The sequence below is a fragment of the Eleginops maclovinus genome, chromosome 23, assembly GCF_036324505.1.
Source record: "Eleginops maclovinus isolate JMC-PN-2008 ecotype Puerto Natales chromosome 23, JC_Emac_rtc_rv5, whole genome shotgun sequence".
Taxonomy (NCBI): domain Eukaryota; kingdom Metazoa; phylum Chordata; class Actinopteri; order Perciformes; family Eleginopidae; genus Eleginops; species Eleginops maclovinus.
The window spans coordinates 21391337-21679694 of record NC_086371.1 but is presented as its reverse complement, the minus strand read 5'-3'; the positions used below and the strand labels follow the sequence as shown (position 1 = coordinate 21679694).

The 288358-nt window shown below is 39.0% G+C and overlaps 7 protein-coding genes and 1 long non-coding RNA gene across 18 annotated transcripts in view; 6 read left to right on the top strand and 2 right to left on the bottom strand.

The window, feature by feature from the left end:
• il1rapl2 (interleukin 1 receptor accessory protein-like 2) overlaps positions 1 to 74714 on the top strand; it is a 398203-nt gene extending 323489 nt beyond the window's left edge. For 2 of the 4 annotated variants that reach the window (XM_063876300.1, XM_063876301.1), the window contains exons 7-19: positions 15606 to 15680; positions 49145 to 49277; positions 55287 to 55432; positions 60650 to 60790; positions 62098 to 62158; positions 63275 to 63384; positions 67365 to 67510; positions 67672 to 67749; positions 67836 to 67952; positions 71139 to 71261; positions 71527 to 71766; positions 71915 to 71945; positions 72201 to 74714. In XM_063876300.1, the coding sequence (XP_063732370.1) occupies positions 15606 to 15680; positions 49145 to 49277; positions 55287 to 55432; positions 60650 to 60790; positions 62098 to 62158; positions 63275 to 63384; positions 67365 to 67510; positions 67672 to 67749; positions 67836 to 67952; positions 71139 to 71261; positions 71527 to 71766; positions 71915 to 71945; positions 72201 to 72289 (1490 nt within the window). In that variant the 3' untranslated portion in view covers positions 72290 to 74714. The remainder of the gene's footprint in view (positions 1 to 15605; positions 15681 to 49144; positions 49278 to 55286; positions 55433 to 60649; positions 60791 to 62097; positions 62159 to 63274; positions 63385 to 67364; positions 67511 to 67671; positions 67750 to 67835; positions 67953 to 71138; positions 71262 to 71526; positions 71767 to 71914; positions 71946 to 72200) is intronic. The other 2 variants (XM_063876302.1, XM_063876304.1) reach the window with 1 other exon arrangement.
• Positions 74715 to 95257: 20543 nt separating this feature from the next.
• On the bottom strand, positions 95258 to 98430 carry LOC134859672 (uncharacterized). Its single transcript, XR_010165133.1, has 3 exons — positions 98167 to 98430; positions 98012 to 98028; positions 95258 to 95483 (listed from the first exon to the last, which is right to left on the bottom strand). It is a non-coding gene; the product is annotated as an uncharacterized LOC134859672 (long non-coding RNA).
• Positions 98431 to 99877: 1447 nt separating this feature from the next.
• On the top strand, positions 99878 to 106091 carry LOC134859671 (beta-1,3-galactosyltransferase 5-like). The gene is made up of 4 exons (XM_063876305.1): positions 99878 to 100057; positions 101406 to 101583; positions 102618 to 102878; positions 103369 to 106091. Exons 1-4 carry the CDS (start codon positions 100035 to 100037, stop codon positions 103966 to 103968), a joined length of 1062 nt encoding a protein of 353 aa, XP_063732375.1. The 5' UTR covers positions 99878 to 100034; the 3' UTR covers positions 103969 to 106091.
• A 3716-nt stretch (positions 106092 to 109807) lies between these two features.
• On the top strand, positions 109808 to 189894 carry si:zfos-2326c3.2 (mitogen-activated protein kinase kinase kinase kinase 4). Of its 6 annotated transcripts, none has more exons than XM_063875786.1 (33): positions 109808 to 109935; positions 111238 to 111303; positions 126562 to 126618; positions 132739 to 132864; positions 132995 to 133105; positions 135025 to 135115; positions 135309 to 135439; positions 136566 to 136620; positions 136748 to 136826; positions 139516 to 139688; positions 147419 to 147491; positions 148663 to 148783; positions 150021 to 150137; positions 150677 to 150811; positions 153927 to 153986; positions 158596 to 158910; positions 160484 to 160618; positions 161237 to 161380; positions 164031 to 164101; positions 165289 to 165362; positions 167411 to 167484; positions 167754 to 167848; positions 169246 to 169330; positions 169454 to 169621; positions 171566 to 171674; positions 171938 to 172093; positions 172311 to 172454; positions 173140 to 173274; positions 173446 to 173546; positions 174648 to 174797; positions 183268 to 183427; positions 184279 to 184418; positions 184540 to 189894. In XM_063875786.1, exons 1-33 carry the CDS (start codon positions 109879 to 109881, stop codon positions 184621 to 184623), a joined length of 3792 nt encoding a protein of 1263 aa, XP_063731856.1. In that variant the 5' UTR covers positions 109808 to 109878; the 3' UTR covers positions 184624 to 189894. The 6 variants fall into 6 exon arrangements, 5 of the variants coding, with proteins under 5 accessions (XP_063731856.1, XP_063731855.1, XP_063731858.1 ...); XM_063875785.1 differs by having other exon boundaries at positions 153921 to 153986; XM_063875788.1 differs by lacking the exon at positions 158596 to 158910.
• Positions 189895 to 191966: 2072 nt separating this feature from the next.
• Positions 191967 to 222286, top strand: myot (myotilin). 2 transcript variants are annotated; one of them, XM_063876350.1, is made up of 18 exons: positions 191967 to 192027; positions 200882 to 200933; positions 201136 to 201295; positions 201457 to 201519; positions 202407 to 202548; positions 203140 to 203163; positions 203719 to 203838; positions 203942 to 204146; positions 210264 to 210474; positions 211322 to 212574; positions 213669 to 213819; positions 214001 to 214102; positions 214691 to 214728; positions 215494 to 215632; positions 215794 to 216001; positions 216086 to 216251; positions 217315 to 217448; positions 220808 to 222286. In XM_063876350.1, the coding sequence occupies exons 2-18, from the start codon at positions 200926 to 200928 to the stop codon at positions 220942 to 220944; spliced, it is 3261 nt and encodes a 1086-aa protein (XP_063732420.1). In that variant the 5' UTR covers positions 191967 to 192027; positions 200882 to 200925; the 3' UTR covers positions 220945 to 222286. The 2 variants fall into 2 exon arrangements, with proteins under 2 accessions (XP_063732420.1, XP_063732421.1); XM_063876351.1 differs by lacking the exon at positions 214001 to 214102.
• Positions 222287 to 222944: 658 nt separating this feature from the next.
• hdac3 (histone deacetylase 3) lies at positions 222945 to 232300 on the bottom strand. Its single transcript, XM_063876352.1, has 15 exons — positions 232102 to 232300; positions 231000 to 231082; positions 230729 to 230871; positions 230426 to 230507; positions 228728 to 228784; positions 228569 to 228624; positions 228100 to 228233; positions 227560 to 227640; positions 227354 to 227427; positions 227112 to 227176; positions 225583 to 225672; positions 225425 to 225483; positions 225037 to 225116; positions 224601 to 224758; positions 222945 to 224184 (listed from the first exon to the last, which is right to left on the bottom strand). Exons 1-15 carry the CDS (start codon positions 232154 to 232156, stop codon positions 224115 to 224117), a joined length of 1287 nt encoding a protein of 428 aa, XP_063732422.1. The 5' UTR covers positions 232157 to 232300; the 3' UTR covers positions 222945 to 224114.
• Positions 232301 to 248337: 16037 nt separating this feature from the next.
• si:ch211-159i8.4 (matrix-remodeling-associated protein 5) lies at positions 248338 to 274094 on the top strand. 2 transcript variants are annotated; one of them, XM_063875777.1, is made up of 18 exons: positions 248338 to 248438; positions 254986 to 255111; positions 256219 to 256355; positions 260321 to 260450; positions 261855 to 262093; positions 262345 to 262496; positions 263821 to 266952; positions 267088 to 267347; positions 267522 to 267714; positions 267834 to 268034; positions 268183 to 268701; positions 268809 to 268980; positions 269856 to 270122; positions 270234 to 270360; positions 270592 to 270672; positions 270968 to 271139; positions 271359 to 272114; positions 272623 to 274094. In XM_063875777.1, the coding sequence occupies exons 2-18, from the start codon at positions 255025 to 255027 to the stop codon at positions 273174 to 273176; spliced, it is 7179 nt and encodes a 2392-aa protein (XP_063731847.1). In that variant the 5' UTR covers positions 248338 to 248438; positions 254986 to 255024; the 3' UTR covers positions 273177 to 274094. The 2 variants fall into 2 exon arrangements, with proteins under 2 accessions (XP_063731847.1, XP_063731846.1); XM_063875776.1 differs by having other exon boundaries at positions 270968 to 272114.
• A 581-nt stretch (positions 274095 to 274675) lies between these two features.
• On the top strand, positions 274676 to 285099 carry rab33a (RAB33A, member RAS oncogene family). Its single transcript, XM_063875873.1, has 5 exons — positions 274676 to 274957; positions 276831 to 277394; positions 281066 to 281206; positions 282750 to 282830; positions 282933 to 285099. Exons 1-5 carry the CDS (start codon positions 274940 to 274942, stop codon positions 283155 to 283157), a joined length of 1029 nt encoding a protein of 342 aa, XP_063731943.1. The 5' UTR covers positions 274676 to 274939; the 3' UTR covers positions 283158 to 285099.
• The last annotated feature ends 3259 nt before the right edge of the window (positions 285100 to 288358 follow it).

Sequence of the window (288358 nt, the reverse complement as noted above, 5' to 3'; positions counted from 1 at the left end):
TTTAACACACCAAATGAGTTAGTAAGTACAACCAACTAACACTGTAAGATTTATGAACAAACTAATGGTAATGTCTTGTCGTAGATTTTAATATATAGTCCTGTCTATTTATGACCATGTTGCCTCAGTATTCATTTCAAAAGAAGCTTTTACATTCAGATCAATACATCTTCATCCCCTAGATGATGAATCTGTACGGCACCACGTTGTGTCATTTCTTAGTGGTCATGCATGTGTGTTATTCCCTGAAATCATGATGACAGATGAATACAACGCTGACCAGCCAGATTATTTAATGGAATGAATGTCGTTGTTCTCGTTAAAACCAAAAGGTTTGAATAATTACCCACCATGCATCACTGCAAGGTTCACGAGGAAAGAATCCATCGTTCAGGCAGAGTGTGTCTCTTTGGTTGTGTTCCTGATGTTGTAGCCCTGCACACGTGTTTGTTTGGGTGATATGCCTCCCTGATTTCTGGCAGCCACCTTTATCCTCATTAAGTTGCTGTGCATGTGTGTGTGTTTGACTGAAGGAATATGGATTCTGTTGTTATCTTCCAATTTCCAAGGTGTTTTTTTCAGTCAGTCACTGTAAACAATAAAAATGTGTCAACTCAACTTCAGGAAGAGCTTATTGAAATAATATTGGTTGTGTTAAAGACACAAATCGCAGCAGATTGCTACAACATTTCCCAGAGAGTGATCACTTAAACCTTGCATACTTTTGTTACTTGAAAGAACAAATAAATTAATTGAGAGATGTGGGAGACAGAGAAAGATGTTTCCAATAATTCATCCCATGACAAGCTCTCCATCCGGGAAATGAAGTGATATTTAATTTAGAAAATTCACAGAGGATGATCAAGGGTTGGTGTGTGTATGTGCGCACATGATGAGGGTGGCTTGTAAATGTACAGTTTAATGACCTCACTACTGACAGGAAGTGTGTGTGTGTGTGTGTGTGTGTGAGGAGAGCGAAACTTTGTCACTGTCTAGACCCCGCAAATCATTTTCAATGTTCATTTACTCTCTCTCTTTCTATTCCTGAGTGTCGATGTGTATAAATGTAAAATGTATTAATGATTGAATATGACCCAGACAGTGACAGTGCGTTGACTGATGACAGAACGAACAAGCTCATTATTAAAGGTCTTATCAACTCTCGCCAGACTCCGTTACACACACACACACACACACACACACACACACACACACACACACACACACACACACACACACACACACACACACAAATTCTTGCTCAATGTCGTATATGCATTTGTCATCGTAATCAACACTTTGGCACTAGCTCACCTTTTTAAAACGTTTTTTACAATCATCCTTGTAGGTCAAGGTTACCTGAAGTGCCAAAAAAGTAATATATCTATAAAAAAATCTGGCACAGAATCCAGAAGAAGAAGGACAGAGAACATTGCCAGATCTTATAAAAACATTGAATGGATGAGACTTTCTGTAATTATCTGATAGACAAAACTACCTAAGAAGGTTCGTTTCACAGCTCAGACATTGTCCAGCTTTTTAAAAATCAGTCTGTTTCTTTACAATTATTATTTTATAGTCTTGGATCCAAAGTGTATCAGCCGATTCACTGGGTGTCATTAACTGGATCATAGATTTTAGGTGGTATTGCCCTGCTCTTCCTCCTAGATCTACTGGTAAGCTGTCGACCATAAAGAACTTGAACATGTTTGACAGCGACATCTAGTGGCTGTACTTAATTACATGGGAGTAAAGAAGAAAGTCAAGTGATGTAGTATAAGTAGAGACATCATCAGAAAGTTGGGGTCGATGGATTGGTCAAAAAATGTGAGCAAGGAAACAGGTGGTTGGTTTTCTCACGGTACACAAACAGAAACCACGTTAACGAACATACCTTACTGAGGTTACGAATAAAATATACCTTTTTAATTAAACTCAAACTTTGGTCTTTTCCTAAACCTGATCAAGCTGTTTCTTTACAATCCAAAATGTTCCCAAATTTTAAACTGCAATAGTTACTTTAACACGTTAAAAAGATGCGAGTAGGTGCAGTTTGTCATATCTAACACAATACTTTTGAAGGGATAACAACTGATAACAGCCATTTAATAGGCTGGTAACAGTCCCAATGTGTGGATAATTGCATTGTTTCAGGAGTACAGCCCCAACACTATAGAGAAGTCTAATAGGGAATTGCACATGTAATGCAAGGAAATAAATAACGAGATGTGATGTTTGAAATAAACTCTTACTCTGGTGTTAAAGGCATTATCAATAGGTATTTTTATTGATAGTGATTTTAATTCCACTTGCAGTTTAGCTTTGTTCCTACGAACCCATTCTAATGTTGACTGAGTGGTAATTGTTAGTGCCTGTGTTAAATGGCAACAATTCAAAAAGTATCTAAATGTTGATGAATTTCCTGCCACTTGAATATCTTGACAGTTTTTCCACCTGCTCATTGTGAGCCTCTGTTGAATGAGAGGGACAGAGAGCCCTGTAGCCTACAGATAGTAGGAAGATAATTAGCCAAATCTCCATGGGTGGTTGAGCCGCCCCCAGCCCCTGAACTGGAAATAGTCTTTGTTCCCATCCATGCTGTCAGTGGGACTAGCGGCAGTTAGGTAAGGGTCCCTTAACTGATTTAAATCAACTAATTAGAATTGCTAACTACACACTCGTTTACACAAGAGGAGGTGTGAGTGGCTTAAGGAAGAAGTTGGACGATATAATGTATATCTATGGTATTGTATTTACTTTTTGGCTATCTATATCTTCTTGATTCCCTCGTTCTTTTCCTTTTATATATAATATTTGTACCACTCTTACAGTTCACCAGTGTCATCTTATGTCTGCATGTGGGGGGTATTTTAGTTGGTGACATGGAGAGAGATCTCTAAGGTCACAGCCAAATGGGTTTTTCATTGTAATCCTCTAAAGAGCCTTCTATCTTCTATCGAGACTCATCAGCGTGCCCGGGTTGCACTTTCTGCAAAAAGTGCATTTCTGTCTCATGAAATTAAGTTTTGAATGAGAAAATCCATTTCATAATTCTACTGCGAAACGTTTTCATTGTGTTACTTAAATATATTCTGGTGCTGATAGAAAGACAAGCTACATTCAAAGTTTTTCAAGTAGAAAGTTCTTCTGCCATTAAAAGCAGTCCAGATGTTTTTTTTATCCACTACAATCCACTGAGGAAAACTGGAAGGGATGTCATTCAAATGAATCAATAAGTCTTAGAACAGTTTACACTAAAGACCGCTGTCTATCAGGAATAAGTTGAGCACATTCATTTGAAAGCAGTTTAAGTCTCAATAGTTCAAGACAAGAAGAACAACCATTTGCAAACTCCTCATGCTTGATTTATATTTGAACTAGAAGGGTGCTTAGAGAGCCATTTTAATAATTGAAAAAATAGCGTGCCTTCCCCCCAATTCCCAAAAATTGGGTCCTTCCGTTTCTCGTGCCACACTCGTCTGACAAGTTTAGTTATAATCAGGTAGGGTTTTTTCAACAATTCTGACAAACAGGCCAACAAACCAAAACAGAAAACTTGACCTTCTTTCAAGAGGTAATAAACAGTGTTGGGTGTAACGTGTTACAAAAGTAACGGAGTTACAGTAATGTATTACGTTTTGCTGTAACGCAGTAATATAAAGCTTAACTTCTGAAATGTGGGTAATATAATAACCGTTACAATCCTCTGTAACGCAGTTACAACACATTTTAACCCCAAATGATGTGGTGTTTTGTTTTTCTGAATTCACAAACATCGCGAGACATTCCGACACCAGAGAAATAACTGTGCAGGTAGAATAGTAACTCAGTAAGCCTGTTTACTATTAGTTTGGAGGGCTGCAGAAACAGATTGCAATGCAGAGCTGCAGGCTCGGAGAAAAGAACAGAGAAAGAGAGGAGTGCGCGCAGGCCAAAGCATCAGAAGGTAACTTTCTCTCGGTCTGCATGCCTCTTGAACCCCGAATAGTTAAGAGACTCGTGGCAGAGTGTTGAATATCTGCAGCCTCTGTCCTCTGTGGAATCACCGGCTTTTAGAAAGCTTGTCAGCCAAATCCCCGTTAACACACCAATGACAAGGTGAGCTAACGCTGCCATAGAGACTCGTTCATATACAGCAGGTTACAGGGCCGTGCAGAGGCTCCACTAACATGTTATTAATGACAAACAGCGACAACATTTTACCGGTATCAAGTATTATTCAGCCCTCTTAAATGGAGCATGAGTTTAATTTCTAGCTCTTTTCCTAATTTTCAGCATACTGCCATAGATAGCTTTAATTAATGAGCTGCAATAAACTACATTTTAGCATTTAAAGTCCTATTTTTGTGGTTATTTTGGTGAAAGTAACGCAAAAGTAGTGTAACACATTACAGTTCAGAGACAGTAATAATGTAATGTAACTTACTTTAAAAAGACAGATATATGTACTGTATTACATTTTGGAATTAACTTGCCCAACACTGGTAACAAATGTATTCCATGTCATTTCTCAGCTTTAACAAACCAAATACATGACCAGGTGATACTCTGTCTACAAGACCTGATAGATATTATTTTTGCAATTTTTAATTGAAAAATTGTAGTTGCTGCGCTTGAGCCAGCTACATTTGGTCACCTGGTTCATGTCAGATCTAAGCTCATCAAGTGTTCTTCTTCCCCTGCAAAGCTCCTCCCCTCCATGCGGCGCCCTTCATGTTTAATTCATGTCTTCAATCATTTAGCTCTATGTGCGGACTTAAGGGAGAGTGCTTGTTTCCTCCATTGTTTCATCATCCCTCTAGTGTGGCATTGCTCAGGAGCAGATGGCATCGGTGATAATGATCTACAATGAATATGTGTGTGTGTGTGTGTGTGTGTGTGTGTGTGTGTGTGTGTGTGTGTGTGTGTGTGTGTGTGTGTGTGTGTGTGTGTGTGTGTGTGTGTGTGTGTGTGTGTGTGTGTGTGTGTGTGTGTGTGTGTGTGTGTGTGTGTGTGTTTTTGAAAAGAGAGAGATGGTTGGATGTTTCCCTCACCTCAGCACTTGCAACGGGCTCACATTAAAGCCCATCGATCTCAAACACACTTCCTTTGCACTCTGTGTTCCACCCTCGGGCTCCAGCTCTCTCCAAAGAGTTGTTGTTGCATCAGAAATAGGCCTATGTAGATTTCACACAACACCAAATCATCATTATGACATTACCATAAAGATGGACTTGCATCATTTCTGCTATGACTCAGCTTCCTGTATCCAAAGACATTTTTACATTTTCAGAATGAGTCACATTTGTTAAGTATAATTTAGGTTGCATCCAATGACGCGTGTCTGCCTTTACAGTATTATTTAAAGGGGTACACACTTTTTGTTTAGTAAATCAATCCAATTCACTGAATAAAACAGTATTTGAGTTAGGTTGTTTGAAGCTCAATGCTAATCTCTTAGTATACAACAATATCCAATAATAAGCTTCTTAGCATGAAGTTGCTAACCATAACTCTCAAGCTATATTGCAGTTGACATCAAATAAGCATTATAGCTTCATGTTGTGAGAGTTGAACTTAAATATACTCAAACAAGAAGGACACAAAGGCCATTTCCTTGTGAATCCTGCTTCATCCTTTCATCAACTTTAACTTTAACTGTGCTAGTACTTTATTCCATAATCCTGCAAATAAATAGATTAACATCAAACTCAAGCATAACATATAACAGTGTAAGCATTGCTTACTTTGCAAGTTAAAAAAAAACCCAAAGTGACAAACTGCATTGCATTTGTTTCATTTAATCTTTTCAGAGTAAGTCTAAGGACAATTTATTGTTACTAAAAGTGTGTGTTCAAAGTAGATTTGATCTTCCTTGATATTGTAACAGGACTGCGGCTGCCAAAAGAGGAAAGTGGTAGCGCAGCAATCAAAACAGAGACCATGATTGAATCAAAAAAGGCTTTGTTTTTACTCAACTCAAAATACCTTTCAAAACCAAGGCTAAGGTAGCTGGGCTGCTAACCGACTTACCAGCTCTCCAAACTTGTTCTCAGAGATGGTGCTTCCTGCTCCTTCCGTGTGCCAACACTAAGGCCGCGTTCACACTGCAGGTCTTAACAAATACTGGCATATGTTTTATTAATGAAATCTCTCCTGTTTTATATTGAGCCTATGAGGTTCATATTAAAGGCAACACCCTTCAATATTAACAGCAAAATCACATGGGGAGGAACATTACGATCCTGTTTTCTGGTTTCCATGTGTGTTACTCAAAGTAAAACACAAGAGCTCATAATCTTCTCAAACACATAAGGGCTTTGCGTCCGTTGTCATTATGCAAGAAACAAGGCATGGAGCTCAACCAAACTCTGAAAGACATTACTGACGTATATGCCATTTAGAAAGGGTGACAGCTCTCTTCAGCTGACTCACAACACTGATAGAAAATCACTGCATGTAGATAAATATGCAAAGATGACACATGTATAAACACAGCCAGATACGAGTTCACGGATAAAAGAATGCATGCACACGTGCAATTGCAGACTAATGCACACAGGCATATTCACATATCTTAGGGTACATTCTGTTGGTCTGCATTCATTCCATAACACAGACTCACACCTCTGAATGTGTTTGTTTTTAACGGTACGTTAATGTATTCCTTGATAGGGCAAGAATGATTCACAAATACACACATAAAAACAGTCCCTCAGAAACAAAAATTTTTGTACATCACATTACTAAATATTGTTACAGTGGTGACAGCGCTTTGGAAAAAGGCTGAGAACGCTGACAATATTTGAACACACCTTTTCTTCTGCTGCTTACAGTGTCCTTCAGTTTAATTTAAGCCCTAAAGAAAAACAAGTTGAATGTAGGATAAAGGCAGACATCGAAAGCGAGGGCGAGATAAAGTGATGAAATTATGTGTAAATGTGAGGATACAGAAATAAATGACGGACAAGCATAGTATGGAGAGTAACCAAATTACTTTTAGGCGCGTTGATAAAATCCCTTTTTTTTAAATCAGTTTAACATCACAGCTTCACGCAGTTTTCACAAATGGGACACTGTTGCCTAAGGTTGCGCAAGAAAGAATGTGGGTATTCGCTTTGCACCAAAATCCCTCGAAATACTATCATCAGAGTAAACGCTATCCACCCCAAAAACATTAGAGAGATTCTGACAGGAATAAATTAGTCTTACTATGAATAGGGTATGACATACAAGTCTAGATGTATCAGGACTAAACATAAATGTCTCCCGCTTCTCTGCTTCGGCCGACATTTCATATTTCCCCAAAAGGTCAAATCAATTTGATATACAGAATATAATACATAAGATTATGCACACTGGACAGAACACAATATACACATTGTTCACTGCTGTTTTTATTTAACAGAAAAGCTGACAGTGTTGTTGAGTCCCAGCTGAAAATGTCAGCTTACACAAATACTTTTAAGTACAATCCTAAAGTGCAATGTCAATGTATCATCTCCATGGCTATTTATACTTCTTTATGCTTCTCTTCTTTTTTTATTCACTCAATTTCAAAGGTATTATAATGTGCTTTTTACTCCATTCCACTGCTGTAGTTACTTAAAATATGATTGTATATAAATTAAACCCTTCATTGGCCCTATTAAACATGCATTTGTGGACTTTTTTTTACTAAAATCGGCTGTTTAAATGTCTTTCAATCCATTATACAGTGCACTAAGGGTATTCAGGTGGTGCCCTCATAATGGTCAAAAAGTTGTGTGTGGAACATGGGGCGTTTCTCACACTCTTTAGGCATCTTGGCTACGTAACAGAAGTTGCATGACCGACCACAATAGTGGTTGCTTATGTAAAAGGGGCTTTAAAGATACATTTATACCCCCCCACACACCAATTTCATGATAATATTACCATACTGTTTTTGAAAAGTTGCAACCATTAATTGTATTGAGTTAATTGAGCAATCTGTAATGAGTTGGTAACACAAACAATAACGCTGCTAAATAGAACTGTGTTCTCATTATACAACATGTTAGTGTACTTATATGATTAGTACACTAATAATTAGATTTTAGACACAGCTTATCTAGGATCATAAGCCACCAGTCAAAACAAACCATGCATGTTTTCTTTCCAAAGTTACATATTGTATTCGTGTAGATTTTAACTATTAGTAATGCTTTGGAACAATGTTCTAAGAAATGCACCTGCAAAATTAAGGACAAAAAGACTAGACTGTAAAATGGCAGCTTTGTAAACGTTTTATTTGGATTCATTCAACATGTTTGCTTGAACTTAAGAAATGAGTCCAGCCAATATAGCTTTCTTAAGGATAAAAACTTCACACTTAAAGCCATAGAATGCTTTGTGTGAACCTGAATGATATCAGAGCGCTGTGGTTCATTCCCCAGCATGCTGAACAGTTCTGACAATATTAATATAGAGTCACACCACTTATATCTTTTGCCTAAGTTCGACAGATTTTCGTTTGAGTCCCTATGAGTTTGACAAATGTCTCTCAAACACTTTCTAAAAGAACCCAGTTCCCTTGCCACAGAATAGAAAGTCTAATGTGTCAAAGGTCAGATGAGACAGAAAGTGCTTGGTAGTTTAAATGGACGGATGCAGTAAAGGTCAGAATGAAATGACCCTTAAAATGCTGAGTTCATTCAATTTGCAGTACGAATCACTAAAGGCCAAACAGCAGGAGCAATCTACATCATTTAGAGAAAATGTTTCATTATAACTATGGTGTTTAATGTTAACACATGTCTTCATGTTTGGTAGTCTTACACCGTCGCTACACTGGACGCGCAACTGAAGCGCAGCGCATGTTGAGCGCACGTTGAGCGCATGTTGAGCGCACGTTGAGCGCACGTTGAGCGCACGTTGCAACTATCGATTCCATTGTATTCAATAAAAGTGGCTACACCAGACGTGAGAGCAGCGCGCAAGTGATCCACAAGCGCCGCTCAGATTTGCTAAAATAGACCAGTCTTCTATTTATATTTTTTTGCGCGACCCTTTTTACAGAGAAATGGGTGATAACATGTCTGTATGTTTTTTTTTTATTCAACTACCGGTATACAGGAAATGAATAAATGTTTCCTTTCACCGGAGACTCTGATAGACAAGTTGCCATGGAGATATCTTGTTGTCAAAATGCATTAGCCAAATTATTCAGCCTACAGATAAGATAACGACACACGATCGATGGATGAAACACAAACTCGGTGTTGCAGTTTCACTGTTGTCGTGCTGGATCCAAAAACTGAAGACAACGAAAGTCTTGTTTTGCCTGTACGTTGCGCCGTACGTGCGCCGTATGTGCGCTGCCGGTGTAGCCAGTAAAATGATACATTCCGCAGAACATGCGCTGCGCTTCAGTTACGCGTCCAGTGTAGCCTCGGCGTTAAAAATATTTGGATATGGGATGGTTACATTCGGTCGGACAGTTAAACTGTGTTCATTCCATTTGCGGATTAAAACACTGCGATGAGAAGAAAGTGTTTGTTTCATTGTACTTGGGGAGCTGGGGAGCTGAAATAATCAGATCACGATGATTCCGATAGCATCGATGTGTTCTTAAATAACCAATAACAAACTTTGTGGCACAAATATGAGTTAGTATCTGATGACGAACATGCACAAACACACCTTTATGTTCAATAAAATGCCAGATTTATATCCCCTTCAATGACTAAGAGATAAGCATTTAAAACTCTGACTACTGTGTCCAAGATCTGTGATGATGGCTTTGTCTGACCTAATGTCCTCGACTGCACCACACTACCCAACTGAAAAAGGTCATATTTCATTTGAAACACAAAGAGCAGCGAGGCAGCAGCAGTGTGAGTCTTGTTATGTGGTGTTGGTTTTTCCCGTCAGTCTACGAAAGTTAGAATGTACATTTTATGAATCCTCAGAAGTCTGAGGATGTTGTTTTGGGCTGTGGCTACAAATGAATGTCGAGAAAATGCTTTACATTTTCACATCATCAGCATTCTGTCATCTTTTAGTCAAGCATTATGTAGAGTTCAAAGATCTTAATTCATTCTGCGTGTGAGTCTGGGAAAGTTTTGTGTCAGCCTTGTGGTAACAGGACCCAAATGCAGTGAAACAAGGGGAGGCAGGTATTGGGGTTTAACGAAAAGCGAGCATTAGCAACAAAACACGAAAAACTATGCAAGCAGGCACGATCATCAAACAGAAAAGTACCAAACAAAACTAAATCAAACCAGAAAGATAGGAGGGCAGCCGAGGGGAATCAAGACAGGCAGACAGGACCGGGAAACAAACAGAACTGGACCACGAGACAAACATGGGAATGATGATGACACGACAAGGAACAAAAAGGGAAAACAAGACTAAATACACAGGGACTATTCACAATACAAGACACAGCTGGAGAGAGGAGGAGACACACAGGGACAACATTTGTACACAATCAGACAAGAGAGAAAACACAGACAGGAAGCAAAACTGAAATGACAGACAGCAGGGAAAACGTTTCAAAATAAAACAAGAAACAAAACTCTATAATCATGACACATTGTGCTAAAAGTAAACAGCAGCCCTATCATTATCAGAAAACACCTTTTGATATTCAGATTAGTTTTCACGTTAACATACAGAACCACAATTTCCCTTCCCTTGTAAAGAAAGTTAGCCTGTGTACCCTGTAGTGCTGTTTAAAATGCAAGGCATTTCCCAAAAAGATTCCAGTAATACCAAATGGTGCAACATGTGTCTGTAAACTATAGCAATGGATTTATTTGAAATGTGTTTTCTCCTGGAGAAACTTTTTTTATATAAAGAAAACCTCAAGAACCATAACATAGTATCGCAGATATTCCGTAGGATCTGGTAGGAATGTATGTAGTAGAGATGCACTGCACCACTGCTGAAGGTGTCTAGCTCTCACTTTGAAACAACCAAGTTCACAATGAATACCAAAAAAAAGCTAGTTCCAGTAAAATTAAACTTAACTGAGCTTAAAGACTTGTGAAGTCACTCCTTGTCAAAAACCATGAAAAGAAATATTTGCTGATGGAAGAGGAAAATACACAGATGTTTACTGTAAGCATTTGGAATGTTTAGCAGTTGCTGTCTAAATATATGAATGGTGAGAGAAATATTAAACAGACAAATCTTTTTCACAGATGTTTCAGTATGTACTGGAAATACAGTGGGGCAAAAAAGTATTTAGTCAGCCACCAATTGTGCAAGTTCTCCCATTTAAAAAGATGAGAGAGGCCTGTAAATTTTTATCATAGGTATACCTCAACTATGAGAGACAAAATGAGGAAAAAAAATCCAGAAAATCACATTGTAGGATTTTTAAAGAATTTATTTTCAAATGATTGTGGAAAATAAGTATTTGGTCAATAACAAAAGTTCATCTCAATACTTTGTTGGCAATGACAGAGGTCAAACGTTTTCTGTAAGTCTTCACAAGGTTTTCACACACTGTTGCTGGTATTTTGGCCCATTCAGATCTCCTCTAAAGCAGTGATGTTTTGGGGCTGTCGCTGGGCAACTCCCTCCAATGATTTTCTATGGGGTTGAGATCTGGAGACTGGCTAGGCCACTCCAGGACCTTGAAATGCTTCTTACGAAGCCACTCCTTCGTTGCCCTGGCGGTGTGTTTGGGATCATTGTCATGCTGAAAGACCCAGCCACGCTTCATCTTCAGTGCCCTTCCTGATGGAAGGAGGTTTTCACTCAAAATCTCACGATACATGGCCCCATTCATTCTTTCCTTTACACGGATCAGTCGTCCTGGTCCCTTTGCAGAAAAACAGCCCCAAAGCATGATGTTTCCACCCCCATGCTTCACAGTAGGTATGGTGTTCTTTGGATGCAACTCTGCATTCTTTCTCCTCCAAACATGACGAGTTGAGTTTTTACCAAAAAGTTCTATTTTGGTTTCATCTGACCATATGACATTCTCCCAATCCTCTTCTGGATCATCCAAATGCCCTCTGGCAAACTTCAGACGGGCCTGGACATGTACTGGCTTAAGCAGGGGGACACGTCTGGAACTGCAGGATTTAAGTCCCTGGCGGCGTAGTGTGTTACTGATGGTCGCCTCTGTTACTGTGGTCCCAGCGCTCTGCAGGTCATTCACTAGGTCCCCCCGTGTGGTTCTGGCATTTTTGCTCACCGTTCTTGTGATCATTTTGACCCCACGGGTGAGATCTTGCGTGGAGCCCCAGATCGAGGGAGATTAGCAGTGGTCTTGTATGTCTTCCATTTTCTAATAATTGCCCCCACAGTTGATTTCTTCACACCAAGCTGCTTACCTATTGCAGATTCAGTTTTCCCAGCCTGGTGCAGGTCTACAATTTTGTCTCTGGTCTCCTTTGACAGCTCTTTGGTCTTGGCCATAGTGGAGTTTGAAGTATGACTGTTTGAGGTTGTGGACAGGTGTCTTTTATACTGATAACGAGTTCCAAAAGGTGCCATTAATACAGGTAACGAGTGACAGAGGAGCCTCTTAAAGAAGAAGTTACAGGTCTGTGAGAGCCAGAAATCTTGCTTGTTTGTAGGTGACCAAATACTTATTTTACCGAGGAATTTACCAATTAATTCATTAAAAATCAGACAATGTGATTTTCTGGATTGTTTCCCCCATTCTGTCTCTCATAGTTGAAGTGTACCTATGATGAAAATTACAGGCCTCTCTCATCTTTTTAAATGGGAGAACTTGCACAATTGGTGGCTGACTAAATACTTTTTTGCCCCACTGTACCTGTCAAATGTCCAAATGGTCACGAATCCATCTCTCAATTACACAGAACAATCGAAATATACCAGAAAAGTATCTGTCTGAATGCAAACTTCACAGAATGGTAATCCATTGAAGAGAAGGCTGGTAGCACAAGCGCTTAAAGAATGCATGTGGTATTACTGAGTTTCAAAGGGAAACTGACACCATATTATGCAAAGTCATCAAAACTCAGATGGTTCAAAAGGTGCGATACATTAACATGTATCATCCCAAATGAACCGATGCTGTGTAGGAAGTAGGTTTACACATCGCTTCAGGGAAACGGTGACAAGTCAAAGCGGAAAGAAAAGTTATAGGGTGTGAATAGAGGACAGAACAGGAGAGGAGTAGGTCAAGGTGAAGGGTTGTCTCATTAATCTAAAAAGGGTGCAGTGATCCCTTCAGAATGCAAATGAAACCATCAGTCTTATCGGAGATACAGAGAGAGGCATGGAATGGCAGAGATATTGACAGGGTTATTTGGGGGAAAATCTAAAGAACGGGGTCGGGAAAAGAGAAGAGTGGGACAACGGGACAATAAAGTTCCACTGAAAGTCAGAGCTATTAAGCCGTGTTAGGTACAGAAGCACTGCCAAACACTCTACTTACTAGCCTCTAATATAGACAGCATGGTAGTATCCGACAAATACATGGCCGTTATAAGGGAGAAATACTTAAACAGAGAACAGTCAAACTGGCTCACCAATATCAGTATTGAAATGAAAGAAAATCCCCCAAAGATGTCATTTATACTTTCATTTTATGAACTGTGATTTACTTATTTTAGAGGCCTTGGTTCCTCAATTAAATCCCAAAGTAGGGTCCTCCAACTTCATGTTAAGGGTAGCCACTTCATGCTATCTTGTTGCTCTGGCACTTGTCTACCCTCAGAAAACATCTGAGATTTAAAATAACTTTCAAATGAAACTCTTGTGCTCAAGATAAGAACAAAATAGTTGATATCTCTTAAGTAGTATTACTTTCCCACTGACAGACATATTGGAGCTTCGTTATGTGGATGTATCAAGACTGTAGTCCAGTTTAGACAAGTGTACGGCTGTAGCGAGGCACAGTGGTGCTTTGGGCTCAATGTCAGTATGTTTACTTCAGTATGCTAATATGCAAAAAATATAATAAGACATGCTTTTAATAAGTAGGTAGAAAATGTATCATCCAAATCTTTGCTTTGGGTGCTAGCATGCTAATATTTGCTGATTAGCACTTAATACAAAGCACACCAGAAGTGGTATTAGTTTTACAGGTCTATCAGACAATTGAAAATGTTGATCCTATCATTGGGATGAAAAATAAAAAGTAAGCATTTGATGGTAAATCCTCCATAGTTGTCAAACATTGAAAACCACAAACCTCAGCCTCCTGTTTCCGCTTAAGGAAAAGTCAGAGGAACACCACAATCCATACAATATGGGTACCATGAATGTCTGTAGAAAATGTCTTGGCTATCCTTCATATAGATGTTAAAATATTTGAACCTGAACAAAGCAATTGACAAAAGACATTGTCTCTTCCTAGAGGCCGATGCTTGCATGGCTAAAATGAACATAGTCCATTTCTGTCCTGTTTTAAGTCCTAGCCCATGTTTTATTCATCTCATTAAATTAGCTTTTTTGACAATGTTGAGTCATCGGTTAAGGGGATGTACGGACTCCACTTCTCTACTCTCTTCTTTTCCTTCAATGTCATGTTCTTTGTTAAAACCTCAGCATTTCAATATGATCAGATGATCAGTAGGATTTGGTTGAGACCAGATATTCATTTCTCGATGGATAACAATGGGAATACTAAAACATCTCAGAGGATTATTAGAAGCATGGAGGGGGTGAGGGGGAAAAGGTGTTGCACAACAGAGAGCTTTGGTGTTCAGGATCAAGTGAGGTGAAATTGAAAGGTGCTTCAGGTGGAAGCAGAGAGTGTCTGCTGGTCATCATCAGTTGAAGGGCAGCGAGTCAGTCAACCTGTTTGTCTGCAAAGAGACAAAAAGATATCATGAGGTGACACCAGCTGTGCACCAAACTGCCTCCGTGGCTCAGGCAGAATCTCGTAGGAGTGCGACTCAATAAGCTCCAGACTCTTTAGATCTGGCTTTGTGATGCTGCGGGGCACTGATCAATTGATGGAGCAAAGGCCAGCACTCTCCCTGGGTGTTTCCTTACACAAAGTACAGCGTAACTGCGTTCAGGCAGAAGAAAATAAAAAAGCTGAACTTATCTTATAATGTGTCACTCTCCAATTTTCTGACTCTTATATTGTATCGTCTTGCACTGTCTATCTACTGACTCTTCAGGTGTTTTTTGTATAGTTGACAGAAATGCTGGTAACTTAAAGTAAAGGTGTCTGAGTTGTGGGTATGTTGTTGGTCAGTTTGTCCGAAGGGTAACCCGAAAAACTTCTTTCTTGATTTTTCATGAAACTTAGTGGCAGGGTGAAGCAAAGAACAAAGGTTTGGAGGGAATCCAAATCAAAGCATGGCTTCTAGTTGCTGTTGTTTTAAGTAAAGGAAACCTTCTCGAAATATGGCCGTTTTGCTACGGTCAATAAATCAAACACTCAATTGTTTTAACTTTATTTTGGAAGAATTAAGACAACCTTTTCTCTGTCCACCAAGCCAGTTGTACATAGTGTTTGTTGGATGGTTACGATTAACATGTGAATTCATTTTTCATTGTTTTTATTTTCCCTTTCCATTTGTGTTTTATGATTTGTTAAGAAGGAATGATGTCTCCATAAAATGATGTGTCCACCAGACCAAAGTTCATTAGTTAAAAACTCTCTCACACACTTCTGATAATCACCCTTCGCTCTGTATCTCTTTCTCTTCCTTTCACAGCTCTTCAGACCACTCAGCCTCCCAAGGTCCTTTTCCCCCCAGAGAGACAAGACACATCAATAGAAATCACACCTGGTAAGGACCAACAGCTCTTCCACATTTCTTTATTCTTTGGCTAAAGAAGTAATCCTCAGGGTACTTGTTTTTTAAAACGCTGTTGCCATCTGTGGTGCAAAGTGCTCATTTCTCTGGTGTTTCTTCATGGCACTGCATGTGTGATGCTACCATGGATGCTTCAATTTTTGCCCTGTCACAACAAAGGTGGACAGCTGCAGTGTGACGTTCAGGCATAAGTGGAATTTTAATTTAGGTTTCAAGCAATCAAAGTTATTTAGCCCAATATCACACATTTTACAGACTTTACAGTTTTTAGGGTTTATGGGACTACTGTCACAGAGTTGCATATGTGCATAGGCTACAAAACAACACCAAAACCCTTTTACACAAAAATATAATCCCACCTTAACCCTATGCAAGGGAGAAGTACCTCATTTCCATCTTGCCAAGGCTGCACAGATTGGTTAATAGTGATTTTCTGTCCATGATGATCCTGCAAATGGAGTTCTTTTTTGTTGTCTCTTCAGAACTGATGCTTGCTCTTTTTGTGCTAAAGATGTAGATGTTTTGTGTATGACAACTGACTGATGTCCTCATAAAAACAAATGTCAAAACTTGTGTGAACTACATTCGATTTGACTACTCTTACATGTTTTTGAGTTTCTAAATTGAAATAGTATAAAGAGCCTGGATTAATTCCAGTCAGCGTTGCTAATCTCCTTAACACCAACACAAATATGACATTTTGTGCCCACAGAACAAGTACACTCGCGATACTATCACCAAAGTTCAAGTTATAGCATATAGGGTATATGGTGAGGGTTACGAAAATAAGGACTTGATCATGCTGAGTAAATTGGGAATATCTCAGACACTTTTTAATGGTTTGGATAAGATTCACTACACATAAACCAACCAAAATATGTCACCTTATGTTTTGCATTGGAACTAAACAATGACATTGAACATCAGTCATCTGGCGTGGAATTTTCAAATATGGATGTAACAAATGGATACAGCAACACCATTTCACTCAAAACCCGACAACCCTTCATGCATCATTTCTCAACGCGAAGGGTACTCAGCGGATTGGGTTCAACGCATACTTAACATTGTGCATTATTACACAAGTACTTATTGGATTGGTTTAGAAAACATCATGGTTTAGGTTCAAATAACTATCTTGTTCCCAAACCTTCAGTGAAGTATAAAGACAAGTAGAAGAAAGTCCTGTTTTTGGTTGACCAAGTCATCAACCCAATCGCCTCACTATGCACACTTTGTCGCTCTTTTTAGATTACACTGATATTCACATTCAAAATAAATGCTAGAAAAGGTGTGTTAACAGTCACAATGTGTGCCCAGCAGTAGAGTGCTTTTATTGTGTTGACTGAGTTTCTTAACCGTTGTCTCGTTTTAAATAAATGAGTGTTGGAAAAAGTGTAGTTGGCCAGTAGACATCAAGTAACAAATAATTCTGAGGCCACTATTTCAGAAACCTCTCACTACCAAGCTTATTTCTTGGGAACTGTTGATTATGAAATACTTTACTGTACCCCATTGATACATTGCTTTCATCTAAAGGGAAGTCAGAGGCCAGGTTAATGCACAGAACAGCAGGCGTTGAGCTTTAGGGGATTTGGTATCTGCGGTAAGACAGTTAAAAGACTCTGTGCCTCTCTGCTGGCCTCTCAGTCTTTTTTCACTTACCCATCCTGCTGCGTTTTTTGTTCTTTCATCTTCTCTAGTCGGCGATTAACAGTGACTTATGAGCAGATACAGTATGTGCTCAATCCAATTTACTCTGTGCTAAAACATTTACACAGACCGCATATAACTCGCTACAGCAATGTCTTATCTACTGATGGGAACTGGCCGATAGTCAAAACCGTGACATTTTGGAATGCAGTCTTTGATTTGTCTCTACTGGGCTGATTCTCAGATATAGAGAGTAAAAGATGTTTGGATTGGCAATGTACGTCAGTCTCTAGAATGTCATTTTACACTATAATTTAGACAAGGGAAAACTGGTTTCCACTAGGTATGTGAACAAAAAACAATAAGCTGCTTTGACAACTACAAAAGTCTGATAAGACAGGGATTAAAGAATTGAAGGCATATCCCTGGGATCCGCCTGTTCCAAACAGTGTGTGTTCTGCTGTGGGCCTGGTTGGCTGCCTTCCTCTGCCAGCTGTGTGTGTTTTTTCAAGTGCATTCGTGCATTCTTGTATGTGTGTGTCCCGCTGTTTGGGCGTCTCTCTTACAATGTTAGCACTGTAGGCAGAAATGTGTTTTGGATGTGTGTGTGTTTGTGTGTTTCCATTAACTCCAGATTGATGTGGTAACAAATAGGGCCCTAAGGCCTCTGTACACTGATTGCAGCAGGGACACCTTTTAATGGGCACCGCAATCTCAACCCCCCCACCGCCACTCCATACACACAAACCTAGAGCAATAAAGGCTGCAGAGAAAGACACACACTCTCTCACACAGTCTCAGTGTGACCCTGCGGTATATTTTTAATTATCATCTTGTTTTAACCTGGGGGAGATTTACACCAGCAACCACAGTTATGTCGTTCCACCATTCCCTGTACTTCTCGTCATTTACAAAACAATTTTCTTCCCTTTCTTGGTTAACTGTTTATTCCTTCATCTTCTTTACCGTTCTGATTTCTTTTTTCCTTTGTTTGATTCCGATCTTGCTTCTCTGCCACCCACACATTCTCCCTCTCCTCTGGTTGTCTCATTATTCTACCGTGCTGTGGGTTATAAACACAATTCATTATGCTCATTGTTATGTTACCGATGTCGGCAAAAGGCAACAGACTGACAAAAAGAGCTATAATTTAAGATCAATGCATGATATTAAACATTTCTTAGATGTGCATTTCTTGAAGGAAGAGTAATGATGCTTAGCTGTTATTCACCCCCCTGACAAATTCAGCCTATAAAACCATTCACTGAGAGAAGTCTGCCGCTATGATATGATTTAAACATTGCAATTCTCATTTAAAGGGGCCCTAGTATGCCCCTAAATGGTCTGCAAAGGTTATAGTCTGTGTTTCAAGTGCCCCCCCCCCCCCCCCACTAAAATGCCTCCATTGGACTCTTTTGTTTATATCGTCTCATAATGGCATCACTATGTAACACTCGCGCTTCTATTGGCTAGCGTTACACACATTGTACGTGCTAAGCTTAGGGGGTGGTACATCTCTTAGCGGTTGACCAATCACAACAGAGCCAGCTAGCCAATCAGAGCAGACTGGGCTCTGGTTTCAGACAGAGGGTGAAAAGGATGCTTTAGCACAGGCAGTATGAGAAAAATAAAGAGCTTTTTGAACATTAAAGCATGGAGACATGTCACGGTAGAGGAACAAAATACAAATATGAAGCTGAAAAGTAGCACAATATGGCCCCTTTAACTGGATTAACTAAAAAGTCTATAAGAAAACTACAGCTAGTTCAGAATGCTGCTGCCAGAAAACAATTGATCCTATAACCCCACTGCTAACACTAATCTGGACAACCTTTTTATATATTTTTTTATTCTACTTGTTTAAATGGCTTTAAATGACCATTTTCCTTTATACATCACAGCTTTATTTCATTTTATCTTCCAGCCAGATCCCTTAAAGTGCTCACCTGCTTTTCTTATAAGTGTTCTTTCTGTTCCTTGAACGTACTGCAAAGTGCCTTTCATTTTTATAGCCCTAAACTGTGAAACTGATTGCCTCTGGCTATCGCAAAGACTCTCTGTAACCTATCTTTTTAATGTGGTTTTAATTAAGTAATGTTAAAAAAATAGTTTTCAATCATTTTTGTGCAATATTGTTATCCCTATTATAAGTCAAACCTAGCCCAGAACGGGTCGAGTAACATCATCCAACGAATAACAGGACAAAAACATTCCTGTCTTATTTAATGGGACTTTAAGTGTTACATTTGTTTTGGGAGGGCTGTAGTTGTAATATTAATAATTAAAGTTGATTAAGTTCAGTATAGTGTGTAATGCTAACACAAAACTATCAGTAGGTCTACTTTTAGCAGCTAACAAAGTTGAAAAATACAATTTATAAATGATCTGAAGTAGATATGAAGTATCTGATGCCTTTAATAGGAGTTTTTGATAGAAGCATATTTCTTCTTTAATTGCAGGGATAGGTTTAGGTGAAATGTAATACTGTGTTCTATCAGAAATATATCAACAATTGAAGTGAAATATTGAGGATAAAAATACAAGCAAAGACTGAAAACCAAGACACAACTTAACAATGTATTTAATTAATCCTTAAGAAAATGTTTTGAGGTTCACTCAAATCTGAGGCATATTTGATTCCTTTATTACTCACGTTTACACATTACATGAATTGCCATTTTTCTTAGTACGAGCCAGAACAATAATAATTGACAACGGTGATGGATGAATGTAGGCTACAGAGTTAAAATGAATGTAAATATTTAATGAGCATGATGAAAATGCACATACGCTGAAGCATGATTTGTTAAATGTCTTGATGAATTAAACCCAATTTGATTGAACTGGTAATGTATAATGGTCCTGTCATTCATCAACAGTTCAACAAATCGCCATGGTTCATCATTTACCATCAGCCGTTTTTCTCATAATGCACTTAGAACCAAATGTCAGTTACATTAATAACCAGTTGAGCTGTTTCTCTCAACTATCCCAAAAACCATTTAGTGATTGAACCCCGACTCCATGTGATCCTCTGTCTTCACTCTTTCATCTTTTTTTGACTTCAGCATGTACAAGTTAAGTTAGCACTTCCAGATGACTGAGCCACTATGTGTAAAACTTCCAAGAAATGGTTAAATGGTCCAAAATGTTGACGTGATCATTAAAGAAACAATAGCTAAAGACTTGCACCTTGCAGAAGATTTGTCTTAAGAACCTAAAAAGGGACTATTGGCAAAGTTAAAGCTCCTATAGAGTGATGACTTAATTTGGTAGGCCCTGAATTTGTATGGGCTTCATCCACAAAAGGCAATATGATTTGCCCATGGATTTGGTATATTCATAGACTGTATATATAGATGGACAGAGTGGCTCCATTCAGCTGTGTTCTATAGAATTGAAGCAACCGAGGCGACGCCATCTTTGAAAATTTGGAGCCAGTTCGAAGTACGCTTGCGCAGTAGAATCTGAAGCATGCGCAGTGAAGAGGAGGTCGCGATCAGACCCGCCCACTCATCGAGTGAAACACGCCCCTTATCGAGTGAAACACGCCCCCTTCTCCGTCCGTTCCCCACCACACACACAGGCCGAGTCCGACTCTCTGGGGCTAAACTGGCTGAAACTACAGTGCCCAGTTCGGTCTGGGTATTTGGATTTTCTCCGGTAAGTGTAACGTATGTAAAACAAACCTCTTGTCTGTGTTTGTGAAATACACCTCAGACAGCTTATATTTTTTGATTGTAGAATGTCACTAAGAATAATGTTATTTGTTAATTTCACCTCATGTATTTCACAGAGCACGTCAAACACCCTCATCGCAAAGCCAGCTGTGACAGCTGTCATTAAATATTCAGCCTAGAATATTTAAACGTTAACGTTAACTTTTTTCTCATTAGAAATCTCGATGTTTCGAGCGTCTTCAACATACAAATCTATCTGTTTTTCGTTGGTATATGACCATAATCCTTTCAAGGATGTCCGAAAATCTATAGATTACTGTCAAATTAAGTTAACTTTCTAACGTTAGCGGCTAAGCTATCGCTACCGTCATTTTAATGAGTTCGCTAGCTAATATTAAGTTAACATTCACTTACCGAAAAAACTGCACAGAGCTCCCCTGAGATGGCCTGTTAGTACAATCAACAGCACAACACGACATGACTGTCAATATATAAATGTAAAGTAATAACAGCAAATAAAACAAATATGAGTTGCCTGACAAAAGAACACCACTACAGCCGAGCCTACAGCTACTCTGAATGAAATGAAATGTTGAAGGAGGTTGCAAGCGGCTGCACTGTCAATCAAAGTGTAACCACGCCCCTTTTATATTTATTAAAATAACATTAAAGAAAATAATTTCTCGGGAAAAAGAAAAATGGTGTGATGTGAAGCACCTTGAAAGCTATTTTTTCGAATAAAAAGTTGTGGATGCAAAATTTGTTTTAGGTGAGAAAAGTGACATAGAAAGTTGGTTACTTGCCCATTGAAAATACATGGGAATGGGCGGAGCTACGCATTGTACTGCAGCCAGCCACCAGGGGGCTCTGGACTAGCGCTTGCTTCACTTTTAACGGACGAACCTCTGTCCATCAATATATACAGTCTATGGGTATATTGCAGAAAATACACTTTGTGGCAAACACAAGTTTGTGATAATTAACGTATTTTGTTCACTAGGATAACCTCAGCATATGAACACCATATTACTATTTTGGAAGGGTGATGTTTAATCGTTTATTTAGTTAATTGTTTGCGACCGCATTTTTATGACACATAAGCTTCAGACATTCACAAGTTGAGAATTGACAAAATGTCTTTTTGAACAAACACGTTCAAAAACACATAGAATTTGACACTAGGGAACAGTGAGTAGTCAAATGCTAAGTATTATTCTGGGTTTTAGGACTCATTACTGCACCACTCTTGTTATGTAATATACTGTATGTCAAATATACATATATATACTCTATGTGTAGCGACTTCATCATGTAGAAACATACACCACGTCACCTCGGAAAAAGTTTTCCAATTTAAAAAATGAACATGTTTTGACTGTTCGTTGAAAGAACAAAAGTGTTAATTGGTAGTGAGTAAAAGTAGTACACAATTAGTATTTTAGGAAACGTGGTTAAATAATAAATGAGTTATTAATATTCTCAGAGCTTTTACAAACACACACACACACACACACACACACACACACACACACACACACACACACACACACACACACACTCACTCACTCACTCACTCACTCACTCACTCACTCACTCACTCACTCACTCACTCACTCACTCACTCACTCACTCACTCACTCACTCACTCACTCACTCACTCACTCACTCACTCACACACACACACACACACACACACACACACACACACTCACACTCACACTCACACACACAGGGAGAGTAGTATGATGTGCCCGTGTGAGGCTGGCTGTGAAAGGCAGTGTGCGATAAGGAGGCAGGCTTTCTGTCCCTTCTTCTTTCTCCCCCTCTTGTCTCTCTTTCTCCGTCTGTCTCTGTCTTCTTCTCCTCTCCCCATCAAATTTATCTCTCTGCGTCTGTCTCCCTCTGTCCCTGAGAGGTGTCTGCCTCTATCTCACTTTCCTTCCATCTGCCAGTCTTCCCTTCAACACCCTCTATATCTCTAACTGTCCCTTTGTCTTTCACTTTCAGCTCATTCATGTGTCTCAAAAGTGAGATGCGCCACGTCATTATTCCCTTTCAAACTGTCACAGAGAGATAACGTGAGGTGGGAAGGGTGCGTGATAAAAAGAATGTAACAAAGGTTTTGAAATTTCAGATTTCTTTCCATGAGAGAAAAACTCCGGTTGTGTTTCCAGTTGTCATCCTTGGATGTGTAATTTAGAGGAGAATAATGCAGAACAATAGCTTAAAAGTCTCAAATTATCTGCAAAATAATACAGAAAATACACAGTGATTTATTCATTTAGTTTTACTCGCCTATTTAAGGGTGATAAAAGCCTTGTCTGCGTTACAAGACTTGAACATTGGTGCTTAGAAGTAAATGGAAATAAGCGAGAAGGTCAAACGATGAATTAGGGGGAAATAGAAATTATATAACAATTGGAGGGGAAAAAACGTAAACTAAAGGAAGAAAGAAGGAGCGTGGGTAAGAGGAAGACATTGGAGTAGAAAACTAGAGAAGGAATGAACATTTCTTAAATTGTCTAAATATTCAAATAAAGAAAAAAGTGTTTTTCTTAATGACAGATGGAGAAAAATCAAAGCCAATGTGGGAATAAGAGCAAAGAACATGAAGAAAAGCAACTTCAAATGATTTTAGCCCGCCTGATGGCTGTGGTTCTCAGCCTCCTAATTAGGTATGGAAGGGGCCCCTTCTTGTAGGGTCGAAAAGAAGAAGAAGAATATACCCTTATCGTCCCACAGATGGGAAGTTTAGATTCTGCATTTGACCCATCCAAACATTAGGATAAGTGGGCTGCCATTATGCACAGCGCCTAGGGAATGGTGCCTTGCTCAGGGACACCACTGGCACTTGGTCTTTCGAGGATTGGAACCAGTGATCAAGTCCCTATGGACTTCGCCTGTTAATATGGTTGATCACCGGCATAATAAAAAAAAAAAGAACAAAGAAAATTGTTAGCCTGCGTAGTTTTAAGAGCAAAAAAGGGGGATCGATGGATGGATCCAACAAACAAGGGATTTGGGGACTTAAGTCAAGTTATTTCAGATTGAAGAATGGCAGGAAAAAGTGTGAGGGGAATAAGTAATTCGGAGAGATGTGCAACAAAGTAGAAAAAGGCAGAAGACAGAAGGGAGGCATACAGGCAATTAGTAAGGATAGGTGTAGGAAAGAGTGAAGGATTTGTAGAAGACCAGAAGACACCAGAAGGAAGCATATACACACTGAATTAGGAAAGGGAGGTAGCAGTTAAGGAAGGACACATACTGTGTAAGCCAATACAACTTTCTGAGTTGCCTCTTTATCACCCAACTCATAGGTCTCCATTCACTCACAACACAAAACCCCTGAGGCCACATAATACCGTACAGGATGTTTCTATCAGTGTCAGATAGTAATGGCCACACAGAGACATTTCTCTTTGTGCCATTATATAAACAGGCTGTTTAAAGATAAATAGCTAGAGAAAAGAGGGGACAGTGAGAGTTGATAGCATTGAAGGGATTCCGAAAAATAATTACAGAGGAAAAGATGATCGATATGCGACAACAACGCTATAAAGAATGGACTTCTTTTGCCCCCGTTTTCATTAGTCATCTGGGGGCCTCATGAATATGGTAAACAGGTTGTTTGTAACCTCACTGGAGAAGGAGGGGATGATGGAGGTGGAGTTATAAGAGGTGAAAAGGGTAAGAAAGGTGTTTGATGAAGGCGAGGAAGTTACTTTAACATCTGTTTCACTGTTTTTTTCTTGGCTAATGTAGCAGCGAATGGAATAAGTCGAGTTTGGAGATGGGGTGTATACTGCAAGGTCAATGATTGAAATCCCTATGAACGATTTTAACAGGGAATTGGACCATTCATATTCTCACCTCAGGTCAAGTACTATTAAATCTGAGTTTGTCTTTTTGCTTTTTAGCCCTTAATAATGATTTCAAACTCCTCCAAGACATTCAATTTCAACCTGCTCTTAACCCTGTTCTGCTACAGTGATAAGGTGCAAGAAGAAAATGGTTTAAATCCACTGCTTCCAATAGTCAGAATTACATTTTGGTAAACCTAAAAGCAAATTCAATTAAAATAGAGAACATAGGATTGAGGGTGTGGTGTATTAAATCTGGAGTTATACAAAGGTAGATACTCTCTGAGGCCAGAGGAATGTTGGGTGGAAGAAGAGTGAAAAACATCAAGGTTTTTTTTTAGTTTCTTCAGGACAGTATATATTTTGGCTTAGAAAACAGGAGTGTTTTAGTAATGGAGCCATTCTTCATCATCACATGCTATGATTCCACTACGTAGTACTTAGTCTTAAGAAGTGAAGTGAAACTCCACCAGGAATATTTAAAGTGTAAAATGCAGGTGTCCCTAGTGATTTGTTTCTTTGTATAAAAATGCAGTACCTAATGGATCTTCCCAATACAATACAGAAACAAAAAAGAACGTAATTTAGCCATGTTGTGAACAAACCCTGAGGTTTTTTTACAAACTAAACATGGAGTGGATTACGTTGCACAATTTGTTCGAAAATGTTCTCTTTTGCTGCGACTCTGTCAAGTCATGTTTTCCGGGGGAGATAAAACTCCAAACTTTTCAGAGCCAACTTTCAAGCTTCTGTATTAAACACGAAGAAGATATAGATCTCCGTAAGAGTAAGTTTTAGAGAAGTTCCTTCCTTTTGGGATGGCAAATTGTCTTTCGTAAAGTCACTAAGCAAGAGGATGTGGCTTCAAAGACACTTCTCTGAAAACTCTCAGTCCCAGTACTGCGGTTCTGAATCCGACTCTTACCTCTCACCTTTAACAAAAGTCTGTTTCCTATAGGCTTGATCAAAAAGCATGCTGGATACTTACTGCGCAGAGAGGTGAAGCTGTGGCTTATTAATAATTGCATAGTTTGATGCCTAGAGGATGTAAATATTCATTATTCAAAACATTCATTTGTAGAAATCCATGAGGGGATACTTCCAAATTTCCTCTCTCGTGTTAGTTTATCTGATTAGTTATTGAATTATATTCTCTGGGCTACAGATGATTTCCAACACGATGAAATATAACTTGCCCGATTATGAAATAAGGTATTTTTATACCTGGCATGAAAATGTTTGAAAGTTTTAACCTTAATATCTGTTATGTTGTTCTTTCAAAAGGTTCAAATCAGATATTGCTACAATCAGAGAGTTTTAGGTCAAAGATCAGTCACAACATTTTCTGTTATCTGTATAACTTTGACAGTAAGTTGCATTCTAAATGCACGTGGCAGAATCTGGCAAACGGAAATAAACATAATCATAATACACTTTTAAAAAAGGAAGACTAATACTACATTTAGGTCTTGATTTCTAAAGCTTACTACATCTTAATAGTAGCCTAAAATAATAAGGTCCCATATTTCTGTTTAAAATGACAAGTTGATTGATCACTCAGGGAAAAAGCAGCTTGCTTTGTTTGATTACTTGGTTTAAGAATCTAATTTGACTAACACTAGAGATGTTACCATAGAGCCCAAAAGGCTTTGTCAAATAAGAAAGCATTGGATTTGATTTGTTTGATGTCCTTTATGGAGCAATTTGGGTTCAAACAGTAGACATCAAAACCAATACACGTCACAAATACATGCAGCAGTTGTCATCTTTATAGTTTTGCACTTATCCATTAGTCTTTTGTTAAGTGTGTGTGCAAATTAACGAGGCCCACAGTTCGTTCAAAACCCCAAACAAGCAATTATTTTCGATTGATTCTGCCCTCAGAGGGAAAAGTGTACCGACTCCCTGATGATTCCAATACAGGATTCAAAACTCTGCATAAAGTGTTGATGGTCTGCCAAAATGACCTTTTTTTCTCTCCGTGGCCCTAACTGTAGATAAATATCATATCAGTCAGTGTCAATGGTCTTTTGGCAAAGCCAAAGCCTATTTTTCTGAACGTGCTGAGGCTGCCAAACCAACAAATAATTTAAAAACTTAGAATTGACTCAGTAAAAGATGAATGAATAAAACATTTTAAAAACCATCTGTTGACATTTCAACCCCATAACCTTCTCAAGATAAATACACTTTGATTGTCCATTGTTGAAGATGGAGTCATTCCAACTTCATCCAAATTAATTTAGTCATCCTGGTTGGTGCCAAGGTACACAATGGCTAACTGCCTACACAACTATGCCCCTGATAAAGTCTTAAAGAAAATGGTCCTCATGCAGAAAAAATGTCTTATATTTTTTATATTGTCTCTCAATTTCCCTGTAAAGAATACGAATGGTCAACCCCAGATGCCACAAACGTTCCACTTCCTCTAAATCAACTATTACCCAGGTATGCTGAATGAATAATCCCACTTGGTTATTAATTGGAGGCGTATTTATTACTAACACTTTATAAGGAGTTGTATGACGTGCCCAGGAATTTGAGAAATTCAGCTGGAAAAAAGTCTCTAAGAAAAAGAAAATTCCACTGTATGGAGATCAAGGTATTTCAAAAATGTGTTAAAGTGATTTTGTGTCACTGTTAGCGTTACCGGAGAACCATCTCCAAGCAGTATGCAAGCCATTCAGAAGCTAAACACAAGCAGTTTTATCACACAGGGTTCTCATATTCTTAACATGAATCAATCGGCCAACAGCACTTCTTTAAACCACATATGTAATAATGCAATCATCATACATTCCTCAAAATAACAAAAAATATAACCTAAATTTGTTTATGTGTTTTTATGCTCCTGAAATTTTAAATAAATGCATGACTGCAATGGGGGGAAAAAATGGTGTACTCTAATCTTGATAAAGGGACTGCATCTCTGAAGAGCTTTTTCAATCATTCATCAACTGCAGGTTCGCAACCGTGAGAGTGCTTGTGACCATAATGAAAAGGTTGGTAAATCCCCCCAAAAAACAACGGTTACTAACAATTTTTTTTTATTTATATTGCTTCCTGCATGAGGCTTATTGAGTTTCAAGTAGAAGTAATTTCACCATCTGTTAAAATGCTTTAAAGCTGCACCTTAGCTCACCTAATGGTGTCTCAGGAGGCTGACAACCACAAATTGGTCATTAATGGTAAAATCAAATCGTTTCAGCAAGACAGTCAAATCATTCAGGTTTGTTTAGCTAAACCCTGGTTAGCTTAAATACTTCAAATGAATTTTAAAAAGTTACCATGTTAATCTAATATCAGAAGCCACAAACCTAGATACAAGGCTTTTCTAATTAACTTATTAACAGGAGCCGTTGTCTTAAAAAAAAAAAAGGGAATCATCGCTGTTTGTACACTGTGATCTCTGTGTCTCCATCACTGTCTAATTATTTCACCTGCTGTCTTACCCCTCCCCCTCTCTCTTCTTCAAACCATCCCTCTCTCTGTGGGATAAGCATCCTCTGGAGCCAGAATTGGATTTTATTAAGTAAAAATCCCCCTTTGAAAATCTACCTGACCAAGACCAGTGTGTGTGTCTGTCTACGTGTGTGACTGAAACATTAGGGCCTTTTGCTACACTTCTCATAAGTTTGCTTAAAAACTGAGCTTTTCAAATGTATACTTTCATCTCAGTTAATCACATGGAAACATCCTCAGAAAAGTTCAAAATTGCAAACCATGTTGAGAGGCTGTATCAATGAAATCCAAAGTATCTGGCACACTGAAAAAAATGGTTCAACTCCATCAACAAAGTCCACCATGATGTATGCAAGGTATAATGCGCAGCCAGGCGGTCATTATGGGGAAATGACATGACATCATCCCCCTTATTACCCGGCCAGATACTAAACAAACTAATGACTCGACTCCCAATATTAAGTGAAATGATTTTAATGACTCAAAAATGATCGTATTTCTTCAGCTAAGAAAAACATGGCGCACCAACAGCTGGAACTGCGACAACAACAACTTTACGCAGCACTGATCGAGGTTTTCTGTAACTGTTCAAGTCTGTTTACAGTTTCTGATCCTCAAGTCCTTAAACTCTGCAGAGCCCAGACCGTGTTCCTGTCAGTGTTCACTTCCTGTCTGTCTTCTTCTGGTGATTTATTTGACGTCCAGCGCTCCGTATTTTAACATCTTTTCCTTTCTCTTTCTTGATCCTCCTTAACAACGGTCAATAAATCCTTGACAGCGGTCTGCACTACTAGATTAACAACGTATCACATGTTCTGAATTGACCAATCAAAATCGAGTATATTCTTTATATCATTTTTTATTCAGTTTGAGAGAACCCTGATTTACCAATCTCTTCTCTTTTAGAGACGTGATATAATACTACACTGATAAAAATCATACTGGTGGTTGAATAGGCCTATGTGTGTTACAGAAAATAAGAAGTTATATAAATTCACAAATTAAAGCCATTGCAGAAAAGCCATTATAATATAAATGAATCTCCGTCTGCATAGGAATATATCATAGGAGGTCAAATATGAAAAATGGAATTTAGCTATATTGCTCCAGAATGTTAGAATGTGAATGTTATCTTATCATAGATTTCCTGTCACTATTAGTACAAGCACATATCTTTTTACCTTTGCTGGTGTGATGTGCCGGTAGCATAACTATTGGGTACTGATATTATGTTTCTCTTGTTTCAAGTGTATTTCAGTAAGTTCTTACAACTAAGTGGTTCCATTTGGCTCCTGTGCAGGAAATCTGCTGCAAACCACCATTTAGTTCAATATATATAAAGTATATTCTGCTATAGTTACTGGTTTCATAATCCCCTGATAATCCTCGACTTCCTCAGACTTTTGTAAATGATTGACGGTTGTGGGTAGACCTCCAGCAATGGATCATCACGAGGGTCTGATTGACTTTAACACAATCATTTATTCAATTAAAGAAACATTTGTTAACAAAATGAGTCTTAATCAGAACATTATATCTTTATAATCCGATATAATTGAATATGTTTAATAACTATTTCTTGTTGTGTTTATTTATTTAGCTAACCTATAGTTAGTTTCAGAAAACAATAAGGTATCTTTGTAAGACTAGTGCAGAAGAATATGGACAGTATTTGCTAACCCTAAACCTGCTTACTTTCTGTGTAGCAATATACCCCTTTCTCCTTCTGTCTCAAAGGGCGGCACCTTTTTACCCCTCTTAACATCTTCACACATTGCACAGCTGTCGGAGTAGGAGCAAGAGGAGGGAATCCAAAGAGGGATCTTAAGTGGAATAGGTTGTTCCCATCACTTTTAGATATGTAATAGGAATGGGGGTTAAGAGGTCGCTTACACTAAATCTGCTGCTACATACATACAAGCATGCTCATCTCATTTGACTTAAAAAAGGTTTTTGACCTCAAGACAGCGATACACAGCAAGTTTTCACACAACTTTGAAGGGCAACAATGTTCTTATGGTTGCCTCAAAATGAGTTACTTCAAAGGACATGTAAAAACAGGTGTCCTAAAATATAAATTGCAAAAAAACTTTCCCATCTGGGTTGAACATTAAGCATTGGTGCATTTTGAAGATGTGACACTTATTATTAAACTGTGATTAAACAAGCGAACAGAAGGGTTTAGGACTCGACAGACTCTGTCAAGCATATCTTTTACAGGCTGCAGCTGATTGACAACCAAACTCTTCTTTACTTTTTAGAGTCAATGAGCAATGAACAGGTTTCCAAAAATGTTAGGAGCAGCAAATCTGGTCACCAATGAGCATTGCACTAGTTTAGCCCGAAATAGGATGTGAAACTCGAAACAGCATTATTTGTCTTACATTTTCTTGGAAGACAATAAACAAAATAAAGTCTGGTAACAATAGCTAATTCAATGGGCTACTCTCTGTGTTAACATTTAGTGAGACTCAAAATGAGTTTGAAATAATAGGAAATAATTCAACATTTAGCCAAAATAAGCAGTAAAAAAATAAAGTTGAGTTAGTGTTAAGTTATTTGTTTTATCTGTGATTTGACTGCTATGTCTGGTGTTTAAAAAAGAGCAATTCATTTATTTTGTTTAAATCAGCAATCAATCAATCAATCAAAGTTGATTATTTATATATCTATTTTTCTTCAGTCAACTTTCCAACCAGGAGTGCTACAATATTAAACAGCCTGAAACACTAAATGTAAATTGTCCCATCACTTGTAGGCCTACAGCTGTTCAAACCACTGATGACTCAATGAATTCTGGGACCAAATCATATTTGCAAATTTCTTTTAGTCTACTTTGTTAACCATTGGCCCCAAGCTGGAGAAGTAGAACACTCTTGGATGTAACGGGACCCTCGGGTAACAGCCGTCAGTCAGCCATCACTTGCCACCCAGTTCTGTCATGAAACCCCCCCCGACACATACCCACTGAGACCAAAACTATTAGCACTTCTAACCTCATGTGGGCTCGCTGGCTTTTTCCTTCCTCTATCCTTTATTTTACTCCTCCTGTTGATCCTAGTGTTTGAATTCAGCTCACAGTCAACTACCCTAATGGCTGCAAACATCTGCTCATTACTTTAAGAATTTATAATCATATTGAGTGTCTTATTTACAATGGTGGCTGGTGATTACTTACCTTGGTTGGACTCAAGGTACCAAGGGTCTTCTGTTTAGAATCACAGATGTGACAAACTAAAATCCGCAAACATAACATGTTTGAGAAGCTGCCCATAGTCTGAAATTGCCAAAACCAAGAAATTAGTTTCTATGAGTTACAATTTTTTAGGTAAAGCTGTCCAATCCAATGCAAAGTAATATCTATGAAGTAATATCTTCATGTGAATGCATAGATATTGGTTCCGTAATTGGTACTGGTTACAATTTGTTGTTGGTTTTTAGTCCAAGTTGTTTTGAGTTTTTGAGTTAGTATGTGGAGGTTTTAGTTGCATGCAGGTTAACAATTTATGTGAAGCGCAAAAGAGGTTTGCCAAAATGCGATCATAGAAGCTATTGGGTTGTGTTAAGACAATTTACCTCTAAATACTTTATACGTATTCTCTAGCATCAGTTCTGGACGTGTCTGGGATGTGCTGTTAGTCTTCCTTCTTAGTTTTTAAATGGACTTACAGACATACTGCCAGGAAAAATATTCAGTTTTGGTCAAATTTGGTATTAATACATAAAACACTTAAGTGCCTAAGTGCGTTAGTACTGGAGGCTGAGATGATCAAGGGATGGGTTGGAAGTAACGACGGGTTGGCAGATTTCTTGCCAAGTGTCATAAAATGCACTTCTGAATCAAAAAGATGCCTATGACCTCTCATATATAGTCTCATATGTTTATGGTAATGAAGTGATCATGTTAAAAAATACATGCTACCAATTCAGCTACATTAAACAGTCACTCAAAGCTACTTTGGAAAGCAGACAGAAACTATATGAGCTCTGAATCTGTCTGTGATGTTGGATTTAAAACAAGCCCCTCATGACTGGTCATTTAATTAACCTTGTCAAGCATATCTGCAGTAATCTCCAATCTAATTTCATCTGTTAATTTAAAACTGTTCCTAACGAGGCCAGCCCCCCAGCCAATCAAATGTCAGCTATAGAAGCATAAAGGACTTGGTTAATTAGAGCTGTCAGGAAATGGCCAAATATGGACAATGAAGGAGGCTGGATTTCCCTTTTTATTACTTTCCTGGGAGAGTTATTAATTCTGTGGGAACCACCTCAGGTGGTGTGAACGTGTGTGTGAAAGAGTGTGTGTTACCGTGGTGATGGAGTAAAAAGAGGACGGGGGCTGGATGCTAAGGAAGGAGATAAAGTCAGATATGGAACAGTGGAAACAAAGAGAGTCAGAAAAAATGCAGAGAGTGAGAAAACATTTTGATTATTCAGAATAATCTAAGAAGTCTCTTTCCAACTGTGTGGCAGCTTCATTTCCTGTCTGACAGGAAATTGAGCCTTAGCATTTCAAGAAGTGATTCTCCATCTCATATTTATCAAACCCAGTCTCAGTCAGTGGGATTGTAATGTCAAATAATATTAAAGATGTGCACAGCGCTTTTACTTTGTGTGTGTGTGTGTGTGTGTGTGTGTGTGTGTGTGTGTGTGTGTGTGTGTGTGTGTGTGTGTGTGTGTGTGTGTGTGTGTGTGTGTGTGTGTGTGTGTGTGTGTGTGTGTGTGTGTGTGTGTGTTAACCACAGACCTTATTTCAGCCATCTAACCACAAACAAATTCAAACTTTCTGAAACATGAGCCTAATCTGCTCTGATTGATTGGCTAGCCAGCCCTGTAGTGATTGGTCAAGCGCTTAGAGACCAGAAATGTTGTGCATTTCCTCATCACTACACCACACATGTTTTTGTTTTTATCTCTGTCCAAAATCAAATGAATAACTCTTATGTTGTGATTTATCATTATTGTTGATTATACACAGAATATTATTGTGAATAACGCGTGTACATTTTTTACTCAACTGACACCAACAATAAATATCACAGAGGAGGACAAAGAGAGAAAAAGAGGGAGAGAAGGTGATGAGTGAGATTTTAATAGCTTTTAGGTAGCAACTGTTTTAGGCATATTTATATCATTGAAATCCAAAATGATGCAAACTCATTCACAAAGCTGAAATCGATTCTGTGTAAAGAAATTCATTTAATTCAGTTTCTCTTGATTTCTGCACTTGAAGGTGTTTCTGCAACTGCACTGACCTTTGATTATCAAAGTTTAAACACTTTTATGAAATGTACATTATCTTTAGGTATACAACATTTAATATAGTCTTAAAAATTTGTATTTTCAATGATTTATGTTGGTATGGTTAGCACAACAACAGATTGATACATAACTTTTTATAATTGTTCCTTTTTTAAATCTTCAAAGACACTTGAATTCATTTTCCTCAAGCTTTGTGCATGATTCATATAATTAATAATTTATAATTGTAATTCATTCATTCACAAACTTTAACATTTCGATAACATTTTATGTAATTTTTGGGGTGAAAAATGAACAACATTTGAGATTTATGAACACATTGTATTTATTGTATTCCTGATCTTGAGGGTCACCTAGTGACCAAACCTGTCATCTATGAGCTAACCTCTGTTTCCATAGAAACTACATCTGTTTGGCTCAAATTTTAGCCATAAAATGAAGAGTTTCGATTAGATAAATAAACATTTAAAAATGCTAAAGTTAAATGCATGCAGTTGGAATGATTTCATACTTGTTTTTATTTATTAGAGTTCTTTTTAGAACTATTTATAATTCATAAAAAAAACTTCAAGGACACGTTTTGAAATCCTGATAACTGTAATTGCCACAAACGATGCGATTTTGGAGCAGCATACAAAGCTTCCCTAACAATAGCAGAGATTAAAAAATAAAAATAAATGTTAGAAACAGGATGTCTATACATAGACAAATTAAAAGAGTGAACAGCCTTCCAGGTTGCAGCTGAACTGCCCACTTAGAGATGTGTGTGTGTGTGTGTGTGTGTGTGTGTGTGTGTGTGTGTGTGTGTGTGTGTGTGTGTGTGTGTGTGTGTGTGTGTGTGTTGTGTGTGTGTGTGTGTGTGTGTGTGTGTGTGTGTGTGTGTGTGTGTGTGTGTGTGTGTGTGTGTGTGTGTGTGTGTGTGTGTGCGTGTGCGTGTGCGTGTGCGTGTGTTTGGCCTGAGATTGTGAACACTTATGTATCTGCGTATTTGGCCTCAGCTCGCTTGTGTTAATGTGTGTGTGGCACCATCTGTGTTCCATGTGCAGCTGTGCGCCCTCGGAGCTCAAGACCCAAATCTCAGCTGTTACCAAGACAACCCCCAGTGCACCCCATACCTGGTACACATACACACACACACACACACACACACACACACACACACACACACACACACACACACACACACACACACACACACACACACACACACACACACACACACACACACACAGTATTAAACCACCTAAAGGTCTAACTATGTGCTTTTAAATGAGCAGATGGACAGAGACGTATTAGAAATTAAATATATTTGTGTGTGTGTGTGTGTGTGTGTGTGTGTGTGTGTGTGTGTGTGTGTGTGTGTGTGTGTGTGTGTGTGTGTGTGTGTGTGTGTGTGTGTGTGTGTGTGTGTGTGTGTGTGTGTGTGTGTGTGTGTGTGTGTGTGTTTATGGAGAGGATATTAGTCTTTTCTGAAATATATATTATGTAGATCTGCATCTGTACTGCTTTCAGTAATTTCTTCACATTGCCTGTTGAAGAGTCCCGCAATGATACACATAAATCAGCTTTAGATATTTAAAAATGTTCCATGATTGGCAATTTGATTTATTTCAAAGATTTAGGTCAGCATAAAAGTCCCAAAAAGGAATCGCCAGTTCAAAAGATTAGCAAATGTGTTTGAAAATATTCAGATAACAAATAAATGAATTACATAGGTGCAGCCAAAAAATTGTCCCTCAATGTGCATTCAAATGACAAGTGGTAAAATAGCCCTGCACTGACCAGGGGCGGTGCTTGGATCTGGTAACATCAGGGGCTTAGCCGAAACCAACAATATCCAAAATATATATATTAATAGTGTTTCCAAAATATATACAATATCAAATGTGAATTATGAATTAAAACTTTGTATAAATGAACATTCTACTACCAAAACAGTACCACATTCATTTAAACTTGTTTCTTTCATTTATTCATTTTATTTATAGTTGTGTCTGGGCTCCTGAAAAAAAAATTGAGACCCACTGAGATAGCTAAAGTTACCTATCTAAACACTCAGAGAGTCCTTTATCTGAGCGTTAGGTATATGAGCCTCTCGGTCTGACTAAGTGAAGAGAACTCTCCCTCCACCTTGTAGAAGCACCTTCTTATATCCGTTAGCGCAGCTACCTAACCAGATGCAACAACCATACCCGCTACTGGTGCACTCTCTCACAAAACGCACTCGTGCCACACACACACACACACACACACACACACACACACACACACACACACACACACACACACACACACACACACACACACACAAAGTTCTACTGTTCGGTATCATATTATTTTCAATGGCTTCATTGTATGATCAGTATGAAAGATGCAAAGATCCTGACTATATCTTTTTTTTATATAGTTATAAAAAAACGTGTCTCGAGATCCGGGGCTTTTGCTAAAACATCCAGGGCTTTAGCCTAGCCGCCTAGGCCAGACAATGCCACTGGGGCTGGCGTTGCTATTGTATTTCTTTGGAGAGAGCGTTGTCAATCAAAGTTCAAGTGATTTAAACTTTGACCTTGTGTAGTGACCTTTCGACTTGCAACCAAACCAAGCTAGCAGTAGAAGTAACCATAGAAACGTAACATAACTGCAGTTTTCACGCAAGGCTTTTCACCGAACCTAAAGCAAGGAGAAAAATTGCTTACCATGTGAATGCAGCTTAACTCTAAATTTGAATTTAAGTGAGAAGCATGGGTTCCCTTAATCAAGCTCTTTTCTCTTTATATGTCCAGCATCTAAAATGTATTTGAAAATGAGCATAATATGTCCTCTTTAATTTCATTTTGTACTTTGTGCATCATATACTGTATATCCCCCAACCTTGGCCCAGACATTAGAACTGCTTTAAGCAATGTATTTCGCATATACTCTGTCAAAAAAACTGTTAAGATAAATTGTATAACGTTTAAGTTTTTTGTGACACCTTAGTCTTATTGCCACTTCCAAAATGTTTGTAATAAGCCCATGAAGATCCAGGCCTCTAGGTCTAGAACCACTGGTGTGTGTCAAAGTTTAAGCAAAATTAGATAATTGCTCACCCTCACCTATGGTCATGAAGGATGGGTCATGACCGAAAGAACGAGATCGCGGATACAAGCGGCCAAAATGGGATTTCTCCGCAGGGTGGCTGGCATCTCCCTTAGGGATAAGGTGAGAAGTTAAGTCATCCGGGAGGGACTCGGAGTAAAACCGCTGCTCCTTCGCGTTGAAAGGAGCCAGTTGAGGTGGTTCGGGCACCTAGTGAGGATGCCACCTGGGCGCCTCCCTAGGGAGGTGTTTCAGGCACGTCCAGCTGGGAAGAGACCGAGGGGTAGACCTAGGACCAGGTGGAGGGATTATATCTCTTTGCTGGCCTGGGAGCGCCTTGGAATCCCCCAGTCAGAGCTGGTTGATGTGGCCAGGGAAAGGAAAGTTTGGGGCTCTCTGCTGGAGCTGTTACCTCCGCGACCCTGACAGAAAAGCGGGAGAAGATGGATGGATGGATGGATAGATAATTGCTGCCCCTGAATTAAAGCCTGAGTTCATTCTGGCTCTAGAGGAGCTGTCTGGACCGTTATAGAGTTGTTCCACCGTGTGCACTTCTTGTGAATGTTTGTAGCTCCACAGCACAAAAAGAAATATTTAAGTGGAAAGGATCAGTGCGTTGGTTAAGTTCATGCCATTGGAGCATGCTGTTGGCAGAATTAAACAATGTTCTTATGCATCCACAGCTAGCTGTCAAATGTAGCTTTGCTGCAACAACAGATGGGCATGGTTAGAGCTGCACATATTTGGTAGACAGAGCAATATGTGGATCATCCCACAAAAGTCAACTTTCTATAACTCAAATGCCTACCTGTTATATAATGAGAATGGTAAAATCCACTTAGAGTGGTGCTACACACTACACACTTTGCTAATGTGGCACAAACAGTCTGCTTCAGCAACCCAGACAAGAAACAGCGGAACTAGAACCAACAGATGGCTGCTTCCTCACAGAATGACCCACTCTGTTAGAGTCAGTCCGATGTCGCTACGGCTCATTCAGAGACACACATGGATTTATGTTTTTTTTTTTAAACTTACATTACGGTTATTTCCACTTTTGTGATATGAGAAAGGTATGCGGTCTTGCCTTGCAGCTTACGAATTTGTTTTCTCTATTTTTAGACGATAAATACTTGTGAATACGTGTAAAGTTTGTGAAGGCAGGAGGAAAACTTCCGTGATCACCGCACCTCCTCATCCCTGAAAATAATGAGTGACAGGTGATACACACCGGGGTATGGAAAAGGGGGTTTCAAAGTATTGGCTTTCAGACTATTCAAATATTGCAAAATTCAACTTATAAATACCTAAATAGTGCTTGATCTAAAAAAAATAAATAAATAAGGTTAACTTAATCTCATCAATTCATGGGATTTATTTAACAGAGTAATGTAAGTGTGCACCCACATACAGTATTTCTGTGTCTATGTGCACCATATGTCAGTGCTAAGTGTTACTGCTACCAAACTCGTTTTTTCAATAAATTGCACAATTGTTGTAACTGTTGCATATTTTCCCTAGACATCTGCTTTCAGATGTAGTTATTACCAAATCAAATAATGATCCAATGCAGAGGCAATAATGTAATAAAATACATGATTTTATATATATTATGTATGTATATTTATATTTTCTTGAAGTTAAAACCGGCCCTTTGAGTGCAACCATAATGTGGCCCGTGATGTAATTGAGTTTGACACCCCTGGGGATGTCCTATTACTAGTTTTTCCAGTAAAGTAGTTCCAGTAAGTCATCAGTAGGTGTCAGTGTTGCTACACAAACACTGTATTTGAAGAAATAATGATAGGGAATCCTACGTGAGCGTGACCGATAATGAAAACGCTATGTGTCGACAGTGAACCTAAAGTATTATTTTTGCATGTTGAAGGTAAGCTAAGGATGTTACAGGATGTTGGTGTCCTCTCCTAGGAATGTTTATTGAATTTTGTGGCCATGTAAAAGGTTATTTAATTGTTCATTAGTTTAACTGTGTTTGTTTGTTAGCCAGTTAGCAGCTAATGCTCGGTTGACAGCTGCTATGGTTGTAGAAGTAGCCCAGTGGTAGCCTTGATAATGAGCCCTCACAATAGATCACTCATATTAGTATTTTTAGGCCAGTAAAAAAAGAAATATAGTGTTCTGCAGAGTATAGAGTATCTGTATAAAGAGTTTGAGTTTATATTATGAGATGTTGTGTAATCTTTTATTTTCAGTGTATTTGTTATTGTTTGGTTTATTAAGTAGGATAATGAGAATCAGCGTGAAATTGTTCTGTGCACGCTACAATTACAGAACTCATAAACTGGTATTTAGAGACGAAAACTCTTGACCTTTTTCATCAATATTAATGATTCTAAAATTCAAGGTTTTGGCTTATGCCTAAAATACCAAACCATTACCAGTAATATTTGTTCCCTAAATTTCAACTGTTTCGGTCATGTGTCTCCTTGGAACCAATTAGGTAATTGGCTGCTGGTGAGGCTGCTATGTCACTAAACACCATCTCACTAAAGCAGAATGAGTAGGTTTTGTTGATTGCGATTGTAACACAACATTCAAAGTTGTTCACTTTATTCTGTAGTAGAGTATTTGTACACGGTTGCACAAAGACAGATTGGAGGGACAAAAATAGTGATGGGGCAAGGGAGGGAAATCAGCAAAGAATGACAGCGAAGTCAGAAATCCTGGCAAAGAAGGAAAAAGAGTTAAGGAGACAGAAAAAAAGACACAGGGAATCTATTTTAGTGATATGAAGAAGTAAGAAGCAAAAAATGAAATTCAACGAGTAACAAGTGAAACAGACTAATGATGTACAGGTAGCTTCAAAAGTTACAGAGGGAGAAGAGATGAAGGCAGACTGTTTCCATGAATTTCTTCCTTTGTCCCTTCCTGTCACCGCTCTTGAAATATAGTTTATAAAACAGCACTGCAAGTAACTTTCTCCACTAAATTTGAGATCTTGCCATTGCAAAAATCAATATAAGACATACTGTAAAAGATGTTGCTCAGGTATCGTATGCTTAGGGTAAATGTGATTAGTGAATAGTCTTTTTGCAAAACATGATTTGAGAGGTTATTCAAACACCATATACAGATGGTTTATGAAAGAGCCTAAACAGATTGTTGGTGCTGAATTCATTTTGATTCAAGAAAGAAATATATTTATTCAAAGGGGTGTTTGTTCAGAGCTTTTGTTGAATATTTGTCATAATATCAAAAGGAAACTCTTTTTCATAGCAGTGACAATCTGTTTATCTGTCACTCAATTTAATTGCATGTGTTTTGTACTTTGAAACAGGTTTTATCTGTTATTTTTCACAGATTCTTAAAAATTCACCACCACTGATCAATATACAACATAAAGTGGACATTAATTGAATGTCTTTATTATAGCCACAGCCAACTCAACTGACAGGTATTTTCAACTGATAACAATATGACTTCGATATAAGCACGAACACGTGCTAAATGATATGTTGCCAGATCACAATAATCTAAGCCTCTTGGTGGACAAAATTACTTTTTAATGGACTTTTAATGTTCATCAATGCAATGCATTTTGCAAAAAGATTACAATGCAGCTCATTTTACGGCTCCTGGCTACAGTGTTCCCGCTCAATACTGGACCAATTTAAAAAATGGTCGTCCCCATTTGCCACTTAAACACATTTTGCTCCATTTTGGAAAAAATACTGAAGTTGAACACTGTGAGCGTTCTGGCTCACACTGGGGTTAAAAGCGTCGGAAGGAGAGGGCGAGTTGGGAAAGGTTTATTAAAAAATAGCCGGTCGGCAGCAACTGAGGGCATCAACAGAAATAGTCAACATCTAATTCCTCCTCTATTGCTTGAGGCGGCTCCGTGTCCATCGGTCCCTCTCAGGACCAAGCCTACTGCCAGAGACCAGACTAATGACATATTACCTGATTCTGATCAGCTGTCTGGCATCCGGCTGAGCCACTCCCATCACTCCAGGAGTTGGCCCTCTAACAACACCGCACTGACACAAACAAGTACACCAGCTTTGTTGTTCAACACTTTTTGTTTTGTTTTGTTGATGGGGCTGCAGACATGAACGCTCTAGCTCTAATTAATCCGGAAACTTGAAAAATGTGTGGAGATCAATCACAGCTCTCCGTGATAGCGGCTTTTTCAAGTTTTGGCTCAGTGTCAGAAAAGTGCTGGACGCCATGCTAATAATTCCAAATTGATGTCCTCTTACCATTTCTCTCACCAGTTTGTCATACATTTCTTCATTACAATAGCATGTAAATATTATTATTTTAAACATCAATTAATCATGATTAATGACAGATAAGTATTGTGAGTACCCCGATTACATTTACTAATCAGTTTACATAATGGTTGACCTTTGTATCTTTTACTTAGTTCTTGTTATTTTGTTTTTAATCTGGAACAAGAGAAGGATTAACCTAAATTAACATTGTTGTCCTTAAACTGAATTGAGCTTGAACATCAAAAACATCACAATAGAAGCATACTTCTTCATAGAGTACAAATTATACAGTAACTGTGGAGTACATATTTCCTTGTCATTGTACTTTAGAACAAGTCAAAGACAGAACAATGCAGTGAGGTTCTTGAACAAACAACCTCAACACACAAGGCTCTACAGGCAGAAGGAAGCAGATGTCTACATCAGATAACAACCAGATCCTCTTGCTGTGATTGCAACATTAAAAAAGGAAGCAAGGGCAAACCACAGTCTGCTCTCATAATCACATTCAGCTGCTTCCCTATGTGCATCTACGTGTGATGGAATTCAGAGAGGCAACATTAAAGAGCACCGACAAGTCTGTCAGGCTGAAGTAAAGGTACACAGACTGGAATCAGATTGGAGTTGACTTTTGTTAATTTACTTACCTGCGATTGGGCCGAGTTCTTCATGCAGTTCTCTAAAAAGAAATGCTTTGTCTCAATGAAACAAAAAAAAGTTTGCTTCATCCTTTTTGAGTTAGGAAAACTGCTAATGGAATGATGCTCAAACAATAACTTACATTGAGTCACAGTCAAATGTATTTCAATAACCACTGACTTATAATAATTTGCATCAATCACATGGTTTGAAGTTATTCTTTTTCGCAGCTATCCTAAACTAAGGATGGCTACCACTTTTTTAAAAGGTTGATTTTGTCGCCATTAATATTTAAAAGTATATTTGCCATGAGAACCCTCCCTGGGAGTGAGGTAATTATCAAAAATAAATTTTCAAAGAATTTGGGGTAATCATCGTAGAGACATAGCAAGTATATTGATCCACTCTGACTTGAAAGCCATTTGTCATGGCCTTGAGTAAAGGGTTATGGTGGTAGGGTGTGCACATATAATCTAGTATAATCTAGGAGGGTTCTCATGGCAGCTGACTTTAACTGCACTTTAGATCCCAAATTGGACCGCTCTTCTGGAGTAGACTCCTCTCACACACAGAGTAGGAAGAAGCTGTTGCAATATGTAAATGATCTAAACCTGTGTGATCCTTGGAGAAGTTTAAACCCTGATAAATTAGAATTTTCCTGTTTTTCTTCCTCTTTTACATCTTACTCCCGCATAGATTATTTTTTAGTATCAAGCTCTATGCTCTTCTCTGTGGTAGATTGTAATTATAATAGTATACTGCTGTCAGACCACTCTCCTACTTCACTTATATACAACGTCCTGAGGTTGGTTAAGTCCACTTCTAGATGGAGATTTCATCCAAGATGGCTTTCTGATTCAAACGTCCTGCTTTTTTAAAAAGCTCAAATTGAGATTTATTTTAACACAAATACAAATGAGACCTCTGCTATTGTCAGATGGGAGGCCTTTAAAGTGTACATCAGAGGTATGATCATATCCTATACCAGCTCAAAAACAAACAAACTTAAACTGGAAATGAATGAACTTGACCGTAGAATCAGACAGTTGGAAGGAGAGGCTTTCTTGGATGACTCCATAAAGATAAAACAAGAATTGATGTCTCTTAAAGCCCAGTATGAAAAAATGTCTATAACAAAAGCAGAAAACAGTCTAATCCGTCTGAAACAGAGTTATTATGAACAAGGTGAAAAATCTGGGAGATTGTTGGCTTGGCGTATTAAGAAATTGGATGCAGATAGGGCAATTAATGTGATCCAAACCCAAAGTGGGACAATATCAGCAGACCCCCAGGAGATCAATAAAACCTTTGCCTCTTTTTACAAAACACTGTATACATCTGAAACTCCTGAAAACTTAGGAAAACAGAATGATTTCATGGATAAACGTTGTATTCCTACTATAGCCGATGATTCTAAAGCACATTTGGACGAAAAATTAACTTTCAGAAATCTCCAATGCCATTATCAATATGAGGGGAGGTAAAGCTGCGGGTCCTGATGGACTCCCAGTTGATATTTACAAGATATTCAAAGATAAACTACTGGGACCTCTTTTGGCCATGTATGAAGAAGCCTTTCAACAAGGTTGTCTCCCAGAATCCCTGAGGAGTGCACTAATAACACTTATTTTGAAACCTAATAAATATCCCACCAATTGTACATCATTTCGGCCTATTTCTCTGCTTAATACAGATACTAAAATTATCGCTAAAGTCATGGCTAGAAGATTAGAGCTGGTGCTTCCAACTGTGATCAATCCAGATCAGAACGGTTTTGTGAAAAATCGCCAGGCCTTCCATAACATAAGAAGAGTGTTGAATTGAATACATGTGAGGGAGGGAACTCCTGACACAGCCATTCTATCTCTGGATGCTGAGAAGGCTTTTGACAGGGTGGAGTGGAGTTACTTACTTGATGTGCTTTCTCGATTTGGGTTTGGCAACTACTTCCGAAAATGGATTGAAATACTGTATACTGACCCTATGGCAGAAGTCGCAACCAGAGGTACCCGTCAGGGGTGCCCTCTTTCACCAATGCTCTTTGTCGTGGCCATGGAACCTTTCGCTATAGCGGTGAGATCACACCCCTCAATATCAGGTATCAAAGTAGTGGACTTAGAACATCGCATCTTAATGTATGCCGATGATACCCTTCTGTTTCTAACAGACCTAAAGAATTCAATTCGCAATCTAACCAATTTAATCGACACTTTTGGAAAGTTCTCAGGCTTTAAAGTAAACATAACAAAATCTTCTATCATGTTTTTGAATAAGCAGGAGAGATTAAATCCTGTTATAAACCATCCTTTTAATAATGCGGTGAATGGATTCAAATATCTTGGTATTAATGTTACCCCAACCACAGTGGACTTAGTTTCCTGTAACTATGAACCTATGATGACTTTGATAACTGAATCTATGAATAGTTGGTCATCTATGCCAATCTCTCTTTTGGGATGTATAAATGTGATCAAGATGAGTGTACTTCCTAAATTTCTATATATTTTTCAAGCTGTCCCTCTACCCCCACCACCACAGTTCTTTTTAAAAATGAACCAACTATTTACAAAGTTTATTTGGAACAATAGAAGGTCAAGGCTGCGATTCTCACTTCTCTATTTGCCATATGAGAGAGGAGGGTTACAATTACCCAATTTACAATGGTATTTTTGGGCTGCCCAGGTTAGGGCAGCAATGTTCTGGTTCTCAGCTGAGCCTATGTTACCATGGGTACAAATTGAAAGTACTTGTACAAAGGGCTTGCGGCTTGACACTTATTTATACTCTGCGCCTGTCAAAAAATAAAAAAAGCTCACTGATAACCCCTTTGTGAGAAACACAATTAGTATCTGGCATGAAGTACAATTATTTCTAGGTGAAACAGCTTTTCTTTCATGTTTTTCACCAATATGGGGAAACGACAGCTTTTCTCCCAATAAAAGTGACCTGGGCTTTAAACTGTGGGCAACAAAGGGCATTTATAAAATCATGAATCTATACAGTGATAACAAACTTTTGTCATTTGAAGAACTTAAAAATAAATATGACATACCTCAGAAACATTTTTTAAATATTTACAGCTACGAAGCTTCATTTATACACAGACACATTCTGATGTACAACCTCCTTTATCCATATTAGAACATGTGTCGGTGAATAACGGTATTGGCAGGGGTCAAATATCCTTACTTTATAACATACTGGTGAAAAACCATAAAGACTCCACTGAACATAAGAGAGCTCAATGGATCAAGTCAATCAAGTCTTGCAAGTCAATGGACTTGCAAGAAGATATCTCTGAGGGGGAATGGGGTGAGGTATGTTCAAGTGCTCATCTCCTAACAATAAATACTCATCTCAAACTGATTCAGTACAACTGGATTATGAGGGTTTACATTACTCCAGTTAGATTGAATAAGATGAATCCAAATATTCCTGATATCTGTGTCAAATGCAATTTAGAAAAAGGCACTTTATTTCACTGCCAGTGGAGTGGTCCTGAGATACAAAAGTTCTGGAATGAAATCATAAGAATGATTTCTAAAATTACCTTAAATCCAATCCCCAATTGCCTTAAACTTTGTATTCTGAATCTGTACCCAGAGGACTGTTTGTTAAACAGCAAAGAAAAGAAAATGACAGATTTATGTCTATTACAAGCAAGACGTTTGATCTCTCAAGAAGACGCTGGCTTAAAGAGTTGTCTGCATGCCTAGTCCTTGAAAAATTAACATACACAGTGAAAAAGAAATCAGCCAAATTCTATGAAGTTTGGACTCCCTTTCTTACATTCCTGGAGAATTGTGATCTTGGGGAAGTTTTGGAGACTTGAGAGTGGTATATACATAGTGAATACTGAATGTATAATAACTTTGATGTCTACATACAACCATATTGTGTCCAGCACCTATTTTATGTCTTTTATGTAATGTTATAAGCCTGTATGTGCGTTGCATAATTATTATTATTATTTAATTAATTTTAATCTATCTTCCTTTGTTAGTTCTGTTTATTTTCCCTTAGGGAGGGGGAGGGGGATTTACATTATTAATGTTGATGTTTAACTTTTTGCTATAATGTACAATTGTGGATTGTCGATTTCTACAAACATCTGAAAATCAATAAATACATGTTAAAAAAAATAAAAGTATAATTTTAAAAAAAAAAGATTAAAAAGATCTGAAAAACAACCTAAAGGTTAAACATGTTAACTCATTTTAATAAGTGCATATTCATCATCAAAAAACCCTTCCTTTATTGTTATAAAATAACCAAAACATCTGCATGCAATGATCAGCAACTTTAAACATTCTTTATATACTTTCTTGGTTTTTTCCCAATTTTGGTAATTATCTACTTTAACCTCAAAGGATCTCCCTTATTACATTGCCGAAAAGTGTATATGTTGAAGACCCTTTTAACACCTTCTGACCCCACCACTTTTATACACTAAGTGGTGCGCTTGCTGCTAAAAATGACTAGCCTTAGGTAGGTGTATTAGAAAACATAATCTTTCAACTGTATTAGTTATCCATGTTCATATCACAATTGAGAATCTACCTATATTCATTGCTAAGTGAACATTTCATTTTAATATGAAAGTACTTACCTTGAGAATGTCTTTTTGTAGGGGTCATCTAACACACAGTCTTAACTATGTATAGTAAATGTATCCGGACATGTAACAAGCCAGTTGTATTAACAACTTCAACTTTGTTTTGGAGAATTAAACAAAGAAATATGAGTGAAAATTGCACTCAATATTAAACTGTTATAACTATCATCATCATGGGCGTCACTTTCTTTTGAAAAGTGTTGGGGACTGATGAAAAACAAACAACAACAGAAAAGTTACTAGGCCTACGTCACTACGTGTATGGCACACGTCCCACAAAATATGAATCTGTAAACGTACAGTATATATACATATATATACATATATATATATATACATATATATATATATATATATATATATGTATATATATATATATATATTTCTTATCGAATAGGACTTCCACCATATCACACCCTGGCATAGACACACAAAGACACAATGACCTCATGTCTTTAAAAATAGCTCGTTAGCCTAGCTTAAGCAAGAGATAAGCATGTTTTTCCAAAATAGCACATCCTACTGTCCTTTTGTTTTTCTACAGCTGTGTCCGTATTTTGATCTATGTTGAGCTTACTTTAATGTGTTTTCTGTCCTCCTTATACACTCTTGCAATCCATTTCCCACGTGTCACATTACCCATCATCAAAACATGTTCAATTGTCATCATTTTCACGACACAGCCTGTTACTGTCTCTCACCAACACCACGGGGTGCAGCCGCCATAGAATAGTCATTTATTAAAGTATGTAGACACATTTTAACAAATTGTTCTTTTAAAGTATTGCAACTTGAATGGTTAATTTAAATGAATAAAAAATAAAAATCTTGCAACCATGCATTTAATTAAGAGACTGTCAACAGGTACCTTACATTGTGCATATCTGAAAATATAGCTGTGAAAAATGATGACACACCAACAAGGCTGAACATAATCTTTGATACTAAAGACAACACCACAGCGTCAACCTTTTTTTTAGTTCTTGTCAACACCCTGCTGCTTCAGCCACAAATCAGAAACGATGACTCAGCTCGGCTATATGAGATTTTAGGGCTGCTTGTTCTGGTTAAGGCACACTGACACACACACTCTTCTCACCTCACAAGTGAAAACAAATTTGATGATTTTAATCAGTGTAACATGCTGAGAACACAAACACACCCTCAGGGCGCTTATCAATTACTGCGGAGCGCACATACACACACCTAAGTACACAAACAGGGACAACAGCACACAATCAAGGTAAACTAATTTGCTCTAATTTTGATTTTTTTTTTTTTTTCCTGCAGTGTGTTTATATTACAGGATCCTGCCTGACTCAGCATAAAGGAAAGCAAACACATCTTTAGCACCAATCAACACCAACATTTCAAATGTATGGAGCTCTGTACCACAATATATACTGGCTTATTAGAAATCATCATCAACAAAATGGACAAATCCTTCTGTTTTTCCCCATGTTTTTTCATTATTCAGAATAAGTTAAGCATCAAAACAAAACATTAAGCAATCATCTTGTTTTTCCAAATACAATCTGTTATATTTTGCCATGATCAATTGATAACATTTCATATTTATTCAACCAATAACTTGTTTATAAAAGTTTTAACCCTTGCTGCTCTTGTCTTTTAAAAACAGGGATTTCGCACCTTCATTTCCGAATCACTCTTAATAAAAGTATTGACAGCTGTATGTTTAGTGTTTACTGTCAGGTCGAGTGCTTTTCTGACAGCAATACAACAAATAGTCGGTTAGCGATAGCATTCAGTGTTGGTCCTCAACTATGCTGACAGAGCTATCATTTTGATAATACTGAAGTCTATCATAATTATCTGCTAATTGACTGCCTAATGATGTAGCACTCATTAGAATGCTCATTAATACTCCATCATCACCATTGATAGCTGTAATCACAGACTGGTGCTTTCAAGGTCTTACAGAAGGGTGAGGGAAGGTGGGTGTTGATACTGTGTGTGAGTGTGTGTGTGTGTGTGTGTGTGTGTGTGTGTGTGTGTGTGTGTGTGTGTGTGTGTGTGTGTGTGTGTGTGTGTGTGTGTGTGTGTGTGTGTGTGTGTGTGTGTGTGTGTGTGTGTGTGTGTGTGTGTGTGTGTGTGTGTGTGTGTGCGTTTTTAGAATTGTCAATTCTTTCTTCCATTTAGACAGAGACGATGGGTTTGAAAGGAACAGGGTGGAGGGGTCTTGAATCACCCTGTTGGGGGGTTTCTTTCACTTCAATGATAGTCTTGAGGCATAACTAGGCCATTAGCACTGATCGAGGTTCTCTGTAACTCTCCAAGCCTGTTCCCATTTTCTTTTTCATTGACACATCTTTAAACACTGTCAAAGCCCATGCCGTGTCCCTGTTGGTGTTTACTTCCTGTCTGTGTCTATCACAAACTTATATTCAACAATGCTGTTTAATACATTTTAAATATGGAAATACAGAACCTGTTGCATTGAGCCATTCGATAAATGTAATATGTATAGCCTATAAACAGCAATGTTCTCGTCCTCTTTTTCTATAAAATTACATATGTATAATATATAATGACATCGGACTTGTATGCCATTAAAACTGCCAAATCAGTAACACAAACAACTTGCTACATAAACGTAGGGTTTGTCTTAAATTACAATATTACATTATAAAAAGCAAGTCACTGTAACTGGAATTGCTTGATGAGCCTTTAACTATTTCCCCAAGCTAAGGGGCACACCTAATAATCAGTAGCTGGGAGCACTGTTTCCTGAGTGGATAGCAGGCTACTGAGCAGCCACCAGAATTACATTTTACTGTAACTCTACCACTTTCTTCATTAAGGGTCTAGCCCCAAAAATATGTATTGCAGTTTCCACTGTGTATTCCCTAGCCGCAGAACTGTGCGCATAATCCTGCTCTTTCTTTCAGTGCGCTGTTTTCTATTTTAACTGTGTTATTGTTTGTTGCAGGTATGCCTCTCAGTCTGGACTGCAAGGCTTTTTTTGGCTACAGCGGAGAAAACAGAAGGCCCATTATCTACTGGATGAAAGGAGAAAAGTTTGTTGAAGAACTAGCGGGACACATTAAAGAGAGTGAAGTCATGTAAGTCATGTAACAGCATCAGACATTTTGAACCTCTTCTTGGTTATTCTTTGAGGAGACAATAACACAGTAGATGTAAATTCAAATTGAACCAAAATTGAGTAGGTAGTAAGTACGCATAACTGAACATAATATCGTAAGACATTTCCGTGAGCGCATAGTATCAATTACAGCCTCTCAAATCTACAGGTATCTATCGTTAATTAATTTCTGAAAAAGACTCGACTCCAGCTGCACTCCTCACACTGTCAGGATCTAATTTGGTATCTTATGATTTATGACTCATTGAGGGTTCCCTGACAGATTTCTACTCAACTTTCCTTAAAAATTATGAATACTTATAATAAAGTTCAATTTAATTCATTTTCTCCCCTGTTGGGACCAATTACAGTTGATTCTATTGGGAAAAGACTGATTGTCTGCGGGGCACCAAATATGATTAGAGCAACCTGCCATGTCTCCATGGAAAGCTTGAGAACATTCAGACTCTCTCTCTCTCTCTCTCTCTCTCTCTCTCTCTCTCTCTCTCTCTCTCTCTCTCTCTCTCTCTCTCTCTCTCTCTCTCTCTCTCTCTCTCTCTCTCTCTCTCTCTCTCTCTCTCTCTCTCTCTCTCACACACACACACACACACAATTGTGGAGATCTTGGGAACCTTACTGCTATCTATGTATAACAGACACATATCAGCTTAAAAGAGTGAGCTAAATACTTGTAACACGTATGGTTGAAAGTCATCCACAATTACAATATATTTTAATGAATATAATTTACCAATGAATATGTTTTGAACTTTTTATTACCTGTTTGTCTGTACAACATCAGCAAGCAACATTTTGTTAAAAGAGTGTACTTCCTCGTCTTGACCTACGGTGATGTGATTGGCTGGTACTTGGATTCATCCACACATTTAGAGTATAGAAAATTATGTTGCTACCACCAGATAATAATGTAGCTAGATTAATAGTTTCGCAATGATATCATGCTACACTGGTTAAAGGAAAATGAGCCAAACCAAGTTTTTACTAAACTGGTGATAGCGTTGATATCCCTATAGGCTACTGGGAGGAAAAGTGTGCGGATGAACCATTCATTTTAGTGCTATTTCTTGTTACTGTATTTTAGCTTGCCAACTGTGACATCATGCTGCACTAGTTAGCAAAACAAACTTTTCACTAAGCTGGCGAAAGCAAAGTTATTTCTTTGCTGTGATAAGTAAGTTGTTAAATGTGACTACTTTAGCAGCTGGCGAGTAGTTTGCTACCTAGCTTGCTAATTCTGCCATGCTGTCATTATGTAGTTGTATGGTAAAGAGCTAAACATTACCATACAACATTTTTTTGTTAAATGCTACTCATTTAGCAGCTAGCATGTAGCTTGCTAGCAAGATTATTAAGTAACTCCACCACAGCTCCACTAATTCCACATGCTCTCATGCTACACTCGTCACAGAAAACAAGCTGAACATGTTTTGCTACATTTTTCCTGGCAATAGTAGGCTAATGTGATTCCTATGCTGTGTGTGATGAAACGTAAAGTTGTACTCCATTAGCAGGTGGCTAATTAGCTAGATACACTGGTACCAAAAAATGAGACATGAAAAATGTACCCTGATAATTCTTATCATGATTTGGTCCAGGCAACTACTACAAGCCAATCACAGCAAAGTAGGCAAGATATATCCTCGAATTTTAAATAACCTGTATAATCCTCTATTCACTGCCCTGTTGGACCTATTATTCACATCAGAGTTCATCCCTTGATTTGCAGTGTTGAATGTTTTACTGCACTACTACACTTCTCTTAGCAATCGTATTAGCGCATGAATTACAACACTTGAGTAAATATTTATTCAGGGTTATAAGATACTAATGTATGGTTGATTAGTAATATTCTTACATGTCACCTCCTGGGCTCAATAAATGAGCATGTTTTTAAGGAACAAATCAAAGTGTACTTATAAATAAAATGCTGTAACAGATTAAAGGATCATCTTTAAACAGCCTCTTTCCCTCCTCACCATATACAGAACAGATACAGATGTCTTAATTTTAAAAGCACATTGTGACTAAATGGTATGGCAATAAGAACACTTGACAATGGCTGTTTAGAAAGAGTCTGGCATAGATGCGCCATCTAAAATAACTACACAGTGCTTTCTCTCATTCTATGTTATTGGAGAGAAAAGCAGGACACTTTGGATCAATATATTAGCATTCACAGTAAAACAAAAATCTTTATAGCATGGAAAAGACACACTTTTATTTGTGTTTACTTGTGATTTAACCATTTAAGCTGTCATACCCTTTAAGTAGTCACGAATCGTTTTAAAGGTAAAATTTATACAAATTGTTACCTACCCAGGAGCCGTCATATTGTCTGTCATCAACAGGCCCACCAATACTAATGTGAATTTATATTCCTCCCTAAAGGGAAGATCGTTTTACCTCTCCCCTTGCTCCGTCCACAGCGATGTCAGAGGTCAGTGTCAGCCACACAGCAGCCCCTGAGCTGGGGGGACTTCAGCAGGAGGGCTGCCAGCTGACCTGCTGGGGCTTGAACCCAGCTTCTCTATTTGAAAGATTGTCTCTGTAGCGACTAAGACATTCATTGGCCTCTGGAAATGTTCACTCCCGGGAAAAATAGTGTGATGGAGTGTGTTGAGTGTTTAAACTTGAAACTAATCATGCCCCGTGGTATTAAATTAACCTTTGCCTGATGAGTTCTTCATCTCTCAGTCCGGTCCCTCTGGCCACTCTGCTCCAATAACATCACTACTCCAAATTCTACAATTGCAGCACAGCAGAGAGACCCGCTGTGATGCACATTAATCTGTGTACGTTTTCTCCCACCTCCCATCCCGCTGCAGCACTGGCCATTTGACGGTGCCTGCCCTCTCTGTTTGCATATAGGATGTAATATTGTCTCGTGGCCTCCATGACAATGTGAACACGGGTAATTACTGATTCTTGTTAGGGTGCAGAATGTGAGAGAACTGCATAATTATTACAGCACCTAGAGAGAGGGAATATGTGCAGCAGACAGGAAGTTACTTTTCCTTAACTCTTGGCCTTGAAATACTCGCCTACTGAAACCCTGCCTCTGTCTTTAGAAGATATAAACAGAACCTAGCAAGAATTTAAGTGTTTTTGTTGTAAATATCTCAATCCACCAACATAATATATATGAGTCTTACTGCGGTTGTTGGCACAGCTTCAGTTCGGTCCATCCGCTCAACATTTTTGCATCTCAGCTATGATAGGCCATGGTTCGTTCATGTGCAATGAATTCGTAATTACAATATTTCCATTTGGGCCAGTGCTTCCTTCATATTTTCACTTCAAGGCAGCCCTGGCCCATATGTTTAGTGGTGTGGAGAGCTGCTTTACCTTCTTGAAATTCACATCAGCTGTCCAATCCAACTGTTTTCATAGCCTCACTGTTTTAATGTATTTTTTACTCAGAGCTTGTATCTGTATCAGTGTAGATTATTATGTTCTATTGTCTACGCTTTTCCACCTTAGTTTACAGTGGTACGTTTTTTTTGGAGCGTTTTAGATCCCTAGAGATTGTATGAGTGGCGGGTTTTACATAAGTATATGAATTGAAACTGAAAATGAAGCCCAGAAATCAAGATTAAGAAGCCAAAAAAGAAAAATTGGCAGTAATGTTAACATAAAAAGGGAATAACATTGACGCTGGGGGTGTAAAAACATCCCCAAAAATTGTTAGAAAAATTGTCCTGCATACTTGAGCCAAATATTGTAAGGTAAAAAGTATGAGCATAAAAAAATAAGTATTGTGAACATCTTATTATGGTTTCACGTCCTGACTCTAGGACAGACAAAACAGGGAGACCTCACATGACTATTTTTCCAATTAAAGTATATGTATTTAAAGAAACTATATTAATTGGGAAGTCTGTTTATCAGAAATGTGTGTAGTGTGTGGGTGTGTGAACATGCATCAGTATATAAAGACAAACTAACCAAGCTCTAGTAGAGCCAAAAAAGCTAACAGGAGAGAGTGACTGACTGCACAGGCACCCATACTTGTAGCTGAGCAGTCTACCAAAATCAGGTGTCAGCCATCTTTCCTGATTGGGGGAATTCGGTCTGAGGGCTAGGGGCCGTTACAATGGAAACAGTCCATTTTCAAAATAATTAAAGGCTTTATATTATTGAATTAAATTATCCATTCATGTTCATGGCTTTATGGTTGCAGACTGCTAAGATGAAGCTTAATTACTTGATACACTGCTGAATGACTTAACCCTTAACCAGTTATTAGAATACATTATCAAAAGCAAATAGTCTAAGAATAGCATTCACAAAAAATGTAAGAGTACAATTTTAAAAGTTACATTTCCTTGTGAACAAATGAGCGGGTCCACAGTGGAATCTAGCCACGCCCTCTCAGGAAACAGGGGGAGGGGTGTAGATTACAATCTATTGGGGTTAGTTAGGTATCTGGCTGGTATTGGGAAGGTGGTGCAGACATTTAGTTATCTGTACTTCATGCTGCCTCATCTCAGCTTGCCATGGTTGGACCATGCTAACTCTCTTGTGGTTCAATCCCCTGTGTGTTGTAGTATCTGGCCAGTCCCTACTACTGTGAGTCAAATGAGAGTCAAACCAGCACACTGTAAAGAGTTGGAAACACAACCCAGTGGCCTGTCTGGGCTTTTTCTGACACTGTTTCTTCAAAGGATATGCTCATTATTTCAAAAACCCTGCTGTCTGCTGGTACGGTCAGACACTTTCAATTCAAAACAAACTGCCACAGAGCACAGTAAGCTGATTGTGGCAGGACTCAGCTAGCATTCTTCAATCTTCTGTTTTGGTCATCAAATGCTGTTTTACTCCTTTTATTCCCTTAATCTTTTATTTTTATTTTTTAAATATAACCTTTACATCTCTCTGTACAAAAAGAACCCAGATTTATCCACACTTTTATTCAGTTTTCACTCTGAACTGTTTTGTTACAGGTCTGTCTAACCATTAAACACAACAATTGATTTGTCTTAGTTCACACTCATTTTCTCTCTTCCTGTCCCCGGCTATGCCAATTTCCTCCAAGGTTCAAGTTGCGAATTCTCAACTTATAGCCGCTGAGACTGAGTTCACTTCACAAGACACTGGCTTTTAAAATAATCCTTCCCTCAGGGCCACAGGACAGAGTTATTTATAGCAGGGGGAAAGTAATGGTCAACTGTTAGTTGTAACTGTTTGCTAAACTCCTCTCTCACAAAGACGGCTGTCCAATCCCAGTTTAGCACATTTACCAAGAACTGTAATGTATGCATTTCAGGTAGCTACTTTTTTTTTAGTTATGAGTCAGCAAAAAACATTATAGTTTTTAGAGTTTTCACTACTTGAAACAATATCAAAGAATAGTGAACACATTAAATAAAATTACCGCTATGAGGAGACAATGTCGCTGGACCATCTGTGTGACTGCTCAGAATTTGCTGTGTCAGCACAGTTAGTATGATCTTGGATATGTCTTGTTGTGGCTAAATCTGACCTTAAATCAGGCTAAAATGTGCTTGTCGTGACCCAAACATCAATTCAGCTGCCCCCCCCTCCACCTCCTCTCTTCCTCACAGGCTATTAGAAGAGTATAACCTCGCCATAAGGAGAGTATTTTTTCCAGCTGTCGCCAATATTTTCTACACATGCCTCTTTGCTCCCTCTGGCCTCCTTTTTCATCTGCTCTAAACTGCTCCACTCCTCGTTTCTCTTCAACTGTGCTCTTCCTTTACCATTACCTTCTTTATACAGTTTTTTTTGTGGAGTGAGGGAGTGAGACATGGACCTCCACCTGTCTCTAAGATTTACTCATTTTGTACCCAGTTCTCTCACTCCTTTCCTTTCACATTTATTTTGTGTTATGTTAAGTACTATTCATGTTTTATTTGTTTTCTTTCCCCTCTTTTACTTTAACGTTTGTAAAATGAGTTAATTTAAAGATAAAGCGCTGACTTTGTCTTCTCTTTATCTGTTTTTCCAGAATTTTGAGGGAGCACTTAGGGGAGAAGGAGGTGCAGCTCTCCTTAACCTTTGATGCTGTGGAGGAGGCAGACCTGGCCAACTACACCTGTTATGTGGAGAACCACATAGGTAGGCGCAGCGGGAGTGCCATACTGCAGAAGAAAGGTAGATCACTTTTTCTTTCTGTTTCCTTTCTCCAGTTTTTGGAATATTGAATGTGGAGAAAACCAACCATCGTAAAATCCTCTCATATTAATCTTGATTTTTTTTTCGAACAATTCATCTAAATGACTGACAGACCAGTGACAGCTTGCACATTAATTGCTCATCTAATAACATGATCGTCACCCAAATGTACTTGTATAGCGCTAAGGTAAAACAACAAGAACTAGCAATGTTAAATGGGGCAAAGACATAAAAAAACATGGACTCTATAAAATAAATAGAAGTACTAACCTTGACGTCACCCATTGGTTTATTGACTGGTTTAGAGCTGTCCATAGGCAAGGCTATGCTAAGGTACCAACTAGCACCAGTGCTAGCAATTAGCATTGTTAGCAGTGAACAGATGTAATTTAAAAACAAAATGTACTCACCACAAACAGCCCACTCCTTTGTGTCTTTTAGTACAACTGAATGCTTATAAATGTTATATCATGTGAAAAATAGGGTAGTTTTTTTCATTGAGTTCTATGCAGTCAGACTTCTTTTTGCAACCAGTCAATTTGCCCACTGATGGCCATTAGAAATAAAACAAGTGTTAGCCAATTACACATTAGCTTCACTCACTGAACATTTAAAACAGAAGATGAAACAACTAAAAAATAAGGGGAAAACAGATCAACATCAATTTTCATCCATTTCTTGGCAAGAAGGCATAAGTAAATGGCCCAATATGTTTATTATCCTAAAGTATTCCTCTAAGCAGGGTAAACATTAACTAAGTGAAAGCAGATTTCTAATTTTAGATAATTAACTGTCAGTAAAGAAGTAGTAAAGTACTGTATCGAAAGAGCTTTCACGGCGTGTTTTCCCTAAAGCAGTGCTTCACTTTTGCTTAATTTTGTAACCGTACAATCTAAAGATAAAGCTATGTCCGCTCTCCGACATATTCAATTTCTCTTTATGATTCTGTTATTAAGGAAAACCCTGCCAGCTCAGGAACTGATGTTACTTTTATGGCAAAATAAATATTTGTGGATGTGAATGTCCTCCAAGATAATTAAGACTTTAGATGCATGTTGTTATCATGAAATGTGTGAGAGATAAAAGCTCTTCCAAACATTTATTATAACCCTTTTGTTAGCTCATCTGAATTGGATAATTTAAAAAAAAAATAGGACCAAATATATAGACTCTCAGACTAACCAAGAGATCCAAGGGAAAAGATCCCACCATACAGGATGATTGACAGTTGATGTCCAGGAAGACACAGAGGGAGCAGCACAAACGGAGACAAAATAAAGAACAGGATCTCATAGTTACCACTGTAAGTATTCAGCTGAAAAATGCATGAGGGCACAGCTCCCTTTGTAAAACATTTGCAGCAGTCCTGCAGTATCTTGTTATCCATCTGATAATGCAGAGAGAACGGGCCTGTTGAGTCAAAGGCCACGACACGGAGAAATACAGAGAAACAAAAAGAAACAGTGCCAGAGGAGGGAATGAATTGTCTCTGTTACCTCAAATTTTGGTGGAAAAGAGGGCCGCATGAATGCCCGCTATATAAAATAAACGTACATGATGCAGAGGAGCAGGGACAGGGGAACTTGGGGGGAAGAGATAAACAGGCGGCGGGAGACAGAATTAGGCAAGGAAATGAGAACAAAGTAGAAATAATAGAAGCAGACAGAGAGAGAAATACAGGGAATCTGAGGGGTGTTGGTGAAAAATTGGAGAGACTAAATGAGGAGAAAAATAAAAAAAAGAGGACGGTTCTAAAAACAGTCCTTTTCACTCTGCGTACGACTGCTGCTGAATGCCATGGGTGTCAAATCTATCTTACTATACTTAACCATCACCTTCGGGACTCTCACACCGAGGTAAAAGCACACACACAGGATCACACAGACACACACTACCACACACAGTGGGTCAGGATAGGAACATTAGGTTTGTCATTATTACCTAGATTAGTACGGAAATGTGTATTTATGTGTGTTTATGTTGAAAACTTTACACTAAAGGCAGCCTTGGTTTAAATCGTATGTTAAGCATGTGTGTGATCAGACTCAAAAAACCTTATAGGAGGAGTTCAACTTCAAAGAGACTCAAAATGACCATAGAGACACAAAACAACCACAAGAGACTCAAAATTACTCAAAAGAGACACAAAACAACCTTGAGGTGACTAAAAGCAACCTCAAAGAGACTCCAAAGACCACAGGGAGAAACAAAACAACTACAAAAAGACAGAAAGTGACTACAAAGACACACATAATGAATAATAAAAAGGGGCAAAACAAACACAGACAAAAACAACAACAAAAAGACAACCCAATTCAGAATAACTACACAACTACAGAGAGTTACAAATGGAAAGAAACCAAATCTGTTTCTTAATTTAGCATAGCTAAACCAATGCTAGCATAGCATTGGCTATTATATTTACAAATAAAGAACTATGGAACTAAAAAAGGAGACGCTGCTTATATGGGCCACGGTTTGTCCTGAACTGAACAGAACTGTTGAACCAGCAACAGACTTACTTAACAAAGACTGAACTATAGAAAGATAGTCATGACGTATTTAACAGTGATGTCTATGAACTAACTACATAGTCAGTCACCATAACTTTTAAATTGAACTGAAACAAAACCATGTGCAAAGTCATTTGTAATTTCCTCCTGTAGTAGCCTAAAGACTCCTCTTTCTAAAAGGTCACTAACCAGGCTAACAAGCCCACAGACAGTGACGGTGCATTCTGGCCTGAAGCCTTGAAACTAATATGGTTACATTTGGGCGCCTGAACACAGCCCGACAGCCTAAACAAGGCACAAGGTACCCTAAGTTAGCTCAAGTTATCAAAGCTTGATTTCATGCACTGTTTGTGTGATTGAATTAGGGTGTGCTCTCACCCTGCGGTGACCCAAGGTAATGGGTTGATGCATCTATGTTGCACGCATGCATTCACAGTCACACACTCACCTTCAGTACACACACCATAAACATCCACTTATTGTAACCAACAGAGCAGAAAGCTGCCTTCAGCCACCATGAAGAGAGTCTTACTCGAAAGAAAACATGGAGAGAGAGTGAGCTGTCAGGAGAGTGAAGGGATTGAGAGAAAGTGACAGACAGAAAAATAGACAGGGCAAGAAGGACATGGTTTCTCTCATGTCATTCAAAGGTTTGTGAATGTCGAGTTAGGGCTAACAATGGACTCAAATCTTAGTTGCTTCATAGAAGCAAAAAATAGAGATTTGGGGAGCGTAGTGAGGACTGATTTGAGAAGAGAAGGGATGTTAGGGCCCCAAACCGAGCAACAGCATATTAAAGAAGCCAAGTGCAGCCCAGAAGGACAACCCAGGATTAAGCAATACATGGCTCCCTCGACACAAACCAATGGAATTTTCCCATTGGATTTTAGATGATAGCAGAAAATAAACTCTGTGGCAAACACACGTTTATGATACTTACATGTTTTGTTCAGCAGGGTAATCTCCACATTTTAAAACCACTTTCTGATTTCTTAAATACGATAGTCAGAATTAAAAAGATCACTTTAAGCTACTTTAAACTACATCAAGGTGGCATGACTCCACATCACTACAGCTAAGCTCAAGGTGGCTAATGTTCTCTGTGACAACGTTTGGAAGTCTTATTTCATAATTTGTTGGCATTTTGATTTTTGGATAAATAGGACCTTCACTTTCAAAAATGAACATTTCTTTAAAAGCTTGTGTTTACCACAGACCTTATGTCAGGCTTCTTAACAAAAATGGACGCAATCTGAGTTTACGTCATTGCAGAGCAAATGTTCTGTAATCAGTTAAATTTTACTATTTTCTTCCCCCTTGGACTACGAGTCCTTTTCCCCCTCCTTCCCTCCCTCCCTGGCCCCCCAGTCCCTTACTTTCCCCCCTCTTCCTCCAGCGTCTCTGAAGGGGGTGTAGCAGCTCAGAGTAGAGTTGGAGAGACGTCTACTGGTGAAATGTAGCAACACAGATTATATACTGTAAAAACAGAGACGCATTGTGGGAGATTATTTAAAGGCAAATTAATATGAATCAGTTTAGCTATATTTTCACAAAGGTCTTATATTGTATGTTCTGTTCTTTTAAAAACCTTCATCAATTAGATTTCAGATTAGTAGATTAAATACAAAAAAACTAGTTTGTTTGAAACAATAAACTGCCTTCCCTAAAGACTGTTGAATCTAAAATGTGAGCCATTGTAAGCAAAACAAGATGATGTCATTCACAAGCCTTGTTCCATTAATCTCCCATTGACTCAAAGCACCATCATTCATTCATTCATTCACACACACCCACACACACACACACACACACACACACACACACACACACACACACACACACACACACACACACACACACACACACACACTGTTACATGAGGTCATTTATCCCTCACAGTCAAGGCAAAATATTCTGTTTTTTCAGTCCAAAATGAGAAATTTGATTCAAGCTGCAATCACATGACCAATGGTAAAATGGTTTTGTTGCCGTTGTGTGTCTATGTAGAGAGCAGTGTCGCCTGACTTAGACAAATTGTCGGCACAATTTAGCAGGAGAGGTAACCAAGAATTTTTTTTTTTAAAAACATTACCAAAAGCTGCAAGAGTGCATCTAAAAGGTTATACATTGAATCTGATCACAGAAATCTGTAATTATGATATTCATTCTGACTCTGACCTTACTGCAAAGTAGATTTATGTATAAGAAATTAACAAATATTTATAATTAGTTGCTAATAAATTCAATGTTGCAAACACTCTCATGTTAACCTGTCTCAGACACCTTGTTCAGTGTGTGTCATTTTCTGCCTCATTCAGTCAATTATAAATACTGTAATTCATCAGCGGTAAATGTTATCAAAGTGCCCTAATACTGCAGTGATTGCTTAAAAAAATACAATTGTTACTGTCTGTCTTTGTTTGGCTTATTTGTGTGAGTTTCAGTGTGAGTCATCGATTCAGGAAATTTGATTTATTTTAACTTTTAATTTATATTGTATTCTCAGACATGCAATAGCATTGGCTATAATATGTATATGTGAAACAGAGCATCAACACAATACAAACTGAGATTTACTCATACAGTGTTTAAAGTCAAGACATATTGGAGAAAATATATGAGTAGTTATTATCAATATTGATATTCTAAATAATCTCATTGTTTTTTTCTTTCCTGACTGTAGACATGTATCGTCTGGAGTTGGCTGGTGGTCTGGGGGTCATACTGTTGCTGTTGGGAGTCCTCACTGCACTTTACAAGTGTTACAACTTGGAGATCATGCTCTGCTACAGGAGGCACTTTGGAAGCGATGAAACTGAAGACGGTAGGCTTTTTTTAAAAATTTTATTACTTTTTAGGAATTGACTTGGGTTGTCCATATGTGTACTTTGCTCAAAATACAAAACGTATTGATTTACAGGCAGTATAAATTAAAGAAAACAAGGAAAAAAGCCCTATCTGATGCCGTAAAGGAGTCCTATTATGCTAATTTGCTCAAACTGGGATTTTTGCCTTTGCAGACAATTGACATGCTTAAAAAACATATACAGCCGTGAACAAAAACCACTGCAGCATTATCAGTTTCTCTTGTTTTATTATTTATAGGTATGTTTAATTCCCCTGTTTAAGAATTAAAATTAAAGTTAAATTGAAACTTTATTTATTTATTGTATCTATAAACTACTGACAATTTGTCTCTGTTGGAATTCAACAGACACTGGAATGGCTGCCATACATGTAGAGATAAAGATTTAAGAAAAATGTGGAGTGGTCTCTTAATTTTTTCCAGAGCTGTATAACAAACTACAGGAAAGGGAAATTCCCAGAAGCATAATAGGGCCTCTTTAAATCTCAACTATTCATTTTTTAACCTTTTTTTTACCTAATGAACCCAAAACCCTAATAATTCAGTAAATAGCCCACATAATTATCAAACACGATAAGTTGGAAATAAGTAAAAAATGCATTATACATAACCATCGTCATAGTAAGTTTGGGTTTTTATGTAAGTAATAATAATAACACATTTTATTTAGACACCTTAAAATGCATACAACTCCACAGGTAAAAACTGAGAAAGTATTTTAAAAGCAGACAGGTATGGCAAGGCAGTCACATTTAGTAACAAACCAGCTGATTAGAGGGGTTTAACCCTCAGCAAGGGGATGTACTTATATATTGAAAAACAGTAACAGCAAAAGTATGATATGTTGCTGAGTTTATATAAAAATAAAAGAAAGATAATTATTCCATCGTTTATCAAAGAAAGCAATTCATAATAACGCCAATAATTATATAAGTAATCAATCGACTGTTTTTTGTTGTTTTTTGTCAGCTTTATTTTTTCTCTCAGTATCAAATGTTATATTGAAAAAGCAGTATATGCATTTACATAAAGCAAATGGGCTGAACAGCAAGGAAAAACAAGTCATTTAGACTCAGACTTCAGACCTGAGTCAGTCTGATTTCTTTGGCAGAATATTCCCAGGATTCCATTTGTTCTCTTCAAATCCTGATGTAGAAATGACCACGAAGTGTCATAATTCAGAATGTATTCAGTTTAATTTGAGTTAGTGCGATCTCTAAAATATGCCCTGTTCTCTCACTCACTGTGCCTCTCTCTCTTCACAGATAATAAGGAGTATGATGCCTATCTGTCCTATACTAAAGTGGACCTGGACTGTTTGGGCAGGTCAGCTACCTCTAAACATATGTATATGTATTGAACAATGATTTTTTTTGTTTTTTTATCGTCTTAACAAAAGAATTCAAACCACTAGCGCAGCGGAAGACCGACTGCATAACCTCGATCATGTGCTTAGAACATCTCAGGCTTGGTAGTGTTTAAACAGGATTTTAATAAAGTGGTGCAGAAACAAGTCCTGAGACCCGTTTATAACATTTTCCACTTTTGGTTCCTGTGTCTCGAAGTAAACTGTTTTTGGTCTGTAGCTTGTATGTGTCGTAAAAACATGCTAACACGTGACTACAACACAAAGTTTTGTTAATATGTGGAGATTATCCTATCAAAACATGTAAGTGTCATCCATGGAATGTTTGTTTGTCACAGAGTTTAATTTCTGCCATATACCAAAGTTAAATTGGAAAATCCTATAGCTCTCTGTCGAGGGAGCACTTTGCGATGCTAACATCCGTGTCGGCCTATGAAAAAACATCCTCACTGCACCACTCCATACCGCTCCCATTTCCACGAAACGAAATAAGATCGTTGCATAGCTTAGCATAAAAGCTGACACACAGCTAGCTTGATTCTCTCCAAAGCTCGATAATTCAGTGGGGTCAAAGCTTGGCTGTGTGTGTGTGTGTGTGTGTGTGTGTGTGTGTGTGTGTGTGTGTGTGTGTGTGTGTGTGTGTGTGTGTGTGTGTGTGTGTGTGTGTGTGTGTGTGTGTGTGTGTGTGTGTGTGTGTGTGTGTGTGTCTGTGTGTGTGTGTGTGTGTGTGTGTGTGTGTGTGTGTGTGTGCGCTAGCATATGGTTACCCAGCTGCACTAACGGTAATAAGAAGCTGTTTCTACAACAAGGTGGAGGGAGAGTCCTGCCTCAGATAACTACATGTCAGGTGATGTACGGTAGAGCCTCTGGTTTCAGACAGAGGGTGAACAGAGGTGCTGCAGCACATGTCACAGTAGAGGCACAAAAGCAAATATGAACCTGAAAATGAGCATGACGGGCCACTTTAATATTAACACCCTTGATATTTATATGCAAATGTTACCTCAGCTCTAAATGTTGATCTTGCAGTTTACACATCACTTATTAAAGTTATTGTTTTTTCTCCTCCTCGGCAGAGGGAGCAGCGACGAGGAAACATTTGCTTTGGAGATCTTGCCGGACGTTTTAGAGAAACATTATGGATTCAAGCTGTTTTTACCAGACAGAGATCTCATACCCAGTAGCAGTAAGTATCCATTCTCTATCCACACACACACACACACACACACACACACACACACACACACACACACACACACACACACACACACACACACACACACACACACACACACACACACACACACACACACACACACACACACACACACACACATTTTGTCTCTGTCCCTCTCTCTGGGCCATTATAGCCCCAAACACACAAAATCCATCACTGTCATAATAAATAAGAATTCATGCGGATTCTCATTTTAACACACTCACAAACAGACGGACACATGTCTGCATAAAATCTCAGGTGATAATCTAAAACCTCACACACACGCACACGTGTCACTTTACCTAAATCACAGTTTCTCACACGGTTACGTTTTCACTTTGATTTATTAAAGCAACACACAGTCTGTCTTTCACAGCATGAATTACGTCTATATCTCACTTTCACACCAACAAATTCCCCTGTGCACTGCACATGATGCACAGTGTTCACACAACACACACCGTTTGTCATCATTTCTGGGGTTATCTCTCTATCCAACTGGAGGGGGAAATATGACTGTTATTGCTTCATCTGTCAATGCTGTGACCTGACACACACAGGTCCGCTAATGTGTGCTGATACAAAAAACATTTTGATACACGCAATTAAAAAACATAAGAGTACAGACTGGGAAACTGTAATATGAGGATGTGTCAGTATTCTCAGGACACACACACACACACACACACACACACACACACACACACACACACACACACACACACACACACACACACACACACACACACACACACACACAGACACACACACACACACACACACACACACACACACACACAAATATCCATCATTGTTACAGTCATCTCTGGCCTTGCTAGCTGCAGAGAAGTTTGACTTTTATATTTATGTATTTATTTTTCATTCAAAATGTTAAATGTCATAATAATAATAAAACAACATATTTATAAAGTGTATTTCCAGGTACTCAGATACGACTGACATTACATTACATGTTAATTATGAGACGCTTTATCCAAAGTGACTAACATGCACAGAATACTGTGGACAATACCCACTGGATGTTGTGCTGAAATGTTGAAAACATTTGCTTCAGGATATGGTACACATATTATATCTGCGTTTTTTGTTAAGGCTTTTCACAGAGGCACCTGGTTACTTTATCTGCAGTATAAAACAATATTCTTACATTAATGCAGATATGAAGCCTTTATCTCCTGTGCATTAGCATTTTTCACCACAACTTTGCAATGAATATGTGTTCTCTAAACTATTCAACATTTTCTCTTAAAATTCATTAATACATTTACTTAAATATGGTTTATAATGAATCATCTTAAGCTAAAATGAGTCCTCCTCCCAGTATATTCTCAAAAAAAAAAAAACACATGCATCCAAAGCGTGGTCTCTGTGGCCTGAGAACATCAAAACAAGAAATGTCCACTGTGCAAAACACACATAACTTACACTAAGCTGCATATGAATTAAAGGTTACAGTTTGTGAAGATAAATGAGTTGGTAACAGCCACCCAAAAGAGTTTCCTTTTCAGTGCTCACCAAAGCTATTGACAGAGCAACATGGCAATGTGACCCAAAAAACAACAACGTTCAATTATCCACTCCATTAGCCCTCCGAAAAGTGCAAGAGCTAAACAACGGGAGCAGAAAGAGGCGGGAACGGGGTCATTGATTGTATTTTTTAATTAATTGATTTACATAATCCTTGGAAATAGAGAGCGGGAAGACATAGGGAAGGGCAGAACAGAGGGGGGGTGAGGAAAAGACAGAGAAAGATGAAGAGAGGGATGGAAAAGCAAAGCAGGGAAGAGAAAAAAGGGAGTGAATTTTCAGATGCAGTGTACTATTTGTGCCCCTCAAATTGAGCGTGAAATCACAACGTGTTGTTGGAGAGTCTCCGTCATTAATTTAGTTGGCACGCGAAGAGATGGTAGCTGGAGAGAGACATACAGTTAAGCAATTTGTTTTTCACAAATCACAGACATTTTTGGTAACTACACATTTGAGAAATAATGGGCATTTTAACGGTGTACATTCCCAAAAACGTTAGGAATGTAAAAAAATGGAATTGGGACATCTAGTGAACATGACTTTAAATATACCTCAGGATGAAGCTACAACACTACAGTGAGGATGAAGCTCTGTAAGTTGCTTTTGAACCTTAGATTTTAGTTTTAGATTTAGATTTTGGACATTAGAAGGTGGCTAACGGTAGCCATGTTGCTAACGAAATATGAAGTGGATTGAACTTCTTGTTTTGGGAAATTCAACTAACTGAAAATATACTGTAAATAAATAAATGTAACAAGCTAACATTGGGCTAAATGCTAACGCCATCATTGTACCATGGCTGCACATCAACACAACCATGATGATGTTTAGTAGTTTCATTTAGTCACTTGTTAGCAAACTCTGTTTTGAAGACACAAACAACTTTCGGACATTCACAAGTTGGGTGTTTTCTGACATATTTAATGTCCTAAAACTAAATGTGAAAATATAATAAGCTTATGCTATCTCAGACCTTATTTCAGGCATCTAAATGTTGACTTTGAAACAAGGGAACCGGAAGTGGTAACAGTTAACTAATTTCTGGGGTTTCCCAGGACTCATTCCTGCACCACTGTATTCACCTCATTGAGTTCACATTTCACTCCATAAGTTATAGGTAAGAGCTGATGGTGTGTCAGCACAGCTCTGATCCCCATTAAAGAGCTGTTACCAAAACTCTTGCACAAGCATTCCTGTCACTCTGCTGTAAACTCCTGCCAGTCTTTTCCTGAACAAATAAGTGGAAGGATGGCGAAAATAAATCAGATACTATACATGCTAATGTTCAAACCTGCTCTCTTCCTCTATTTTTAAAGGCTCTAAATCATATCATTTGTATTGATTTACTTTTTGGGGAAAGAGATGTACAGCTAAGGGAAATAGTTCAACATATTTCAATTCACACTGAAATAGGGATGTGGATGGTCAAAGTGCAGTAATGATTCACATTAAAACTGGAAAAATATCCATAGAAAGAACATATGCTGTAGCAAGCAGCACATGGAAAGTGATTTGCCAAGCTTGGTTGGATAAGGAAGGCAAACAAAGTGAACAGCTAGCTCTCCTGGAAAATACATCGCCTTTAAGCACAAATAATGGTTACCCAATAGTTTATTCCAATGTATCCACCATGTTGAGCTATTGTTTTCAAAAAAGTTTGTTCAATATCGGTCCTTGGACCTGTTGAATAGGTTAATGTCTTTTGCACTTGATAATAAATGTTGTGTTCCATAATAGCATAGGCCTCTTTTCTTCTTAAAGTGAGATGAGAACATTGATAGCGCCCTCATATTTGCATAACCTTACTCTCTTACTTTGATCCTACTTCAGGAGCTTTACAGTCCACAGCACCCAGCTGTTTGTTGTAAATAGTTACAGCACCTAGTTATCTCTATAACCACAAATTGTTGTTTACAATACACTAACATTTGCATTCACATTACATACGTTTAACAAATGAGAAAAAAAGCACAACTAAGTCAGCTTAAGAGGTGCTGGTAGTTGTATTTTATCAATTTGAACCAAACCACGTTAGCTTTTTGCCCTTTAGCTTTTATGCTAAGTGAGGCTAACCATATTCTGATTCCAGCTCCATGTTTAAGGTATATCTTCTTATGTCAAGCAAGTTAGCATATTTTTCTAAAATGTTCTTAACACTATTCCTCCAAATAAAAATGACTTTGTTAATCCTGTTTCTTAAACTGTGTCTATGTAAAGAAAAAGAAAATATTTTTTTTTTTGCATAGCTTTTGTTTTGGAACTGTTTCTCGTCTTTAACATTTATTCCAAACAAGTTTATTGCACAACAGACCATAGCTTGATCTTTACTTAATCCTTAGAACATCCCTTTCCATCTCTCTATTTAGTTTAACCTTTGTCTCCATGTGTCTCTCTCCCAGCCTACATCGAGGACTTGGCTCGCAGCGTGGAGCAGAGCAGACGTCTGATCATCGTTTTGACTCCAGAGTTTGTTGCCAAAAGAGGGTGGAGCATCTTCCAGATAGAGACACGCCTCCACTCCATGCTGGTTACCGGGGAGATCAAGGTATGACTAGAGAAGTTAACAGGAAGTACAAAAATAAGAGACACGTAGACCCATAACATCAGAATTATTACATGTGTAGAGAAGTTTTGAAGTACTCTGCACAACACTTAGCAGCTTACTTCTCCCTTCTCAAACACGTCCACCTCTGTGTTTCTGTACAGGTGATCATGATAGAGTGTGCAGACCTGAAGAATGTCATCAACTACCAAGAGGTCGAAGCCCTTAAACACACGATCAAGGTATGCAGGGAGGGATAAATAGAGGGAGGGTGTGACTTGTCTTAAGACGGCAGTAGAAATAATAATAATCTCTTTGCTTTCCTCAGGTTTTATCCATCATCAAGTGGAGGGGTCCTAAGAGCAATGAGCTGGCATCTAAGTTTTGGAAACAGGTGGTCTACGATATGCCCGCTAAACGCAGAGAGACGTTGTCCAGACGCCAGGTACACTGCTATTTACCAGAAGAAGTACTCAGATGTTTTACTTCAGTAAAAGTAGTAATCCCACACTATCTCAATAAAAGAACAAAAACATGAGAATCAAAACATGCTTAAAGGTGTCCTAGTGTGTTTTTGGGGTTTTGCCCTTTCCTGTTGAGAGTTATATAGGTTTTTGTGCATGTAAATGGTCTGCAAAGGGTAAAATCCTAAAGTTCCCTACAGAACGAGTACCCCCCTGCCTGAAATGCTTCCATTTGACTCCTTTGTTTACTTCTGTAGTGACATCACTTTGTAACGCACTTCTGGCAAAGGTTCAACACATTTAACAATAACATAATAATCAAATATATCATTGGATTTTAATTATAATATGAATATTTGATCAAACATAATTATTTGATAAACTGCTGGGTAGATTAATCATTTTTATTTATTAGTTGATAAATCAGTCAAAAGTAGAATATTTACCTCTGACATTCAGTGTAGAGTAGAAGTTAAACTTAGAACACAATTGTAACAACAACAATCTGTAAAACTCCCTTAAAATTGTAAGTAATAGTGTCAGTAACTACACTCTGAAAAAAATGTGAATACTTTTTTCACAATCGTGCACAAACGGGCACTGTCTGGATGAGCAAAATTACAAACCTTTACATTTGACACCAAAAGTAATATCATGGAAACAACATTTGTTTTTTTTGAAAAATACACAATGGTTTGGAAAAAAAACTGTTGAAGTTACACGTCTTGAACAATATCCACTGATACCATTTCCCTCCTACTCATGGATGATGCATTAGCAGAAAAACACTGTGTGCATGGCATGTCCAAGAACCTAAAGAATTAGCTGTGTTAAAGTAGTCTGCACATTTACTGATGCTCCCCTGGGGGGCACACACTCACAGTAAGCAGATGGCCTTTGAAACGTCTGCTAAATACAGGTAATGTATTAAAATTGGAGTCACAATGGGGAGAATGTGTGCATGTTTACCATGTGTTAACACCTCAGGTGGTGTATGACCTGATTTGCTAAGAGACGTTCTCCTGCTGCTTGGCATGGGAGAATAATCGCTGAGAAATAAAGAATGAGTGAGCTATATAACTGGAGCACATGGGTTGTAATTTTTACACATAGAAAAATAACCAAACTGGTAGGGGGTCAACAGACGCTGCATCAGAAACTCAATTCCTTTACTTGTTTTTATTTAATAATTTGCATACTTCTCTTATCTTTTAATAAGACAATTCAATGAATCTTCCAATTAATTACCTTTTCCAATCATAACCCACATCCTTATTTCTCTCCGTATCTAAAAAATAAACCAATAATGATTTCAGAAATGTTCATTTAACACATTTAAAAATAATCTCCAGTTTATCGCGGAAATCATATATCTCACATAAACATCAAGACACAATATTTAACTGTTTAATAACCTGCTTTAAAATGCTGTGTAAACAAATAGCCTGCAGCAAATATAAAAAGCTACAAAACAAAATGTGCACCACCATAATAATCAAACCTAATGAAGTAACAAATGAAATTGAAAATGAAATTCTACTTACCAAAACCATCTCTGAGGCTTCCTTCAAATCGATTCCATCCTCTCCCCTGTTGTGTTTCTGAACAAAGAAACAAAACCACCATCAATGTCTCACTTAAAGCATCTGAAAACCTATTTAGAGAATTTACCAAATGTACATCTTAGAGGGCTTTCTGAATTTTAGAGGATAAAGATTGACAACTGATACTCTGAAGTTATAGTGTTAGCATTGCAAGGGGATACTCGACAAAAAGCCAATGGGATATTTCCATTGGATTTCAATATATTACAGAAAACGAGATTTTTGGCGAACACACATTTGCGATACTTGCATGTTTTGTTCAGCAGGATATTCTGCTAATTTTAACACAATTTGTGTTGAATCTAAATCCAATTGCCTGAAGTAAAAAACTAACGTTTATATGAACAACGCTTAGCTGAAGGTGGCTAATATTCAGCATGATGACGTTTAGTAGTCTCATTTATGCACTTGTAAGCAACGTAGTCTTTAGGACACATAGAAGCTTTAGACGTTCACTAGTGGGGTATATACTTACATATTTTATGTCCTATAACTAAACGCGAGAACCTTTCTAAGGTGTTAACCACAGTCCGTATTTCTATCTTCATAAAAACATGTTCAACAATCTGAAAACTGAAGTGGTGAAATGGTAACTCATTGCCAGGTTTTAGGACTCATTCCCTTCACCAATATATTTATTCTCATATAACACAATATAGCAAGGAGACGAGAAAACAGGTCAAGTACTTCTTCAATTTATGGCCAAAGAAACACACTTTATAAGTTGTTGGCTCGAGAAATCTAAAGATGTCAAGCCATCCGTCATGCTCAGCAAAAAACATTGAATTACAGTTATCTGAGTTCTGACCCTCACCACCATCAGAACCTTGGAGGTTGACATTTATGGACTGCCTGTGTCAATGTGAACCTCCCTAGATCACCTCAAATTTGATGGTTTTAACTTTAATGAACTTAATACACATATACAATGAAGTGAACTTTAAATAGTTTCAGACCAAAGACAGTTCATTTAGATAATAAGGCTATGAGGTTCAGATTGTTCTGACTGTCAACAATTCCCAAATGTGTTACTCTTTCTCTCATACACGTTTGACTTTACATAACCTGTGGTACGCACCCAAGTCTCCAATCCATCTAAAGATAAAAACAAATCGAATTTTCCTAAAAAAATGTCACTCAAACAAGACTGAATTGTATTTGTGTTTGGGACTTTTATTAGGGTTAATTACCTTGGCAAAAACATTGTTCTTTTTGGTTTGGTTGAATGTTTGTCAGGATTACGAATAAGCAACAAGCGTAGGGGGGTGAAGTACAGTAAAAACTAGAACTCGATACTTTATGGAGTAGATCAGAAAGACAGGGGGGTAGACAAATTATTTTTCCTTTGGCCTTGGTGGAGGTCTATGCTCTCCCTCTGTCCGTGTAGTTCATAGTTTTGTGTTTTACTTTTCTTGACAAAAAACAAAGAATGTAAAAAGTCTTATCTTTTGACATCAAAATATAGAATATAGATGTTCAAATACATTTTAAATATCCTTGATTACACAGAAATGTGTATAAATCTGCATCCTTAAAGCTATGTCACTGTTTCCATGCTAACAGGTGATGGACTCCGGCGAACAGGGTCTCTTTGGCGACCTACAGACAACTGTGTCCACCATTGCCATGACAACCACCTCCGCTTCCTTGGCGCCCCAAAATGATAGTCGCCACGGACATCATCAGGTCAGCTGCTGCATGTTTGCTACTTCAAACTGATGTTGCTATACTGAGTTGACGTGTTTCCAGAACCAGTGGTGGCTTGCAGTGTTTCCATCAGCCGGTATTTGACAGACTTAGAATGGAAAAATCTGTTCAAGTTCAATAAAAGAAAGAAGAGAGTTTATGTTTTTTGTCTTTCCTTATTTTCACAGCAGTAGTGTTGGAATTAAAGAGATTTAATTACCTTCTGGAGAAAAAAAAATGAACAGAGTTGTGTTTCTCACCACAGGTTGCCTTGGGGACGGAGATCCCAGACTATAACCAGATGACGTTGCCGTTGGGAGGCGGTCACACTGCCACAGCAGCCCAAATGAGGCACTTCTGCCGCAGCTATGAGTTCCAGCTTCCCCCACAGCCTCCCTCCATGTCGCCTCCCCTCCCACCTCACTCCACCGTGCAGTTCTCCACCTTGGGCCCCGGGGGGCGCCACGTCTATTGCAACATCCCTATGACACTGCTGAATGGACAGGTGAGAGAAAAGACAGGACCAATATTTTTTTTTTTTGCCATTCCTAGCATCCAACATCGACACAGTGTATCCTTTCCTTGAATGTCCATGCTTTTGATTATCTGCATGTCCTATCACATTAAAAATAAAAACCCTCTTTTCTCCCCAGGGGTTCAGAGCTGTTCACTGGGGAACAAGAGGTCTGTTTGGATAAAAGCAAATGTAGAAAGAAAATAGTATCTTCATGTTATCCAATCTAAAACATGTATTTGTTTTAACAGACTGGGAAATAGCTGTCTTTGCAGTAATACAATGAAGCATGGCGCACTTCTGGCATGCAATAGAGCTTTGTATTTATGTAGAATGCAGCCCGTGTTTTAATTGTATATTTTTACCAGGAGTTGTGGTTTTAAGGAGATTCCTTCTGATCACGGTTGTGCTGTGTTTTTTCCCAGGGGCCTCAGAGCAGTACGCTTGGGAAGAAACCAGAACTCCACATGAACAGCACCTTTGTACCTCTCACCAGCAGAGAACTAAGCTCTGACATTTGGTAGAGAGACTGCTCAACTGGTACTGGATTACAGACCGGTTTACAGACTGTTTTTACACTGGATTTGGTAAAGGTTAAGACTGGTTCCTCATTGGGTGTTTGGACTGTGTACAGCCTTGTTTTTAAGGAGGGACTGCTTGGGGAATGCCTACAGACTAGTTTTGAGAACCTTTATCCCACGCCATGACAAAAGGACTGCCTAAAGACTACATAAGGTTTGGATTAACAATGGTTGGATAAAATGGCTGCAGATTGCTCACAAATTGAGCGAATTCATCCTGTAAAACTGATTGTTCGCTGGCTCTGGACAACTGAGTACGGACTGATTCAAACTGGTATGTAAGCTGCATAGCCATGACCAGTGAAAGGAGCGCTACCATACAACATGACTGGTTGTACACATTGGAAATGTGCAGAGAGTTTCTGGACCTTTCTGGACATGTGGATGTACAAATGGGAAAAGGTCCAGGATACTCAAACAGTGGTATCGACAAACAGGAGTGCTCCCACCATGTTGGACTTTGGAGCACCAAAAAGGAACATCTCGAATTGCCATCTGCTCACGGACCAGTTGTTGATTAATCAACTGCTTAACTTCTCGGAGATGCCGCCCAGTAGAGTTCTCAGTAAATCGCTCTACCTGTTGACTGGTTGGCATGTCAGTATACAAGGCAAAATTCAAGCAATGATTTTGGAATACCAGTCCACCTTAAAACAACAAGTCAACCTCTTGAAAAGCTATTCCTGACTAGCTAGCTAGCTAGATACCTGGTTTGGTTTCCTGGAAGCTAAAATCGTTGACTTAAAAATAAATAGATTCCAGCAGGAATATCAAGATAAGAAGCTATGCGTGGAGCACTTGGTGAACTGTATAACTGAGAAAGCACACCTAGCAGGTGTATAGGGAAAAATAGCTAGTTGTCAAGACTATTTGTCTCAAAGGCTAGTTACTTCTCGAGCTAAAAGCACCAGGAGGCTGCTAAGGAGCCAGCTCACCTTGTAACACAGCAATCAGCAAGTAGTCAACTCATCAAGAGGTGAGCTGGCCAAAAGGTAACCTTTAACCACCAAGCTAAAAGCAAAATGGACTTGGCTTTTTTCTATTTGCATGACCACCCATTTAGATAAAAAAAATAATCAAATAAATATAGATAAGAGTAAATGACACAATCATTTCTCGCAGCCTCTTTTAATACGGGGGAGAATAAACGTCTTTTGTTGATACAGTATTGTTTTCTGTCCGGCCATGAAGTAAAGGTAAAACTGATAAAGGGAAAAAAAGGAGGTGTCCCTCCAAAAGCACTTTTTTAGTTTTAGGATAATATGCTTTAGAAGGGTGGTGAGCATTTTAACCAGTCTTTGTTTTTAAATGTTTGTTACAATAATCTCTGTACAGCTTCCATAACTTATCCATAGACATATACAGGACGGTGATTTGTTCCCTCAAGTTTCTGTTAACTCCTACGGTGTGTGAGAGCCAGAGCCTCTTCCATTCTGTTCCTCTTTTCATCAGTGGATGGATGGATGGATGGATGGATGGATGGATGGATGGATGGATGGATGAGTGGATGGATGAGTGGATGGTTGGAGGTTAGATATATTGATGGATGGATGATGATTGGATGAAATGGTGGGTCAATTGCTGAATGGGTGGATGGTTGGATAGAGATCTGATTGGTGAGTGGATGGATGGATGGATGGATGGAAGGAAAGAAGTGTGGATGGATAGATAAAGGGTTTTAATGGATGGGTGGGCGGTGAGATGGATGAATTGATAGATAAAAAGATCATTGGATAAATGGTGTTTGGATTGATTGTTGGTTGGTTGGATACATACGGTTTTTGAGTGGATGGAAGGATGGATAAATATATAGATTGGTGTAGGATAGATGGATGATTGGATAGATTTTTGGTTGGGTGGATGCGGTGTGGGTGGATGGATAGATTCAGGGTGGATGCAGTGTGGATGGATGGATGCAGTACCAACAGCCTGATGTTTTGATGCTGACACACTGGAAACCAGACACTAGCTGTCAGCCGAAGGGGCTTCACTGCACACAGAGCCGGACTCCAAGCTAAACCACACTCTTCTTTGTGAGCTTTAAGAAACCAAGACTACTACCATAATATTTAAGCAAAGTGAATAATGTTTTGAATTTTCACAAAAGGTACTGTCATTGTCTTATTAGAACCAATGAATTCTGGATATTTGAGATTGTTTGATACAATTATTAACTATTTGAGTTGTTATATTCGATGGCAATATACAGTATAGTGGTTGTCTTTTGATTTCTGCTAATTTCTTTTAATATTCTTTGGATATATTTGTTGAAATAATTTAACTGAGAGCAAATAAAAATGATATGAGTTGTTTTATACATCTTGGATGCCTGTCTGATGAAACTGTTATTTCTGTTTCTTTTTTCCATGTTCCCCCTTTGTTTATTTAATTAGCTGTTTCTTACTTAACCAGACACTCTACAGGCTGTTTCCTCATTCTGTTTTCCAAATGTCTTATTCTTACTGTTTCCAGCTCCTCCCACACTTCCCTTAACATTTCCCTGAGTCAAAGCCCACTTTCCTTTCTCCAACAGTCATTTTGGATTCCCTAATCATTCTGCTGGTTGTATTGATGGCATTGTAACACCTTCTGGTCAGATTAGGGGAAATAGACTCAGGCTTTTACATACTGAAACCAGTTTTACACTCTGCTGCGCTAATCTGAGCAGAGCTGATCCGAGGCACAGTGACTTGAATAGGATTTGAGCTATGTTGAGCAGGGATTGCCAAAGCAGCAGTGAATAGAAAGTAATTTAACCCTTGTGCCCTCCTCAAATGTACTACCCTCTTTACACCTGCGTGGCAGAAATGTACAAGCACAAGAAAACTGCTATTAAATCATCATACATCATTTAATCATTTCCAGTATTTTAACTCTTTAAATGCTTGTTAAATTATTTGAATATTTCATTAGTCATTACAAAAAAAAAACAGAAAATAATTATTTTTAATATTATAAATAGTAGGGGGATGAGAATTTGGTGGTGACTCTTGGATCAGTCAAAGATTACATTATGTTATGTAGTGTCAGATTTAAAATGTGGCACCCTCTAAACACCTTTGTTGCAAAAATGGCACCTTCAAAAAACTGCTATTAAATCATCATATATCAATAAAATCATAAAATGACTTAAAACTTGCTGAAAACCACCCAACATTCAATACTTTCAGGATTTTAACCCTTTAATTGCCCGCAACCTCGTTCTGTCTGTCATGACCCATCCTTCATGACCATATGTGAGGGTTGGAACGAAAATGGCCCATTAGACAGAGAGCTTTGCTTTCTGGCTCAGCTCTCTTTTGTCATGTTGCGGTAAAGCGACTGCAGTACTGCTCCCGCTTCTTCAATTCTACGGCCCATCTCATGCTCCATTGTTCCCTCACTCGAGAACAAGACCCCAAGATACTTGAACTCCTCCGAAACGAACCAGTGAGCGAGTGAAGCCATTAGGACCACATCATCTGCAAAAAGCAGTGGTGCAATCCTTAGCCCATCGAACTGCAGACCCCCTCCCCCACGACTACGCCTCGAAATCCTGTCCATGAATATCACAAACAGGATTGGTGACAAAGCGCAGCCCTGGCGGAGGCCAACCCTCACCGGAAATCGGTCCGACATACTGCTGAGGACCCGGACAAAGCTCTCGCTTTGGGAGTACAGAGAATGGATGGCCCTGAGTGGAGACCCCCTCACCCCATACTCCCGCAGCACCTCCCACAGTATCTCCCTGGGAACCCGGTCATACGTCTTCTCCAAATCTACAAAGCACATGTAGACCGGATGAGCGTACTCCCAGGCCCCCTCCAGGATCCTTGCGAGAGTGAAAAGCTGGTCCGTCGTTCAACGACTAGGACGAAATCCGCATTGTTCCTCCTCAATCTGAGGTTCGTCTATCGGCCGGACCCTCCTTTCCAACACCTTAGAGTAAACTTTCCCGGGGAGGCTGAGTAATGTGGTTCAATGTCCCCAGCCTCTACATGGATGCCTGAAAAGCTCCGTCGGAGGTGTAAGTTGAAGGCCTCCTGGACTTGGGACTCCTCCAGATGTTCCCAGTTCACCTGGACTACACGTTTGGGCTTACCAGGTCTTCCCCCGCCACTCGACCCAACTCACCACCAGATGGTGATCAGTTGACAACTCCACCCCTCTCTTCACCCGAGTCTCCAAAACATACGGCCTCAAGTCCGATGATACAGTAACAAAATTGATCATGGACCTTCTGCCTAGGGTGCTCTGGTACCACGTGCACTTATGAGTAATGTAATATTTGACCTGTAAGTCATGCATTCAGTTTCGTTGTGCAAGTTCTTCTGGTTTGCCCAAAAATCTTCTAATTAGGGTCCTATAAATAAAGAACTACGGCAAATGTCAAAAATGTAACGCAGCCGAACCATTTATGGGATGACTTGCAAAGAGAAAAGCAAGCACATGCGGATTAATGTATGATTTATTTTATTAGTTTATTAGTTTCCCAACTACGAATCCCAATGTGCATTGCAACTAAAACATCCAATTCGCTTGCTGAGTAATCAAGAGGTTTGTCAAGCAAAGCGCACTGGCGTCGTCTTCACAACGATAACTGAGGATTATGGGTAATGTAGTGTCCTCAGCTATCCAAAACTCAAAAAAATTATTTGTTGTATAAACAATCACTGGAAAATCAATCAGAAAGGACAATACTTACTTCCTGGGTGTAAAATGCAGTGATAGCTACGTCCCTAGCAACCACCTAGTTATCATGAAAATGCCAAGACCAGAAATACAGTTTTACGCCGTGAGAGTTGACGACAACTTCACTGCACGCATAGCAACCTATTAGTCTACGTACTGTACGTAGTATATAAACATTTTGATGGTGAGACATGAAATAATCTTCGTAAATCTATCAAATTATAGATCCTACACATCCACTAGATGTAGATTCTGAAATTAGAATGTATACTTCTTGCTAGAAATGTAATCCAAAAGCATTATAATGGCAAAAGGATCCTAGAATTTTGGAATTTACACAAAAATTAAGTCGGGTGTCCGCCATGTTTTTTTTGTTCATGCCAGTAAATTTGTGACATTGACGCTGACCATTAGAAATCCACAGGAAAAAATGACGTAGCAATGTCACAATTTAAGAGTTGTTTTTGCTAAAATACTTTGTTTTGCTCTGTTGATCAACGTAGCTATTACACGTCTCTCTTTGTGAGGGTTGGACTCACCCAGTAAGTAGTCATTAGAAAACGTTTTTAAAGGTAAAATAAAGACAAAATGTTCTCTCCTACCCAGAAGCCGTCATATTTAATATCATCAACTCAGCCCACCAATATTAATGTGCATTTATATTCTCCCTAAAGGAAACTCCTTTTACCTCTCCCCTTGCTCCGTCCACAGGGATGTCAGAGGTTAGTGTCAGCCACACAGCAGCCCCTGAGCTGGGGGGACTTCAGCAGGAGGGCTGCCAGCTGACCTGCTGGGGCTTGAACCCAGCTTCTCTATTTGAAGGATTGTTTCTGTAGCCACTAAGTCATTGGCCTCTGGAAATGTTCACTCCCGGGAAAAATGGTGTGATGGAGTGTGTTGAGTGTTTAAACTTGAAACTAATCATGCCCCGTGGTATTAAATTAACCTTTGCCTGATGAGTTCTTCATCTCTCAGTCCGGTCCCTCTGGCCACTCTGCTCCAATAACATCACTACTCCAAATTCTACAATTGCAGCACAGCAGAGAGACCCGCTGTGATGCACATTAATCTGTGTACGTTTTCTCCCACCTCCCATCCCGCTGCAGCACTGGCCATTTGACGGTGCCTGCCCTCTCTGTTTGCATATAGGATGTAATATTGTCTCGTGGCCTCCATGACAATGTGAACACGGGTAATTACTGATTCTTGTTAGGGTGCAGAATGTAAGAGAACTGCATAATTATTACAGCACCTAGAGAGAGGGAATATGTGCAGCAGACAGGAAGTTACTTTTCCTTAACTCTTGGCCTTGAAATACTCGCCTACTGAAACCCTGCCTCTGTCTTTAGAAGATATAAACAGAACCTAGCAAGAATTTAAGTGTTTTTGTTGTAAATATCTCAATCCACCAACATAATATATATGAGTCTTACTGCGGTTGTTGGCACAGCTTCAGTTCGGTCCATCCGCTCAACATTTTTGCATCTTAGCTATGATAGGCCATGGTTCGTTCATGTGCAATGAATTCATAATTACAATATTTCCATTTGGGCCAGTGCTTCCTTCATATTTTCACTTCAAGGCAGCCCTGGCCCATATATTTAGTGGTGTGGAGAGCTGCTTTACCTTCTTGAAATTCACATCAGCTGTCCAATCCAACTGTTGTCAAAGCCTCAATGTTTCAATGTATTTTTTACTCAGAGCTTGTATCTGTATCAGGGTAGATTATTATTTTTTATTTTCTACTGTTATTTTCTATCCATCTTAGTTTGCAGGTGGTAGTTTCTAATGGAGCGTTTTAAATCCCTAAAAATGTATAAGAGGCGGTTTTACCACCACAAGTACATCAGTAGATGAATTAAAAACATAAATACGGTCATATTCAAATTAAAGAAAGAGTAAAATGTTCTTTCTCTAAGCACATGCCTCCTCACCAAAGGCCGGGTGAGGGTTCCCGACAGTAATTGAAAGCCAACCCAAGATTGACTCTCGTTTGGGATCAAACATGGTAAGCTTGATCACTATATTGGCCTGTTTATAAAGCCTCCTCTTGGATGCATGCAACCGATTTGGCACCTGGTCGCTTATAGGGGTTAATGCCCTGAAACATCTTGAACACAGAAACACGTTTAGAAACTATAAGAGAGGGCGGCAGGTTCTCCCTGGCCAGCAAAGCACACTTGCATTTGGGCATCGGTGTTGAAAGAGAGGGATTATTTTTGTATGACTTTATTTATTGTTTTTTGGTAAAATATTACTCATTTCACTTTAAGCACTTTCTAAAATACTTTATGAAAACACTCAAAGATGAGCATAATCATTTACTTCTCATGCATAATTTAATGGGATGGAAGGACTGTCTTTAAAGAGGCCCTATTATGCTTTTCCTGTAGTGTCTTATATAGATTGTTGTGCATGTAAATCTACAAAGGCTAAAATCCCAATGTTCCCAGCTCCCACGAACTCTCTCTCTCTCTCTTTGAAATTTTAATCGAGGGTCAATGCTTTTGACAGTGACTTGTGACATGGTGGACACGAATCTCAAAATGAAAGGATAAAAACAGTAGCGCTATAAACAAATGACAGAGGGCATGATCGGTGCTGTTCATAACAAGAAAAGGATCGCAACAAAAATATTACTATTGAATTAAGCTATATTCAACCCTGGCTAAGGAAAGCAAAACAACAAACAAAACCTTATTAACTACAGTGCCTAAAAATGACTAAAACTACATCCAAAACAGCACCGCGTCACTTAATGTGACCAACATTACCTCTCATCATTTACAAGCTCTCAACCTGGCAAAGTCTTCAGATAGAACATTACAATTATGTATAACTCAAATCAGGATGATATATGACAACGGCCTGTAACTGTTTAAATAAAACTGCTATAACTAAATAGCAAGTCATTCAACGCTTAAAAACGGTTTCTTTGGCAAATAAAGGTTGATAAAGCTGGCGACGCTATACAAGGTAATAGCAATTATACTTTAAAGTGGGATTGCCAAGACATTAATATTAGCAATGTGGAAGTGCCCTAGAGCCAGCGAAGGATAAGAATACTAAACACACAAGAGCTCAGGAAAAAAGGGTTAGTGGAGGAGATGAGGCGTTGGCAATTATTGAAAAGGTAAGCAGTTAAACTCCAAAAGTGACTCTTTATACTTAAAGTCCACATGTAACGCTCCAATTCTTTGCATGGATACAAATCCTTATGACTCTGTGATTCTTTTTCATGGTGAGTTGCCAACAGAACCACACTTGCTGCCTCATCTCAGCTTGCCATGGTTGGACCAAGCCATCTCTCTTGTGGTTCAATCAAGGGGCAACTTCCGGGGCTGTGCAGTGAAACACATAGGGAAGTGCCAAAAACTGCAGTTCATCGAATGGTCGCGTGGCCTGGCTCCAAAACAGAGCAATTTACATAGACCCCCCATGTTAAAATGCCAATTTTTACAGCAGAAATAAACATGTTTACAGTGTGGTACAAAAATTGCTTTTGGTCTCTATAGCTAATTCCCCTATTCATGACAACTGTGAGGAGGGTGAATTTCTATATAACTCTCCCGTTTTAATTATATTAAAGCTTAAAGTTATGCATAATTAAGGGCGCGGTCGCTTTGATAGACAGGTTAGCGCCGTCAGTGGGCGCTAGCCGCTATTTGCCTGCTCTGGTAGCTCCGCTAACAGACGCTGCACTTGAACTGTCGGACATGTTGGTGGTGTTGGTGTGTTTTGAATGCAAATATCAGACATAATATGGCTTGCTGTGCGATTAATTGTACTAACAGACCGTCCAAGAAGTCTGGTCTGCAGTTGTTTCGGTAAGTAAAATGTTATTATTATTTTATTTATATTTTAGCACCGTTAGCACTAATTATCAGTGTGTCTGCTCCATATAATGTATAAAGTATCGTCTGCTCTCGACCGGCAACCGGGAGCAACGAGACCGCAGGGTGTGCTGTTGACTTTTAGCGGGATAGCGCCGCGAGTAGCATATGGTAGCATGTAGCCTAGCTTGGAAGCCTTCGCTAGCTTGGTAGCTTCGAGCTAGATGGGCGTGTTTCAGTAGCCACGCCCGCTTCAGCTCCGACCCTATGTCCATATTTGAATTAGTCGGGAGGGGGCGGGAGGTAGACTGAGAAGAAGTCGACAGTGGGAGTCGCCCACTTTGAGCTTCATTACGGCTCTTCACAAACCTATGGGTGACGTCACTGATACTACGTCCATTATTTATACAGTCTTTGGGTTCAATCCCCTGTGCGTTGTAGAACCTGGCCAGTATGGCAAGCCCTTTTAACATTTAATAGCTAGAATGGATATGTCCGGCCTACCACTGTGAGCCAAACCAGCAAAGAGTTGGAAACACAACCCGGTGGTCTGTCTGGGCTTTTTCTGACACTGTTTCTTCAAAGGATATGCTCATTATTTCAAAAACCCTGCTGTCTGCTGGTACGGTCAGACACTTTCAATTCAAACCAAACTGCCACAGAGCACAGTAAGCTGATTGTGGCAGGACTCAGCTAGCATAAGGTATATTCAATACCCGCTTCAATCTTCTGTTTTGCTTCTTTCATTCCCTTAATATTTATTTAGGTTTTGATAACCTTTAAATTAGGGATGCAAATGATCGATTAATTCATTAATCATTAGTTGACTGATCTTATCGATCGACTTTCGATTAATTGATAAGCGGCGTTTTTCACCTGGATTTCAGTGTTTCAATAGGGCCTTTAAAAAGATCAGCTAGGCCTAGTTAAAACACTGAGTTCAAAAAGTATATATTATATTATAATTTGATAATTATATTGTATTATATTATATATTCCTCAAGTAATTATGCATTAGGAAAAGAAAGCAGACATGTTTTTTATGGTATAACAAAATACATTCTTTAATGACTGGCTCAGTTCTTGCATTTGAAACATTAGACATATTTAAAAAATGTAAAAAAGAATAGAAGAAATTAAATAGAGAGCCAAACAGAATATTATTGAGCCTATAGATTATGAAGAAACTGCATCTAGGCTATTAATTAGGAAATCCTTAACTGAAACATCCACAACATTTTCTGCCTTAATTTGTATAGGGTTACAGCAAAATAGAATGAAACGTTCACAGTGTACCTGGACACAACATAAAACATTACAGGGCCTCAAACCAGAACAATCAAATAAAGTAATGATCAAATCATGTTACCCTTTCCTGTCTGAAATGTGGCAAATGACTATACAGCTCATATCACAACTGGACCTATATATTTTTGTTCATGAAAATTAGCATGTTAACGTGGTCAGGGGTAAGGCGTGTGCGCCGTCTATTTACAGTGAGGCCAGCTGCTGAAAATACACGCTCAGATGGGACTGATGTGCCTGGCGTACACAAATACCATTTTGCTAGTTTTGCCAGCGTCGGAAACCTCCCTTCATTCACTTTCCACCAGCATGTGGGGTTCGACTCAAGAAGTGCAGGAGGTTTCCTTAAAGTAAATCTCCACTTCGCTCTGAGTCTCCACGCCACCTTTGCGGGCATTGGAATAGGTTTCACCCAGGAGTAAACTCATAGCAGATGTAGCCCCATGTCGCTGAGGCGCTGCTGTCTGGACAGTGTTCCCGTCGTCTCCAGCGGGGGCGGCACCTGTTGCTGTGACGCTGTCGCGTTCAGCTGTAGCCAGTTCAAGCAGTTTGGATTGAGCTGACCTACTGGTAGCTGGAGGTAGAACCCAGGTGTTTGTGGCGAGGGTCAAGCATAGTTAAGACCATAGGGTGGATGAGTCGAGGTCATCAGACTTAATCTGTTGAAAATAGAAACAATAGGCCTACAATTATTAAAAACGATACAATTGAATGACAATTACATTAGGGCCATGTTTGTGTCATTATTTTTTGCATCATTATTTTGTGTGAAGTTTATTTTGAAATATAGATAGTCTTTAATCCAACTGTTGAAGCCTCATTTCATGCTTTTCCGGGAATCTTCGTATCTGTTCATGATAAATTTTATTTTCTACTGTTTTCTGTCCACTAGTTGCAGGGGGTGTTTATGGATTTTAGAACTCCTAAAAATGATGGGTAAGTCGTTTATTTACCACCGAAAGTACATCAGTAGTTGAATTAAATCATAATACGGTCATATTCAATTAGAAGAGTAAGTCTCTTCTCCACTGCCTCCTCACCATAGCCAGTTAGGGTTCACGGAACGTTAATTGAAAGGCCACCCAGTTGACTCTCTAGGGATCAAACATGGAAGTTTGATTCACTAAATTGAAGGCGTATTAAGCACCTTTGGTTGCATGTCTACCGGTTTGGACGAGTGCTTAGGGTTGGAAACATCTTCACAGAACCTTTAGAAACTTTAGGGGCGGCAGGTTCCCCAGCCAGCAAAGCACACTTGCCCATTTGCAGGGGGTGAAAAATGCACTATTTTGTATGACTTGTTGGGTTGTTTTTTGGTAATAATCATTTCCTAGCGTTTCTGAAAAACTTTGAAACACGCAAGGAGCATACAATCTTCCACAAATTTTAATGGATGAGACTGTCAGCTAAATGTTTTTCAGGTGTGTCTATTAGATTATTGTGCAGTAATCCAAGGCTAAATCCCGATGTTTAGCTGCACAAATCTCTCTCTCGTCTTGTTTTAGAGGGTCAGCTTTACGGTAATGTAAACATTCGTGGACCGTCCAAACATTGTTAAAGGGATAAACAGTAGCGTATAGACAATGAGAGCTGATCGTTTTTTAACGAAAGGATCTGCGAGCGAAAATATTATTGCATTGAAGAATTTTTCACCCTGGTCTAAGGAAGCAATAATCCAACAAACCTTACTTAACTACGTGCTGAAATTGGCATAAAATCTCTCCAAAACTGCACCTCACTTAAGTGCCACTCCTCTCATCATTTACAAGCTCTCAACGCCTTCAGATAGACTATTCTTAGTTAGACCAAATCAGGATGTATTGCACGGACCTGTAACTGTTCAAAAAAATGATAACTAATGCAGTCATTGTTGAAACGGTTTCTTTCAATAACGTTATAAAGTGGCGGCGCTGGTGAACAATTTTTTTGGATGCAGGCATTAGGCGTGGAAGTTGCTGGCACGGGTTAAAAGCAATTATTAAAGAGCTCAGGTAAAAAGGGTTAGGAGGATGCGGCCATTGGCAATTTTGTGTGAAGTAGCTTTAAAGACTCTTTCTAATCCCTTTGTAAGTCCAATTTTGCAGGATCCCATGACTCTTAAATTACTTTCATGGGAAACCAAAAAAAGGCATTGCTTCCCATGGTTACAACCATTTGCATAACCAATTCCGGCTTGCATGAACAATTTGAGGAGAACAGTCCGAATGGTAGGTGCTGCTCCCGGCATTCATAGACCCCCTGTTAAATGCAATTTTACAGCAGACGATTCGGGTACCAAAATCTTTTTCTCTTGCTTTTCCATCTGACAACGATGAGAAAGGGTGATTTCTAATAGACTTCCGTTTTAATTATTAAAGCATAAGTATCGCCATATTAACTCCTTCATGAAGTTTACGCAGCAGGTGGCGCTCCCTATGTTGTGGTTGGGAGCTGATAACGACTGCTGAATGTCGGAATAGTGTGGTGTGGTGTTTTTGAATGCAAATATCGAACTAAATGCATGCTGCATTCATGTTGGGCGCAAAGTTGGTCGCAGCCACAGTAAAAGTTTATATTTTCTCAATTAAGCTACCTTGCCTAAATGATCAGGTGTCTGCTCCTATTAAAAGTACTCCTGCTCTCGACGGCCCCCAGAAACGGACGCAGGTTGCGATGACTTTTAGATAGGCGCGAGCAATGGTAATATATTAGCGGAGCCTTCTTAGCGGTTCTTCGACAGTGGTCGTCTTTCAGTACCACGCCGCTTCAATCCGGACATCTATTCATTATTTGTATATCGAACGAGTTTAACTGAAAAAGTCAGGGTGGGCGTCGCCCAGAGCCAGGCCTCACACTATTGACGTCACGACTGCGTCATTATAACAGAGTACATTTGAACTGTGCTTTGCCGGGAATTTGCAAGCAACATTTAGCAAATGGTGTCCCACACAGCCAACAGCAATGAGTTTTCCCCGGTGGTCTTTGGTTTTTCACCCCTGTTTCTTCAAGGACGCTCATTTTCACCCTGTTCTCTTACGTCAGACACTTTCAATTCAAACCAAGCGCCCTCAAGCGTAATCTGTTTTAATAGCTATAAGTATTTCGAGCAACCCTTCATCTTCTTTTAGTTCTTAATTCCTATTATCTACCTTTAAATCTCTTTGCATGAAAAGAACCCAGATTTCTCAACACTTTTGTCCAGTCTTCACTCACTGTGTGGGTTTTGTTACAGGTCTGTCTAACCATTAAACACAAAAATTGATTTGTCTTAGTACACACTCATTTTCTCTCTTCCTGTCCCCGGCTATGCCAATTTCCTCTGAGGTTCAAGTTGTGAATACTCAACTTATAGCCGCTGAGACTGAGTTCACTTCACAAGACACTGGCTTTTAAAATAATCCTTCCCTCAGGGCCACAGGACAGAGTTATTTATAGCAGGGGGAAAGTAATGGTCAACTGTTAGTTGTAACTGTTTGCTAAACTCCTCTCTCACAAAGACGGCTGTCCAATCCCAGTTTAGCACATTTACCAAGATCTCTAATGTATACATTTCAGGTACTTTTTTTTAAGTTATGAGTCAGCAAAAAACATTATAGTTTTTAGAGTTTTCACTACTTGAAACAATATCAAAGAATAGTGAACACATTAAATAAAATTACCGCTATGAGGAGACAATGTCGCTGGACCATCTGTGTGACTGCTCAGAATTTGCTGTGTCAGCACAGTTAGTATGATCTTGGATATGTCTTGTTGTGGCTAAATCTGACCTTAAATCAGGCTAAAATGTGCTTGTCGTGACCCAAACATCAATTCAGCTGCCCCCCCCTCCACCTCCTCTCTTCCTCACAGGCTATTAGAAGAGTATAACCTCGCCATAAGGAGAGTATTTTTTCCAGCTGTCGCCAATATTTTCTACACATGCCTCTTTGCTCCCTCTGGCCTCCTTTTTCATCTGCTCTAAACTGCTCCACTCCTCGTTTCTCTTCAACTGTGCTCTTCCTTTACCATTATAATTGTTACTATTGTAAAATGAGTGAATTTAAAGAAAAAGCACTGACTTTGTCTCTCTGTGTTTGTCCAGAATTTTGAAGGAGCACTTAAGGGAGAAGGAGGTGCAGCTCTCCTTAACCTTTGATGCTGTGGAGGCAGACCTGTTATGTGGAGAACCACATAGGGAGGCGCAGCGGGAGTGCCATACTGCAGAAGAAAGGTAGATCACTTTTTCTTTCTGTTTCCTTCAACCAATTTGTGTAACTTTGAATCAGTGACTCCAATGTGGAGAAATCCAGCAATCATAAAATAATTTCATATTAATGTTGATTTTTCAAACAATACATCTAAATGAGTGACAGAACAGTGACAGCTTGCACGTTAATTGCTCATCTAATAAAAACAGCAGCATATGTTTTTTTTTTTATGTCTGTACTACTGAAACAACATTATCATCACCCAAATGTACTTATATAGAGCTAAGGTAAAACAACAAGAACTAGCATTGTTAAATGGGGCAAAGACATAGAAAAACATGGACTCTAAAATAAATGGACGTACTAACCTTGACGTCACCCATTGGTTTAATGACTGGTTTAAAGCTGTCCATAGGCAAGGCTATGCTAAGTTACCAGATAGTGCCAGTGCTAGCTATCTAGCATTGTTAGCAGTGAACTGAAGTAATTCAAAAACAAAATGTACTCAACACAAACAGCCCACTCCTTTGTGTCTTTTAGTACAACTGAATGCTTATAAATGTTATATCATGTGAGCAACGTTTTCTCATTGACTTATATACAGTCAGACTTCTTTTTGCAACCAGTCAAGTTGCCCACTGATGGCCATTAGAAATAAAACAAGTGTTAGCCAATTACACATTAGCTTCACTCACAGAACATTTAAAACAGAAGTGAAACAACTAAAAAATAAGGGGAAAACAGATCGGCCTCAACTTTCAACAATCTATTGGCAAGAAGGCAAAATAAGTTGTCCAATATGTTTATTATCCTAAACTATTCCTCTAAGCAGGGTAAACATTAACTAAGTGAAAGCAGATTTCTAATTTTAGATAATTAACTGTCACTAAACAGTTTCTCTATTGAAAGCTTTCACTGTTTTTTTTCCCTAAAGCAGTGCTTCATTTTTTCCTTTCGCTCTCAGACATATTGAATTTCTCTTTATGATTCTGTTATTAAGGAAAACCCTGCCAGGAACTGATGTTACTTTTATGGCCCAGTAAATATTTGTGGATGTAAATGTCCTCCAACATAGTTAAGAATTTAGATGCATGTTGTTATCATGAAATGTGTGAGAGATAAAAGCTCTTCCAAACATTTATTATAACCCTTTTGTTAGCTCATCTGAATTGGATAATAAAAAAAAATAGGACCAAATATATAGACTCTCAGACTAACCAAGAGATCCAAGGGAAAAGATCCCACCATACAGGATGATTGACAGTTGATGTCCAGGAAGACACAGAGGGAGCAGCACAAACGGAGACAAAATAAAGAACAGGATCTCATAGTTACCGCTGTAAGTATTCAGCTGAAAAATGCATGAGGGCACAGCTCCCTTTGTAAAACATTTGCAGCAGTCCTGCAGTATCTTGTTATTCATCTGATAATGCAGAGAGAACGGGTCTGTTTGAGTCAGAGGCCACAACACGGAGAAATACAGAGAAACAAAAAGAAACAGTGCCAGAGGAGGGAATGAATTGTCTCTGTTACCTCAAATTTTGGTGGAAAAGAGGGCCGCATGAATGCCCGCTATATAAAATAAACGTACATGATGCAGAGGAGCAGGGACAGGGGAATTTGGGGGGAATGTGGAAAGAGATAAACAGGCGGCAGGAGACAGAATTAGGCAAGGAAATTGAGAACAAGGTAGAAATAATAGAAGCTGACAGAGAGAGAAATACAGGGAATCTGAGGGGTGTTGGTGAAAAACTGGAGAGACTAAGTGAGGAGAAAAAGAAAAAAAAGAGGACGGTTCTAAAAACAGTCCTTTTCACTCTGCGTACGACTGCTGCTGAATGCCATGGGTGTCAAATCTATCTTACTATACTTAACCATCACCTTCGGGACTCTCACACCGAGGTAAAAGCACACACACAGGATCACACAGACACACACTTCCACACACAGTGGGTAGATCTCACTTCTCTTATTTGTCATTTCCTCGCTCCTCAGTAATCGGTCTCACCGGAGGTAGATTTTTGTGCGCCATCTTAAGGAGCATCTCATGGTGCTTATTTGTGCCGGAGGACCGAAATCCGGTGAAATCCTCAGCCACTTTACAGTGTATCTGTCACAGATTGGACCCTGCAGTGAATGCACTGTTCTGATGCTTCTTAACCTGAGAGCAGTTTCATATGGGGTCAGATCAGTCTCATAATACACTAATGCACACAGAAGGATTCATACTTGTATTTCAGGATCCACACAAATGTTTTTCAATGCACACACAAAAGTGTTCCATTTCACATATATGTAAATAAAATCCAAATAAATCAAAAAGTTTTACATGTGTATTTTTGACCCACACACATTTGTTTTCCGTGTCAAACCGCTGAACCTGCATACACAAACCGCTCTCGGTGCATGGATCGCTGTGCATTCTTGTGTGGGTTTTTTAAGACTCCCCTGACGGTCACCCGATTCGTACCTGTAATGTTTTCCATCTACAGCCAATCAGATGTCTCCTCCATTCTAAGCCAATCACATGAGCGCGCCCACACGAGGGTATGATTTCTTGCGTTCGTGACGTAGCGCTTCATGTATGCATTTTGCGCTTTCCGGAGCTGACAGGTCAACTTCAACATTGCGTCTAGCACAAGTGATAAGTGTCTCTGCGTGAATGATTCAATATGTTTTAGGTATGAATTCTTGACACGTTAGTGATGTATTACTGTTAGCATGGAAGCAATATGGGTGGCAGGTTAGCTATATAATGCTAATAGACTACCTAGGACCTTACTTAGGACCACATACCCTTGTGGGGGCGCGCTCACATGATTGGCTTTGAATGGAAGAGACATCTGATTGGCTATAGATAGAAAAGATTACAAGTAGAATCAGGTGACTGTCAGGGGAGTCTCAAAAAACCCACAGTCGAATGCACAGCGATCCATGCACAGAAAGCGGGTTGATCAAAAATACACATGTTAAACTTTTTTCTGTGTTTGGATTTTATTTACATGTATGTGAAATGTAACACTTTTGTTTCTGCATTGGAAAACATTTGTATGGATCCTGAAATACAAGTGTGAAAGCTTTTGCGGATCATGAAATACAAGTGTGAATCCTTCTGTCTGCATTTGTGTATTATGAGACTGATCTGACCCCATAATTTAACAGCGGAGGTATATATCTTTTTTAACCAAATAAACTACCCAGTATGAACCTTTGTATAGCCCTTATTAACAGCATTAGGTCCTTAAAGTTGTAAAATGCGCTAAAAGCTGAATCCAGATTTATTTTATCTCTCCATTCATTCTAGTGAGCCGAAGCGGGAGATCGGGGGCGGGGCTTAAGGGGAAACTCAACTGCGCATGCTCTATGCTCTCGACAGCCAGGCATGATGGGTAATTTGTGACCTTTTGCTCTCGAGAATTTCAGGCCATTTTGTCTTCATGTGCTAATGAGCAGCTTACACGAATGAACGAGGTCCCGCCTCCAACGCTGTATCCAGTTCTTATTATACATCCATGTTCGTGACGTTTTAAGAAGAGAGTTAAGAACAATTTGGAGTGATCTCTTAATTTTTCAAGAGCTGTATACAGAAACCTTATGGGAGGATTTCAACGTCAAGAAGACTCAAAATTACTCAAAAGAGACACAAAACAACCTTGAGGTGACTAAAAGCAACCTCAAAGAGACTCCAAAGACCACAGGGAGACACAAAACAACTACAAAAAGACAGAAAGTGACTACAAAGACACACATAATGAATAATAAAAAGGGGCAAAACAAACACAGACAAAAACAACAACAAAAAGACAACCCAATTCAGAATAACTACACAACTACAGAGAGTTACAAATGGAAAGAAACCAAACAGAAACCTTTCCTCCCATCTGTTTAGCAACAGCCTCTTCTTTTCCCTCACTTATTTGTCCCAAAGCTCAAAGTTTATTATGTCTGCTTCCAACGTCCATGAATCCTTAAATAACATGTTTTATGTCTAAAGTGGTGGCAAGCATATAAATCCGTCTTATATTACATGTTAAGCCAGTTTTTTTTACACGGTTGTTTTATCCCACCTGTGCATTTTCTCACGTTGTACATTTTTTCAATAATTTGGTTTTATTATATTTACAAATAAAGAACTATGGAACTAAAAAAGAGACGCTGCTTATATGGGCCACGGTTTGTCCTGAACTGAACAGAACTGTTGAACCAGCAACAGACTTACTTAACAAAGACTGAACTATAGAAAGATAGTCATGACGTATTTAACAGTGATGTCTATGAACTAACTACATAGTCAGTCACCATAACTTTTAAATTGAACTGAAACAAAACCATGTGCAAAGTCATTTGTAATTTCCACCTCTAGTAGCCTAAAGACTCCTCTTTCTAAAAGGTCACTAACCAGGCTAACAAGCCCACAGACAGTGACGGCGCCTTCTGGCCTGAAGCCTTGAAACTAATATGGTTACATTTGGGCGCCTGAACACAGCCCGACAGCCTAAACAAGGCACAAGGTACCCTAAGTTAGCTCAAGTTATCAAAGCTTGATTTCATGCACTGTTTGTGTGATTGAATTAGGGTGTGCTCTCACCCTGCGGTGACCCAAGGTAATGGGTTGATGCATCTATGTTGCACGCATGCATTCACAGTCACACACTCACCTTCAGTACACACACCATAAACATCCACTTATTGTAACCAACAGAGCAGAAAGCTGCCTTCAGCCACCATGAAGAGAGTCTTACTCGAAAGAAAACATGGAGAGAGAGTGAGCTGTCAGGAGAGTGAAGGGATTGAGAGAAAGTGACAGACAGAAAAATAGACAGGGCAAGAAGGACATGGTTTCTCACGTGTCATTCAAAGGTTTGTGAATGTCGAGTTAGGGCTAACAATGGACTCAAATCTTAGTTGCTTCATAGAAGCAGATTTGGGCAGTGTAGTGAGGCTAATGTTCTGCGTAACAACGTTTAGAAGTCTTATGTCATCATTTGTTAGTAGTTGCCCTTTTTTTGAGTTTGAGTGGAGGTGGGAGAGTTGACAGGGCCATTTCCAGGCAGTGGGGATAATGGGGGGGAGCAGCAGGGGGGAATGAGCCGCAAATAGGCCGACTGATCAGATCTTTTGAAGAAAATGTTCAAGTAGTTTAGTGTTGGTCCCCCTGGACCTTGGAGTCTGGCTCTTTGTAGCCAGAGATGGTTTTCATGCGTCTCCAGACTCCGCTGACGTTCCTCTGCTGCAGCTGTAACATCATGCATAGTGATACGTTCAACATTGCAAAAGTTTGCTTTTGCTCATCAGCCTATTTTTAATGTCCCGCCCTCTCCAGGCTGTAATTGGTCAGTTTAAGAAAAGTAGCTTTGAGGACCACATCAACTTTATGAAAATACATTTTAAATAAGCCATTTTTAGATAATACACAATGCTCAAAAATCCTTATTATTATTTTAAATAAGCTGTGTTGTCTCTAAGTTCGTGTCATAGGAATGCATCTTAAAGTGATCTAAATTATTGTCAAGTTATAAGAGCTTCAGCGTCTTTTGCATACACGTGTCTATCAGGAGCACCTCCTGGCCAACAGAGTGTGGTCTGCTTAGGTCAGAAGGCATGGGATTTCTCCACCCACGGCTTGAAAACTACCTTTCGCCAATCTTCTCGAAAGTTAATCAGAAACTGAGCTTTGAGAGAGGGGGGTCCTAAAGAAACGGGAGCTAAAACTGAGAGTTTCAGACAGCATACAGGGATATTCAGAGAGACAGCTTGAGAAAGAAAGAACATTAAGCATGAGCAAATCTTCTCATAGAAAACCAAAACCCAGAATGACAATAAAATACCATTATTGGTCCACGCTAAAGGCCAGTCATTCTTGCTGATTAGATTTTAGGGTTTGAGATCGGCTGAAGCAATTTCTGGATTATCTGAGGCCACCATCTTTCAAGAACAAATCAGACACAATGTGAGGGTGCAGTAAAGATTACTTCTCTGTTTGTATGAATGCTTACTCGATTTTGACAATATCTTCAAGAAACTATTTGGACTAGGCCTGTGTCCATATAGTGCTGTATACTCCAGTTGCTTTTTTATTGTTAACATGAGGTCGTATCCCTGCTGTTGTATGACAGAATAGCTTAGTTTTTATCATCTGTTTGGACTACTTTGAGCACCAACTGGAAGATTTGTGCTATTCCCCGTAGTATTGAGCTTGTCACCACTCAGTCTGACAGCCATATATTGAGGTAGGAGGACAATAAAAGTCACACACTCCCCGGCAGCAACATCCAGTGAACACTCAGCCAATCTGCTCCGACAAACAGGCTTTTTGGACTTTGTTCTGATAGTTTCCGTCGGACCGACATGACAAAAAAATGTGCTTCTCATGCAATGTATACAGTGACGTCACTGGCACTTTTCTGAAAAGTTGCAATTTTTTCACTTGAGGCTTTCGGAAAGGGAAAGCGCTAAAAAGAAGATGCTTGGGGCTAGCTCATTCCATCAGTAAGCTGTCTGTTCTCGTTTATATCAATTAAAAAAGGCGCTGGCGCTCAGAAAAAGGCGTGATGTGGACACAGGCATTTCAGCATATCGTGGTATAAATGAAAGACGAGACAGATAGTACATCGAGAGACGAACTTTAAGGCGATTTGTTTACTTCATCACCATTACTGTTGTTTCTTTACAATTTAGCCAGACAGAGAAAGATGAAAAGAGGGATGGAAAAGCAAAGCAGGGAAGAGAAAAAGGGAGTGAATTTTCAGATGCAGTGTACTATTTGTGCCCCTCAAATTGAGCGTGAAATCACAATGTGTTGTTCTAAAGTCTATGTTATTAATTTAGTTCACAGATCACACAGTTTTCAGACATTTTCTGTAACTACACATTTAAGAAATAATGGGCAATTTCAACTGCATACGTTCCCATAAACATTGGGAAGGTAAAAACTGAAAATTGGAAATGGGACAGTTAGTGAATATGAGTTTGAATAGACCTCAGGATGAAGCAACAACACTGTGAAGATGAAAAGAAGCATTTGTTGAGCTCTGTAAGAAGTCGCTATTGACTCAAAGTCCCTTAGATTTTAGCTATTGTTTTTTCTTTTGGACTTTAGAAAGTGGCTAAAGGTAGCCATGTTGCTAACAATATATGAAGTGGATTGAACTTTTTTAGTTTAGTTAAATTCAACTAACTGAAAATATGCTATGTCTTCTCGCTGGTTGATTGGTGCATCGGTGATGTTTTGTTTGTAGTCCGACCCGGAAGTTATCTTCGAGGGCTCTCTCGACAAAAAGCGATGGGATTGTTTCATTGGATTTCAGTATCTCTTAAGCTTGTTTTACCCCAGACCTTATTTCAGGCATCAAAATGTTGACTTTGAAACAAGGGAAGTGGACTTTGAAACAAGGGAAGTGGTAAAAGGTAACTCATTTCTGGATTTTCACAGGACTCATTCCTGCACCACTGTATTCACCTCATTGAGTTCACATTTCCTCCAGTACGTTATAGGTAAGAGCTGATGGTGTGTCAGCACAGCTCTGATCCCCATTAAAGAGCTGTTACCAAAACTCTTGCACAAGCATTCCTGTCACTCTGCTGTAAACTCCTGCCAGTCTTTTCCTGAACAAAATAAGTGGAAGGGTGGCACCATACTAATGTTTAAATCTGCTCTCTGCCTCTTTCTTTAAGGACTCTAAATCTAATTATTTGTCTTTGCATTTTTATCACACAGAATGGGGACATTTGGATGGTCAAAGTGCAGAAGACATTAAAAACTGGAAAAATATCTGTATAAGGAAAATACTGTAGAATTGTATGTTTATCTCCCACTAGCAAGCAGCACATGGAAAGTAATTAGCCAAGCTTAGCATAAAGAATGCAAACAAGGTGAACAGCTAGCTCGCCTTTAAGCACCTATAATGCTTACCCAATATACCAATGTATCCCACCATTTTCAAGATAAGTGTGTTTGATATCGGTCCTTGGACCTGTTCAACAGGTTAATATCTTTTGCACTTCATAGTACATGTTGTGTTCCATAATAGCATATGCCTCTTTTCTTCTTCCCCTAAAGTGAGATGAGAACATTGATAGCGACCTCATATTTGCTTAAATTACTCCCTTTACTGCGATGCTACTCGAGGAGCTTTACAGTCCACTGCACCCAAGATTACTCCACAGGGTCTGACTTTCAAAAATGTTCATTCACTTAATCCATTTAGATAGTAAGGCTATGCAGTTCTAATTGTTCTGTCTGTCAACAACTCCCAAAGGACAAATGTGTAACTCTGTCTCTCGTAGGTTTTTGACTAAAACTTTAAAAGTCTTAACTTTTGACCTAACCATGTATTTCAATATGTTTCCTATTACTGTTACAAAATAAGTTTAAATATCCCGGATTACACAGATATTTGTATAAATCTGCATTGTAAAAGCGATGTCACTGTTTCCATGCTAACAGGTGATGGACTCTGGGGAACAGGGTCGATTTGGTGACCTACAGACCACCGTGTCCGCTTCCGCCTACTTGGCGCCCCAAATCAACCGTCGCCATGCACATCATCAGGTCAGCTGCTGCATCTTATGTTGCTATACTGAGTCGACGTGTTTCCAGAACCAGTGGTGACGCAGTGTTTCCATCAGCCAGTATTTGACGGCCTTTGAACGGAAAAATGTTTTCAAGTACAAGAAATCCAAATGTGTGCTGAAAAAATATCCCCCCATACGATAATTTAAAATGAATTTAAAGGATGCCGGTGATCTCCGTTTCCCGTGTGCGCTACAGAATAGAAAGAAATCCCTGATAAATGAAGAGGTCTATAGAGAGTTTATGTTTTTTGTCTTTCCTTATTTTCACAGCAGTAGTGTTGGAATTAAAGAGATTTAATTACCTTCTGGAGAAAAAAAAATAACAGAGTTGTGTTTCTCACCACAGGTTGCCTTGGGGACAGAGATCCCAGACTATAACCAGATGACGTTGCCGTTGGGAGGCGGTCACACTGCCACAGCAGCCCAAATGAGGCACTTCTGCAGCAGCTATGAGTTCCGGCTTCCACACAGCCTCCCTCCATGTCGCCTCCCCTCCCACCTCACTCCACCGTGCAGTTCTCCACCCTGGCGGGGGGCGCCACATCTATTGCACCATCCCTATGAAACTGCTGAATGGACTGGTGAGAAGACAGACCAATATTTATATTTTGCAGTTCCTAGCATCCAGCATCTACACAGTTTATCCTTTCCTTGAATGTCCATGCTTTTGATTATCTGCATGTCCTGTCACATTAAAAATAAAGACCCAATGTAGTTGGATGGATTGATGGACAGATAAAAAGATCAATAGATAGATAGTGGTTTGATGGATTGTGGGTTGTGGATCAATGGGTGGATGGATAGATAAATAGGGTTAATGGATATATGGATGGAAACATGAAGGGATAAATGTGAGGTTGGATGGAGGGTTGGATAAATAGAACGATTGGTGTAGGATGGATAAATGATTGATGGTTGGATTGTGGATAAATTGTGGATGGTTGATTGGAGAATGGATGGATAGATTTTTGGTGGGATGAATGCGGTGTGGATGGATGGATGCAGTACCAACAGCCTGATGTTTTGATGCTGACACACTGGAAACCAGACCCTAGCAGTCAGCCGAAGGGGCTTCACTGCACACAGAGCCGGACTCCAAGCTAAACCACACTCTTCTTTGTGAGCTTTAAGAAACCAAGACTACTACCATAATATTTAAGCAAAGTGAATAATGTTTTGAATTTTCACAAAAGGTACTGTCATTGTCTTATTAGAACCAATGAATTCTGGATATTTGAGATTGTTTGATACAATTATTAACTATTTGAGTTGTTATATTCGATGGCAATATACAGTATAGTGGTTGTCTTTTGATTTCTGCTAATTTCTTTTAATATTCTTTGGATATATTTGTTGAAATAATTTAACTGAGAGCAAATAAAAATGATATGAGTTGTTTTATACATCTTGGATGCCTGTCTGATGAAACTGTTATTTCTGTTTCTTTTTTCCATGTTCCCCCTTTGTTTATTTAATTAGCTGTTTCTTACTTAACCAGACACTCTACAGGCTGTTTCCTCATTCTGTTTTCCAAATGTCTTATTCGTACTGTTCCCAGCTCCTCCCACACTCTTTCGCTTTTAACTCCCAGTCCTTTGACTCTTCTCCCACAGTCATTTTGGATAATAAGGATATTAATCAAAAATAATAATAATTCCGCTGGTTGTATTGATGGCATTGTAACACCTTCTGGTCAGATTAGTGGAAATAGACTCAGGCTTTTACATACTGAAACCAGTTTTACACTCTGCTGCGCTAATCTGAGCAGAGCTGATCCGAGGCACAGTGACTTGAATAGGATTTGAGCTATGTTGAGCAGGGATTGCCAAAGGCAGCAGTGAATAGAAAGTAATTTAAGAACATAAGCACCCCAGAAAACCAAATCATTTCTATTTATAAAGCACATTACACATTGTAGTCTGTTCGAAAAATAATAATAAATAAAAAGAAAACACAGAGTTGTGATCACCTCCCAGTTTTACATGCCTTGGCTGAAAACACAATTCGACACTTGATCCCAACAGGCAGAGAAGAGATTGATACTTTATTCTGATTGTTCAATGATATTCAGAGTCAGAGTTCAAACTTTGGACGATGTGCAGTCATATTAATCCGCAGAAAGGAGTTCCGTCAATTTAACATCAGATGTGTTTTCTGTCTGAAGATCATAAAACATCATGTAGAACAGAGTGTTTCATTATTTAATAAGGGGTTTTATGGGAAAGATAAAAGATGGCCATAGCCTCCCCAAAAATGTTTTACCCTAGTTATCTGGTTCTATAGAGCCCAGCAAGATAGTGGTTCAGATTCAAATCTACTCAAAGAGAAAAACAGGTGTGTAGCAAAAAGGAAATCCAACCAGTGGAGTATCAGTGGTATAACAGATTAAAGGAAGTAAAAGCTGTCAAGCTCAAAAGTTCATGTCTGCATGTCTCACAGATGTGTGGTTGACTGGTTTCTTTTCCCCTGACATTTCAAAGCCTATAGCAGTTACGGTTGATGCGTACTTAGGGGGGGCCCATTACTACCTCCAATTATATGCACTATAGGTGCATTCTGCGGTTTCCACTGCCGTTCTTTTTTAACCTTCAGTTTGTAACCAGATTCTGAGAATATTTTATTTGTCTAAGATATAAATGGATCTGACTTTTCAAGTTAAACTAATTGGGTACATTGAGAAATACGGGCAGTTTTTGTTTTTTTTCTGTGGTGTTTGCTGACCAGCTAAGGTCAACTGTGTCTGATGTTAACTGCAGAAAACCAAGTCTCCAAGAAGTGATGTTTAATTCTGCTCAATTGTTTATCTGATCAAATTTTGTCAGGAAATGGGTTTCCTGGTCGAATAACATAATGTTGAGTGGTAAAAAAGGGAAATATGGGACAGAGAACCTGACACACTAGAAACCAGAGTCCAGATCTTGAGTCATGCATGTGGGTAGGTTTAGGAAACAAAAGCATTTTAGTTGGGTAATGTAAAGATAGTGGTTTCAGATACCAACCATCTTTCCCTACTACAATACGTGCTGTGAGTAAAAGGAACTATACCAGGAATTAGGATAGGTTTAGACTGCAGGAAAATCTAATCTTTAAGACAAACGGTACTCACTGTTGATCAGAACGGACCTAGAATCGGAGGATGAAACCCTCTTTATTAGTCACATACATGCACACAGCAGAGCACACACAGTGAAATTAGTCCTCTGCATTTAACCCATCCTAGTACTAGGAGCAGTGGGCAGCTATCGTGCAGCGCCCGGGGACCTGCATGTATTTCAGGGTTTGGGTCTGATTTGCAAATATTCCCCTTTTGGTTTGCAGTCGGACATTCCATGAATTAGATTTGCAACAGTACCTGCATTTCTTTGAGCTCAATACTATCATTTGAATGTTAACCAGGTCAACATGTCAAATTGCTAGCTAACACGCTGATGTGAAGCATGTATAATATTTTGTTACTTTCTCATTGATAGCATGTGAGAGGTAGATAATTATAGATCTATACTGCTGTCCAGTCTGCAAGTGTTCCCTCTTTTCCCTTCAGCTTTCCCCTATCACTCCCTGAAGGCCTTAATCAGGTGTGCATTGGACTCAGGTGTGGGGAAGGGGGCGGCGCCCAAAGGGAACAAAGGGAGAGGGAAATGTTTGGTATGGAGAAGAAAAAGAGTTTTGGATGGTGAGGAAGTAAGGAAAAAAGGGGAGCCTAGCCTTTAGCTAGAGGGGGTTGTTTAATTGTGGAGAGAGTTAACCTGGGATGTAGGGCTGGCAGTAGGAGCCTTTAGAGCCCTGGAACCAGACTGAAACACAGCGTCAACCCCTATTTTTCCTTTGGACAGCAGCCAGTGAGCATTATATTTGTGGATATTCTTCTTTTTTGCCTTGCTGGAATATATTTTTGTTGAGTGACTTTGGTACTATTTTTTTCAGCCTATCCTAAAGACTGCAATTTAAGTTGGACATTTTATTGAGAAACACTCCAGAATTATTCTATGTTTGTACTTTTGTTGGAGGTGTGTGTATGTTTTGGGCTCATTAAACTGTGTATTAGCAGCCAGACCTACGTTGTTTCTGGTTTAGTTGGGGGGGGGGGGGAACATTATTAGTTAGTGGACACTTAGTATCTCAGCCCCACTCCTTGCCAGGTTGAATCACCCCAGTAGCTCCTGAACCTTTTTTCTTGGGTAACTAGGCTTAGAATACAAGCTGATTGTTACAAGCATTAGTAATGTCATGTTAGCAGTACAGCCCAGGCTGATTTGTGTATGTTCTTCACTTAAAACTAGAAAATGTAAGTTATTATCTGATGTCTGGTTAGCAACCTAATTTGCTTTGAGACACGGCTGTCATGAGATATGGAGGTGAGTTGTTTGCCCTCTGTTTTTCTTGAGAACAAAGATATATTTTCTGTACTCAAGACAGGATTACATGAGGGGACAAAAAATGTAAAAAACAAATGGCTTGCTAAGTCTGCACACTGCCTGTCTGTTTCAAAGGAAAAGCCTTCCAATGGTTGCGTAGGCATAAAGCCTTAACCATGAATCAGTGATTTTATTGTGAAAGATTTGCAAGAAATATGAAACCATACTTTACTTAATAAAGATGTTGAATTATTGATTTTAACTTGATACATGATCCATTGTGTAAGCATATTTGATGTATTTTTAAAAAATGTCATTAAATCTACAACTTTGAGCTACTTTTTTTCGCAAAATAAACACCAACATTTGAAACCATTTTCATGTTCATATGAAAAACACAAAAAAGGTTTCAGGTGAGCTTCATTAAATGCAGTAGAAACATTGAGGTAAACATCCAGGTGAGAGTGTGTTTGCATTATTGTTAATTATATTGTGAAATTGGTACTAAAGCCGCAGGTTCAGTCATGTTGACAATGCATTCCATTCAAAACACACTCGGAAGGCTCTTGTTGTGAACGACATCCAACACTTTTTAACTTGCGTGTCCTTACCTGCATATTTTCAAAGCAGTGTGCTGCGGTTGTCTGCTCAGAAGGCTCAGTGTGTTGTCTGACACACATTACCACCAACCACAACGCAAGAGGACAGTTACACATCTACAGCAACATATTCACTTTTAGCTCTCGCAACAGAGATCACTGCCTTTAGAAAATTATGGAGCGTTTTTCTTCCCAAAGGTAAGTCCAGATTTGAATTCAGTTTATTTATTGACTTAATCATGCAGTTAAGTCCAATGCGCGATTTACTTCCTGATTATGAACACTTTGATAAGAAATCTTTTCTGGCTTTCATGAGAATGGACCAGTGCGATTGGTTTCAGTCGGGACTCCACTCCTCTCATAATTAATCATTATTATCATTTATGATTTTGTGGCTGTGTCAAAAAATAGACAAGGAATACATATCTAATGTTACTGATAGTACCAACATTATCTATTTTCCTGGTTTGACGGCAGAAAAATGCAACATTTATAACCGGTTTCCCAACAGTAGTATATCTGAATTGAAACCAAGGGTTTTCTTATCAGATATTTTCCTGAGTTGAAATCAGTTGAATCTGAACAAGTTCCAAATGTTGTTTACTCACATAAACACGTTGGGACAAAGTGGTGATCTTCACAGATCACCATAGATGTTCACGGTTACCCTCCCAACATACAGTGACAACATGTCCTTATATGTACTTGTTACAACCTGTACATAGCTTAAAGTATCACATGGGAACACTGGCAACATTTTTCTTACCCTAATCACAGCTTTTTGTCATGGGAGACTGATTTATGTTTGAGTTTACTTGAACTGGAAGCAATTCTTGCCCAGTGTAGATTATGTAAAGCTAACTCTTATGTGCGTGCATTTCTTAAAGCCTCAGCACAAACTCATTAAACCACAGTACCAAGTCATGTGACATATGAGCAGCCACACTTGCCTCAAATGCCATTTTGTAAGGTACTGTTAGGCATTATACTGTAGCATTAATTATGTTGATAAATAAAGAGAGGGAATCATGTATTTTAAAGAGGCCCTATTGTGCATTTTAGGGTTTTCCCTTTCCTGTAGTATGTAATACAGATTTGTGTGCATGTAAATGGTCTGCAAAGGATAAAATCCTATAGTTTTTCTCCCACCCATCTTAAGCTAAATGCTGTTAGAGTTGTCAGGGTCTCACATTAAGCCTGTTGGAAAGGGGATTTTGGTGACTCATGATTCTGCTTTTGATTGATGTATATGTTCTATTAATAGGTCCATAGTCTACAAAATGTGGTAAAACGTGTTCAATATAATAACTTACTGTACACATCAATATGAACTATGTGTTTACATGCATTATACAATGAAGTGTTCTTATTTTCTGCAGTTCTCCAGTTACACATAAATCAATAAGAAACGACTACATTACTGGTCAAGGAAGAGACATTGTTGGCAAAGTGCTTCCTCACTCCAACCCAGTAATGGATGGTGAAGTGCTTCTGGTTTTCAGATAAGAGTCATTAAAGATATCAATTTTTACTTTTGTCCTTGCAGTGAAAAAACTCCATGGACAAGAGCTAAACGGTGGTGGTGTTTGTTGATAATGTTCCTGATGTTGGTAACGTTTATGTTAACTTTCTACATTTCGAGACCCAAAGTGTCATGGTCTTTGAAGTTTTGGACAAGGTTAAAGTCAAGCCAATCTCACGACGATATGACTCCAGCGTTTACTGTGAGTATATTTAGTGTCAATTTGTAACCAGTGCAACTGTCAAAATGATGGAGGCAAAGCAAGAGGATACACACCACATGTTGTTCTGTTCAGCTGACAATTGTTTTTTTGTCATCTGTAGTATTACACTTCATGGAGTTTTTCCATAACTGCATAAGCATATTTGAGTCAAGGAATATTTTTTTAATGTTCAAGACAGAATATTTTACATAATATCAAATAATTCATTCAAATAAATGGATGTAAAGTAAAAGCCCTTGAATTTGCAGAAATACAAAATGGCAACATTGTAGGAAAAAAATCGCAAAGGGCATGCTCTAATACTTTATCTATCAGATAATATTTCTAAAAAGTGAATTGTGCACTGCTATATTGTGTTCAAACAGAACACAATTTAGAGCCGACATTTGCATTAGAACTGGATTAACGTAAAACAGCACGAAGATTCATGATTTTGCTCTAGCATTGTGAGTTAGGGTATTAGAAATGGTGCTGCTCCACACACGAGGAGTCAAATTGGACAATGTAATGGCTCTATAATTTGACACTATCGATGTTTAGATTGGTCCCCTATTGGTGCAATTATTTCTGCCTCCAGGTAGGCCTTACAATGTCCTTGAAAAATTAAGGCCATGTTTACAGCACAAAAATGCGTTTCCTATTGTGCAAAAAAAAACACAGACGATAGGGCTTTTGATTTTCCAGGTAAGGCTTTCCCAAGTTTGCAAAGTAGCAAAAATGGTGAACGGTCAAACAACTAAAACGACCATGGAAACCAAAATGCAGTATGTAATTTGTAATGGGTTGGGAGGAGCACTAGCTCTAAATCTATCGCAAAGTGTCTATTAAAAAAAAGTACAGAGTAGATAGTGATGTTGATCAGTTTTTCCGTTTTAATTTTGCCTTTTGTCTGAACAAATCTTTATACCGCTGTAGCTGTCTTTTAATATGGAGAGAATATTAAAGTTCAAAATGGATAAGTCATGTTCTATTCAGTTGCATCTTTCAAAACCTCCAACCTTCTCTCCTTACAGACTTCACCAGAGGATCCTTCACCGTACTTTGTGCCTTACCCTCACAGGTATCGATTCATATTGGACGAACCCCATAGATGTTTGCAGGAAAGACCTTTCTTAGTTCTTGTGATTCCAGTCGCACCCCACAACATAGACTCCCGTGACACAATCCGTAACACATGGGGGAAAGAAACCACAGTCCTGGGCCAAGTTGTGAGCCACTACTTTCTGCTGGGGCTGTCCAAAAAGGAAGATGAGACTGCAACCCTCAAGGAGCAAGTGAGCTGACTCATTGCAATGTTCCTGAATGCCCTTTTCCTATCCCTTTCAACCATATTAGACACTACCTTAAATAACTGAGTGAAAGAACATTACAGGGTTCATTGGTTTGAAATCAAACTGCATTTCTATTCTTGATCTTGAAATGAATTGTCTGATGTGAGGTCTGACAACAAATAAGCTTTTATCGAGTGAAGACTTCCGCTATATTTCACTGGTCATTATTTACATTCCGATAAGGAACTTGGGACTTCTGGGACCTTATTGTATATCTGCAATTATATTCAGATATATTTTTATAAAATTAGTGGAGAAAGACCAGAAAACCAGGGCTGAAAAGAGAGAATATTGACTTGCCTGGAAGAGTTCACCAGCAACAAGACTCCACATGAATTCTGACGTTACTTGTATCTGCTGGATGTAACAAAAAATAAACGTTTCAATAAGTTTAACTAACTATGAACTGTTTCTCCAATGTCCCCCTCTCTAGCTGCTAGAGGAAAGCCAGAGACATCATGATATTCTCCAGAGTGATTTTTTGGACAGCTATAATAACCTCACCATTAAAACCATGGTCATGTTTGAATGGCTTGACTCCCACTGCCCCTACACCTCCTATGCCATGAAAATAGACTCGGACATGTTCCTCAATGTCCACAACCTTGTTGACTTGCTTTTGAAAGCCCCCAAACAACTTTACATGACAGGGATGGTGGTGAGGAATGCTTTTGTTGTAAGAAACCCAACATCGAAGTGGTTTATGCCCTATTCTGCCTTCTCTGGGTACATGTACCCACCGTATGCCATGGGACTGGGTTATGTGTTGTCACTGGATTTACCCAAGAAGATACTGGAGGCATCTGAACATGTTAGAGCTGTTTACATTGAAGATGTGTATGTGGGACTGTGTATGGAGCATTTGGGAATCCAAATGACAGATCCTCCTCGTGGTGATTTGTTTAGGGGATTTCGTACTCATTGGACAAGCGACTGTTACTGGACTTCTGTCATTACAACAATACTGCAAACCTCTAAACAGCTTTCAGAAGCATGGAAAGCATATTGCACTGTGAAAACCACTGACTGCTAAGACAATCAAAGACTGTTACCCACATAACTTCATAGCAGTGTTGCACGGTACAGCCATGTTGCAGTATGGCAGATACAACACTGTATCACTCTGTTAGAGTTGTTTTTGAAGGCCTTAAAAACACTCGCTGATGTTCGTTGGTGGTCTTAACCTACCTCATAACAAAGAAATTATATTTTGTATATGCAATAGTTGTCACTTCCTACACCATTTATGTATGTAGTGACAGCTTATGTGATCTTCAGTCAGTTTTTTAAACTACTTAAAGTGATAGTTGTATTAATATTTATGTTATTAATAATTTATGTCTAATAGTATAGACCATTGGCATTTTATTCCTTTTACCCCCCTTTTGAAAGTTTGGATTGTTGGGTCCTCATTTGGTGCACCAAATCTGAAACAATGTGGAAGTAGGTGCCACATACAGTTTAAGACATACTGTACCTCAAAGGCTTTTGGTGCATGTTTGGACACTTTAAAGTGTACCTAAAAACGCATCTTTCAGCGAGTTAAGGCCTTACAAAATATGAACATTTTGACGAATAATGTGTTGATATCCTAAAGGGTTTGCAAAGTTTGCACAAATTATTTAAAATATGTCAATACTTGCACAGTTGTAGGATGGATATGTTGTGTTCATGCAGCTTTCATGTCTAACACATCAAATTTAAATGTGTTTTAAACTCAGCAGTAGTTACCAAGCTGTGAAACAATGGAGTTGTATTCACCAAAAGCGGCTACATGTGAATCATATTTTTAATGTTACTTTAAAGGTACAATGTGTAATACCAAGCCACCTGCTACAAGGAAATAGGGTACGATATTGTATCTCTACTATGTAAAGTGGCTCTGGGGGATGGAGCTTAAGTTAGCAGCTGTGCTGGAACATTGTTACATTGAGCTAATTTTGTGATGGCAGTAACAGAAAATGTAGCAATCTGCTAACGGAAGATCCGCCCATCTCCTGATCCCCTATGAATATAGTATAGAGAGGTGCAGGGATGACGTGTTTTTGCAGGCTGACCCGGAAGTAAACTGCCCATGGGTTCCCTCGACAAAAAGTCTATGCAATTTCTCCATAGGGTTTTGGAATATTGTAAAAAATAAGGTCTTTGGAAAACGAACCTGTTTGATAAGTGCACGTGTTGTTCAGCTGGATAATCTCCACATGTCTACCCTACTTTTATCATTTTCAAATCATAAATCTAATCGCCAGAAGCAAAATTCTAACGTTATGCTATAAACGAACTACAGACGAGTACAGCAGGGTCGCATGACTTCAACACCACGCCAACTGAAGATCCTTTCAACTGATAAAATACACCAAAAAAACAAAAGTGGTATTACAATAAAAGACTTGGGCCAGGGCTCAGCTAGCGATTTCATTTTAGTAGATATCTCTGCAGTGCAATAGGCTACATAGACATCTATGACTTAACATAAACACCATTAGCCTACACCTTAAATGATGTTGATAATGATACTTATTTTAATGGTTTAAATTTAAATTCTTATCTTAACCAATGCAACTTTAATGATATGATGATATTGTGTATGATAAGTACAAAATGACTAGCCTTCACCAAAGAAACTAACCAGACAAGAGAAAGAGGTCTGCTATACAATGTTGCCATGTCACTTGGGAAATTCCAGACAGTCTGCTGCAAACATTTTAAGTTGCAACAACTCTTAAATAATCTCAATAACCATGACATCTTTAAAAAGCTTTCAACAGCAACATACAGCTTTTCTTTTGTCATACATGTGGTGGCACACTTGGCTGTAAACAGAAGAACAGTTTTTTTACTTTCTCTAGTGGAATGGCGGCACTGAAGATGGCAATGTCAGACCTTTTATTGTTCAGTCCACCACTTTGGTGCATTCTAAAATATCTGTTTTGCATAATGTGAAATCCCAAAATGGTATTCATCAGCCTTTAATGAAGGTATTTATAAGTAAAAATGGCATGTATCACATGAAATTGATCAGATAATTAAAAAATACAACTGTCAATGTATGTATGATTCTAATTGTAACAATTGATATGTTTATTTAAATAGACGTTCATTATGTATTTATCTATTCTGTGCATAAATAAATAAATATATATTTCCATTTTCTAATACATTTCAGTTGATTTAACAGTGATCATTCATTTTGTCACCTGGTTATGAAACAAAACTTTTCCTGCCTTTAAAAATACAGTGTTTAGTTAGAAAATACGTATTTATAGAACTCAATTGACTTGTTAAAAAGTTTATGTGTAAATGATAGCATGTTTCATCACGCCCAAACTGTTGTAACAGGAGACTGTGTTACTATGTCATCCTTTGCTTTGTCTTTTCTTTTTTTGCAAGAACACTTTGGTCTCTCAGGCAGTGCTGGCCTGATTGTGGTTCAACAAACTGGTTGGTTCAGTTTTGTTTCAGTTCAACAGGCTGAATAACACTTGACTTAACTATATCTTTATCAGAATATTTAGGAGACAATCAAATATAGTGTTTGAAGTATTCAAATTACATTTAGCAAAACTCTCCCAATTCTAGCTGAGTTTTTGAACAGAGACTGAGATCATAGGGGAAGAGAGAATAAAAGACTTGAAACCCAAACATACAGTAGCCTTGTATAAAAGCCACTTCCTGCTCTTACTGATTTCACAGAACTCTAAAAATGGACATGTTTAGCACCTCTGATGTTTTTTTCTCACAGAAGTAACGTCAGAACAGTCAACATGCAAAATGGGCAACAGCACTATCTTGTGGTGGGCAAGCCAATACGAAAACAGAAATAAGAAAAGGGCTGTGTTGTGTGGTGAGAGTCTGTGATTGAAACGTTTTAAATAGTGTCCGTCCTTGTTAATATTTTTTTATTAATTTCATTTAAAAAAAGAAAATGTTCATGTAGGAATATAAAACACACTTTAAGCATCTGTATTGTGCGTAACTGACACGGATATCAGCCGTCTCATTACTGCTGTGTACATGTATTCTGCTGAATGCATACGTACAGTAGGCCTACAAGTGCCTGCAGAAAATAGTGATGTAGATAACTTGCACTTCCCCAGAATACCCGATGTTTTAAAAATATAAACAGAATCTCACACAGAAGGACTGAAATAATGGTGAGACACGGACAGACAAGTGGACTTTATCACTCCGGAATTTTCTTATTCAATTGTTTCTCAGAAGGATGTCTTGTTTAGTTTGGATAGGAGTCCTGAAGTGTGTGTGTGTGTGTGTGTGTGTGTGTGTGTGTGTGTGTGTGTGTGTGTGTGTGTGCGCGCGTGCGTGTGTGCAGCTGACCCTGCTGTGAACAGGGCCACTGTGCAAGACCACAGAGAGACCATTCTTCACTGTGACACAAACACACACACTACTACACACACTCACGGCCATCATCTCTCCCCTCTCTCGATCTTACTTCGTCACACTCACTTACACACACCAGCACACATACAGAGGGAGCAAGAGAGTCACTCATAGGCGCCGATTTATGTTTCTGCCGGTGGGTGCTCTAAAAAGTTTAAAGCCCGACCCTCGACAATCTCCGTGTGTGCGGTTAAATCTCCGTGGGTGCTCGGCAATCTCCGTGGGTGCTCGGGCCCCGAAGCACCCACGGTATCGGCGCCTATGGAGTCACTAACCACCGTTGCCTTATTCTGGTGCACTCGCACAAACTCAACAGTCTTGCCCTTTCTCTGTTTTCCCCTCCACACACACACACACACACACACACACACACACACACACACACACACACACACACACACACACACACACACACACACACACACATACACACACACACACACACACACACACACACACACACACACACACACACACACACACACACACACACACACATACACACACACACACACACACACACACACACACACACACACACACACACACACACACACACACACACACACACACACACACACAAACACACACAACAGTGATTGTGTCCGGCCACATAATGACCCTTATTCCACCATGCTGACTGTGAATCACTGGTTTCGCCCAGGAGACTGGAAAGTAAAGCTTAATCTCTTGGATACATTTTACACTTAAAACCATAAATAATAAAGTCAAGTTTAAATATATAGTCAAAAAGAAGCTGGTTTTGATAAACTTTGTAAAATAAACGTTTCACTTATAAGGTATATTGGTAATTAGAAGAGCTAATTTATGTGCAAAGATCTCGGCATGTGAGGTTAAATACAACAATTATTTTCCAAAAGTAAAATATATCTGCTTTCAAATATGTTGCTTATTTTCTTTGTTGAACACTTTAAATGATGTTAAAAGCATTCAACACTGTGTGAAAGCAATATTTTACGGGACAGTTTACATTTAATACACTCAAAACCATCTGTGCCCTAACAATATTTGCTATGAAAAGGAAGTAAAGGCACTGCATAATTTCTTCTGATTGATACAAAGTATTTTTGCACAAAGTGTGGTACAGACATGTTTTGCGCAGAGTATCTAACAGAACAACTTTTAAATGTTTAAATCAAATCACATACAAAATACTTGTGCTATGTGTATTTTCTAAAATACAGCAAGAACAGTTACTGGCCTCATCAACAAAGCCCGGGACCCCCCCTTGAAGCTGACTCTTACCCCCTCCATAGATACTTCTTACAACATTAATGCACATCATGCCAGCACATCTTGGTGATTTTAATTTTATGAATCCTGCAAACCCCCACTGAATATTTCGCATTTTTGTTTGTTTACACTACCTCTTAAAATTGGCACAGTTCACCATTCAAATTCCAATATTTGTCATATTTTTACTGTTTTACTGTTTGTTTTTTTATCGTCATACAATATTAGTTGTTGGGAACATGGGAAGTCTGTCTTCCTTAAAATACAATGAAGTATACAGGAAAATCAGCAGTCACACAAGTGTTGTACAATATACGGAAGAGGATTAGGGCCACATGAAAAAAATGTTTTGGGGATTTCCAAAACATTTTTCAAAACATTTTTTCATGTGGCCCTAATCCTCTTCCTTAACAATACAATGTGAACCGTTGATTTCTCACATTTATTATATTTATGGATCCTGCTTAAGCGTGTGTGAGAGTGTGTGTACCATTTTCTTACATTTTGTCTTTATTTGACTTTGAAGAAGTGAATTATTATTTATTTACTTACTTTGTTATTTATGTATTCATCAGTCAATAAATACTGTATTACTTAGTGACTACTGAGAGGTTCTCGCGATAACTGAAGTTTCCCCACAAAAACACAAACACTCGCGCGCACATACACGGACACGGAGATACACGTGGAGAGGTTTTTAACGTTTTTGCATTTGTTGACTTACGTTCAGCTTAATGTGTAAACTTCGTTTCAACGGGGTTAACTAGTTGTGATGTTATCCGTGTCGCGCAAAGAAAGGGAACACACTTCCCGTGAGCAAACTTCAGAAGTGACAAGTTAAGAGAAGTTACTGCAATCACCGGATAATGCTCATTTCACAACACAGCTTAATTGAAATGTAGTGTAAGATTTTAGCCTGAAGCAAAACATAAATTATGAAGTATGTACTTTACTGTGAAACTAGTCCAACAGGAAGTTAACTTCCAACATGCTAGCACAATTTAAGAACCCATTCGATTTTTCTAGATGCACTTTAAGACAGTTAAGACTGTAAAACGTATGCCCTTTTAAATACATTTCTGTTTATGTCAGTGTTACGTGTCTCTTTAAAACGAGTAGTAAAGACACTTATTTTGAAAGGTTAGTCCGGAAGTGGTCTGTTTGACGCTGTCGAGCTAAACTTTAGAATGAACCCTAGAAGAGGAAAACCCGTTAGTTTGTAGAGAAAACTGTAACCGTCCATGTCTTGTCCACACATTTCAACCCGCTGACAAACTTATTGGCAGCAATGTCGAGAGAAAACACCACTCGAAGTTTGGACAGCATAGACCTCGCTGCTTTAAGGGTAAGTTCAAAACTGTTGTCTTGATTTTAAATGAAATGTTTGAGTAAACATTGGAGGATGTGGTGGGTGTTGCTTTTAAACGTAATGTTCCCCCTTGTCTAACGTTCGGCTCTCACTCTGTGTACTTTATAACGTTATGTCGTGTCTTGGCCTCGGTGTTTAATGTATAGAAAGCATTACCCTGTATCATTACGCTTTTTGTCTGCACTGTGTCCTGTTTGCTGAAACTTTACAAGCTACAGTGTTTACACACAGGACTGTCCTTTGGCTGGCTGCTTTGATTGAAAAGTTGACATGCAACAAGTGAAAGCTCACCATGATACATTTTGTGTAATTATTGGAAAAAGACTCTCCAGTTAGTCAGTTTATGGAAGTATTTGTCTTCTTTTATTCGTTGGCACAATATTTTTTCTATTCTCCCTTATTATTTTGCGTAGGAAATGACTGTGACTCAAGTATGTTTATTGTGATTGGATTTTTGAAAAGTTTTAGCTTAATAGTATTTGTAGAGTCAGTGAAGCTCACGTATTATATCAATAATCTCTTAGCAGTTTTTTTTATAACTCACACTGTTATCTTTTTTGCAGTCCCACTTCCTTAGTCTCCATCCCAGTATAACCCTGCATTGTTCTTCTCCATTTGACCCCAGTACCAAGAGTCAAAGATTCAAAGGCTTTATTGTCACATACATACCAGTAACAGCGTAGCTGTTGGCAGTGAATGTATTACATCTGAAGCTCTAGATATTCTTAAGACGTAAAAATAAATAAAGTAGTGCATGTCACACAAAGGTGCAAGTTAAATGTAGGAATAAGTCAACTCGAAACATTTAAAATACAATAAGATGAAATAATGTATAGTTCAATACTGTACATAGGAATAAAAGTAGGGGTGCAAAATGAATAGAATTGTTTTTGAGATTGCAATATGAAGTAGTGCAATATCCACAATAAATTCAATGTTTGGTGAAGGCTTAAAATGTGAAAATATCATTTGTAATGAAGGATTGTGTCGCTGCACAGACATCCCAGCCTATAATTGTTATTGTACAGACTTGATAATAATCTTTCATGGTACAGATCCTTTAAAAAATTGCATCATCGTCATCGTCATCATCATCATCATTTTAAATATATATTATATTATATGTTGACAGATTACATAACACAGTTTATGATGCTGAATTTACCACTTTATATTAATGTGTAGAGAAATCTGCTGAGCTAATGCTAAGCATCAATCCTATCTGACCCTCTTTTTTTTATCTTGACCACATATTTTTTTCATTTTCTTTTTTTCTAGGATCCAGCAGGAATCTTTGAGTTGGTAGAGGTGGTTGGCAATGGAACATATGGTCAGGTGTACAAGGTGAGTACTCCCGTGATGCCTTCTGCCATCTTAAAAGATGTTTGTTTGCATGCATGGCAGAACGGAAAAACAGCTGCAAACTGATACTGATATGTCATGTTTCCATTTAAACACTGTTTACATGGCAGTAAGTGAGATCATAAAAATAGCTTGTTGTATTTTAAAGAATTCTCACAAGCTGCACACCGTGAGCCTTCAACAGCCTGCGGACACACGGTATAAAACACGTCACGTCTGGTAAAACTTACTGCTAAAACCCTACTCCCAGTTAGTTCGGAGGAAAGAAGAAGAAATTATCAGCTGACTGAAATATCCTGTACATGCAGAACACACACACACACACACAAGAATCTGTAGCATCTTTTAAAGGCCCTGGGTGGGGCTCACTTCCTTATCGCAATATCTGTTTGTGTACCAGTGGTGTGGTTTGTGGTTGCAGAAGGTGTTTAGTCTTATTTAGTTCTGTGCAGATGGTTGTGTTTCTGCAATAACACAAACTGTCTTTTTTTAAACGTATGTGGAACACTTTCAGTTTCAAACATACCAAAAAGAGATCTTCCTTGGTGTAAGATGATTGTGCCAAAGAGGGGTTCAGACCCATTTTCATTTTGAGATTTATAAACACATTTATGTTTGGCTGCCTTAAAAGATGTACCAGCCTTATAAGATAAAAAGACATATTTATAAACAGGAATATGTCAAATTACTTCAATCCAAAATGAATTAAGCAATAGGTTGTACGCGGAGGTTTGTTGTTTGCACAAGAAATAGATGCTAATTCAGGTTAGCTTCTCGTGACTTTTTGACATTGTTTTCTTGCTAATCAGTGTGGCCCATATATATTTGTATCAACAGAAAATACCACTTTAAGTTGGCTGAAGAAGTGACTTGTGCGAGGTCTCCCATAAAATGTGTTATATCGCTTAAAACGGTGAGAATATCAATTAAGGTACATGTCACAAGTTTATGGTTTAGGAATGAATGAGGTCCATGGATGGTCTGTGTGTGTGTGAATGTGTGTAAGACAGAAGGTGGGTGTGTGCCTCGATTGCCACTTGATTTCCTGAAAGAGGAAATGTTGCAAGAGATGCACACAGGACAGTGAGGCCTGTGTTGGCCTTTGCACAGGGTGCTTTTACACCGGGGGAAAACAAAATCTCTAATTTCTTCCAATGGCTCACATTCATTGATGCTGTATCAAGGAAAACAACTCCATAATGGACTAATATGGGATAATCCTATTTGGGGAGACATGGACTGAACACTTGTCCAATTTTATTGTTTAAGCGATTACTGTTCTGTATAAATCCAAAAGGATTTGCGCTAAAGCACCACATAATAAATTGTGTTTACGAGAGATGGACTTTAAAGTTCCTAAGAAATAATTAATACATCTACTTAGGGATAGGCAATATATAGATATTATATCATTATCGTGATATGAGAAAAGATATCGTCCTACACCAACAAAAGGGACGCTGACAGGCTGAACAAGCTCGTGAGGAAGGCTAGCTCTGTTGTTGGAGTTAAACTGGACAATCTAAAGGTACATCTCCTCTTATCTTATTTTGGATAATGTGATATCGCATAGGTGTCTTTCACTGGTTTTAAAGTATTACATTTTCCTAACTGACCCAACTTTTCAATTATTTGCATTTATCCACTAAGCCATTATACTCTAATGATTATTTCTTAATCTCTTTGCGTAAATATTTTATGGAAGCACCAACTCTATGATATCGCTGCAAAATCGATATCAAAGTATTCGCTCAAAAATATTGCTACATTTGATTTTCTTCATATTGGACAATCCTACCAAGGAATTGTTTTTGCACTATTGGCAAAATGACCCATTAGTTAACTCCTATTTGTATTCAAAGCAAGTGACTGAAATATATCGATAAAATGAGTTGCTATTAAAAGAATGTAAATGTTAGTGTATAATGCTTAGTGAAAATCAAGTGCATCTTAATGTGGACTCAGCAAATCTGTTTCCAGATACAGAAACTCAGAAGTGTGTGTGTTTGTGTTTCAGCCAATACTGTGAGTCCCACATGGGAAACCAGGGCAGGAATAGGGCCTTTAGAACAATGACTCAAGCCGCGCACACACACACACACACATTCGGCACCTTAAGAAAACACTCAGTTGTGGATTGACGTGAGTGCAGGAGATGCTGACAAAGCATCTAGTAATTTCCTCTGTTTATTTGTATGTGAGTTTTCATTACACTGCATTTGTTTGCCTTTTAAGTAATGTTACTCCAGCAAATCCAGCAACCAAGGATCAGATCTTAACTCAAAGTGTAAACATCTGTATTACCACTTTGTAAAATGATGACTTTTAGGCATAATATTGTGAGTTGCAATTACTTTGGCCAATATAACGGTCACATGAAATGTTCGTATAGTTACTTGCGTAATTGGTAGTGCAGTGAATTTTGTTTGAATTGATGTGTTTTACTGTTCTACAGAGGCTGGCAACAGACAGCAGAACCCAAATGCCAAATTAGAGGAAGGACCAGTTTTGTGAAAAGCAGTTTTAGTAAGCTCTAAAGTGGCTTTACAGTCTAACATTTAGCAACATGCAGGGCTAAGGTAAGGTCAGTGCAGTCGGACAAACAAATCTGATTGGGCAGGCAGCAGGTAAACACTTGTACAGCATTTATCAAGAAAATCAAGGCTCAGGTCGGTGGTAATGACTGAAGCACCGTGGCGTCTCGGCAACATTGACCCTCTGAGAATCTGTAGGAAAAAGGTGTCCTCTTCTGTGTAAATGAATTACAAAGAAGTAGGCAGGTGTCTCAAGAACAGCAAGCAATCTTAGGAGATTTCTACATTGAGTTCCACAGCATAAAATACTTCAGTAAATTCCCCCCTTGGGAATGTCCAAAGCACCTATGTGCCATAGGAACAGTGGTTGCTCACACATGACTAAATAAGACTGCTAAAAGTCATCAAACCACAAACACAAGTCTGCCTTTAGCTTAGCGGTGGTGATGTGAAGTCATTGTGATATTGTTTGATTATTGCCCCACGTTAGCTATTTACTTTTGGTAATTGCATTTATGCTTCCAAAATCATAAAAGTGGTAATATGTGGAGATTGTCCTGCTGAACAAAGAAGTCTTAAGTATTATAAACGTGTGATGTCCAAAGATCTTATTTTGTGCAATCATGTGAAATCCAATGGAAAAATCCCATTGAGTTTTAGTTGAGCCATCCCTTGAAAGGTATCTTGCGTCAGCCTCTTTGTGCAGTTTGTTGTAGTCCAACTAAGGTAATGTTTCCAATTAGTTTTGCTGCAAATGTTCTGTTTGAACAGCTGACCTGTGTCTAGCAACAGGCGTCGATTATTGTAATTGCTAAAACATTTATCTAGACTCATGTTTTGATCCACTAATGGCCAGTTAGTATTCAGATATAATGTCAACCAAAGCCTGCAGTCGGTGGGAACTGACACTAAAAGGAAAGCCTGCCCCATTAGTGGAATCTTTCATTTTAATTCACCGAAATGGCCCCCTGGTCAGCAGACAGGACTTTTTGACAAGAAAAATAATGGAGATTCAGATAGAGATCCCTTCTGGGTGTAGAGAAGGGCTGGAGAAAACAAACAGGCCTTTTGAATCAAATTGCCCCAGGAACCAAATACAAACCATCAGAAACTACACAAGAAGTCTAACAGTTTTCAATCCACTTGGTTTCTTTTTGTGTTTCCGCCTTGTCATGAGAACGGATATAATTCTGGACAGATCATAACAGTTTTGGCATGTAATGAGACAACACAGCCTTATCACTGGCATAGGAAAAATCCAGATTTGGAGAGTGCAGGGCGGTTTGAAATCGAAAGTCAAGACCCAAGGTGGAGAGGATATAATGATGTCCCAGTTTCTGTAAGCAGTAGTATGTTTCAGTAATGAAACTTGTGTTTGAACTGCCCGTGACATTTAGTTCTGTTAACTCCACCCGTATAGTTTTGGCTAGAAAGCGAGGGAGGTTTTGAGGACAATAACTAAAGCTGGATCCAGGTTCCTACTCAGTAAGGGGCAGGTAAAGTTCCTCACAAAAGGATCCTGGAAATGTTCCTGTGGTCAAATAAAGAAGTGGTCGGGCCTCCTAAAAAAGAAAACACTCTCACTTTCCCCTCTGGTTTCTAATTGTCATATAACCTCACTTCCACTAACCCTCATCTTTCCACTCTTTCCTCTTTGTCTTTTGCTTGCCTTTGAACCTTGCCATCATGCACATATTTGTGTGAGCTTCTTTCTTTTTGGTGTCCTAAAAATGTGCACACAAGGACATAACCTTTAGTGTCCTAGTGATGCAGCACACCCATGCAGATTATTAGTATTAAAGGATGTGTTGTGTGCAGTAGTAATCACATGGGAGTAGTATGCCTGCAGTCATTCTGTGGCCCAGGGAAAAGAAGTCTCGGACAATCTGAGAGTCAGAAAACAACTTCATTTGTCTTTGGTGGGGATTACAGATAGTTTGCTCTGCTCATAAATGAAGAAATAAATGCACAGTAGTAAATTAAGCTGTTCAACGTTTCAAACAAGTTAGTTAGTTGCTTTATTGGACAGTCTTAATAATGCATCACTATGAGACTTAGATCTACATGCTCATCATTTAAACACACACACACACACACACACACACACACACACACACACACACACACACACACACACACACACACACACACACACACACACACACACCCAGGGCGTTTCCCAGTTTGCAGAAGGAACTTCCCTTCACTGCAAGCCACTGCTGTAGAGTCATCGTGTGTGTGTGTGTGTGTGTGTGTGTGTGTGTGTGTGTGTGTGTGTGTGTGTGTGTGTGTGTGTGTGTGTGTGTGTGTGTGTGTGTGTGTGTGTGTGTGTGTGTGTGTGTGTGTGTGTGTGTGTGTGTGTGTGTGTGTGTGTGTGTGTGTGTGTGTGTGTGTGTGTGTGTGTGTGTAATGTCTAGGTCGACAAAATCTTAGCACCACAATGACTGCTGATGCAACACTGTGCTGCTCTGATTAAAGATGAAGTACTTACTAGTTTCAGGACTAAATTGTGACAAAATATCAATTCTAAATTATAGACATCTCAAAGAAGAAATACAAATTGAAATAAAAATAAACTGGCATTAGAGAAAAGATATATATTTATATACAGTTCACTTTGAAGATAAATACTCTCTAAACTGTATTGTCGAAATCGGCATCCTGCTTTTGACAAATTTGTAAAAAAGGCCACATTTTCTCTGTAGCCACGGGGGGAGAAGACAAGAATGAATCAGTGGGGATGGGCGTCGCCGTGGTTCATCACATTTCGTGTCAGCCAAGAATAGCAACAATAATGGTAGTTTTGTTTCCTGCAGAATTTGTAAAACACTTTTTAAAATCTCATCAGGCAACTCTAATCCATGGGTATTTCCCTTCAAATCCTGATACCTGTAGTAAAAATGTTCCGTTGTATGTTCGCCATGTCCAAAGACACCGGGCTTCTTGTCAGAATTTGTGGTTTGATTTCCAATTCTAATTCAACAACGCCACATACGCTCTATGGGTAGAATGTTATATATAACAGTCAGTATTTCATTTTTTATTAGATTATTATCGAAATTGTTATTAGTTTAGTCAAATTTTTCAGGACAATTGTAATACGAGTTGTGATTGCCGACGTGCTTCTTTAAACCTGGAAGGCTCCGTTTTGAGACATCATGGATTCTGCCCAGCCATAAAACAGCTGGCAGCAATCGATTCCCAGAATGAATCACTTGCACTTCCTCAAAACATTCTGGTTTGGATATTGTCATTTCCCTTTTCTGTCACCGACATCATCCTCATATTATCTTACTCATGGTGACTGATCTGCTGACTAAAGAGTAAAAAAAATCCAAAGGATGTTTGGACCATCTACTACTTGCTAAAAACCAACTCCCTTCTTTCTTTCGTAACTGCTTGAAAGTTTGTATTTGAAAAATCCTTGCATTACATTAACTAGACGCATTACTTGTGTAACATTATTGCACATTGTTACTATATCACATCATTGGGAATTGAGAACATTGACATGAATTTCATCTTCTTTTAAAATATATGTCTTTGTTTCAAAGCTATGCAATAATGTGCGGGGGTTTGACCTGAGGGGAAAAAAGAAGAGACACAGAGAGACAGGAAACATCCTCCAAAATAGTGTAGAGCTGTGTTTCTGCACCGAGGTGGGAGAGACGGAGAGAAAAGGGGAAAAAAAATGAAAACAAAGAGAGTGGAAACAGAGTGAGCGAGAGAGGGCAAAAGGAAGGAAGGCAGAGGTGAAAGGCAGAGAGACGGAGAGGAGGGGAGGAAGGAAGAGGGAGAGAGACCGATGAAAATTCGAGCGCGTAGAGGAAAGTAGCCCCCCATGAGGTTTGGAGCTATGCTTTGTGCTGATTACATGTGTGTGCGTGTGTTTTCTGTGTGACCTGAGAATATGGGGAAAGTCTGAGTTAGAATATCACTTCAGAACTGACTTTCCTTCTTACTGTACTTTCTAAATGCCAAAAGTATAATGAAATGTACTCCAGAGATTCAGTGGTGCACTTAAATAAAGTTAAAAACTTGGATAAAATAAAAAGACTGGTCAAAAATCAATGCAGTGAGGCTGAGGTATCCAGCCTCTTAGTCCCTACGGAGGAGGCTCTCATATTGCTGAATCTTGAATTCCCATAATGCAACTTGATGCATGTGGTGTCTTTTCTTAAGATCCAGCCTGCCTCATAAATGCCATTTTCTCTCAAACTCCCCACTCCCAAATGTGCAGTACAGGCTTTAAAACCTGCACTTATTTATATTTTATTATAAATGGGTCTTCTTCATAGCAGACATTTTGGCTTGTCAGAGTAGGTAAAGCAAATTGATGACATTAACGAAGGCTCGGTTCCATGGAGAGCCACTAAGCTAGCAAGCACAGTACCAGAAGTGTAGTGCAACTATCATTCATTGCTTTTCCTTCTACGACATGTCTAAATATAGTTTGAAAGAACTGGCTAGAGAGTAAATTAAGCTTTGCAACTTGGAACGGGATGCTCTTTTTGATAGAACCACAGTACAGAAATTAAAAAACGATTCTGTTAATGTAACCAAATTATGTTATTCGATGATTATTTGATGAAAAAATGTCTAAACTTGTCACTGCTGTTCGGTGAACAAACACTGTCAAAGTTAAAAAAAACATCTGAAATTACCACAATGATGACTTGGCATTTCTGTCTTAAGGTAAGATAATCGTCAACAGGATTTCACAATACCAGAATTGGTAGTATTTATAGCCATACCAGTAAAATAATGTAACTCAATGGAACCCCCTCCCCCCATGTTTACAGCCTGCCAACAGCTAACTGCTAACAGCTAACGTTGTCCAGCTCTCCTCCTCCCGATTTAAACACAGGTTTGTTGTTCCACAATGCAAAATTGCTAGGGAAACAAATAGATTCTATCCCCTGGACATGTCAATAGTGAGTTTACTGTCTCCCAGACTCATGTTCTGTCTTCCCAGGCCAACGGGGCGCCCCGTAGTTTTGGGCCCTGACAGTGCCTATGGTATACACGTACAAATATAAAAACAAGTACCGTTATTTTTTTATATTAAATATAATCGTTTTTTGGGACATCCCTAGTCCTTCATTAGACTGGAGAAATATGAAGAGTTAAAGCAACAAGTGGTGTAGAAAATATTTTCAAATTGCTATATGTTATTGGCCATCATATATCCAAACATATATTTCTATGATAAATAGGCCGAAATTGTGCCATCTCCTTTATTCGTCTACACTGTCAGAAAATGAAGATTGTATCATACTATCTATAAAATCTCTGTACTACAAATTAAGTTTTTTTTTTTCTTCATTAGGCTGTGTGTGTGTGTGTGTGTGTGTGTGTGTGTGTGTGTGTGTGTGTGTGTGTGTGTGTGTGTGTGTGTGTGTGTGTGTGTGTGTGTGTGTGTGTGTGTGTGTGTGTGTGTGTGTGTGTGTGTGTGTGTGTGTGTGTGTGTGTGTGTGATGTTGTAATTGTCGATATTATAAATAAACCCACCTCAAATCCTTAATTAAAATACCTTTAGTGATAAATAAAAAAGATGGGGCCTTTCTGAGCCAAGTCTGGTGACGACGTTAGTACACACATGTGCCTACACTAAAACAGAGTGGGAGGGGGCCCGCTGTTTTCTCAGTTCCTTTCCAATTAGAGTAGCACATTGGGTTTTTAGCAGCATTATACTCAGCATAATGTCAAACCAGTCCAGCTCTTTGACCCCGTAGTGCCAGCCAATGTAGGGGCCGTGTGAATGGAGTGGGAGAAAATGGGTTGTTTCTTTGGACACACACACACACACACACACACACACACACACACACACACACACACACACACACACACACACACACACACACACACACACACACACACACACACACAAACAGATACAGACGTAAAGCCTGTAAAAAATATCGTTTTACATGCCGATGGAGAGGAAAGCAGATCATTGGTGCAGTCCATCCAAACAAAGAGGCTATCCAATACTGTGATCTGAAGGAGACAAAGAAAGACAACGGGTCTATAACATTGGATTAGGGATTTTGGAATATTGCGTAAAAGAAGATCTGAGGCAATCGCACGTTTATGCTACTTACATCTTGTGCTCAGCAGGAGAATCTCTACATATTAACAGCACTTTTATAATAGCAGTGTGAAAGCAATCAGCAGAAGTATAAAGCTAACGTTTGACTATAAACAAACTACATCAAGGTGGGATGACGTCACGTCTGCATCGCAAAGCTAAATACGGCTAATGTTTGCCCTGATGACATTGAGTGGTGTCATTTAGTCACTTGTTAGCAAAAGCTGTTTTTAGGACGCGTAAAAGCTTAAGAGATTCACGTGTTGGGTGTTAACTTCCGTTGTTAATGTTGTATTACAAAACCTAAACATTTAAATGGCTTGTAATTTCATGCATCTTACCAAATACTAGGTCAAAAAACGTCAACTAAATGACGACGGAACTCGGAAGTGCTAAAATGCTGACTGATTTTCGTGCTTAGGACTCATTCCTTCACCACTATACAGTATAGACAGGAGATGGAAATGGGAGAGAGTCAGACAAAAAGAGGGGTGAGACAGAAAGTTGGAATGTAGACAGAGTAAAAGTTGTTCTCACATTTGTCCTGTTGCTGTCTGCATTATAAATGTCCTTTGTATTTAATTAGCATACGTATGGTTATATTAACCTTTTCACTGACATTATTTGTAGAGCACGCTCATTCTGCCACTTTGTGTGTGTGTGTGTGTGTGTGTGTGTGTGTGTGTGTGTGTGTGTGTGTGTGTGTGTGTGTGTGTGTGTGTGTGTGTGTGTGTGTGTGTGTGTGTGTGTGTGTGTGTGTGTGTGTGTGTGTGTGTGTGTGTGTGTGTGTGTGTGTGTGTGTGTGTGTGTGTGTGTGTGTCTGAACACCAGCAACAGAAATAGAGAGGATACTTTTTTCAGGATTTATTTGTGTATGTGATGGACTCAGCAACTACAGCATCATAATGTGTGTGTATGTGCATAAGCCTATGTGTGTGATTCATTGGACATCAATGTCAGAGAGTGAACAAGCTCTCTCCAATTAATTCTGGTGGATAGCAGATAGCTGTGTGTGTGTGTGTGTGTGTGTGTGTGTGTGTGTGTGTGTGTGTGTGTGTGTGTGTGTGTGTGTGTGTGTGTGTGTGTGTGTGTGTGTGTGTGTGTGTGTGTGTGTGTGTGTGTGTGTGTGTGTGTGTGTGTGTGTGTGTGTGTGTGTGTGTGTGTCAGTGCTGCATATTGTTAATAAGAAGCTCGGTTTAGAGTGGAACATTTCACATTTGTAAGTCGTGGTGGCAGGCAGCGCAGACAGCATGGAGTCTGAAGGGACAGGAAGGCCATTTCCTTATTTATCACAGTCAGGCCAGTGGCGGTCTGTGTGCCACAATTCTTTGCAATTATGGAGACAACGTCCTCCGCTTGGGGACAGAATCAAGGCCAGAGTATGCCAGTGAGCCTGACACTGTACATCTCACATCCAATATATAAAGCGGAATATATTTGGAAAGAATATCACTTAGGCGGTTTACTGACAAGGACACTGTTCCACGACTGCTGCTTCAGCAACACTTTCAATAAAGTTTAATGTGAAGGCATGTCATAACATTCCACTGGTTATACAAAATTGGATGCCCAATATGTTTTACATTTACAAAGTTACTACAGTATATTAATCAGTGTAAATGTATTAGAATTTCTTCCTCCAAATGAAGACTAGCTTAATGTCAACTCATCGTAAAACAGGCTTCATTCAAACTCAACAGAAACAAAATGAAACTAATTACATCCATCTTGGTTATTCTTATAAAGCTTTTCAAACAATCATCAGCTACAGCTTGGCCAAAAAGATAACACTTGGTTTAATAAGTTAGATGCGTGAAACTACAAAATGAGCTAAATAAAATGCCAAAATGCCCACAGAGACAACTGGCAATCTAGTTTGTCCAATCACCCAACTCTAGCTCATGCAGTGATGAAACAAAATGCACTACAGTATAGAGAGCTATGCTCATGCTTGACCTCTCCAAGGCTCATTCGCCACATGAAATAGATTTTGGTTAGAAGCTTGAAATAAGGTTTCGGGTTAATACAAGCTAACGCAGTTTGCATGTTTTGCTCAACACAAAAAATACTTTCGTAATTACCAAAATTCCTAAAGTCCACGACCTAGATCATCTGACCTAGACGTAGTTATTTTATAGCCATAGCGTTAGGTTTTCTTTCTTGAGATTTTCCTGCTGAAGAAAACTTAAAACCCGGTTTGCAACAAATCATATTTTCTGCGATATAACCCAATGGAAACATCCACTTGTCTTTTGTGAGGCTAACTTACGGGTTTGCCAACAAAAACAAGTCATCACTGCACCACTCTATTATGACCTGTTAAACTTCCAACTAAAACCAGTCACAAACACAAATAAAGGAGTGTGTTGAATGACATGGAATCTTGGTTTTCTTTTAGTTTTTTACCGTGGTATCAAATTCTTACCCAGAGATGTTGAATTGCGCTACATCCTGCTGCTGACTCGAGACTTATTCTTGGTATTTCCTGAACACTTCTCTGATGTGAAATACTTGATGTAGTCACCCTGATGGGTAATGCAGTAACTTTGCTTTGGAAACAGTTAGTCAGATAGATAGACTTTAGCTGCAGAGCAAATACAAAACAAATAGACAAATATTAAGAATGTAGTTTGCTTTCAAGCACTCCATCATCTTTGTCTCAACTGATTATTTGCAAATATTATTGAGTATTGTAGGATTTGTCATGCCCCTCAGTCTCTTTCATACACACACACACGCTCAGAGCCCTGTCATACATCACAGCTTAAAGGCTTATAGAGTAGCTACTTCTTGTATCTTGTCAGCTTTCTGACTCATGACAAGCTTTTCAATTTTCCCCTTCTCACCTGACTGCACTTTACAGCTCCGGCGCTCCTTGCTTCTACCTCTCATCTCGCCTGCTGTCTTGTTCTTTTTGACTGAGCCTCTCATGAGAAATATGAAATGATGTAGACGTAGCCTTGTCCAGAGCTTAAAATTATATCACAATCAAAGTGTTCAGTCCAGGCTACCGGTGTTTGGTGTTTCTGAGTTATGATGTTTTACATTTTGATGAACACATTTTTTTTGCAAAGCAGCACTTTTGATGTGATTTGATAGATATACATTTGTGAAGAATAATGCCATGAGTTTTTTTTGGTGCTCTGGTCAATATCTGTTTATGGAGCAATCCTTGTTTGCTGATTTTCGTAATATCTTAGGACAAGAATACTTATATACACTGCCTGGTCAAAAAAAAGGTCACACACTCTAATATTCGTGGACCGCCTTTAGCTTTGATTATGGCACGCATTCGCTGTGGCGTCGTTTCCACAAACTTCTGCAAAGTCCCAACATTTATTTCTGTCTTGCATTAATATTTCGCCAAGATCTTGTATTGATGACCGAAGATTGGGACCACTGCGCAAAGTCTTCTCCAGCACATCCCAAAGATTCTCAATCAGGTTCAGGTCTGGACTCTGTAGTGGCCAATCCATGTGTGAAAATGATGTCTCATGCTCCCTGAACCACTCTTTCACAATTTGAGCCCGATGGATCCTGGCATTGTCATCTTGGAACATGCCCGTGCCATCAGGGAAGAAGAAATCCATTGATGGAATAACCTGGTCATTCAGTATATTCAGGTAGTCAGCTGACCTCATTCTTTGGGCACATAACGTTGCTGAACCTAGACCAGACCAACTGCAGCAACCCCAGATCATAGCACTGCCCCCACAGGCTTTTACAGTAGGCACTAGGCATGATGGTGGCATCACTTCAGCCGCCTCTCTTCTTACCCTGATGCGCCCATCACTCTGGAACAGGGTGAATCTGGACTCATCAGACCACATGACCTTCTTCCCTTGCTCCAGAGTCTTTATGCTCCCTAGCAAATTGAAGCCGTTTTATTCGATTAGCCTCACTGAGAAGTGGTTTTCTTACGGCTACACAGCTGTTTAGTCCCAATCCCTTGAGTTCCCTTCTCATTGTGCGTGGGGAAATGCTCTTACTTTCACTATTAAACATAGCCGTGACTTCTCCTGTTTTTTTCTACGATTTGATTCCACCAAACGTTTAAGTGATCGCCGATCACGATCATTCAAGATTTTTTTCCGACCACATATATACAATTCCTTCCTTGAAGATGATGCTTCCCCACTGTCCCTCCAGTTTTTAATAATACGTTGGACAGTTCTTAACCCGATTTTAGTAGTTTCAGGAATCTCTTTAGATGTTTTCTCTGCTTGATGCATGCCAATAATTGACCCTTCTGAAACAGATTAACATCTTTTCCACGACCACAGGATATGTCGTTCAACATGACTGTTTAACACATGAGAAGCTACTCACTGCATCAGTTAGGGTTCAATAACTTGTTGCCAGCTGAAACATAATCACCAATGCAGTAATTATCCAAAGGTAGGCTCTTACCTATTTGCTTAGTTAAATCCAGGTGGTGACCTTTTTTTTGGCCGGGCACTGTATAATCCACTTCATTCAGATTTTAGCAGAGAGGCCCTCGTCATCTCCCTCAATCTAATTTTCTAATTTTAATGCACACTACGGCCTTTGATAGATTGATAGATTGAATTGTTTACTTGGAAGATTTGGGGGTAGGGCTGCAACTAATGATTATTTTCATTAAAGAGTACCGCCAATTATTTACCTCAATTACTCGTTCAATGAAATGTCAAAAGATTGTGAAAAAAACAACACGTTTTCAGATGTCTTGTTTTGTCAGTTAAAAATCCAAAGACATTCACTCTCTGATGAAAAAAACTATGTAATCTTCCTTTTTCGCATAAAATAGTTGCCAATTGCTGTTGGATTGACTAGTCGTTGCAGTTCTGTTTAGTGGTGTTGCTTACTGACACATACAGTGGGGCAAAAAAGTATTTAGTCAGCCACCAATTGTGCAAGTTCTCCCATTTAAAAAGATGAGAGAGGCCTGTAATTTTTATCATAGGTATACCTCAACTATGAGAGACAGAATGAGAAAAACAAATCCAGGAAATCACACTGTAGGATTTTTAAAGAATTTATTTTCAAATGATTGTGGAAAATAAGTATTTGGTCAACAACAAAAGTTCATCTCAATACTTTGTTATATACCCTTTGTTGGCAATGACAGAGGTCAAACGATTTCTGTAAGTCTTCACAAGGTTTTCACACACTGTTGCTGGTATTTTGGCCCATTCCTCCATGCAGATCTCCTCTAAAGCAATGATGTTTTGGGGCTGTCGCTGGGCAACACGGACTTTCAACTCCCTCCAAAGATTTTCTATGGGGTTGAGATCTGGAGACTGGCTAGGCCACTCCAGGACCTTGAAATGCTTCTTACGAAGCCACTCCTTCGTTGCCCTGGCGGTGTGTTTGGGATCATTGTCATGCTGAAAGACCCAGCCACGCTTCATCTTCAGTGCCCTTGCTGATGGAAGGAGGTTTTCACTCAAAATCTCACGATACATGGCCCCATTCATTCTTTCCTTTACACGGATCAGTCGTCCTGGTCCCTTTGCAGAAAAACAGCCCCAAAGCATGATGTTTCCACCCCCATGCTTCACAGTAGGTATGGTGTTCTTTGGATGCAACTCTGCATTCTTTCTCCTCCAAACACGACGAGTTGAGTTTTTACCAAAAAGTTCTATTTTGGTTTCATCTGACCATATGACATTCTCCCAATCCTCTTCTGGATCATCCAAATGCCCTCTAGCAAACTTCAGACGGGCCTGGACATGTGTCCCGCTGCTTAAGCCAGTACGTCTGGAACTGCAGGATTTAAGTCCCTGGCGGCGTAGTGTGTTACTGATGGTAGCCTCTGTTACTTTGGTCCCAGCTCTCTGCAGGTCATTCACTAGGTCCCCCCGTGTGGTTCTGGGATTTTTGCTCACCGTTCTTGTGATCATTTTGACCCCACGGGGTGAGATCTTGCGTGGAGCCCCAGATCGAGGGAGATTAGCAGTGGTCTTGTATGTCTTCCATTTTCTAATAATTGCTCCCACAGTTGATTTCTTCACACCAAGCTGCTTACCTATTGCAGATTCAGTTTTCCCAGCCTGGTGCAGGTCTACAATTTTGTCTCTGGTCTCCTTTGACAGCTCTTTGGTCTTGGCCATAGTGGAGTTTGGAGTATGACTGTTTGAGGTTGTGGACAGGTGTCTTTTATACTGATAACGAGTTCAAAAAGGTGCCATTAATACAGGTAACGAGTGGAGGACAGAGGAGCCTCTTAAAGAAGAAGTTACAGGTCTGTGAGAGCCAGAAATCGTGCTTGTTTGTAGGTGACCAAATACTTATTTTACCGAGGAATTTACCAATTAATTCATTAAAAATCCTACAATGTGATTTCCTGGATTTTTTTTTCTCATTCTGTCTCTCATAGTTGAGGTATACCTATGATGAAAATTACAGGCCTCTCTCATCTTTTTAAATGGGAGAACTTGCACAATTGGTGGCTGACTAAATACTTTTTTGCCCCACTGTATCTTATCTCAGTTTGATCTATGGTGTTGATCAAATTGTTGTGAGGACTTTAAAAATGTCGGGATGAATCTGTAATCCAAGCTTTGTATTTAAAGTGTTGCATTTTTCTTCTGTTGTCACCCTAACTTTATCTGTTGTATATTTTTCCAGGGTCGTCATGTCAAGACCGGCCAACTGGCAGCTATCAAAGTCATGGAAGTCACAGAGGTAAATGAACATCACAATAAATTACACACTCACTGTTTTTCTCTCCATCTTCACCAACTATACAGTCCTTTTTTTCTCTTACTCATCATTGGGAACATTTCAACATTGCCAGAACCTTCAGCATGCTGTCAATGTTAATTGTATGTGATCTAAGTTGAAAAATAGCTTATGAGTGCACCGTGTTTGGTCAATTAAGGCCAAATGGTTAAAGGGATAGTCAGAGGTACTGTCTATAATGTAATAAGTGTTCTGGGGCAGTATATATGAGATGTTAAACTATTGGGGCAAATAATTGTTTTTTTTATTTGTAATGTTTCATTTCTTCATCTGAAGCGTGATTATCCAATTTCATTCAAAGGCCATCACGCCATGGAGCGACAGGTTTGCATAACGTAATCTAACAAACCAGACCCAGGCTTCATTCTATGACATTATGAACACTTCAGAAGTCTGGAAAACAAGGGAAGTTTACTTAAGTTGTTGATGAGCTGCATTTATTAACAAGGAACATTTTTTATAAAACACGTATAAGGGAAAATGTCAACTTAAACAGTGGCCGCAACAATTACGATATTTTAGAGCTACTTACTACATTTAAAAAATGAGGCTTCTTAGCACAAGCCGCTAAGTAGGAACGGCAACCGCATATGTATTGAAGAAGGGGATCAGACTATTTATTCCAAAGGAAAAGACATCATCCCCGAAAACACTGTCCTACTGATTCATTCCATAAGGTGACAGCCAATAGGGAAACTACATCACTCACTCAGGGAGTCAGTCATTGACAGATTTTCGCCTTTGAAGAGCTCGTCCCTGTTTTGCTGCAGACCAGTCAAAAAATCCCTGATTATGGATTGGGCTCAAGTCTGAAAAGGTATAAAGCCTGCATCATGAACTGGAATTACAGAGGTTGAATTACGTGGGTCTAATAAAAGAGCCTATGAAGTTGAATCGTGGGAAATATAAAATCCAGTGTTTTTTAGAGTCTCGCTCACTGAGGGACTAAACGTCAGCATATCTCAGCCTCTGCCGCAATAATTCTGACCACTCCTTTTTAAATATGTCCTTTGTGAGTGCCCAACCTCTATGGATGTTCAATAAAAAATCGCTTCAGTACTCCTTTAATTTATTTTTCTTCTAAAGATCTGCCCTTAGTCTAAATCAAATATCCTTTGTCGTCCCTTTGCAGCACAATATAAGCCTGCTAAAAGGAAAATGAATTCACTATGTGTGTTATTTGTTGCTTGAGACAAGACAAGAGAGACAAATCAAGCTCTCCTGCTGATTTCAATTGGTTTTAAAAGTTTGAATGGGTTGAGAAGTAGTGATTGAAAATAGTCAAGGCACAGATTAATTTCCTGTATCGTCAAAATACAGTAATTATGTTTTTGTAGGCTCTGCTGGCTCAGTAGTATAATGTTTTCAAGGCAGGCACAACTAAGGATGGGGAATCAATAGAGCCAAAACTTGTCAGAATAAAAGAGAAGGAGAGAGGGTTAGAAATGAAATAAGAAGGGGCTCCAAAGTGTCATTATCCAACAGGATTGACTGTAATAGTCCGTTTTAAGACAGCAAGCAGCAGAGAGAGTTGTTGTTAAAGCTTCTTCTGTTGTATTGTTGTGTAAGTCCTTTTCTCTCAAGGTACTTTGTGCCTATGAAAGACACATGAAACAATAACACAAACAGGTTTGCAGGTGTTTGCACCAGTTTAAACATTGTAAAGCTCATAATGTACTCAATGAGTTGTTTTTGTGTGACTTTCTTTCGTCCTATCCCAATTCAATTCCCTCTGTACTCGTGCAGGTAATTGAAGCAATGGGACTTTTACAATAAGGTGCAAACAAAAACCTACTTTAAGATGTTGCTTGCCTGACAAAATGTAATTATAGGAAAAAGGTTCTACTTTCCTACAGTTACAGTCCCACCAATATTACTGTTTTGACCCAGAAATAGTCCATTTTATTAGATGCTTGGGGAATGTCGTTGATATTAAAGTTCTGCTTACTTTTAAAGCCACACAGTTCTGCTGATATACAATGTTAATAAAGCTCATCATATTGTAAATGAATTTGAGGAGGAAATAAGAAATCTTTTTGATTCTGTATTTTGAATTTCAGTGGATATGTGCGCCTTAGAGTTATGGATTACCTTAACACCTTCCACTCTACGTTTGGCTCGAAAGAGGGATTGATATGCCTTTATGTGCTCTGTGTTGTGGTCCTACAGCTGTACCGGGGTACAAACAGGAGACTTGTGGAGGTATTATTGAATGTTGCTGTTGGTTTACAGATGTAGAGCACCAGTGCCCGCAGAATGGGGTTAAATGAAGGCTAATAAAAACTTGTTGAAGAAGGTGGTGTGAGGCTCGCTGCCATAACGTAGCAAAGCAGTTTAATGGAGGATTGTCATTCAAAAATGATGCGAAGAGATTTGCTGTACACTCAACATAATGTGGACATTTTAGTCTTGTTAAGGTACTTTAAGGTGCTGTTTTCTGGGAGGTTGGTCCGCTGGTCAATTCACCACTTTATTCCGGACTGATAATCCTCGCTATGATTAGATGGATTTCCTTGGAAATGTGTAAAGCCATTCATGGGTTTTAGCTTGCCGATGTTAGCAATTAGCTTGAGTTCAGTCTCACACAGGATCTAGCTTTACTTTAATTGTAACTTCCCCGCTTTTTAATTGGTAGGATTCATTTTGCTTATAATAAGTTATACACTATAGTTATACAGGTCAGAATTTCTCAGGGTGTTGGATTGTTGTTGAACAGAGCTATCGTAATTGAATGATGTCAAGTTGTGACGTTAGGATGTAGGAATTTGTGGTAATGTTCCAGCAATTAATTGAGTAACATAATAAGACGTGTTTAAGAAAGTAGTTTAAGTACTTTTTGTTTTCAGACAAACAGGTTCTACAGTAGTATAATATCTTGATGCTTCATACTTTGGCCCAGATCTGCTTTTTGCAGAACTGGACACTGGTTTCCTTCCTGTTGATGAGATTTTGGGTCTTCTCTTGCAGACAAACAATTTAGCAGGAAATGCTCGGCTATTATCTCCCTTCTCACACACATACATACACACACAAATAGAGAAAGAGAGATGGGACACACACACACACACACACACACACACACACACACACACACACACACACACACACACACACACACACATACACACACATACACACACACACACAGACAGGCAGAAGGCTTTTGTGTTTTAGAAGAAGGTGAAAGTTCAAACTGCTCTGCTCCTGTCCTGTGGAGATTTAAAGGAGGTCAGAGACTGGGAGAAGCTCTCTGTTGTTTCCTCTTGTCTGATTAACAGCCACATCCAGCTCCTCCGCCGCTCCTGTTCTCCTCCACCTCTGCATTCCTGGATAGATTTAGTTGTTCAGTGAATTGGAGAAGTCACAAATCATTTCCGGGATTTATAGCTTAAAAAATAAAAAAGGTCGCACCATTCCTGTTCCTTGCGTCCCAACCCCGGTTGTTTTGTCGAGACATAGCTGTAGTTGAAATAAGGTCAACTATCTGAGGCCACTGAAAGAAGATGCTTTTTGTCTGGATGTGTACCTTGTTGGTACTATATGAAAAGAAAAAGGAAACATTTTGTGCCACCTTGGACCTTTGAAGATATACAGTTAGGTCCATATATATTTGGACACTGACACAAGTTTTGTTTTTTTACCTGTTTACTGAAAGATATTCCAATTATAGTTATACAATGGACATGGACATAAAGTGCAGACTCTCAGCTTTCATTTGAGGGTATCCACATTAAAATTGGATGAAGGGTTTAGGAGTTTCAACTCCTTAACATGTGCCACCCTCTTTTAAAAGAGATCAAAAGTAATTGGACAATTGACTCAAAGGCTATTTCATGGGCAGGTGTGGGCAATTCCTTCGTTATGTCATCAATTAAGCAGATAAAAGGCCTGGAGTTGATCTGAGGTGTGGTGCTTGCATTTGGAAGATTTTGCTTTGAAGACAACATGCGGTCAAAGGAGTTCTCCATACAGGTGAATCAAGCCATCCTTAAGCTGCGAAAACAGAAAAAAAACCCATCCGAGAAATTGCTTCAATATTAGGAGTGACAAAATCTACAGTTTGGTACATTCTGAGAGAGAAAGAAAGCACTGGTGAACTGAGCAACGCAAAAAGACGAAGACAACAGTGGTGGAGGATCGCAGAATCATTTCCATGGTGAAGAGAATCCCCTTCACAACAGCCAACCAAGTGTAAAACACTCTCCAGGAGGTAGGCGTATCAATGTCCAAGTCTACCATACAGAGAGGACTGCATGAAAGTAAACACAGAGGGTTCACTGCACGGTGCAAGCCACTCATAAGCCTCAAGAATAGAAAGGCTAGATTGGACTTTGCTGAAAAACATCTCAAAAAGCCAGCACAGTTCTGGAAGAACATTCTTTGGACAGATGAAACCAAGATCAACCTCTACCACAATGATGGCAAGAAAAAGGTATGGAGAAGGTGTGGTACAGCTTATGATCCAAAGCATACCATATCATCTGTAAAACACGGCGGAGGCAGTGTGATGGCTTGGGCATGCATGGCTGCCAGTGGCACTGGGTCACTAGTGTTCATTGATGATGTGACTCAGGACAGAAGCAGCCGGATGAATTCTGAGGTGTTCAGAGACATACTGTCTGCTCAAATCCAGCCAAATTGATTGGGCAGCATTTCAAATGGACAATGACCCAAAACATGCAGCCAAAGTAACCCAGGAGTTTATTAAAGCAAAGAAGTGGCATATTCTTGAATGACCAAGTCAGTCACCTGATCTCAACCCCATTGAGCATGCATTTCACTTGTTAAAGAGTAAACTTCAGACAGAAAGGCCCACAAACAAACAGCAACTGAAAACCGCTGCCGTAAAGACCTGGCAGAGCATTAAAAAGGAGGAAACCCAGCGTCTGGTGATGTCTATCAGTTCAAGACTTCAGGCAGTCAAAGGGTTTTCAACCAAGTATTAGAAATGAACATTTTATTTTCAGTTATTTAATTTGTCCAATTACTTTTGAGCCCCTGAAATGAAGGGATTGTGTTTAAAAAAGGCTTTAGTTCCTCACATTTTTATGCAATCTTTTTGTTCAACCCACTGAATTAAAGCTGAAAGTCTGCACTTCAACTGCATCTGAATTGTTTCATTTAAAATTCATTGTGGTAATGTACAGAACCAAAATTATTAAAACTGTCTCTGTCCAAATATTTATGGACTTTACTGTACTTCAACGTTAGTGGGATAATACATGTTTCTAATGTAAAGTTTAATGTAATTTAATGTAAAAAAGCAGGAAGTGAGGATAGGGATCTAGATTAGTAACATTCAAAGCAGAAGTGGCTTTGTATTATCTAAAGTAGTCGGTCAGCACACCCCCAGATTGGAGAAACAAACAGGAGTAACAAAACAGAAACCAAGCAATGTATCTGCTGTGAGCAAGAGCCACAGCATAACATATTTTAGCCACCTCAAAAATCAAAAGCAGTGTTAGTGTCCGCACTTTTTTAGAATACTTGAATCCCTTGCCGAGTCACAAGACTCTGCAGTACACAGGAGTTGTTGATCTGCTGCTGCCTGAATCTGTCTGTTGGTGTGACTCATCGTCTGTCTTTGGTTTATGTTAGTGTCATGTTCACCAATGTTCTCCATTTCCCTGAGAATAACAGACTCGCCATAACAGAAACAAACCTGATGATCAAGACAGCAGTAGACCAACATCTCCAGTGTTTTGTAAATAAAAATTATGCTTTTTGTCAATGGAGTGGTGGCTTCAAAGAGAGCATAGAAAGACTGATTTTGAAAGAAGTACTATTTCATATATTTCATGCTTTTTTCCCCCTGTTTCTCCAAACTAGAGGCATGCTGGCCATCATTTACTGTAGTGTAGTTAATACAGTTACTACAAGTACAAATACAACCCCATTCAAACAGTCCCAGCTACCCCATTAAACCTTTCGTCTGGGAAAGGGTTGTACCAAACGTTATTACGTTTATTGTCCATCAAACGTTCAGACATTGATGTTTTCTAATCACCCAAATATTCTGTACAATATATGTGGTTTGATCTCTTTATCTGTTGGTTTGTTTAGGAAGAAGAAGAGGAGATCAAACTGGAGATCAACATGTTGAAGAGTTATTCCCACCACAGAAACATCGCTACCTATTATGGAGCTTTCATTAAGAAAAGTCCTGCTGGACAGGACCACCAACTCTGGGTTTGTAAACTACTCATAGCTATTGAGTTTAAATACAAAATAAATGACTCTTACTATTTGGTTTATTATTATGAATATATAATAAGATCTTGCTCGTAATAATCACAGTTGTGCTGGCTGCTTCATGTAGTTGGTGATGGAGTACTGTGGAGCCGGCTCCGTCACAGACTTGGTGAAGAAGACCAAAGGGAACTGTCTGAAGGAAGACTGGATAGCTTACATCTGCAGAGAGGTGCTCAGGGTAAGGATGATGTTAAAAACACACACTCACACAAAACACACACGCACACACACACACACACACACACACACACACACACACACACACACACACACACACACACAGTGAGACTCGCTGCAGTATACATATATATTCAATTGTTTAATGGGAATTCAGGCATCTACATAATACCCACCATGCAAACATCTGCATCCCACCCCTCCTTTGTGTGACACAACACATGACATGAGAAAAATAAAAATAAACTAATAAAAGTAAAAAAATATTAAAGGGAATATAAAGAAAAAAAGGAACAAAGCCTACCTAAAAATATTTTTCAATAGGTTTCAAATCAATATATAAAACAAATAATATGAATATAATAAAATCCAGCTAGTCCAGCAGTGGCTCAGTAAGTAGGGGGCTTGGACTGAGAATCGTAGGGTCGCCGGTTCAAGTCCCCGAACAGACTTGAAATATGGAAAGTGGACTGCTACTTGGAGAGGTCCCAGTTCACCTCCTAGGCCCTGCTGTGGTGCCCTTGAGCAAGGCACCGGACACCTCCAATCCCCCTCCCCATTGCTCCCCGGGCGCTGCACAATAGCTGCCCACTGCTCCTAGTACTAGGATGGGTTAAATGCAGAGGACCAATTTCACTGTGTGTGCTCTGCTGTGTGCATGTATGTGACTAATAAAGAGGGTTTCATCCTCCGATTCTATCTAAAAACGAATATTCATGTATTCTGTGTAATTTGAAAATAAATTATATAAAACTAAATACATCTTATATTGTAAAATAAAGGTAGTTCCCTCATTTTGGGGAATTCAGAAACCGGGCCTGTGAGTTGTTTTGTTGTGATTTTCAACTTCAAATAAACCATAACCTTATCAACCCAGCAGTTATGCATGGGGGAAGCTAGACAGTCAGTTCTTGATAATGACATGTATTTACTAAAAGCCATAAAAGATCAACAATGTGGGCCCGACATGAGATTCAAGATCTCTTTGAACAATTCGGAAATCTCCCCACAGAATACAATCACACTATATTACTGTACCCTTTTTAAAAAAAGTGCTGGTGAAAACCGAGGTAGTAATTAGCGTCTAGATGAGTTGCTGCCGATGTGAAAGAAACACGGTGCTACTTTTAGTGGTTGGGCCTTTGCCAAAACATCAAAGAGATAAACTGACGGCCATACTTCTTAACGTCCGGGGAGCAGTATCTCTCCCATGTTTTCCCACTGTGACACTGAGAGAGTAACTGTTTTTTTTTTTTTCATTTGTATACTTAAAAGGCCGGTTTCAAACACATGTCTGTAAGATGTTATGGTTATCATTATGGGAGATCACAAGGTCCTGAGAAAGAATGTTTGCACTGCTTTGTGTGTTTGTGTGTTACACATACACAAACAGTATCGGTTCAAGCATGCGTCTCCTTGATGCTTACACCAAGAACAGAATGAAAGTTGATGATTTTTTAATTGTTAAAAAACATTCTCTGGACTGTCGCCATTGTTTACCTGCTGCTGTCAGACATGCTGCCTCTTTATTGTTTTCAACATCCCAACACACACACACACACACACACACACACACACACACACACACACAGAGACACTCTGCAAAGCATGGTGAAGTCATTGTTCCAAATAAGACTCACTTCCTCTGTTTGTTTAACCTCCTTTGAAGAAGTGAGAGCGCACACACACAAACACACACCCTTTGCCACCGATTGGCTGCCTCAGCTACCTAAAGTTATTTCTCCTTCAAGGGAAATCAGAGTTATGAAAATAAGTTATACTCTTGGTTCCATAATCTTCATAATGGACACATAATGCTTCTACTATTCTAAAGCTGTGTTTGCGACTTCATACTTAGAGCGATGGTGGTCATCTGACAGTGTGTGTATGTGTTTCTGTGTGTGTATATTTGTCTTCCAGGGTCTTTCCCATCTTCACTCCCATCATGTGATTCACAGGGACATTAAGGGACAAAATGTTTTGCTCACGGAGAATGCCGAAGTCAAGCTGGGTATGACACATCGACACAAGCACCTCGGTTTCTCAAGCGAGTCCGCACACCTCGGGACAAAAAACTGTGGAACAATCACACAGTCATTCAATCAAACATGCATAAATCACACAACCGCAGAAACACCCCATGAAGAAGCAAAGATTGTGGTTGTTTCGAGATGGGAAATTGTCACACGTTCTTTTTGTTGCAGTTGACTTTGGGGTGTCGGCACAGCTGGATAAGACGATCGGGCGGAGGAACACCTTCATCGGTACTCCCTACTGGATGGCTCCGGAGGTCATCGCCTGCGACGAGAACCCCGACGCTGCCTATGACTACAGGGTACTTAATTAATCAATAAAAGTAGTGTTTCCCGGGCAACTCTAGGCACATTTTCATCACCTTTAATGAGAGAAATGAGTAAGGCATCCAGCAGGACAATGGAGAACTTAAAAAGTACTATAAAAAAAATCCTTTAGTAATAGCCGAAATGCAGACCATTTGGATGTTCTCTTAAGGTAAATAAGAAATAAATCTATTTGAGTGCAGGAATTAATCAACCTCAAGGCTACTGTTGCCTTCCTTTGCTCCTAGGTTGGTCCCATTTCCCGATTTAGGTGAGTTCATGAGCAAAGAAATGTTCTTGTATGTTATTGCTTTCAGAGCATTTATTTTGAACACTTTTACATTTATTTTGTGTGAATTTTCTAAAGGTTTTACGATTTTGATACTACATTTATGCAGCACACATACCTTATATTGTAATGTTAACAACAGTGAAATATCATGTGTGTATCTACCCATTCAACATTTTGATTGGGTTTTCTGCCCATCTAACTAACCCTAGAACTTAGAAACAACTTTGAACATCGCAATATATTGAGCAGACAGGCCAGCTCCTTGAGCTTAAAAAGACCCAGGTGGTTATATCCTGACGACCCTCCCATGACGGGCAATTTATTGCTGAGGCTGGCCAACATCCAAGACGGTATGAGGGTTAGGCGTTACGTAGAAAACATCCATGATTAGATTTGAATTCTTAAATGCCTGTTGGATGCCATTACTAAGCTTTTATGGTCTCTGATAGCTGTTTGAACTTCCCAAGATGAGATGATAAGCCTATGTTTTATTCAACAAAATAGTTATAGCATAATATAATATAACAGAGGTTTATGAAAACGTTTGCGATGCTTAACTACAAGTGATTAGACGCTGACTTTTGACATCCAGGACGTCATTGAAATGATCCCCTGATTCTTTTCTTTCTTTATTGATATACCAGAAGTTTGGCTGGAAGTCTTGTAACTTGTTTCTGTAATTCCTGGATCTGTGCTGTCACGCTGTGCACAAACTGATTTACTGTTTGAATATGTAGAGGAAATCCAAAGTTTACAGGAAACGAAACGAGCTCGAGATTAGCTTTCCCTGTGCCCCAGTCCTAACCTTTTCGTGTCTCTCTTGTTGTCAGAGTGACCTCTGGTCTTTAGGCATCACTGCTCTGGAGATGGCTGAAGGAGCCCCTCGTAAGTTGAAAAGCTGTCCACTCATACACCTCGTGGATTGATACGGTTGTACAGTTTGTTTTTCTGTATTTACATTTCCATTCAGTCTAATTTTCTCATCTTTTACTGTGTTTGCCTCTGTTTGTAGCTCTGTGCGACATGCATCCAATGAGAGCGCTGTTTCTGATACCACGAAACTCTCCACCCAAACTAAAATCAAAGAAATGGTAAGACACTCACACGCATTGCATAAACACACAGCAGGAAGTCATGGCCAGTGTTTAGGTTTTCTCTTCTGTAACAGGGCTTGAAAGTGGTCTTTGTTGTGGGTGTCATGCATCAGGACTATCAGACAAACTGAAAGCTCAAAGTCACCGGCATGTCCAGGCATGATCTGCACTCCTGTAGCTAAAAATAACAACCTGTAATGCATTTGACCCTTATTGAAACGGACTGTGTTTTTACCATAGTTGTTACGCATCTGTTTCATGGCTGGGACTAAAGGTTGTTCGTGATGTGTATTATTTTCTAGATTAATAGTTTGGTCTTTAAAATGTCGTTAAACTCCAGTTTCTCAGATTCAGAAGTGGTGTCTTTTTAAATGTTTTCTTTTTGTCGGTGCAAAACCCAAAGATATTTCATTTTTTTTAAACCTACATTGATTTACAAATGAGTAAGGAAATATGTTTTTGTTTTGACAACATTCTTGCATATGTCGTCTCTTTGTGGTCACTTTGTTTTTATTTCACTTTGTTGTAGTTTGTTTTTCTTGGTTATGTTTTGTCTTTGGTGTTTCTAAGTCTTTTTGCATCTCCTTGTAGTCGTTTTGCTTAAAGTTGTTTTCATTTTCCATTTCTTTATAGTCATTTTACTTCTTTTTGTTGTCATTGTGTGTCTCTTAAGTCATTTTGCCTGTTTTTGTTGTCATTTTTTGTGCCTTCTTAGTCATTTTTGTCAATCTGTTGTTGTTTTTAATTTCTTTGATGTCATCATTTTGCATCTCTCTGTAGTGTGTGTCTCTGTGTGTTTTTGTAGTCAATGTTTTCCTCTTTGTTTTTGTTTTGGGTCTATTTGTTTTGCCCCTTTTCCTTTTTGTGAGTTTTTTTGTTTATTTTTGTAGGTGTTTTGGTTTCCTTGTCGCCATGTTTCATAACTATTGTTTCAAATCTCTGTGGTCATTTGGTGTCTCTTAGTATTTGTTTTGCCCTTTTTCAGTCGTGAGTCTCTTTGTTTGTTTTTGCAGTTATTTTGGTCTCTATAGTTATGTGTGTTTTGTGTCTATACTCTTTTTAAGTTCTGCTTTTCTGTGTAGACATCTCTTGCAGTCATTTTTAATCTCTGTTGTTGATTCTAATTTCTATTGTCATTTATTTTCTTTGTAGTCATTTTGCATGTCGTAGTCTTTTTTCCTCAATATGATCATCTCGCTCTTTCGGTTTGTTATATCTCTTTTTTATAGTCACAATGTGTGGGTGAAGTCAAGGGGAGCCTGTGCCCGATAGGCCTTTTCCGTAATCCATCCCTGGTTTTTATTTTAAATCTTAATCCAAGTTATAATGAACCCCCTCTATCTCTCTTACTCTCCTCTTCTTCTCCTCTCCTATATTCCTGTCCGCTTCCTTTCCATTTATAATGGACAAGCTCTTCAGCTTGAACTGGTGGTTGAACTCAGGCTGTCTTTCATTCAGTATTAATGTCATCAGGAACACTAGTTGGTAGGACAGCTTTTAATAGCTCCAATGGTCTGCAGTGCCTCCCAGTACTTTTACCTCAGGGCCTCCCAAAGGCGACAAGCAGACCACAAACTAAGCATCCACACCAAATCCTTTCCCCCTGTTTCGGTGTTCAGAGTACAGAATACACACCTCTCCAATGTTAGGAATACAACTGCATCATTTTGACAGGAAATACTTGATAATATTTCGACAAAATGATAACTATCTAACAAGATCTGGGTGAGTTCAACCAAATATCTGAATGCAGTTTGATTTAAAATATGTCTGATTAAGGTAAATGCTGTTTTTGATTCATCTGTTAAATTTCCCTTTTATAGATTTTATATTATTCTCTCTTTTCATGTCATTTGAATGCATTTTTATTTACAGATTTCTGAATTTCCTCCACTTTTAGTTTCTGACTGGGTTTATACTTCATATTGTTTTGCTTTAAAGAGTGGTCTTCTTTATGCTAATGTTTCATTATTAACAGATTATTTAAGTGAACATAAGTTAACAAAACTAAGTCAACAATCTCATGATAAGGATCTAGTGAATACTACACCTCGACCTGTTTAATGTAGTACAGGTTAGGGTTGGTGGGTTACATGTGTTTGAAATTTCTGCTCCGTTAACCCACTTCCCACTTGTCAACTCAAGTTTATTTATAGATTGCTTTAAGCTGGCCGTTTTACCACAGAGAGCTTTACAGAAAATCTGACCAAACACGATGATTAAAAAGGGATTTAATAAAAAGGCTATTGAAAGTTAAAGTGTGCATTGGAAGTTGAGAATAAATTAATTTCGATATTAATAACTTTCAGAAACTGAGCCTCACTGTGCTATGTGAAGGCTAACTGGAAGACTTTTCATCAAACATGTAACCCATACATAGGATGCAGCTTAAAGTGTTTTAACAATATGACAAAACACGTTAATAAATACAAGCAATTTGGGTCAACTGTTAAAACCTTTTGACACTCATGCTATGTGTTCGTCATATAATGATACCATGGATGTGAAATAGGCAAGCGAATAAATACAATGAAACAATACAAATAATAAATAAATTAGACGATATTAAAAAACATATTTAAGACTGGAAGACCAGAGGCTAATCCAAAATGTGTTTTCAGCTGTCGTTCAACATTTTGAAGGAGTTTGTCATGCTAACATCTTTTGTCTTTTCCCCCTTCCACAGGTCGAAACGTTTCTTGTCGTTTACCGATAGCTGTCTGGTGAAGAACCACCTGCACCGACCCAACACCGACACCCTGCTGAGACACGCTTTCATCCGGGATCTGGCAAACGAGAGACAAGTGCGCATCATGCTCAAAGATCACCTGGACAGAACCAGAAAGAAAAAAGAGAAAGGTGAGGAGAAATAGTTTAAGCATAACAGATGTGTGAAGAGCTTTAAACAATGGGTGCATAAAGAGAACCGCATACAGCGTTGGAGATGGGGCACCGTTCATTCCTATAAAGTTGCTCAGTGGCAAATGAAGGCAATTTGGCATGACTCTGAAGAGCCAAAATAACCGTATCTGGACCCATAGAGCGTAGGCACTTGCTTTACTCTTAAGCCCCGCCTCCAATCTGCTCTGTCACAGCTGTTCTTGGCTCAGTTAAATGAATGGAAAGGCAAAAAAAACTCTGGATTCGGGTTTTAGCGGATTATACTACTATTAGGCCCTAATCTTTCAAATTTGGGCTATAAAAAGGTTCTGGGTAGTTGACGTACCCCCCCAAAAATTATACGCTGATTTTGACGTCTTTCCCCACGTAATTCAATGGAAGAAGTATTTTTAGGCTTGAAAGGTTGTAGTACCAAAGTTTGGACACTAAGAAAATGTACTTCACTGTCAATGTCAATTTTGTCAGATGTTTTAGTCTTAGTAGTTTTAGTCATCAGATTAGATTTGACGAAACTGTAAGTCCAACCAAAATGTCACCTTGTTTCTTTCTTTCAGTCTGTTGTTTTCATTCTTAACTTTTAATTCAGTTAGTACATTTCTCTGAGTCCTCCTAAATGTGCTGCTTGTGCGTTGCCACTGTAATCCTCAAATTGCAAACGGTACAGAACAAACAGCTACAAAAAACATAAATAAATATTTGTTTCACTTATTTTTAACAAAAAGAGCATGCTATAGTTAAGTACAGATTTTTTTTTGTTGTAGATATAGTGTTTAATGTTGTTGGCTCTCTCGTTTAAGTAATAGGAGAAATATTTGATGGATGGAATGGAGATGGATTAATGTATTAAATATAAAATGGAGTCTGCTATTGAAGTTGCTGTTTTAATTTTACTAGGACCAAAACATGAACTGGGGCCAGATTCTTTTCCTCTGAGTTATTTTATTCACAGCAGCTTCACACAGTTACTTGACTTGATTCCAGTGAGTCAGTAATAACTCAGTTCTTGTATTAACAGCTGAATTATCCATATGATGCACTTTCTGTTGGATGACCGCGTATTAATGATAATGGTCCTGGCCGATGGACAACCTGTGTTGAGATCATTTTATGTCTTATGCCATTTGTGTGTTTGTCAGTGGAGTAAGAAGGTAGCTGTGAGTGAGGTGGGTGTCATTCACTTTATGTCACAGGGTGGTTCGGCATAAATTAATCCACTTTTAAATGTTAAACTACAAAAGGTTCACTCAGTGTAGTGCAGATCTCTCTCTGGAATTCTGGAAACTCCCGGCATTCAACGACTGCAGTCTTGGCTTCACAACGGAAGCTGCAGCAACAGCTGTGATTGCGGTTGCACCGTTTAATATGTCACAAAAACTTAGACCTTGTGAGGGTTTTTTTTGTTGTATTTATTGGCTTTCTACTATTCACTTTTTTAGCATTGAAACAAAGCCCCCAGTTTATTCAATTGGGTTCATTGAGCGGTCTGTAATGATTTCCTATCGCGGACAACAAACGTTGCTAGCTAGCTAACATCAACAACCAGCTCTTCGGGTGAGGTTACAGCCGCCCTGTGAGATTTGACACTTCACCGATGCCATCGACACAAGTATTCAGAGTGTCCAAATTGAGTGACAGCATTATTGTAAAACAAAAACGCACAGGGATTGAGATTGTGGTCCTACATTGTTAGAATTATTTAGGTATGGAGAGCTTATTCCCAGAAAGTCTGGGGCCCTTTTTATAAATTATTTAGATAACTAATGAAACCTTTTACAAATAGGCCACATCCCAGAATACATGTTCCATCGTGTCTCCCTGAGTCCCTGCATTAGCTGGGGTTTCAGGCCACTTGTAGTGGAATAAGAAGTATGAACACACTTTAGCTCAGAGAGTGCACCAGCTGCACTAATGGGCACAGCAGCTGCTTCTCACAGGCTGTTAAATACTCTGCATTTCTGCTCATTTATAGCATGCTGTTCTTGGAAATTATTCATTTAGTTTCTAGTGTTAACTATCTTCTTTTGCATTGATGATACTTTGCCTATTTTGCTAAAGTAAACCGAACCCTTTTAACATCCAAAACTGTCTATTAATACTGCAAAACACTGAAGTCAGAACTTTTCAGGAATCAAATAACTGATTTACCTACTTTTTGAAAGGGGCTCTATACGCTTTTTGGGGTTGTCCCTTTCCTGTAGTGTGTTTTATACAGGTTTTTGTGCATGTAAATGGTCAGCAAAGGATAAATTCCCCAAGTTCCCCCCCTTCCTGAAACGCCTCCATTGGATTCCTTTGTTAACTTCCGTAACATAGTGACATCAATATGTTACACTTCTATTGGCTCACGCTCAAACACATTCTACGTGATAGGCTAAGGCAGCGGTTCCCAAACTTTTTTTGCGGCGCACCCCCTTCTATGTCCCAACCGGGTTGACGCACCCCCCAAAAAAACGCAACAAAAAAAAAACGCAACAAAGCTTTGTTTTATCGCCATATAAAGACTCATTTTTAATCATGCGCAAATAACCAGAACACGCATGACGATAACAACATCAACAAAGTCTCAATATAATGCAACAGAGTTACCTTCCACTTTTAAGAGGATGAGTGACAGACACAGGCTCAGTAACAGAAAGCAATTTTGACATAAATGTTAATATTTTCAGCCGCGTAAAAGAAAAATTGCAGCAATAGTAAATGACCGTGGAGCTAACATCAACATCATCATAACACAGCGGTTATGGAAATTACAACGACAGTACATTGAATTAAATTGCAATTAAGTTACAAACGATCCACAACATTAAAGAGCATGGCCTCAGAAACAGATCAAATAAATAAAAACGAGGATCAATCTGAAACTTTTCAAGGGCTACAATAAAATTACACACGATCCACAACATAAAGAGCATAGGCTCAGAAACATAAAATAGGCCTAAATTAAAAGAGGATAAAAGAGGATCCATCTGGAACTTTTCAAGCGCAGCGCAAAAGTCGCTCAGCGAGAGAGAGAGAGGGAGGGGGGTGGGAGACGGGGGAGGATGTGTGAGTATTCCCAGTAGGCCTATATTTGTAGCAATAATATCAATACCGACAAATACTTACCCATATTAATGCGACGGGTGGGCTTGCATCTTGGCACAAAGCTCTCCGAAGTTTGGCACAATGGAAGACAGTTTAAGCCTCAAATCCTTCTCAACAGCATCCAGTCTTTGCCGATGTTTAGTTTTAACTGCTGCCATAGCAGAGAAACCAGCCTTGCAGAGATAAGTTGTGGCGAAGGGCATCAAAACTCTCAAGGCTTGCTTTGCCAGGACTGTGTATGATGTCAGTGACTCGGTCCAAAAATCCACAAGTGGCTTTCGTTTGAACTGTAACTGCAGCGCTCCATCAGATGGCAGCTCGATCAGCTGCTCCTGCTCATGAAATGACAGCTGTGGGACGGGCAGGGAAACTTCAAATGGATTGCGAATCCAAGCACGAGATGTGTCCATAGGTGGGAAGTGTTTCCGTAGCTGCTCGGCGAGTTGGTTGAGGTGTTCAATTCTGAGACTTTTCACATGCTCACCCAGGTCCACGTCATTTTCCCCCAAGAACTCGTGAAGCGTAGGGAAACACAGGTGTGTGTTCCCACTCACACAACTGGCCCAGAACCGTAGCTTCTTTATCATGGCCTCAATCCTGTCTTGTGTGTTGAACACAGTTACACTGACTCCCTGCAGACTTAGATTGAGTTCATTCAGAGCTGAGAAGATGTCCACTAGATAGGCGAGCCTCTTCAGAAAATCTTCGTCATGCAGACTGGAGGCCAAATGAAACAGATTCTCCTCAAAAAACTGCTGCAGTTCGTGCCGGAGTTCAAAGAGCCTTGTCAGCACTTTGCCGCGGGACAGCCAACGCACCTCTGTGTGCAGCAGCAGTGATTTGTGTTCGCTGCCCATCTCATTACATAACAGTGTGAATATTCTTGAGTTTAGCGGGCGAGCTTTGATGAAGTTCACCAGTTTAACTGCGTCGTTCAGCACTGCAAGTAGATCAGCTGGCATGTTTTTGGCTGCGAGGGCCTCTCTGTGAACACTGCAGTGTAACCAGCTGATGGATGGACAGACTCCTAATATGAGCTATAAGCCTCGTGTGTTTCCCCGTCATTGATTTTGCCCCGTCTGTGCAAATTCCCACACAGCGCTCCCAGTCGATCCCATTGGTCCTCATAAAAACGTCAATTAAATTGAAGATTTCCTTTCCTGTTGTTCTGGTAGCAAGGGGTCGACAGAACAAAAAATCTTCTTGTACCGTTCCTTTAAAAAGGTAACGGACATACACAAGAAGATGGGCCAGATTTGCAACATCTGTAGACTCGTCTACTTGCAGAGAGTAAAACTCACTTTTCTTCACACGGCTGACTAATGTAGCCAGGATGTCTTCAGACATGGCATCAATGCGGCGCGACACAGTGTTATTGGACACAGGAATCATGTCTTTTTTGCCTCTTTCTCTCCAATCATACGCTCCACCATCTCTTTGGCCTCTGGCAAACACACATCTTCGGCAATTGTGTGCGGCAGCCCCTTTCTCCCTACTCTGTAACTGAGCAGATATGAAGCCCGTAATGCGTCTTTCGTAGACCCAACGCATGAATGAAACCGCATTTGTTTTGGGCTTTTCTGCAACTCCTCCAACTTTGTTTTAAAAAATGTGAGGGGCTTTTGATTTATATTGCCATGTTTCGTGTGCAGGTGACGAAGGAGATAAGAAGGCTTCAGACAGCTGTTTGCTAGAACCTCACTGCACACCACGCACTGAGGCTTTGGGCAATCTGTATCGCCGATCCAAGTGAAGCCCAGGCCCAGATAATTTTCATCATATTTTCTTATTTTTTTCCCCGTCTGGTGTTCACCCTCATTACCTCTTTTTTGCCATCTCCTTCCCTCCTCTTCGGTTTCCTCTGGCGCATAATTTTCAGATTCCCGCTCATATTCTTCTCTCGGATTCGTTCCTATTCTCTCTGTCTATGTTGCCTCCAAATCCTCACTCTCTCTTGGTCCCTCTCCTCCTTCATGACTAACAATTTTGTCATGAGACATCCCACTTGACAGTGTCCCTGATTTCAGCCAGTTAATCATATTTGAAAGAATGAATGAAACGAGTTGGCGCGCATATATAGCCTACAGTGAAACGTAGAAGAAGACAGCGGCTGTCTTCTTCTACGTTTCTATCAAAAACTAACAAATTATAGTTTTTTGATTTAAAATAAAAGGGATTACAAAGGAAATGTTTATTGTTCCTGTTTTTTTATTGTAGCCTATGGAAAAATCCCACTTAAAAAACAACACTGTGTAATATTTTTACACCAGACCACCATTACATTTTTCATCTCACGCATCCCTGGTGGCAGCTCGCGCACCCCACCACACTTTGGGAATCCCTGGGCTAAGGGGTGGGACATCTCTAATCGGTCGACGAATCACATCAGAGCCGGTCTGGGCTCTGGTTTCAGACAGAGGGTGAAAGAGGCAGGCAGTATGAGAAAAAAAAGAGCTTTTTGAACATTAAAGCATTGAAACATGTCTCAGAAGAGGCACAGAATACTAAAATGACATAAAATGACCTAACAATTAGCATAATAGGGCCCCTTTAAGATAAATCTTGATCTATACATTTAATAACGATGCTTAAAATGCAGTTGAGACTGGTTGGACTACTTTTTGCCTATTTGAACTTTACCAGTTTTGCCAGTTTTAATTGAGTCGTATACAGAGGAAAGGCGACAGTGAGACGGCCAGACAAAATGAGCAAGAGAATGAAAGATGAACGGAGCCAAAAGGCTGTCCACGGCTGACAAAGAAACAAAAAAGAAATCAGGGAGGGGTGGAGCATTGTATCCCCATCCTGCTCTAAAAGTGAATTACACTCTGGATGATGAGGCGAATATGTGGTGTAAAGCAAACCGAGAGTCAGGGGAGGGGGAGACGAAGACCTCTTTCATTCTCATGTTGATGTTTAAATAAGACAGTTTTTTATTAGGGTTTATTCATCTTCGTGTGGGGAGGGGGTGACAACAGAAACAGAGAGAGAGAGAGAGAGAGAGAGAGAGAGAGAAGCTGAGAGGGGGAGGAAGGAGGAAACAGAATGACCATCTGGTTCTAATCCTCTGTTAGCTTATAAAAACACACTAATGACTGCTAGACTTTCTGCATGTGTTGTGTGTATGAATGCAATGTGTTAAAGACCACACTTGAATGTGTGTGTGTGTGTGCCCCTATGCGTCTCCAGTGTAATGAAAAGCTGGTAGTCTAAGAACATGTGGGAAAAGTCCCTGCTGCTAAACTGTAAAAATACAGTATGGTGCGGACATCATGCAAAAAGGATGTGACTCTTTTACCCAGGAGTGTAGTTTGGCCTTAGCTTGGTCTATGTTTTGGAAGATGATCCACTCCATTAAAAAAAAGAGGCGGCCACTTCTCAGTCAGCAAAAGTAGGCATTAACCCTCAAATTGCTCTTCAGAGTGAGCCAAAACTTTTAAACATGACATCACTGCAACAGAGTTTCCTCCTTTCATTGGAAAAGCTGCATTTGTCTGTCTTCCTGCTACTTTCTGGCTAAAAAATGCACCTTTTAGCATGTTAATGGCAACACATGGCGGGTAGAGTTAATGTTCAAGTTAACCGAGCTACTTTCACACCATATGTTGGCCAAATGCTACGCTAAGCTGGTTGGCCCATCTTCCTGGCCTTTGGAAGACAAGCCCACTGGAACTGGCCTGTGCTGGGATTTTTAGAAACAATTTTCCAATCTACAATCCAAATTTATTAGGTCTAATTAACACTCAAGAACAGTTGTACCTAAACAATAGCTCCATAGCAATGATGTGTGTGGGCAGGGAGCGAGGCTAATTCACATGTGTTATGGGTCCCATGGTAGGAGGCGAAAAAGGAGAGAAAGTTTCTCTAGTGACGGCATTTGAGTCAGAAATGAGATGATACAGCAATGCTGTTGGTGTAACCACTCCGTCCCATATGTCTTCCACTAAACAAGACTCTCATTTACTTTCTTGTTGCCCAAGTTTGCCCACACTGTGCTTTTGTGTGGCTTCGATAATGACTAAATTGCTACTGGCAGCAGATGATGAAGGAGCGAGACAGCAGGCATGGAGAAGTTTCCAATCAAACATTGGACGCTTTAGTGAGCCAGAGAAGCAGAACTAGAATTTGAACAGACCAGAGGACTTCAAGCCAAGCACCACCCATGACCACACCTCTTTTTTGATTGATAGTAAAAAAGCTGTTTGGTGGTTATGTTTTTTTTCCGTGTTGACATACCTAATTTTGAACCGTTCAGATTATTTTTAGCCGATAAAAGGGTGCGTTTGTTAATACTAGTACACTGTGGCAATAGCTGAGCCGTTGTAATCTCGAAACGTTGTTGGAATGTGCCGTTTAATGTTTATGAATGAATGAATATCGCAGAGCATTCACCAATGTGCATTGAATGTGTTAATACAACATTTAGCTAGATTACTAACATATTCTTTAAATGTCAGCTACGGCCTACACTTTTTAAGGCTAGGGGGAAAAAAAGGGGTTGTATATTAATGAAAATGTATTTCTTTGCAAGGATACATTGGATTGTTTTGGTTTTAATAACCTAATATTTAACAAACAAATGACTCTCTTCTTTTCTCTCTCAGAGGGTCCAGAGTATGAATACAGTGGCAGTGACGAAGATGGTGATGAGGTGACAGAGGAGGAAGGAGAACCAAGGTAAAAGCTTTTACACACCGGATATGATTTTTGTTGAAGAAATGAATCACAGGGTGCAGATTTTCACATTTATTTCTATTATTTGCACATTTCTCTGGAAAACTGCACTGCACTACCACTCTGAATTCTGATGTACTGCACATTCTAAGTAATGTGTGATGTTCTTATTGTACTAACTTTTTTCGTTTTTTGTATTTTATTTAAGTTTTCTTAAAATAACTTTTATAAAAGTTCTTTACCTGCTAATTTTGTACACCTTAGTTTCTCATGTTGTTAATTCCATATGTGTAAACCTTCTTTGCAAAAATCCTGATTCTAATCCTGACATTAAGCATACAAAGTAAGTGAATTAGGGTGAACATGCAAAAAGGGATACACAATTGATGGACATTTTATAAAAAATGGCTATATCGATTATTGCAATAAGCAAAATATTACATATAGGCAAAAGTCTCTGAATTGTTTGATTCTGCAGAGAGTTTGGTACCAATCCTCTTAAAAAATCCCACCATGACTACGTTAATATATTTTTCAGTGATAATGTGAAATACGTCGTTATAACAAAGAATATGTTAGTAATAGTAGTCAGTAACCTATTTTATAAATTAGCTTTCTCCTAAAAAAAAACCAATGCCAATTTGTTTCCAAATCGTGCAGCTCTGCATGCAAATAATGTTTCAAAGATTTGGAAAAATAATGTATTGTTACTTTATCATTATCAGTGCTTAATGGAACATTCTGTAGTTATGAATCTCCTCACTTGCAAAGCTAATGAACGACTACAGGACATATCCATGCACAGATGCACTAGCCTCTCTGTCAGTGTCCCTGGACGTCAAACAGCAGATGGCACTAGGAACTGAGCACTCACTCCTCAGACGAGATGTGTGTGTGTGTGTGTGTGTGTGTGTGTGTGTGTGTGTGTGTGTGTGTGTGTGTGTGTGTGTGTGTGTGTGTGTGTGTGTGTGTGTGTGTGTGTGTGTGTGTGTGTGTGTGTGTGTGTGTGTGTGTGTGTGTGTGTGTGTGTGTGTGTGTGTGTGTGTGTGTGTGTGTGTGTGTCAACCATTTAGCATTTTGTTTCCCATCCGTTCTCTAGTGTACTTCATTACATAAGAGGGGCTGCCATTAAGCAAAAACACAGTTTTTTTCCGTCCCTCTGTCCCTCTCTCAGCTCCATAGTGAACGTTCCCGGCGAGTGGACGTTAAGACGGGAGTTCCTCCGCTTACAGACGGAGGATCGTGACGGGGGCAGAGAGGGAGGCCTCGGGGGAGGCGGGGGACAAAGACAACAGGTAGGTCTCCAGTTCATACACAACCTTCTACACATGAATTAATACTTGAATAATATCCAGTACATTATAGGGCATAACTTTTGAAAGCTGTTAGGATTCTTTTTTATTTACATGTGTGTTCATTCTGTTGAAACCCAGTATTTTTTGCAAAGTTGTAGATGAAGATTATGCTATGGTGATATTTGATCCTATTTGTAGAATTCGATTCCATGTTTGAATGTTTCAGACTTGTGCGATCCCAACTGTTTAACAGTACTAAAGTCAAAACGTATTAAAGAATCACATTTATTTTTTCACATTTGTCTTTTATGTATAAACTATATGGATACACATTAGAAAAATAAAAATATCACAGTAGGCAAAGGTGTGAATATGTTTGTTTAAGTTGCTGAATAAAAGAAAAAGGGATACAATATATTTTATGTACAGCATCAATCTGTATTTTTATGTCCTTCAAAAACAGCATTTTCACTCCTGTTAAAAAAAGTTTTGTCTTATTATCCTTTCCGCACGCAGATAAATGCACCTACTTGTTTTAATAGCGGGCGGTCAGTTAGAAATCCAGAAGAATGACTTTTTTTTCCACCACGTACAATTATTACATAATAATCTATGACAGCAGACATTCAAAGTGTCATTGGCGAACCTCTGTATATATATTTTCTAAAACCAAAATTAAACCTTAAATGATTCACAATGAATAATCAAGACTCTAATTGGCGGATTGATCAATATGACGATAATAAATGGTAATTGCAAAAACAGTGGATGTTTGCTTTGTCTCAAATTGGACACTTACCTTATCACACGGCCTGCTTTGTCAACACTTGCAGAATGTTTGTGAAGCATTTTCTTAAATCACTTGAACTGGCTTTTAGCTAGCTAGCAACATTATCATTCGCGATACCAAATCAAAACAGACTTCTAAATTAACTAAATGAAATTAACGGTGACTCGTTCTTTGACACTTTTTGACCATAATGAGTGCACCATCCGGGTACTGCGCTTTGCTAAACTTCACATTGGGACACACCTATGCACTCAAATTGTAATTGTAAGTACAGAAGGACACATATACTGTATAGAGAAAGCACATGTAACAGAGTGTGCTTTCAGCCCAGTTTGGTTTATATATTTTAAACCTTCAATTAAAGAGTGTAAACTACCATCAAGTGTTAAAACAGTTTCATTTTCCAAATTTTATTACATTTATGCTCATTCAACATTTCCTGTCCAGGCACTGCAGCAGCACAGGCAGCAGCTGGCAGAGCAGGAGCGCTACAAGCAGCAGCTGCTGGCCGACCGACAGAAGAGGATCCAACAGCAACACGAGCAGCGGCAAAAGTTAGAGGATGTAAGTGTGGTTTATTCATATATTTTCTTCTGTATTTACTTAAATTCTGAACAAGTTCAGTTCACTCTCAACCTGCTGAGTCACATTGTGACTCTGCTCACTAACTGCTCTTGCAATGCTTACAAGATCTATAGATTTGTGTTCTTCTTTAGATAATTGGTTAAATGAATACAAATAGAAATGACACAAAAAAAACAGAACAATACGTGCCAAAAAATAGTGTACTTGTTTGACAGGGTATTTGGGCCTTTTTGAGGTTAAGAAATGAATAATGAAATGTATCTATATATAATTTTGGAGGAATTTCTTTTAATATCAGAGATTATAAAATGTTACATTTCAAGATTAAAGTCACACATTTCATCGAAAAAACCCTTTGAAGAATGGTCGTGTTTTTATTATCAAGGAACAATCTGACCTCATTTTGAAGTGTGGATCAACATCAAGTATCTTTTACAAATGTACGACTTTGATCCCTAAATCGCCAGAGTGTTGATGTGTTATTTTTGTAAATACTTGAACAATTGTGCATTTTCCAGCAAAAGAGACGGCAGCTGCCAGACTGCCCCTTTCAGTGGGCGGAGCTTCAAGAGGTCTTTCTGGGAGAGGAGTCTGATCTCCAAGACAACAGAATCTTATTGGATGAGAGAAACAGGAGGAGTGACAGGAGACAGGTAAGTGTGTGTGTGTGTGTGTGTGTGTGTGTGTGTGTGTGTGTGTGTGTGTGTGTGTGTGTGTGTGTGTGTGTGTGTGTGTGTGTGTGTGTGTGTGTGTGTGTGTGTGTGTGTGTGTGTGTGTGTGTGTGTGTGTGTCTGTGCATAATTGATGCTGCAGTGATAAACTCCTGAACTTATTTGGCTCAAAAACTCTGAACTCAAGCCCAGGTGATAAAAAAAAAAAAAGTTCTCCTGGACACATTTTGCTAGAAAAAAGTTTTTAAAGGTTAGATCTCATAGTTCATAATTTTCCCTTTTAAAGACAAAACTTTTTGAGAGGGGAAGTTAACTTTTGGACCCGTTTCCATCACCTTAAATCCCATCATAACACAAGGAACAAGAGATTTCTACTCATGTTTTTTTATTACATTTTACATCAAACGGTGGGTGCGGTATGCCGGTGTTCCTCAAATGAAATCTTGAGGAATTAAATCTATATGAGAGACGAGGTTCATATTAAATAAATGATGATTTAACAGCACTTTCAAAAGTCTTCTGTAATTAGCTGTTTCACTTCAATGACTTTGCTATTCAAATATATTTTACATTGTTAGAACTGAATTTATAACACCTTACCATTCTGTGGGAAATATATATCATATCAGCTTTTATGTGAGAAAGTGTTACACAGCGATTGTGTGAGGGTGAAGTGTCTTTGCCAATTCCAGTCCTTCTAAAGTAAGACAGAGAGTCCGCTCTACTATATATGAAATCCCTTTTTTAATTATTAATTTGAACACGTGCGTAATGAATCCATCCCACACACCAGTGATTTTCAATAGGTGCATATTAACACCAAGGAGCAGGTTAGGAACAGTGATTTCTTCATGCAGAAGACACTGTATTCCATTGCTATTAATATCTGTCTAGTTATAGTACGTGTGTGTGTGTGTGTGTGTGTGTGTGTGTGTGTGTGTGTGTGTGTGTGTGTGTGTGTTTGTGTGTGGCAGAGAGCTATCTGTATGTATTACATTCTGATTACACAGATCGCCTCTTAGTCATTAGATTGGGTATGCTTAATGAATCCATCTGATGCTTCATTAGGTTTTAATGCATCTGCATTTAATCATGTCACAGGCTCATGAGTGTGATGTTATGTCTTGTATTTTGTCAAATGCAGAACTTGTCTTGGCGCAGCGGTTCCAATCATTTCACACAATTGATTGATTGGGCACACATTACATCATGCATTTCAGTGTTGTGTCGGTGGTTTAAAGGCCCTGACACATCAAACCACCTTAAAAGAACTAGTAACAACGGGCCTTATGTTGCCTCATCATGGCCTTGGTCATTCAAAAAGGCTGTAGATATAAAAAATGTTGCTATAATAGACAGATTGAATCAAAGCAGCGGATTTTCCAACCACTCCCACTCAGGACATCTTTATTCCAGACATGTCAATGTACAAATATCCAAGTATAAGAACAATGAGATGAAAAGGAAAAAAAGAATGCACTCTTGACTAGAGTAGTTTTTTATCTTTTCCTTGCAACTGATTCACCTCAACCGATCAGCCAATCAATGTTGTGTATTTTGCCGGGAGCCCCCCCCCCCCGATCCTGAAAAGGTGATGACAGCTGGAAACACCACGAAAAAATTGGCGACAGATGTTCATTGACCTCTTCAACTTGATTGATGTCCAAAATCGCCCAAGTGTCAAACCAACACAATTTAGGATAAAGTATAATTCAGTGCCCCCTACAATTCACTTATACACTGCAGTTGTAAATATAGACATAATATAATAGTATTACTTTTGATCAAAAACTAGCCAGTCAACAACATTGCTTAAATTGACAAATATGAAGTGGGTGCACCAAGACAAGACGTAGTATTCCAGCTAATATTACTAGACCCGGTACTGTTGCTCTACCTCCTCCCAGTGGTCTCAACATATGGTCTTAAGCTAGGTAAACACCAAACATCCCCTCCTGAGCCCAGTCCTGGCAGCGAGAAACTGAGCTAAGTGCTAACTACAGTAGTTGACGGCATTACTTTTGCTACAAGTAAAGTTTTCTGTCCATCAAGAAACATCAAAAGACGAAAGTGAGGATTTCAGAGAGAAATCTGAAAATGTGTTCTATTTAAAACATTATGTAGTTCCCGCAAAAGGAACTTAGTGTTGTTTGCCTTACTCCAACCACTCAAGGGAATGTAAGACAAGAAGTGGCCTTGTGCTCTTCCCTTAATCAGTCTTTCTTTTAGGTAGAATTTGACCATGATAGGCCATTTTATAACTCGCATATTTCCATGTTTACAACGTTTCCCAAAAGTCTAAACCTTCCTGTTGCTAATAAGATGTGTGCCATGCTTGGTAAAAAGTGCTTGTTAAGTGCTCACTTGGCAGCATTTACATGAGGTTGTGGGTGTCCGCTACCGTCATTATCATTTGTGTTAATACTAGATTGAGTTATAGCTGCTGTTTTACTTCCATTCCCTTAAGACGCCCAATTAAAACAGGTTAAAGGCAATGGGGCAATCGCTGCTAATAATCTCATCGAGTAACTTGTATCCCACATTTCAATGTAAAAATGCCCAGTTTGGATCGTATTTTCAGGAAATATTCAAAAAGGAGGTCATAATGAAATATTTAGAGTTGAGGGCGTGGGCTAAAAGCTCCGTCCCATCTTGCACACTGAATATTTTAGTTCCCACCTCTCAGGATTCTGCTCAAGACCTTATGTACCCTTAATTAAAGTATGTGTGGCTGTCAGTGTTTTGCCGTTCTTGTGATCATATGTTACTTTCTTGGACGGTCAAAAAATACAATGATGTCAAACGAGATGATCTGAATTTTCATTAAGGTGGAATTAGTTAAATAAAAAAACAATAAAAGTAATTTAACACAACTTACAGACATCTTAAATCAACCGTGTGTGTGTGTGTGTGTGTGTGTGTGTGTGTGTGTGTGTGTGTGTGTGTGTGTGTGTGTGTGTGTGTGTGTGTGTGTGTGTGTGTGTGTGTGTGTGTGTGTGTGTGTGTGTGTGTGTGTGTGTGTGTGTGTGTGTGTGTGTGTGTGTGTGTGTGTGTGTGTGTGTGTGTGTGTGTGTGTGTGTGTGTGTCACAGGAGCAGACAGGCAGACAGCGCAGTGCCGATGTGTCAGAAAGGCCTCTGGACTCCACCGCAGAGCAGGTAACGAACCTTCACTCTTTACTTTTCTTACTACTTGTCATCTATTCCTCTATTTTTCATATGAGGTGGGATTTATTTTTAAACAGTCTGTAGGCGCGTTGACTTTGGCAGCAACACACTTGAATAGGAGTCGGCATTATGAGTGTGTGCACACCTTTCAGGTAGAGGTTGCCTCTTTCTTTCTTTCTTTTTCTCTTCCTCACTCTAAACTTTTTCTATCTGTCTTCTTGCTAATTTTATCTCTTAGTTTTCATATTTGTTTCCTTCTTCTTGACCTTATTGATATTTCTTAATTTATTTTTTATGTCATATCTTGGAAAGTTGCTGATTGTCCCTTTTTTTTGTTACTTTCTCTCTTTCATGACTTCCACGTCTTCAAAATATTTCTCTTATAACAACTGTTTTTTTCATATTCATTCGGAATAAAATGTCTAAAACTGCAAATAGATGATTGCATTCATTAATGAAACGGAGACTAAATCTGCCTGTTTATTTGTTACATTTATGTTGATATTTAATGTTGACCAGCAAATTGCTTACTGCTGATTTGGATCGATAAATGGATAGGGAAATAATAAAATCTATCTTCTTATTTTGGATTAATCATTGAACACAAAAAGAAGAAATGATACCGTGATTATTCACAACCCTATCTCAAAGGAAAAGACTTTAGCACACTGCAGTGGAGCAGGGAAGATTAAAAAAAATGGCTAAGCTATATTATCTTCATATTTCACTCGGGTTGAAACGATGTTTTAAAACACAGTTGGTTTGTGTCGTGCTCTGGAAACCCGGCGCCCTGCTGGGGCTGGGAAAGTTCATCATTTTGAAGTTCTCATTGGAGGAGGCGGTGAAGGATTGGTCTTTTTAATTCCCTGTTAGTGTGGAACTTGAGAGAGACAACAGTGACAGAGTGCGTACTGCAGCAGCATTGCACATCTCAACAAGCTTTAAAGCTGGTGCTTATCACAGCATGCCATCGCTTTTATTTTAAAGCCTCCACTCTTCATCGGTCTCTCTGCTTAGCGTACCTTCTCTCTCCTTCTCTCTGTCTCTTTCTTCCCAGCATGTAATTTATTTCATTTCTCACAACTCCCTTTCACCTCATCTCTCGTCTTTTTGTCTGAAATTCTGAACTCATGAGGGGTTCCACACACACAAAGGCATACCCTTTCTATTCCAACACACTCATTACTCTCTTACATCCCTAATTCCCTCTTCTCTCCTGTCTGACCTTTGTTGTATAATGATGACAGTTGCTCTTGATGTTACTCCATATTCTACTCATGAACTAGAGCAATTCATTTAAACTCAGAAAAATGGAGAAGGAAGATTTTTAGGGGGGGACATTTTTTTCTTATACCCTCTGTAACCCCTCAAGGAAAAATTGATTTTTAGCTTTTTTAATTTATTTAAAATCAGGGGTTATTTTTCCTATACTTAGCTGTATAATTTTCACATCTTAAATGCAATAATTGTAATCAACCCCCGTAAGGTAACAGAGATATTGTTTTTACTTTGGTAAAAACAATATCCCTTTATACTAACCCAGTAGATGGTGTTTCAATGTTTTCTTTGCCAGCAACGCCATATGTTGCTGCTTCAATTGTCACCACATCATAAAATATTTGGAAGTCCTCTATTGCCAGTTTGAATGGAGATGTGGAGGCTCTACATTTTTTTATTAATACTGCTAACATTTTTATGCATAAAGGTTGTAGCCTTCAAAATCATGCGAGCTGTAAATTACATAACTTAATGAAATAACCATATTTATTTAAATATTCACCCATTTTTTAATTTTGTGTCCATCTTTCACTGTTTTTATTATTAATCATTTAGAAATTATTTTTGCTTTAGAGGTAATTTTAAAGGTACATTGCTGATAGAACTATGAAGTGTTTTATATTATAGTGAATAGGCTCAGGGCAGTGGTACCATGGCTTTTAGTTAAACTGAGTTAGTTTGGTATTTTGGTATATGTCTTGTCATTCTCAAGAAACAGCCTTAAATAGCTACTGGTTTCCCCTCTGTAGCAGAAGTCACATGCATTTTAGCTCATGTATTCGGCATGTGGCACTATGGTCATGCCTCAAGCCTCCAGGAAGTGCAATGGGCATTGAAGCCAATTTTTGTATTGGCCAAACCATTGCATTGCAGCTTTTTTGTCACATGATGTCACTGGGCCAGAAACCCCTTTTTCCCCATTGATAGAGAGATGTCTTTAAACTAGGTATTTATATTCAGTTAAATCAACTTCACAGTACAAGCTCTTGCATACCCTAGTTTTAAATCTTTAGGTCCTAAAAGTTTGTAAAATATGTTATTAACCTTATCTTTAGCTATTTTCCCTCCTGTCCTGAACCCTGAAAAGAGTTAGCTTTTTACTTAACTTCTAGGCTTCCTTGTTTCATAAGTGTTTTGGTTAGATGCCTTACATCCTATCGGTGGTTAATAAAAGCTTACAAAATGTTTACGTTTAGTTCTACGACATAATATCCGTCTGTAAATACCCCACTCGATAATTTCTGAAGCTTCTACGTGTCTTAAAAATGGTGGTTGTCAATAAGTGACTGAATGAGACTTCTTCACGTCGAACATTGGCTGGCTTCAGCTTATTTAGAATTCCTTTCTTTGCCTTGTATGGTATTATGCTGCTGCAGCACAGATTTCCCAGTTTGGGATTAATAGAGTTATTCTTATCTTATCTTATTTTATAGTCTAGCATTAGGTATTTACGTTCAGCAATTCAATGTATGCTTCTACTTTCATAAAATGTATTAATGTGTGCAGATCATCCTACTGAACAAAACAATCTCAGTATCATTAATGTGTGTTTGCCGCAGAGCTTATTTTCTGCAAAATGTTTAACTCCAATGGACAAATCCCATTGGATTTAGCTGAGAATGCTAATATCCGGTTCGACTTCCAAAAATACTTTTATGACTGCACCACTCTATAGGCCCAATGGATGCAGAAGATCCAGGGATGATCTGGATATTTTCGGTCTCGATAGTTAGGATATGTTGGCTTTGTGCGACAATGAGCAACTTTCATAGCAATGATCAGGCCCCCGCCTCTAACGCTGTTTTTCCTAGTTCTCTTTAAGCACCTACCATGACGGGAGAACGGAACCGAAAACAAGTGTATCTCTACGTGTAGAGGAACTGAATGGCTTGTTAAAAGTTTTATTTCTGGGTATTTATAGAGAAGATATGAGGAATTGGTGTGCGTAATTCTCTATAAATCTTCTGGACCAGTGAAAGTGTGTGCATGTTAGGGCTGCGTCATTTTCTGTTGAGCATTGACATTGGGATTTGCGCATCATTTTCAAGAACAAAAAATGCTTCTTTAGTTTGTAAAATGGTCTTAAAATTCACTATAAATTGAGCTCTACGGAACGGTGGGTGTATGCTTTCATCTGTCAATATGTATCGCAGAACACTTTTCTTTATTTTCTCCAAAGTCGTCCAGCCCTAGGCATAGGACTGGAACCATGGTTCCTGGTAATAACTGGCTCTTGGTTCTTCTGCTGTAAGCCTGCAGACAGTCAGAGCTGTGAGATGTAGATGACGGCTTATTTATTTTATTTGAGCTTTGATTGCATTTCCTCTGGAGAAAGTTTTGCTTCCAAATCAGATCCCACAGCCAGAGAACCAGATGCTGTCTCGTGTCCGTGCTTCATTACCAGCGCTACAATGATGGCTACTTTATGAATGTTTTCCGACCGTATCGGCTTCCTTCAAATGTGCTTTTCTGAATGTGTCACAACAAGCTTGATGATTCAGTGTATGTTTTATGAGTTCCTCATGTTTGTCTTGTCAGATTTTACAGAACCTGGGAGTGTTGAAAACTGCAAAATATTCAATTATTTTTGCATTTAAAAACAAACCGTTTTTGAGAAATGTTAATGTTTGACGAGTAAGTCATACACAAACTGTCATGATCGCAATCTTACAGTCCATATACTCACCACAGAAGTTTGAGCTTTTATTGTTTCTGCCGGATGTTATTTCATTAGAAGATCTGCCATAATAATATAATTATAATTTCTTGTGAATTGTATTTGAAATGATTTCTGCTTCTGAAATGTAATTTGTTTACCGAGTAACAGGACTTTCTACTGTCTGAGTTTGCACGCTATTTGAGAATATTGTCATTCAACAAACAATATGGAAAACGTCATTAAATCAGCTTTAAATCTGTTGAAATGACACAAGTTTTATGATCGGGCATGGGTTTTTAATTGTTTATGTACAATAGCAGTAGCTAATAATAAAAGCTATTTCAGAGATGAAAATGATTGTGTGCCCCAGATACTGGAAAGAAACAAATGAGGAAAACAAGTCTATCAATCAACAACAATCAATGTTGTTTTCTTAACCTGCTTTGAATATGTGACATTAATGTAACAAAACTGGCTAACATACAATATGTATGTAGAGAAATAGAGCTCACCTGGAAGACAAGGTGAATTAAGTCTTCTGAAAACAGCAGATCTTCCTCTTAAATGACTATCTTCACAGTGCAGTATACATGTAAATTATTCCCTGCAGACCCTCCCAGGCTTTGTTAGTATCTATATGTGCTTTTCATGTTTGCTACATAGAGAGCCGTGGCTCCAAAGCAGCTGCTTCAGCATAAGGCCCAGCTACAGCTCCAGCCTCAGGCCAAGCCCCAGCAGCCTGCGGCCCAGCATCATCAGCCCTCAGCCGGCAGGAGGTCCCACCGCACGCTGCCCAAGGACCAAACCCAGCTCCTGTCCCTGCAGCACGACCACAGACACAGGGAGAGAGAGAGGCAGAGGCAGAGAGAGAAGCCTGGGGCTGTGGTTCAGAAGCTAACGGCTAGCAGTGGGAGCACAGCTTCTGCTGCTGTGGCTGCCTCCGCTCCCAGCCGCCCCGCAAACAGCCAGCGCTCTGTGGTAAAACCCTGCTTCCCTTCGCTGTCTAGCACTTTGTATCACCTCTGCTTCCCATGCCCATCAGTCTGTCAATCTGTTAGTCTGCCATTCTGTCATTCTGCTTCTCTGCGTCTTGCTTTCATTGAGTTTGTTGGCTTTTCACTGACATTTTTCCAGGTTTTTATTTTAGTTTTTTTTTACTTTGTTTCTTACAATGGCGTATGAGGTCCAATGAGGTAAAAGAATGAGTACGTTTATTGCCCTGGGGAGAGAGGGTCATATTAAAATACTAAGAAACCAAAATAAAGTTTTTTAATTTACAAGAATATTTTTGGGATATTCTTAAAGTTTAAAGTAGAACATTTAAAGGGGAAAAATACACAAAACTAAAATAGTGATGTTTGTGCAGGTCACATCCCTTTGATTATATTTATCACACCACAGTAAAATGGAAATGCATCATGCACACATGAAGGTGGTGCGACATGAAAACATCCTTCATCTTTCCATTGTGTGATTTTACTTAGATTGGCCCCAATACACCATCATAGTTTTATCCCTTTTTTATTTCTTTTTTAATCACCTCATGTATTTCTTAGTTGGCGGGCCACTTTCACGCAAGTCCACCAAGGTCTGCCGAAAGTTTACCAAATGTTACACAGAATGGTAATGTGGTGGACACAGTTCACACCAAAACGTGTATAAAAAAAGGAACTGAAGACTTGTTTTATCCAATGTACGATAACTCTTGTAACGGGGTTGAAAGCATTGGGGTATTTGCATTCTGGCATTTGCTGTTTGTGTAGAACAGAACATGTGGTTTATACCTAGCAGTTAATCTGAGCATAAAAGATAAACCACACCAGGAACTGGAACAGGAAGCACAGCAAAGGTGTCAACTCTAGAGATGGTATTTTAAACAGCTGGGTGACCCAGCTGTTTAAATGCCTGACTAAAGTTTATCCTGAACTCTGTTGCATTGGACAAAATAGATTATTCGGACTATAAAGATTATTTGTGTGTTCACATCTCTTGTCCTGTGACTATCAGATGTTAAGCATCAAAGTGTCTAAAATTGCTTTAAAGTATTATGTTCAATTCTAAGGGTGTTGACGCCTCATTTGCAATTAACCTAGAGTACATCTGGTGTTGACTGAGCTGTTTTGTTTGGTTATGTGATAGAAGCTCCTTTCATATCAGGGCTAGTTTAGATACATTTCTTAAGAATTATGCTTTGTATCAAGTAGTTGAAAGTAACTTTTTAAGATGATTTTAAGTGTGATACTAAAGTGCTGAACTCCAAAGTGTAGACTGCAATCATGTCTACCCACAATGCCCTCCCTAAAACACTAAATCAGCCAATAGCAGGCCTCCAAACTGATGTGTCAAGACCACATCATTCATAACCATTTATCATCATTCTATCCCACATTATACATGCTTAATATATTATGCTAAGACAGTTTGGATTGTACTGTATGTGAAAAAAATATATGTTGATCTCAGCGTGTCGACCTAATTACATAGTCAAGCTTAATATGACTTTATACAAACACAAACCCACATGTGTCATACATGTGATTTATGTTTTTAGATGGACTACCAGGAATCAAACCTAGCCCGGCTGCTCTTAGCTGCTGGTATCCCCAGCCAGGTGCAGTCCAGGCTGGGCTCTGGGAGCAGCTCCAGCCCCTGTACTCCAGCCATGCAGAGGGCTCACCTCAACCAGGTATACATAATAAAAACACATTGCAGTATTTCCTTTTAATGAATTGCAATGTGTTCTCTTTTTATTCTATCTAATCTATACTTTTCTATTCACCATTTGAGTAATTAAAATGTTTTTATATACTTCATCTGAAATGATATTAGCGTAGACACTACAGACAAGTATTTGGTTTTGAGGCTAATGCATTGTTCACACCCAATGCAAAGCAAAAAGGTTGTGTGTTAATTTAAATTAACTTGCGTTCTTTTGCGCGCCAGAAATAATTTGATTTTCTGCAGTGGTGTGAATTAAAAATGACCTGTTCTTATGATTGAATCACAAAAAACAGAACTAAAGGATGAAAAAATGTCCTCAAGAGAATCTCAAACACTTTCGCAACGGTGTTAGCTAGGTTTTGCATTTCTCAATTGAGCGAATACTAGATTATTCATATTTGGCATATTTGAATTAATAGTGGTGGCTAATTTGCTTTTTGTGTGTTTGCAATGACTGTACTGTACTTTAATGGTTGTAATCGCACTGTGCGGAAATGTTTATTTGCAAAACTGTAAAAGCAGTCTTGTATAAGTACAATTATCGTAACAAATAACCTTGGGTAATCCTTCTTTCTCTCCCTAGAATGCCAATTTGCGCTCAAGTCGAGACTTCCCTCACAGCAGCTCCATGTCAGATATGGCCATCTCCCCATTGTCCCCATTGTCCCCGTTTTCCCCCGTGTCTCCAACTGACGACGTCTTCTGGGACTCTGGAGCACCACCTAAGGTGAGCATCGACCGTCCTTTTAGCTACTATACACATTCATGTCACATGGCAGCAGGTTGGGCGACTTACATCAACGAAAATTCAATTAAGCTTGAAGAAAGAGGACGTTTTTGTTGTAGGCATGCCAGGCCCATGGTGTAGCCTGCATCACAAGAGGTTGGCATGATATCCTGAATTCTGTTTATACTGAGTTGATGAAGTTGTGCCTAGCACGAGGTTGGCACACTGGGTGATTTGGGGAGAGGATTGTTTGTGATTTACCTTAAACAAATTGTTTTGATATTTGAAGAGGGGTTTTATTAGGTACTTATCCATGGTAATTGTTTACAAGGTTGCAGGAATAAGTCCTAAATCCTGATATGAATTTGCATTTTTGGTCAGATTTCCTGAAATGAATGTCTGTGATTACCACACAAATAATATACTTCAGTAAATACCCCAATAGTGAATGTTTGTCTTTTAAGACAGCGGTTGCTAACAAGTGGCTAAATGAGACTAGCATACGTCATCACGCCAAACATTAGCTGCTTTATCTTAGCGGTGTCATATGACTGCGATGTAGTTTGTTTATAGCCTAACATCATTTACTATTGGTGATTGCATTCATGTTTTAAAAATCCCAGGGTCAAGGGGACATATGTGGAGATTATCCTGCTGAACAAAACGTGTTAAGTACCATAAACGTCTGTTTGCAACAGATCTTATTTTCTGCATAGATCATAATCCACGAGCGCTTGCAATGCTAACGTCTGCGTCAGCCTACAAAAATATGTCATCACTGCACCACCCTATTACCTAGAATAGATGACAGACAGCACGCCCCCTTCAAAAAATGTTTAACTCTCCCTTCAAGGCTAATCATAAAGCGCCTTTTAATTAAAAACATGACTGATAATCACATTTGAGTAACTCTCTCTGTTGCTCTCTATCTAACATCACTGGCCCCCTGCTGTGTGTTTTATGAGCAGAATACACTGTGAGGTGTATTTACTAACAGAACACCATATGGAGTTGATAAAACAACTAATAACTACTCCAGAGAGAGGACGGGAGCCCAATAAAGCTGTCTGTTCACTATGTCATGTTGGTGAATAACAGGCGGCCGTATGGAGTCGGTAGAGCCGTTAATAATGCTGTGCTCTCTAATGTGACTGCAGTGCGGTGGCTGCTTACCATGTGGGTGTGGATTTAAAACGGTTAAAGCTTTCAGGGACCTACACTAGAATAGGGTTTGACGGGAATGTGTGGCAGCAAAGCTGAGCATTTATTGACTTTTACCGCAATTCAAATCATTTTACAGTAGCTTATATAGTCTAAAGTTCAATGGCATTGTGGGCTATTGTAGGTTTCAACTGACCACAAAAAAAACCCTGACTGGGTTAATATTCAGTGCTTCAACATAAAAACAGAACACATTAAAGAAAAAACTGAGTAAAACGAGATTAAAAAACAGCAACTTAACACAGACAGTTAAACAAACTAAAGTTATTAAAACATCAGTGAAGAAATTCATACCTTTTGATTCCTTTACAGAAACAAACATACTTTCTCCAAGTTTATTTCTCTTAAAATTGCAATTTAATTATAAATATAATTTCAGATTTAGAAATGTTTCATAATCTATGTATTTGAGGTTAATACTAAATGGATCACTTAAATAGAAAGACATTTTCAACTTTTAACACATTTAATCTCTGAATTTTAATAACGTTTGTGCCACAGTCAACAGACACTGAGTGTGTGTGACTGTTCAGATGAGTGTGAAGACAGATGCAGGATGTGGGCAACTTGTCAGAAGGATGATAGGTATTCCCACAGTTGACTTCCTGCTCTGTCGGGTGTGTCTTCCTCTCTGTAACTATGTCATGCGACCCCAGGAGATGAAAGGTCAAAAGGTCACCAGCTGGTTGGTACCACTGAGAGTTTTAGAAGAAAGAAATGATGAAAGGTCCCGTTTGAAACGCCGTGCTTTCTCAAGCAGAACGATCGTGCATCCATTTCACAATCTTCTCATGTCATGAATGCAACACTGTTGAAAACGGTTAAGAAATATCCCTGAGTCAGATAATATTTCCAGTCCGTATGTGAAATTTGTACATGGCTTTGGGGAATTTAAACAGTGAAATGTGAAGAAATAGCAAAGCCTAATGCTCTCAGTGGATTCTCAGTAATAAATATCTCCTGTTGAGTTGTTAAACATTTTACTGCACTTTGCTCTAAACCCTTTTAGGCATTTTTAAAGGTTGTACAGAAAGATTTCATAACCGCAGAAACCTTCCTATAATTAGCTGAAACCCTGCTTGGCTAGACATCAGGTCCTCGTAAAGAGCAAACTAATGAAATGCGAAACAAGCAATCAGAGCCAGCAAGAGGCGGCCATCTTTGTGCTTTCACTAGCTGTCTGTCAAGTCACTTCGATTGATTCGTGTGTGTGTGTGTGTGTGTGTGTGTGTGTGTGTGTGTGTGTGTGTGTGTGTGTGTGTGTGTGTGTGTGTGTGTGTGTGTGTGTGTGTGTGTGTGTGTGTGTGTGTGTGTGTGTGTGTGTGTGTGTGTGTGTGTGTGTGTGTGTGTGTGTGTGTGTGTGTGTGTGTGTGTGTGTGTGTGTGTGTGTGTGTGTGTGTGTGTGTGTGTGTGTGTGTGTGAACTCCAGGTCCCAGAACGCACTACCTCTAAGTTCTACTGTCGCGAGCTGGTGATGGGACACAAGAGGGCCGCTTCCAGGTACTGTACAACTACAATGTGTGCAGCTAACTCAAAGAGAAATGTGTTATTTGTGAAGGTTGACATGTGTTTTATATATACATAGTCCATGGACATATTGTCAAGATGTCAAAAGCTTTAAAAGTTTAAAATGTGTATTTTATTTTTGGCAGAATATTAAAGAAAGTTATCATCATAGTTCCAAAGAACGGTTTTAGTGTGTCTCTGGTCTAGGTTTTGTTTCTATGGAGGGCCTAAGGAGCAAATGAGAAAATAAGAAAAAATGGGTCTTCCAAAATAATGTTTCTTAGTTCCTTAAAAAAATAAAACTGTGAAAGAGGCGTGGATAAAAAAAAACACTTTTCTCATACTGCCTGTGCTGCAGCACCTCTTTTCACCCTCTGTCTGAAACCAGAGCCCAGTCTGTTCTGATTGGTTAGCTGACCAGCTCTGTTGTGTTTGGTCAACCACTTGGAGTTGTCCCGCCTCTTGGCCTACCAAGTTTTGGGGGATTTTAGCCTTTGCAGACCATTTACATGCACAAAAAACACAACACAGTATAGAAAACCCTTAAAAGCATAATAGTGCCCTCTTGGAGTTTACATTTTAAAGCCACACTGTACTCTCACATTAAAATCCTCTACCAGCTGAATTGTTAACAAGATAGTACCTCGCCATCTCACATTGTGATTTATATATTTACTTATAGTTATTAAAGTTAGGTTTTATTAACTTTGGGAATACCCACAAACTAATGTAGCTATAAGTATAGGCTGAGAAGCAAATAAGTGGACAATTTAGAGAAAGATTTGTCCTTAATAAGGAAAAAGAAGTCTTTGTCTCAAATAGGAAGTGAGTAATAAACATCTTTTATTTGTAATCTTTGGTATTGTGACCGTGCTATGAGCGGGGCAATTCTTCACCATGCAGTTATCTTTGCAGCTACACTGAGCTTTATTTACTGTGGATTTATATCACACTACCATTCAGCACACTGGCATGCACTACTGCAGAACAATCTGTCACAGGCACATCAGATTAGTTTAGCTTGGATGATTATTTTCGATTAGATGAAACTAATGGTGAGGAAATTGGGTCATTGCAGTGGCAGCGTGAAGGATAAACTAAAGATTACAAACGTATAATGTAGATCTCTGTTCCCTCTACGGTGTGTTCCTTACTGTGTGTGTGTCTCTTTCTCCATCTAGTGGCAGTCCAGTGTCTGTGGCAGATAAACGCTCAGTGTTTCAGGGAGCCCCCCCAACTGGCAGCAACCATCCAGGTGTGTTTATAAACTCCTCGGGGAGTTTTGTTATCGCTCATGTAGTCATAGTTTGTTTTAATCAGAAAACTTGATTTAACCCGGGGGGAAATTGGGTTCGGTGACAGTGGCTCCATGTTAAAACAAATTAATAATAAATATATTAGATAAAACAATACAATAAAAATAAAAAGTTCAATTAATATAAATATATATTCAATATATACCAATTTATACAAATGTAATAAGCTAAGTTAAAGAAAAAACATGCGACAAAAAGAGAAAATAGAAAATAAATAATAATATACTTATATAAAAGTTCATATAAAATGACCAATTAAAAATATTTATATAAATATAAGAAGTTAAGTTAAAGTAAAAATGAGCAATAAAAGTGATACTTCAAAAATTTAAGGGCAGAATTTCACCAAATTGGATGGACATGCAGTCCATGTATTAACTTTAAATTAGAAATATCATAACAATTGATAAATGTGTGCTTGGCCATTGTAGGAAATCATCGTTAGCTTAATTTGCAGGGAGCTGGAATTAGCTACAGACACAAAGCTTGGTGCATACGTCAGAACATGTGACCCTTCCAATGTACACGATTTATTTCTTATTTATCAAGTTTGCCACTTGTTTTTCACTAAGATTTGTTACAGGTATGAAATAATGCTTCGAAAAAGCACATATGCCAAGCTCACACACCCCAACTCTACACTAATAAACAGACACATGCAGATAGTACAAAAACGTACTACCCACACGGTGATGAGTTCAAAGCCTGCTCTCTCTACCTGTGCGTCTCGAGAGAAGTAACTCATCTCTTTCAAAGCTCTGCTCTCTGTGATCTCTGTGCATCAACGAATCTCTTGTTTTGACTGTAAAATACAGAGGGAAGAGAACACTTTCTGGAGGATATGTGTAGTATATCAAAGTTTTGCGTGTGCAGTTGGCTGGAAGCAGCTTGTGATATCTCTGACTCAGTTCGACTGCAGGCCTCGACCTTTCTTTGTTCGGAGCCGAAGATCAGAGATTTTCCTCAGCTTTACTGTGGCTGTAAAGCTATAAATATGCCTGTGATCTAACTAAGGGAAAAGCAAATTCCCTCTTTGAACTTTAATGTCATTAGAAAGTGTATTTAGAGCATTGATAATCTGGTACAATTGAATAAGATACCTATGACGATAAATACAGTGTTAAGGCAATTTGGAAAGAAGAATCACATGTGGTGCTTGTGTTTCTCAAAAATAAGACTCCTATTTACCCCTTTGTTTTATATAACCTGGGAAGGTGCTTCTTTTAGATCATTTACCAGATGCTCTTGCTTTGTGTTCTGTCATGTTTGTGTTCAAACCTGTTATATAGTGTAGTGTCCACTTAAGCTTAATTTAGGTACACTGAAAAGATGTCTGGGTATCTTCCAAAAGAGGCTGGATCTAGAAAAAAGTGGTTTTGAATAAGCTTTATTGCAGGAAAAACAGCTTTCTCAAATATTGACAGACTCAGAATTCATTCAGGCTGGAATTTGTATAATTAAATATATGTATTATTACAGTGATAAATCATATATATCTACTGCCATCTAGTGGCCAGCTTGATGTTGATATTCCATTCATGGACGTTGATAGTGTATTGTAAGTATGATATTGGTGGTTACAAGTCATTTTCTCTCATAATTTAACCTTAATTGGATTTTTTGTGGGAATATTTCTGCTTAAGCATCAGCAGGTCTTGCTTTAGGACCAGTTGAAGTAAATCGGCTCCAACAGGCAGTACTCAACAGTTACGGTGTTTGTCTATAAACCTATCCCCCCTAGTGATACACAATGTAAAATCCCATATAGACAGCAGCAAAGGCAGTCATGTTTTTCCACAATGGCCTCATTTGTCCACGGTAATTATAAAGTCTCAGCACTGATGTTACTATGGTACGAGTTCAGTGCACTGCTTCACCCTAACACAAACCCTAATCCTGCTCCACAACTGCTACTAATTTAATGTAACTAATGTGTGTGTGTGTGTGTGTGTGTGTGTGTGTGTGTGTGTGTGTGTGTGTTTTGAAGGCTTCTTCAAGCTGGAGAGTCCTCGTCTACAACACCATCTCCAGCAGCACAGGAGGACCCAGGAAAATACACAGGTACACTGACAGTACTTTGACATTGATCTTGAGTCACAATGAGGAGCAGTTTCATCATAAAACACTAAAAAGTTGGCTTCTACATTAAATTTAAAGTTGCCTCCAAGCATGTTGTGATAGTCCTTCTTGCTTAGAGGTAGAATAGTTTGTGTTATTCTCTTCTTCGAACCACATTATACAAAAGTCTACATTTTTATTCTTCACCTCTCTGCTCTTTCTCTGATCTCCTGACCACATTTACTCATTCTGTCCTCTCCTCCGTACTGCAGGGTGTCAGATCTGCTCTGGTTCGGCTGAACAAAGCCACAGAATACTCCTCTTCCAGTGACGAGGTCGGCAGCAGCGATGACGAAGACAGGAACAGGTGACATCTTCATCATCAGTATGACAGATTGTTGAAGTGACATCTTCATCATCAGTATGACAGATTGTTGACCTGACATCTTCATCATCAGTATGACAGATTGTTGACGTGACATCTTCATCATCAGTATGACAGATTGTTAAGTGATGGCGTATTTATGTAGGCCGAGGTTAGCATCACAAGGGATCCCTTGACAAAAAGGGGATTTCCTGTGGATTTTGGATTATCGCAGTAGGAAGATATGTGGCAAACAAATGTTTAGTTAAAGCGTAAATGCAAAAATGCTAACGCTAGGCTATAAACAAAATCCCCAGCGCTAAGCTAAAGTCTGCTAATGTTTGCCTTGATGACTTTTTGTAGAGACATGTAATCAGCTGTTAGCAACATCGTTTTTAAGACACAAAGAAGCTTCAGACATTCGCAAGTGAAGTATTTACTGACTTATTATGTCATTGAAACAATATGTGAAAATCTCGAGGCCGTTGGTCAGTGGGATACTGCGCTGATCTTTGGATCAGGGCATGTGTTTGTGTCCCTGGGCAAGACACTTCACTCCAAATTGCTCCTGTGGGGATTATCCACAGTATTGAATGTATGTTAGTTGCTTTGGATAAAAACTTCTAAAAAGTGACATGTAATTCAATGTTAGCTACAGACCTCATTTCAGGCACCCATCCACAATGAGGGATGAGGGAACAGGAAGTGTTGAAACACTGACTCCTTCCTGCACCACTCTCTAATGGCATTGTGCTTATTTATTTTGTTTATATATGTTATTTTCATTATATTTTACTCAGTCCTTCCTTTTAATACCAAACCACTGAAAGGTACGATTGACTGGCCATTACAAAGAATTCAGTCATTCTTTCAGTGTTCCCACATGCCAGTTATGAAACCTGGCCTGTTGCAACTTGTAATTGTGAAACCAATATCAAGAATCAGAGAGTAGTTTTAGTTATCTTACTCAGTTGTGCCGCTAAACCCCGTGTGTGGAAATGTTTCTGCTGACTGCTGAGGCTCAGTTAACTCCAAATTGCAAATTGTATTGAGGGAAAGCAGCACATTTTTTTAAATGCAAACTTCCCATGGCATAATTTCTGGTTTATTAGACCATATGTAAACCTTGAAAATAAAGCTTGCCAAATAGAATTTGACAAATGTCTCGTTAAAATTGATTGTATAAACACAGAGTAACGTGTGCTTATGGTGAGGGTTCAAAGAATACAGTGTTCATTATGTTTTACGTATATATTATTCCTCTTTTGGTTTTACCTTTCTATCCATGGATGTTAATCATTGCCTTGGATTTTAACGATGTGTTGATCTGTTTTTTTATTTTATACTAATAAATGCAGTCACACTCGGGTTTAAAAATCTCCCACTGTCTGTGTTTGAAGGTCTGGCCTGTCGAACGGAAAGGGGAAATACTTCAGAGGAATACCTGATGGGATCGTGCTGCAGCCTCACCACAATCTCAATCAGGTACCCTGCAAACACACACACACACACACACACACACACACACACACACACACACACACACTTAATATACGCTCTGCTTGTGTTTCTCGTGCCTCATTCTTAGTCTCTTACCATGTTGTGCAGATTTCTCGTGTAGCTTCAGATGACGCCTACATGCTACCAGACCTTCTGCAGAAAACCTCCTCCTCTAGTCCTACCCACAATGCACTGGGCCAGGAGCAGCGAAGGCGTGAACTGAACTACTCGCAGTCACCCACAGCCCCTCGATCCCCCACACACCAGGAACTACATGTGAGTTTATTAGGAGGAGAGTGTAGTCAGAGGAACTTTTTACATTTAATCAACACATTTGAAAAGTTCATTGTTAGGATATCAGTGACTATGTTTACATGCACATTATTATTATTTCTCCATACAGTTCATGTACACATCAAAGTAATTTAGGGTGCATTTAATTAGGACTTATTCTAAATGTATCGTTTTTAGATGTAGACATTTGGGATGTGCCGATATTATTCAGGTTTTAGGAGCATTCTTTGCTAATGTATAGCGTGTATTAGAATATGCAACTCAATCATCAAAACCTCTTCCGTGTTTAGGGCCAACTTAACAGACAATTTGCAAGGCTGGGTTGGTAATGCACGCGCAAAAGAAAAGCCCACATTTCTGGTCAAAAGGAGAAACACACATACTAGTGAAGACATTGGATAATTTGAATTTAAGTAGGGTTATGAACCTGTGAATATGTCTCAACGCCAACCTTTTAAACACCATAACCGAAATGTGGGCTGGCTTTACATTGAGCTCCTGGCAACGTCCCCCCACGTGACACGTCCCAACCTATTGTCCCCCATATACAGTCAGCGAGCTGAATCCCCTCCGCAGCACCTCTGTGTGTCTGTGTGCTCAGCAGGATGTCTGCAGGAGGGACTTAGAGTTGTTGTTTATATAATGTCTCTGTTCTAGTGGTAAACACTGAGAAGTGTTTCAGAACTAATGCTGGATGTGGTTTGGAACATAATATGGGGTTTAATCATGGCAGCGTTTAGCTGAGTTTCTCCATTAGAAACTTCTCTCTTCAGACAAAGAGATATAATAGGAGACCTTTAAATATAATTTGAAGGCTTTGTTCACTTTTGAAGAATTGTGTTTTGATGCAAATAAACAAGCAGAAGCTCCAGCTGTTATATTTTGATCATTATTATTAGCATGCATTTTCACAAGTAATTTAAACAGGTTATTGGTTTTGGGGGTTTAGAGCTAAATCTAAATAGTTTTTCCATGTTAACTTAGTAATTGTATTCATAGTGCTTGTTAGTGCTTGAGAACTTGTTTTTGTTTTTTGTAAGAAATGAATTTCCAAGATGCAATCGAATCAGATGCGTGTTTCTACTGTCCTGTGCCAGTGGGGAGCCCATTCCACCATTTAGGAGCCAGGAAAGCATACCGGCATGTTTTTGAGGGGTACCTGGGTCCCCTCACGCAGAGATAAAGTAGCAAGCCGATTGGCTGACGCCGAGCAAAGTGCACATGCTGGAGTGTATGGTTTAATGTAGGAAGCGGATGATGCCCCTCACAGCTTGGTAGCCCAGTACCAATGTCTTAAAGCGGATTCAGTCAGTGGCAGCCAGTGAATGGAGGGAAGGAGAGGTGTGGTGTGGGAGAACTTGGGGAAGTTGAAGACAAATCGAGCTGCAGCATTCTGAATTAGCTGTAGAGGTCGGATGGCGTTTGCAGGTAGACCAGCCAGGAGGGCATTGCAGTAGTCGAGGCGTGAGATGATCAGAGCCTGGACCAGGACCTGCGTTGATCTCTTATAATAAAAATAAAGAACCTTTTTTGGAACTAGTGAGATTTTAAATAAATATTTTCTGAAGACTCTTCTCTTTACACTATCAAGACACCCCCTTTGGATAACAGCAGGCTGAGTAGTGAAAATGTGTTGGGCATTTCAAAGCCTTGACTTAACAAAGGGGAGATATTTGACCAGTTGCATCTGTTACATGTATCCACTAGAGGGAAGTGCTGGCACAGTTTGAGTTAATAGGAAGCTCTTTCAGAAAGGTATCTGGCAATAGTAATGAAAAAAAAAAGTCCTAAAAAGTGTGTTAATGGTGATGCTGCAAAGTTGTTGTCACTTGTCTATAGAGCTGTAATTAGGACTTGTCTGTTCTTGCATATGGAGCCAGAACCAAACAAAAGAACATGTGTCTTTCTTTTGTTGCACATCTTCAGGCCGTCAGCAGTTCGGCTGGTAAAAACACTTCCACGTCTTCCTCCTCCTCCTTCCTTTCGTTCATTGATCCAAGATTGATCCCCATGTCATCGCCACCCCAGAGCCCTGGTGAGGACACACACACACACACACACACACACACACACACACACACACACACACATACACACTCACACACAGATCTGCATGCACACATATATATCCATCTGTCAGTACATAAAGAAATGCAATTAAGACATCTTCTTCTGGATTGTAAATGTTTTTATATGAAGTAATTCACAGGTCACAGCTTTTTTATTGTTGGACACTTTACTCAGTTGACTACACAATGAATTGTTGACATTAATTTTGTTCGTGTTTTCCCGATGTAGTGGGCATTAAGGGTGAACTCATCAAGAGGGAGAACCATAGGAAGGGCTCGGTGGTAAACGTGAACCCGACTAACATCAAACCGCAGAGCGACTCTCCAGAGATCAGAAAGTACAAAAAGAAGTTCAACACTGAGATCCTCTGTGCTGGACTCTGGGGTTTGTCATTTTTTAAAATTTGATTTTAAAGTATACAACATTTTCACTGCAGTCAGCAACCTTCATTGAGTTTGTTTTCTTGACAATGTCCTTTTTTTGAAAGTGTGTATACTCTACAGGGTTTTTATTTTGTAATTTTCACCAGCGTTACAGACACTGCAGATGGATGCATGTCGGTGGTGGAGTGTAATGTGAGTGTCTTCTGTCTGTCTTGCAGGTGTGAATCTGTTAGTAGGAACGGAGAATGGTCTGTGGCTGCTGGATCGCAGCGGGCAGGGGAAAGTGTACTCGCTCATCAGCAGACGGAGGTTTCAGCAGATGGATGTTTTGGAAGGACTCAATGTTTTAATCACCATATCAGGTACATGTTCTGTAGGTTAAAGCTATACAAATGCACTGACTCTGCCTTCATATACTGCACTTTAGAGCAAGGTTTATCAAAAATCTTCAGTGGCTCTAGAGAAAGCAGAACTCTCAATGACTTGCATTTGCACAGAAGCTAATGGAGATTAGCATTGCTTTTGATGAATTAAAAATGAACAGCAATAATATATAATGAATTACTGAACAAGCATACCGGCATGCCAAGTGTCAAATGCCCACCTCGGGCTTCAAAAAAACACATAGACAGATAGTAAGCAGACTCAAAATTACCTCAAAGATGCATAAAGAGACACAGAATGACTTTAAAGGGCCGAACAGCTTCAGAGATGCAAAACAGGTGAAAAGAGAGAAGAAAAAAAAAGAGAGAAACCAAAATGACTTCAAGAAAAAAAACAACTCTACAGAAAGACAAACAACCCTAAACAACTTAAAAGAAACCCAACACAAACCAATAATACAACAACTATAAAGTCTGTGTTTTGCTCTTATGGGGGAGAGGTCATGGGCCTTTTGCATGTCAGCCGAGGGGCTCATTTTTCTCAGTTATCTTTGACCACCAGCCCCAACTACTGCTAGTCCAATATGACGGAAATGTTTTGCTTTCTATTCTAATCTAATCAGGATTCCATCACCCTCCTCTCTGTCTCGCTCTGTGTCTCTAGGTAAAAAGAACAAGCTCCGTCTTTACTACCTGTCCTGGTTGAGGAACAAAATCCTGCACAACGACCCAGAGGTGGAGAAGAGACAGGGCTGGACCTCAGTAGGTGACCTGGAGGGTTGTGCACACTATAAAGTCGGTAAGTACACACTGCGAAGGGCATATGGAATAGAATGGTTCAATTATATTTTTTTCTGCAGTTAAAATATACTCCACAAGTGTATTATTTAGCACACTCTTTAAGAGGTACTGAGTCAAAGAGATAAGGTCTTAAGTTGTTGAGGGCTTTTTTCCCTTTTTGTTTCATCAGTGCGCTACGACAAGATTAAGTTCTTGGTGATTGCTTTGAAGAACGCAGTGGAGGTGTACGCCTGGGCCCCAAAACCCTACCACAAATTCATGGCCTTCAAGGTTTGTAACATTCAATTGTTATGGATTCAGAAACAAGGATTTAAGCAACATACTGTACACCATGCATACTGCAGTGTAAGGTATAAAATCGATCACCTTACATACTTTAAATACTGGATGGGTTTAATGGCTGTAAATGTGGAACAGACCTTCGTGGTCCATAATGTAAACCCTCCATAACCAGATGGAGTTACACACAAACTTTAACAGTGCTCAGCCAGTATTCAAATTCCTTCAAATTTCCTCCAAGTCTTATCAAAAACCATCTCCAACAAGTGAACAATAGAGTGTTGCAGTCCTGAAGTCCAAAATGGTGTGAAAACCTACGGGTTCCCTTAGCTCAAAGTCATTGCTTTTTTTACTGTTTTGTTATTTAACAGCCGGAAATAAAGTCTGTGGTTAACACAAGATCTTGAGTTTCACTTTTAAATACGTCATAGCCCTCTTGTGAATTTTGTGAATGTCATAAAAAACAGCATTTGCTAACATGTCTCAATGAGGCTACTAAACATCATCTAGCCGGCCATTAGCAACCTTAAGCTGAGCAAAATCCCATTGGCATTTTGTTGAGGGGGTCCTTGCGATGTTAACGTTGTGGTTTGCCTAGAAAAATATGTGATCCTTGCACTCTATACAGTTCTCCTTTAGTTTTTACTAGATTTTTGCACAATCTAGACAAACTCGTTGATACACATGGAAGGAAAAAATAAAAGGGTCACTTCCACGATCAGAAACATGCACATATTCGCAGCCATGACTCATCCAGCTATCAGGGTCACGCACACAGATCTCAGCAGAACTGTGATCCATTTCTTTGCGTCCTTCGTGGCCTGAGCTACTTTTTTTTTCAGAAAAGGCCAAAAATATACCACCCTGTTGAAGCACGACTATCTTAAGATTGCTATTAAATTGTCAAAGTCACTCATAACTTCTAAAGCAGCCGTTACAGTTAGATAACTGTTGTCACATATTATTTTATTTATATTTTAATGTATCATTAAAGGTAAAGATTGTAATGTAATTTTAGATGTTTGGACTGTATCTACTGAGGTATTTTGCTTGTGTTTATGACCATTTTTCTTTATGTGAATGTCTATGCAGTCCTTCAGGTCGCTGCCTCAAAAACCGATGTCTGTTGACCTCACAGTAGAGGAAGGCCAGAGGTTAAAGGTCATCTACGGCTCCCTCTCAGGTTTCCACGCCATTGACGTCGACTCTGGAACACCTTACGACCTCTACCTGCCGACACATGTAAGTTAATATTGCTTATGATCAGTAAATGTTCTTGTGTTGGTCATTATCTCAAAACGTTTTCTAAAATGTCAAAGCTTGTCGCCAAGTCATAAAATGTCATATTTTGACAGGAACTCGTTTGAGAAATGTCACTAATCTTGTAAAAGTCCTACTCAAAAACAGGTGATGATTCTTTACCTGAATTAAGAATGTCAATCTGACATCTGTGTGGCATACAGTATGTAACATTAACATACATGTATCTAGCCAACGTATGTGATGACTGAAGCCCAACCTTAAGGTGATTTTGTTTTTTTGTTTTATTTTGTTCAGTGTGTGTGTTTATTTTAGGTTTATTGTTGTCAGTCTGGAAAAATAAAAAGTTAAAAATTTTTAAAAAAAACAGGTGATGAAAACAAATGTATATTAAGTATGGAAGCTCTGAAAGGCAGTGTTAATGTACAGTTAGTCTAAAATAAGCTTCTTTATATTGATCTGTGAAACGTTTTTTTTAATTTCACCATGCCTCTAACAGGTGAGAGATTGTGTGTTGAACATGTGTTGTTTAAAAGTCACTCAAGAAATAACGAATCATAACTGATTTATATTTTGAACATGAGTTTGAGATTCTGTGGCATGAATTACAATTACAACACATTCTGGCAAGAAAAAATAGCAAATGTAATATAAGTCAGCAAATGCATATGTTTAACCTAACTTTAAATCTGGATCTGAAGAAGGTAATGGACCCCCTGTTAGTTTTTTGGCCTCTCAGGGCTTCTGTAGGAATTGAGTGTTCATAGTGTATGTATTTAACCATTTTAAGATCTCTAATCTCTTACATCTTACATTACTCGTACGTGATACCGATATTGTTTTCACTGTACCTGGAACTCTGTATTATACCTTACCATCCGCTTTTATACTCCATCACCTCACTCCTCTCCATCTCTCTGGATGCACCTCTCCTCCTGCTCTTCCTCCCACTCACAAGTCTGCAGTTGTCAGTCATTGCTCTTCTTTATCTCTCCTGTTCTTCTCGCTCCACCTCCCCCCCACTCTCCTCCCACTAAGTGTAAAGCTGTCAAACACTGAACTCTTCCTCTTTCGTTATTCTCTTGATTTCCAACCACTCTGTCATCTAATGTGGCCTCGTTTATTGGCTAATTTTTTATCTTCTCTTTTGTTTCATTTACCAATCTTTCATTTCGCGTCCTCTCCATGCCTCTCTCTTCTGTCTGTGGGCAGGTAAAGCTCATGGCAGGATTTTATGAGTCAGGTTGACATTTCCATTCGGATGTTGTTATTTTTTTACCCCTCAAATGGCATTCTGACTTTCAGTTGAATTGCAGAGATTGGGCAAGTGCATGCTATCTGATCGTCACTGGATATTTATGGTTGTAGACCAGCATCAGCTGAATTTATTTTAGATTTTTAGTTGAATCATTTTGGATTTGATGTTTTGCTTGTGCATCAGTCTCTGTAACCCAAATTGTGTCAAAACACATTCTTACATCTGACTTCTGATATTCCAGAGACAACCATATACAGCTCAACAACATGTAGATTGTGCATATTCTTAGCCAGACCACCAGCATGACTCTAGAGATCACTTGGACTTTTAAAGGGTAATTGTTAAATGGCCTCTTTTCGATTTTTCCAACAGAACAACGTTTGACAACCTATCTCTTTGTGGGTCTATATGTTTCTTAAACTTTGTTATTTCACCATGAATACCAACCTGAAGCTGCTTGCCCTCACACTTTGTATGAAGGAGCTTTACCGCTAACAGATGTCTGACAGCTGTAGAGTGAGGAGGACTATCCACAGATGGAGATAAAAGTACAACACTCACCGGCAGAAATGTCAAGGTTCCACCCAGCCAATCTGCACAAACAAATGGGCTTTTGGTTCTTTGCGTTATAGTTTCTGCCTGAAAGACACGGTAAAAAAAACACGTTTTCCTCAAATTTATACATGGACATCTCGTAGCTACCGCACAAAAACGGCGCTATGTGGACACGGCCCCTAACCTTAGCGCGATCGTGAATTCAAATGTTTAATTTTTCAAAGACTTAAGTTTATAATTTAATATCTAAAACTAACATTCAAATCAGCCTCAGTTGTAGGGTCACATCTGTTGACCTTCATATTCAGGTTTGAAATAAATTGAATATGCTGCAAATGGGTTTTTTATGTTTGTTCATTACTCCTTTAGGGTACCAGGTAAACCGCAATGCGGCAGATTTAGTCAATCTAGGAATAACATGGCGATTTTTTTTCATTGGTTGAAGAGTTTGTAGAATAACAGTAGTCGCCTAAGAGAGCACTTACCAGCATTAAGTGTTAATTAGCAATTGTTAGCATCAACATCGTAGCATTATAATTATGGCTCTGTTAGTATGCTAACAGTAAAGCTTTAGCAGAGCAGATCTGAATTATTTTTTTGTCACTAAGAGGAAACTTGTTTTGTGTCAATTAACGGATAATTACAGTTTTAAAATCAGTGTAGTATCTGTTGTCATGTAGAGTTTTGTAATACGGTCTCCATGCTGACATCTAAATTTAATGTAAAGCCCACAGTTATGAAAAATAAATGATAGAGCTTACTCTACTCTCAGATGTTTCATGCATTATTATAACTAGAGTATCCATAGTATAGGCAGACTGTAATTTCCAATGGTATACAATCCCGAGCTGCCTACACCACCAGTCTATAATTACAATATGACGCACTGCAGAATATATTTTTCATTTCAGTTAGTCTCAGGAATAATAGGAAAATGCTTGAATAGGAGGCTTGGCTGCATCCAAAGGCAGAACATGTAAAAGCAATCAAACAACATTATGATATGTCTTGGTAATATTTGTGAAATGCTTTTATATAACTCAAACTTCATTGAGTTACAATGACTTGTGGAAGTCGGTAAAGTGTTTTGCATCTCCAAAGTTAATTTCCCTCTCTAAATGTGAACAAATCGCCCACTGCTGACACCATTAGAGACAGAGAAGGGATTTTTTTTCTTTATATGTGGGCAAGTAGATCTCGCTGTAGCCTCCGGTGAGTCATATTCTGACACATCTGGTTAAATATGTTCAGAAAGAACTAGAGAGGGTTTAAAACTTTATAATAATAACTATAAAGCTTTTCTTCAGCCTGTTTTGCATACAGTATTAAATAAAAAGTGCATTTCTGAGGTTATGTATTTGTTTTGTTGGTTCATATACTGTCTGTGCACTGCGCATACATATGGCGTTGAGTGGGTGGCTGCAGCCGGTTTCTCAGGTTTCTATGGTTTAATGAATTATTCAATGATTTTCCTCATCTTTTAAATCATTGTGTGATAATATGTCCATGAAGCCAATACCCATTTTAGATTTTTGCCATGGTTCAAGAAAAACAGAGTTCAACCTAATGACTTAAGTTTCTGAATAATACATAGAAGTTTGGAGTGAGGCGCTAAGACAATGTGTAGACCACAGAATAGTCTAAAATGCCTTTATATTTGAAAGTTAAGGAGTGGAGTTCTTTGTGAAATACTTTTGTAATATTCCATGCACGTGTTGGGCAATATTGAAGTTCTCCTACTAACGATAATGCTCTTACAAACAAAACCTACACAAAATGATCCGTAGAAAAAAACGAAAGAGACACATTTATACAAATATAAATATGTACCTTTATATTTGTTGCCTTTGCAGAAACCCATTTGATTTGGGGCTGATTGCTCACTGTGGTAGGAGTTTCGGTCCAGCTGCTCTTTTTGGACGTAGTTGGTGCGTATTCTGTTGGATATTGAGTTTAAGGATGGAGATTTGTGGTGTTTCCATTTTAAGGTCTACTTTGTTAACATTGTTCTTAGTTAGACGTGTGAGCCCTCCAATTACAACCACAACATTCTTGCTATTATTCCCAGAGGTGGGACCAAGTCACTGTTTGGCAAGTCCCAAGTAAGTCCCAAGTCTCAGCAGTCAAGTCCAAGTCAAGTCCCAAGTAAAGACAGAGAAGGGCAAGTCGAGTCCAAGTCCAAGTAACACCAAAGCCAAGTCGAGTCCAAGTCCAAGTCCCAAGCTTCTTCGAGTCCTGAACAAGTCATCATGTACTCTTCACTTAATAATGCCATTATCAGACTAACGATCACACAATTTCAACATATCAACCTAATCTTCAGTATTTTTTTATACATACAGATTAAACTATGCATATATTTTATATATCTGTATATACGCATGCGCCCAAAGACCTTCAAAGTATTGTGTGTGAATGGTGGGTTAGAAATGTATGAGCACGGAAGGCACCACTGTCATCCTAAAGTTGGTAAAGCGCCTTGACTAGTGAGGCATGGACTGTGTGGATGCATGTAACTGGCATTGATGCTTCAGTGGATGCCAGTTACAGTAGGTCAACATTTTGCTTAAATCACAAAGAAACCTAATATTTCAATAAAACAATGTTTAATCTGCATAACAATTAAGCAGCATGACTACACACAATGAAAGGTGCTGGGGGTAGGCGCTTGAGAGACAGACAGACAGAGAGAGAGACAGAGTACACCTCCCTAATCTTAGTTATTTGTGTACATACCTGCAAACTCAGAAGGGCTGAAAAAGGTGACAAACTAAACCGTTGTAGGGGGGTCTGGGGGGTCTGGGGGTCTGGGGGCATCCCCCCCCACCCCCCCAGCCTTTGTACACGTTGCCTAGCAACGTCGCACATGCGCATTATATCCTGCTCCGCTCCGAGTTATAGTAGTAGGCTATTCATGGGAAACGCATGAACAGCACGTTAAGATCTCGGCCAAGTCGTAATTAAAAGCAGTTCTTCATTATTTAAGTTAAGCGGCGGTAACGCCAGTGTTAAACAAGGTGTTAAACACGCAAATGCCGGTTGGTGTGCGTACGGTACTGAGTGTTTATCGTCCACGGCCGCAGTGCCGCTGCTAGCCATTTTGGTGCCCTAAGCATAATTCCTTCATGATGCCCTCCCCCCCCCCCCCCCAATAAAAAAACATTATGAGTTGTGATGAGTGAGTGGGGAGGGGAGGGGGGGAGGGGAGAGGGGGGCACCATCGGTACCTTTGAGTAGTATGCCTAAAAAGTGCCTCATATTTCTATAGTCTACTGAAATAATTTCGGCCTTATAATTATTATGACGATTTTTCATTAGGCTATTTTTGGTGGTGCCCCCTCGACACTTGGTGCCCTACGCACAGCGCGTAATGCGCGTTATGGGAGCGGCGGCACTGCACGGCCGTAATGAACGTGTCGCATTGGTCCATATGTAATGCGCACGTTCTGTTGTTCCCATTGGCATAGAGCTATTGAACATTAATTTTAACAAAGGATACGGATAACATATCGCCCACGGCAGTTTTGTCATTGTATGTATAGCCTATATTTGTATTACGCTATCATCATTCAACATGTAGAATGAACGTGTTATCTATAGAGTCGATTTACATAGATAATTCACAACCATGAACCTAATCTGGATCTTAAACCTGCCAATTGCAACTGAGAGAGACGCAGACCAGACGGACAGCTCTCGACTAGGCTTCCCTTCCGTGGCACAATTGCATCTTTTCCGTAGATGAAATCCGGGGAAATCGTGAATATTAATGAGGGGAAACCCGGGGATTATCCAATCACGCTGGTTAGGTCCCTGATCCAATCCAAAAAGGCCAAAATCCACCACATGATTGCATTGCTCGCACTTGCCTGCCGGCTCTCTCACTTTGCGGTCTTTGGGGCTTCGCAGGTTCGCATTGCAGGGAAGGATGTCCATGATCAGGAAATTTAGCTTTTGACTCGAGGCATGTCAAGTCATACAAGTAAAAGAGGCAAAGTCCGAGTCAAGTCTCGAGTTAATAGTATTCAAGTCCAAGTCGAGTCGCAAGTCATGCCGAATTTGATCAAGTCAAGTCTGAAGTCATTAAAATCATGACTCGAGTCTGACTCGAGTCCAAGTCATGTGACTCGAGTCCACATGTCTGATTATTCCCACTTTATTTCCCCCAAAAATTATGGTGTGCACGGCTACACGGTCAAAATTGGTTTTCTCAAACAGCCTGAATCACCCACACCTGCGCCTGTGAGGTCACTTAATTACCCTGTGCCCCATCGCGCCATCCAGTGCTCACAAACAACAACAAACGCATACAAATAGGCACAACAATTGTCGTCGAACTGGTCCTTTTGCATTATTTTTGCCAAAGGAGTGGACATCTTTACTGCCGTAGTGAAGGCTACGTAGTTAGCTACGTTCGGCGTCACATATATGCTAGCTCCTTGCTTACTTATTAGCACATGTTAACGTTTTTTGATACGCTGAAACAATATAGTGTGGCATAGACATAGCAATAGAAAGAGATAGATTGAATAAAGAGTAAATTCATAACAAGCGTTGAATAACCAAATACCTGTCTGTAACCGGGGCCTCGTGAGGACCATATTTGCAGCCAACCTTTAATCACATTGGACAATAATCTGGCAGGCTAGCTTTTTGCTAACTTGCTAGCATAGGCTTACTTTTTGGATTACTACAGTACAACAATGCTGTAGAACAGAAACAAAGCAAGGTGACGAAAGGGACTGGATATCCAGTAATATTCATGAAAGTTGTAGCATAATTATATATTGTTGACACATAAGGACCATTATCACTGCCAACCAAAATCGCCCTGAACGATGGGGGTTCATCTGCACCATTAGCTTGGTGAAAAATGTCTTTTACTTTTTCTATTGGGAATGTTATTGCCTTCTCATTCATGTTCTCAACACTTTCACACAAACCCACACACACACTTCCAAGGGAACAAGGATCTGTGCCACTTTCTATAAGCATGGGGAGTTGGAGCTGGAAAGGGGAAGAGAGACAGACTTACTAAAAGTGAAATACACTCTAAAAATACTCCTCCCGTGTCCTCCTTCTCTCGACATCAGTAGTGTGTGTGTCCTTGCTCCTGTTGAGTTTTCTCTCATTGCTCCTCTGCTGTATAAAGCCGGTGTGCTCACAGGTCCCTACCACACCGGTGCCTTATACTGCTGCGATATAATCTCAGCTCCACAGCCTGGCTTCTTTTTTTCTCTCTTACACAAACAGTGCAGCTTTCAACACATACTCAAACACACACACATACACACTCCATCATCCTCAGTTCACTTTCTCTGAGAGCTCTTGAGGACACTTCACACTCACGGGCTTTCTCTACAGCTGTGTATCCTTATTTTTATTACCTAATTACTGCCAAAAGCATTTCACTTTCGCAAACAATGCACCACTCACCCACTTAAAGAATCCCACACACACACACACACACACACACACACACACACACACACACACATACACACACACATACACACACACACACACACACACACACACACACACACACAACAGCATCTTCCACTGCTGCTTGCAAACTATGTAACAATGCTGATTCCGAGGCAGAGGATTAAGATTGCGCTGCGTCTCTGGATGCCTGTTCTGATGCTCAGGATCGTAGTGGCTCACACTCTGGTAACGTATGAAGCACGGTGTCATGAAGTTTATTTACCTGCTTTTTATAACATAACCGTGCTCAGCTGTTTCTGTGGTGTGTTTGCTAAAGAGATCCCCTCTTTCTTTAGATGTGCGTTTTATTTACACACGTGTCTCTGCTGGTTACATACGTGTCTCTGCTGGTTGCATACGTGTCTCTGCTGGTTACAGACTTTATTTCTGAACTACATAATGAAATGATTCTGAACTCGTTAAAATTAAAATCAACTTATATGGGGTTGTTTGAAAACATTTCTTTAGATGATTGTGTGCTTACTGTTCGATAATACTGTCAATGCGTGTTTCCTTTTTAATACATTATTGTGAGTTTTTAACTATTTTCATTCTACAATTTTTATCTTAAAATAGCTTGAACATGTGCAAGTCCCTCAGTCAAAAACATATCTCAAATATTTTAAAGTTCGATTTGAAAATGCCCTTCAATTTAAATCATTGAAATGTATTTTCTATTGACCTTTGTGCTTCAGTCAGGGACCTACATTTTTTTTATTGAATCTAATGTTATGAACGAATAAACACATATCAATCTTTTTCTTCTGTGTATCATCTCTAACTCGTAGAATTTTAGGAAAAGACAGTCTGTCCCTCCTTGAACCTTTCTTTTTCTTGTGAACACATTTTTGAATCATCCTCATTCATCTCTAACTTCAGTGGGTTTTGCTGGTTGTGATTTATGACAGGTTTTTCCCTTTGCTATTGAAAGATATTGTCAGTTAACATAAATAACGTAAACAAGACTTTAATATCAACAGTTTGAAAATGATGTTTAGTTAAGAGAGATATTTATTATACGAAGAAGTGTCTAATCATTGAGACACACCCAACTGTTTTGGTTTGTATAACTTTAAGTGATTTAATAACAAAAACATTTTCTTTAAGTGATTTTGGTCTAAATATTATCTTTTGTGTGTGTTTGTGTCATAGATCCAGGGCTCCATCCGTCCACATGCCATCATCATCCTGCCGAACAGCGCCGGGACGGAGGTTCTGGTTTGTTACGAAGACGAGGGCGTCTACATCGACACCTACGGCCGCATCACCAAGGATACGGTGCTGCAGTGGGGGGAGATGCCTGCGTCTGTCGGTGAGTTTCAATCGTACATCATTACATTATGAAACATACTCTTCAGTTACAGCTGGATGTGTTTTTGGTGGTTTGCCTTCTGAATAACGGACTTCAGATCAGCAGCTGCCCTGAGCGCTGAGAGCCGACCCTGAACCAGTTTCTGTGAGGACAGATTTGGGACACATGGGCTAAAAATAAGATGCAAATGATTCTGTGTGTATTGGTGTGTCTGCTTACACGGAATGACTCATATACACACTAGGTTCAGGCGATATGTTAAAGCTCTCCAACTATCCACCGTCAGGCCAACAATCGGCAACTGCTGATTAAGCAGACAGAGTACAAAGAGATGAATTGCCCAATAAAAAACACCCGTCAATCAGTGTCATTGATGGTCCGCTACAAGTGATCTGCCATTTCTTTCTTTGAGACCGTTCCTGTGCAGCCAAAAATGTATGACCATATTAATCTTACATTACTTTACCTTACATGACATTTTATTCAACATACTTCACATCCACTTCAATACCATAGACATGCCAACAGCAGCAGTTTGGGATCCAGTATCTTGCTAAACTTCCTGTTTCGTTACCAACTCCAGTCCAGTTGGTGCCGTATGCATCTCTCGCTTGTTTGCCATGAATAAGACGAAAAGTAAGGAGGTGTTTTGGAGAGACTTTGTGTGATTTTAACAACATGAATACAATTTGTCTTGCAATGAATACAAAGACAGCCAAATGGCGTTTGACTCGTGGAAAGCAACTTAACGGGAAATGTGGAACGGTAACAGTTTTTGTGTGGAACGCTAGACATAGTTAGACCCTCAATTGTTAAACATGCTTCCTGTTTCTCTCTCTCTTTGTCTCCAGCCTACCTCCAGTCCAACCAAGTGATGGGCTGGGGAGAAAAAGCCATAGAGCTGAGGTCGGCGAACACTGGGAACCTGGAAGGGGTCTTCATGCACAAAAAGGCCCAAAAACTCAAGTTCCTGTGTGAGAGGAACGACAAGGTACGGAGTTCAACTCTATCTAGATATTTACTTTTCAGGCTTTAATCTGCAACACAGTAAGACATGCAATATCTTAAACTTGTTACTTAACTTCTAACGCTGCGGCTCTCTCGTGTCGCAGGTGTTCTTTGCCTCAGTGCAGTCAGGAGGCAGTAGTCAGATTTACTTCATGACTCTGGGACAGAACTCGCTGTTCAGCTGGTAACGACTGGACCTGTAACGCTGGGATCAACTGGTGATGTCTTCATTGTTCTGGTGATGCCTTTTTTATTTTGGTGGCAACTCATCTCCATGGATAGTTACACCATACAAAGATCAGCAAAATAGTCTTGGAGCCATCTTTCTATTTTGTCTTGTGAATGGTGAGTTGATCCTAACTCCGGCTGATGCGAGCACTGAAGGAATCCATCGCTCCATCCTCCAATACTGAAGCTTGAATTGGCTGCTGCCTAACAAACGCGCTTTAGTTCACTACCCCCCCATATACGGAAGCATTACAAGGTACAACTAGCAACTTTAGCATCTGTGAAGTGAAGAGCACAAAAAATATTGTTCCCTGGAGTTTTTCCTTGAAGGATCGCATGAATCAATTTACCTGGAAGCAAAACAACCGGCTTGATTTTGTAGTGACGTCTAATGAATACCAGACCATCATGTATTTCTCCTGGATCATTAAGCCATTTTCCCGTTTCTCTAAAGGCCTCCGTCATATCAGTTACTCCGCTTACCATTTGTACATATCAGCTGTTTGCTCCTACTAACTTTAACAACATCTAGCTGTGTAATTGGATCCAAACTTGTTTTGTTTTTTATCTGATGAAGTCATGGATATTTATCTTGTCTTCTATTGTGATGTCCAGCTGTCAACATGTGATAAAAATGGATTAAACTGCAAGAACACAAGTCCTTCATCACTCCATGGATATCACCATTCAAAGACTAAATTGGGACCAAAATTCGGACAAAGTTGGACAACTACAATGATTCCAAATGTTGTCGATACTGCTTGCCATTTTTACCTCAGTCAAAAACAAATTTCACCAGGATTACAGAAGAGCTACTGGCCCAATTTTCATGAAACTTGGTGAAAGGCATGTGACAAGGAAGAACATCTTTAAACATGTAAAGGATCCGATACAAAAAGGGCGGATACACACATTATGTTTAACTTGGGAAAGGTCAGCGCCCTTCTAATTTACCTAAAAAAAAATCTTTCATCAAATCCCAGGTCGATGAACCAATGCGGTTCTAATACCTTAGCAGTATTATTTATCAAGGCCTTCACTGATGTTTTCTTCATTACGGCCAAACAAATTAGTCCCGAATCTGTGATTTCCATATCCTTTTATTAGACAGTATTATATTATGCACCACCAACTGATATATTATTGATGGCATTTTCCTTTTCTTTTGTCTGAGGTGAAAGTAAGTCAGTAACCAACCCACACAGCATAGATTCAATCATTGAAGTTGAACTGAATATTTAAATATTCAGGATCAAATTACTGTTATGACGACGTAGGTCAATAACTTTTGGTTGTGTTCTGTTGCCAAAAAGAGCAGATTTATCTTTTTTTTTAGATACAACATTTATTACTGCGCTCATATTAACCTGTCGCATGCAATCGTATTCAATGGTTAATTGGCAGCATCACAACACAATGAATTACATTTATATAACCAAAACAAGAACATTTCCACCATTTTTTAAGATAATGAAATCATAAAATGTAATGGCAGACATTGGTGTTCTTGGAAACCACAGGAGAAGCTTCAAATGTATTAGAGAAGACACCTGGTAGAGCCCTAATACTTTACCCACTGTGCACCAAAACGATGCAGCTATTTTTTCATAAACCCAATACAGTTTCTCATCTGTCTACACATTCCGTCCACCAGTCATGGACCATATCATCTTAGCTTCATTATTCCAAAATAAGGACCTAAATAGCCTTGTACTCTACACAAGTAAATACAAAACTATTCCACAATAACAGGCCATTTTTGTTTTGTTTTTGTACAGCGTAGGGTGTATATATTCTTGTAAGATACACTTTTTTTCTAAATATTTTATAATTGACAAGCCATCTTCATGTATGTGTACAGAATTATGATCAGGCTTATGAATGTTATTTCCACACTCTTTTGAAAGTTCAGGAGCCACTGACAGTGAACGTGAAGGCTCTTGGTCAAAGATCAAATGTTATGTCTCGTGAATTTTGTTTTGCTGTAGTATATCCTTCTTTTGAAATGATTTTGGGATGAAAGTGGAGACATTTAAAGCCATTCTGTAGTCAGTACTGAAGAAATAGCTGAGGCTTTGGATCAGTATTTCTTACACTATCCAACATGGGACACACGCCTGTTTTTGATGGGTTACTTTGAGATGTTTTCGTTGAGCCTGGATCCAATGAGCTGGGCCTGTAGTGTAGGTTTTTTTTCTTTGTTTCCTTGATTTATCTGTCATTTACACAATGAAACACCAAAGATGAGGGCTTTGAGATACCGAACAAATCCCAACTGACTATTTGGTGTTAAGAGATGATCTATGATTTAAAGGTTAGCGATAGGCAAATGTTATTATATACTGTAAAAAAGACCAATCAGACGTCTGGAGGCCGGAAGAACCTCCCCGAAAAGAAGTGTCTCTTGCTAATCCAACAGAATTATATGCAATTTAAATGTTGTACTTTCCATTAAATAGAAACCTTATACTGTATGTCTGCTTTAGTGCTGAAGAAATAATTGGTGTTACCTTGAAATGTGAATTCGTAAATTGTCCATGTTTAATATACCCTCCTTCGTCTGACTTTGCTCAAATGGCTAACTTTGTTATTCTTATACTCTATATTATATTTACTTTTGAATGTTGAGGCTATCACAAATGTTTTATATTCGTTGAGTTTTCTTTATGGACTTGATATAAATATTGCAGCTGGTTCTGTGAGAATATTTTAAACTGGAAAATGAACTTTCTGATAAAGACTGTATCATTGCTAAGTTCTTACCAAAATGCATACAGGTAGCTGGGCCGCTGGACCAGATAGCTAGCTAACATGGCTACAGTACATGGAAATACAGGAGTTCTGAACTAATCCAAACAGAATTGCTAACTAACATGTTTAACCTTTCAGGGCCAAGCTAGCTAGCGACAGTAGATTTAGCTAACTTTGCTAGCTAACAGCTAATTAGCTTAGATAGTAGAGAGGGTATCTCTTCATACACAGTTACTTAAGTGCGCAGTTTCCACATGAGATTAAAAAAAATGCACAAAACTATATTTCTCACACTATAATTCAAATTATAGCAAGTAAGAAGAGTTTTCGGACTGGCCTTCGTGTGGTGCTAGTGATCACGTGTCCGAATGACACTTCCCAGTCTTTTGTTTAAACTCTCTAATTCTTTCCCAGCAAACTTTGTGAGGAATTTGTTAGAGATCATTTGCTTTTCAAAGCAATAATGTACATTTTTGAGGACCATTGGTTTATCATTGTTATGCAATCATATAACCATGACAGATTTTATCAGATGGGTTTTAATTTGGCTAATGTATGAATTCAGTCGAGTAGAAAGTGATACTTGGAAGTTAATAAATTGCAAAGACAGGTTACCATCCTTATATTGTAAAGTTTTAGCTCTGTATGAACGTTACATTGTTTGACTTTGAAAGCATTTTTTAGTAATAATCTCTGTTTGGTTTCACCAAAAAGACATTACTTTTCATGTTTTCATATCATCATGCTTTATCTGCATGGCTCTTCACCCTTCTTTAAAAAAAAACTTTTCTGCAACAGGCTATCCAGAGTCAGTGTCACAGCTAATCTATTTGTCTCCTAAAGTTACAGGAGACACAATGAGGACATTTTAGTGGACTATTGGAAAACCAACTTCTCTGTCTTCTCCTTCACCTTTTCCCCCTGTGAACATTTGAGTCAAGCTGCACGAATGAGATATAGCTCAGTGACTCCCGCCTACACCTTCCACTGGTGGAGATGATGTTCCAGGTTCGCTGTGACTCACATCTCCGACTCTCCCACTTACTCTTTTTCTCTCATTTTGGCAGCGTTTCTGCTCTCAGCGCTGCCTTTTATTCCCTCTGTATCTCACGCTAACGTCTGTCATCATTCTCTAGCTTTTCCTTTTTCTCCTTCTCTCATGTCAAGTGTAAATCCACACCCACCATTAGTCAATGGTTACACCAGCTCAAGCAAAGCTGTAGAGACATTTCAGTATACTGGAGGGATAAAGGATGTGTCCTATTTCTTATTAATTAGAGGAAGAATACGTTGTTTCTGCTATCTGCTGCACTGTTCTTTTCAGGCCTTGTGTACAAGCTTAGCAGATAAAGAAAGTGTGTGTGTGTGTGTGTGTGTGTGTGTGTGTGTGTGTGTGTGGGAGGGTGTGATGTAGATGGCAACAGGTGTTCAGTAAGCAGGAATTCCCCTGGGGAAGGAAAGACAGTGAATGGAAGTAGATGGCTTGAGTCAGGTGTCAGCTAACAGAAGGAAAATGGATGTAGCTTTTTAGATGCATGTTTTGCGGTTGCCTCCTTGGCATAAAGAGCTCAATCTCAGAAAACTTGTAAAAATGTGATGAAAGCATTATTACCGCCGCCATACCATTCGGTTATAGGTTGGGTTTTTCACTTCTCTGCAGGATTAGGGAAAGAGTACTTACCAGATTTCCATGAGACTTGGTGGAAGAGAGTAGCATGGGGTGAAGAAAAACCCATGACATTTTGGAGCAGATCGAAATCCTGGGGAGGATACACACATTTATTTTGTATTTTCCTTACTACTCGTGATCGGACTATCGCAAAGGCCAAGACCAACCTGCTTAGGCCAATGCACTCCAAAATGTCATGTATACTTCCTTTTCCGGTGCTACACCTTTCCACTCAATTGGGCCAGCATAATGTTCTGTTTTGCGGCAGTAAAACGGGGCCAACATTTCAAGGAGGTGCCACACTGTACATGTGGATTGAGAATTTGAAGTTATCGTGGGTTATGATGAGTAGGAGGAAGAGGAAGTAAGGATATGAAGGAGAGAGACTAATTATACACTTTTTAGGTGTGGATTTATGTCTTATTTGTTTCCATTGGCCAAATTGCTCTCTCTGATAGAACCAGTCCTTGGTTATATATGCTAATATATTATAGGAATGGTGGACAAACTCTGTAACGTTTTCAAAATAGAAACAGCTTGCATCATGGAGTTATATATGTCAGTTGACACAGGACAGCTGTGTTTCTTGTAAATTGTAAAGTCTAAAGAATCCAAATATTATATAGATATATATTTAAGAATATACATTCCCCTTAACCATTTCATTTTGTTTCCGTTCAAACCTTTTTTTATTTGTTTGCACTGGAACTTTGTTTGATGCATTATACACTGTAACTCCTGCTTTGAGATCAAACTTGTGTTTCCATGTAAAGACGCAACAGACAGACAACAATAAATATATTAAATTGTGTGACATCGTCAATTATTTTTCTGTCTCTACATCTTACTTCAACTCTGACTCATCAGAAACCTTCATTCACTTCTGATGCACATGCAGTTTAGTCTTTGAACACATGGCATCTGTCTTTTATTAACAAGTTTGTTAAACATTTAAGACATAACATTCTATTAAGATACCGACTATTGTACAATGTAATGTCTAATCTTGGTTTTGATAATTATCCTTTGGGTTTTGTATTGAGGGAATTCAGAGGAGGCTATTCAAGGATTATGTATTGTCTTGCCACACAGGGTTTCACGGTGAAATGCAGTTGTTTCTACACTGACAAAACTGGATAGAACAGGAAGTACTAGCAGCGCAATTTCTGTAGTGCATTTTATTTATTTGAACATTGCTCACCTCAACACAGGACCAATTGGCTGCTGCCCTGTATGCAGCACAGACATCTCAGAATAAGAGTCTTAAGCATTTAAATGTCCCTGGAAGTGCCTTGATTTTCAAAATAAAAGCTATCGGATGGTAACAGGTGCTTATGGCAGGTTTATGGTGTGCTGAAAACTTTCAAACTAACATCAGGTTGAGTTTCTATCTGTCTTATTAACCTTTTTTGTTTGTTGCTTTCTAATTATTTTAATGTACTTTTTATTCATTGACATATTGCCAGGGTTGAGCAACTTCTTTTCAGGAAAAGCATTTTCTAGTTGCTATTTCGTCATGTGTTCTCTGGAGTAATACTTCAGTGTGTAATGCAGCACTAACTAAATTGGTCTCTGCCTTAATTGGGGCTAGGTCAAGCTCCGGGTCAGGCTTGGGTTAAGGTCAGGGTTAGGCAAGCATAATTTAAGAGAAGGACGAAGCACTGAATGAAATGGTTGCCAAACCCTAGAGAACACTGAATTTGCTATGGACATTGTTACCTTCTACTACAGCCTCATGGTTCTGTCTGTGTGCTTCTCTATGTTTAAGATTTGCTCTCTTTCAGGCTCTGTGTCTCTCTTCCTCTCTCTCATTTACAGAGGTGTCATCTCATGTATCCACTGAAGACTCACTGGCACCAGGCGCAGGTTTCCTGGCTCCTGGCTCACACTCTTGGATTAAGTATGGTCAACGAGCCTCCGGGTGCCACACATAGCCAAACTTTTTTCTATGAAATAGTCGAAAACATATTTGTTGTTATTCCCTCAAGAACAAAAAGTCTGACGGACGATCAGTCTGTCTTTAACAGTTCTCCCTGGTTGGTTATGATCGATATTAGCAAACATTAGCTAACACGTGAACAAACATACTCTGAAGAAAGCGCACTATAATTGGAGCCAATGGTATAACATTTGAACAACCTGTCTTCTAAATGGGCACAGTGTAATGTATTTACATTTAATTTAATTTGACTAGATACCTAGATAGGCTATTTGCACAGCTAAAAAAGCATGTATAGGATTACCATTATAAGTAAGCTAGGGCTTTTGCTAATGTAAGTTGATATAAGCTTATTTTGATCCGTTTGACTTTTCGTGAACACTCTCTTGCTAGCTCTAGTAAGAGTAATTGAATAAAAAATACAGAACTAGACGAAGTGGTCTTAAAAAAAGTTCATTTTCTCCTGATTTATCCGAAAGATCAGTATTAATCTATGTATACTTTCTCTTCTCTAATCGGAGTTATAGTCTCAGTCATTCAGTAGTCTCCTAAAGAGGCATGGCTGTGGTGAACCCATACAGTCACAGAAAACTGAATTTCAGAGCTGCATCTTTTCTGTTAAATGTCCCAGAGATAAACCATTTAGATTTAAACCTGTCGCCTTTGGTTTGGAGTTCTGCCCTTCGATGTGTTTGTCAGTGTTGACGAACATTATACTCCGCTCTAAATTTGCCCCTTTAGTACTTCTCCGACTGAACTCCCCCCCAACCCCCCAGCCTCAGATTCCCTCCTTACCCCATTCCACCACCACAACCCCCCCTCAACACACACACATGTCCCTGTCTGTGTGTAGATGTGTGTGTCAGCTCGCCCAGAGTCAGGAGTGACCAATTCATGACTGGCAGGCACACAGTCACATAGCAAGTTAGCATCGGGATCAGTAACACTTCTGTTGGATCAATATATTTGTTGTAGTTTTTGAGCTGCTGGGGAAAGGCCAGGCAGGTAAGGAGAATGGTGCTTGGTTAAACGTGTTTACAGGTGGGAAGTGCTGTGAGTTTAAGATGCATTTGGGCCTTTTTTGCTTCATATCAACACTATCACATTGAGATCTATACAGTCTAGGCTGAAGACACCTGTCTAAATCAGCTTGCACACCAAATATTTTGTATTTCTTACACAAATCTTCGGAAAAAGTTCACATTTTAGCAGCATGAAAATTCCCCAATGGCACGTCCTGTGTCAAGGTTCAGACGTAGCTCGTGATAGATACTGCTCTGGTAAACAAATAATCAAATGTTGTAATTCACTTGGTCGAGGGCCATAAGGTCCCTCATACTGCATGTTATTGATACTGGTGAATGAGTCTGCAGTCAGAAAGAAGAGGACAGCTGGGATGATCGGTCTGGAGCTATATTTATATGCTGTGTCATGTGTCCTTTTACCGGAAAAAATCCATTGAGTGGAAGAAATGTTCAGAAATTCTGTTTAAGTAAAGCAGGAAATCTGAAATACGGTTAAAACTAGGATAACAGCTTTTCTGTCCACTAGATGGTGGGGTAGAGTGTTTTTCTAATGAGGTCAGCAGTATTTGGTGGAAGTTGGTCAAAACAAAGATTGAGACACTGGAAAAGAAAATCAGAAATGTGCTGAAAATCAATAAACGGATTTTGACAGAAAGCCTCACAATATGCTGGGGAAAAAGGGCTAATTGTAAATTTAAGATCACAACAATGTTTGATTGTGACTTAAGTATTGTGATAATATCTGATTATATGGCATCTGGCTATTCACATGGAGCGAATTAGTATTACTTTTTAGACTGTTAGAAATGTAAACCTATAATGGTATGTCTTCCAGCTTATTTCTATGTCTATCCATCTAGCCATTTAGTTATCCCTATTGCTTCTCTGTATTTGTGTTTCTATATGTAAATCTGTTACATCCTCTTGGGAGTTAAAGGGTACAAGTGAAAAAAGTATGTCATCTAAATTATCGCCAGCCGGGTGAGGCAACACAAGACATACCAGCAGAGCTGAGTGGGTGGTGGAGGGGAGGGGAGGGAGGAGGGGGTTCACCGTGGAAGCCTGGCATGCCTGTATGACGCAGAGTTCAGCTGCTGAGCCGTGATTGGTTGACGGAGAGATCAGGTGATCAGGTCTAGGCTAAATCGGTCCAAGCATGCAAATTCAGGAGTTAGGAGAATTGGAATGATGGAGGTGGAGGGTGAAGAGCGTTTTCATAATGATTCAACTGAGAAAGTTTAAAAATACACTTACATCAAGGAAGAGGGATTCCTTTCCTCCACACAAAGGTCTCTTTATTTACCTTAGAAATAACATTTAGAACTTCAATTAAAACTGCAGTAATAAAGCCAAAAGTGTGGCCTGTAGAGAAATCTTCTCTTCAGAATTGACACAAGAAGGTGAAGTTTAATGCAACCGCACACTGAATCAAACAGTACTTTATTGTATATTTTGCCCTAAGTGAGACCATAACTCACATCATGAATACATAAACACATCAATTACTATCATACTGTGTAAATGTTTACCAAAGTAATTATTCAAGTGACAAGTATGGTTGTTCATAGACTTTTATACAATAGGACATCTTTTTGCTACCAGTAGTCTTGCCCCCTGCGGGATATTAAAGACAATGCAGATTTGAGGCTTTTCCGCGTCGCTTTTATTTTAAGACATGGAGGTTTTCCATTGGTAGGACAAAACAATCTATCTAAAGACTAGATTGAAGTTACCAAGGCATCATTAAAGGGTTAGAAATATCAGTCTGTCCGTCACTTTGGTCCAGACTCCAGGTCGAACAAATATTTGCCCGCCTTAAAACATTTCTGAACACATTTGTGCTAACCCATGTTAGCATACTGACATTAGCCTTTAGCTCATATCACAACTGTGTCTCAGCACAGCTTCACAGAGCAGCTAGCATGGCTGCAGGTGTTCAGTGTTGTTGTGAAAGGCGGGTAGAGTTTTATATGTATGTCATACTAGGTAATGAAGTGCTTATATTAAAACATATCTGGCAGTTCAATGTTTACTGGTACTACTAGGGACCTCCACTTTTCGTTAGCTTGTTGCACATGTGTAAATGAAGACTTTTTCTTTAAAGGATGCATCATTTCAAATTATATCAAAATGACAAATGTTTATTACATATACTTTCAAATACATTCCTAATTTAGTCAGTCATGGGTCAGCTTAACATGGGGACCCTTCAAATGTGTCTAAGGGCAATACATAAAGGAGTAATGAAGTTAATCAACAGATGAATATTTAATGAATATTGACGTGCATAAATCTGCCTTCACTGGAAAACAGTTGCTCATTGTGCATGCATGTCCTTCTGGCTGTAGTTTGTTCTCTACATAAAAGCTTCCTGCAGTTTCTAATTGTATTGCTCCATAGGTTTATTTTTGATCAAAGAAGAGTGCACATATGTCATAAATGCTCACTGCTATATTTCAACACTCATCCAGCTCTGCTGCTAGAATATGCTGCACTGCTGCTGTGCTAAATCTGTCCTCATCTGAGAGCAGCCGGGGGCTGGAGGACCCACTTTGCCATATGCAGGGTTGGAATTACACAGTGGGTGGTTTGTTTAAATTTAACAAGGTGGGTTGTGGGTAGGCGTTGGTGTAGAGTTCCTCCTTTTTCCCACCTAAAGCTTGACTTCATCGACCATAATATCTCAGAAACTGTCTGTAGAATTCAGGAAATGTTAGACATTAGAAAAGACTCAATTAAAGTACCTCGAAAGTGTACTGTATGCACAATAGGCTGATTTTGTATGGAATTGATTACAGAAACCAAAATAATTCAGGCAAGAGGCTATTTCTATGGCAACAGCCGACATGAATCATCCTGCAGTGTTTTCCTCAATCTCACCATAATCCTCCATCAACACTGTCAGATCCGGAACAATATATTGTGTATACACAGTAGAAACTGAATGATGATGTTCCCCAGTGTGACTCATCCTGATCTTCTCTACTGACACCAGGTGGCTCTGCATTCAGAAAGAGTTACAACTTGGAAGTGCAGACACTGTTTCCCATACAGATGAACATTGTTGGTAAAAATATTCTCCGTCTTTACTGATATAAAGTTATGGGCCCTAGATCAAAAAAGTAAACTGCAATAGCAGAACATCTGCTCATTTATGCAGGACGGATTGGTTTTGCGCCAGCACCAGCAGAGAGAATACCTTAGAATGTAAACTGAAGTCAAAAACAATCCATTAAAATCGTGGAATTTGTGTACGGAAGCCCTAAGAGGCAAATGAAAAAAATATATATTTGAGTAATCTTTTTTCTAAGTCTTATTTCGTATTTTTTATATTCATGTTTTTCCTGGGTTAATGAGATAGGAACAGGTGAAAAACTGTTTTGCCAAGTCAAACATAAACGTTTTTTTATTATTATTAGCAAGATAAGATATTAGCAAAAGTTTTCCTCCCATGTATTTCTTAATTTTTTAACAGTATAATGTTCCTTTCAATAACAAGATATACCCTCTATTAACGAGCACAGGGGAATCGAAGTAAACATTGATGCTTTGAGTCCGGTTCACAGCATGGGGTAGTGGTGCACTTCAGCCTCTTCTGGTCAGAAAAGGTATTACAACAACAAACATTGGATCGTGACAAAATGGTCCTGGCAAAATCTTTTTTTACCTGTTCCTAAATCATTAACACGAGAGAAAACACTTTGGATCAGAGTTATAAATAATCCACCAGACTGTTTTCTCACTGCCTCTCAGGGCTTCTGTATAACACTCATAGAACAGAGCATTAAGGTCCTGCTCATTTGAAACCAGTTCTAAAATTAGTCGACATATTTGCAGATGATATTGTGAAAAACTATTAAATATACCCACCATTGCAAATATAAACCCTGCAGTCTATGATGGGAAATATTCCTGGTGTAAATCTGTTAGTACAATGTGTTTCTTAAATTATATGAAGATCCAAAAGCAGCCCGCTGCTTCACACCAGTTCAGGTCACTGGTGGAGTGTATTGGGTCAGTCAGGGACCAGAGCTACTTTGATCCCTGCAGGAGAGAGGCTGGGCTAGACTAGTATTATTGTTCTTTTTATAAATGAACATTTATTTTTATCATAAATTAATAGTTATTAATATTAATGGTCAGGGATTTTTTTTAAATGTGTAATAAATGACTCTGAATTTGGATGAGGGCTATTGTAAGTAAAAACAAATATTAAAGTAACCATTTACAAGGAAATCACTGCAATATTATTTGAGATCAAAGGGGAATAATATTTTTTTTTAATCTGTTTTTTGTTTATTAAGTCAAGAAACCCCTTCGCTTCCATGCACCATTGTAACATTCTTTTTTTTCTTAGAAATGTAATGTCTCTTGCTCGGTAATGTACGAGTCTTCCTTTTAAATTGACCTCTTTAATGTAAATAAATACATTTAGAGGTTTTTTTTCTTGGACTATAAAACACGCAGCAGCAAAAAATAAATAAATCCAGGGTCCCTGATAGCTCAGTGGTTAGAGCTGTTTAGTAAACCGGTTCAAATCCCGAGCGGGCGAACATTTTAGGCAATGTCCTCTCCTCTGTCCCTTTCACCTCTATACATTTCCAATAATGTTCCTCTGGTCCAAAAATACCTTAAAAAATATATCCTAATTATGTGATCATTAACCTGGTTTTCTCTTTTTTCGGCATGAAGAAAGACATTTTAACCAGAAAACGTTATAAACTGGAAGCATGGAACGATTGAGTTGCAATATGGGAAATATAGGATCCAATGTTTTTGGAGCTATACGAAAGACTAAGTCAGAAATAAATGAAATGACTTTACTTTGATTTGATATTATAAAGATTGCATGCTTGTTTTGTTTGTCGTTAAAGCTGTCCTCCACTTCCTGCTTGTCTCTGTCATCATTTGCCTGCCAGGCAACAGATTAGAGGTGAGGTTTGAATGTAGATTGTTGCCGCTGCCGTAAATCCTTGGTTATGTAACCGAGAGACAATTGATACGAGGGCTTCAGCAGCAGCTGTTGTTTTATCAACAGGAGGCTTTAACCAAAGAACACACACATGGTGACGTACACGTGGATATTGAACATGCTGTGACTATTTCCTTCTCAATCTGAGATCTTCTCTTTCAGACAGTCTATGTTTATGTAGGTGTTATACAGTAAAATGGACAGATAAAGAGCTAAAACTCCAATGAGCGTTGGGATAAGAGAGTATGAAAGAGTTTAACCCGCCACTGTTTGTCTGTAAGTGTCTTGTTAATGGAGACAGAGATTTATCTCAGGTCAGAGAGTCTCTGCAATGCTCAGAGGTGCCACAGTTTAATTTAGCCTGGAAACCTGAACCCCAGCCTCCTCTGTCAGCTCCTTCTCTGGGCCCAGAGCCACCAAGAGCAGCAGGCTTGGGTCTGTGGGGGTCTAAATGGTGTGTTTGAAATGAAAGATTTTCTACAATAACCCATACTATAGCTACACAAAGCGAGACCATGATGGTCAGAATCAGTGTTCCGTTACAGAGCAAGTTATGCATGTGTTGGGCCGGGGATACAAGAGTACCCAGTGTCAGAGGCAGGATCTGTTGCATAATGCACAGTTAAAATGTTGGTTCACACACTAAGGACCAGGAAGTTCACATAACCGAGATATTCTAGGTGTGCATGTGTGTTTAAGTGCACCTGTATATACATTAGTGCATCCTCTGTGTGTGTTTGCCAATGACTCCCATAAGGACTTGACAGTTTGAGGGTGCAAGCGACAGGCAGCAGTGTCAACAGGTTGCAGTTTTACATGTGATTTTCATTTTGTATTGATCGAAAAATGACTAGGTTTAGGTAAGAGAACAATTCTGTCAAGTTAAAGTAATGGTTAAGCTTAATATGATGATGTTTTTAAAGTTGCGAATATGAGGGAAATTAGGTATGTTAAATAAGTGAAATATGTTACATAATATGTAAGTAGGTGATGTAAGTTGCGTACGTCACGGTAGTTAGGTGTTACACACGTCTTGTACGTAATATGTATGGCATGTGCAGGTCATTGCATACACAGAGGACATTTAAAAACAGTCCGTTTATTTTTTGTAGTCAACTGTTCATGAGATTTCTCTCAAGTTTAAAGATCATATACATTTTTAAATGTTGAAATGCAGGCTGGATACTTAGTTTTTTCTACATATGCATATGCTGTATTGCTGAACAAATGATTTGAATATAAGACAGCTACTGTATTTGTTGAAACAGTTGTAATATGCTGTTCCTGTCCCTCTTCTTCATACAAAAAGCCTTCTTTGGTTCTGTAATTCAACTTTACACACTGTTTAATTTAACTTACATTCTGCCTATTCAACTAAGTATTTAAGAAGGAACAGACTGTGTTGACAGCAGGATTTCTGTGTCCGCCACAGATGCTTGTGTTTGGTGAATATTTTTAGTACTATGTGAATTAAATAAATAATGAAAACGTTCGATGTATTTCTGCTGGCTTTAGGACTTTTTCCACTTGGTGGGTAGTAAAAACCTACACAGGAAAAACAGATGAGAATAGCAAAAAGGTGCTGAGATTTATGCTTCTGAATGCATTGATTTCTGGAACAAAAAGGTAGTTTAAGACAAATACAGGGATTCATATCAGCCTTATTACATAGCTGCTACAGAATAAACAACGGGAACGCCGCCATTCCTCAGACTGTTAGTTCCCCGTTAACCATGAAGTCCACAATCACGCACCATGTTCAGTTTATTTTGCACAGCATGTTACAGTGGGGCAAAAAAGTATTTAGTCAGCCACCAATTGTGCAAGTTCTCCCATTTAAAAAGATGAGAGATGCCTGTAATGTTCATCATAGGTATACCTCAACTATGAGAGACAGAATGAGAAAAAAAATCCAGAAATCACATTGTAGGATTTTTAAAGAATTTATTTTCAAATGATTGTGGAAAATAAGTATTTGGTCAATAACAAAAGTTCATCTCAATACTTTGTTATATACCCTTTGTTGGCAGTGACAGAGGTCAAATGTTTTCTGTAAGTCTTCACAAGGTTTTCACACACTGTTGCTGGTATTTTGGCCCATTCCTCCATGCAGATCTCCTCTAAAGCGGTGATGTTTTGGGGCTGTCGCTGGGCAACACAGACTTTCAACTCCCTCCAAAGATTTTCTATGGGGTTGAGATCTGGAGACTGGCTAGGCCACTCCAGGACCTTGAAATGCTTCTTACGAAGCCACTCCTTCGTTGCCCTGGCGGTGTGTTTGGGATCATTGTCATGCTGAAAGACCCAGCCACGCTTCACCTTCAGTGCCCTTGCTGATGGAAGAAGGTTTTCACTCAAAATCTCACGATACATGGCCCCATTCATTCTTTCCTTTACACGGATCAGTCGTCCTGGTCCCTTTGCAGAAAAACAGCCCCAAAGCATGATGTTTCCACCCCCATGCTTCACAGTAGGTATGGTGTTCTTTGGATGCAACTCTGCATTCTTTCTCCTCCAAACACGACGAGTTGAGTTTTTACCAAAAAGTTCTATTTTGGTTTCATCTGACCATATGACATTCTCCCAATCCTCTTCTGGATCATACAAATGCCCTCTAGCAAACTTCAGATGGGCCTGGACATGTACTGGCTTAAGCAGGGGGACACGTCTGGAACTGCAGGATTTAAGTCCCTGGCGGCGTAGTGTGTTACTGATGGTAGCCTCTGTTACTTTGGTCCCAGCTCTCTGCAGGTCATTCACTAGGTCCCTGCCGTGTGGTTCTGGGATTTTTGCTCACCGTTCTTGTGATCATTTTGACCCCACGGGGTGAGATCTTGCGTGGAGCCCCAGATCGAGGGAGATTAGCAGTGGTCTTGTATGTCTTCCATTTTCTAATAATTGCTCCCACAGTTGATTTCTTCACACCAAGCTGCTTACCTATTGCAGATTCAGTTTTCCCAGCCTGGTGCAGGTCTACAATTTTGTCTCTGGTCTCCTTTGACAGCTCTTTGGTCTTGGCCATAGTGGAGTTTGGAGTATGACTGTTTGAGGTTGTGGACAGGTGTCTTTTATACTGATAACGAGTTCAAAAAGGTGCCATTAATACAGGTAACGAGTGGAGGACAGAGGAGCCTCTTAAAGAAGAAGTTACAGGTCTGTGAGAGCCAGAAATCTTGCTTGTTTGTAGGTGACCAAATACTTATTTTACCAAGGAATTTACCAATTAATTCTTTAAAAATCCTACAATGTGATTTCCTGGTGATTTTCCTCATTCTGTCTCTCATAGTTGAAGTGTAGCTATGATAAAAATTACAGGCATCTCTCATCTTTTTAAATGGGAGAACTTGCACAATTGGTGGCTGACTAAATACTTTTTTGCCCCACTGTATGTGCTTTTTTGTGATTCCTAGAGTTTTGCTTACCATGGATCACACTCATAAAGAAAAGCTCGATCAGAATCTCAAATCATTCTAATCAAGCCCTTTTCTGTTTCTCAATCATTGTATTTGGATGTTCTGCCAATCAGAAAGGACCTACTCCAACTCTTTTGATTTGCTTCAGCATTGGAAACATTCTGGCAGGTTGAGGGAGTGTAAAGAATATTTGTGTTTGTTTGCTCAGGGTTAAATGATCCTTAATGTTGCAATCATTTTTCTCTTTTGTTGTTATAATTTAAAATCATTTTCTGTGCACGCTCTGATGTGAAGCACCGGTATAAATCTGTTACGAGTATTCAGAAACAGTCCTATGAAGCAGGCAATTGTCAATCTTAGTGATCAGCAGACACAGGTTCTACTACGCTGCGATAAAAGCTGGAATGAAATGGTAGGAGAGTATAACATGTCTGCTTTTGTCTTTGTAGAGACTAAAACAACGTCTGTCACTGCCTCCTGGAACGCCTGAAACATGGCTCAGTAAGTTACATAACACACAAACATACAGAGTTTATGACAAGAGCTATAGTTTTGTAAAACGAATCACTCACACACTGGCAGATTCGTTATTGATTTTAAAAACTCTATCAACAAGTGAATGCTCAGGAAAACCATAAAAATACCCAGATGATAATTCTGTAATCATTGCTAATGTGTCTCATGTCCCTGTGTGTGACTTTAGCCTCCAGGGTGTGCAGAAGAAGACCAGCACCATGTCCCTGACCATCTCCTCTTCCTCCTCTGCCACCTCTTCCTCTCGAGAGCTCTCCTCCTCCTCTTCCGCCCTGCTCGCTCAGAAACACTCCGGCCTGGTGCAGCCGCTGCTTGTCAGCCCTCCGACCGTAAATCCCCTAATTTAATAGACATGACAAAGTTTAGATTCAACCCGTACTGTAGATTTGACAGTAACTGTACATATTGTTGGAGTAACTGTTTTACCACTAAGCTAATAAATGATAAGACTATTAATCTAATTCAATATATGTATATTTTTCATTCCCAGACTCAGAGTCCCATCTTCAATCAGCAGTACCCAGGGACTGGAGAGGCCCCTACTTTTGTTAAAGTAAGACACATTGTTTATCCTACTCGCATATATACGGTATACAAATACTATGGTCTAAAAAATACTGAACTACAAGTAAAAGTCCTGATTCCCAAATGTTACTGAAAGAAAAGTACTCAACCTGGAAAATGACCCATTTTATAATGCTATAAAGTAAATAAATATTATCATATACATTTGGCTGACTCTTTTGTCCAAAGCGACTTACAATAAGTGTAAAAACCATAGAGATTCAAACTCCGAACAACAAACATACTTCAAGTATCGAAAGTTAAAGTACATGTTATGCTGAATGGATTTTTCACAGTATTATATTATTATAGTTTAGATTTTTTGAAACATGCAAGTCCTTTTTTAGTGTTATAATGTGTTAATGTCAGCAAAACTCAGATACACATTTAGATAAAATACTGTGTAGATTAGTACTGCATCATACCATATCAGCATATCATGTGTTTTTAAATGTAGTGGAGTAGAAGTATTAAGTACCATTAAAAGGAAACACTCAAGTTCATTTCAAATAAAAATAAAATGACTTAAGTTCAAAGTGAGTAAATGTACTTAGTTAGTTTCCACCACGGCTCTCTTTGCAGCCATAAGGCATTGACCTGTAGTGTTTTGATCAAAGTGTAGTTGTTTTGAGTCTCTGTTTGTCTCTTGTAGTCGTTTTCTGTTTATTTTTTGTCATTTTGAGTCTCCTCCTGGTTGATATGTGTCTCTTTTAAGAGACATTTTGTATGTTAATACAATATGGTGGCCTGACACACTTGGTAAACTGTACGTCTTAAACGAAAGATTACTGATTCAATTTCCTCCTTTAAGTCTTTCTCTTTCCTGTCCTCTTTTCCATTTCTCCACCTCTGCCTCCGTCGTCCTGCACTCTGCAGGGCCTCCATGATATGTCCACAGTGAATGGGCAGCTGGTGGTCATGGAGTGCAGACTGAGGGGAACTCCACCTCTGCAGGTCATGTGGTACAGGGAGGACGAGCAAGTACTGGACTCGGATGATTTCAGGATACTGCGCAAGAGTGAGTGTGTGTTTGGCATTGGGCTGGGGTCATATGACCTGGACATGAGCCATAAATTGGACTTTCAATGTGTGTTACACAAACCAAATCAAAACAAACGGACACATTATACACTTTTGTTAAATGGATACATGAATATCCTATTTAAAACATGAGGTAGTGGTGCAACCTCTTGTGGCTAAGATAGTTATTACAACAACAAACACCTTGCAAAAAAGAGACTGACTAAAAATCACCAACATTTCTAAGGTTATAAACAAAACAGAAAATAAGAATTTAGATCACACATGGAAAATGGATAAACAGAGATTTATTTTCTGACTTACCTCTCAGGGCTTTGTAATTGCTCAAATCTGTTTTGAGTACAGTAGGGTTTACATCCGGATGGCTGGTAGAGTGTGATTTGAATTGCCTTTGCATAAGTTTACTATTTCTCATATAAATATATTAGCAATCTCTAACTATGGTATTTTATGTGGAACAAAAAACTGCAACATTCTATAGCAACTTACTCCATGGCAGCATGAATTTAAATAGGGTCAAGAGCTGACTAGAAATAGAAATAACTTTTCTTTCTCCTTGTTTTCCCAGAAGCCAGCTCTGCATCAGTGCCAGGTAAGTACAGAATTATACAATAAAGACTTTTACAAAACATATATTGTTTGTTCTTACGTTGCTCTCAACATTTTTTCACTAAAGTAGTTTTTTGTAATTCTTTCGACTCTTCGGTACCCCAATAATCACTTACTGACTTTTTTTGTTGAAAGGCTTTACCTCTGTCCAGGAGGTCAGTATATGGTAAAAAATAAATATAAGCATAGACCATTTAAGAAATGTGACATTATATTGTAATATGTTTCTGTAATTAGCTTTTTTTTTTAATTATTGGGTTTATTATTTTTACTTTTTCATGACACCATAACGTTACATTTAGCTGAAGCTTTTATCCAGAAATGAGTGGCTTTTACAGGAAGAGGTGATTTACAGTGACTGCCACCGGCACAACCCTGACGGGAGTTAAAAGTGACATGCATAAATTCTTGAAGGAATGAGATTGTATCTATATACAGTGATCTATAGACAAAGTGCAGATTTAATCCTGCTTGGACACGAAAGTTAAAGACTTTATTGAATAAAAAATGGTCCCTGTTCTGTTGTTACCCTCCACAGAGGAGCTGTGCACACTGGTGATCACAGAGGCCTTTCCAGAAGACTCCGGCATTTTTAAATGTGTCGTAATCAACCCCTTCGGCACGGTCTCCTGCTCTGCAATCTTAGAAGTTTACAATGGTAAGAAAGTCACTTAATATAGCACCATAAATCATATAATACAACTTCACCTGTTGATCTGTGTTAAACAAATACAAATGATTAGTCATCTCTTACTTTGCAGACCTGGAGGAGCAGCTGGAGGTGGAGGCTGCTAATCAGCAGGTAGCAGTTTCTCTCCGACAGGAACAGGAAGCCATGTTTCATCAGGAAACTTCCTCCTTCGGAGAGAACAGCGACGGCTTTCCATCAGAACTTCCTGACTCAATGACCCTCCCCCCACCTGAGTGGCCTGAAAGCCCGCTAGAAGATAACTTCCCAGATGCAGAGTGAGTAGATGGTACACACACATGCACACTAAACACACTGCACTTAGGTCAATATCAGTAATTCAGCATTGGTAAACATTATTTAACACTCACCTCCACGTCATGCAAACATAGTCCATTTTAAATCAATTTCCTTTTTATGGCACGTATCATACTGAGCGTGTTATTGGAGTTTATCAGATCGGACATCTCGGGGGGGGATATATTGGTCAAACTTTCAGAATGAGAACGACAATACATTCAAAATTGTATAGGGTGGAATTATTATGAATATATTTGACTTGAAACATCTTACATTAGCAAATTGGAAGTTCAACTTTGCTCTTAACTTAACTCTTTACATTTTCAAAATGCGTAATTGAAAAATAAAATGTGCAATCTCATTTTTTTACCTTATGCCTGGCCTTATACTCCTCTGTCTATTATGTACTTGCATTACAATTAATTGAGTAGAAAAAACACTTTAAAATTCAAAGGATCAATTGTAGTGACTTTTTTACATTGTAGTGGGTCATTCATTAGCTCCATTTCAGTCTTTGTAAAGAGTTGTAGTTCCAGTTTACATCCAGAAGAGGCCGCTGTTATCAATATAATATATTACCACGGTACCGTGTTCAAGTTCCATTGCTTGCTGTCTGTCTGTCTGCCTGCCTGTCTGTCTGTCTGCCTGCCTGCCTGCCTGTCTGTCTGCCTGCCTGTCTGCCTGCCTGTCTGTCTGTCAGTCTGTCTGTCTGTCTTCCTATATTCCTTTTTTTTCTCCTTATCGAGACTTAATTAGTGGTAGCCTACCAAGAGAGAATTTAAGGAAAACATATTAGGATACTTTTAGGTCTAAAACTGAGAACAAAGACTGCAGCTTTTGAAAAGGGCTTGTACTAATAGGGGTGCTGAGGTTAATTAGATGTAGTTTTGATGACGTTGCTCTGCTTTTGGGAAATTGAGCCAATCAGCTATACCCTCGCGGACCTGTCTCACACACCCTCGTGAGCGCCCAGTGTCACCTGTTGCGGTCCAGCCTCCCTGCAGGACGGAGTTTGGGTTCCCCTCAGAAGGGAAAGTCCAATTCTTCTCAGTGAGTAATAAACTTTAAGGAAAGTGCTGCAGAAACGTTAAACTAGGTAAGAAAATATCCGCTTTGTCTTTGAACAGTGTTACTGGCTGCTTTGTTACCTGCCGCCCGGATTGTAACTATTTGTTGCTGCATTTGTTACCTCTGTAACGTATCTCTGCATTGACGTTAATTCTTTGAACATGCTGGTTTACACGACTTGTCTATATAATAGAAACGTAATGCTATGTCGTCCTGAAAAGGTCACACTATGTTTAGAGAGCACTTGGATAGAGGACTTTAGTCTATTTTTGGGCTTTGTGTCATCTGGCTCCGGGCTCCTTCGCACATGCATGGAGGAAAACTGTCAGCAAGCAAATACTTTAAATGAAGATAACCGACGTTAAACGTGCAGTGAAAAGTATCCTTAAAATATATATAATAATATATTTAAATTCGTGGTAAAAATGCAGCTATGTGTGAAAGTAAACTCGACGCCTGTTGTAACCAAGGTGCAGGTAAACTTTAGGGGATATCTTATACACACATTATTAAACCAGTGGTTAAGAACTATTCAGACTTTAGACTTTAGACTACTCAATTGTTATAATGGTATGTTACAAATGAAAGTACTGCGTTTAAAACCTTACTTACATTAAAGGACAAAAGTATGGGCATCAAATGATAACAAGGTACCAAAAGTACTCTTTTAGCCTCATGACCCATTTCAGAATCTCATATCTAAATTACTAAATGTGTCTATCACAGAATATGTGTGGAGCTAATTTTATTTTATTTTGTATAATTTTTTTAACTTATAATGATATTTCAATATTTATTTATTTTCAGATTTATATTTTGTATTAGGTAGTATTCTGAATATGAAAAGTAAAAAAAATAAACAGTATAATAAATCTACGGTAGTAAAAAGTATAATACTGACTTCCAAACTGCAGTGGCTTAGAAGAATAAAGTAGCATAAAATGAAATGATCCAAAGTACAAGCCCTTTAGTACATTTTGAAGTGACATGATATAAACTGTCACTTTCCTGGGAGTCCTTCTGCTTCAGGGAAACACTTAGGGAAGCACCAAACCCCGGGTCTGTATTCTGTTGGGGACTTGCTCATGCATACTTGAGCCAAGTGGTACCTTAGTTTGGGCTATGAGCTCATCTGTAAAGCGGCGATATGGTCTGCGTGTCCTTCAGACTCAACCCTTTGCTACTAGGCACACAAAAGAGCTCATATTGATGGAAAGGTTGTACACAACCCAGATTAATATTTTTAAATGTGAGGAAAATAACCCAAAGCATAGAGTGTTGCTCAGTTGATCCTAAACACGGAAATTAATTATCAGTTTTGCACTCCCGGGTTCCTTCGTCTCAAGGTCAACGGTGTTTTGAATTAGTTTTTGGATGAGTTTTTGAATGACTGAAATACATTTTGCGTCCAGACAATCTTAAGATATGTTCATGTTTTGTTCTATAAAATGAAATACATCAGTAAGTATCACACTGGTGAATGTACAAAGGTTTTACATTTCTTAAAAACAGCGGTTGCCAACCAGTGACTAATTGAGAGCACTTAACATCATCAAGCAGAACATAAGTTGCCTTTACCCTAGCAGTGTTGATGTGAAGTCATGTGACCGTGATGTTGTTTGTTGCCTGATGTTAGCTTCTTCTTACTAGCAATTGCATTTATGCTTAAAAAAACGAGATCATCCTGCTGAATAAAATGTGGGAGTATCATAAATGTGTGTTTGCCATAAAGCTTATTTTCTGCAATATTACGAAATCCAATGGAAAAATCCTATTGGCTTGTTGTCAAGGGAGCCCTTGCAATGCTAACTTTTGGCTCCGCCTACAAAAATACACCATCGCTGCACCACTCCATGATGCATTCTAGTTGAGTCACATCATCCAACACTTATCTACAATGCTGTTTTGTCATTTGTTTTATATTGCACCACACATTTCCATCTGTTTGAACTTGAAAGGTACTAAATTGTGTGTGTGTGATTCAATTTAGCAAGTGCGTCTTTAATGTTGACTTACGTGGTTTCATATTTGAATCCAGTGAGTGTTCATAGTGTGTGAAGTATGTTTGGCTTGGTGTAATGTGTCTACTCTGTGCTAGTGTTTAGGGCTATGATCTCATCTGTAATGTGAAGTTCAGCCAATTGCGTCGGTGTCCTTCAGAACCCCCCCCCCCTGTGGCGCCGCACAACAACAGTTGTTCATTGGCAGGATTCTGGCTTTTAAGGTCAGGTTGAGGTTCTCCAAGGTGAAGTCTATCTGATTGTTTTATTGATTTGAGGAAAATGAATTGTCTGTTGGTTTGGACTTTTACTGTAGTAAAAATAAGGATCTCAGATCAGGAGAAGACGTAAGGTTTGTTTTATCTCTCATCACCCAAAATAAAGAATGTTTTCAGTACAGTGTTTAAGTATATTCAGCATCCAGAAGATTTCATTCACATTTCACATTTTAGAAAGTTTATTAGATTATGTCTAGCATTCATATTGTCTTCCCTGTTGTCGCTGGTCAAACAGAGGACTTAGGACAGCTTAGCATTCTCCTACCCACAATGCCATGCTGATCTTCTGTGTGTGTGTGTGTGTGTGTGTGTGTGTGTGTGTGTGTGTGTGTGTGTGTGTGTGTGTGTGTGTGTGTGTGTGTGTGTGTGTGTGTGTGTGTGTGTGTGTGTGTGTGTGTGTGTGTGTGTGTGTGTGTGTGTGTGTGTGTGTGTGTGTGTGTTTGCTGTGTGTGTGTGTGTGTTAAAAGGGTTGACTCCCCAGTAGTGTCTGCACCTGCCAGCTGATGTCCGAATTCCAAGACCGATATAGCTTTCCCCAGTTAATCACACAAATATGTACGGTATACCATCACAGTTCTGGATCTCTCTCTCTCACACACACACACACACACACACACACACTCACACACACACATACACACACACACACACACACACACACACACACACACACACACACACACACACACACACACACACACACACCAAACAAACACACACTGCACTCCAGATTAGATAGCGGACATCTGCCCAATGATTGTGTAATCAGTTGTTATGGATTAAAAGGTCATGAAGAGTCTTTAAAGGATGACTGGAGTATTTAATAACATCAACCATTGCTGGATTACATTCAGGTGGGACTTTAACGACCCCGGGTCACCATCAAGGGTTTCTGGGACACTTAAATGCAGCAGAGCCATCGTCACTGTCACGGGCAACACCTGTGCTCTTTCTGCTCTGACATAAAAAAAGATAAGATTTTGTTAAAGGCTCAGTACGTGGTATAAGACTTTTTGAATGATGTGCATTAAAGCTGCAGAGATATCCAAGCTTACAAATCGTATTCTACACACTGGCTCAGATTCATTATAAAATCACACCATGATCATTTTAAAACATGTTTCAATGATAATGACAACACGGATCATCAAAATTATCACTATTTTATTCCAATCGTGCAGCCCTACTACTAACCTCAGGACATGTTGCAAAGAGGTACATCTTGATCAGGTATTTTGTTTCGGCATTACGTAAATCAATGTACTTATTATGTTTCGACATACTGCCAGTCTGCTAGTTGGCAGTAATGGTTCTGTAATAGCCCTATCAAAGGTTAGATTACCATTAGTCTCAGTGTACGTGAGATACATGTACTGTATGTCAACAGTTGTCCACTTAAACACTCCACATTATGCTCACCACTTGCTTATTGAAGCTAAATTCTATTTATCTGGCTGTTTGTTGTATAACATGTTTCCATCAATAAAGTCCAGCCAAACCTCTCCCTCCGAGGATGGTCCATCAGTGTGTGTTCAGACTGTGGGTCAGCTGATGTGGCTAGCCTAAACTATTTAGTGCCAGAAAAACATTGTGTGTGAGTGAATGGGTGTGTGAGAGGCAGCGATGAGAGAGACTGCTATTGTCATTATCCTGCTGCCTAGCCCGGGCGACGTGGTAGTCATGGGAACAGCATTCTTTCCTGGAAGAAAAGTGGAGTAGCAGCCAGCCTTGGTATAACAGGAAGAAAAACCTCCTGAGTGTGCTGAAACGAGAGCAGAAACATGATATCTGTTCCTGTCATTACACGGCCCCAGTAGTACCATGGCAGCCGTGCTGTAAATACAGGAGATACTTTCATGTTAGCTTCAGCAGCAACTTTCTATAAAACAACTGAGCAGTAACTCACTCTGAATCCATGTAGCTTGGATCATCAGAAGACCAAGGCATCTTATCATCTAGCTATCCTCCATGAAACTGGATTTTTGCTTTTTATTTACTGCTGTTTGTCTTTCATGTATTGGTCTTGGTTTATTTGTAATGGATAGAATCCGCTTGAGCTTCAGGAACACTTTTAACTTTTAACCACAAGTGTTTCCTAAAACCAGAGTGATGGCACTGAATCCATGTTGCTAGAAAGTATAACTTATAAGACCCTTACATCTTAAAGAATAGTTCTTCTCCATGCATTTGAAATTTGGCTTCTACCCCTGGGTTCTATCAGGGGTCGTGGTGGTTGTGAAGTCTGACCGCTGCAGGAAGGAAGGACCTGCGGTATCTCTCCGTGAGACATAGAGGAAATACTGCTGTTTTATTTCATATTTTTGGTCTCAGTTTGGTGTTTCTAGAAATATGGAATGTCCCTGAGAATTAAAACTCTATAAATATATGAAGAGACTTTAAATATGTCTTAAAATATTGTTCAAGTGTGTCTCAGGGTCAAATTTGGATTGATCTGACGCTAGGTTTCAACGTGAATGTGTTGAGCTTTTATGAACTCAGTAGGGACATTTCATCTAGGGTTGCAAGTATTCTTTGTGGATTTTTTTCATGACAATAAACAGCAATATATTGGAAATAATAGGAATAAGATCAATTTAGATGAGTTGAGCTTTACTCTACAAAACTGATGCATTTGAAGTGTATTGAACATCATCTCACAACACCAAGAAACACTGACCCCTCCCCCCTCCCTCTATCTAGACTTCTCTTTAAAAACATCCTCACCCTCATGTCTGTTTCTGTCTGTCAGTTTTCCAGAGCCTCATCCGGCGTACTACTCCTCTGAGGAACCGTTTGGTCGCAGCGAGGAGAGTGCCCTGAGCTCAGAGGGCCAAAGGTCACCAGGGGTCACTGTCCGTGCCTGTACGCCCAGCCCTCCCCCTCCACCTTCACCCCCACCACCAGTCAGCGAGAAAACAGCAACACCGAAGCTGTTCACCCCAAGCAAGCTCAATTTTACTGTGAGAGCATTTCTTACACTCCTTCTCTGATCTCTCTGTTGGGTGGTGCAGTGATGATTTATTTTTGTAGGTCATAATCTATTGGGTTTTTATCTTTGGATTTTGGAGTATTGTAGAAAAGAATCTCTGTGGCAAACACATGTTTATGATACTTACCTGTATTGTTCAGCAGGATAATCTCCACATATCAACACAAAGGACTACCCGCCAACACTGTGAAGCTATAAGGCGCCTAATGTTTGCCATGATGACGTTAGTAGTAGTTTTGAGACTTTACATTTTCAGACGTTCACCAGTTGTGTTTTTACTGATGTATTTTATGTGGTAAAACAAAACATAGAAATCTCATAAGCGCCACAAACGCGTTCAAAAACAGGTAAAATACCAACTCATTTCCTGGTTTTAAGACTCATTCCTGCACCACTTTATAGCTCTCTGTTACTGCTTCACTACTCTATGACTTAAAACTTCATGTTTAAATGTGAACGACAAATGAAAATGCACACCTTAAGAGAAAGCACCAGTTATTAGATAACTGCATAAAAGTTTGGAGCTGTGTAAAATATATGCCAATATTGAGGAGTTTATTCAGGGTATTTAGCTTTTCCATTTTTCATCAGAATATTTCAGAGCTTGTCTTCTTTGAACAGCAGGAGCTATAACAGACACTAGTCGGCCATAACAAACAACTCGATTCTCCTTCTCCTTGACAGCTTGAATATTTTTTTACATTTGGGATTGAAGATGCATTTTTAGTTGCTGATTTCAATTAAATTGAAATGTTTAAAATGTTCTAATTCCTAACTTTTATTCAGTTTTTGAGATGTGTGTGTCTTCTCCCTTCCAGTCTTCCCAGCCTGCAGGCAACAGTGCGAACATGTCAGACCTGCCGAGCTTCACTCCCAGCGCCTTCCCTCCCAGTGCCTTTAACTACGCGCGGCCGAGGCATTTCATCCAATCACAGGCGGCCTTTCAAGCGCCCAGCTACGAGAGCGTTTTGCAAGAGGCCCAGGAGAACCAAAACCACTCTCAACAGAACCTCATCAGCTCCCAACATGTCACAAAAACACAGAGCCAAGCTAAAGTGATGTCTGCACAAAGTCAGTCTTTCTCTCAATCTCAGTCCGTGTCCAAGTCCCTGTCGCAGACGCAGTCACAGTTTCAGTCACTCGGCCTCAGTCAGAACCAAGCCCAGTCTGTGGCTCAGACTCAGGCCCTAACCCAGGTTCATACCGGTGCCCAGGCTCAGTTGCAAACCCAAACCGAGGCCCATACCCGTGCCCAGGCTCAGTTGCAAACCCAAACCGAGGCCCACACCCAGGCCCACACCCAGGCCCGCACCCAGGCCCACACCCAGGCCCACACCCAGGCCCAGTCTGTGATACAAACACAAAACCACACCCAGGCCCACACCCAGGCCCAAACCCAGGTTCATACTCAGGCCCAGGTCCAGATCCAGTCCCAGGCCAATGGCACCAGCAAGTCCTCTCCATCCTCTTCAAGTCTCAGCTCCCCTATCTCCCCCCCGGCCTCCTCTGCTGCACCTCCTCATTCCTTCACCCCCCCCATGCTCAGTCCATCTGCTGCTCCCGCCTCCTCCTCCACCCCTTTCCCCGCCCCTGCCTCCTCCTCCGCTTTCCCCACCTCCTCCTCTGTCCCCCGCACCACCATGCGTTCCACCATCACCCTCACCCCTAGCATCCCCAGTGCGACCGGCCTGGGCAGTGCCACCCTTCCCGCCAACCAGGACTCCATGTCGGCCCCGGCCGCGTACCTCTGCTCCGTGCTGCCGTCCCCCTCTGCCTTCTCCCCTTTCTCCTCCTCCAAGCTGTCCCCCAATTCCAACCTCCCCTACCCCTCCATCTCCCCCTCACGCTCCCCGCTCTCCCCCTCCAGCCCTCTCCTACCCATGAGAGCCTCCTCCTTTCCATCCCCCCTCCCTCAGCAGCATCTCCCAGTGTCACCCTCCCTCCCTCACTCCCCTAACTCTCCCTCCTCCTCCTCCTCCTCTTTCCCACAACCCAACACTCCCAACGGTCAGAGCAGAATCCCCCCCGCTGTGGTCTCCCTGCCCGCCAGCTACAAGGCAGCGCCAAGCACGTAAGTAATATATATCGTTTTTAATATCAATTTGGCATGCTAATGTTTACAGACAATCACAAACTTAAAAATAGATTGCTGTGAGGACAAGGTTTCAAGGTTTCAAGGTTTCAAGGTTTCAAGGTTTCAAGGTTTCAAGGTTTTATTGGTCATATGCACAGCATATACAACATATATGTTTGCAATGAAAATCTTATGTCCCGTGCTCCTCCAACAACTCAACATACATGGTGCAAATAAGATAAATAAAATAGTGCAAAAAGAGAGAAGAATATTTACAATAACAACAATACAGATTTGAGGATGTGAAATATATACATATGTGGAATACATTGAGAGTATTTAAACACTTTACACTGTTGAATGAGGAGGTATGGACAGATGCATATATTATGTATAGCAGATGTATATGGCAGATATGTAGTATAATATATAGATATGTGTACTATAAACAGATGTGAGTAAACATTCACAGAGCTCAGGAGTTCAGCAGTCTTATAGCCTGTGGACAGAGCTGCACATTTCATTTAAATTTAATCGAAATTGCAAATTGGGCTAGTGCAATATTCAAACAGCAAAAGGCAAAATGTGCAAATACTGTTCTAGATTATAAAGGATTACAGTATTGCAAATGGTTGCTTCTGAACTTCTTAAATTATATATATTTTTTCCCCCAAATTGTGTAACTCTATCTCTAGTTTTTTTTAGTCTGTTTGTTTATCTCCAGGAAAATCACAGAAATGTGTTTGCCTTAGATATCCCTTGTATTTTACATCCAAACCACATTGTTATCCTAAAATATGGAGCAAGCATCGCGATTAGTTGGTCTTAGTTACTGCATTAAATGCATTTCATATTATTTATTAATAAAACATGATGAAACAGATGTCTCAGATGTTTGTGCTTCCTTTCACAAATGTAGCACAACAACATGAAAAAGGTCAAAGCACATTTCTACTGGTCAGCTAAGGACAAGAAGGATTGGGTCACAGGTTAATTACAGTTCTGCAGTAGCTGTTAACCTCTTCTTCATCACTGCTTTTTGTGCTCTTCTTTTAGTTTTGTTCCTCCCTCTTTTTGTCCCTATCCCCCAGCCTTCCAAAGCCCATCCTGAAGAAGGCTGTGGCTCCGCGGCCCTCTTCCTCTCGCTCCACAGATGAAGACATCCAGGGCTCCAAAGACGCCCTCATCCAGGATCTGGAGAAAAAGCTCCGCTCCAAGGAGGCCAGGAGGAGAAGCAGCCAGGTGTGTGTGCGTGTCCTGCAAACCGAGTTGGAAGTGCAAGTGAAAAAAAGAACAACCCTCGACACACTCTACCCCAGCCCATTCATGCTTACACAGTGTGTGTGTGCTTGAAACTTAAAATAACACAAACAAAAACCAAAATAAACCAAATTTAACAGAATAAAGCTTTATTTTCGAACAGAAACTGTCCTATGAGGAGCGTATGGCTCGTAGGCTGCTGGGTCCAGACAACGCCAACTACATGTTTGACCAAGACGGTCTCTCAGACTCACAACTGGACCAGGTACGACCACAAACTTTCATTCAGTTAGTGGACCCCATGATTATAACATAAAGATGTGTGTTGCACTGCTGCACACACATTCTTGTGGCTCTGGTCCCAAACCCATTAGTTTTCTTTTTGCCATTAAGTAAAGGACACACATCATTACAGTCATCGTGGGTTCAGTGGCTGCACAGTTTCCCTCTCAGGGCCTCCCCATGTATAAAAAGCCTGGCAGCATAATCAGCATGCAGCCTCATGCTGTCATTTTGGTGTGTGTGTGTGTGTGTGTGTGTGTGTATGATTGTTCTGTCGCTCACAGGGCTTTGCACCATCTATTCTCTCCCTCTCCCTTTACACACAACACACTGCACATACACACTCAGACACACATTTGTCAGCGGCTATTTCTTGCCTGCTTTCTCAGAATGAGCCGCTTTCACTGGTGACAACAGGGCTATTGTGTCACAATACACACACACACACACACACACACACACACACACACACAGTAACCGTCCTGGAGTTTTGTCAAACTAAAACACTTCTTTTGTAGGTTACGATCTGTGAATATTGCCTTTGCTTATATTGGTTTATTTTATTTTACAGCCAGAATCACCAGAAGGGAGACACACAGGAGGATTATGGTAAACAAGGATTCATTTGTGTATCCATGTTGAACATGATTATTAAGTCAGGATTTCACCTGTGGTTTCACCTTGAGGTTCCCTTCCAGTAGGGCAGTATTAACCTCATATTACTCATTTAGGCATGAAACAAATGCAGGTTACATCACAGAAGGAAGTCAAAAAGTGATTTAAAAATTCTACTTTTAAAGCTCTGTGTCATAACGTGAAATGAATTGAGATTGAGCTTCGAAATTACTTTCTTACTTTCCCAAAATATGTGACCAGCAATTTTTTTATATAATCACTTTTTAACTTTAATTTAAATGGAAGCAATGGATGGAGAGAAATAGCTGTGTGTACTTAACTTTGTGTTGTGCCATAAATACTCTTAGGGTTATAACTCAATCTGAATTCTTGATATAAAAGGACAGCAAAACACATTTTTATGGTGTGGGGGAAGCCCCTGAAAGTTCTCTAAGTTAGAAAAAGCTCCTGGTTCTTAAGCCAAATAGAGGTACTGTAGATTGAGGGTAATGGGATATCCATTATAGTAAAATTTGGAGACAAGCTTATAAAGATCCCACTATAAGCACTAGTGTTATTCAGGTGCAGCGTTTCAATCCATTCCTAAAACGTTTGGTAAGATACGAAAAGGAAAAACAAGTCCTTTCGTTTGGGACTAAAACAGGAAATGTGAGCTAGGTTTCAATATGGTTTACTGTCCCTCTAAAATTCAGCCATTGAAAGTGAGGTAATGAATGAATAATGTCTCCCTCCCTGCAGGGGGAGGCGCCACACAGGGACGGATGAGAGGGGGAATGAGGGCTCAGCTATCCAGGAGAAATCGTACGCTCCTCGCTTCCTGCAGATCCCTCCAGACCTCACAGTGGAGGAGGGGCGCTTCTGCAGGATCGACTTCAAGGTGAATCCCCCCCACATGTATGCAGTAACACCGAGGGCTTCACATGTACATGTTTATTAATACACTGTATTACAAGGACAGGTATTCCCTAAATAATACAAAAATATCATCATGGTTTGGTCGAGGAAGGGGTGAGTAAAAGGGATTCTGTTTCACCCCAGGTGGGAGGCCTCCCTACTCCAGATTTGTGCTGGTACCTGGACGGTAAAGCCATTCGCCCGGACGACTACCACAAGATGTTGGTTTGTGAGAAAGGGATGCACTCGTTCATCATAGAGATCGTCACAGTGCACCACGCCGGGGTGTACGAGTGTGTGGCCCGGAACCGAGCGGGGGAGAGCAGGTTCACCATGAGGCTCGATGTGTTAGGTAATAAAAGCCTTTACAGTACTCCTGTAAATGCTGTCTTTTTGAATAAAATGCAATTACATGCTGTGCAACTACTCTCTGCAGCCCAGGAGGCTCTCCGCCCCCCCACCTTTGTCCAGAAGATGTTGAACTCCAGAGCTCTAGAGGGAGACACCGTGAGGTTAGAGTGTAAGGTGGACGCTTCCCCTCCTCCGCAGCTCTTCTGGAAGAAAGATAAAGACATGCTGCGGATCGACCCAAGCAGAATGAGGTGGGTGTAAAAAAGTGCTTCATTACACCCAAAGGTGGAAGAAGTGCTCAGATCCTGTACTTGAGTGAACATAGAAGTACCAGAGTGTAGGAACACTCTGTTACAGTAAAGTCCTGCATTAGAAATGTTACTCAAGTAAAAGTAGAAAACCATTGGCATCAAAAGAAAAGGAACTCATTATTCAGAATAATATCTCTGATATGTTTTATAATTATTGATCATTAAAGTGTTCTCAGAGCTGGTAAAGGTGCAGCTAGTTTGAATGAGGTTTCAAGGTTTCAGGGTAGCTGCTAAAGTCTGATTTAAGGGTTGATTATATTTCACATCATTAATCCAGATCTGTAAAGTAACTAAATACATGTAGTAGAGTAAAAGTACACCATTCACCTCTGAACTGTAGTGGAGTAGAAGTTCAAAGTAGCAGACAATTGAAATACTAAAGTAAAGTACAAGTACCTCATAATTGTGCTTAAGTACAGTACTTGAGTAAATGTACTTTACACCACTGATTACACCCGAGCTCCTCCTCAAACTTAATAGACGATATTAAAGGGGCCGTACTCAGCTCTTTGGGGGGTTTCCCTTTCCTGTAGTGTGTTATATAGTTTGTGCGTGTAATTGTTCTAAATAATAGGCTAAAATCCCAGAAGGAGTTTCTCCCCCACCGCAGTGCCTATAACACCTCCACTGGACTCCTTTGTTTATTTCTTTAACATAGTGACATCACTATGTAACATTTGCACTTCTATTGGCTAATGCTCCAACACAGTGTACATGACAGGCTACTTTAAATTTAAATTGACAATGAGGTCAAAACATATTTTACAATAAAGAGGTGTGTATCCGGGTGAAGGTCTGATTCCTAATGACAGGTTACAACTGTATTTCTCTTGGAACACTGCACCTATAGTTTATTCTGCCTTCAGTTCCTACTGGAGACACATCATTATTTGAAGTGTGCTTGTGTATTTTGAATGCTCAGCCTGCAACAGGGTGCTTTGGCCATCATGTGTTGATAAGACAGTTGAGATAAACATTTGATTGTGTGTCTTTATTTCTCCAGTCTGTATCAGGACGGTTCGGGCCGGCAGTGCTTGTTGATAGAGAGGTTGATGAAGTCCGATGCCGGCTGGTACACTCTCTCTGCCATCAACGAAGCCGGCATGTCCACATGCAACGCCAGGCTGGATGTCGGCAGTAAGTCTACCTTGTGTTCGTCTCTCTATGACGAAGGGGCCTGATGGCCCATCTCAGCTGCCTGTTGTAGGAGATAGCCCGTGCGTTACCATGGTACACAGGTCTGTAAAATCAAACAGCAGATGGAGGATGTTGTTTGCTCCACGCTACAGTGAATCCTGCTCTACGGCCTGTTATGTGATCGAGCTGAAACTCGATGAATGTTTAAAGCAATTGAGCTGTTCAGCTTTAATCATACTGTCAAAGTGCGGAGTGCATAAGAGAGAGAAAATTACAACACAGCTATTAGGTTTCTGCTCGATCACATAACACACCATCTGCTTTGTGCACAGGAGCTGACAAAGGCTGTAAAGAAAATCTACCTGACCCTCTCGTACACGTGCGCTAGACTGCAGAGTGGTGCGGGAATGAGTCCTTAAACTTGGAAATGAGTTAGCATTTAAACACTTCCTGTTCCCTTGTCTCAAAGTCAACATTTTGATTAGATTCCTGAAATATGGTTTGTGGTTTAAATAAGCTTACAAAATGTTCATGTTTTGTTCTACGACAGAATTAGTCCGTCATCAAAAAGGGCGTGGCTAACAAGTGACCAAACAGGAGTTCTAAACATCATCACGCCGAACATGAGCTGTCTTTAGCTCAGCAGTGGTGACGTGCAGTCATGTGACCCTGATGTAGTTTGTTCATTGCATCACATTAGCCATTTCCTTCTAGCGGTTGCTTTGAGGATACAAAAACAAAAAAAGTGGTGTAAATATGTGGAGATTATCCTGCTGAAAAGACATGTAAGTTAGTTTACCAAAGAGCTTACTTCTGCAATATTTCAAAAATCGAATTGAAAAATCCATTGCCTCGAGGGAGCCCATGCAATGCTTACTTACTTACTTACTTCCTGGTTGGCCTACAAAATACAGTACATCATCCGTGCACCGCTCTGAAACTGGAATAGATTCAAGAGTCAAAGGCTTTGATGTCATGTGCACACGAGCTGCAGTGTAGAGATGACAAACTCTTAAGTCCTGAGTTCCTCCAACAATGCAACGTAGTTATATAAGACATAAAACATATTCAAAATGGAATAATAATAGTGCAAGCACAAGTCTATATGCATGTAAATAGAATATGATACAAGAACAGAATGTAAAATGTAACATTATACAGTGAAATGAAATACTGTTTATTACAGTGATAAATATTTTGATCAAAAAAAGTGCAAGATGCAAACAGATGAATGCTTTATGGAGGCACACAGAGCAGCAGACAGAACTACTTGGTCTGAACCAGGACCCAGACATACGGTCCAATGTTGCAGTTCAGCTTAAACCTCTCTGTTGTTAAAACAGAACAAATTAAAAAACGACATACAACTTAACCAAGTGTTTGAAAAATCTTTCCAAATACTATAGTATAGAATTTTCCTCAAGCGGTACTAGAGTAAGCAGCAATACAACCCTAGGTGAATCAGAACAGTGCCAGTTTATGATGTGGGTGTATAAGTACAGGTGACATTGTGTTAAGTCTTGTACAACAATTACATTTGTTCCACTACAGTATTTACCCCCATTTTGTGTTGTATTAATTAGTTTTTGGACATTTAAAATCTTGATGAAGGGTGAACTAATTACAATTGATACTACAGCTGATTGTCAAACATGGAGGGTTGTGGACACATTGTCTCTACATGTGTGTGAAGGTCCCATATCTGGCACTGAGCCACGTCCTGCTGCCCTGTGCTGTGGCGTGTGGGGCAGAAGAGTTATTTTCAGACAGCCGGCATGAGTGGAATGTTTACCCACACCTCCACCACTGAAATCTGTTGCTGCTGTTTGTGACACCAGGAGTTTGATCCCTAATATAACCTCAGTCAGTTACACAGGGAGGGGATTTCTTTACATTAATACACACATCCACTTGGACAAGAGCATACAATCATTAGAATTTGGTGGAAAAAGATCTCATGTGTCCTCACATTGGTCTTCTATATTATGACGTTTTACAATATTCTACACCAGGGTTTTAACCAACATCAGGTATTAAGTGGATATCTTTACTGTTGAAATGAAATGATTACAATCCCATAACACAGTAAAAAAAATGGATTGGTTGTACTACACTATACTGTTGTACTTGGAGTTATTGTAAGGACTTTTAACAGGTCATCATTTCTTATCTAACATATCATTTATATTGCTGTAAAAAGATGTTCTTCTACCTTCTTTATACATGAATAGTTGAAATACTTTACAAAGGACTTTTATTGGACGGAAAACTGTACTATGACCTAATGTTTTGACATTTCATTTCTCCTCAATTCTGAATGATACATTCATGAACAAAGTCCCACATTGCTTCAAGAAAGTGTGAGTGCATTAGGCCCATATCAGCATGACACAGGGCATAGTAAGAGATTTACATTCACACTTAATGACAACCAAAACCTAATTAACATAACTTTAATATATTCATTTCATTTTTATTTTCAAAGTCTTTGTTCTGCGGGACGAAATTGGATTAACCCAGAGTTAACCCTGACGTTGGCACAGGAAGCAGAATGGATTTTCTCTTTTACCTGCCTGATATTTTTTACACTCAGAGAAAAGATACATTTTTCCATAAAATCTGTTATGAACCCGGACACAACGGTGTTGGGCAACCCGATGTAGCAAAATGCTTTTAGAGAGGAAACACGAGGACATCGATGTCGAAATAAATAAATAATTTTCTTAAATAAAGTAACTAAATGAATAACTTTTATTAATTTATTAAAAATAGTTTGTTCAACTCAATTATAAAACTTTTATTCATTTATAAAAAAAAACAAGTTGGTTCAACTCAATTAAAACAACTATTACGGAGTTTATACAAAATAGTTAGTTTACTAAATATTATGAACTTGTAAAAATAAGTTGGTTCAATAAAACAAAAAAATAACTATTATTATATTTGCATAGCATAGTATAATATGCAGAAAAAGACATATTATAGTATCTTGAAAATATCAGAATATCCTCCGCACAATGAACCAGACTGAATAAGTAGTGATTTTTTTTATTTGAGATACTATAACATGGCTTTTTTTAATGACATACTGTACAAAGCTTTCAAAGGACATATAATTCTTTAACTTTTGATTTATACAGTATATCCAATGCTTGCCAAACATGCCATTTGCCACTTTGTATTGCTGTTTTATGTCATAGGCATTGTTTGAAATGGAAATTCCAGATCAAACTGCAGTCCTGGTAATAATTACAGTCCCTTCTTTGCCTTGTTTTTGTCAAACAACATAGCATTTAAAACAGACTTCATGTCTCACTGAATTCATCCCTTTCCTTTTTGTGTGCTATCCCTCCCCCCAGCTCGCACAGCCCCAAAAACAGCGCCCCCTGGCTCCAAGACGCTGAAGCTGCTGTCATCGCTAAAACACGTGCCTTCTCTGACTGTGGAGACCCCCGCCCAGCACACCGCCCCTCTGTACGAGAGTGAAGAGCTGTAGAGCGTCAAGAAAATCACATCCTCACATAACACAATTCTGAAGTGTAAAAACTGGGCCTGCATGTCACGCCAGAGGTTGTACTAAAAATGCTTTGGTTCAGATGTACAGCAGTGCAGCAGACCAAAAACACTGTGAGGCCATTTTCACTGATAAACTCTATAGGTTTACTCTACATTTCTTCAACAAATAAAGTAGTGTGTTGGCCCAATGTTCAAGATCAAGGCAAAATCTGTCATTAAATGCAAAATGTGCCATCTAAACCACAACTCTAACCAAAAGGAGCATTTGGTAGCTGCTTTGATTGAGATGTTTCCATACTCATTTGCCTTCTGAGTTAAAATAAGCACACCTCATACTGTCCACCTGCTGCCGTTTGTCCCACTGTGCCCGTCCTCTTCTGCAGACCTGATGTTTGATACATGCCTATAAGCCTCTCCTCATCTGCCTGTCTGTCCCACTGTCAGCTAAATGGTGCCTTCAGGTCATGGCTGTATTAATAGACCTGGATAGCGCGCTACAGACTGCACTTTAATCCTGACAACTGTCAGCTTGTGCCTCAATTTTGTATTTGAGCCTTCCAAAGTCTCTGAATCACAGCTTCTGAGGATGTGCGTCCATAAAGATCCTTTAGTGAGGAGATCCAAGAGCTTTGCTGTGGTATAAATGCGGCCTAATGTGTTTTCAAAGTTGTTTAACGATATACGGTGTATGTGAATGAAGCTATTTATTTGAAGGTTATTAGTTCTCAGTGTTGCCCCCTCTCTTGGCCTGAGGTGTTTCATGGCTGCCATGCTGATACCCAGCCTGAACATAAAACCTGATCTGCACTCATAAGAACACTGACAACTAACTTAATAAAGTTTACATTTGATCACATCTGCAGTGCGGATTACATGTTTTTACTTAAGAGAATATCAGTACATTTTCATCTTCAATGCAATAATGCTGTTCAGTTAAAACATAGGTATCAGTATGTCAGCCAAACTCTACATTTCTGACCAGTGCCTTACATATAGAAAAGCTTGATCCGTCTGCATACTTTAAAACTTTTGTTACTGCCAGCCATGAAGTCATTTCACAAAAGAAATGTTTATTAGGCTGGATATGCATGCAAAGAAGGAATTCTGATATTTAACCCTGCGTGGCCACAAGCTGCCTCAAATGAAGTATTTTTACAACGTATCAAACAGGGTTAAACGTTGGATTTGCTTAAAGAAGAATATCTGTGTAAGTTAGGCCTTTCTGTGAGATTTTAAACTGCAGGTAGTAGAGTGTTGTATTGTTTGTTGTGTAAGTTCTACATATCACTGGATGAATGATGAATAAAGTTTATGTGACCTTGGCCGTCAGGTTATTTTTATTTTGTATAATTCAGCTCTTTGATTAAGTGTTCAGAGAGAATACGGTTCAACAACTAAAAGTAACTTTCATTATTAATGAAGTGGCCATCTTGTGGACATGTTCAAATCCTGCAGATGAAAACCTGCTTTCAATTTCAAACTTGTGAAACATAGAAATGGTTTTATTCGAATCATTAAACCTGTACTTGGGAGATGCCAAAATGTATCGGGATTTGTTTCAATATAAAGATATTCACAACCAAAAATCACATAGCCGCAGTCTTCCCCCCCAAATCTCCCGCAGTCTTCCTCTCCCAATTTTTGCAATCAGTTTCCTCTCTTTTTCTCTCACTTCCCTTGTACCCTTAGCTTTTAAGGGCACATAACTACTGTTAACTAAAATAGTTGATACAAAAATAGCAGTCTATTTTAATAAACTGATTACTTTTTTCAGTTTGTGTTCTGTGAACTGTATGTCGAAAAAGTCAGAAGAAAAGACAGTATAGTATGTTGAAAATAGGAGAGAAAAACATACTTTAGAAATGGTAAAATATCAGAAAAACTAAACAGTAAAAATAGCATAGTATGTGGCCCTTCTGCTGATAAAGACCCGCCGTGAATTTCCTTTAATATCACACAATATGTTTTCAATTTCTAATATTTCAATTTTAAGAATTTTTATTAAAAACAAAAGAAGACAATATAAAAAAAATCACATGAAACTGTTTCTGGCTAAAAGAGGACGTGATGTGGCGGATAATAGAACGTATTTCGACTTGCTTCAGTACAAAAATGTGTAACAATATCGCCACAGGTGTCATCGTCTACAATATGAACACACTCACAGTTTATACATCTATTCATGTGTATATACAGTAATGGGCAGAGAATCCAGGAGTTAAGAGAAAGGAATGTAAATAGGAAAAAAGTCCAGTTGCCTCATTGATAGATGTTCCAGTCCAAATAAGGTTAAAAGGGAAGTGTATTAAGTGCCCAGCTCTAAACCAGTGTTTGACTTCACTGCGCTGTAAGGCACGTGAATAATTGTAGGATTGTAAAAAAACATTCGGACAAATGTCAACTGACAAGCTGTGAAATAATACGGTTCTGTCAGTTTAAACTAGGCTAATGTAGGGTGGCAGGCACTTAGACAGTTTCTCACAATTGAAATAACTCCTCACATCTTTTCACCTGGTGTTTGTTTTTCTTTCAAAGAGTGCCTTCACATGTTACACATAATTCTTTCACACAGCACTTGCTTGACATTTTGGATGCTAAAAACATTGCATTTGGATGTCACATCTGCTGTTTACAAGTTGATCTCAGTTGATTAAATAACTTGCAAACCTTTGGTTCAGATGACATTTTCCAAATACATTTCATTACTATGATAACATGAACAAGACAACAAGTTGGAAAAAAAGTCAAGAGAAAAAGTTTATAATCAAAATCTAAATTATACATTTTGAATCTTGGTACCAGTGGACGGTGCTTCAATGAAGGAATATCATATGGATATGGCCAGGATTATTAAAGAGTGTGTAATCTGGGCTCCTCCTGTTGTAACAGAAGTTGATGGCTCCAAAAAGAAATGGCAATACTGCTGTTCTAACGTCATATCTGTTCTGATGAGTTACGGTGGTGTAAGGACCATGATGGTGGCTGATTGAGGACTTTTAAAAAGAGAACCTACTAAAAAACAGCAGGAACAGAGCTCAAGTCTTTTCAGTCCTTCCAGAATGTTGAGGTTTCTGTAAAAGCTGCGGTGATGTTTGGATATGATGCAACAGAACGCTGTAAGGAAAAGCTCCGCTCCGCCTCATCCTCAGGTCAAATCTCGACGTCGCTTTCTTTGTCGTTGTCGTGGTCACCATCGTAAAATTCATTGGCTGCCTCCGGCCTGATGGAGACGCATGATTGACAGACAGTATAATATTATTTAAGAGCACTGATCTGTATAGTAGCAGTATAGTATGTAATAAAATGTCATTAAAAAAAGTCATAATATAGCATGCTACTCACAAAATCATTGAAACATTGTATGAACAAGCCATTAAATGTAAATATAGTAATATATAGTATGAAAACCAACACTTTACGTACTTCATAAAGAGTTTATTTTATAATTTGTCATAGAAAGGTCACAGTGATACCCCATTAAACAAGGTAATCATAAAAAGTCAAAGTGTATTGTGTGAGGAAAGGAATCAGTTTTATATTATGCTATTAAAATAACCATACAACAGTAATAGTGAAGTATGTGATAAAAAGTAGTTAAAATGTTATAGCCCCCCCCCCCAGCCCCTGCAGGTTTACCTGGTGTAGTGTTCCTCTCCCCCCCTCTCGTCAGGGTCGGGCTCGTCGGTGCGTTCGTAGCTCAGCATGTCAGAGGGGACGTCGTGGATCTGGACACTGGGCGCGTGGTTCAACATCTTCAAGTTCTCAAACACTGTCTGACGAATCTGCTCCAGATACTACGACAACAAAGACTCATCTTCATTATGTCCTTCAGATGCAACTGTAAGAGCATTTTATCAATGGAGTCTAGTGGCTTAAATTAGAGCCGAGGTAACGGCTTCAGTTCCCCGTCAGAAAGGGCTGTCCAACAGCATAACACAGCTATACAAATAGTGTTAATACAGTGATCACTCAAACTGACACTTATTATTTGGGGTGTTTAAAATATGTTCTGCTGCTACCGTCCACAGCAGTGGATCTGCGCTTCCTGCTGGTATTCCTGTTTGTTTCTCACCTGTCTGGAGTTCTGGTTTTCTATCCTGGTGCTAACATCTGGATGCAGCGTGAAATCTGGAGCGAAGTACTCAAAATACTCTGCAGAGGACAGAAACAAGAGGAGGAAGAGAGTCAGAATCCAGAGATGTTAAGACGACCAAAGAAAAGATTATTTTCTTTTTACGTGAAAAAGTATCCCGTTAAATTCCTCTCTTTCAAAAAGCATGCAGACGTAGATTTATAATGTCAGATAACTACGATTCAAAAAGATGGCGCCAAAGGTTGGATATGTTACATTTTAATATCTACGCCACCAAAACATAATGGGACTCTGACACTGAAGCCATTTTGGAAATAAAGGGATCAGGGTGCAGTGTTAGTTGATACTTAGTATGTTTACCACTCACCGCTATAAGGCAGCTCATCACTGATGGGTTCATCCAATAACAGAGATGTCTCAAAGGTCCTACAACAAAGCAGTGATTATTGTACAAGGCAGATCTCCTATGCTGGATAAACTCTGAACCTCCTTAAGATGGAGATATGTGTAGAAAAACAAACTCACCAGCAGCGAGCCACGTTCCTCACCGTGTACCCTCCTCCTCCCAGGACAAGTAGAGGGATCTTAAAACTCTTTACGAACTCCACACACTCTCTAGAAGACAACGTTTACAGGGACAACAGCTCATTTTCCGACTGGTTCCCCACACAGACCAAAGTAAATAAAGTGCAATATTCATTTTAAGAAGTCTCTGCTACTCTGCAACTTCTACAGGTGCACCATCGAGAGTATCCTGACTGGCTGCATCAGTTGCACCACCCTCAACCGTAAGACTCTACAGGGGGTGGTGAAAACTGCTCAGCACATCACCAGGACGGAGCTGCCATCCATGGAGGACCTCTACACCCAGCGGTGTAGGAAGAAGGCCGGTAGGATAATAAAGGACCCCCATCACCCCAGCAACAATCTGTTCTGTCTGCTGCCGTCTGGCAGACGGTACCGCAGCATTCGGACCAAGACCACCAGACTCAGAGACAGTTTTATACCACAGGCTATAAGACTGCTGAACTCCTGAGCTGTGTGAATGTCTACTCACATCTGTTTATAGTACACACATCTCTATATATTATACACATCTGCCATACATATCTGTGTATAGTACACATATCTATATATTATACATATCTGCCATACACATCTGCTATACATAATATATGCATCTGTCCATACCTCCTCATTCCACAGTGTAAAGTATTTAAATACTTTCAATGTATTCCACATATGTATATATTTCACATCCTCAAATCTTTATTGTTGTTATTGTAAATATTCTTCTCTCTTTTTGCACTACTTTATTTATCTTATTTGCACCATGTATGTTGAGTTGTTGGAGGAGCACGGGATATAAGATTTTCATTGCCAACATATACGCTGTATCTGCTGTGCATATGACCAATAAAACCTTGAAACCTTGAAACCTTGAAACTCTTCAAAGTGATTCATTGGATTAGACTAGTTGTTGTGTCATTTGGCATTTTGGGATTCAGTACGTTGCCCATGGACATTTCAACATGTAGAATTCAGTGGACAAGTATCAAAGCAGCAAGCTTCTGATTAATGAACTGCTGCTGTGCTGTACCGCAGTCTATGTCTTCCTCCATTATATAGTTCCTTCAAATAGACCTCATCAAGAACTTAATAATGTCCTGATTCGGCCACTGAATTTTAATTTTGTGCATCCTAACCTCATGGTAATTTGTTCAATAACCACTCTATCATAAAGACTTAGAAATACATATATTTCGGTTTAAATTTCTCATTGCACATTTTGACTCAATATCTAATGTTAAAATGTATATTTTATTCTATTCTTTTTCTTTTTTGCAATCTAATTTAACATTAAAATGGAGGGATCTGCTGTCACAAACCTAATTTCCCTCTGGGACGAAAGTATTGTGATTAACATTCCACCTTATTGAATTTGGTTTTTTGCTCTTGCTCTGTCCCAATCCCCCCACAGGTATACATGAGAAGTTGCTTGACAGTGTTTCCCAATGAGACTGAAACTGTGATGTGTGATAAGTAATTCGTACCCGTGTCCTCGTATACTGAGGTTGAAGCAGCCGAGTCTGTCGCAGCCCAGAGAATCTGCTCCACACTGAAAGGAGAATAACAGATTTACAATCTGATAATAGGAAATGTTTACTTTAAGTGGCTCTGATCACACAGAAACATCTAAAACGTTCTCACACACACAGACCAAACTATGAGCTAAGATTACTCAGAGTTAATTAGGTAGATGAATCCCGCATCAGAGGCTCAGAGTCACACTGACCTGCAGGACGATGCAGGTCGGCTGGTAGAAATCCACCACCTGTTTAATAACCGGCTGGAACAGCTGCCTGTAGCCTGAAACACACACACACACACACACACGGTTGTTGCTCACATGATGATGACAGCCATATGAATCTTCTGAGCTCTATGTGTTCTTTGACACAATAGGTTAGACATTTCAGATGAAACAGGAAGTGAGCTCACTCTGGTCGTCGATGCCGTCTCTGAGGGGAACGTTGAGGCAGTAGTAGCGGCCACTCTCTGCTCCCACCTCGTACATGTCACCTGCAGCAAACACAAAGACAGTGTATAAATACACACTTGTACATTGATAATATACTGTACAGTATTAAAGCAGATGTGTCGTCATAATGAACCACGCACACAAATTTACCTGTTGATTAGTTTTCCATTCATTTGCAAATAAAAACACAAACAATGAAAATGGAAAGAACAAATTAAACTTGGTATTCTTATTGTAGGTGTTATAAACCAAGTAAAACTGGCATGCAGATGAATGCACTTATGAACAGTACTGTCAAGGCTGTACTTGAAACAAAAAAAACTTGGTAGATGTAGTTTAATAATTATTTAAAGATTACGGACCGGGGAAGGGAGAGAATATTCAGATTAACATTCAGAGATCAGAGTTGAAAACTACAGAGGAAGGAAATAAGTCATAACTATCTGAGAAAGGAGCAAGAATGATAAAGATTAGTGTTGCATAAATAAAGCAGTTTGCACCTGTTCCCGGAAAGAAGTAGTTCCCATATTTGTGGAAGGACACGGTCATGACGCGGTCAGTCAGGTAGAAGGCTTCCTGTACGCCGTCACCATGGTGAATGTCTATGTCGATGTACAGAACCCTCGGGTGGTATCTGTGACACACACACACACACACACACACACACACACACACACACACACACACACACACACACACACACACACACACACACACACACACACACACACACACACACACACACACACACACACACACACACACACACACACACACACACACACACACACACACACACACACACACACACACACACACACACACACACACACACACACACACACACACACACACACACACACACACACACACACACACACACACACACACACACACACACACGTTATTAAGAGTAAAACAAAGACAGCAAACACTTGATACAGTTCCTTCAGAGGGGAATGGTCTTACTTGAGAAGCTCCAGTATACTGATGACGATGTCATTTACGTAACAAAACCCAGACGCCTGCAAACACAGAGAAATCATGTTAGTCCTTCAACCAATCAGAGCTCAATGTTATAAGCTAAGCAGAAAGGAATGAGGAAAATATACAGCATTTTGTTCTGACCTCAAATTTCTTGGCATGATGCAACCCTCCAGCCCAGTTGATGGCAATGTCGCAGATCTGGAATAAAAGAGATACTATCAATGAACCTGGAGAATATCCAATGACTCGATAACAAGTCTACCCTCAGTGCTGTTCAGTTTAACTAACAAGTGTAATGCTGGCATCATCTGCTACACACGTGTATCTCTACTCATCAGCAGGAGGACAGGAGGTTAACGTGGCTGAAATAATAACTAACTACTAAATCAGTGGCTGTGATGCATGGGACAGGGCCTAACTGCATAGAGCCCTGGTTTCCAGTCACAGCCATTGGGTAGCTGTGTTTGCAAGGGGTCTCCCAGACTAAGAATTAACATTGTTGAATCTGATAGGTCAAGTCTTGCCTGTTTTTTTCCTCACAATTATCCTCTCTGTTCAAGCTTTATGCATCTAAAGAGAAATAGCAAAAACAACACAATTATTGGCTGAGTGCGCAGTCCATAGTACTGAACCCGAGTGCAGAGACCAATATTCAGTCAGGACATTGTTTCTTAACCTGCTTGCTTTTTGTGGTTGTAAACAGAACTGTTGGCCATTATAGCATCCTCCCATTGTAGCTTCCTGAGGACAGAAGGGACACAACAGCTGACAAAAGAGAGATAGCTGTTCTGTAATGATTCTGACATGGAATCATCCGGAAACTGAGCAGTGCAATGATACTGCTACGTTACTGCAGTGCCATGATTAATACATGTTATTACTGATCATGTAATTAAGCCTTGTTGAAGATATCCACAAGATGGTGCGACACATGATCACAACTGCAAATAAACTTGATTTATCTGGCATTTTTCAAACACAGTTACAAAGTCCTATCCAATGACGCACATTGGATTGGAAGCAAATGTGAATAGTGCAACTAATTCTACATACACACTAAGGACAATGACTGTATAGTGTCAACAGAAAAACATCTGGGTTTAGTCTAATGGCGGTTACAGGCAGCAAAATGCAGATTTTCCCCAATGCCAGAAAGTGATATTTCTGTTAGTCAAATTCATTATAATTACTTCAAAAATATGAAAATGGTGTCAAATAGAGCGTCACACAGCAGAGACAGCTTTGTTTTTACGGAGAATAAATAGGGGATGGATGTCCGGTGCGTCTGCCGGTGGACGAGTGGCAGGCAGCAGGCTCAGAAACTGAAACTGAGATTGCTGAATTAGATCGTTTCTTTTACTCTCCCTTTTGCTGTAGAGGAAGTAAAGAAACCATAACTCGGGATTTGTTTGTTGTTTGAGGTGCAATATATGACTCAGCAGCTTTTAAACATGAAGAAACTATTATTTCCCGCTTCGCTTTAAAGCATTATTTTCTCTGGGCAAGTTAGCGGCGCCGTACTTTTGGCCAGAAGTGACGTTAGTGCCCTCTTTCTATATCTTGCTAAAAACACCGCAACCTTATTATCAATAGGCTGACATTTTCAACAAAATAGGTTATATATATATATATATATACACATATCATGATTTATTGGGAGAAACCAAGCAATTCTATGTGGATTCAGACATTCAGCACCCATAGCCAGATTGCAATGATCCTTTGATTCATAATACATTTTCCCGCCTCTGCAACAGTTCAAGTGTGAGACTGGCAGGTGAATCAGACCCCTAAGATCGCATCCTCCAATAGTCCAGTGTTCAGGGCCCCCCCCCTTACCTTGTGGTTGAGCTGCGTGGCTCCCTGTAAGGATGCTCCTGTGTATCTTGAGCAAAACTCAAAAAGACCTGGAAACACGGGACTGAAACGAAAACACACAGGCACCAAATATTTCATTAATGGTGTAATAACAGGGACAGTCAAAGTGGACATTAAGTGGAGGAACCCTAATATTTCAGAAGAGTGAGAACTAAGAAAGCAAACACATCATTGAAACTGTTGAGATATTAAAATGTCCTTGTTGAAAGAAAATGAGACAAACATAAGCTAATATTTGATGGCTGCAGATTGCGTAATACTCACCAGTCGTCTCCCACATTGAAAGTGTTAAGGCTCTTGGTGAAGCCCTGCATGTTGTTGGGGCTGACCTTCTGCAGGAAGTCTATATAGTCTTCAGAGTGGAACCGACACATGTCGTGCTGAGACGCTTTGTATGGCTTGAACACCTAATAAAAACATTTTTGAAATGATTAAATATCGTCTGATTTTACAATCTTTATATTGAGAATCGATAGTGAGCAGAAAATCCTCAGCAGGGTGTGAATGTATAACAGCATCTCTCTGTGCTGCTCACCATCATTTTCTTATAGAGCCCATAGTGCAACACCAGACTGTGGGTCAGAGACAGACGGTGAGGCTTCATGGGGTGGCCGGCACCTGGGGGAGAGAGGCGGTTTAAACATTACAGAACAGATATTCATAGGTCAGCTGAATTTCACAACCATATGTAACAGACAAAAGCATTATCATGATTCATCAACTGCTATTAAATATAAGAAAACCTTTAATTGTATGATATTTCACAATAAAACACTCAAAAGGCTTTTACTATTATGGGAGGCATCTCTTTGGAACTCACTTTCTCCATCACTACAATCAACAGCTGTTTTTAAAGACTTTAGGAAATCGTACACATTAATGTAATGCATCTCAACTTGTAAACATAACTTATGTACATTTTCCATTCATATTGTATTGGAGACGTTGATGAATTGTGCCATTTGAAAAATATATAAATCCTCTTTAAAAAAAGGACGTATTTTAATGAGCTTTTAGATTATTCTGAACAAAAACAACATCTTGAAAACTCGAAATGTATAATGCATGTTATATAAAACATGTTATTTCTGAACAAAAACAATTGCTGTTATACAGACAATACTGGTTCTCTCTTTTAAGATAATAAACAACAGGTGTATATCATATGTGAGCATACTACTTCATATTCACAAACATCTTCATCTCTGGTGTTGTGTATTTATCCCACGAGCATGAAAGGCAAATAACATTGTTTACTTCCATACGATTGCCTTCGTTATAAGCTACTATGCAGTTACTACAAACTGAGCTTTTTAACCGTTACAATATGGAATACCCAGACGTATCACGAGATAGTGAGCACAGTGACAGATGATGGGATGTTTTGAAATGAAAATATAATCTGTACTCTAACGTTAGCTAGCTTAGCAAACCATTTGCTGTGGAATTTGAAAAAACGTAGCAACATAAATGTAAAATCGAGCTACGGTTTAAAGAAAAACCCTACAAATGCACCTACAAAGCCTGAAACGCTACAATTTAAATGTAAAACCCAGCATGAAGTTAGTATCATGTGGCTAGCTTGCATTAGCATCATTTCCCTTTGTAGGCCCGCTCTTTATCATAAGCACACTCACCATAATGAAAGTTGCCCACGTCCGGGTCATAAAAATAAGACGTTCTGTTATTCATTTTGAAAGGAATATGTTCTGAATTTGTCTGAGAAACTACGAGCGTTCTTGCGGCTACAACACAAACATTTTTCTATCAATTAGAAGATAGCCGCCATGGTAAAAACACCGACTGAACTACGTCATCCGAGAGCGACAGTACAGACGGAGAGGGGAGGTGCATGGGGGAGGAAAGGATGCGAGTGACAAAATAAAAGTATGTTTTTTGAACTCATTTAAAAACTGTTAGGCTTATAACTTCGTGTATTACGATTACCATCAATCACCGTATTTCATTTATGTTATTCTGTTTCAGTAACCTTTATACAACGAACTTGTTCTAATGTGTTTGTTATCATAAATTATGATTTACCATACCCCACTGCACAACAGTTTTGTGGGCCTCCACAGCTCCATTCAAAGAATGAAACTTAAGGAAATTCATGTATAAATCTCTGCAACAAGGATTTGCATAAACTGCAATCTACATATGTGTGTATTTGCATAGGTAGATGAAGTATTCAGATGATATACATGAGTAACAGTAGAAAAGACTGTGTGTAAAGACTCAGTTACAAGTAAAAGCCCCATCTTCAAAATTGTACTTAAGCAAAAGTACAAAGGTATTTATGATCAAAACATACTTTAAATACGAAAGTAAAAGTACTCGTGATGCAGAACACTTCACAATCAACACTTCAATGCTGCACTTGTCGTGTGATACATAATTGTTTCAGTACCAACTTAGCACAAAGAAAAATAATAATTCTAAGCATCTTCTGAGAAGTTTCAAAGTTGTATGTTTGTGTGACTGTTGCCATTAGCATATATTCCTCGAAAATGTTTAAATGTTTTCAATATGTGAGGGATGTTTTTCACCAATAGTAGAATATGACTATTATTGATGTTTGTTTTTTTTCTCATTGTGATGTATCAGTATGCCCAGGTCAACTTATGTTATGCTATTGTGAAGTTCTATAGGACATTGCAATACTTGTACTATACAGAACAACTTTATCATCTAAAAATGTGTTTTAAGATTATCAACTGAAACACACGCTAAAAGAATTACCTCAGCTTGGTCTCCAAAACACCTTCAGAGGGAAATCTGCGTCACACCCTTACAAATAACATACAAAGACGTGTTTAATTCTGAAATGCTTTTTCAGAAGCCAAGATTACATGTTTTCATTGGTATTCAAATGTTAGAAAAAACATTGCAGGTGTATATGTGATTGAGAGCAGCAAAAGAACAGCTACAAGTAAAGCATGTGTTTGTGCTGTCAGTGTCCATTCATGGATTTAAATGTGGATCATCGACTGAGCTATTATATCGTAGGATTAATGTGTTAAACAGTTGATTATGACAGCATCTAGCGTCAGGCAGAACGACACGTCTCTGCAGGTTAAGTTAAAAAAACGTCAATAAAAGTTTTGATGAAAAGATTTAGTTGTGTTTGTTTTGAACACCTGTGGATAGAGGTAGATGTGTTCTTTTTTTCGAGACTTTGAGAAAATCCAGATTTCACACTGGTGGAAGAAAAGAAGGTGCAGCATTTATAACTGAATGTTATCCTACATTGACACGATTTCACGAAAATGCAGTTAAAGACAAACAAATGTTTTTTTTCAACCAGTGGGGTTTAATGTTTGAACGTGGGACGTCTTTTTCATACGACCTCACCCTTCACTTTTTCTCCACCCTTCCCCTCTATCTTTCCACAGTAAAGAATAAAATCTGTGTGTGTGTGTGTGTATGTGTGTGTGTGTGTGTGTGTGTGTGTGTGTGTGTGTGTGTGTATGTGTGTGTGTGTGTGTGTGTGTGTGTGTGTGTGTGTGTGTGTATGTGTGTGTGTGTATGTGTGTGTGTGTGTGTGTGTGTGTGTGTGTGTGTGTGTGTGTGTGTGTGTGTGTGTATGTGTGTGTGTGTGTGTGTGTGTGTATGTGTATGTGTGTGTGTGTATGTGTGTGTGTGTGTGTGTGTGTGCGTATGTGTTTGTGTGTGTGTGTGTGTGTGTGTGTGTGTGTGTGTGTGTGTGTGTGTGTGTGTGTGTGTGTGTGTGTGTGTGTGTGTGTGTGTGTGTGTTTTGATGTGAAGAGCAGATGTGCCTGATGTGACCAGCGCAACCTTACACACAGGGTCATGTCTGCTGCAGTGTCTCTGCTGTCGAATCCGTGTGTAGGAGTGTGTGTGTGACAGCTAGTGAACTTCAGAATGATTTATTACCCAACCCTTCTTAACATTACAATCTGCCCATTCCTGCTTTAACATGACCGGAGGAGTGTATGAAGACTCAATTATCTTGTTGATGAGAGTTATTTGCATCATGATTTGTGAGTATTTTCCAGTTCCAGTTCATTTTTAGTCTAGAAAATAGTATCAATCGCAATTTCCCATGCTTTGAAATGTCTTATTTTGGTGGAATTGTATATTTATTCCACTACATTTATTAAACACTCATTAATAGAAAATGCACTATTACTGTAGATTGCTGACTAGCTACTTTTACATATAAAACACATGATGTGATGCAAAACATACATCTTTAATATACTGACATTTACAATCTCCAACATGAAAATGATTTGAAAAGTATTTGCTACTCATTAAACACAAAAATATAGTTCTACAACACTGTGAAGAGCCATTTTGCATTCTCAAAGTACATTTGACTGATATTTCCTTAAATATTAGTTTTAATTCAGGATTTTTACTTGTAATGGAATATGCTAACACCATAATAATTCTACTTCTACTCCAATAAAGGATTGAGTAGTTTTTCCCCCCACTGTGTGTAGATACAATTGTTCATCCATAACACTTTTTCAGTTTAGATGGAGATGCTGGCATAAATATTGGTTCACAGAGGTATACTGCCTCGCCTTCGCTCTGCAGAATGTGTGTTGGCTTGTCGGCTGTTTTGCGTTGGAATGTCTGATGCACTTTATTTTCTCTCCCCTCATTCGCTCTCTCAATGTTTCTCTGCCTGTAGCTAAATGGCAGAGCTTAGCCTGCATCGAATGGTGAATGTATTATGTATTCCTGATGTTGCAGGTCACAGGAGGTTCAGCAGGTGAGCTTTATGCATGGATTGAGATAGAGTGTGTGACCAGATTTAAACCTGGAATCCCCCTTAGTTCTGTTGCATTTTGGGTTTTTCTCTTCTTTGGTGGCCAGATCACTTTTTTAAGGATTTATTTACTTTGCACAATGTGCATCCAAACAGAGTGGTCTCATAACCAGGTTGTCAAAGCGACCAGAGAAACTAAACGTACGTAAGTATCTTAAGTTACGTAACAACATACTTATTTTGGCCCAAACCCTGACCTTTTCCTAAATCTCAACATGTATTTATGTTGCGTTAACCTAAGTGACGCCAAAGGGTCCTGACCAAGCGTCTGTATGTGACGGGTAGGCCAAAACCAAGACCATATTTAATCTGAGAATGCTGTTTGTTGTGCTCTGTTTCTCCATTAAATCTATTTTGAGCTAAAAAAGAAGCTATTTAGTGAACATTGAGTTTAGTACTTCTTTTCCCAACACCAATAATTAACTTTTAAGATCTACTTAAAGCTCCTTTTTAAATTGAACCCAGTTGCTGCAAAAAGAATGCTGTTTAGGTTTGAACAAATAATTACATTAATTGCATGTCCCTGTGTCCACAAAAGGGGATTTTTCTCCTACTTGAACACCACACAATGTCTATTTGCTGGAGCATAGCAATATAAAAAAAAGGACATATTTACATTTTCAGGTTCATATTTGTTTTTTGTGCCTCTACTGTGACATGTTTCCATGCTTTAATGTTCAAAAGAGCTTTATTTCTCTCATACTGCCTGTGCTGCAACACCTTTTTTCACCCTCTGTCAGAAACCAGATCCCAGTCTGCTCTGATTGGTTAGCTGGCCTGCTCTGATGTCATTGGTCAACTGCTTAGAGATTTCCCGCCCCTTAGCCTAGCAAGTATAATTTGTTGGAGTGCTCCATGTAGCCAATAGAAGCGCAAGGGATGTCATAATGTAACAGAAGTTTAAAAAATGGACCCATGGAGGCGTTTCAACTGGGGGGAGTGTGTGGATGAGAAACTCCCTCTGGGGGGGACCTTGTGATTTTAGTCTTTGCTGAGTGTTTTCATTCACAAAAACCTATATAACGCACTACAAGAAAGGGAAAAAAGTAGGGCCTCTTTAAGAGAATATAAAACACCATTACAACTAACACAAACATAAATAAATACATTTATTGTATATTTAATCATTATTAAAGTTCCTGGTATGAAATATATAAACATCAACACCATATTAGCATTTCCCCACAGGTTGGTGGGAAACTACAGCAAATTATAAAAAAAATCAATAGCAATTTCACTAATCCCCGCAAGACTTTTGAAGGCAATACTTTGTTTAAATATTCTTAGAAAAGAGAAAAAAATTATCTCCAGCTTTTATTTATCCTGTACTGTAGGTTCTTGTCCCACAAAGATTTTACTTTTTTAACAGTCTGTCAAGGTAAACATTTGCATAGCTAAGAATACAGTGTGTGTGTGTGTGTGTGTGTGTGTGTGTGTGTGTGTGTGTGTGTGTGTGTGTGTGTGTGTGTGTGTGTGTGTGTGTGTGTGTGTGTGTGTGTGTGTGTGTGTGTGTGTGTAAGAGCTGGTTTGTGAAATAGCTGGTTTGTGGGCCCCATCTTTAGCTGGCTGGTTTTGGCTAAAGGGTACAAATGTAATGTCAAGCATCTGTCTCTGCCTGTTTATTGAAACACACACACAGACAAGGGCCCCCACTAACTCATTCCTGTTGGTCATTGCCATGAAGATGTATACAATAATCAAAAGTGAAGTTACAAACACAGAGACACACAAACGCATATTTTCGTATAATAGGTTGATAAATAGTGTGCAGAAAGAGTTGATAAATTTGTTAGCCAACAGATCTAGATAAAAATGGCTGCTGCAATAATATGAAAAAATGTAGTGCTGTGAAAGTTAGGGCTAGGGCATTCGACAAATCAAGTATTAGAAGTTTGTGCATCTTCTCAAAAGACCTGGAGCATGCATTCAAAATGCAACAAAACACCCAATTGTTGAAGTCTTTGAAAGCTGACCTAAGGTACAAGATAAGGTAATATACTTTTTATTCATACTCTAACCCTAACCCTATATATATACAGCCACGGAAAAAATTAAGAGACCACTTCAGCATTATCATTTTCTCTTTATTATTTATAGGTATGTCTTTGAGTTAAATTATTTTTAAAAATGTCTATTCTATTGTATTCTCTAAACTACTGACATTATTTCTCTATGTTGGAATTCAACAGACACTGGAATGGCTGCCATACATGTAGAGATAAAGATTTAAGAACAATTTGGAATGGTCTCTTAATATTTTCCGCGGCTGTATATATAAACATACTTCTCAGTGAAATAAAACATAGCTGCTGCTTACTATCACCACAACAGAGTATGATTAAATAGCACATTTACTAAACCCTGGTTTAGTGTGATACAAATGTTAAAAAGTGTAAATCTGATCCCTACTTTCTGTGCCTTTTAAAACTCTTATCCACATGTTATTCTGGCAAAGTAAATGCAGATGAAATCAAAAACAAACTAACTCCAAAAAAGCAAACTATTTTGCCTCCCAGACAAATCTGCAGTGATGGGATAAGTGTCACACTTCACCTGTAAGTTGGGAAAAATGCATATTCAAAAGTAAGTGACCATTACCATAATAAGATGGGGTTTTCTATTCTTTTCTCGGGCAGTTATTGGACTCTACAGCCTTTATCTTAGGTTTCCCTATGTTTATGGTTTTCATGTTTTATAATTATAAATATAATATTATAATTTAGAAATGAACAAAATATAATCATGCAATCCTCTGCTGGTTTACAGGTACTCCCAGTGGTCCTATCGAGGCTTATGCACTGCTCCATTGTGCTGCGCAGACTTTACTTGGCTGCAGTACTGTATAAACAAGCAGCTCAGCCGGCGAGTCTCCTCCCTGAGGTCCTCATCATCCATTACCTCACCTGCTGCGTGACAGATGTGGAGAATCACACCACATGTGATCACAGACAACATAAAGAAAAGATCTGTGTTCACTGCCTCGAAGAATCACATCTTTTAGAATGCAGATAAATGGGGCAAATATTCAGATCAAGCACAAATAATACACTGTTAAGAGCAAAAGTCTTGCACACCATATGTAATTTCTGCCAGTAGGGACTTCTCAATTAATACAATAACAAGATGTGGTGTGCAGACATCCACTCAGAGATGTCAGCCAGACAAGCAAGATGTGTTCCACAACCTGGCTTTCAGACCGGAGTTAATGTGTCAGCACATTTCATGTGTTGTTCTGAGTTTGAACCTTTAGGGTTTAGTGTCAGTCATTTGCATAAGTGTCAGATAAATGCAATAAAATGTAATGTATTGTAAATACATAGAGTTAGATATTGTTTACCAACAACTACAGTAAAATCAGTGTTTTGAAGGAACTTGCACATACTGAAAACCCCAACAAGAAGCAAATCATCTTGCTCGGGCAGGGGGTTAGAAATACAATCACGCATATGAATTTTGACTATGATATGAGCCATGGACCAATTTTTTTCTGTCTATTCTACAAAATTCACAAAGTACACACAAAGTTCACATTGAGTCCACTCCAAATGTTAAGCAGTTCCACAAGGCCCTCTCAATATGCCAAGCTCCTCTCAGAATAGATTATTGCTATTCCCATACTTCCACTTCACGCCTGATCTATTTAATGCTTAGCAACTCAAATTTGCTACCATAGCCCAGAAACACATGTATGGCTTCAAAACATGACTTTGGGGGCCACATAAAAATAACCCATTTTATAACTCCATAACTCCTTTTTCGCGGTTGATTTACTTTGTTTAAACCTTTCTTCAAGTTAAACATTGGTTCTTACTGGGTTGTTGCACAAGCTTTCATATAGGTACAGTCGTTTTGCACATAAATAACGCTAACATTGGTTATTTGCTCCAGAGAAAACACTGATTCAAATTTGATTTCATCTATTGGATAGACTACTCTAAAAATGTGTGCAGACATTTGTGGTCTTTTAAATATTAATGTTATTGAAAATAGTAGTCCTGTTACATTTTCTCTTGTCCACAATTCTATACATCCAATGCTTTGCTTTACGACCAAATACCTGCAAAAAGGAATGGCACTCAGATCTGCCTCAGTTTTAGTTATGTTTTAGTGCTAATTAGCAAATGTTAACATGCCAATACACTAAGCAACATAGTAACCATAATATCTATTAATAATATAATATTATTATTATTATTTATTTATTTTTCTATGTCCTATATTCATGTTGCATTGTTGGAGGAGCCTGTGAAGTTTTTCATTGCAATATCTACACTGTAGCTACTGTACATATGACAATAACACCTTGAATTGAATCTGCTAACCATCAGCATGTTTAAATGCTAAGTCAAGTCAATTCCAACAATAGCCAAACATCCCTCCGAGTCTTCACAATCTATAGAGCAAATGACATTGTCTGTCCTCAGACCATCGATTCAGATACTGTAAGGGAAAACTCCCAAAAACCATTTAGGTAGCAGCATTATCCGCAGCCTCGTAGAGCTTCTAGCATTACTTTAGAAACATAATCTATGTAACATTTGTTATTCCTTGAATTCGGAGCCCGGTTGTTCTTTTTTGGAATTCAAAAGTAATCTGTAAAGGGAAGAACATGTTTTTAATGGTCCGACTTACTAAATACAATAGTACAAAGACAAAAAAGAGCACAGCTTTGCAACATTAAATCACATGGAAAATAATATCTGTTTCTGCCCAATTATTTTGTTGTGGTGAAGTTGTTCCTTATTCTTTATCTACAAGTGGCTTTTCCTTCTTCTAAAAAGTTATATAAAATGTATTGAAACCAAACAAACTAAACTGAAATCCTATCTTCCTTCGTAGAGGTGATAATACTTTCATTTGATTAAGGATTTGGATGAAAATCAATGAAAAAAAGGTCTTATAGTTGATCCTGAAGGGGAAAGGAAAAAACTATGATGGCAATCCATCTAATAATTGAATCAAAGTTTTGGACCACCCAAGAAAAAATAAGTGAGTGGATCAAAGCAATAAATATCATTCTTTACGAGTCAGTACAGCACACATTGATACAGTATATTAACTGTGAAATCTTAACAACAGTTGCCATGAAAACACATGCCAAAAACCAGCACATAAAAGATGTATCCAGCACTGTTTTACAGGATGGGTTTGAAGTAATCTCACTCTGTAAAATAGAGAGCAAGATTGAAGTGATTTAGGGCTGCATAATACATTTGATTGACATATGAAGTTATTTAAAAAAAGATGAAGCGCTCATCATCAGAACACAACCAAAACTAAATCAGAGTAGCAAGAAAATCTGTTCAAAACATCTGTAAAAACAAACAAATCAATCAATTAAAATCAAAAGACATTGATAATTTGAAATTTGTAAGCAAAACATTGGATTTTGTTCTGTGGGAGAGTGACACGAACAATCCTCTTTCAGAAAATCCTTTTCAGTGCATCAGTCTTTTTTACTAACAATCCTATGAGTAACTAGAGACCCAAGAATGTAGTTGACGATATCTACGACCGGAAGACAGTTTACGCACAATTAGGCACATTTGTTAGCTAATCAAAAGTGAAATATTTGTCAGACAATAGCAGATGGGTTCTAAGATTGCATTCAGCCAATGCAATCTGCCTCTTTGATCGCTACAAAGACTGTTTGCATGCATACAACCAAATCCCCCTCAAACTAAATTGGTCCGTGCAATGCACGTGCCTGTTGCAGCCTGTTGAGTTTTTCTAATTTCAAAATTTGGCTTGCTTGATTTTACTTGTTGTTTTTTCTTTCTGTAATTTATATTAGTAACTTATTAAGCTGTGCCATCCCTAAACTTTATTGTATAAATGTGTTCGTTTTCTCGCAGGGAGCAGCTAATGCGAGGCCGGCAGCTTAAGCAAGGCCAGCTAGCATGGTAGTCTGAACAACAGCTATCCCCACCGGAACCTGGAGAAAGACACAGAGGATGCAAGTTAAATGGAAGACACGAAAAAGGAGAGCTGGGTCCAGATGTATGGAGAAAAGGAGATCTACTGTAAGTCCTGACTCCCCTCTCGCATCATGGGCAACTTAAGATCTACGACTAATTGAATGGACGAGCTAACGGTGTTAGCTAGGAAACAGACGGAATATCTGGAGTGTAGTTTAGATAGATAGATAGATAGATAGATAGATAGATAGATAGATAGATAGATAGATAGATAGATAGATAGATAGATAGATAGATAGATAGATAGATAGATAGATAGATAGATAGATAGATAGATAGATAGATAGATAGATAGATAGATAGATAGATAGATAGTTAGATAGATAGATAGATAGATAGATAGATAGATAGATAGATAGATAGATAGATAGATAGATAGATAGATAGATAGATAGATAGATAGATAGATAGATAGATAGATAGATAGATAGATAGATAGATAGATAGATAGATAGATAGATAGATAGATAGATAGATAGATAGATAGATAGATAGATAGATAGATAGATAGATAGATAGATAGATAGATAGATAGATAGATAGATAGATAGATAGATAGATAGATAGATAGATAGATAGATAGATAGATAGATAGATAGATAGATAGATAGATATGACTTTTATTGATCCCAATTTGGGAAAATTCTTTTGTTCCAGCAGCATTAGAAACATAGAGACAATACAAAATATACACAATAAGAAATAGTAAAATATAAGGATAAACAAAAACAAAAAGTTATTTACAAATCTAAAGAAAAAGAACGGAAAGTAAGAATAATATATACATAGAATGATTAAACAGGATTAATAGTAATTTAAATGAATGTAGATGTGAATGTCCAGTGAGGTGTAAGTCCAGTGAAGCTATGAAGCAGAGAGTTCTCTGCCAGCCAGAGGAGATTTATTAAAAAGAGTTATTGCCGTGGGCAGGAATTGTTTTCCTGTGTCTGTCCTTGTTGCAGCGGAGCTGTATTAGCCTGTTAGAGAAGGAGCTCGGTTGACTGACCAGCTGCAGGTGGAGAGGATGGGTGGTGTTATCCAGGATGGACAGCAGCCTGTTGAGTGTCCTCCTCTCCACCACAGCTTCAAAATTAATGAATGTACTTCACAGTAACATAGCTGCATCTTTTGGTCTGATCTGCACCAGGATACAGTAAATCTGATAATGTTTTCATCAAAGGCTTCCATAATGTTGTGCACATTTGTGATTTGCCTCGTCATATGAACTCTTCTCGCATAGGACCTGGCTTTACAGGACACAACAGGTATGTTGAAGAAACGCCAACTAATAGATATTGATCAAAGAGATTTTTTGATGGTGATGGTTGAACATTCAACTCTGGTTGATACAACACCCACACACTGAATGCTTTGTATAATAGCTACTTCTTAAAGATGGGCAGCATGCTAATAAATCAAGATTGTCATTGGCAAAAAAAGTTAATAAGATCAAAAGTAAAGTAAAGCTTTAGGCACATGGGTGGATTAATTTGACAGCTGACTCATGTAATTTGCAAGGACTTGTTTGGCCATGATTTGATTTTCATAGTTATCTGTACTATAGTGAAAGCTTTCAAAAAAAAAGTGTATTTCAGTTTCAATACAGTTTTAATCCGCTTACCTTATGAACCTTCAATCATATCTCTTCGACTTTCATTGACTAAAGCGATTGGACAGCAGCAGAAATATAGATGCCACTTACATCATATAGCAGAGACAGAGTTCATTTAGTAATGCAGAAGTGTAATACAGGTTGTGTCTGTACTCTTTGAATTAATAAATGTAGATTCACTGACTTTCTGTCTCGTTTTTTTTTATATCAAACCCAGACCGTGATGATAAAACTTGAAAGGAGGTTCATGCAGATGTTTTTACGGCAAAGAGAGAAGTTCTTTAATGGGTTGTGCTTTTTATGTTTGATATTTTAACAAGATGTGACTTTTTAACAATCACTTTTAAAAAATGTAGTTTTCCCAAGGAGGTAGACTCTTGAGCTTGAGGAACATGAAATATAGCAAAACACAGCAAATGCAGAGCATAAAATGTTTTATGGTACCTCAGTTGGTGGATTCTTGGCTTTATGAAGGAGAGAGTGAAGGAGAGAAAACAGATATTGCATGACAAGACCTGGAAACATACAGGTGCTTAGAATCCTTCTGCTGACAGATCAACACAACTGGGCTGGATAAACAAGTGAAATGATTGGGAAGAGAGTTTACATAGAGGTTCCATAAAAGACAATAGTTGAGAGAAAGGAGATGAGAAAACGACACAGGAACGGAGCCATGTTTCACTCTTTCATTTGTGAACTGACCCATAAAATGGACGCGTTAAAGTCAAGATAAGTTAGGTTTCTCAGGAAATCTTTCTGAACCCTGGAAAAACGTAAAGTGGAATTAATGCCACAATTGTTGAAGCTTTAAATAATGGTTTTAGAAGATAAATATATCAGAGGGTAAGGTCCAAAATGTTACGTATTAAGAAGTCATTTGTACGTGTTATTTTGAAAGATTGTTGCGGTGATAAAGTGCAGCATGACCTTTTTGAATTTTACAGCATTTAGTTCTATGCCTATTGCATTTTACCTGTTTGGACTCAAATACAGTAAAACTCAGATGATATAGATTAATTAAGTTATATATCTGAAGTATTCATTGTATTAAAGAACATTTCAGATTTTGTTGGAGTCCGTCTTTTCTTGAGACCCTACATACACCCTTCATATAATGTACATTCATTTAGTATGTAAAAGGGCTCTTAGGGCAATATCAGATTTTCAGAAAGATGTCATAATGGAAATTTACACAAGAAAAACACAGGTATTATTTACTAACAGCTGTCAATCTAGCAGCTTGGAAAATACTTCAGTGATGCCTGGTGGGTGCACGTAGAGTGCGAGAAGTTAGACGGCCCGTGCGACGATCCAATCATTTAATTTCCCAAAATAATTGATTGGATGAAGTTAAAACTGTAACAGCCGTAGGGTAACTATGGCTGTTACAGGACTGTTTTAACTTCATCCAATTTGGTAATAGATTTCTTGATTGTTGTAGAGATGTAAAGGGTATTTCAAAATGTACACAGTTGAGTGACATCAGCTTGTTAACATTCAGTACGTGAAATACAATTTGTTATTGGCAAATATCTTGCCGTGAGGGTCACTTTGGCACAATAGTTAGGCTTGTTAAATTAAAAAAAAGCCTGAGACGTGTGATAGAGACAAAAATTATATTTTTCTCAATTTAATCATTTGACTTGGAATCTTGGTAACACAGAAGCAGAGCAAATTAACAAATAAAAAAGATTTAGGACCAGAGAGAACAAGTGTTAAACCCTGTCTAATATTTGGAGTCGAGCCTCTCCTGCACTAATGCCACTCCAAATAAACTAGAGAGTTCCTTTCAAAGGGGGTATGCTCTGAAATCTGCTTGTCAGCCAACAGGGTTGTTCTATAGAGTGGAGAAACAAAGAGAGGGAGTGGGTAGATTATTGAAATATGGAGCTGAGAGATTAGGAAGAAAGAAAGACTTTATTATAAAGAACATGAGAGTTTCTGAGATTAGAGACCAAAGCGGAGAGATTTAAAGGGAACGACTGGGAACTGAACACATCTTCTACATCACGTACAAGTTAAGACTGAATATTATTGCTTTACCGTATGATGGTGATTAAGTTTGTTCTAACTTTAGCAAGTATGGGTCACTGCAAACACACACTCTAACCAGGTTGCCCAGGGTCTGTTTATTGTTCTATTGGTACAGTATAAGGCAGAAAGAGATGGTGGAGGAGCTGCCATATATAAGGATGTATCTCCAAAATGCACCAAGAAGGAGAAAAGACACATGCAAGTTTGTTAATTTTTACAATGTTGAATACGTGTGTATGTGTGTGACAGGAATGCAAGTGAGATTTGGCTCATGGTACTGGCACCAGGCTCCATCATCACAATCATGAGCTGATGGAAGAACAAGTATCTGTGTGCGTGTGTGTGTGTGTGTGTGTGTGTGTGTGTGTGTGTGTGTGTGTGTGTGTGTGTGTGTGTGTGTGTGTGTGTGTGTGTGTGTGTGTGTGTGTGTGTGTGTGTGTGTGTATGTGTGTGTCTTAATGGTTTTGGATACCAGCATAATGCTGATAGAAAGTACTGAGTGATGTAAAAGTGTAGATGTCTTCTGTTTGAGACACTAAGGATTAGAAAGGAATGTGCAGTAAGGCTGAAATACATCTGATGAAACACATCACTCATTGTGAATACATGCTATTTTTTTCCATCCAAACACAGTGAGCTCTATTTGGGTACATATTAACCTCAAACCAGAAGACCAATAATAATCCTTTTGTTGTTGGCATTTTTATCCACATGGTGGACATTTTTTACAAAAAGCATGTATTGCTGTCGTAATGAGTTTTCGCATATTCACCTCCACTTTTATTGTTCTATACATTAGATATGTTGAAAGAATGTAATGTAGCGAATTATTTTTCATAACCCTTCCAGTTGGAACAATCACACTATCTGAAGAACAGTAATACGTGCTATTCTTAACCAGGAGCTGTTGGCCATCCAGACCACTTCTTTTTGGCAACATGCCTCATAGGCAATGCATTAGCCCCAGTACCAGTCATCACAACGATGATTGACGGTGATAATCTGCAAATATAAAATATTTAATATGAGGCTTGAATCTAACATAGAGAGTGCTACAAGTAGTTCACACCTCCAACAAAGGCCTGAGCTCCTGAGTCCTAACATTACCATATTATTTGTGGTCCCAGGAGTTGTATTAATAATTTACTATTTCTTCCCCTGGTTACCTCTCCAAACATCTCATAAGGCCTTCACATTTGGTTGGTTATTACCACCTCAAAAGGTTATAAAAGCATAATGTTTTCTTTTTTAAAGTGCCAATCTTGTTCTGGCCTGTCCTACATCTTGTTTGTAGATGCTAGCAGTAATTGTCAAAGGCACGCCAAGTCCACAGCTGCATGTTCTTCAAAAAAAGCCTTATTTAGGAATGTGTGTTGTTTTATTAATTGTTTAAACAAACATTGATCCAATCTAATAAATCCCCAACCTAATACTGAAAAGTTCCCAACTGTTTGAAACCTTTTCAGAATCAGAATCAGGAGTACTTTATGTATCCCAAACTGGGAAATGTTTGCGTTGCAGCAGCGAATTCTAAAAAATGTAAATATTTATAATATCATGCCATTGTTAAGTGTTATGCATAAAAAGGATGAAAGATTCTTGCTGGATATTCTCCATGTGTTCTGTGGAAAGGTAAGGACTGGCTTATTAGAAGGGATAACATCGTTGAATTGAGTAATAAAAGTCTTAATAGGAAGAGGTTATGTAAGGTCTTACTCTATAAACATCCAAATTATGGCTTGTTCTGCTGTCTGACTTTTTCCGACTAAAAGTGTAAGGATCAAGTCTCAATGAGGAAGTTGTAGACCCTCTTCTAGCCTCCATTGGACTCTTTTTTTTACTTCCGTCACATAGTTACATCACTTTGTAACACTCACAATTGTATTGAATAGCGCTCCAACACATCGTATGTGATATGCTAAGAGACAGGAAATCTCCAAGGGGCTGACCAATCACAGCAGAGCTGGCCAGCTAACCAATCAGAGCAGTCTGGGGTCTGGTTTCACACAGAGGGTGAAAAGAGCATTTAAGCATGTACACATGTCACAGTAGAGGCCAAAATACAAATATGGACATGAAAATTAGCCTAATATCTTCTCTTTAAGTCTAGTTAGAGGAGAAAAAAGGAAATTTCCTCAAACTTGAGGGTTAGGGTTGGGATTAGGGTAAGAGATATTGGTGTGGTTGTGAGATCAAAAAGAAGAGATAAAACAAACAACTCTTTTTCTCTCCAACAGTAAACCAACAGGCTTTTGTTAAATGTTTTACAAGCATTGGCTTGAATAACGCACATGAATGGCTTTCAGGCTTTCTTCTCCAACTGCAGTAAACTTTAAAAAGTGGGGGGGCATTAACAAAAGAGCTCTGTTACAAAAGAACCTGTTGATATAGATTTTGTTTAGAGTTTGACTCGGGCAGCGAATGAGCAAGTCAGTGACTTAAGTGTTTCCAAATGTCGGCAAGAGAATCAACACAGTTAACATGCAAGTATATGGCATCTACCGTGTTAGGAAAATACTTTACATTTGAAAAAAACACATCTGTAACCTTGTAAAGTGAAATGTCAACCTAGACAATGTATGGTGCCACAGATCTTCAATCGTTTCAATACTACAGGTATTAAGTTTAGTATCAGGGCTTAAAGGACAATTGCACGGTTAATACCTTCCCATCCTGTTTGAATCACTGTAATGTTATCCAGGCAGCTCACATGAATGATACTGACTGCCTGCCAACCTTTTCAAAGTACGTGTCAGTGTGTGTGGCTGCCAGCACAGCTACGTACCTATAGGCGGATTATAATAAGTGACTAATCTGTATTCAAAAGCTGTAATGCACCTCAAGAGGGATAGTAGAGAGAAAGAGGAAGGCGGAGGGTGGAAAGCGTGTGAAGAGAAAAACAGGCAGAGAGGTAAAAGAGAATTAAAACAGACATAGGGAAAAAAGACGCACAAAGGACTGAAAACTGTAAAAAGAAATTTAAAAAAAGGAAAGCAACTTGATAATGTTTCCACCAGGATTGTCTGTGTGAAATGGAAATGAGGAGTCTCAGAGAGTAAAGGCGGGAGAGGAGATGAATGGAGGAGGTGAAGGAAGGAGCGAAGGTGTAGGAGGGGATGGAGAAGCAGCATTCCTGACCGCACAGTTACAGAACAGGACGAGAAAGAGGGAAAGAAGTTAATCTGAAATCCAGATGCCTTAAGGACCAACAGAGGGTCAAACATATCCCCACACACACACACACACACACACACACACACACACACACACACACACACACACACACACACACACACACACACACACACACACACACACAGAAGGCGCTACATCCCCTCTTCTGCTCTCCTGTTCACAGACCTCGGAAACTCGGTGGCTTTACAAGTCAGCACCAACACCAAACGGAGAAAAAACATCGACTGGATACTTTTTTTGAGTTGGTTTTTCTTGTAAAACTCTGACTTTCCAGCCTGCAGTGTATACAGAAGGACTTGTTTTGGGGTCTTTTTTGCAACTGTTTATTCTTTCCCTTTCCGGAGTTATTTCCAGGTGAGTCTCTTGTGGTTTTCATAATGAGAAGTTGCTAAATGTTCCCAGATGTAACTGTCACTTTAACAGCGGCAGTTGTTTGTGTTGAGGTTTGTTACTTTCTGTGCAGATTTCTGTTTTTCATTAAAGGTTCTAATTTAAAATGTATCTTACATGCCTAAGCAGCAGCCCTAAAGTTTGCATGGGTCGAGAGTCATTTCAGAAGCCGATGACTTATTGTCCTCATTTGAGAGTGACAGTTAAATAACTTGCGGTTGTAAAATGAGTGTCAAAAGGTTGGGGAGTGACAGCTTTAGAGCCGTATTGGTCTTTCCAACATCGGAGGAATGCTGTCTCACTCTGAAATGATGATGATGAACTGATTTCATTCTGACTTTGTCATGTTTTGACGGATGTGGTTGGTGTCGCATTAAATCATCTGTTTATTGACTTGTGTTAAGTGGGATAAGCAGAAGACCAACATCTGTTTACTTTAGTCCAATGAGCAACTTTATTCCCTGAAAAATGTAGAAAACTGTTCGAACGATGCTTCTTTTTGACCTATGTGTAACCTTTTTTAGCCCACCACCTTCTACAAAAAGGCCCCCAGTATGATTATGTTCATGAGCATCTGAAAGTTGCAATAATTTAAACTTGACATACTGTGTGCAAGACTCATAATTCTCTTCAATCACAGCCTGTTGTTGGAGAGTGTGTTTACTATAATCAGGTCCATTGGTGAGGTGCATTTCCGTCATAATGGTAACACTTCGCACTGTATAAATACTCTTTAGTACTTTTTAGCTCCACACAGCTTTTATTTAAAGGGTGCCAGATTTCAGTAATAACAAGCCACAGACACCAGACAGTGCAAATTATTTTAAGATTTAAGGAGAAGCCACCTGAGCGTCTTTCCGTGCCACTGCAGAAAGCCATGCTAAAACTTTGAGAGATTTAAAGCAAATACTTGGAGAGGAATTCTCAAAGGAATCTGCCCATTACATTTAAGCAACTAATTAACACCCCGTCAGAGGTTTTTGTGACTCGCCTCATATATTCAGTGAAAGTGAAAACCTTTCATTGCATCAATAGATAAAAATGTTTTTAAAACCAATGTGGACTCTATTCACCCTCAGCAGTTTTTAAAGAATATGAATAGGTCAAATGTTTAATGAGGACATATTCTGCTTTCGGGTTCATATTTGTATTTTGTTCCTCTACTGTTACATGTCTCCATGCTTTAATGCTCAAAAAGCTCTTTATTTATCTCATACTGCCTGTGCTGCAGCACCTCTTTTCACCCTCTGTCTGAAACCAGAGCCCAGTCTGCTCTGATTGGTTAGCTGGCCAATTTTGCTGTGATTGGTCAACCGCTTAGAGATATCCTGCTCTTCAGCCTATCACGTACAATGTGTTGGACCGCTAGAAGCACAAGTTTTACATAGTGATGTCAGAAAAATCCCTCTGGTTTGGACTGCTTTGCCTTTGCATGCACAAAAACCTTTACAAAACACTACAGGAAAGGGAAACCCCAAAAAGCATAAAAGGATAATAGTGTGTCTTTAAGTAAAAATACTGTATTTTCTAGAGATGGATATTGGATAGCAAAACTCAACAAATTATGCTGGAAGAGATTTCTGAAACTGTGTATAAGGGTAGCACATGATGTAAAAGACTTGCATGGAAACATGTGGAAATCATATCGTAGTCTTCTTTTGACATGTGTTATCTGGAATAGAGCAGCTGTGACTTGGCTGCCAGTTATTTTAATGCTTTTGACAGGAAGATAAATTGCCCTGACTCAGACATTCTTGATGAATACACCAAGTATTAAAGACATTGGATGGGCTTTTGATCTGTTTTGATGGACTTAGTTTAGACAACAAAACTGTGTTTGGTTGTTAGTATTGACTTATCATGCTGCATGCTAGCGATGCCTAAAAAGCAAAAATACATGGTTATGTTTTTCTCACTGTAATAATTGTTCCAATTGTGCATTTGAGGCTGTGATATATAGGATGTCTTGCTCTGTTACTCATGTGACAGCATTTCAAACAAACAACTTTATAGTGTGGTCCCTTTCTAGTGTGGTCTTAAAAAAAAAGGCGCCTAAAATCTCTCTGGTTAGATAGGAAGCTCGGAGGAAGTGGGATGAAATTGATTAACTTCGGTCAATGTAGATTTAAAAATAATTATCCTGCATATTGCAACTTCTTGAAGTGTTCAAGACTATTTTGATTAAAGGATGTGTGTTTGGAGCACAGTTTCTTGACTTGCATAAAGCATTTAAAACATAAAATCATCAAAAAGGTTTTCCCAATTCAAACCTTCAGCTAGTAAACTGTATTCGGTGAGGCCTTATACTACACTTTATATCTGCTGGTTAACAATGTGGGGTTTTTTAAATTATGAAATGTCATCAATAAAATCATGCTCAATGGGAGTGCCACAAGGCTCAACTCTGGGGCAGCTGATTTTCTGTTTATTTCTGAATACATTCATTGGTTTGTTAGAATGTCTAAATCCAAACCTATGCTGATGACAGTGAAATACACTCATGGGAGAGTTGCTGTACTAGTGGCCAGTTCGCTCATAGTTAAAGAGACTTAGTGGCTAAGTAATTCTGTATAACCATGTCACGAAAAAGTTGATAATATATTTTTTGTCAACAGCTTAGTTTTATTGGAATTAACCAAAAATTGCCAGAAAGTTTTAGTATAATGAAGTATTTAGGTATGCTCTTGAATGTCAAGTTCAGTTTTGAAAGCCATATCAAAACACAAAGTACAAACTTAAATGATAAAAGTGTTACATTTAGACATATTAGAATTTAATAACAATGAAAACATCTTTGTATGTTGACTTTTTTCACATCTCCTTTATTCTTTCTGCTAATCCCTATCTTTTTCTGTTTTTGGTTCAAGTTCAAACTGTGTAAAATATAATTTACAATACTACTTCTCCATAATCGTGCACAGACGTTCACCCTCATCCTAACCCTTTGACCATTTTGCAAAAGTTGTATTTGGAGCAACCTTGTCTTGGTCATGTTACCATAATAGGATGGCTAATTTATTCAATTATGTTAATGATTTTAATGTGACTATTGCAAGTTGCTTATCCAAACCAAAGTCCACTTCAGTTATATTTAGTATAATTTAAGATCAAATACGTAATTCACCTTTTAATCTTTATTACCAAGATATCTGTCTTCTTTTGGTTTTTGCTCCAAAAAATCCTGCTTTCATTCAATACATGGTATGTCAATCAAAATCCAGTTAATAATTGGTGAAATTGTTGTGTTCTCTACTGCAGTGTAGTATAGTAGGCCTACCGTGTAACGTTTTATGTTGCAGTACAGCCCTTTCTGTTTTCTTCTTTATTTAATATGTTTTTTTGGCCTTCGTGACAACGTGATGCAAACCTTGCATAAAAAAATACACCACATAAGAGGTGGATGATTTTAAGATGCAAAGAAAGACCAAATATCAGGAAACAAAGGACTAAAGGGGGAATTTTGGCAGGACTTGGTGAAAACCACTACGTGGCTGTGGCCATATGATTTTGATAAGCAGGGGTGCTCTGGCTCCTTCACCGGAAGCACTTTATCTCTTCAGGTCGGAGTCTTGGAGGGTTCTAAGTGATTTCACTACAGGAACACCTTTTCTCTATTCTCATCTCTATTCCTCCATTTTATCTTTCCATTCTGCTGTCCTCTCCTACTGTGACATACTTTCCTTTGCGTTTTTCCTCTCCTGTCCTCTGTTATCTAAGTGCTAACACAGGAGGTCTGGTAAAGCCATTAGAGGAGAGCAGGAGCTGAGAACTAGTTGAAAGACACCATTTACCTGTGATAACCATGACGACTTGACACTTGAGACGGACTGAATGGACACCTTTATTGCTCTGTAACTTCGAGAAGCTCCTACCTGACACATGATATAAGTAAGGGTCACTGAACAACTGCTTGTAACACCTAATAAAAGGAGTCCAGAATCCCTTCAAAGCGTCATTTAAATTACTGAATGGATGACCAAATTTGCACACACAATATAGGATATTTATTATAAACATTAAGCATAATATCTCAGAATAACTCAGAAACTGGCATTTTAACGATGTTAACCAAGGGATTTTATGATTTTGGACACACGATGGAAAAGTAATTAGGGAACAGGGGGCACACGTAAGAGCTGTTGTGACGCAAAGCATCCCCCCTACTGCTGAGGGAACTTTGAGCACAACAATAAGTGTCTGTTCTGTGGTGGAGCCTGACCTCTGAGGGCACAAGACGAGAAGACTTTCCACTGTGGATCAATACATTATTATTATCATAGTGGTTTTTAATGCACAATTGCAATTACTATATCAACATAGACAGGAAGGACAACATATAATGGGTACTTCCTTGGCCCATTAGACACCTTTTCAACAAGTTTCATGAAAATCAGGACAGTGGTTATTCAGTAAACGTTCCCACTTACAGACCCAAAAATAAAACAAATGCTGAGTCTTTCAGCTCATTGTTTTAGTTTATGGGTAAATAGTATTACTGCAGCAGTAACATTTTGTTAGCAATGAGCACTTTAGGAGCATCATTTGTTTAAAAGTTGGCAGAGACCAAAAACAGAGCTAAAAGGAGTGCAAGATATGGTTTATGGCCCCAAAGAAAAAAAATCCAATTTATTAAGTTGATCTTAAATTAAGTTAACTTTAATTAGTTGTTAGCTATGCTAGCTTCATTTAAGTCCTCTACTTAAAACAAGAATGTGTCCACCAGTAGTTTAAAGTATACAAGTTAAACCAAGATGGCAATTCAACATACGCAATTAGCCTGACAAAGCCTGACAGCCTCAAAAAGCTGTCAGCATTCTTGTAATATATAACACTGAAGGTTTTCCCATTGTGTTAATTGCCATTCCCACTGACATTGTTATATTGCAAAGCTAAGCTGTTCTTGGCATTGAACTTGTGGATGTAAATAATTTCTTGCCTTTGAAATTATTACATTGGTTTTAGTTTTCTTTCGTGTTTTTAAAGATTTTGTTGGGGCCAGATTATCCTTCATGAGAGATTGTCAATATTGGAAATGGGAGACAAAGGGGATGACACATAAAGGACAGCATTCGATCTTATGTCTGCCTTAGCAGGGACTAAGCCCCAGTAAATGGGCCCCCAGCTGTACCTGGCAGGCTATGAGGGAGCCCACATTTCTTATTTTATTCACCAGTTGTCATTTGTTACAATCTGAATATGATCTTACTGTTGGATCATTCAATCATTTCAACTGAGCTGTCTCCACTGACCCCCTGATGTAGTCTGATGGATTTTTCAGATCAGGAAGTCCAAGCTGATGACACACACACACACACACACACACACACACACACACACACACACACACACACACACACACACACACACACACACACACACACATACACACACACACACACACACACACACACACACACACACACACACACACACACACACACACACACACACACACACACAGCTGTAAGGTAAATTAGCCTCCCTGTGCGGGGAAACAACACTGAAAGAAGTGGAAAGAGGAAACCCCAAACTGGCCTCTAATGACATCAAAATATGTATGAGCGTTGTTTGGTTCTCTTTATCTTCCTTCACCCATTCCTGTTAAGTATTAGTGTGTGTGTGTGTGTGTGGTTGTATGTAAATGCCAAACCACCTGGCACTGCAACAAACCACATCTGCCAATGCTAAGTGGTTAGGTTCCATAATCTTCTGTATTATATAAGTTTCAGCTACAAGAGTGTGACTTTGAGTCAGGATTTACACTCTGCTGAGTCCCACAAGAAAAGGTTTAGTGAAGACGAGCATGTTTTCGTTAAATGATCAAACCTCTCAGACGTGTGTTATTAACCCTAAGGGTGAATACTTTAGTATTAGGAGAGCTGCTGCAGTTGTCAACTTACATGGACATACTGTATGTTCTCACAGATCTCACGTTCTCTCTTAGTCTTGCTAATGCAATCTCATGAACCTTCTTTCTTTTTCTATTTCTATTTCTTTCCTTTTTTTCGGGTGTACTGGCTTGGGCATGTGTAAAGTGGTTATCAAATGCTCTGCATTTTAAAGGCATGATCATTTTTTCTTTCATGATGTCTGCCTGAAGCTTGAAAACCAAATCTATTTAGTTTAGATATTTCATTTCAAAGGTTAAACTTCAGCTGAATATGTATGAATAAGCAGCTGCAGATTTAATGTTTGTTTGACAGGAATTATATACACATAAATAAAGTTTGATTATTATTATTATTAATATTATCTTGTTAATGAGGGACTAACCCCATTTTATTATGCAATGATTAAAAGGAATAGAACAATAGACCTTTCACAGGGTCACTTCCTGAACCCTTATCATCTGTTCACATGGATAAATAGCAATGTCATTCTAAACAGTTTATCAAATACACATATACAAGATAACATCCACTATTGCAGCCTTGTACTGAATCTTTTTCCTAATGTTTAGTTTTTGTTGACATCAATCCGTGCATCTAAATCTGTTGATCCCCTCCTGCAGGTGTATTAATGACGTGAGCGCTCACAAAGCCATCCAGTCATGGCGCTGTGGTGGTGCGCCAACATCTTCTGCAGGTCGGCTGCAGCGTGGTTTCCCCTTCTCTTCTCATCACTGCTATGGCAGACGGTAAATCTTCATAACAAAAGTTCTCAATCTTTTATAAGCCTCTGACTAGATTAAATCAGAAGATATTCACTGATTAAGGTAACTTAGAGGGTGACATTCAATCTACGAAACATAGCCAGCCTTCCAGAGCTGAACTTGCTGTGAAGACATTGGGAAATGTTGTTGCACGGTGGATCTGGATTCATTGGGTGATTCATAATCAGTTTTGATCAAAAGCTACAGATAATGATAAAGGAATTTCCTTACCCACAACATAATAATTTGTCTTTCAATAACTCAAGTCTTAATTTAATCTCTTGAAGAAAACATTGTTTTTCTGCCATGCCCCCACGGGTAATGAAGAGAATCAAAAAAGGTAAACATTTTTATAAATTTAACAAAATGGGGGTTTGGTTTGAGACCAGGTTAATTCAATCTAACATCTGTTTTTCATATATCCAGTCCTACATATGCTCTACTTCCTACATACAGTATATGCATTTATGATAAAATATTACCATTTAGAAAAATGGAGACTCTCAAAGACAAGTAGTGCACCACGGCGGTTAAAACCAGATGCGTGTGTTGAAGAAATAGTATTCCTTTTACTCTGCCCCCATTTACTTCAATTCCTCAAGACTTCTTTCAGTTTGTTGATTAGTTTGTCATCCATTTTCTACAACAGTTTAAATTAACGTACGGTAAATCATTTAATACAGAAAATCTCTTATGGGTGAAATGTAGCTAAAGTTCTCAGGCTGAAGGATGGTGTAAAGCACACCATAACAATGGATACAGTATTATAGTACACAAGGTTTTGAGCAAATCTTGAATGTATCTTGATGGTATTGGGCACAGGACGGCACAATGTCGATAAACCTAGTTTGTTTCATTATATAATCCCTCGGTTGATTCCATCTGCTAGTATTGATTTCATCCCAAACTCCAGTGTCTACACAGGTCTGAACTCATCTTTCTGCTTTTCCTTCTCTTATCTTTTGAATTTCTGAACATATTGTCACTAATGCTTACTGCTTTTTTGCTCCTCATTTATCATACATTTTCTCACTTTTATTTATTTCCCAAACTTCTCCATCTGATCTCCTTTTGTTGTGATCCTCTGTGTAGATCTCCCCCATACATGCCAACCCACCCTGCCCAAGTAGCTGCAGCTGTCCGGGCGTTAAAGAGGTCCACTGCACGTTCAGACACCTCACCACCATTCCTAAAACCTTTCCTAAAGACACAGAGAGGCTCAACCTCGGGTAAGACTGACTCACTATGCATGAACACACGCGCACACATAAGCCTTGAGACAATGTCATCAATGGCAACCCAGGGGGAAGAAAACTAAACACTCTACAGGAAGTAGGGTGGAATGTGGAGTAGGTGATTTGTCAGAGAAGTGTTTTCTTTGGCTGACAAATGATCAACATGGCCTCTAATAACTTATTAACCAAAATGCTGAGAAAGGGCTTTTTGGTTGTCAACATAACTTTTTTTATGCTTTGGATCTAACAGAGGAATTACTCCCTTGCCCTAGAGGATGGGATAACGAAACATCTATTGCTGCTTTCCATCGGTTGTCAGCCCTCCTTAAGAACAAAAGATGCCAGCTTCACATCAAAGAGAGCATTCGATATAATAAGCATGTAGTCTATTGTGCATCTAATTTCAACACATCTGCTCCTAACTGAAAAGATAAGGGCTTAGCACCAACATGTGGTTCTGAACGCACTCCGGAGGGGATACATCTCCTAATCACTTCCATGTGGACGGAGCTTTCACTGCCCTCCAGCACAGTGGAGAAATAGCCAAGCCACTGTTTTGTATAACAACCTGCTTTGTCTAATAATTTTCTCCATACAATTCATGTTTACATGGGAAACCACTTGGCAAGCAGCAGTGAGAGCTATGCTATTGTTCACAGGAGCCTTTCCATTTGCATACAGGACTCAGCTATCACTGCATTGCAGGTGTGTTGCATTTTTGATCCCAGGCTCTTCATGACAGGATACAATGCTGTGATGTGATGAGAAGAAGCAATTCAATAGGGCACAAGAGCTTCAATGCCTTGCCAAACTGCAGCCCACAGGAAGTAAACTGTCTCCATATGAACTCATTGTACTAAGGAAACACTACCGTGGGAGCTACAAGCGAATTCCAGATAATCTTGGTCTTGAACCAAATATACTGTTTTATACAGCCAGCATTACACTGCTATTAGAAAGGGTTTGGCAACAGGAAGCATTATATTAATATTAAATTACATCACCCCCTTCAGGTTAAAATAAGGTAATATATTCCTAACCACTGTAAAGACATATGGCAGGGTGGAAACATAGTACACCAATACACAGACCCATGGGATATGTTATCAGTTTACCATTTAAAATTCAATAAGGTACAAAAATGGACAGTACGTAAGTATGTAAGTATGGCAGCTTCAGATGTCTTCAACGGATGAGTTTGAATCAGTGTGCATGGGGGTGTCATAAAATATACTTCATATATAAGAATAATGGATATACAGTCAGTGCCATTCTTTTCACCTGTTCAAAACACCAAAACACCGGGGCAAAAAAGCACAAGGAATCAAATAAAGGGCATGTTTGTTGGAGCTCCTTAGTAGCCAAGTGGTTTCAATGCATGGCACATTACCACAATATCAAGGGGTCAATTTCAAGCTTGCAACCTTTTTTATGCCATATCAGTCTTTCTACTCTAGCTTCATCATCACCTTGTTTCTTTCTATGTTGTCATTAACTTCACATTATGTATAGTATGTGAAGTTAATCCAAGTACCCCTAACTGTCATTGTCCTACTGCAGCACAGGAAACCAACTACTGCATCAAACAATAGACTTTACTGTATACTATACTAAAATAATAAAAATGTAGTTTTTGTTTGGTAAAAGAATGTTTTTACCCACATCTGGATTTTACTGCAGAGAACTGTTTGATGTTGCACTCTTGTATACTCTATTTCTGATTCCCTATTGATTCCTGATGGTTGTTCTTGTGTTGGGTAGAAGGCAGGTTCTGTTATAATGTGAACACAAAGAATTTCTTAAAGACACTTCAGCACATCAGACGTTTGGAACGGGACCAAACCTTTAGGGGTCTAACAGACTCGACTAAACACTAGACCTCACTTCTAACTGGGGTGCAGATCAGTGGGATTGAGTCTCTAATGCTAAACTTTTGGTATATGTTCCCACCAGACATGTGCGGAATTGTAGATATAGCCTGTTTTCCTTTAGTTTGCAGTTTAAATTCAAAGTAAACTGCTCTAATAAATGCAGCCGTCCTTCCTTTTATTCAAGAACACTGCCAATTGTTTATTGAGTGGCACATTGGTCTAGTGACAATGGGGCTAAAGGGTTCTGCCATTAGACAGTAATGATGCATTGAATCTTTAATAGCCATTTTCTTTCTTTGGCTATGTGTGTTATTTTTGTTTGCAGGGTTGTGTTCTTTCGAATTAGGTGCTGCTGAAAAAAGTTAAACTAACAGTTTACGTACAAAAGTGCAACTGAACTGAAAACAATAAAGTGAAGGTACAGTTGTACACTTAAAGCATTGGTATGGCTTAAACTACAGTAAACCCTTGTTGTGCTCGTTTAACAGCTTCAGAACCCCCCCCCCCTTCATCACAGCTGAACTGGTCAACATTTTTTGTAACTTCTTGGGAAAAAACTCAAATAAACAGGCCCAATTTGCAAAGTAATTGGCCAGGTGTGTAGAGCTAAAGAAGTAGAATGGTGAAGCTGTCTTCACTTACTTTTTACCCAAATACTTCTGAAACCTTTTCCATGTACCATTGAATGGAGCACCATGAGGGCCTTCCAGGAGAGATTATCCGAAAATGTGAGTCATTACCCCACGTGTACGATTAAACGCATTGAGACTGCCAACATATGCAAAGGACACAGACATTTGCTGCCGAAAACCACTAAGCCACTAAAGTGTCTGAGCCTCTACTACTGCTGGATGAAAAAAAGAAAATAGCCAGGTTTCTTTATCGGTTAAAACCACCAATGCAAACCATGTCTCATTCCCACTGCATAGTGATGCTGGACTCACTTTTGGTGCCAGGTCCTTCTTTTTTATTTGTTTTTTCATTTGGTACAAATAATAGGTGCAATCCACAACTTTGTCAATGAAAAACCAGAAAAGAGTGATTCAAATTGAGTTCAGCCGTGTTGACAATTAAGTGGATTATGAGTGTCTTGCAAGGCAAAGCTATTGACAACACAACAAATAGTACTATCTGTCTTTAATGGGACTATAAGACAAGTGTAGGTTTGCCATGAAATGTAATCTGCGAGTGCTTGTAACTCCTGTAAATTGAAGGAATGCAACATCTTTTGTCATTCATATAAGAGCAAAGCACCAGTAATGTCAGGGTTCAAAGTTCAGTTCACCACAGGGAAACTTCTATAAACAATATGTGCATCATGGTACTGGAACACACTCTGGGAAAAAGTGAACAATGGTTGATATATTGTGAGCTGCCTGTTTTATTGATGGTAGTGGAAACACGCAGAATATCCCATATGTGTTGAATTGGGTTGGGATAACTGCACCCTGGGAATGCTTTGAGTTTTACAGTTGAGGAACTCAATACGTGATAGTAGTGTGTGTTAAAACAATGTGCTGTGCCAAATCCTGTTATTGGAAGGCAATGCTTACTATTTAAACACTGAAATCTATCAAATCCAGTCTGTACCTGCCAACAGGAAACATGCTATGTGTTTGGCTCTGGGATATACATTTCAATATACTGTATTTGGCATCAGTTTGACTGTGCGTCAGATGTCTGCTGCAATGTGCTGAAACCTGAAGATTGCTGAAATCATTATTAACCTGGGCCCCTTTGCACATAGACCCATACTGTTCTGTACAAGAAGATACAAATATGGTCTAACCTTCCTGGGTCTGTGTCGATATTGGTGATACAGTATGGTAATTCCTAATCTGTGTGTGTGCTTCCTCTGAATGATGAAATCACTGTGGGTCAAAGGTTGACTGATGTCTCTCTTGGATCCCTCTTTCCATCAATTCTTTCCGGCTACCCATGCGTCATTTGAAAGGTCAAATTCCCCAGACACACATGCAAGCATCGACTGTTAACTAATTTAGTTTCCTTTCCCTCTGACCCACTTTATGACCCTTTGTAACTCTTTGATCCTTTTAACTGTCCCTGTTTATTTTCTCTTTCCAACAGGTATAACAGCCTGACGGAGGTGGAGGGGTCAGAATTCAGGTCACTACGGCAACTGGAAATGCTCATGTTGCATGGCAACGACATCAACACAGTCAACCCTGGGGCATTTTACAGCCTTAGATCACTACAGGTAGAGTGTGTGAGTGTGTGTGTGTGTGTGTGTGTGTGTGTGTGTATGTGTGTGTGTGTGTGTGTGTGTGTGTGTGTGTGTGTGTGTGTGTGTGTGTGTGTGTGTGTGTGTGTGTGTGTGTGTGTGTGTGTGTGTGTGTGTGTGTGTTTATCCCGGTATTTTAACCAGAGTAGAAGTTCTTAACTTCTCAAATGTGTTTTCAAAACTAGACAGACGTCTGGTTCTTATCTAGTTCATTTTTGTAAAGATTACGTTTCCAAAACAACCTATGAATTCATCAACCCAATTGGACCTTGGAGCAGTGCACCTGCAGACTGAATTATCAAACGTCATCCTCAATCAGCATTATAAACTGATTCCAATTACTTATTGGACTTTATCTGCCAAGTACCTGTGGTATCTCTTCCATCCTGTTGAGCTCTAATTTTTCCAAAATATCCAAGTCAACCAGAGTACTAAAATACTTATGGTGGTTGATGTGGTCTCTTGGGTTTGTTTCAAGCTCACTTGAGTGTTTGCATATGTTACTTTCTCCATATCTGGCTCTAAACCATGTCTTGAGCTCTATGTAGCAAGAGCATATGTAAAAGTAATGAACCAAGCTGGGGCTGGCTAACACCACAGTATACTCTATATGTCCAAGCATAGCCAAACTTAATTTCCCTTTACCTAAGCCACATCAAAGCCAATAATTAGTTGCGCTTTGATTGCTTGAATAAAAATGCATTGAGACTTGTTGGGTCCAGATGGATCCAATCAGAATCCAAATTCAAAACAGACTGACAGGCCTGTATAAAACACTTCAAGAACTACTCGGTTAGCTTCAGAAAAAAACATGATTAGCTTGAAATAAGTATGTTTGTCACGTTAACAATGACTTTTGGTTTCACATGGGACATGAACACCAGTCTCCATGTGTTCCATGTTTTTAGTTGACCCTATCCGTCCGTTCACCCTCACCTTCTCCACAGGTACATTTCAATGGAATTTGAATAGAAATGTGAGGTAAAAAAAACATTTGAAAATCTCACCGAGTGCACCTAAAAAAAGAAATCACAATCACGTTATCAGTAGCAAAGGGTTGTAATGCTTCCAATCCCATTGAGAAAGAATTGTTTTCTTTGTAGCTCTTCTCATGTATTAGCATCTTAAAGTCACTTTGTTGCTTATTGATTGCCTGGGCAGTCGTTTTACACAAAACTAGCTTACAGGAGACGGGTGTTCACTACCTTTGTCAAAAGACACCCAAATAAAATCAAGCTCAAACTTACAAATATTTCTTATAAGGAGTTGGTGGATTTAACCAAGCTAATAGCCTGCTTGCCTAACGTGGACTTAAATGAGTCGAGTACACTGCCCGCTCAATAGATGCTTAGTCACAGAACTAACCATTTTTCCCCACAGATCATGAAGTTGAGTTACAACAAGCTAAAATCAGTGAGCCCTGGTATGTTTGAGGGCCTTGTTGGTTTGATCCGTCTCCACCTGGACCACAACCTCATTGACTTCATAGAGCCATACTCCTTCTCTGGCCTGACATCCCTAAAACTCCTGCAGCTGGAGGGGAACCTTCTCAAAGAGATCCATCCTCATACCTTCATAACAGTGTCAATACTAGGAAGCTTTTGGACCTCAGGACTCAAGTAAGAAATAAAATGCCTGGATATTTCTATTTATATGTATTCTAGTTGAACATTTGAGGCATCACATACTTCAGTTTGGATGTTCTTAACAAGAAGATCCTTAGATTCCCCAAATTGCTCATAGTTTAAAGATGTATCTTACTGTACCTTTTACCTTATGGATACGACTGTATGTTTCCCTGCGTTCTTCCATCCCAGTGTCACCCCGTGGACCAAAAAGTAAAGAACATCAATTATTTTTTTTGTCTCAGACACTTACACCTGTCAGATAATCTGTTGGAGCAGCTCCCTGCCGAAGTACTAAAGACAGCTCCAAGGCTTGAGCTCCTCTCCATACATGGCAATCCCTGGACGTGCGACTGCCAGCTACAGTGGTTGGTGGAATGGAGCTCCACACATGATGGTAAGGATGCTTCAATACAGTTTCTTTGCTAGAACACTATTTCTTACTCCTTTATTTCTGTGGTGCCTGAAGGTTTGTAAAACTGGAAGACAAATGACTAAACAGAAATTGTAGGCTTGTAGATTGACAATCAAAATTGTCACCGGTGTAATTAATGATTTTCTAGGACCCTGGAACAAGAACAACAAGCTGAAAACACAACATTAGCATATAATCTCATTATAAAAGTATGTGGACTTTGTTTGTGTCCTCTCGATATGAATTCCCCTTTGAGCTCAGTTATAGTCTCCACCAACTCCTGAATCAAACATGTGAGTCTACAAAAGTTAAATGTGACACTATTTTCCCCAATGTGTTGCTATTTTAGTGAGCTTGTTGTTAAATGCTGGGTAGGTAGTATATCAGTGGTTTGTCACCCAAAACTACTGTGACTGAAAAAACAGAGATTGAACCAAAACAGAAACGTTTTTTTTTTCTAACCCATTTTAAATTACATATTAAAGTAAGCTTTGTTATAACATTTTAAGTGACCTCACCGAATGAGGAAGCAAGTTTGTTAACATAAACTGATTTATTATCACTTTTAAGTTAATATGATTAATTAGCAAAACAGTTACTTTTAAACCTTCCAGACGTTAAAAACTACTGAGCACCATGTAAAGACAAATAGCATTATCAAACTATTTTAACCTTAATTTGAACCCTAGTGTAAATGTTAAATTATTAAGGGGCAAGACAGACAACTTAATAACTGGTTGTAACTTATTTCTATATTAAGAACATGTGCACACAAAAACAATGTCTCTGTGCTTCAGAAATATAATATTGAGTAGAAATAGAAAATTAAGTACTGGCAGACATTATTGCACGTGAGACATCAAGCTTCTGCTCTACATGTGAAGGGCACAGTTACAAAAACGGTTTATAGCTTTTTGTTCTCATCGTTCTGATCAAAGTTTTTCATTCGGCATTTTCTTTGTTTCTTTTTTTCGTTGCATTGTTACGTTTTTATGTTTCTTTTAAGAAGTCCCATAAGCGTTCTGTTTGTATCAACAGAACAGTTTATTATACATCATTGTGTTCATGGCCTGCTTAATCTGAAAATAGAGGGGTTGTTACTTCCAGAAATGTATTAGCGTCTGCATGCACTTTTACTGAAGTCAAACCCATGAAGAGATACAATTGTATCTACATTTCTCCTGTACCCACTCTTTCCTTATTTCCAATCCATCGTAATTCCTAAAATGTTCCCTTACTCTGTATTCCTGTTCGCATTGTTTTTATCATCTTGCCCTCTCCTCTTTTCTCTGCTTCTTTCTCCCAGGTGTAATAAAGTGCAAGAAAGAACGTGGCACCAGTGAGATTTGTCCTCAGTGCTCTTCTCCTCAACCCCTGAATGAGACATCTTTGCTGGAACTGACCCCAGAGAAGCTTATCTGTGAACGACCAGCTCTTCGCTCTGCCCTTAAACAATGGGACAATCCTGTGTGGGCTGAATCTGAAGCAGAGCCCGACATCCCCTACATACGAGACTTTGAGAAGCCTTTAGGACATCTGACGTTGGTTCTCTCTGACAGCCATGGAAACAGTGCTCATGTGGCATGTGATGTGCGACAGCCTGGAGAGAGTTCACCCATGTCTTGGACAGTAAATCCACAACTACCTGGGGAGTTATCAGTCAATGTGTCACTGGTGACTGTCCTTGAGTGTGAGATTGATCGAGAGACATTGCAAAATCTATGGCAATTGGTTGCATATTACTATGAAAGCCCTGCTATCTTGGAGAGAGGTCAGCTAAGAGGAAATGCAAGCAGAGTAACCTATCAATATGTGCAAGCTGTAAATGAAAATTCCCCGTATTTTACAGAATTGAAAGGGTATTTGGTAGCAGAACCCTTCTGGCTGCTTCAACCCAGAGTGACTTTGAGGCTTAACAGACAGCAGACAACAACCAAGAAATTGGTGATGGATTTCACAACAGTTATAACCAAGAACATCAACAGCCATAGAGGGTCAATAGATGAGAATGACCTTGCTGTGTCCTGGGCTCTAATTCGCAGAGGGACAGCTGGGCGGGTAAAAATTGCTCTTGAGGGTACAAAGGTTCACTTGGAGTGCAATGTCATCACATCGGATCCAGAGATGAAGTTGGAGTGGATCCTTCCAGATTTGTCCGTTAAAGAAGATGCAACTGATAAAATGGAAGTTTCGGAAAGAGGAGAACTTGTGATTTTAAATGCCACACAGTCTGACTCAGGACTTTACCACTGTATGGTCAGAACCAAAGCTGGTGTAGACGTGATGCCTTTGAGGCTCACCATTAAAGAACTCTTGCTCAGCCCCACTGCTTTTAATGGTCAGAAGATTGTAGTTGAAAAAGGTCAATCTTTTACCCTTCCTTGTGAGGTGACCTCAGTCCTGCCCAGTCAAACTATGTGGTACTTACCCAAAAACCAAATTCTTCTACCCACGCAGCAGACAAAACGAACAGAAGTAAAGGAAAATGGGACTTTGGTGGTAAGGAGGTTGACACCTGAAGATGCAGGGGAATATACATGCTTGACCTCAAATCTGTATGGGGTTGACATGCTATCACACATGGTGGAGGTCAAAGGAGTAAAAGCCTCTGAAAAATCTAAAGTAAAAACTCCAAAAGAGCAGAAAGTGTTGCCAGTTGGCTTGGAAGAGGTAGAAGGTTCGGGGAGAGATTACCAGGAAATTATACGTCCATATGCTACACAGTTACCTAAGAAGGTAGGACCACAGCAAAGGAATCCTAACGGGCTGTCAAAAAGGATAAGAATTAAAGATTCAAAGAGAAAACCCAATAAATCTGTAAAGGAACTAGATCCAAATCGTTGGGCGGAAATACTGGCTAAAGCTAATGCTAAACCAAGTGTTGCCCTTCCTACAGAGCCGTCGCTACCAGAGCCAAGCACGGAAACTGTCCAAACAAGTCCGTTCAAACCAACTACAACAACTGCTAAAAAGATTGCTACCACCCCTCCTGATGGTAAGATAAAGATAACACATTCCCCCATCAACACAAATGCTAAGACGGAAAGCTATTATATAGAGAAGAAAGGAGAAAATGATGAAACATCCGAAAGTTTGCCTGAGGTTTTACCACAACTGCCACCCAGTTATAGAGAACCAACCCCACACCCTGTTGGTGCAATCACAGAAAAATCAGAAGCTGTCACAAACCCTCCTGCTGTTGGAACACCTCAGTCAGTCGATGAGTCTGAAAACAAGCATTCTGGGGAGGGGAGAAGGAACCACGTTGTTCCTGGTCAGTCAAACAGGAGAAGGCCTCCTTATAGACGTAGAAAACCCCCTATCCGGAGAGTACGTCCCCACGGACACCCCTTTTACCATCCAACAAACAAGCCCCAAACCACAGTTCCCCCGACAACAACCACCACACTAACAACAACACCAACAACAACAACCACCACTACTACCACCACTACTACTACCACTATTACTAGTACTGCAGGGACAACCACACCTGTTCCAACCACAGTGGAAAACCAAGAAACCCTATCTGCTGAATATCAAACAGAAGAAGATGAAGGGGATTACTATGAATATAATGACAAAGAAAGTAGTATTTTTGATGCCAAGGAAGATTTAAACACTGAAATACCTCATACCACTCATTATGTTGAACGTACCACATTACTACCAGCTATACAAAAGGGTACAGATAGCTTTCCGCCTAATCCAGAGACAATTGTTACTCCAAAGCTTAATAGGAAGCCTCATCCAACTCAACGGGCTGTTGAAGAAACGGAGGACAATATTGTAAATCTCCAAGAATCTGAGAGACAGAAAATCAGAACTCAGACTGAAGAAAAGGGCAGTGATGATAAGGAGCTTAATCGAGAGAAGGCCAGGAAGGAAATTTCAGCAACAGTAGGACAAGGAAAAAAGAAACTAGACTCTGAAGGTATTGAGAAAGACAAAGACAAATCTGAAAAGGAGTGGGTTTCCCAGAGGGGTAGTATTCAGATCACCTCGCAAACTAGACCAAGACCTAACCCTAAACCTTTACCGGAAGAAAATACACCAACCGAAACAAGAACTTCATCTTCCAAGGTTATAACATCACAATCAACCAGAGACAGAACAAGAGAAGAAGTTATACAAAAAGAGGATAAAGAGGTAGCTCAGCCAAATAGGAAGCCTGGGCTCCACCATTTCCCAATAATGGAGCCAGTTCACCCCTGGCTCCATCAGAACAAACAGGGAGGAACGCAAACTACTACCTCCAGGACACACACAAACAAAGACAGACATACTGGAGGACAAGGGGAAGTAAACCCAGGCAGACATTCCCAGCTTCCCAGAGTCCCCCCTACCTCCCGCTGGCCTTCAACCCATTATCACCACCATCAAAATCCCTACTATCCTTCCTGGCGTGGTCAAGGGCCATTTCCCTATCCAAAGCAAGGTAAATGCAGCTGCTGTGGTATGATTTATTTAACACTGTTTGCACATTTCATATTTTAATTTTATGATTTTTAAATCACATTTTGAGAGGTTGTGTTGTTAGACATTTGATCAATATGTCTTTTTGTGGGTTCAGGGTCACAAATTGTGCCAACACAACGACCCTGGTTTTTCCCCCATCCGTGGGCTCAAATTCCCTTTGTTACCAACCGTCCAGAGATCACAGCTGAAACAGCGAAGCCCACACCCACAGTTTTTGGAACAACAGGAAACTCCAGAGTTACACTCGCTAATCCTCATCTGTCACATCATCATCAACACAATCATGATGTGGATGGAAGGACACAAAACAGAGATCAACTGTTTCTGTCAAGGCTGAGGAACAGATACAGACAAGTATGATGATGATGGGTGGTGTTGTGGGTGTACAGAATATAATTGTATCTGCATTTAAATGTTCCTCAGTCTGTTGAAAACAGAAAATGAGTGAACTTGAGATGACATATATTTTCAAAATGGGTAATAGCATAACGTTTAAATAAATATTAACTTCATTTTTTTTGTTTTCAGGCGCAGCTCGATCGAATCATACAGCTGGGGAGGATGGTGACACCCATACCTCGCACTAGCTATCACAAGCAGCAACCTTTGAACCCAGCTAAATCTTCATCATCATCATCATTCTATGGTTTCAGTCCAACCCCTCGTCCTTACCATACAACCACTCCTGGAGTACTGTATGGAGGTATATGGCCTGTTGGAGGTATTTGCACCATTGAAAAATATATAGGCAACGTCTTTTTTAAATAAAATGAGCAGTATATTTGATATCTTTGGGTAATGTGATAACAGATTATTTTGTTTTTAAATGTGTCTTTGAAGCAGGTCGGTTTAACTCTCGACGGCCCACAGCTGCGCCTCCTTTCCCATGGATTCTGGGTCATGGAAGTGGTGGGCTGAAACCCCGTATCACCACAGTAACCACAGCTAGCATGTCAGTACTGGCTGAGAGTGATGTGTTTCTGTCCTGCAAAGCAACCGGGAATCCTGAACCCAACATTGCCTGGACCAAAGTCTCTACAGGTACTGGAGAAAGAGTAAAAAATGGTCACTGCTGAACACTTAAAAACTGACATTTTCAAATGTGGCACAATCAGTCCTGAAAAACCTGATTCGTAATTTAAAAAGCTCCCTGTCAATTTTGTCTTAATCACTTATGTTTCTCTCTCAGGTGCCACCATCCCAGCCAACACCAAGTATGGTCCTCGGTTTGAAGTCTTCAAAAATGGAACTTTTGTTATAAGAAACATCCAGCTTCAGGATAGAGGCCAGTACCTCTGCACGGCCCAGAACAGCTTAGGATCAGATCGCATGGTCATCACCCTAGCTGTCCAGACTGAGGCACCAAAGATCAGGCAGCCGGTGTCCACAGAGATAGCCGTTTACCTAGGGAAAAATGTGAATCTTGACTGCTTCGCTTCGGGAAAACCACCTGCCCAGATTTCCTGGATTCTTCCAGACAGGACGTTTGTACGTGAAATTGGGACTGTTAGCACTCCCTTTTCTTCACTGTCTCTGCTTCAAAACGGAACTCTTCAAATTCATTCTCTGAATTTCTCCAGCAAAGGTGATTATAAATGTATTGCAAGCAATGCAGCAGGTGCTGATACAATCACCTTCCATCTCCATGTGGCAGCCCTACCTCCAAGCATCAGCGAAGGAGGAATGGATACTGTGATCATTCAGCCAGGTACAAACTTATACATCTCCAATAAAATTAGGTTTTCCGCATTTTATGACTAATAAAAGACAATGAAATGTTTGCATTGTGAAACTAATAAAATCCCATTTTACCAGGCAGGAGTGTGTTTGTCCACTGCACTGTAAAGGGCGAACCAGTGCCTACTCTGAAGTGGATGCTGCCAGCTGGAGTCCATATTAAGCCAACACAGTATCTTGGACGCAGGATGTTTGTCTTCCCAAATGGGACACTGTACATGAAGAATGTTTCGCCAGCTGATGCTGGGAGGTATGAGATGTGCACTTATTTTTATGTGACTCACCTCGCTTTATCACATCGGTTCACTTAAGTAGTAAAATGTCTTTAACAATTTCCCTGTGAAGACAAATCAACTTATGCAGTCCTAAAGACGACAAAGTGAATTTGTGTGTGCCATCAATTCAATTACAAAAGACTTTAATTCAAGCAGAGGTTGTCTAACTAACGGCATTAAAAGTGTTCAAATATCCTCTACCCCAAGCAATGTTAGGGATGTAAATAGGTGTTCAAACTGCAAACACTGCAATGCTATGCACCTTATACAGATGATGACATGCATTGCACACTTTCTTTGCTAACTAGCTTACTGTAATGTCAAGTATCACTGATTTGTTTTAAGCAACATTGGTGACCTTCTCTGAACTGATATATTTAGCAAACATTAACATAATAAATGAAATCATTTTAAGTATGCTAATTTAACAATGATACACGGGAGAAACATGCCAATAAGATCAATTGGAATGAAAGCTTACAGGCAGGAAGCTATCATTTGTTACTGTTGTGATATTATTTTTAACCATGCTAACATTTGCAACTGGCAATTTGAGTCAGTTGGTAATCAACATTGGTCCAGACTGAAGTGTTGGATCGGAAGCCATTACATTTTGTATAGACTATCATAGTCCCTAGGAAATATATCCCATCTTAGTGATCCCCTTTGAAGTCTTTCAATAGCGCTACCACAAGGTTTACCTTTTTAATGTTTAGTCTTGACAATTATCAATGGATTTTCATGAATTTTTCTTATTACAAGTTTTAGCCAAGGTTTTCAAGACATTTCAAATGTTCTTCTCTGACTGTTGATCTGAGCTTTTACCAGTGTGCTGTAAAACCTTCCACAGCTACGAGTGTTTGGCATCTAATGCTGTTGGCATAGCCAAAAGAATGATCCAGCTAGAGGTGAGGTCCGATCCCCCCTCCTTCTCACGCCAGCCTTCTCCTCTTCCCAACCCTCCAACAACCCAACGACATGGTGTGCCTTCCCGGCAGCACTCCGTCTCGGCTATGTACGGTTCTGCTGTCTACCTCCACTGTCCAGAGTCTACCGGATCAACAAGAGGGACCTATTGGCAGCTTCCCTCCAAAACCATAATGGAACACCGATACAGGTAACTTATTTATGCAAATGTGTTGCATAATCAGTTCATTGGTTATTGTTTCCATATAACTTCACTGACTGCTTTTATCCAACCTTTATTTTCTTCCCCATCTGCCTGCAGTCCAGAGAGACCAATTAAAGTGTTCCGTAATGGGACACTGAGGATACTTCAGCTAACAGAACTGGATGGTGGAAATTATCTGTGTGTCTTTCAGCGGCCCAATGGGGAGGATGTGGAGCTGTTCCAGGTATGAACAAGAAGGTTTTTGGTCAGTGCTTCATTAATGATTCAATAAGTCACTGTTGAAAAGACATCTACCATGTCTTTACAACTACCTATAAGCACCAAAGTTGTGGTCTGTCCCCAGGGTTATTAATAGGATTTTAATGTCTAATGTTCTATTTATATTTCACAAGCAAGTTTTCACAGATTTTTTCAATGTATTTGCTTGTATTTCCCAATGCATTTCATTCACCAGGTGGAGGTGATTATGACCCCTCCCAAAATTGAACATGTGAGGACTGCACAGACCAGGGTCACCTTTGGAGAGAATTTCCAGGTGGATTTTGGACACTAGATCAAATTCTTATAAAGTAGGATAGTCCAGGTCCAGGACCTGTGTTTTATAATGTATTATTTTTGCTTTTGTACATCTTATAATTTGTGCAAATACATTTGATGTTATGATAAGACAATGGTCTCATTTACATAAAGTGTCTTAGTTGTTTCTTTAAGGGCCACCTTATATGCATGGCATACATTTCTTACATTCAAAAACAATTTTGAATCAACCTTACAAACGTACAGCAAAGATTTAACAGTTAAACATTAAACCTTTTCTGCTTTTTTTTTAGGTGGACTGTGTTGCAACAGGCCTCCCTGATCCAGAAGTTACATGGAGCCTTCCAGATGGAACTTTAATTAACAATGCCCTTCAATCGGATGACAGCGGACATCGCAACCGCCGCTATGTTATTTTTGGCAATGGAACTTTACTTCTCCAGCAAATGGGCAAGAGAGATGAAGGTGACTATACCTGTTATGCCAAGAATAAACTAGGCAAGGACGAAAGAAAAGTTAGCGTGAAGGTGGGACCAAATGCCCCAAAAATTGGGTTGAAATCCCAATCACTGGTTACAGTAAAGTTAAGAGAATCAGCTAAATTTAGTTGTCAAGCAACTGGTGAACCTACACCAAAAATCATGTGGATCTCACCAAGAAATGTTGTGATATCTATGTCATCAGAAAGATATCAAATCACAGATGACGGGACGTTAGTGGTGAAAAAAGTAATACTGGCAGACGAAGGCAAATATGCATGTGTTGCACGCAATTCTGCCGGTGACGATGTTAAAAACATGAAACTTGAAGTCGAACTCCAGGAACCCTTTATCAATGGCATGAAAGGGAGGAGCACTACAAAAGTGTTGGCAGTTTCTTACCAAACCACTCACCTTGATTGCACAGTGGAAGGGAAACCTGAACCAAGAGTATCATGGGTAACTCCTTATGGCCATTCACTCCCAACACCGTACCTAGGTGGTCGCTTCCAAGTCCACCGGAACGGGAGCTTGGAGCTGAGAGGAGTGAGGAAAGCAGATGAAGGAAGGTACACATGTCTTGCTAAAAACAATCTGGGTGAAGCCTCACTTTTGGTTGAATTAGATGTGGCATCAATAGCAGAGAAACCAAGTTTTGCTTTTCCCAATATTGAAATCTTACCAATAAAGCAAGACACAGGGGCGTTCTTCCTGGAATGTCCTGCTCGTGGCAAGCCATACCCTGAATTTGCATGGGTTCTACCCAACGGGACAATGTTAGCCCCTGGTGTTAAACTACAACGGTTGACACATCATCTAGGTAATGGAACTTTACAGATCTCTCATCCCGTTGCAAGTGATAAGGGAGTGTATCGGTGCCTGGCAAAAAATGTGGCAGGACAAGCAGAGAAACGTTATGCGCTGGAGGCGGGAAGAAAGCCAACGATCAGGGGACACCCAGGTATGTATTTTTTATCTTAAATTAAGGATACTTCTTAGCTTGGTCCATAGACTAAAGGTGTTTTTTAATCCAAGAGTATGGTTGCTCTGGATAAAATCACTGGAAGGGTTGGTAACTTGTTTGATTCCTTTTTACAAAGAGATTAACCAAAACGCATCACTCAAAGTCACAGTCACATGAGAACATTTAACAATGTGTCTTGGGTTAAATCAATAAAGTCCAAAGAAGGGTTCCTTCCTCCCAAATTCTGATCACAAACAAAAAGGAGATCACTTCCTTTAAAGGCTCCTTGGTGCCGTTGTTTTGGACCTCACAAGGATAATTTGTGTTTTCAGATGTGCACACAGAAATCGTTCCAATTAAATGATATTAATCAATACAGGTTTGAAAACTCCCTGAAAGCATATGAAGAAGTGATTGGAAATCTGTTCATGTTGTATTGTTCTTTTGTTTTTATCAATCAATTCTGGCAGGATATTAACCAACTGTTATAATTAAACTTTTTCAGGTGGGATGAAGATTACTTTCGGTCTAAATCTCAACCTACCATGCACTGTGGATGGCTGGCCGCAGGCAACCATCACATGGACCCTCCCTAATGGTCTTGTTTTGGACAAACCTCAAACAGTTGGCCGGGTATCTCTTCTTACCAATGGTACCCTCCAACTCAGGCATGTTGCCACCTTTGACAGAGGAACATACACCTGTAAAGCTTTCAACTCTTTTGGTTCGTCAACGCTATCCTACCCTGTGGCTGTTATGGTTTTCCCACCACGTGTCACCAATACGCTGACCTCAATCACAAGAGTCAACCGGGGATCCCCAGTGAAGTTAAACTGTATTGCGTCTGGTATTCCCAAGCCGGATATTTCATGGACGTTGCCAGGACGCACAACTCTGGCTCCACATAACCGGTTTGCAGTGCAGGGAGGGATTTACATGTCTGAGGAGGGCAGTTTGGTCATACAGGACCCTATGCTCATGAACTCTGGCATTTACAAATGCAACGCTAAAAACGCACTTGGAACAGACTTTAAATCTACTTACCTACAAGTGGTCTGAGTGACAGTAGTTATTTTATTGGGAAAATGTGACAGCAGAATTAAGACTTCAAGAGGATTTGAATATCCTAAATAACAAAGATGAAGAGAGACTCAAAACTTGAGGACCCTTGCAAAGGTTGTGGACTGATGTCATTTTAACTGAAGTTGTTTTCTTGTAAAATATGCAGATGTCTTTTTATTCTACATTTTGGACCTTGTAATGCATTTTTACTTCTCAAAGTGTATTATTAACTCACTGCTCAAGCTTTGGCATTCTGGCCTAGATGTAATTTCACATTCCTTATATGACATTATAATATGTAAATGTTTACCTCACAGTACACTTTATTTTGACAATGCTGGTACTGCAACTGAGATAGATTGAGACTCTTCTCTCTTGGTATTGATATATCTAAATGTAATGTGTACCCCTTATGATTATTAATATGTGCTGGTAGAATTCAAATCTACAGTGATTTCAGTTTTCAGGACAAAAATGCTTTAGCAAACAACCAACGTTCTTTTCCCTGTGAACTCAATAACAAATTGTCATGCATTTATTCAATAATACTTTACAATTGGTCAAGAAGCAGTAATGAGTAGTGAAGTGTATAATTCCCAAATTATTTTCCTATATTTATAAAGTGTCATATTTTATAAAAATTGAGTAAGCATCGATTTTTTTGTATGAGGATACAAATACTGATGCTCTATAGCTTGTTTCAGCGAAACAAAATTACTGTATGTACCAATGTCATTTAATCATGTTTAAAATGGTGGGAAAGATATAGCTCATAATATCTAACTGGAGAGTTTACAATAACTATTACCAGTTTACGGACACCGGTACAAACCGAAGGTGAACATAATGAAAAATATGTATGTATATAAATTATGAGAATTATTATTACTAAATATTAAAACATACTGGTATTTAGTTTTGTCGGCCTCATTTCTGTGTCAAAACACTACAAGACATTGCCAATACAAATATTCATGATGAGAAGGCCTATTCCCAATTTCCATCGAGCTTTCTTGAGGCCCAGCTGCTCAGACCAGCATTTAACATTGGACAAAAATGCCACGTTGCGGGGAGGACCCAAACGAAGAATAAGGGTAAGGGATACAAAGTATCACCAAAATCGAGGAATTTTATTCTTTAATGAATCAAAAGTATATCCATGAAGTTTTTTCTACTTCTAAGAACTGTGGTGTCTGTTTCTGAGGGGTTTCGGGCTATACCGTACATGTGAGATTTTAAAAGGAGATTTGATTTTTTGTATACATAATACATTGATTCATGCATCCAATTATGTGTATACATATTAATGCATTCTATATTTCACTGTTGTTTTGTGTTTACCAGAATGTGAATGTCCCACTGAGCCTTACTTCCAGACAAACAGCTCATTGACTGAGGAAGAAGGGAGCTCTGTCAGACACAAGCGTCGGGACTGTTTGACACAGCGCGAGTGTGTGTGTTTAACATGCGTGTGTGAAAAAGAGATTATGTGTGTCTTTTTTGAGGGACAGTGTGTATGTCTGTGAGGAAAAGATTGTGTCTGTGTGTGAGGGAAACAGTGAGCAGGGAGCCTTTATATGTGTATGTGTGTAAGGGAGACATTGACTTGGCGAGGGAAAACAGAAGTCGTTTGGTATTTCTGTCTGCATTTCAGGCTGATATTACCAGACAGGGAGTGTGTGTACACATGTGCATTTGTGTTGTTTTGTAATTTAGTCAAAATGGAGGCAAAGCAGCTGTGACAAACCACAGCAATTTGCATGGTTATATTTCAAACGGTGAGTAGGGCGGATTTCCTCTTTTTCTTGAATTTTGTTTTAAACAACTTCAAGCATTATACTGTCTGATTTCACCTTGAAATTTCAAACCCCCCCATATTCAAATATTATAATGAATAGAAACTGCAACATTGAATGAAAGCTTATGGTAGGCATGTCATTTAGATAATGATCTTAAGGATGCTAATAGTAAGATTTGATGGGGAAAGCTGCAAGTAAGGAAACTATCAAATGCTACAGTTGTGATATATTCATTAATCAATCAATCAATCCATCATTATTCATTCATTCATTGTGAACACCCGAGCATGCCTATTTTAACACTACACAACGCCATTGATTTAGAATCTTGATAAAATGTAATGTGTTGCTTTTATAACAAATATTAAAAACGTGCAAGTTAGACTCCAGACACTTGCATATATGACACAACTCATTTGATGTAAATTACTCTTCAAAACAAACAAAAATGCTTTCAAATGTCATGCTTTTATCTGTCCTGGAGCATTATGAGAATAACATTCATGGTGCAATGTACAAACTGACATACTGTGTGGGACTACGGACGAAAATTAGCTTTGGCTAACTCCGGCACATTTACGTTTTTAGTGTATGTTTACATTGAGAATGTTAATTAATGTGCACTGTCCCTTTTCAAATAAACAAATAAATAATAAAATTTGGCAGTTATTTAGGTTCAACTGTTGTTGTCCTCCTTCTTTAGATCTGCACAAGCTAACACAACATGTTTGAACGTAGGATAATGTGTTAGCCATGTGCTCTTTTTATCTGTAGTTTTTGCTAGCAGATACCCAGAAGTAGCGAGTCAGGCACGCTGTATTGATTCTGCATCAAAACACCTGCTGGGTCGGAAAATATACAAGTGACAAATCCTGTCGGGAAACAGTGCTGGAATCTCCTCAGCTGCGACTGCCAGGGCTATAAATAAAGTCCAGCACTTTGTAAATAACATTGACTTAAAGTAATATACTACTGAAAGAGTTTTGTCAATTTGTTTATATTGAGGGCAATGAATACAACATTTTGAATGTATGTACTAGAAGGAATTTATTTGTATTTTTTCTTTGCACTTTGATGATTAAACTATTCAGGCTTCCTGGTGACACTGCATTCCCTTGCATTACGGCCATGTTGGTTAATGGAATGTGATAATAGGACCAGCTCATCAGATCACATGACATGATGGTGTGAGAAAATCTATTTCACTTTCTCTCTCTGGAAAAAAAAAGCAGCATTAACTTATGTCCTAGAATGGCATGGATAGACTCTAATTCAAATGGAGATTACATTCATTATTAACTGATGGCTACAATTGTGATCTTATTATTGGTATTCCACCTGAATTATTATATGACAATCTTTAAATGCAATGTGTTTAGGTATGCTGTATGCAATCAGAATGTTCTATGGGCTTTTCTTAAATGTTTTCTTAAAACATTACAATGGTGATGATGATATATGTTAGAAAAATGTATGCACTTTATATTACATTTGACTCCATTTGAATCTCTTTCAAATTGAATATAATTTCGATGATAAATTACATTTTCTAACTGGTGTTAAAAATGATTTTTGAATAATTTTGAGCATAATAACATATTATCTTTCATGTTTTATTGATTCACCATCTTACTACTACTATTACTACACAGTAAGAGTAAAACAGTTGAAAAATAGTTTATAAGAATATACGAAAACATAAGCACAAAAAGAATATAATTGATTTATTAGGGTTAGGGGTTAGGGTAAAAAAAACAAAAACAAAGTGCATTATATCAGTATTTAAAAGCGGAAGAGCTGTGCTGTTGTTTTTAAATTACTACATTTTATTTTACAATGCTTCTCCCTTTAGGGCCACACTCGGCTGAAGCAGAGCATCGTTGGTATTGTTGTTGCATCCCTGGTCTCCTCCTTCCGTCCTCCCTTCCTCCTTCATTCCCCTCCCTTCACTCATCCATCCATCCGTCCACCTTCTTTCCTCTCCACACACTCACACGACTTTCGAATCGCCTCCTCCGGCACGATGACCAACGATTCCCCGGAGGAGGAGACCCGAGCTCCGGGCAGCGGCAGAGGTGGTGTTGGTGGAGGTAAAGGGATGACACGAAGGAACCGAGCGGACGACAATGTCACCATCCTGACATCCTCCATGGATTTACACAGAGTCGGCCGAAGCCGAGCCAGCAGCAGCACCGATCCCGCCCCGAGCATCACGTCGTCGGTGGATCTGAGCAACTCCCTGGAGCTGAGCATTCAGACGCGGATCTTTAAGATCATCGTCATCGGGGACTCCAACGTGGGGAAGACCTGCCTCACCTTCCGCTTCACCGGGGGGAGCTTCCCCGACAAGACCGAGGCCACTATCGGCGTGGATTTCAGGGAGAAGGCAGTGGAGATTGAGGGGGAGACTATCAAGGTAAAATCAGCAGAGGGGATGGATGTTGATCATTGGTGTTCCCTCACTCCCTCCCCCTTTTTTCTTTTTGTTGATCAGCTGCAGCTCAAAGTCTGGCAGTGGCCTACTCTTTAATATTACCCTCACAAAACAAGAGACTACATTTCACTAGGATATTTCATAATAACTATCATGTAAAATGTTGGAGAAATTACACGTGTATTGACTAGACAGTCTTTGTGTGTTATGATGAATGTGTGTGCCTGAATGAACAACACAAACACCCAATGGATATTTTGTAACATGTTTTTATGGAGAAATTAATATGTTTTTTGCCAATGTTAAGGAAATCAGATTATCAGCTGGTTATAGCAAACCTCTCAACCTTCAGGTAAAACATGTATTGTAAATATATGCAAACAATATAACAAAAGCAACATAAAGACTGAGGGAGACTATGGCCATTTTCACTACTTTTGGATTTTTTTTCCAACACCTAATTATTGAGAAGATTAGGCAGCCAAATCAAAACTCTAATCTCTTCCACGATATCAATGAACAGGTTGTATATAGACAACAGGGTTACTAAGTAACTTTATGACATTGTATTAAATTTGCTAACTGTTTGTTCTTTTAAACCCATGAATACAATATGCCATCCATTGTAATTATGGAATGTATTCAAACTAGTCACGTCTAATCCTACACTCGTAACCGAACCGCATTAGAAATGTAGGCCATAGTACTGTAATGCTATCGTGGTAATCACTGAATTAAAATGTAATTATTTCAAACATTAGTAGCTATGCATAATGGCAGATTTATAGCAAAATCAATTTTGCAGCAATAATGATGATTAATCAACATTTAAATTCTCATATGATGAACATTGCTTTATACGTTGGCCTTTCACTAAATATTAGGTTTTTATTGAGATCTCTTATTCTGTTGTGTCTTTTTCATAGTACCTTCCTCCTCCTTATGTGGCCGGTAAATGAGCATGCAACCTCTCTATCACACACACATAAGCGCATACTCCCTTCCCCCTTTCTGTCTCAGTAACACAGTCTGTCTACAACCTCCAGATGCCCCCTAATGCTGACTCACAAACCCACTACACCTCTCTAGGTCAGCGTGTCTGAATCATCGCTATTCTCTTCAAAACATATAAACTTACTGCATGAGGAGCATGTGTAAATGTATTTTCATATGTATATTTAACTTAAAACTAAACGGACAGTTCACCCCAAAATCAGAGATACTTTTTTTGTTCTTACCTGTAGGGTTTTTACAATTCAAGATAGAAACTCGGTTAAGCTAGTTAGCTGAAGTTAGCTCAGCCAAAAAGATAATAGGCATGTTTCCATGTCGCTAGCTAGCTAACGTTAGTTAGCTTGTGGTGAAGTAGAGTAGAAAAATGCTTTTTTTTCCTTGATACAGTTGGCAGTTGTAGTTGGGTAAAATAAATAGCTCCTTTATGAAACTGCTCACAATTAGGCTAGTCTGTGGATTATCTTGAGTAACTGTGTCATGACATCTTGAAAGAGACGTTGCTGTTTAATTTTTCAAATGTATTTTGCCATATAGTTCCATCATATTTGGACAGAAGGCAGACTTGATCTATCTCGAGTAAAGGTTTTTTTAATTTGTGTCTTGTCATTTGTGTCAACACGTGAGAGCTGATTGTTTTATTAGCAGGCAGGTGTTTTAGATCCAGCATGCGCCAGGATCATTTATTGCCAGAACTATAGAGGAATCTAAAATGTTGTTCTGTGGGTCATCCAGATGGTAATTGGATGGCTTCTTCAGTGGACTGTTTCATTTAACATTGTTAGAGTGAAATCTAAGGCTAATTCACTGGGGCAGTATGAACCCACAAGTCAAAATGTCCCTCATGGTGAACAGGCAAAATGTAACATTTCCTCAAAACGAACTGTACAAAGATCTGGATGGGTGACTCCTTTTGCTCCAGACCTCTGGCAGGTGAATAAAAGTAGCACACAGACACATTTTATTTACTGCAGAGGACTAAAAATAGCAGAGCAGAACACTAAGTACAGACCACAGAGTTAGGTGTTGAAGCAATGGTAATAATTTGGACGTTTGAAGTTGATTGCTATTGACTGCCAAATTCAGTAAAATATACCGACAGATGACTTCAATTTCACAAACTCACATTTACTGTATGCTGGTTTGAAAAGCACACTTTATAGATGTGCCTAAGCCAAAATTACATATTAAAATATTGATATAAACCGAGATATTGGTTTGAAAAGACATTTACATTGACGAGATTCATATGATATATGAAGAAAATCAGATTATGGCGCATGCAGTGTCCAACCGAGAATAAGCTTTGATTTTATGAGCTGTATTCAATGCAGCAATCAGCATCTGCTCAAAAGCTAAATAGCAGTGCTTGTCCTTTCAAATGGTAATAGCAGATAATTCACTGGTCCTTTTTCACTACAGGCTTGGGCTGAGTGTTGGGAGACGTCCATGTTGAAACACAAAGTGCTACTGATTACACAAAGACATTCAGTAAACTGACAGTTTGAGCACAATATACAGAACAGTTTATGTGACCAAGCATGAGCCGTAAATAACTTATCCACTGTCTGCATTCTAAAATGGCTGAACATTTTGGTGGAATCGATATGTTCTTTTGTGCAGAAGAGGGGGAAATATAGCTTGGTTGCTCTTTGTCTGTATTGTTAAATCTGAACCATCAAATGAGGCAATTAGGAAATTACACAGTTGTACAGATGCTCCACATGCTACACTTCAGTGGTTTACTGGCTGGGGGAATAGGGCTGACAGTATTATACCAGCTGTAAAATAAAACAATGGCAGCAAAACCAGTATATTTAGCTTGATACATTTTCTTGTTAGTTGTTAGCTGACTCATACTGATAATAAACTGAGAACAGGCAGTTGGAAAAAAGCGCTCAGTTATTTGACATTTCAGAAAATACTCTTCCTGTGCACATTGTGGCAAATGATCCAAATGTGACGTTTTATTTTCGGTTAAACTTGCTTTTTGGCATGTGTCACTTTATCTAATCTTGGCATACATCAATGCTGCTTACAGCACAGAGTAGATCTGCCTGAGGCCTTCGTTAATGATTAAGAAGGAAAGCCAAACGTGCCATAGAGTACTGCTCTCATGAGACCTTACAGCTAGGAATATCTGTGCACACTTTCGTGTTGAAATTGTAAAGTGCCATGGACTGGATCTTCTAAGCTATTATTGGCTTAGACAAGTGAATGTAGCCAGATTGATATTGTAGAGCATATTTTTTATACAAACATTACAAACCTGGGTGTCCTGATTTTGTTAATCTCTTAATCTCTTACATGATAAGGGTGAATATCTTGAAAACCACACACGCCCTTGGAGAACGTAGGTCCCCACCAAGGTCAATTCCATAAGTAATAAATGATCTGCTATCCGTCCTGTGATTCAGATATGCTCAAAAATTGAACAGGGTTTTTCCATGGTCCATGTTATACTCTTCAACCAAGTTTCATGAAAATCAAACCAGTCCTTTTTTCTGTAATCCTGCTGACCAAACAAACAAACAAACCAAAAAGATTACATAACGTTCTTGGCGGTAGTATACAGCTATTACAGCATTTTCCCTTTTCCTCAGTCAAATCCAAACACAGTCTCATCTTGTCTATCTCCACAGGTGCAGGTATGGGACACCGCAGGCCAGGAGCGCTTTCGTAAATCCATGGTGGAACACTACTACCGCAATGTCCACGCAGTGGTCTTTGTGTACGATGTCACCAAAATGGCTTCCTTCCGCAACCTACAAACATGGATAGAGGTTAGTAACTGCTTAATAGATTGCAAAATGGTCTTTGTCAAATTAGAAATGGTTGAAGGAGCCCATTTTCCCTTGCTTCCAATGGCTAATCCCTAAAACCATTTATTAGGCGTGGGTTGACAATGTCATGTTTCCGACCATTTGCATCTCTAATGCTAATGCTGGTCATTCTAACTACTGCTGTAAGCAAGCAAACAAAAAAGACCTTGGCTTCACTTAGGAAATCATTATTAAAAGGGGTTTGTGTGGTTGTGTATGTAGTAGAAATCTTTCTGTGTGTTAATATACTGCTTATACCACTACAACTGTCCATATGCTTAAAATTACCTCCATTGTGTCTACTACCTTTGGTTACTACAGGTTGCATCAGAACTGATTCTGACTAATGGACTAGTTGTTGTATGAGTTGCATATGGTCGTATTAGTGGTAGCTAGTACAATAGTAGAAGTATTAGCAATAATAATAGTATTTTTTGCTACTTCCTGTATACTGCATGTGGCTAACTATGACTTCCCTAAAGGAAAATTAGTCATTCTTAATGTCTACTCTTAACCTTAATAATGATAGTGTGTTTGTGATTAAATAAGCAGTAGCAAATGTAGTACTTGTATGAGCAAAATCATATAATTAATAAAATATCAGTTGAAACATTAAGGCTTTGGATCTCACTTTGGAAAAAAAGCTAATTCAAACTATTGAGAGCTAACACATACTTTAATTAGTTTGAAATCATTGGAGCATTGTCCTTTAAAGCATTACATTCTCAATTTGATGTAGTTTTGAAAGCCTGAGTCACAAGCTATCTGGTGACTCAAGATTTGCTTCAAGTCCAAATTGTTAAATCCAAAATGTGTCCACACATTACTTGTCAAATGTTTCAGGTCATTGTCCATTCAGCACGGCGAACTAGTTAGCTCCTTTTTTGCATTGTTAAAGAGAACAGCAATAGCCGAATTTGCTCTGGGTTACTACTGGAACTATACACTATTGGGCGTTTTCCAATCTTGTGCAAATTAAATGGCACATTAATATATTTTTCTGAACTGTTGTCTTTGTATACGCACAGAATACTCACCTGAATACTCACACAGTACACAAATATTACGCTGTCGGATCAAGTGTGATGTTTTGGGATGTTTCTCACCTAAAAATAAACGCATCAACCAATCCCTTTGTGTGGAACAGACATCATAACGAGATTCTTTCAACCTTGACAAAGGCATACAATATCCACTCCTTCATTTCTTACCTTACATATTAAAACCCTTAGACATTACACTGTGTATATGTTAACCAATAGGAACTTAAATTCCTTCAGAGCATCTCTTTAGTGTTTTCTTATATTGAGCTGTTTCGGATAGTGGCTATGAAGCCATTTTTACACGTTATTGACAGATTGTAGCAGTCATAAATAGCTCTTTGTTACAGCTAAGAGACCGGTGATAACTTTTTTCACTTTGCTGCTGATATTTATGGTCGCATATCACGTAAACATGGCAACATTTTATAACGTTAATAACGCAATATTATGTTATGTTCCAGGAGTGTAATGGCCATCGGGTCTCAGCATCTGTACCTCGAGTCCTGGTGGGAAACAAGTGTGACCTCGTGGACCAAATACAGGTGGGTGTACTTAAGAAAAGACCACGTTATATTTATTTCCAACTTTATTGTATCTTTCTAGCTACAATTAGGGTTTACAATCAAATGTTTGTGCTTTCCCAGGTACCCTCCAACACAGCATTGAAGTTTGCCGACTCCCACAACATGTTGCTGTTCGAGACCTCGGCCAAGGACCCGAGGGAGAGTCAGAACGTCGACTCCATCTTCATGGCGCTGGCCTGCCGGCTCAAGGCCCAAAAATCCCTGCTCTACAGAGACGTGGAGAGAGAGGATGGGAGAGTCCGACTCACACAACAGACTGAAACAAAGAGTAATTGTCCTTGTTGAGGAAAAAGAGGAGTGGGAGGCATAATGGAAGGGGAAGATAGAAAGAGTAACTGTACATGTGAATGGAGAGGGGATGATGGGGAAGATGGGGAGAGGGAGGCTAAAACAAGAGTCTTTCAAATGAAATGTAACTTTTCTGGTTAGAAGGAGGTTTGGATTGTTGACACCAAGAGCAATGTGTTTCAAGGAAGAGGCAGACAGGTGGAAAGTGGCAACGCTCATGTATATTAAGGATGACGATGGTGAGGATTGATTAACAATTCAGAAGACGAAGTTGCCTTTTAGACTACAGCGTAGTTTAGACATTCTTCCATTCTTCCTTCAAATATAGACAGAAACTGAATAAATATACTTTCAGCACGCAAAGTGCAGAGGCAAACACAACACAAGGGATGAGTCATTAGGGGATCTACAACAAATAGTGTTGAGACAAGGCTGTTGTTTCCTAAACCAGCCCTGGTTTGGTCATTACCAACAGCAACATATTAAAACACAGTCTTATTTTTGCTGCACTTATTTGTATTGATATTTATCCACATTGTAGCTGAAAGCAGAATGTCCCCGCTGTTTTCTACTGCCTTAAAAATCTGCCTTTGTCATTTTAAGAAGCAAGCAAAAGTAGCATAGAGGATTCATGTATTTCAACCACTTGAGATGATCTTGGTGTATACAACACTATGACAGCCTCTCATGTGGAAATATCAACAATTTCAGAGGATAAATGACACTGATTTTTCCTCCCATAATGTTAGTGTATCTAGGTCAATCATTCAAAGTTGACCTAAAATCACTGTGAGAACACAAACACATGGCAAAAAGGGTAAAACAGAAACTTAATTTGGATAAATTATGGGGCGAGAAAAGTCCAAGTGAGCTCAAAGTACCGGAAGACCTTGACAACAAGGTTTTTGGATCAGCTAGAGGTTGCCAGGCAGCTTGTCACATATTGGTTTATAGGTTTTAAGGTCCTCTTACCCGTAAGCAGGAGAAATGCACTCTACTACAAAGAAGGGCCCTCAAGGTGAGGCTCTTTTTCTCTTCTAATCCTGATGTAAACATATTCCCGCTCTATGCTAACCCACTGGCACTGTGGCTTATCAAGCTTTCACTTTGTGTGCAAAATACACTGAGTGTTTGCCGTGTGTTACATCGAGATAGCCAGTCAGCAATTCCATATTCTTTGATGAACAACGTATGTTTAAATAAAGGCCTTTCTGTCCGTTTTAGATGGACCACATCAATATCACTGCCTACAGTCTCAGAGAGGACAGGGACAATGACAGATCCCTGTAAACATAGTGTGTTTAGTTATACTTCTACACTTCCTGAATCTGGATGTACGGTACGAGCAGACTTTGAATCGTGTTGTCTGTATAAGGGATTAATTCCAGGAGTATCTGAGTCATGGATGATACAGGCCGCATGAAACACTGCACAAAGCCATATTTATTATTTATTCTACGGTACTGTTTAGTAAAGCAACACACTCATCATATCTAATCCTGCTTTAACACTGTAGCCTACTTTTGCAATCCTATTAATATATGTGGATGCCATACGTTAACAATTCAGATCAGTGAGCATTTCCGAGAGGGTTTTCCTAATTATTATATCCGATTGAGTTATTAAACACTGTGCACATCGAGGTAAAATCCTTCTAGGTATTGTTTGAGCTGTGTACATTTTTTTGCCTTTTTAATAGTACAGATAAACATAAAAGGGGAAGAAAGGAGGGACGACATTGATGCATCAAAGAGCCGTTGGTCAGATTTAATCCTGGGCAGCTATTAGACTCAAATTTAGTACATGGAGCTCCATTGGGGGAGCTACTCTCGCACCCCAGCTGTATCAGGTTGTCGATTGTTTTTTGTTTGTTTTTTTGTCAGAAATGTTGCAGTTTCAAACATGTTTGATTGCTATTAAAGATGAATAAATTGATATAACTGGAAAAACCTAGAAACGTTCTATTTATTCTCATCGTACATGCCAAGCCATGGGTTCAACAAAGCTGGGAAAAAACACAAAAACGTCCTTTCATCCATTTCGAAATGGTCTCTGATCAGGGATAGGGGAGATTGGATTATATCCCAGACCATTTTTATTATATTCCCATACAACCAAACTCCATTCTCGAGGTAAACATATATTCTCCGGATTATGGTCGCATTTTTATATACGTGGTTAAAGTCAGGCATTGAAACAAAACGTATTGGTTAGGATTGGTTAAAGACAATGGTTGAAGATTGTGAGTTTAATTAATTCAATACTTACTTTGGTTTCCAGCAGGACTCGAACTGCGGTCTGCTGGGTGAAAGTCCTGTGTTTTACATCTTTGATTACTGGAATCGCCATGACAATGCAGTTTTAGTATGGGTTTCATTGCCAGGCTGTCACGGCACATTCCCAAGTGAGAGGTGGGTACACCCTAACACTGTTTATCGGTTATAAATATATGTGGCTCTGTTTACCAAAAGGTTAGCATAACCCGGCTAAGTTAGTTCCTGTTATACATTTGAGCCGACTAGACAAGCCTTACAAGAATTAAAACAAGAAAAAGAGAAGAATGTGCCTACATTTCCTTACCAGATCTGAATGAAATAAAATGTGATCTGGGTGATTGAAGAAGAACAATGAAGGTATTTTTAAGTTAACCTTGTCATTAGCATTTATTACTGACTATAGTTATACATTTCACATTACATTAACCTCTCTCTCAATGTTAAGAACACAAATACACATTATGTTTGCTTGCCTTCTGTTTACTGTATATATGCTTTATTTATTTTTTAACCGATTTTGGCTCTTAAAGGGATGCCTTCATATTCTGATTAATACTGTCTTGTTAAAACAGGTGGCAAAGCCTTGATTAGTAGTTCAGGGTCCTATAGATGATACAAAAATGTGATTGGGTACATTTACTTAAACCTTTGAAGAAAGGGTTCCCTGGTGTCACTTCAGGTTCAATACTGCAAAAAACTAAATCAAATTAAATTTGAGAAATAATTGCGTTAATGTGATGCTGAATAAATCAACCAGAATCCTGACATGAGAATAACACTATATTCATACTGTACATAAAAGCTGAATGCTAGAATGAGACAAGAAGATCACATTTTCACCTTAAATTATTTCAAGGTATTTTGTCTAATAACATATTATTTCCATTACCTAGTAGTTTTTATTTTCAGGGCGAGCTGAAATGTCTTATAGAGTATATTTTGAAAAGAAAGTTGAGTTTAGTGCTTAATAATGATTTAATTACAATATTAAGAGTTGTCATTATTGTTTGATAATTATGCCCTTTGCGTGATGAATGATCAATAATGAAAACAAGTTCCATAACATACGATAATTTGACCAATTTGTGACCATAAAAAAAAGCTAAAGTAATGTTATAAAAAAACTACCACATGACGGACGCATAACTACAGGTCAACACCACTAAGCTTAAGGAACTTGTGTTTGGCATGATGCCGTTTAGTATTCTCATTTAGTCACTTGTTAGCAACCATCGTTTTTATGACACATAGAATCCTCAGACATTCATGAATGTGTATTTACCAACGTATTACATTATAGAACAAAACATCTCTTAAGCTTGTGTTAACCAGGGAATTTATTTCAGACATCTAGCTTAAAACCTTCACGACCAGCGAACCAAAAGGGTCAAAACTCATTTCCTGGTTTAAAGACTCATTCTTGCGCCACTCTATTGACCTGTAGCAACATTGTCGTTAGTACAATCTCACAAAGGAACTTCTGAACAAACTGTTGAAGAAGCCACATTTGACTCAGATTCATATCATCTTGGAAACCAGTACAATCATTCTACACTTTTTCTCTGGAGCTTAGGTTCACTTTTGAAATGATGTGCCCCTTAAGCATTAACATGAGGAGGTTTTCAGTAACATTTCTGTTTTGGCCATGAGTCTTGACTAAGGTATTTATTGTTAAGAGCCTGTTTCCCTCCCACACAGGAAGTTCGGATTTCATGTCTGTTTTTCCGTTTTCATGAGTTTTCTCTCTGTGCTATATCTTATTTCACATTTCATTTGAACGTTTCTACTGCCCTTTTATTCTATTTGTGCATCTTATAGTTTATCCCTAGATATATTTAAATGCTTGTCTTATATCTTCTACATTTCAGACCCATAAAGGTTTCACACTTTCTTCATCATTCCATCACCACCTTTCCCACTCTCTCTCCAAACATGGCTTGCCACTGTTTCTCGGCTTTGGCCGGAAAATAAATTCTCAAACAGATCGTGTGTCCATTAATAGTTGTAGCAGATGAGTGCTGCTGAATGTTGAGCATGAGAAGAAAATGTAATCCTTTCATGTAATTGTGATTTTCCTCTTCGTACTTGGAACTAAGAAACATGTTTGAGACAAACTGCTTCTACAGATGTCTTCAAGCATCAAACACATCCTTTAGAAATGATATCAATTCAAATTGTGTGGTTTTTGCAACATATTAGAAACATATTAATGTTTAGATATTCAGAAAGGCGTTTTGTGGTGGGGGACATTTTCTTGGCTTTTGTAATGTGGAAGAGTTGATATGAAAAGATTATGAAAAGTCTGAAAGGAACATTTGAACAGTGACAATCCCTGTAGTAAGTAAACTCAGTTAGGTTAAGTAATTGATTAGCCGAACATGAATCAAGTGTAAAAAATAACACAGATAATATTGTGAACGTAAAATGTTTGTGGACCTTGTTTCTAAAATATTGTGGGTTTTTTGGTATTTGTTTTACCAAAAGCCCACAGTAATAGATAATGAGGCTGAGCAACCAAATATCATGACAAAGGCATAGGGGGGGGGGGGTCAGGTTTGTTGTTGAAATACTCTTTTCGGCCACAAGAGGTACACCGAACCCAGGTTTTAAATGGGACTTAAAGCACTCATGTTTTCTTCCAGGTGAATCTTTATTTCTGTGAGCACCCCAAACAAAAGGAATTTGATGTTGTGTCTAAGTACATTATGTCACATTACTGTCATTTCTTTCTTTTGGTTAGAAATGTATTTTAATCAGAGTTAATCTCCTGTTAGAATTCAGATAAACTATCCTGGCATTACATTTTTTCCCACCTGTTTGTCAGTCACAAACACAGGGGAAAATACTATGTACATCAAACTCAGAAAATACATTACAATCATTTTTTTCTCAATTGCCTCTCAGGGCTCCCATAAGTCAAAG

What these genes read in the sequence shown, in the direction of transcription:
- LOC134859671 (XM_063876305.1), top strand. Translation starts at nt 100,035, where the DNA reads ATGGAGCGTTTTTCTTCCCAAAG. An exon ending in GAGCGTTTTTCTTCCCAAAG is followed by an intron (nt 100,058 to 101,405) that starts GTAAGTCCAGAT and finishes TTGTCCTTGCAG; the next exon opens with TGAAAAAACTCCATGGACAA. An exon ending in ATATGACTCCAGCGTTTACT is followed by an intron (nt 101,584 to 102,617) that starts GTGAGTATATTT and finishes CTCTCCTTACAG; the next exon opens with ACTTCACCAGAGGATCCTTC.
- myot (XM_063876350.1), top strand. An exon ending in TACAAGGCAGCGCCAAGCAC is followed by an intron (nt 212,575 to 213,668) that starts GTAAGTAATATA and finishes CCTATCCCCCAG; the next exon opens with CCTTCCAAAGCCCATCCTGA. An exon ending in ATCGACCCAAGCAGAATGAG is followed by an intron (nt 216,252 to 217,314) that starts GTGGGTGTAAAA and finishes TTATTTCTCCAG; the next exon opens with TCTGTATCAGGACGGTTCGG.
- si:ch211-159i8.4 (XM_063875776.1), top strand. Translation starts at nt 255,025, where the DNA reads ATGGCGCTGTGGTGGTGCGCCAACATCTTCTGCAGGTCGGCTGCAGCG. An exon ending in ACAGAGAGGCTCAACCTCGG is followed by an intron (nt 256,356 to 260,320) that starts GTAAGACTGACT and finishes TCTTTCCAACAG; the next exon opens with GTATAACAGCCTGACGGAGG. An exon ending in TACTGTGATCATTCAGCCAG is followed by an intron (nt 268,702 to 268,808) that starts GTACAAACTTAT and finishes CCATTTTACCAG; the next exon opens with GCAGGAGTGTGTTTGTCCAC.
- rab33a (XM_063875873.1), top strand. An exon ending in TTGAGGGGGAGACTATCAAG is followed by an intron (nt 277,395 to 281,065) that starts GTAAAATCAGCA and finishes CTATCTCCACAG; the next exon opens with GTGCAGGTATGGGACACCGC. An exon ending in ACCTCGTGGACCAAATACAG is followed by an intron (nt 282,831 to 282,932) that starts GTGGGTGTACTT and finishes GTGCTTTCCCAG; the next exon opens with GTACCCTCCAACACAGCATT.
- si:zfos-2326c3.2 (XM_063875785.1), top strand. Translation starts at nt 109,879, where the DNA reads ATGTCGAGAGAAAACACCACTCGAAGTTTGGACAGCATAGACCTCGCT. An exon ending in GATGGCTGAAGGAGCCCCTC is followed by an intron (nt 136,621 to 136,747) that starts GTAAGTTGAAAA and finishes CTCTGTTTGTAG; the next exon opens with CTCTGTGCGACATGCATCCA. An exon ending in ATCGCCACCCCAGAGCCCTG is followed by an intron (nt 171,675 to 171,937) that starts GTGAGGACACAC and finishes TTCCCGATGTAG; the next exon opens with TGGGCATTAAGGGTGAACTC.
- hdac3 (XM_063876352.1), bottom strand. Translation starts at nt 232,156, where the DNA reads ATGAATAACAGAACGTCTTATTTTTATGACCCGGACGTGGGCAACTTT. An exon ending in CGACCTGCATCGTCCTGCAG is followed by an intron (nt 227,177 to 227,353) that starts GTCAGTGTGACT and finishes TTCTCCTTTCAG; the next exon opens with TGTGGAGCAGATTCTCTGGG. An exon ending in GGAGAGGAACACTACACCAG is followed by an intron (nt 224,185 to 224,600) that starts GTAAACCTGCAG and finishes CGTCTCCATCAG; the next exon opens with GCCGGAGGCAGCCAATGAAT.